The sequence below is a fragment of the Salmo salar genome, chromosome 19 (assembly GCF_965601325.2).
Source record: "Salmo salar chromosome 19, fSalSal1, whole genome shotgun sequence".
Classification (NCBI taxonomy): domain Eukaryota; kingdom Metazoa; phylum Chordata; class Actinopteri; order Salmoniformes; family Salmonidae; genus Salmo; species Salmo salar.
This window is the reverse complement of record NC_138309.1, coordinates 69072376-69360733: the sequence shown is the minus strand read 5'-3', so window position 1 is coordinate 69360733 and position 288358 is coordinate 69072376. Positions and strand designations below refer to the sequence as shown.

Below are 288358 nucleotides of genomic sequence, written 5' to 3'. Positions count from 1 at the left end.
ATCTGTCAGGTGCGTCGTAGAAAGTGGACCAAGGCGCAGTGGGTATCATGCTCATCTTCTTTTATTTATATAAGTGAACACTTAAACAAAATAAATCGATGTCAACCAACAGTTCCGTAAAGACACAAGGACTATACGAAAAACACATACCCACAAAACCCATGAAGAAAAAACCCCTACTTAAATATGAACTCTAATCAGAGGCAACGAGATTCAGCTGCCTCCAATTAGAGATCAACGCAAAATACACTACATAGAAATATAAGAACTAGAATAAACACATAGAACATAAACCAAAAACCCTGAAACACACAAAACAAACACCCCCTGCCACGCCCTGACCCAACTACAATAACAAATAACCCCTTTTACTGGTCAGGACGTGACAACATCAGCTGTAACATTAGGTTAGTTTTAGATTTGATCGATTATGCTGATTCAACTGACTCTGAGTCTATTATTTTATTTATTGACTTTTGCAAAGAGTTTGATACAATAGAGCACAATAGAGCACTGGACCACACGACTGGACAATAATCAAGATTAGACAAAACTAGAGCCTGCAGAACTTGTATTTGGAGTGCGGTGTCAAAAAAGCAGAGCATCTCTTTATTACGGACAGACCTCTCCCCATCTTTACAACCATTGAATCTAAATGTTTTGACCATGAAAGTTTACAATCTAAGGTAATGCCAAGTAATTTAGTCTGCTAAACTTGTTCAACAGCCACACCATTCATTACCAGATTCAGCTGAGGTCTAGAACATAGGGAATTATTTGTACCAAATACAATGCTCTTCATTATAGAGATGTTCTTGACCAGTTTATTACTGACCACCCATTCCAAAAAATACTGCAACTCTTTGTTAAGGGTTTCAGTGACTTCATTAGCTGGGGTTGCTGATGCATATATGGTTGAATTATCAGCATACATGGACACACATGCTTTGTTTAATGCCTGTGGCAGGTCATTGGCAAAAATAGAAAAGAGTAGAGGGCCTTGAGAGCTGCCCTGCTGTACAACACACATTACATGTTTGACATTAGAGAAGCTTCCATTAAAGAACATCCTTTTAGTTCTATTAGATAGATAGCTCTGAATCCACGATATGGCAGAGGTTGAAAAGCCATAACACATACGTTATGGTCAATAATATCAAAGGCGTCCCTGAAATCAAACAGTACAGCTCCCACAATCTTCTTATTAACAATTTCTTTCAACCAATCATCGGTCATTTGTGTCAGTGCAGTACATGTTGAGTTCCCTTCTCTATAAGCATGCTGAAAGTCTGTTGTTAATTTGTTTACAGAGAAATGGCATTGTATTTGGTCAAACACAATTTTTTCCAACAGTTTGCTAAGAACTGGCGTCAATGCCAGGAGGTTTGTCATTATTGATCGATAACAATCATTTTTCCACCTCTCCCACACTAACTTTACAAAATGAAAACTTACAAGGCTTTTCTTTCATTATTAGTTTTTTTCTGCATGAATACAATGTCTCATTTTTCATTGTTGGCATTTCCTGCCTAAGTTTGACCACTTTGTATTTTAATGAAGTAATCATTGAAATAATTAGCAACATCAAATGGTTTTGTGATGAATAAGCCATCTGATTCGATGAAAGATGGAGTTGAATTTGTATTTCAAGTGCTCCAACGTTTTTTTATCATTGATCTTGGCTTCATAATACAGTTTCTTTGTCTTTTTGTTGAGTTTAGTCACATAATTTTTCAATTTGCAGTAAATCAGCCAGTCAGATGTGCAGCTAGACTTATTAGCCACTCCTTTTGCCACATTTCTTTCAGCCATACACTTTTTCAATTCCTCATCAATCCATGGAGCCTTCACAGTTCTAACAGTCAGTTTCTTAACAGGTGCATGTTTATCAATAATTGGAAAAAGCATCTGGATGCTCATCATTAATCACATCAGACCAACAAATATTTTTAACATCATCCACATAAGAGTCACAGCAAAATATTTTCTATGATCTCTTATACACTATTTTAGGCCCACCTGTTGGAACTTAGTCTTTCCTTGATATAGACACTATATTGTGATTACTGCATCCAATGGGTATGGATACAGCTTTAGAACAAAGTTCTACATTACTAGTAAAAATGTGATCGATACATGTGTATGATCTTGTTCCAGTAGTGTTTGTAAACACCCTGATAGGTTGATGAAAACCTGAACCAGATTACAGGCACTGGTTGCAGTAAGAAGCTTCCTCTTGAGCGGACAGCTTGATGAAAACCAGTCAATATTCAGGTCCCCAAGAAAGTAGACCTCTCTGTTTACATCCCATACACTATCAAGCATTTCACACATATTATTTAGATACTGACTGTTCGCACTTGGTGGCCTACAGCAACACCCCAAAATAAATGGCTTTAGAAGTGCCAAGTGAACCTGCAATAACACTTGACACAAGATCTTCTCTAAGCATTACAAGTATATGACTCTGAATATATACAGCAACACCTCCCCCATAAGCATTTCTGTGTCTTCTATAGATGTTATATCCTTGTATTGCTACTACTGTATCATCAAATTAATTATCTAAGTGAGTCTCAGAAATTGATAATATTTGAATGTTATCTGATTTTAGCAAGTTATTGATTTCATGAACCTTATTTTTAAGGCTGTTAGCTAGGTACTAAGAACGTTCCAATGCACTTTCAAAACAACAAACTTTTCAAAACAACAAAACCAAGCTCTTCCTCGTTCCGTGTTCAACTTGAAGAGATAATGCCAGAGAAGCCGGTGTTTGGGGGATATATTGGTACGGGTGTTGTTAGGCCCGAGACAAAGTTGAGGGCCGGCAAGCCGTTCCAATATATCCTCCAAACATCAGCTTACCAACATATTCAAATAATGATTGACATATTTTCATTAAAAACTTTATCCTGATTAATTTATTCATACTATGTCATCCTTCCACAAGATATAGTCCCGACACAAATCTAGGGTTGCTACCCAAGCCGGCTGGTTGTTCGTTCTATCGATTTGGTTGCCAGAGACGCGACCCAGATGTTCAGTCTTTTTATTCTGTATCTACTGATGCGACCCAGTTGTTCATTTTAAATGTTCCATTGCCATATTGGTTGACAACGTTCTTATCCCTTGCTTGCTAACTAGCCAACTACGGCTAATTTACAGTCACGTCAAACAGTGCAGCCAGAATAACAACAGTAGCTGATTTTGCATTTGTTTATCTGTTTTCTAGTGACATTTATTTGGATACATCCATAACAATGAACTAATGAGGCGCGATTTGGCCAGGTATAGAAAATGTGCTCTCTCGTCAGGACACTGAAGTTCAGAGGAGATAGCCAACACAGCTAACACAATCACTTCAAACTGAAGCTGGAAAGACTGGAAACTAGCTACACTTCATAGTTGTGGTCAGTAGTTGTGTGGTCAGTAATTGTGTGGTAGTGGTCAGTAGTTGTATGGTTGTGGTCAGCAGTTATGGTCAGTAGTATTGTGGTTGAGGTCAGTAGTTGTGTGGTTCAGTAGTTGTTTGGTCAATAGTTATGGTCAGTAGTTTAGTGGTTGTGGTCAGTAGTTGTGGTCAGTAGTTGTGTGGTTGTGGTCAGTAGTTGTGGTCAGAAGTTGTGTGTTTACACCCCTGAGTCAATACATGTTAGAATCACCTTTGGCAGTGATTACAGCTGTGAGTGTTTCTGGGTAAGTCTCTAAGAGCTTTGCACACCAGTATTGTACAATATTTTCCCATTATTCTTTTCAAAATTCTTCAATCTCTGTCAAACTGGTTGTTGATCATTGCTAGACAACCATTTCCACGTCTTGCCATAGATTTTCAAGCGGATAAGTCAAAACTGTAACTCAGAAACTCAGGGTTAATTTTGTAGTTCAGTGAGTTGGTGTGTGGTTGTGGTCAGTCAGTAGTTTTGGTCAGGTGTTGTGGTCAATGGTGATCATTAATCACAGTCTGTGATTGTGTTGTTGTTTTCTGTAGTAGTGCTCAGTAGTTGTGTGGTATGGTCAGTAATTGAGGTCAGTAGTTGTGGTCAGTTGTTGTGCCATTGCGGTCAGTCAGTTATGTCCATAGTTGTGGTCAGTCGTTGTGGTTGTTTGCTTGGGGTCAGTAGGTGTGAGGTTGTGGTTAGTAGTTGTGGTCAGTAGTTGTGTGGCTGTGGTCAGGAGTTGTGTTCAGCAGTTATGGTCAGTAGTTGTGTGGTTGTGGTTAGTAGTTGTGGTCAGTAGTTGTGTGTTTTTAGTTGGCAGTTGTGTTGTTTTGGTCTGTAGTGGTGGTAAGTAGTTATGTGGTTGTGGTCAGTGGTAGTGTGGTTGTTGTCAGTCATTCTGGTCTGTAGTTGTGTGGTTGTAGTTGTTCGTTTTTGTCATTAGTTGTGGTCAGTATTTGATGTCAATAGTTGTGGTTAGTCGTTTTGTGGTTGTGGCCAGTAGATGTGATCAATAGTTGTGTTCAGGAGTTGTGTGAATTAATTGTGGTCATTAGATGTTCTGTAAATGTGTTGTTGTACTCAGTAGTAGTGGTCAGTAGTTGTGTGGTCAGTAGTTGCATGGATGTGGCCAATAGTTGTTTAGTTGTGGTCAGTAATTGAGGTCAGTAGTTATGTTGATGTGGTCAGTTGGTTAGGTCAGTAGTCTTGGTCTGTAGCTTTGGTCAGTAATTGACCTATTGTGGCCAGTGGTTTTGTGTTTGTCATCAGTTGTTGTGGTCTGTAGATGTGTTGATGTGTTTAGTAGTCATGTGGTCATTATTATGTCCTTGTGGTTAGTAGTTGTGTGGTTGTAGTCAGTAGTTGTTGTCAGTTGTTGTGTGGTTTTGGTCAGGAGTTGTGTGGTTCAGTAGATTTGTGGTCACTAGTTGTGTGGTTGTGGTCAGAAGTTGTGGTCAGTATTTGTGTTGTTTTGGTCAGTAGTTGTGGTAAGTAGTTATGTGGTTGTGGTCAGTAGTTGTGTGGTTGTGGTCAGTCATTGTGTTCTGTAGTTGTATGGTTGTAGTCATTTGTTTTTGTCATTAGTTGTGGTCAGTATATGTGGTCAGTAGTTGTGGTTAGTCGTTTTGTGGTTGTGCTCAGTAGTTACATTTACATTACATTTAAGTCATTTAGCAGACGCTCTTAACCAGAGCGACTTACAAATTGGTGCATTCACCTTATGATATCCAGTGGAACAACCACTTTACAATAGTGCATCTAAATCTTTTAAGGGGGGGGGGGGGGTTAGAAGGATTACTTTATCCTATCCTAGGTATTCCTTAAAGAGGTGGGGTTTCAGGTGTCTCCGGAAGGTGGTGATTGACTCCGCTGTCCTGGCGTTGTGAGGGAGCATGTTCCACCATTGGGGTGCCAGAGCAGCGAACAGTTTTGACTGGGCTGAGCGGGAACTGTGCTTCCTCAGAGGTAGGGGGGCCAGCAGGCCAGAGGTGGATGAACGCAGTGCCCTTGTTTGGGTGTAGGGCCTGATCAGAGCCTGAAGGTATGGAGGTGCCGTTCCCTTCACAGCTCCGTAGGCAATCACCATGGTCTTGTAGCGGATGCGAGCTTCAACTGGAAGCCAGTGGAGAGAGCGGAGGAGCGGGGTGACGTGAGAGAACTTGGGAAGGTTGAACACCAGACGGGCTGCGGCGTTCTGGATGAGTTGTAGGGGTTTAATGGCACAAGCAGGGAGCCCAGCCAACAGCGAGTTGCAGTAATCCAGACGGGAGATGACAAGTGCCTGGATTAGGACCTGCGCCGCTTCCTGTGTGAGGCAGGGTCGTACTCTGCGAATGTTGTAGAGCATGAACCTACAGGATCGGGTCACCGCCTTGATGTTAGTGGAGAACGACAGGGTGTTGTCCAGGATCACGCCAAGGTTCTTAGCACTCTGGGAGGAGGACACAAGGGAGTTGTCAACCGTGATGGCGAGATCATGGAACGGGCAGTCCTTCCCCGGAAGGAAGAGCAGCTCCGTCTTGCCGAGGTTCAGCTTGAGCCGGTGATCCGTCATCCACACTGATATGTCTGACAGACATGCAGAGATGCGATTCGCCGCCTGGTTATCAGAAGGGGGAAAGGAGAAGATTAATTGTGTGTCGTCTGCATAGCAATGATAGGAGAGACCATGTGAGGATATGACAGAGCCAAGTGACTTGGTGTATAGCGAGAATAGGAGAGGGCCTAGAACAGAGCCCTGGGGGACACCAGTGGTGAGAGCGCATGGTGCGGAGACAGATTCTCGCCACGCCACCTGGTAGGAGCGACCTGTCAGGTAGGACGCAATCCAAGCGTGGGCCGCGCCAGAGATGCCCAACTCGGAGAGGGTGGAGAGGAGGATCTGATGGTTCACAGTATCAAAGGCAGCAGAAAGGTCTAGAAGGATGAGAGCAGAGGAGAGAGAGTTAGCTTTAGCAGTGCGGAGAGCCTCCGTGACACAGAGAAGAGCAGTCTCAGTTGAATGCCCAGTCTTGAAACCTGACTGATTAGGATCAAGAAGGTCATTCTGAGAGAGATAGCAGGAGAGCTGGCCAAGGACGGCACGTTCAAGAGTTTTGGAGAGAAAAGAAAGAAGGGATACTGGTCTGTAGTTGTTGACATCGGAGGGATCGAGTGTAGGTTTTTTCAGAAGGGGTGCAACTCTCGCTCTCTTGAAGACGGAAGGGACGTAGCCAGCAGTCAAGGATGAGTTGATGAGCGAGGTGAGGAAGGGGAGAAGGTCTCCGGAAATGGTCTGGAGAAGAGAGGAGGGGATAGGGTCAAGTGGGCAGGTTGTTGGGCGGCCGGCCGTCACAAGACGCGAGACTTCATCTGGAGAGAGAGGGGAGAAAGAGGTCAAAGCACAGGGTAGGGCAGTGTGAGCAGGACCAGCGATGTCGTTTGACTTAGCAAACGAGGATCGGATATCGTCAACCTTCTTTTCAAAATGGTTGACGAAGTCATCCGCAGAGAGGGAGGAGGGGGAGGAGGATTCAAGAGGGAGGAGAAGGTAGCAAAGAGCTTCCTAGGGTTAGAGGCAGATGCTTGGAATTTAGAGTGGTAGAAAGTGGCTTTAGCAGCAGAGACAGAAGAGGAGAATGTAGAGAGGAGGGAGTGAAAGGATGCCAGGTCCGCAGGGAGGCGAGTTTTCCTCCATTTCCGCTCGGCTGCCCGGAGCCCTGTTCTGTGAGCTCGTAGTGAGTCGTCGAGCCACGGAGCAGGAGGGGAGGACCGAGCCGGCCTGGAGGATAGGGGACAGAGAAAATCAAAGGATGCAGAAAGGGAGGAGAGGAGGGTTGAGGAGGCAGAATCAGGAGATAGGTTGGAGAAGGTTTGAGCAGAGGGAAGAGATGATAGGATGGAAGAGGAGAGAGTAGCGGGAGAGAGAGAGCGAAGGTTGGGACGGCGCAATACCATCCGAGTAGGGGCAGAGTGAGAAGTGTTGGATGAGAGCGAGAGGGAAAAGGATACAAGGTAGTGGTCGGAGATTTGGAGGGGAGTTGCAATGAGATTAGTGGAAGAACAGCATCTAGTAAAAATGAGGTCAAGCGTATTGCCTGCCTTGTGAGTAGGGATGGAAGGTGAGAGGGTGAGGTCAAAAGAGGAGAGGAGTGGAAAGAAGGAGGCAGAGAGGAATGAGTCAAAGGTAAACGTGGGGAGGTTAAAGTCACCCAGAACTGTGAGAGGTGAGCCATCCTCAGGAAAGGAACTTATCAAGGCGTCAAGCTCATTGATGAACTCTCCAAGGGAACCTGGAGGGCGATAAATGATAAGGATGTTAAGCTTGAAAGGGCTGGTAACTGTGACAGCATGAAATTCAAATGAGGAGATAGACAGATGGGTCAGGGGAGAAAGAGAGAATGTCCACTTGTGAGAGATGAGGATTCCAGTGCCACCACCCCGTTGGCTCGATGCTCTAGGGGTATGCGAGAACACGTGGGCAGATGAAGAGAGAGCAGTAGGAGTAGCAGTGTTATCTGTGGTAATCCATGTTTCCGTCAGCGCCAGGAAGTCTAGGGACTGGAGGGTAGCATAGGCTGAGATGAACTCAGCCTTGTTGGCTGCAGACCGGCAGTTCCAGAGGCTGCCGGAGACCTGGAACGCCACGTGGGTCGTGCGCGCTGGGACCACCAGGTTAGAGTGGCAGCGGCCACGTGGTGTGAAGCGTTTGTATGGCCTGTGCAGAGAGGAGAGAACAGGGATAGACAGACACATAGTTGACAAGCTACAGAAGTGTTGTTTCTTGTATTATTGTCTCTTGTGTCTTTAGAGAACTGTTTCACTTTGATATCCTTTTTCTTCTGTCCTGATTTTCTCTTTCTTTTCTTCTGTTAACTAGATATTCTTTGTTGTTCTTCGTTAGCTAGCTAGCTTCTTCCAAAAGAGTCCCTAGCAACTGCTTAGCAACTGGTAAACAATTCAGCTAGCTAAGATAACTACAATTTTATGAAAAATAGTTATTTTTCAAAAGCCTATCTTCTTTGTTTGTTGCTTGTTTTTTCTCCTATTCAGTCTTGCAGTTTTCTTTTGCTTTTTTCCGATGTACTTCACTCTAAAAACCATGTAAATTTCAATATTTGTAGGAGCTCATTTTTCAGCTGCTGCTGCTCAAATTGGAGTTCCGGAATTCAGATTTAGTTGTGATCAATAGTTGTGTTCAGGAGTTGTGTGAATTAGTTGTGGTCATTAGATGTGGTCAGTAGTCATGTTCTGTAATTGTGTTGTTCTCAGTAGTATAGGTCAGTAGTTGTGTGGTCAGCAGTTGTGTGGTTGTGGTCATGAGTTGGGTTCAGCGGTTATGGTCTGCAATTGTGTTGTTGTGGTCAGTAGTTGTGATCAGTAGTTGAGTGGTATTGTTCAGTAGTTGTGATCAGTAGATGTTTGGTTTTGGTCAGTAATTGTGGTAAGGAGTTGTGGTCTTTAGTTGTGTTTTTTTGGTCAGTAGTGGTGGTAAGCAGTGTTCAGCAGTTATGGTCTGTCGTTGTGTTGTTGTGGTCAGTAGTTGTGGTCAGTAGTAATGGTCTGGAGTTGTGTTGTTGTGGTCTGTAGTTGAGTGGTTTTGTTCAGTAGATGTTTGGTTTTGGTCAGGAGTTATGGTCTTTAGTTGTGTTGTTTTGGTCCGTAGTGGTGGTAAGTAGTTATGTGGTTGTGGTCAGTAGTAGTGTGGTTGTAGTCAGTCATTGTGGTCTCTAGTTGTGTGGTTGTCGTCATTCATTTTTGTCATTAGTGGTGGTCAGTATTTGATGTCTGTCATTTTGTGGTTGTGGTCAGTAGATGTGATCAATAGTTGTGTTCAAGAGTTGTGTGAATTAGTTGTGGTCAATAGTCATGTTCTGTAATTGTGTTGTTCTCAGAACTAGTGGTCAGTAGTTGTGTGGTCAGTAGTTGCATGGATGTTGCCAGTAATTGAGGTCAGTAGTTGTGTTAAGTAGTTGTGGTTGGTAGTTAATGGTCTGTACTTGTGTTGTTTTGGCCAGTAGTTGTGGTCAGTAGTTGTGTGGTTGTGGTCAGGAGTTGTGTTCAGCATTTTTTTATTTAACCTTTATTTAACCAGGTAGGCTAGTTGAGAACAAGTTCTCATTTGCAACTGCGACCTGGCCAAGATAAAGCAAAGCAGTTTGACACATACAACAACACAGAGTTACACATGGAATAAACAAACATACAGTTAATAATACAGTACAAAAAGTCTATATACAGAATGTGCAAATGGGGTAGGATAAGGGAGGAAAGGCAATAAATAGGCCATGATGGCGAAGTTATTACAATATAGCAATTAAACACTGGAATGGTAGATGTGCAGAAGATGAATGTGCAAGTAGAGATACTTGGGTGCAAAGGAGCAAGATAATGAATAAATACAGTATGGGGATGAGGTAGTTGGATGGGCTATTTACAGATGGGCTATGTACAGATGCAGTGATCTGTGAGCTGCTCTGACAGCTGGTGCTTAAAGCTAGTGAGGGAGATATGGGTCTCCAGCCTCAGTGTTTTTTGCAGTTCCTTCCAGTCAATGTCAACAGAGAACTGGAAGGAAAGGCGACCAAAGGAAGAATTGGCTTTGGGGTGACCAGTGAGATATACCTGCTGGAGCTCATGCTATGGGTGTGTGCTGCTATGGTGACCAGTGGGCTGAGATAAGGCGGGGCTTTACCTAGCAGAGACGTGTAGATGACCTGGAGCCAGTGGGTTTGGCGACGAGTATGAAGCGAGGGGCAGCCAACGAGAGCGTACAGGTCGCAGTGGTGGGTGGTGTATGGGGCTTTGGTGGCAAAACAAATGGCACTGTGATAGACTGCATCCAATTTGTTGAGTAGAGTGTTGGAGGCTATTTTGTAAATGACATCGACAAAGTCGAGGATTGGTAGGATGGTCAGTTTTACGAGGGTATGTTTGGCAGCATGAGTGAAGGATGCTTTGTTGCGAAATAGGAGGCCGATTCTAGATTTAATTTTTGATTGGAGATGCTTAATATGAGTCTGGAAGGAGAGTTTACAGTCTAACCAGACACCTAGGTATTTGTAGTTGTCCACATATTCTAAGTCAGAACCGTCGAGAGTAGTGATGCTGGACGGGCGGGCAGGTGCGGGCAGCGATCGGTTGAAGAACATGCATTTAGTTTTACTTGCATTTAAGAGCAGTTGGAGGCCACGGAAGGAGAGTTGTATAGCATTGAAGCTCGTCTGGAGGTTGGTTAACACAGTGTCCAAAGAAGGACCAGAGGTATACAGAATGGTGTTGTCTGCGTAGAGGTGGATCAGAGAATCACCAGCAGCAAGAGCGACATCATTGATGTATACAGAGAAGAGAGTCGGCCCGAGAATTGAACCCTGTGGCACCCACATAGAGATTGCCAGAGGTCCGGACAACAGGCCCTCCGATTTGACACACTGAACTCTATCAGAGAAGTAGTTGGTGGACCAGGCGAGGCAATCATTTGAGAAACCAAGGCTGTTGAGTCTGCCGATAAGAATGTGGTGATTGACAGAGTTGAAAGCCTTGGCCAGGTCGTTGAATACGGCTGCACAGTAAGGTCTCTTATCGATGGCGGTTATGATATCGTTTAGTACCTTGAGCGTGTCTGAGATGCACCCATGACCAGCTCTGAAACCAGATTGCATAGCAGAGAAGGTATGGTGGGATTCGAAATGGTTGGTAATCTGTTTGTTAACTTGGCTTTCAAAGACCTTAGAAAGGCAGGGTAGGATAGATATAGGTCTGTAGCAGTTTGGGTCTAGAGTGTCTCCCCCTTTGAAGAGGGGGTTGACCGCGGCAGCTTTCTAGTCTTTGCGAATTCAGACGATACGAAAGAGAGGTTGAACAGGCTAGTAATAGGGGTTGCAACAATTCTGGCAGATAGCTTCAGAAAGAGAGGGTCCAGATTGTCTAGCCCAGCTGATTTGTAGGGGTCAAGATTTTGCAGTTCTTTCAGAAAATTAGCTCTCTGGATTTGGGTGAAGGAGAAATGGGGGAGGATTGGGCGAGTTGCTGTGGAGGGTGGAGGGCTGTTGATCGGGGTAGGGGTAGCCAGGTGGAAAGCATAGCCAGCCATAGAAAAATGCTTATTGAAATTCTCAATTATAGTGGATTTATTGTTGGTGACAGTGTTTCCTAGCCTCAGTGCAGTGGGCAGCTGGGAGGAGGTGCTCTGCTTCTCCATGGACTTTACAGTGTCCCAGAACTTCTGGAAGTGAGGCAGTTGTTTTGTGGCTGCAGCAGCATAACTAGACCATTTTTAAATTGTAAAGTTAGGCACAAGAAACTGAAACAATAGGGTAGCTTTTCGAGATGGTACATGGGGACTGGGAGGGAGCGCACTCAGGTCGAGTCTACACTTAACACTTACACGTGACTACTGCTATCAGAATATGAAGAACACATTGAAAAGAAAGGTCTAGATGACCAAAAGTCGCTTTGTAGTCTTATTGTGTTCTGATCTGGCTGACCACTTCAGGAGGTGGTCAGGGAAGCATTGTTTGTGGATTTCTCCTCAGTCTGGACACAATCAGGCTATGGAAAGCGTCATCAGCACTCCTCCCACAAGTCTCCAGACAGCTTGTGATTTGGGACAGAAAAGCCCCTTTTTCATTATACCATTGGAGGAAATACGTTCCTAGCGTGAGGAATGTGTTTGCTGGCCTCATAAATGCTAGCCAGCTAGCTAATATGAAAAAATAAGATTAGTTTGTTTGGCTAGAGTTAGGGGTGTACTCACTTTTGTTGCCAGCGGTTTAGACATTAATGGCTGTGTGTTGTGTTATTTTGAGGGGACAGCAAATTTACACTGTTATACAAGCTGTACACTCACTACTACTTTACATTGTAGTAAAGTGTCATTTCTTCAGTGTTGTCACATGAAAAGATATACTCAAATATTTACAAAAATGTGAGGGGTGTACTCACATTTGCGAGATACTGTACATACATTTTTAAAAAGGCACACGTAGCCTACATGTGATTTCGTTATGTGATAAACTTTTTTTATTTTGCTGTGTAAATTGACTGGATATATTCACTGCAGTATTAAACCTAGCATTGAGCTTCTGAATTATGGGCTAATATGTATACACTTATAATTTAGGCTATAGGATACATCTCCAGCCTGTCTGCTGTGTTCTGTTGTGCAATTACGCACCTGGTCTCTCCTCTGCCATGGTTATTCCGCTTAAATCTTGTGGAGTCCCAGGCAAAGCCAGACTACAAACGCTTGTTGGTCACTTATTTCAACTTATTTTCTTTAGCCTACTAACAGCCTTTTGGACGAGAGATGCACAGTTGGTTCTTGCTTGCTGAATGTACAATAGGCTACAGTATTAAGAAGGGGCTAGGAAAGGAGAAACCCATATTTTTCTATAGGCCAATCTTAACACTGGGCTACATCCTGACAAAATATATCATATGGTGGCCTGCTAATGTACCTTTCTGGACCTTCTAAACTGTTGAGAATAGACCCAATCTGACCCAAATGGTTGCATAATCAGGCCAAGGCTGAAGGCCTATGCAGTTATTTCGGCATGAAACAAAACAGGATGTTTGAGAGGTTATTCAAATTAGCCTACATCACTGCAGTTTACAGCCTATGGACAATAATGGTGTACTCACTTGATAACAATAATACATTCCTCATTGCACTGTAATTTTATTGTCAAAAAATGTAGACCTAGGCCTAATCAATAGGGGAGCTTTTTATACCTGGGGACCACAGAGTGCAGCCTGGAGGAACACACTCCAGATTTGCCATTTCATAATCTGTTAACTTTTTTTCTTGCGCTTTCACTGATAAATATTTAGCCTATAGCCCTAATAATTAGTTCATGATTTAGTTCAAATCTAGCTAATGTTTAGCTTCTTACTTTGGCTACACATCACTAGCCTCTCTCTTCCAGCTGTTCCCGTACACAACAGGCTGTAGCAGGGGTAGGCAACCCTGGTCCTTCATGTTTTTTATTTAACCTGGAAGACCAGGTGTGTTGAAATTAGACAATCATTGAACAGGGCTACCTACCCCTGGGATATAGGCTAGGCAAACGTCTCTGCAATAGGCCATTCTCGTCTTGTGAAATCGACGGAAAACCTATAGTAAAAGCTATAGGACATTTAAAAAATATATATACACACTAGGCCTAATAGCATATTAGTGGAAAGAAGCAGGCTTGGTCTTGCTAATTGCTGAATGTAAAACAGGAGTACAGCATAGAACATGCATGTCTGGGAATATTGAGGAGAGAAAGTATGATGATAACATTGTCGCACCGACACATTGCAAATAGTTGCACAGGATCGACAGAGAGATGAGCACAGTGAAAAAGAAGACCCAAAGAAATTGACAACCATTAGAAAAATGGAAATCACTTGAGCAACGAGGCAATGGCATGCTGTAATAGATATGCAGGCTAAACAGCGTTTGTTTTTGAATTGCTACATTTAAATACGAGTTACTATATATTTTTTCACAGTATAGTAACATTGATGTATTATTTGCAGTTGTCACTATGACAATGAACACACCCTGAAAGCAGTATATAATGGTGTTTTTTTCATACTTTTTACAAGTTTACTGACAAGTGACTAAATGATTCAAGCTGCATCAGAAACCAATAAAGTGTTGACTTAAACTTTTTGATCACTCAATTGTGATATTCATGAAATGTATTTGTTTTAACTAGCTTCAGTCTTACTGCTAAAACAAATTATGCAGAGAGTTGGTGTATCATTTAGGCTAATTTGTTGGCAAGTAAACATGTTTTAATAAAAAAGTCGATTAGTCTGTCAATATAGCAAATAAGAAGACATAGCTTGTATTCAAGACAAAGTTTATTTGCTCTGGAGACCGAGGTGAATTTACACAGCAATATGCAGGAACAGTTATGGCAATGTATGACATACAGTGAATTTGGAAAGTATTCAGGCCCCTTGACTTTTTTCACATTTTGTTACGTTACAGCCTTATTTTAAAATTGATTAAATCATTTTCCCCCTCATACATCTACACACAATACCCTATAATGACAAAGCAAAAACAGGTTTTTATACATACAAAAAATAAAATGGAAATATCACATTTACATAAGTCTTCAGACCCTTTACTCAGTACTGTGTTAAAGCACCTTTGGCAGTGATTACAGCCTTGAGTCTTCTTGGGTATGACGCTACAAGCTTGTCACACCTGTATTTTGGTAGTTTCTCCCTTTCTCTGCAGATCCTCTCAAGCTCTGTCAGGTTGGATGGGGAGCGTTGCTGCACTGCTATTTTCAGGTCCTTCCAGAGATGTTCGATCGGGTTCAAGTCCAGGCTCTGGCTGGGCCACTCAAGGACATTCAGAGACTTGTCCGGAAGCCACTCCTGCAATGTCTTGGCTGTGTGCTTGGGGTCGTTGTCCTGTTGGAAGGTGAAACTTTGCCCCAGTCTGAGGTCCTGAACGCTCTGGAGCAGGTTTTCATCAAGCATCTCTCTGTACGTTACTCCGTTCATCTTTCCCCCGATACTAACTATTCTCCCAGTCCCTGCCGCTGAAAAACATCCCCACAGCATACTGCTGCCATCGACGTGCTTCACCGTAGGGATGGTGCCAGGTTTCCTCCAGATGTGACGCCAAAGTATTCAATCTTGGTTTCATCAGACCAGAGAATCTTGTTTCTCGTGGTCTGGGAGTTTTCAGCCCGCTTGGAGTTTGCAAACAGGCACCTGTCATGTGGAGTGGCTTCTGTCTGGCCATTCTACCATAAAGGCCTGATTGGTGGAGTGCTGCAGAGATGGTTGTCCTTCTGGAAGATTCTCCCATCTCCACAGAGGAACTCCCCTGATAGCTCAGTTTGGCCAGGCGGCCAGCTCTAGGAAGTATGATGAAGGCCACTGTGTTCTTGGGGACCACCAATGCCGCAGACATTTTTTGGTACCCTTCCCCAGATCTGTGCCTCGACACAATCCTGTCTTGGAGCTCTACAGATGATTCCTTTGACCTCATGGCTTGGGTTTTGCTCTAACAAGCACTGTCAACTGTGGGACCTTATATAGACAGGTGTGTGCCTTTCCAAATCTTGTCCAATCAATTGAATTTACCACTGGTGGCCTCCAATCAACTTGTAGAAACATCTCAAGGATGATCAATGGAAATAGGATGTAGCTGATCTCAATTTCGAGTCTCATAGCAAAGGGTCTGAATACCAATGTTTTAGTTTTTTTTAGGGTTAGGGTTACATTTGCAAACATAAAAAAAAAACACTTTGTTATTATGGGGCATTGTGTGTACGTAGATTGATGAGTAAAAATATGTATTTAATCAATTTTATAATAAGGCTGTAACATTACAAAATGTGGGAAAAGTAAAGGGGTCTGAATACAATCCGAATGCACTGCAAATAACATTCTATTGGTTGCAAGAATTTTGTATAATTTTAATTTAAAATTCTACATTTTGAATCTGGCATCGTTTGGTGTTTCAGTTCATTAACCATGTTCCATGGAATCGGTACATTAAACAAATCTCTTCACAACTATTTTGCAATCGATATGGCACAGCTGTTCAAGTTTTGGTCCTTAAATAAAACTGCTATACTTTTTTATTTATCACAATTTTCTTTAACCTATTTGGTCTTTAACGCAGGGCCGACAGACAAGATCCTTACTTTCCCCCCTTCCAGATGCCTCTTCTATTTTTGCAGTAATTTTGGGTAGAGCCAACATTTCCCCATATTTTTGTTAGTTGCATGTGTGACATAACTCCACCAGTCCTATTTATGATATAATTTACAAAGATTGTACCTATTTTTAAACATCCCAGCACAGAAATCAAAACTGGATGGTGTTCAGATACAAATGGGAGTGGTTGAGGGTAGCTGAAGGATGGGATTAAAAACAAATAAAAGATAACTATTGTAAAATACACTGTGTCTGTAAAGGTATACAGTATGTATGAGCTGGAAGAGGAAGCCTAAGTGTTGTTTTCCATTAGCTTACTCCAATTAGGGGGTGGTAGGGTTAGGGGAAAATAATATAGGAAAATGTATATATGCACTACCGATCAAACGTTTTAGAACACCAACTCATTCAAGGGTTTTTCTTTATTTTTACTATTTTCTACATTAAACTATGAAATAACACACATGGAATAATGTAGTAACCAAAAATTGTTAAACAAATCAAAAAATATTTTAGATTTTAGATTCTTCAAAGTAGCCACTCTTTTCCTTGATGACAGCTTTGCACACGCTTGGCATCCTCTCAACCAGCTTCAGCTGGAATGCTTTTCAAACTGTATTGGAAGAGTTCTCACATATGCTGAGCACTTGTTGGCTGCTTTTACCTCACTTTGCAGTTCAACTCATCCCAAACCATCTCAATTGGGTTGAGGTCGGGGGATTGTGGAGGCCAGGTCATCTGATGCAGCACTCCATCAAATAGTCCTTACACAGCCTGGAGGTGTGTTTTGGGTTTTGGGAAAAACAAATGATAGTTCCACTAAGCACAAACCAGATGGGATGGCATATGGCTGCAGAATGCTGTGGTAGCCATGATGGTTAAGTGTGCCTTGAATTCTAAATAAATCACTGACAGTGATCGAATAGTCCCCGCGATATGCAACTTTTCTGGGAAATCAGGAACCAATACACGCAGTCAGTTAGGAAAGCAAAGGGTAACTTTTTCAAACAGAAATTAGCATCTTGTAGCTCTAACTCCAAAATGTTTTGGGACACTAAAGTCCATGGAGAATAAGAGCACCTCCTCCCAGCCGTCCACTGCACTGAGGCTAGGAAACACTGTCACCACCGATAAATCCATGATAATCGAGAATTTCAATAAGCATTTCTCTACGTCTGGCCATGCTTTCCTCCTGGCTATCCCAACCCCGGCCAACAGCTCCGCACCCCCTGCAGCTCCTTACCCAAGCCTCCCCAGCTTCTCCTTCACCCAAATCTAGATAGCAGATGTTCTGAAAGAGCTGCAAATCCTGGACCCGTACAAATCAGCTGGGCTAGACAATCTGGACCCTCTCTTTCTAAAATGATCCACTGCGATTGTTTCAACCCCTATTACCAATCTGTTCAACCTCTCTTTCGTATCATCCGAGATCCCTAAGCATTGGAAAGCTGCCGCGGTCATCCCCCTCTTCAAAGGGGGTGACACTCTAGACCCAAACTGTTACAGACCTATATCCATCCTGCCCTGCCAAGTTAATAAACAGATCACTGACCATTTCGAATCCCACCATATCTTCTCCGCTGTGCGATCCGGTTTCCGAGCTGGTCACGGGTGCACCTCAGCCACGCTCAAGGTACTAAACGATATCATAACCACCATCGATAAAAGACTGTACTGTGCAGCCGTCTTCATCGACCTGGCCAAGGCTTTTGACTCTGTCAATCACCGTATTCTTATCGGCAGACTCAACAGCCTTGGTTTCTCAAATGACTGCCTCGCCTGGTTCACCAACTACTTCTCAGATAGAGTTCAGTGTGTCAAATCGGAGGGCCAGTTGTCCGGACCTTTGGCAGTCTCTATGGGGGTACCACAGGGTTCAATTCTCGGGCCGACTTTTTCTCTGTATATATTAACGATGTCGCTCTTGCTGCGGGTGATTCTCTGATCCACCCCTACACAGACGACACCATTCTTTATACATCTGGCCATTCATTGGTCACTGTGTTAACAAACCTCCAAACGACCTTCAATACCAAACAACACTCCTTCCATGGCCTCCAACTGCTCTTAAACGCTAGTAAAACTAAATGCATGCTTTTCAACCGATTGCTGTCCGCACTCGCCCGCCCAACTAGCATCACTACTCTGGACGGTTCTGACTTAGAATATGTGGACAACTACAAATACCTAGGTGTCTGGCTAGACTGTAAACTCTCCTTCCAGACTCAGTTAAATCTAGAATTGGCTTCCTATTTCGCAACAAAGCCTCCTTCACTCACACCGCCAAACATACCCTCGTAAAACTGACCATCCTACCGATCCTCGACTTCGGCGATGTCATTTACAAAATAGCCTCCAATACCCTACTCAACAAACTGGATGCAGTCTATCACAGTGCCATCCATTTTGTCACCAAAGCCCCATATACTACCCACCACTGCGACCTGTACGCTCTCGTTGGCTGGCCTTCGCTTCATAGTCGTCGCCAAACCCACTGGCTCCAGGTCATCTACAAGACCCTGCTAGGTAAAGTCCCCCCTTGTCTCCGCTCACTGGTCACCATAGCAGCACCCACCTGTAGCACGCGCTCCAGCAGGTATATCTCTCTGGTCACCCCCAAAGCCAATTCTTCCTTTGGCTGTCTCTCCTTCCAGTTCTCTGCAGCCAATGACTGGAACGAACTACAAAAATCTCTGAAACTGGAAACACTTATCTCCCTCACTAGCGTTAAGCACCAGCTGTCAGAGCTGCCCACAGATCACTGCACCTGTACATAGCCCATCTATAATTTAGCCCAAACAACTACCTCTTCCCCTACTGTATTTATTTATTTTATTTATTTTGCTCCTTTGCACCCCATTATTTATTTCTACTTTGCACTTTCTTATACTACAAATCTACCATTCCAGTGTTTTACTTGCTATATTGTATTTACATTGCCACCATGGCCTTTTTTGCCTTTACCTCCCTTATCTCACCTTATTTGCTCACATTGTATATAGACTTATTTCTCTACTGTATTATTGGCTGTATGTTTGTTTTACTCCATGTGTAACTCTGTGTTGTTGTATGTTGTCGAACTGCTTTGCTTTATCTTGGCCAGGTCGCAATTATAAATGAGAACTTGTTCTCAACTTGCCTACCTGGTTAAATAAAGGTGAAAAAAAAAGATATATTAAACATCTCCAATCCAAAATTAAATCTAGAATTGGCTTCCTATTTCGCAGCAAAGCCTCCTTCACTCACACCGCCAAACATACCCTTGTAAAACTGACTATCTTACCGATCCACGACTTCAGCAATGTAATTTACAAAATAGCCTCCAACACTCTACTCAGCAAACTGGATGCAGTCTATCACAGTGCCATCCGTTTTGTCACCAAAGCCCCATATACCACCCACCACTGCGACCTGTATGCTCTCGTCGGCTGGCCCTCGCTACATATTCATCGCCAGACCCACTGGCTCCAGGTCATCTATAAGTCTTTGCTAGGTAAAGCTACGCCTTATCTCAGCTCACTGGTCATGATAACAACACCCACCCGTAGCACGCGCTCCAGGAGGTATATCTCACTGGTCATCCCCAAAGCCAACACCTCCTTTGGCCGCCTTTCCTTCCAGTTCTCTGCTGCCAATGACTGGAACGAATTGCAAAAATCGCTGAAGTTGGAGACTTATATCTCCCTCACTAACTTTAAACATCAGCTATCTGAGTAGGTAACCGATCACTGCAGCTGTACACAGCCCATCTGTAAATAGCCCATTTAATCTACCTACCTCATCCCCTTATTGTTTTTATTTACTTTTTTGCTCTTTTGCACACCAGTATTTCTACTTGCACATCATCATCTGCATATCTATCACTCCAGTGTTAATTTGCTAAATTCTAATTACTTTGCTACTATGACCTATTTATTACCTCCTCACGCCATTTGCACACACTGAAAATATACTTTTTTATATTGTGTTATTGACTGTACATTTGTTTATTCCATGTGTAACTCTGTGTTGTTGTTTGTGTCGCACTGCTTTGCTTTATCTTGGCAAGGTTGCAGTTGTAAATGAGAACTTCTTCTCAAATGGCCTATCTGGTTATATAAAGGTGAACTATTTTTTTTAAACAGTGTCACCAGCAAAGCACCCCCCACACCATCAAACCTCCTCCTCCATGCTTCATGGTGGGAACCACACATGTGGAGATCCTCCATTCACCTACTTGCGTCTCAAAGACACAGCGGTTGGAACCAAAAATCTCAAATTTGGACTCATCAGACCAAAGGACAGACTTCCACAGTCTAATGTCCATTGCTCGTGTTTCTTCCAAGCAAGTCTCTTCTTATTGGTGTTCTTTAGTTGTGGTTTCTTTGCAGCAATTTGACCATGAAGGCCTTATTAATGCAGTCTCCTCTGAATAGCTGATGTTTAGATGTGTCTGGTACTTGAACTCTGAAGCATTTATTTGGTAGGCTGGTAACTCTTATGAACTTATCCTCTGCAGCAGAGGTAACTCTGGGTCTTCCTTTCCTGTGTCTGTCCATATTAGAGTCAGTTTCATCATAGCGCTTGATGGTTTTTGCGACTGTACTTGAAGAAACTTTGAAAGTTCTTAAAATTGTACAGATTGACTGACCATAATTTCTTAAAGTAATGATGGACTGTTATTTCTCTTTGCTTATTTGAGCTGTTCTTGCCATAATATGGACTTGGTCTTTTACCAAATAGGGCTATCTTCTGTATATCTTCTCACAACACATTACTCTAATCATTGTAAATATGTGGTATACATTTTTATAAACATGCTCCCAGTGAATATATAAGAGCGGATGCGTCTTTGCATATGCCCAGGGTCTCTTCTCTGTATCATGGTACAGTACCATCCACTTAAATAAGATACGTTTACCCATAGTACACATATGGTACAAATACGATTATTATTGATAAATTGTTTAACATATTTTCACTATTACAGTGTCTTCAGAAAGTTTTCACACCACTTGACTTTTTCCACATTTTGTTGTGTTACAGCCTGAATTTAACCCTTTCATGTGTGAGTTCCAAATATCTCTAATGGTCGCCCCATCATTAGTTTTTTATGCATGTGATGTTAGAAAGTTCTCTCCATTCCAGAATGTGATTGTTACACAACAGTACATTTAATCCGCGCTGCCCTCAAACCAAGGCACGCAGCGTGTTTTTATTTATAGGCTGTTTAACTTGTCAATTTCAAATGATTTTCAAACAAGTTTTTTATTTTCTAAGAACAGTTTGAACTGAGGTGTGTTCCGCCTCATTCATTCACATAAAAGTAATCATTTTTACTTTTGCGGACCAATTCATGTTTTAGGCATGTCTGACCGGGACAAAATTCACCAAACACTTCCCAAATGTTTGTGCAGTCTGCAGACATTTGCTCATCTCCCGTCAGGCACACACGTGTTCACATTTTCCGTCTGTCGCCTGCATCGCAGTCATAGTTGTTTTCATTACCAATAATAACATTGGAAATGTGTGCGTTTCTATCAAGTTAAGTGCCTTATTACATTATAATAGTTTCTGCATGTCGTGTTATGTCGTTTCTACTGTAGCATAATATTTTTGTGTATATTCCATATATCCGCGGACACGCGAGGTAACGCTACTCATTTCATAACCTTTATGGTGTTATACTCAATGCTTAGGTAGCTAGCTACATTCTTCTATTAGCTCTGGAAAACAATGCTAATTGCATCAGAGAAGTATTAGCATGTGTTGTATTTTGAAGCTACCCTGGCCTTATGACTCCCAAGTGGCGCAGTTGTCTAAGGCACAGCATCTCAGTGCTAGAAGCGTCACTACAGACACCCAGATTCAAATCTAGACTGCGTTTCTATCAAAGTAAGTGCCTTATTACTTTATAATGGTTTCTGTATGTCATGTTATACAATTTCTACTGTAGCTCACTGTATGTATGGAGCATAATATATTTGTGTATATTCCTTATAGCCGGGAACACGCGAGGTAACGTTACTCATTTCATAACCTTTATGGTGTAATATTCAATCGAGCTTATGTAGCTAGCTACATTCTTCTATTAGCTCTGTAAAACAATTCTACTTGCGTCAGAGAAGTATTGGCTTGCTGTATTTTGAAGCTACCCTAGCATTATGACTCCCAAGTGACGCAGCTGTCTAAGGCACAGCAGAATCTCAGTGCTAGAGGCGTCACTACAGACACCCTGGTTCAAATTCAGGCTGCGTTTCTATCAAAGTAAGTGCCTTATTACGTTAATAGTTTCTGTATGTGATTTGCATGTGAACTGTATGTCCAATTACAAAAATCCCTTGTTCAGTAATCATCTCACCTGTTAGTTGGTGCTGAACTATGTGGCCTTTGAGGGCTGCGTTGAACAGATGGAAAAATATGTTCTTATACCACTTGGTCGTTTTCTGAGTTCATTCCACAAAGCTGCTTATCATGTCCGCCTTATCCACTGCCCCCATTTTGAGGTTATTGTCAAGCACGCAGTCTGGTTTGATTTTTTTCTCTCCCCTCAGATGGTCCTCCTTCCCTGTGGCCGACATGGTTGCTGTATGGACAGTGGAGTGGACATGGATGTCTTGTTTGTCATGCCACTTTACTGCCAGCTGTTGATATTTCTTATTTTGTATAACGGGTCATTTAGGATGGCAGTAGCATTGTTGATAAAATGCAGTCATCGCAGCAGAACTAGGAAGCAGTCTTGGGAAAAGAGGGTGGCAAAGAAGGGAGTAGCAAGCATAGTATCTGTGCTCCAGTATTCTCTTAGGGAGTTCTTTACTATCCCCATGAGAAGGACTGCCACCAGGAAGGTATACATTTCACTAATTGTGGTTGTCCCCCCCACTCCTGGCTCTCTGTTCTCCTGTAGCTCCAAGGCATAGCAATTGGTCTCTGCTACGTCTCCCACCAGCTCCTCTGTCAGAAAGAACTTGAAGCACTCTGCCTCAGATGGAAATGGCAAGGGGCGTTGCACTCCAGACTGGGATTCATCAAAGCAAACAGCAGGGCCAGGAGGGGTGAAATGGCTGGCAGCCTTCCAGCTACCACAGAACTCCTGTACTTCATCCACTGTCAGTCTGCCTCCATCACCACCAGCATCTTCAAAGGGAACTGGGACTTTGTCAGTGGACAAGGGATCCTCAGATTCAGGGTTCTCAGTGACTGGGGGGCAGCTCCTCACTGTCACTGTCAGAATCTGATTCCTGACTTTCAGACTCATTGTCAGAATGTTTTTAAATCTCCAGAATTTCCGCATTTGTGAGGTGTCTCCTTCTGAAAGACATTGCTAATGCTACATCTTAGCTCACTAGCTACATACATAAACAACAACACTGAATGGCTCAGAGTGAGAGGTAACGTGATTGACTGCCTACACGCGCCATTTGACTGCCTGCTGCTCCAGTTCCAACTGTTCTGCCTGCAGCTATGGAATTCTGACCTGTTCACCGGACGTGCTACCTGTCCCAGACCTGCTGTCCCAGACCTGCTGGAACCCTGACCTGTTCACCGGACGTGCTACCTGTCCCAGACCTGCTGTTTTCAACTCTCTAGAGACAGCAGGAGCAGTAGAGTTACTCTCAAAGATCGGCTATGAAAAAGCCAACTGACACTTACTCGTGTGTTACTGACTTGTTGCACCCTCGACAACTATTATGATTATTATTATTTGACCATGCTGGTCATTTATGAACATTTGAACATCTTGGCCATGTGCTGTTATAATCTCCACCCGGCACAGCCAGAAGAGGACTGGTCACCCCTCATAGCCTGGTTCCTCTCTAGGTTTCTTCCTAGGTTTTGGCCTTTCTAGGGAGTTTTTCCTAGCCACCGTGCTTCTACACCTGCATTGCTTGCTGTTTGGGGTTTTAGGCTGGGTTTCTGTACAGCACTTTGAGATATCAGCTGATGTTAGAAGGGCTATATAAATAAATTTGATTTGATTTGTATCAATAAATCACTATCAGAAAATGTTTTGTGTGGTAATTATTGATATATTTACTGTTTAATTCACGTTTTTCAAGTTCCGGTGATAAATCACGCATTCCGATTCTTGCATAGATTGTAATGGGCACATATTATGTGTGTAAAATACTTTTTTGAAGGTTGTACTGATTATGATGAGCTAAGCTAATTCCAGCTATGTGTGGAGCCATGTTTGTTGACATACAATGCATTCTGGGTTTCACGTAATCATCTGTCTGACCAAAGATGCTATAACAAAATGAGGTGAGTAAGGGTTCACTCATTTTTTGAGAACTTCAGGAAGTGGATGGTGGGATGTGAACGATGGTAGACGCCACACCCCTTCAACATGCATACTATAAGCAGACCAAACTCATCTTGTCTTTTCTTATTATCTTTGGTTTCTGTGAGGAAGAAAAGCATGGGGGCGCGCTGAAACTAATCATCGTCGGATTACTTTCGATTTCTAGAATGTGTTTTACTCAATTATTTTGATCAATGGTGAGCTCACCCGTGATGTGATTAATTACAATAATAATTGCTATTAGCTAATTCATATTGTAGTTTAAGTCAGCCGAGAGTTATAAAATATGACCGCTTGTGTTGCATCAATCTTTCCTCAGTTAGCGCTAGGACAAATGTAGCCTAGATTTTCCCGGTTTGGATGATTGTGTTATGCTAAAGATACTTCTGTGAATATCTGAACATTGCATCCCAAAAAAAACTGCTCACATTCTGGAGATAACTTTGTAAGGACTGTGTTTATGTAAATAGTTTCTGAAAAAAAGTGTGGCCTGTTCAAATGCTGATTGTTGCGTCATTCGAAACTGTCCGTTCTAAATAAGCGTTCTAAATAAGCGTTCTAATCACACAGGTGTGATCGTACGCTTCAGGGACCTGTTACGGTCATCGTAAAGATTGGACCAAGGTGCAGCGTGGTAGGCAAACATTTTCATTTATTTAAAATGTACACCGCAAAACAACAAAATACAAAATGAATGTAAAGTTCTGCAGGCTACACAGCGGCAATACAAAATCAAGATCCCACAAACAAAGGTGGGAAAAAAGGCTGCCTAAGTATGATTCCCAATCAGAGACAACGATAGACAGCTGCCTCTGATTGAGAACCATACCTGGCCAACAAAGAAATAGAAAACATAGATTTCCCACCCTAGTCACACCCTGACCTAACCAAATAGAGAAAAAAAGGGATCTTTAAGGTCAGGGCGTGACAGTACCCCCCCCCCAAAGGTGCGGACTCCGGCCACAAAACCTGACTCTATAGGGGAGGGTCCAGGTGGGCATCTAGCCTCGGTGGCGGCTCCGGTGCCGGACGTAGACCCCGCTCCGCTCGCGGATCCGCCATCTTTGGTGGCGACTCTGGTGCGGGGACCGTCTCAGGAGGTTCCGGACTGTGGACTGTCTCAGGAGGTTCCGGACTGTGGGTCGTCTCAGGAGGTTCCGGACTGTGGGCCGTCTCAGGAGGTTCCGGACTGTGGGCCGTCTCAGGAGGTTCCGGACTGTGGGCCGTCTCAGGAGATTCCGGACTGTGGGCCATCTCAGGAGATTCCGGACTGTGGGCCGTCTCAGGAGATTCCGGACTGTGGGCCGTCTCAGGAGATTCCGGACTGTGGGCCGTCGCCGGAAGCTCCGGACTGTGGTCCGTCGCCGGAAGCTCCGGACTGGGGACCGTCGCCGGAAGCTCTGGACTGGGAACCGTCGTCGGAAGCTCCGGACTGGGAGCTGTCACCGGAAGCTCCGGACTGGGAACTGTCGCCGGAAGCTCCGGACTGGGAACTGTCGCCGGAAGCTCTGGACTGGGAAGGCACACTGGAGGCCTATTGTGTGGAGCCGGGACAGGTGGCACCAGACTGGTGACACGCACCTCAGGGCGAGTGCGGGGAGCAGGCACAGGACGTACCTGATTGGGAACACGCACTTCAGGAACAGTGCGAGGAGCAGGCACAGGACGAACTGGGCTGTGGAGGAGCACTGGAGACCTGGTGCGTAGAACCGGTGCAGGATATACTGGACCATGGAGGCGCACTGGAGGTCAGGAGCATAAAGCTGGCACAACCCGTCCTGGCTGGATACTCACTTTAGCCCAGCAAGTGCGGGGCGCTGGCACAGGACGCTGTGAAGGCGCACTGGGCTGTGAAGGCGCACTGGCGACACAGTGCATAGAGCTGACGCAGGATATCCTGGACCGAGGAGGCGTACTGGAGACCAGGAGCGCTGATCCGGCACAACCCGTCCTGGCTGAATGCTCACTTTCGCACAGCAAGTGCGAGGAGCTGGCACAGAACGCACCGGGCTGTGGATGCGCACTGGAGACACATTGCGTATCTCCGCAAAACATGGTGCCTGACTGGTCCCACGCACCTCACGGCGACTGTCTTGCTCCAGACACCAATGCATCCACTCTACCCAATCACCCCCCTGAAATATCTCACAATACTCCTTGCTCAGTCTATCCCAATATTCCTCCTCGCTCTCAGACTTGCCCATCGGCTTCGCCGACCAACCTGTGTGCCCCCCCTCCCCCCATTTTTTTTGCCTCTGATTGAGAACCATACCCGGCCAACAAAGAAATAGAAAACATAGATTTCCCACCCTAGTCACACCCTGACCTAACCAAATAGAGAATAAAAGGGATCTCTAAGGTCAGGGCGTGACGTGACCACTGTAGAACGATCACACCCGCTTAGAAATGTTTACAAATTAATTAAAAATGGGGAAAAAAATGTCTTGAGTCAATATCAATTCAACCCTTTGTTACGGTAAGCTTAAATAAGTTCAGGAGTGAAAATGTGCTTAACAAGTCACATAATAGGTTGCATGGACTGTGCAATAATAGTGTTTAATTAACATGATTTTTGAATGACTACCTCCGTTCTATACCCCGCGCATACAATTATCTTTAAGGTCCCTCAGTCAAGCAGTGAATTTCAAACACAGATTCAACCACAAAGACCAGTGTGGTTGTCCAATGTCTCGCAAAGATGGGCACCTATTGGTAGATGGGTTAAAAAAAGCAGACATTGAATATCTCTTTGAGCATAGTGTTATTAATTACACTTTGGTGTATCAATACACCCAGTCACTACAGAGATATAGGTGTCCTTCCTAACTCAGTTGCTGGAGAGGAAGGAAACTGCTCAGGGATTTCATCATGAGGCCAAAGGTGACTTTAATAGCTGTGATAGGAAAAAACTGAGGATGGATGAACAACATTGTAGTTACTCCACAATACTAACCTAAATGACAGAGTGAAAAGAAAGAAGCATGTACAGAATAAAAATTGTGCAAAACATGCAAACTGTTTGAAATAAGACACTAAAGTAAAACTTCAACAACAAAAAAGAAATGTACTTTATGTCCTGAATACAAAGCGTTATGTTTGGAGCAAATCCAACGCAACACATCACTGAGTACCACTCTACATATTTTCAAGCATGATGGTGCCTGCATCATGTTAAGGGCATGCTGGTCATCGGGAAGGACTAGGGAGTTTTTAGGATAAAACGAAACGGAATAGAGCTAAGCAGAGGCAAAATCCTAGAGGAAAACCTGGTTCAGTTTGTTTTCCAACAGACACAGAGACAAATTCAACTTTCAGCAGGACAATAACCTAAAACAGAAGGCCAAATATACACTAGAGTTGCTTACCAAGACGACATTGAATGTTTCTGAGTGGCCTAGTTACAGTTTTGACTTAAATCAGCTTGAAAATCTATGGCAAGACTTGAAAATGGTTGTCTAGCAATGATCAACAACCAACTTGACAGAGAATGAAGAATTTTGAGAAGTAAGGTGCAAATATAGTACAATAAAGGTGTACAAAGCTCTTAGAGACTTGCCCAGAAGGACTCATAGCTGTCATCACTTACAAAGGTGATTCTAACATGCATTGACTTATGTAAATGGGATATATATGTATTTCATTTTCAACACATTAGCAAATATTTCAAAAAACGTGTTTTCACTTTGTGACTATGTCACTATGGGGTACTGTGTGTAGATAGAATATTTAATCAATTTTGAATTCAGACTGTAACACAACAAAATGTGGAATAAGTCAAGAGGTATGAATACTTTCTGAAGGCACTCTATGTAGTTGCTGGACTTAGGTAGATGTTACGACGCAAGATACCTTAGTCTGATTAGTAATGCTGACCTTGAAAGTTTTTGTGTGTTGTTTGTGTGTGCATTCTTTGACCACCATATCCCGTCTGTTCATATCTGTTGATTCCATCATCCCATTAACTTTGGTTGTTACGATGGTGCCGGCTGCCGACTTATCGGCTCATAACCAACCATGCTATTTTGTTTGTTTTTTCGCATTGTTCGTAACTTGTTTTGTACATAACGTTGCTGCTACCATCTCTTATGACAGAAAAGAGCTTCTGGACATCAGAACTGCGATTGCTCACCTAAAAATTGACGAAGAGTTTTTCTTCAATGAGTTGGACAGGAGGGATATATTACTACAGAAACCTGACCAGGCCCAGATCCCCGTGATTCGCTGGAGAAGAAAACTGAGATTTCGTGGAAGAAGATCAGGGTGCCTTGCGAGGATCAAGCAATGAGTGGCTAATCTGCTCTTGCCTTCTGTCCTGTAAGCTAATGTCCAATCGCTGGAAAATAATGGGATGAGCTGAAAGCACGTATATCCTACCAACGGGACATTAAAAACTGTAATATCTAATGTTTCACTGAGTCGTGGCAGAACAATGACATTAAGAACATACAGCTGGCGGGTTATACACTCTATCGGCAGGACAGAACGTCAGCCTCTGGTAAGACACGGGGCGGGGGCCTATGCAAATATGTGAACAACAGCTGGTGCACGATATCTAAGGAAGTCTCAAGGTTTTGCTCATCTGAGGTAGAGTATCTCATGATAAGCTGTAGACCACACTATCTACTTAGAGAGTTTTCATCTATATTTGTTGTAGCAGTCTACATACCACCACAGACCAATGCTGGCACTAAAACTACGCTCAATGAGCTGTATACGGCCATAAGCAAACAGGAAAACGCTCATCCAGAGGTGGCGCTCCTACTGGCCGGGGACGTTAATGCAGGGAAACTTAAATCAGTTTTACCTAATCTCTATCAGCATGTTAAAAATGCAACCATCAAGAAAAAAAATCTAGACCATCTTTACTCCACACACAGAGAAGTCTCTCTCGCCCTCAATTTGGCAATGCTGACCATAATTCTATCCTCTTGATTCCTGCTTAGAAGCAAATATTAAAGCAGGAAGCACCAGTGACTCGGTCTATAAAAAAGTGGTCAGATGAAACAGATGCTAAATGAAAGGACTGCTTTGCTAGCACACCCTGGAATATGTTCCGGGATTCTTCCGATGGCATTGAGGAGTACACCACATCAGTCACTGGCTTAATCAATAAGGGCATCGAGGATGTCGTCCCCACAATGACTGCATGTACATACCCCAACCAGAAGCCATGGATTACAGGCAACATTTGCACTGAGCTAAAGGGTAGAGCTGCCACTTTCAAGGAGCGGGACTCTAACCCAGAAGCTTATAAGAAATCCTGCTATGCCTTCCGACGAACCATCAAACAGGCAAAGCGTCAATACAGAATTAAGATCGAATCGTACTACACCGGCTCCGACACTTGTCGGATGTGGCAGGGCTTGTAAACTATTACAGACAACAAAGGAAAGCCGAGAGCTGCCCAGTTACACAAGCCTACCAGACGAGCTAAGTAACTTCTATGCTCGCTTCGAGGCAAGTAACACTGAAACATGCATGAGTGTATCAGCTGTTGCGGACGACTGTGTGATCACGCTCTTCGCAGCCGATGTGAATAAGACCTTCAAACAGGTCAACATTCACAAGGCCGCAGGACCAGACGGATTACCAGGACGTGTACTCCAAAGGTGCGCTGACCAACTGGCCAAGGTGCGCTGACCAAGTATCTTCACTGACATTTTCAACCTCTCCCTGTCTGAGTCTGTAATACCAACATGTTTCAAGCAGACCACCATAGTCCCTGTGCCCAAAAACACTAAGGTAACCTGCCTAAATGGCTACCGACCCGTAGCACTCACATCTGTAGCCATGAAATGTTTTGAAAGGCTGGTCATGGCTCACATCCACACCATTATCCCAGGAACCCTAGACCCACTCCAATTTACATACCGCACCAACTGATCCACAGATGATGCAATCTCTATTGCACTCCACACTGCCCTTTCACACCAGGACAAAAGGAACACCTATGTGAGAATGCTATTCATTGACTACAGCTCAGCGTTCAACACCATAGTGCCCTTAAAGCTTATCACTAAGCTAAGGACCCTGGGACTAAACAACTCCCTCTGCAACTGGATCCTGGACTTCCTGACAGGCCGCCCCCAGGTGGTAAGGGTAGGTAACAACACAACCGCCACGCTGATCCTCAACACGGGGAGCCCTCAGGGGTGTTTGCTCAGCCCCCTCCTGTACTCCTTGTTCACTCATGACTGCACGGCTAGGCACGACTCCAACAGCATCATTAAGTTTGCTGATGACACAACAGTGGTAGGCCTGATAAACAACAACGATGAGACAGCCTATAGGGAGGAGGTCAGAGACCTGACCATGTGGTGCAAGGACAACAACCTCTCCCTCAACGTGATCAAGACAAAGGAGATGATTGTGGACTACAGGAAAAGGAGGACCGAGCACACCCCCATTCTCATCGACGGGGCTGTAGTGGAGCAGGTTGAGAGCTTCAAGTTCCTTGGCGTCCACATCACCAACAAACTAACATGGTCCAAGCACACCAAGACAGTTTTGAAGAGGGCACGACAAAACCTATACCCCCTCACGAGATCGAAAAGATTTGGCATGTGTCCTCAGATCCTCAAAAGGTTTTACAGCTGAACCATTGAGAAACTGCACGGCCAGGCACGACTCCAACACCATCATTAAGTTTGCTGATGACGGGTTGCATCACTGCCTGGTATGGCAACTTCTCGGCCTCTGACCATAAGGCACTACAGAGGGTAGTGCGAACGGCCCAGTACATCACCAGGGCCAAGATTCCTGCCATCCAGGACCTCTATACCAGGCGGTGTCAGAGGAAGGTCCTAAAAATTGTCAAAGACTCTAGCCACCCTAGTCATAGACTGTTCTCTCTGCTACAGCATGGCAAGCAGTACCGGAGCGCCAAGTCTAGGTCAAGAGGCTTCTAAATAAGCTTCTAACCCCAAGCCATAAGACTCCTGAACATCTAATCAAATGGCTACCCAGACTATTTGCATTGCCCCCCCCCCCCCCCCCCCCCCCCAGAATGCTGCTGCTATTCTCTGTTATTATCTATGCATAGTCACTTTAATAACTCTACCTACATGTACATATTACCTCAAATACCTCGACACCGGTGCCCCCGCACATTGACACTGACTCTGTACCGGTACCCCCTGCATATAGCCCCGCTATTGTTATATACTGGTCTTTAATTATTTGTTATTCTTATCGCTTACTTTTTGGGGGGTATTTTTTTAAAACTTCATTGTTGGTTAAGGGCTTGTAAGTAAGCATTTTACTGTTGTATTCGGCACATTTGACAAATACAATCTGATTTGATTTGACTCATGTGACCACATTCGCTACATGTTCACATGTAAGTACAGACCTTTAACCTCTGACCTTTCGAGAGTGATTTTTTATATATTGTATTATTCTAATCATTGTAATTATGTGATATACATATTTAGAAGCATGCTTCCAGTGATTATATAAGAGCGGATGTGTCTTTGCATATTCCCAGGGTCTCTTCTCTGTATCATGGTACAGTACCAACCAATTAAAGATAACAAGATGGTGCCGACAGACAGGACAGCCGTGCTTCTAGTTCCTTGACAACTTTGCAGTATTTCGTTTTTTTATGGGTTATTTCTTACACTATTAGCCCAGAATTTTTTTGTGTTATTACTTACAGCCAGAAGAACTTCTGGATATCAGAGCAGTGGTAACTCACCAGCATTACCAGCATTACAACCAGGAATATGACTTTCCCGAATCGAATTTTTTGTTCGTAATCCCCAGGGCAATTGAACTGATTACAGAGGCTAATCCAAAACATCGCCGGCGGAGAAGAGATGTTAAGCTATGCATAATTATATATGCAAAGAAAAAACAAAGCTTGATAACATGACGATTCCCACTCTCTCTTCACCTGACTAAATGGCTTCAGGATACTTTACTGCTGGGTTCCACAAAAATGAAGGCTGTGAAAAACCTCCTCATGCTTTCACCCAGTCTTCCCCCTCCGGCCACAGATTCCAAAAAGTGTTCCCAATCCATGTCATTCTCACATCTCCTTCTTCATCCATAGCCACCCAATACCGATATACATGTGTGGTAGCCTTAATCACTTTGCCTCATCTTGAGGTAACTCAGCACTGTATATACGATTCAACATCAATGCCCTCAGAAGATGGTATCCCAAAAATGCTACTAAAGTCACCCTTGCTACTACTAATGCTGCCCATGACGCATACCTCAAAATCCCTCATTTGCGCCGTATTCCAATTCCATGCTGTTACTATAGCATCCTTCAGTTACTGTCCCTACAGCGACTGCCGTGAGAATAGCTATTGCATGAAATCTGTCTCCTGCTCTCCTATTATCTTTGTGGTTTACTGCTATGTCTATGACTGAACCTTTCAGCTACTCCCTACCTGGTTCCCAACTCATACCCGATCCCCTAGCCACCAACATCTCCAATGACCTCCTGTGTTCTGCTACAGTCTGTACATGTGGATAATACTCTCTTGTGCTCAGGTTAGATTGGTCCCAATCTTCTGGGAGTTATGTCAAGTGTTTGCTGGCTGTTAGAAATGGGGAAGAGATTAGTGACGTTGGAAGAGTATCCAACCGAACAAAACCCAATCACAGGTTTCTTGAAAGTTGACAATAGTGTCTGAAATGACAACACTATCTCTGCTACTCTCACCATGATGTGGGTACGTGTGACGTTCAATTCAACTTCATAGTAGTCTCTATTTTGTGCACGGTTAACTGTCGTCCCTCTCCTACGAGCTATCTCCTGTAACAATATACATAGAGGAGTGGTATCATCCCCAGAACCAATCCCTCCTCTGGAACAAAGATCACTCTCATGTTCCACGACACCTAAAAACATATTGACTTGAACAGGGAAGAGAGAGAATACATGTTTAATAATTTCAAACCAACCTTGATGCGACTAAGACTGGGGAAAGAACCATCCATTCGTTCTGTTCTATGCCCATGGGATGCTAGTCTCCATGCCCGTCTCCTTGGGTGTTAACACAAGACACAGACTATGAGCCTTGTATGTAATTAATTGTACAGTATCATCCAGCAATCCATATGTATTGATGCGCTTTAACATAAGGATTCTGATGACATTGTAAAACAAAACCCCTTCATGGTTGGCCTAAGCTATGGGTGGGTTCTCCAATAACCTCCCTCTCGGAGGACCCGAAAATATATGGTTTCTAGGAATAAAAACCCTCCCTAGACCCAATAAATTCAAGCAGTGCACCCACCTGTCATGTCTTAGGAGCCGTGCTCTCTCTCTTTCTCTCCTTACCGAATAATAATTAAAATATTTGATAAATATCCAACCCAAATTTAGAATGACAGTCCTTAGTGCTTTACGTTGAGTCTATCACTCGAATTCAAGCCCCTCAACCAAGCACACATCGTCACGGTTAGAATGTACATTTACAAACGGGACCATATATTACCGGTATCACCTTTTCTCATTAAAAATCCCCGTTTGTCCCTGTTTTACTGTCGCGATTGGCAAGGTAATGACAGATCAGTATCTCAATTCATTCTTAGTCTAAATTGCTATAAATTCGCAGTGGTCACACCTCCATAATCAACCTGATACCCCAAATAAGCAGTTTAGGGCAACCCTAAATTAAGTTACGGGCACAGTTGACCACCCCCTTTTTCCCGACACTCATCTTCTGACATCTCTTCATTTTCTTCTTCATAGCTTCACAGTTCACCTTCACAATGGCACATAGGTAACTCATGCCTATCACAGTTGATGGCCCTTGATAATGTCCCGATTTCAATATCCAAAGAAATGAATCAGTTTTCCAAAGTACACGAGTCTCTCACCTGAGCCGCCACCACCATTCTGTACAGTCCATTCTTCCCACCAGTACACCAGCAGCATGAGAGAAGTTCGAACGTTATCTCTCTCCATGCTCACTCCACATGCACGGTCTCAGGACTCATGTCGCTCTCCTGCCGCTCGTACCCAGGTTGATGGCTCGGACTCAGGTCACAGGTAGGAGTGATAAAAGACACGTTCGTATTGATCGCCTTTGCCGCTCTTCTTCAGCCGGTTAGGGAGGGCTTTGAGGTTCACACACTGTTCGTGGTTAAATGATCCCTTCCATTCATCAAGACACCATCTGTGGTCACCTTCACCATAACTCGAGAGAGGACAGAGCAAAACAATAGTTTAAGACACTTCTGAATCTGGAAAGAAAGACCATCTATTCACCATATGACAGATTATTACATTCCCAATTTTCTTAATACCAAAATCTCTAAGTCAAATGTCAAAGAGCATAACAACACACCGTTGAAACCATTTTCCAAATTGGTTTATATTCCCTTCTCATACTGGCGACCTCTCCGCAGAGTTACCGGGTCAGGGAGTTAGAGCGCTAACCCTTTGGGTCTGTATTGTTGGGATTTCTCCCTATCTGGTGAGATTTGTATTGAAACAAAGACAAGAATGAAAACAACAGCAATACACATATCACAATACATTTGGAGTAACTGTTACCATTAACATATATTTTCCTTTTATATGCAGACTGAACAAAACATCTTTGCATACTTACCAAAGGGCCAGGGCCAGGGCCCCGGGGAACTGGTAACTTCCCATTTGAACACATGACATACATCGTGATTCATAAACAAACAACAACACTGCATGTTAAAACAAAAATGAACAAATTAGAATGACAAATCAAAGTAGAAGTACATCTTGATAACTCCATAAGGAAATAATTGTATCCCATAAGGTAATGGTAAAATAGACTAGAGACAGGTGTCCCTCATTCATATTATAATTAAATCCCACCTAATATCTCTATAATTTCTAGTGAGGTTGATCAGGCCTCACCAGAAAGTCAGGACACAGGTCATTCAACACCATTAAGTATTTCCTTTCCCTGTCCTTCAGAAAACATTTAAAACAATTTCAAATATTTCCATCATTCTTTTTGATTGAAAAGACCCCACACACTAAATCAAACACGGTATTAACACCAATTACAAATATTCATAACTGGTGAGTTGTGTGTGCATGCTGGTATGTGTGTGGTAAACCGTAGGTGGAAAACACACACATGACCAGGCCTTACATATCTGGGAGCTCCTTTTACGGCCTAATCCGGATACCTTTCTACTTATAAAACTGCCGACTTCCACCAACTGCTCTCCCCAAGACTACAGAACATTCCAAAGAGTTAAGGAAACCCCCTCCTCTCCTGGAAAATAATGTGTACATTTCTTTAGCATTCACTATGCTACATCTTAATCAGCAACCTATAAGTTTTAATTACAAACCAAACATGATAATAGTAAGTCCACTGTCCTCCCTCTAATCATTCATCGTTTTAATCCACTCCATTGTTTATGTATGCTTTATTTTGCATGTAACGTTACTACCTTTAGACACGGCAAAATGTATCTCGCCACCAAGTCTAACGATTCACTTGTCTCTCTTTTCTCCATGATTTTCCATAACCACCGCACCACAATGCCCTTCATGTTCATGAACAAAAATTGTATAAGTTCATTTTAGGTTTGGTAACCCCAATGCTATCGCTTGACAGATTGATTCTTTAAACTCTACTAACAATTTCTTACACTATTAACTCCAATCTAATTCCTTGTGACTCCTCCTCCCATTCATCCATTCTATAAATCTATTTCAGAATAAGAAGACATAAAATTTAAGTCTATTTCATAATAAGACGACATAAAATGTAAATCTATTTAATCATAAAACAAAATAAAATGTTTCACGAGATTAAAAACCAACTAAGGATTTCTGAGTTTGTGAGGAGTATTTGGACTGGTAATTTACATTTATTACCCTTAAGACTCCATTGTCTTAGATTCTAGCATGGATTATCCAACCCCAAAAACGGCTCCATTTCCTCCTGTTCAACGACATAGGTAATAGCTGTTTCGCCTTAGATTGTGCCCGTTACCCGCTAAATGTGATACTTTTCCTGTCACAAATTTAGCCAATTTCTCATCATAAGGAATCCACAATATTTGATCCCAGGCATCGATTAAAAAGTTGTTTGAGATGTGGCCTCCTACATCTCCCTTCACATAGAAACTGTAATCTCTATGAACCATATCGATCGAACCGAGACCATACACTGCTGTGTAAAAGTTTCTTGCTCCGCTGCTTTCAAGAGTGTTTGTTGCTGGTGTTTGAACAAAGATGCAAATGCTTGCATCGCAGCATCCCCTCTGAATGCAGCAGGATCCATTACCACGTTACACTTATTCTTCCAATGATCGATAGCCCCACATCTAAAACATAGAGCTAACCCCCTATGCCTTAGCACAGGTTCGCTACCCTTTCCTCTCTGTTGCTTTGTCTTACCTTGGCCATTGAAACAATGGTTAGTGACTTTCACTGTGGCAGCATTAACCACTTGTACAGCTGCGGCGTAAATGGAATTAGATTCCACTCTCAACGCTACTTGTACAATTTCATCCCAGTGAGAATGCTGGTCCACTACCCCCGCAATAACCATTTTGATAACAGGCTTCAATCCTGCCATCAAAGCAGACATACAAATTCTATCAATGTACTCACGTACCCAGTCTTTTTTTTAGCTTACATATACTAATTTAGGGTTTATCGGATTGTCTTTTTTGTTGATAGAATGTTGATATCAAAACGCAGGTGTTTTGGCCTCCTGAGTGGCGCAGTGGTCTAAGGTGCTGCATCGCAGTGCTAGCTGTGCCACTAGAGATTCTGGGTTTGAGTCCAGGCTTTGTCGCAGCTGGCCGCGACCGGGAGGCCCATGGGGCAGCGCACAATTGGCCCAGTGTCATCCGGGTTAGGGAGGGTTTGGCCGGCAGGGATATCCTTGTCTCATCTCGCACAAGCGACTCCTGTGGCGGGCCGGGCGCAGTGCACGCTGACACAGTCGCCAGGTGTACGGTGTTTCCTCCGAAACATTGGTGCGGCTGGCTTCTGGGTTGGATGGGGATTGTGTCAAGAAGCAGTGTGGTTTGGTTGGGTTGGGTTTCGGAGGACGCATGGCTTTTGACCTTCGCCTCTCCCGAGTCCGTACGGGAGTTGCAGCGATGAGACAAGACTGTAACTACTACCAATTGGATACCACGAAATTGGGGAGAAAAAGGGGGTGAACATTTTTTTTAAACGCTGGTGTTTTGAGTTTTTGAATCTTCTTTTATGTCATTGTGCCAAGTCACAATTGCATCCCGGAATTCTCTATTAGATTGGAATTTTCCGTTAGCATGTCACGCCCTGACCTGAGAGAGCCGTTTTTCTCTGTTTGGTTAGGTCAGGGTGTGACATGGCGTGGGCATTCTATGTGTTGTATGTCTATGTTGTTTTTTTCTTTGATTGGCCGAGTATGGTTTCCAATCAGAGGCAGCTGTCATTCGTGGTCTCTGATTGGGAATCATACTTAGGCAGCCCTGTTTCCCACAGTAAGTTGTGGGATCTTGTCTTTGTGTTGCATGTGTTTGCACGCCTAGCTTTTCGTTCGTTGTATTGTTTATTGTTTTGGCTGGTTCACATTGAAAATTAATTATGATGAACCCAACTCACGCTGCGCCTTGGTCTACCTTTAACGACAAACGTCACATAGCAGGGAAATGCTGATCAATTTTATCCAGTTTGCTAAAATGTTCCCATATTCGAGAATGCTTATGCACCTCTTTTAGCTCCCCTATGGCTTTATTGAACTTTTCTTCCTCTAGCCCAGCTTTACAGGGAGAACTGGGTCCGCCGGTCCCTATTTCAATAGTTATTATTCTGACGCTTCTCCGGACATGTCCAGGGTCTTTAGATTTCTTCACTGCCGGCTCTAATACATGCCTTCTATTAACTATTTTCCATGGTAGCGCTACCCACTTCCCCGGAGAATAGTTATGGTATTTGTGCCTATTAATTGGTCACAGCATTTAAGACCTTGTATTAGAACCCATACTATTGTGTCTGCAAATGTATTACTGGAGAACACAGATTAGCTAATGTCTAATTCCAGTCTCACGCCTAAAATATCACTGTTGTTGACAACAGACATTACCAAAATTATTCACAGTTGTCTAATTATTTCCACATAATCTGTCACGGTTTCCCGCCCCAATAGGACATAAACCAACCTCTCTCCTTATTGCTACCGCTAATATACTTGAATCATGTTCAAACAACATTTGAAAATCTTTTTTATTTTCTAACCATGGATGAGGCTCTCCTCCAAAACTTACAGGCAACCTTTTATCCTAGTACACAAGCATGACACTATATCCATTCACACAAACGATCCTGCTTGGGACTTACCCTCTATCTACGAGACTTACCCTCCACAGGAACTATCCTGCTCGGGACTTACCCTCTCTCTACAAGACTTACCATCCACAGGAACTATCCTGCTCGGGACTTAACCTCTCTTTACGAGACTTACCCTCCGCACGAATGATCCTGCACGGGACTTACCCTCTCTCTAAAGCTACGACCAGTCATAATACAATGGAACTACTGAATAAGCTAAGGCTTTCTTGGTCTGTGTCCTATAATTGATTCAGCCTACGCCTTTCATCTTCCCAAGATGTCAAAATGAGTGATAACACTTGTAGGAAATACAGTGGCTTGTGAAAATATTCCCCCCCTTGGCATTTTTTCTATTTTGTTGCCTTACAACCTGGAATTAAAATAGATTTTTGGGGGGTTTGTATCATTTGATTTACACAACATGCTTAAAACTTGTAAAATATTTTGAATCTTCAATTGTGAAACAAACAAAGAATAAGACAAAAAAACTGAAAACTTGAGCGTCCAAAACTATTCACCCCCCAAAGTCAATACTTTGTAGACCCACCTTTTGCAGCAATTACAGCTGCAAGTCTCTTGGGGTATGTCTCTATAGGCTTGGCACATCTAGCAACTGGGATTTTTGCCCATTCTTCAAGGCAAAACTGCTCCAGCTCCTTCAAGTTGGATGGGTTCCGCTGGTGTACAGCAATCTTTAAGTCATACCACAGATTCTCAATTGGATTGAGGTCTGAGCTTTGACTATGCCATTCCAAGACATTTAAATGTTTCCCCTTAAACCACTTGAGTGTTGCTTTAGCAGTATGCTTAGGGTCATTGTCCTGCTGGAAGGTGAACCTCCTTCCCAGTCTCAAATCTCTGGAAGACTGAAACAGGTTTCCCTCAAGGATTTCCCTGTATTTAGCACCAGTCTTCCCAGTCCCTGCTGATGAAAAACATCCCCACTTCACTGTGGGGATGGTGTTCTCAGGGTGATGAGAGGTGTTGGGTTTGTGCTAGACATAGCATTTTTCTTGATGGCAAAAAGCAACATTTGTGTCTCATCCAACCAGAGTACCTTCTTCCATATGTTTGGGGAGTATCCCACATGCCTTTTGGCGAACACCACACGTGTTTGCTTATTTTTTTCTTTAAGCAATGGCTTTTTTCTGCCCACTCTTCCGTAAAGCCCAGCTCTGTGGAGTGTACGGCTTAAAGTGGTCCTATGGACAGATACTCCAATCTCCACTGTGGAGCTTTGCAGCTCCTTCAGGGTTATCTTTGGTCTCTTTGTTGCCTCTCTGATTAATGCCCTCCTTGCCTGGTCTGTGAGTTTTGGTGGGTGGCCCTCTCTTGGCAGGTTTCTTGTAGTGCCATATTCTTTCCATTTTTTAATAATGGATTTAATGGTGTTCCGTGGGATGTTCAAAGTTTCAGATTTTTTTTATAACCCAACCCTGATCTGTACTTCTTCACAACTTTGTCCCTGACCTGTTTGGAGAGCTCCTTGGTCTTCATGGTGCCTCTTGCTTGGTGGTGCCCCTTGCTTAGTGGTGTTGCAGACTGGGGCCTTTCAGAACAGGTGTATATATACTGCAATCATGTGACAGATCATGTGACACTTAAATAAAGTCCACCTGTGTGCAATCTAATTAATTATGTGACTTCTGAAGGTAAATGGTTGCACCAGATCTTATTTAGGGGTGAATACATATGTAACGGCTGTTGTCGGAATTGAGACCAAAGCGCAGCGTGGAAAGTGTTCATTATGTTTTATTTTCACCATAAACACTCAAACAAAAATAACAAAAAATGAAACGAAAGCGCACAGTTCTGTCAGGTAAAGATACGAAACAGAAAACAACTAACCACAAAACACAGGTGGGAAAAGGCTGCCTAAGTATGATTCCCAATCAGAGACAACGATAGACAGCTGCCTCTGATTAGGAACCATACTCGGCCAAAAACAAAGAAATAGACAACATAGAATGCCCACCCCGCATCACACCCTGACCTAACCAAATAGAGAAATAAAACAGCTCTCTAAGGTCAGGGCGTGACACTACCCTCCCAAAGGTGCGGACTCCCGGCCGCAAACCTGAACCTATAGGGGAGGGTCTGGGTGTGCATCTACCCTTGGTGGCAGCTCCAGTTCGGGGCGTAGACCCGCTCCGCCCACTGATCCCTCCGCTTTTGTGTAACCGGACCGTGGATCATCACCAGAGGAACCGGACCGTAGATCATCGCCGGAAGCTCCGGACTGCCGACCGTCGCCGGAGGCTCCGGACTGCCGACCGTCGCTGGAGGCTCCGGACTGCCGACCGTCGCTGGAGATTCCTGAATGGGGACCGTCGCTGTAGGCTCCGGACCGGGGACCGTCGCTGCAGGCTCCGCGCCATGGATCATCGCTACAGGCTCCGCGCCATGGATCATCACTGGAGGCTTCATGCCATGGATCATCACTGGAGGCTACGGGCAATGGATTATCACTGGAGGCTTCATGCCATGGATCATCACTACAGGCTCCGGGCCATGAATCATCACTGGAGGCTTCATGCCATGGATCATCACTGGAGGCTTCGGACCATGGATAATCACTAGAGGCTTCGTACGTGGAGCCGGAACAGGTCTCACCGGACTGGGGAGACGCACTGGAGACCGGGTGCGCGGAGCTAGCAGAGGATATACTGGGCAGTGGAGGCGCACTGGAGGTCTGGAGCTTAGGGCTGGTACAACCCGTCCTGGCTGGATGCTTACTTTAGCCCGGCAAGTGAGGGGCGCTGGCACAGGACGAACTGGGCTGTGAGGACGCACTGGCGACACTGTGCGTAGAGCTGGCACAGGATATACTGGGCTGTGGAGGTGCACTGGAGGTCTGGAGCGTAGAGCTGGCACAACCTGTCCTGGCTGGATGCTTACTTTAGCCCGGCAAGTGCGGGGCGCTGGCACAGGACGAACTGGGCTGTGAAGGCGCACTGACGACACAGTGCGTAGAGCTGGCGAAGGATATCCTGGACCGAGGAGACGCACCGGAGACCAGGAGCGCTGAGCCAGCACAATCCGTCCTGGCTGAATGCTCACTTTAGCTCGGCAAATGCAGGGCGCAGGCAACGAGCGCACCAGGCTGTGAATGCGCACCGGATATACGGTGCGCATCTCATGGTCCCTGACTGGTCACACGCTCCCCACGGTAAGCACGGGGAGTTGGCTCAGGTCTCAACCCTGACTCTGCCAATCTCCCCGTGTGACCCCAAAAAAAAAATTTTTTGGAGCTGCCTTTCGGGCTTCCGTTGTTGCCGTGCTAATTCCTCGTAACGTCGCCGTTCTGCTCTCGCTGCTTCTATCTCCTCCTTCGGACGGCGATACTCCCCGTCCTGCCTCCAGGGTCCTTTCCCGTCTAGGATTTTCTCCCAGGTCCATTCGTCCTGACCACGCTGCTTGGTCCTTTGGTGGTGGTTAGTTCTGTAACGGCTGTCGTCGGAATGAGACCCAAGCGCAGCGTGGAAAGTGTTCATGATGTTTTATTTTCACCAAAAACACAAACAAAAATGACAAAAAAATTAAACGAAAGCGCACAGTTCTGTCAGGTACTGATACGAAACAGAAAACAACTAACCACAAAACACAGGTGGGAAAAGGCTGCCTAAGTATGATTCCCAATCAGAGACAACGATGGACAGCTGCCTCTGATTAGGAACCATACTCAGCCAAAAACAAAGAAATAGACAACATAGAATGCCCACCCCACATCACACCCTGACCTAACCAAATAGAGAAATAAAACGGCTCTCTAAGGTCAGGGCGTGACAACACATGCACGCACCACTTTTCCTGTTTTTATTTTTTAGTAATTTTTGAACCATGTATTGTTTTCATTTCACTTCACCAATCTGGACTATTTTGTGTATGTCCATTACATGAAATCCAAATAAAAATCAATTTAAATTACAGGTTGTAATGCAACAAAATAGAAAAAATGGCAAGTGGGATGAATACTTTTGCAAGGCATTGTATTCCTACCTTGTTCCTGTTCACTGATTCGGACTCTCTAGTGCGACTGTAAATCGTGGTGAACCCTGCTTGTAGCGCCAACTGTTAGGTTCTAAATGAACCGTGTAAAACTCACAGACGATTAGTAAAGCTCAAACCAAGTTTATTCACCCGAAGACATGTTTCCCCTAGCACAAGTATATATACTCAAATTTCTGTGGAGTATCCTCCTTCTCTTTGAACATTACATCTTTATTGCTAGGCAGGTTAAGTGATGCGGGCAATAAACTGTTCCTTCTCCCTTAATGTGACCTAACCTCAGCCCCCATTCTTCACTAAACCACATCTCTCCACCCTTATCAGTGCCTGCACCTATGTGATTGCCCTTCCTTTACTCAATACATTCCAAGCTTAATTGCCTCCACCATATACATTCCTCCTACAGATAACCATTAACTTATGGTTTAGAAACCAGACTATGTCACTCAATAATTCCATAGAATACCTGATAATTAACAATGCTTCAAGTTTTGTAGTCAGAACCCATCAGTGTTCTCACAGGAGAAGGTTATGACAGACAGCTTCTGTCAGAGAAGGACCTGACTTTCTAGAAAGCCTGTGATATCGCCCATGGACTCGAGCTTGCCCACAGCGATACCATTGAGCTATCGGGAGATGCTGAACTTTAGAAAGGAGTTCACAAAGTCAGTGGCACAAGTGGAGGAAAACGCTCACAAATCACACTTTTCTCATTCAAGGCTACACAAAAAACAGCAGCCCACATCACAAATGACAAAATCAAGTTACTACAGATGTGAAGGATATAAATCACCACAGTACATGTTGATTCGTGTCACAACTGTGGAAAGTTGGACATTTACAGAGAGTATGTGTAATAATGGAGCTGTGAGTCGGGAAGCAGGTGCAGGTGAAACGTTTCATAAAACAAAACCAGTAACGAGACAATTCCATAAGGCTATACGCCGGTAAACAAGAACAATACCAACTGGTGAGAACATAAGGGAGTGACATATAAAGGGGAGGAAAGTATGAAGGTAATGAAGTCCATGTGTGAATCATAATGATTAACAGGTGCGCGTAATAATGAGTGCCAGGTGTGCGTAATGATGAATCCCAGGACCGGTGGTTAGTATTCTGGCGATGTCGTACGCCGGAGGGGAGGAGCAGGAGAAGATGTGACAGTATGTGAAGCTCCAAAATGCACAGCAAGAGCTCACAATGTGTCACACACAACACAAGAAGAGGAAGGTACAGTTGAAACAGTACTGGAACTGTTCACAATGTACACAGCTCAACAATGGAAAGATGGAATCTACCTCAACATGGAGTTAACTGGAAAACCAGTAAACATGCATTTGGACATCAGAGCTTCTGTATCTCTTGTTCCAGAGCGAATCTACAAAGAACAATAATGCCCTCTTCAGCAGCATCCATCCACCTTTCATCATACACTGTTGACACTATTCCTGTGTTAGGACAGATCCAGGTACCAGTCCGGCACAGGAGGTTGGTGGCACCTTAACTGGGGAAAATGGGCTAATGGTAATGGCTGGAGTGGAATTAGTGGAACGGTATCAAATACATTAAACATATGGATTCCATGTGTTTGATGCCATTTAATTGGCTTCGTTCCAGCCATTATTATGAGCCGTCCTCCCCTCAGCAGCCTCCACTGCAGTCCGGTATAAGGGGAAGGAGTGGACGCTACCACTTGTCATTGTCAAAGAAGAGAAGAAAATCAAACTGAACTGTGGAAACATCAGTCTGAGAAATTACAAACCAGTGAGTCAGGCTTCACTCACAAACATGCTGGAGAAACACAAATAACTTTTCAAAGATGGCTATGACGAGATACGAAACTTCACATCAAAAGTCAGAGTGCAAGAAGGAACCGAGCCTATCTTTCACAAACCACATGCTCTATCAGTAGAGAAATAACTGGAGGGTCTACAGAAGAATGAGATTGTCACGAAAGTGGAGGGTTCACAGTCAGTCGCTGCATACTACCAGAGGAATATACACTGCTGAATGCTTAAGATCTGTTTGCCACTCTAGTCGGTGGGAAGGTTTTCAGTAAGCTGGACCTGTCGTTTGCTTATCAGCAACTGAAGCTGGATCCGGAGTCAGAACAGTATCTGACCATCAATACACACAAGGGGCTATTCAGATTCAATCACTTGGCCTATGGGATCTCGACAGCTCCAGCGATATTCCAACATACAATGGATCAGATCTTGAACAGTACAGACAATGTTGTGTGCTTCATGGACGACATCCTTGTGTCAGCACCAACCATGGAAGAACACCTACACCATGCTGGTCGGTTAGCAGAACTAGCTAGACCAGTGGTCACGAATCTCAAAGCCATTCCTAGTTGATCACCAAAAATGTATTTAAAAAACCCAACGATAAAGCCCTGCGTTCCTATTTTTTGGGATTTGCAGTTAGTTGAAGGCTTTGAAATCTAATACTCATACTGGATTTTACATTCTGCATCCTTTTTTCCCTCCCAAGTTTACTATTTTACAAAACAATATGAATCTACGGCATTACTTATACATAGGACAAAAGCTTTCATGTAATATACTAAATAAATCTAATTATTTAAACATCAATGTGCAGCTAGTGTGGTTACAAAGAAAAACAAGTATTATTAGTAGGCCCATGACTTGGTTGGGACTCAACCCCTTGTCTATATCTCTCAGAGTTCCTGCTGAGCTATCATTCAGGTGCTCTACCTAGGATCAAGTTTTTTTCAAACACGTCATAATTTCCTCAAAGTTTGTAACAACAGATGTAGCCAGCTGAATATGCATAAAAGTGCAACGTCTGCCTATGCCCACACATAGTCTAAAGAACATTTTACATTTTTAATACCCTCAAACACCAAGTTAGGCGTATGCTACCTACTTTCAAAATAGCGCATCATCACTGTCAATCATGAATGATCATTCTTCAGGTTTTACTGACGAAACGTCCAAACTGCATCTCCATGCCAATCATTTGATTGACCTCAATCAGTTTCATGGGAATATGCATTTAGATCTTCTTGAATTACTGTTTTATGAGTGAATTAGAGTACATGGTGTTAACAAACTATTATACTTTATTGTATTTTGTTTTGCCTTGAGTTTTGGTGCATGAGAAAAACATTTGTATATTCAGCTTCAGCGAACCATCCAAAAATCTCATTAGAAATTAGACATTTTTGGTGTAATAGTAATGTTACATGCCTATTCATTAGAAATGTTGGGTGTAATAGTAATGTTATATGCCAACTAAGCAATGGTATTATATTCGGTTATGTTATGTAAAATGCTAATGATTCATTACGTGATCTTGCGAGACATTGATTCAGCTTTGATCTAACTTTAATAAAGAAGCACCATTGTGAGAAGTGATACTATTCTATTTGTAATTGGAAATAATAATATTTGTAATAATAATGAATATGATTTAGGCTTAGGAAACAGATCTTGATAAGGTGTCATTTTAAGCGATTGGAGCGCCGATCGTTTTTTATGGAATTTTCGTGGTAATTAAATACTATTTATTTCGAATGTATCTGAATACATTTTCCAGAATTCCTTTTACTAGCTCCGTTTATTCTCAAATTGAAAAAAGTGATGGAGCACCGCAAATCGGCAACGAAAGCTTGTCAGCATTAACATATTTCGACTATATAGATACTGCAATAGGTAGAAGGGAGTGTTTGGTAATGCTAGTCTCATTTAGTAGCACACCTGTCCCTTATTCAGTGGTGCCTATAGCCTAGCCCTAGGACATCAGATCCCGTAGGCACCCAATCAGTAGCCCTATACTAGAAACTGCCTACTGAACAATGGCACGAAAGTCTACCAATATCAGCTAATACCAGTAGAGGTCGATGTTTGAAAACAACTCGGAATCGAAAGAACCGAACCCATGTCGAAATCAGTGGGAACTCGCATTTTGCAGCATACGTTTCAAAAAAGCATGTGATCAAAAGAAGCATCGGACATCATTGATCACGTGGTAACCTTACTTTGAAACAAGCATCCGTACATTATATCGGATCAGTAGTTTTTTGAAAACTGCATCGGAGCTCAGGTATCTATCAAGCGTCGCTTCACTAGCTAGTGTTGACATTCACAGACCGGCTACTACAGCCTGGGATTGTCTTCTCAGAGACGAAACAGTGACAACCGAGAGTCTTGGTCGTGCGTTGAGAATGGAAAAACACAAAGGTATGGACATAATGTATCTAAACTTCCAAAGTGAACTGAGAAAACAACGTCTGACTCTGTTGTTTTTCTAAGCGCCTGGTCCTGTAGCCTTCTGGTACTTAATCAATATCTTGGATTGTGCAGTCCTTTTGCAGTGTAACGACAGTTCTGCAATTACTGCGTCCAAAATACCACAGTGGAGTGCAGTTACTGCACTTTTACTGCAGTTTCAAAACGGCAATCTTTTTTTGTAAGGGCAGTAACGCAATCAGATTAGAATGAGATTCCCTTGGTCCGACATTGTTAACCCACATGAAATAAATACTATAGTATTCACTGTAGTGTTTTTGCGGATTTTACTGTAGTATCCCCTGTAAAGTCTGCAAAAACACCACAGTGAACGCTAGTGTTTATTTTAGTATACTGTAGTATTTACAGTTAACTATAGTATAAATACTGTAGCAAACAAACTGTAGTAGTATATACTATAGTATTCATGTAGTGTTTTTTTTCAGATTGTAGTATACTGTAGTATTTACTGTAGTGTTTTTGCAGATTGTAGTAGTATACTGTAGTATTTACTGTAGTGTTTTTGCAGACTGTAGTAGCATACTGTAATGTTTTTGCAGACATCACTGTATTACTTATTGTAGTGTTTTTGTTTTATTATCTTTGACATAGAAGTGGAGACTTTCTCCATGACAAAATCTACTGGAGAAATGCTAAAAGAGCATATTGTCCATAACGGGTAGATAGGTCTAGGCTCTGAACCGATAATTCAGCACTTCTGCTATTTTCTATAACCTGTTGGGAAAACAAAATGGTCTATACATGTTATGTAGGTTTTGGATATGGGGGAGGGGAATAGGCAGCGTACAGTATATGCAAATTAAATACTGTAGTATTTACTATAGTAAAAAAAAATCAGTGGTTTTGCATACTAGTGTTTTTGCAGACATTTGCAGATAATATTGTAGTATTTACTAGTATTCTATAGTATACTACAAAATTATATAGCAAGTACTACATTTGATCGAGGGATACTACAGTGTGTAGTATAGTATTCTACATACTTCTATAGTAAGTACTGGAGTATTCTATAGTAAACTGTTTTGACAGTAAATATATACTCTGTCCTGGCCTACTTCTGTTCTCTCTGCTTCCTCTGGGAGGAACAATGTATATGTTTCATCCCTCCATTAATGGTTTCTCTCTCGTAAATAAACACAAGTTCATCCACAGCAGTCACTGGAGATGAATTCCAGTAGCAGCAATTGTTCTCCCAAGATTCCACAGATTCCTGCGGTTACTTTTCTCTCTGAGAATGTGTGCAGCGGTTAATGCTTTATTATTACTCACTGATAGACCCTGAGACGTGGGTGTTTATGGAATACATTACCACCTTGACTATTATGACTGCATGTATTGCATTACAGACACAGATCAATAAAACACACGTGGCTTATAAGCTATCTACATAGGATTCTTTTTACTTCAGGACCCCAACCAAAGTAGAATAGTGCTTCATATATGGCTGTCATCATTATCGTTAAATTTAGCCCAGTGGGAAATGTTGATTTGAAACTATTTTCATCAAATGGTTAATTTAGTGCCTCAGACCTAGGCTACAGGTGAAACAAAAGTGGTACTCATCTCAAGGTCCTAGATGCTGTGAAACCCCCTTGTGTATTATTCACATACCTCACTATGTGGGAGGCATTGGCTTCAGAACAATGTAGTTGTGAGAGTTTTGACGCAGTTCTCTTTCACTTCATTATTTATCTTCCTCTTGAGAAAACTGAACATCTATGCTATGTGATGTAGCCAATGTAAGTAAGCAGGATTTATATCCATGCACACAACCTACATGTCAAAGGCAACGTTTATACAGGCAGCCCAATTCTGATATTTTATTTCCACCAATCACATCCAATCTTTTCACGTCAGATCTTTTTCAGAGCTGATCTGATTGGTCAAAAAACCAATTAGTGAAAAAGGCTCACTCAACAAACAACTCATTCAACTAATCAAGGGCTTGGCAGTTAGTTGAATCTGGCATTTTAGTGCTCGGGTAGAACAAAAATGTGCACCTTCTGGTGGATCGAGAAAACCCTCTTTTAGGGCATCTATGTCACCAGCTACGTCATCTAAACCTCAACGTTATTGGCTGTGTTCAAGAGCATCAAAATCGTGATGTATCATGGGTAAATTGTGACTGACTGACTGACCTACAAATAATATTGAGTAGTTATTTGTAATAAAAGGTGATTTGGAGATCAGCCAGTCTCGACCCGCATGTAAAGTCGGCTGCAATGTCGAATGTGCCCATTTTCATCTGCAATTACCCCCAACATTTGAACACTGGATGGGCTTTGAACCTGTAACCTGCTTTTTTGGGTTTAAGACTCAGTGGGTTTGCCTGGTGTTGGGATGTAGAGGAGGCTGGCTATAAGATGCAGGCCACTGGAACTGGCCCCTGCTACATTGGAAGTGTGTCAGGGGTTGTATGGGAGAGTGGTGCGTGGGTAATTCAGGAAGCCGAACAGGACTATAAAAATGATGAAAAGAAGGCTCTCTTCCTGCTCAGCAGCGGTGGGGCGCTGAGTTTCTTTGGGGGTTGTGTGTGTGCTGTGTTTCCCTGTGTGTTTCACACATTGAAACATGCTTTTGGGTGATTCCTCGTGTGTGTGTGTGTGTGTGTGTGTGTGTGTGTGTGTGTGTGTGTGTGTGTGTGTGTGTGTGTTTGCATGTGGCAAGCGTTTGTACATTTACTCTGCCAAAACAGTACACAGTTGCAGTCGCTCACCCTTCTCGATAACTTCAAACAGTCTAACCAGGTCTTGTGTCGCCTAGGCTGGTGTGCGACCGGTGGAAACGTTGGTTTGACATAGGCTATCCAATCTCTGGGGTTAGTTAGGGACAGTCAATAAATGACACAATATAAATGGGACAATATCTTCATGTTGCACATATTTTAGTTGTCTCATTAAATGCTTTAAATATTTGGTATATGAATTGTTATAGTTGGTTTGAAGTTTTTTGCGCCATTGAGGCAATCTCCATTTTGGAGTAGTCAATTTTCTTTCTTTCTTTCTTTCTTTCTTTCTTTCTTTCTTTCTTTCTTTCTTTCTTTCTTTCTTTCTTTCTTTCTTTCTTTCTTTCTTTCTTTCTTTCTTTCTTTCTTTCTTTCTTTCTTTCTTTCTTTCTTTCTTTCTTTCTTTCTTTCTTTCTTTCTTTCTTTCGCTTTATTTAACCAGGAAATGCCCATTGAGACCCAGAGTCTATTTTTCAAGGGAAACCTGGCCAAGGCAGCAGCAACAATCAATACATTACATAATTAAAACATAACAATACAAAACAACATGATCCAGCCTAAAAAAAATAATTTACACTCCTCTGTAACAGAGTCTCCCATCAATATTTTATATGAATTCAGTGGCACTAACATATCTAGATGAAGCATGGATTGTAGCTCTGGTGCACGAGAAGAGAAGGCAGTCTTGCCTAATACTGTGAATGTCCTTGGGACTTTAAGTAGCAATCACCTAGCAGACTGGGTATGGTAACTGCTGGTTGTGAAGAAGACCAGACTACAAAGGTAAAGAGGGAGTTTACCCAAAAGGGCTTTGTAGATGAACACATACAAATGTATCTTTCTGTGCATAAGACAGAGGAGGCTGCATGCGTATTCAACACGTCACCATAATCAATTACAGAGAGAAAAGTGGCCTGCACAAGGTTCTTTCTAGCTATAAGCGGGAAGCAAGGCTTATTATGAAAATAAAACCCAATTTCAATTTAAGCTTTGTCACAAGATTATCCACATGAACTTTAAAGGACAACTTGTCATCCAACCAAATACATAGGTATTTGTAGGATGACACTTTTTCAATGGATAAGCCACCAGATGTGACAATGCTAACCATCTCTCGCAGAGTTCTAGTTGTGGTAAAGGTTATGAATTTATTTTTTGGTACATTCAGGACCAGTTTGAGAGGCTTGCAGTGACTGAAAAGCAGTCTGGAGCTCTTCAACAGCCTGAACCAGAGAAGGAGCACATGAATATATGACTGTATCATCTGCATATAGATGTACATTTGCTGGTTGCATCCCATTTCCCAAATCATTAATAAAAATTTAGAACAACACTGGAGCTAAAATGGAACCCTGGGGCACACCTATATTAATCTCAAAAAAGCTAGACTTAGGGTATATTGCCAGTATATACACATTTTGTTCTGTCAGAAAGATAATTCCTAAACCAATTTACTGCCCCTTCGCTGAGACCAATGTTTCTGAGTCTAGCTAGCAACAATTCATGGTCAACTGTATGAAAGGTCTTTGATAAATCCACAAACAGTGCAGCACAATGTTGCTTTTTATCAAGTACATTAATAATGTCATTTTCCACTGCCATAGCGGCAGTTGTGGTGCTGTTCCCCGATCTAAAGCCAGACTGAACCCAGCTCAGTATGTTCTTTTCAATTAATACGTTTTGAGTTCACTAGGGATTAATAGACTTTGGCCAGGATAGGGAGTTTGGCGATAGTTATTAGCATCTGAGGGATCTCCTCCCTTTAGCAGTGGGAGGACATAAGCTGATTTCTAAATGCTGGGTATGGAATTGGTCAAGAGACTCAAGTTGAAAATGTGAGCCACAGGTTCAGTAATAATACCAGCTGCTATCTTTAAAATTCTTAACCGACTTTCCTAGTTAAATAAAGGTTAAAAAATCAAATAAAAACTTATGAGCCTATGTTAAGTGTTAGAAATGTGTCCATATGCTTACCCTGTCCCAATGCTCAATTTACTCCATATTTTGTTAGAAATAATTAGGCTTGGGCCTGGGTATTTGGAAAAAGCCACTGGATGGTTTTTCAATACCGTCAAAACTATTTATTTGAAGTTTTTCAATAAATGTATATATTTGTAGCTACTTTAAGTTAATACCTGCAGTCAACTTGTACAATACATTTGGAGATAAAGCAGATTGCGTTCTTCATTTCACCTGTCACATTATTGTACATTATGAAGCTTACCGTAGTTCACCAGAACAGTTGAGCCCCATACAAATGTGTTTGTTTGTATTTGTTCTATATCTATCTGTTGTGCAGCACGAGGTGATGAAGTTATTATACTTGTATGAAATTCAGAAGCAAATGTTTGCCGTCAGATATCTTATAATGTCTTTCTGTCAGAAGTCAAAGAGCTCTGGATGAGTTATCTGAACAGTTGCCATTTTTTCCCTGTGCTTCCTACTAGTGTTTTTTTTCTCATCCGCTCTTCTCCCCTCTGCTCGGTGTACACATGCTGCTCTTCCTTAAGAAAAGCATGCATCAAAACTTTGATCATTTGCACAGTTTCTCTCATTCACTTTGGCTTGTAAATATCCATACTCACTGAACATGACATTCAGATGCTACTAGCTATGCTTGTATAACTTTAGGAGCTGGGTTTGCCTGTCTTTGCAATTAGTTTATTTTTGTTTTCGTTCGTTAGCATTTAGCTGTGTGATTTCACTATTATTCCGTGCTAATTTTGTTAGCATTCTGGTGCCTTTTAGCACCCCTTTGTGTGCTATGCCAGTAATACCGTAAATCCCAGGATGAGGGAAGGACGGTATGACAATATGAAAATCTGGATACTGCCCAAACCTAGAAAGAATACTATATGTCCAATGATGTACTGATGCGGAATGTGAAAAATGGCTCAACATACCCCTCTCTCCCCTACAGACAAAATCGGCATTGTAGGCAATCTAACCAATCACAGCCCTCCTTTTACTTGTGTCATTGCACATCGTGCAAATCACAAGCAGAGGTCGACCATTTGTAATCCATTTTAACATTCACTCTGTTGGTAATGCTTACAAATTGGATCATAACTCTAAAAGTAACGGAGATCCCACTCTGAAACTTTGATATGCCTGTAGAGTAGATTATTTTCAACAATATATGGAAAATCTACTAAATCTACATTTTTATATTTTCTATATTCAGGTTTATATTTTTCATTATTCATACATTTATTTCAGAAATGTTATTGAAATCAAAATACTACTCATTACATAACAGGTGGTAAAGCTTCATATGACACCAACATTTGCTTTGTAGCACGTACAGAAGAATCATTAAAGAGGACAAAATGTCAGAAATATTCCAACTTCAATTAATCATTTCTCAATTATGCTTTAAGATACAAATGCCAACTAAATGTCAACAAACCTTCCTCCAAATGACCCTTCTATGGATTCAATTGTGTGAAAAAAATACATAAAATCATGGTCTTTGTTATAGTTTCATGAAGAATCACCCCTTTCACTGATTGGAAGAATCCACACCTGCATTCTTTTTTAATAAAAAAATAATAATTAAAAATGTAACCTTTATTTAACCTAGGCAAGTCAGTTAAGAACAAATTCTTATTTACAATGACGGGCTTCCCCGGCCTACCCCGGCCAAACCCAGACGACACTGGGCCAATTGTTAGCTTTTATTTCTTCTTTCACTATGGTTTCTCCCAGTGGTGTCAGTTCAGCTAAACTTAGGGTATGGCAAAGTGGGGTGTGGTGGGGGTGTTTTTTGAAAGTTGAAGCTCATTTACTGCATTTCTACACAATTGAAAAACGAAAATGCTATTTGGAGAACAGCAAAGACAAACAAAAATGACCCCAGCCATTAATTATCTGTAGAATGGCATATACAATGTCAACCACTACTCAACCTCATTATAACCTCATTATAAATTTACTAATTTACTTGTGGAACGGTGCATACAGTGCAATGTGAAAGTATTCAGACCCATTGACTTCTTCCACATTTTGTTACATTACAGCCTTATTCTAAAATTGATTAAATAAATTAAATAAATCAGCAATCTACACACAATACCCCATAATGACAAAGCAACAACAGGTTTTAGACATTTTAGCCAATGTATTAAAAATAAAAAACATAAATACCTTATTTACATAAATATTCAGGATTGTGTCGAGGCACAAATCTCCAGCATTTCTCTAGCAAATTTCTCCAGCATTGAAGGTCCCCAAGAGCACAGTGGCCTCCATAATTCTTAAATGGAAGAAGTTTGGAACCACCAAGACTCTTCCTAGAGCTGGCCGCCCGGCCAAATTGAGCAATCGGGGGAGAAGGGCCTTGGTCAAGGAGTTCCTCTTTGGAGATGGGAGAACCTTCCAGAAGGACAACCACCTCTGCAGCACTCCACCAATCAGGCCTTTATGGTAGAGTGGCCAGACAGAAGCTACTCCTCAGTAAAAGGCACATGACAGCGCGTTTGGAGTTTGCCAAAAGACATCTAAAGACTCTGACCATGAGAAACAATATTCTCTGGTCTGATGAAAGCAAGATTGAACTCTTAGTCCTGAATGCCAAGCGTCATGTCTGGTGGAAACCTGGCACAATACCTACGGTGAAGCATGGTGGTGGCAGCATCATGCTGTGGGGATGTTTTTCAGTGGCAGGGGCTGGGAGATTAGTCAGGATCAAGGTAAAGATCAACAGAGCAAAGTACAGAGAGATCCTTGATGAAAACCTGCTCCGGAGCGCTCAGGACCTCAGACTGGGGCAAAGATTCCCCTTCCAACAGGACAATGACCCTAAGCACACAGCCAAGACAACGCAGGAGTTGCTTCGGGACAAATCTCTGAATGTCCTTGAGTGGTGCAGCCAGAGTCTGGACTTGATCCCGATCGGACATCTCTGGAGAGAAAATAGCTGTGCAGCAATGCTCCCCATCCAACCCGACAAAGCTTGAGAGGATCTGCAGATAAGAATGGGACAAACTCCCCAAATACAGGAATACCAAGCTTGTAGCGTCATACCCAAGAAGATTCAAGGCTGTAATTGCTCCCAAAGGTGCTTCAACAAAGTACTGTGTAAACGGTACTTATGTAAATGTGATGTTTCAGTTTCAAATTTTTAATACATTAGCAAACATTTCCACAAACCTGTTTTTGCTTTGCAATGATTGGGTATTGTGTGTAGATTGAGGGAAAAAAATGATTTAATCAATTTCAGAAAAAGGTTGTAACTTAACAAAATGTGGAAAAAGTAAAGCGGTCTGAATACCTTCCGAAGGCACTGTACAGTAGATGCATAATATACACTGTTAAGTCACAAAAAGGCCAACTTCAAATGACGACGTTCATAGGCGGCGCATGAGTTTCAGGTTTGGGGAAGCAATTTTTTTCCTTATAAAATAATACCTTTATAATGAAGGATCTAATATCTCATTTGCAGACTAATGTACAGTAGAATAGGCTTCTATTCTTAATGTGATGAGTAGATTGCATAGTCATATTTTAGGCAAAAAATATAACTCAATCACTGTTAGCAAAACAGACAGTTCTGAACAAACAATGCATGCCTGAGTGTGTAGTGATATAGAGTAGGCCTAATCAGAGACATTTCTTCTCCTTTTTTTGCACGGGAAAAATGTGGCCTTTTCTAAGTATTTGTGTTGCAAAAAATGAGATTTCGCCGTGGTACCGGTGCTTTCTTAAATTCCAAGCTACTTTACAACACCGACCTCTACTGGACACCGTACTTACAAATATAGTTAGGATTTTCTACAGACTTTCATCTGATATGAGGCTTCGCAGGCAGAGGTCATGAATCTCGTTTCAGGCATAATATTTAGAAAATGGTTTTATGTGTCACGGCTGTCGAAAGGATCGGACCAAAATGCAGCGTGTTTGTAGTTCCACATCTTTATTTATTCGTGAAACGTAATGCAATACACTAAATACGTGAACTAACAAAAACAACAAACCGTGACGCAGAGATATAATCACATCAAATATAATCACCCACAAAAACAGGTGGGACAAACATCAACTTAAATATGACCTCCAATTAGAGACAATGACGACCAGCTGCCTTTAATTGGAGATCATACCAAACAAAACCAACATAGAAATACAAAATTAGAAACTGAACATAGAAATACAAAACACAGTCATGCCCTGACCTACTCTACCATAGAAAATAACCACTTACTATGGTCAGGACGTGACATTATGTAAAACCACACTTTCTGCAATGTTGTTCAAATAATTTGTTTTATTTAGTATAGTATAAGCTTCTGTCTTAATTAAGTATCCTAACTAATATCATAGATTCAGTTTGAGTTTCTAACGTTTCAGTGTCTAACTTGAAGGCAAAAAAAGTGAAGCATGACGGTCTTTGTTAGGAAGAAATGATCTTCAGAGTTCGCAATGAGCCAGGCAGCTCAAACTGCTGCATATACCCTGACTCTGCTTGCACAGAACGCAATATGATACAATTTCCCTATTTAAAAGAAATTCATGTTAGCAGGCAATATTAACTAAATATGCAGGTTTAAAAATATATACTTGTGTATTGATTTTAAGAAAGGCATTGATGTTTATGGTTAGGTAGACATTGGTGCAATGACAGTGCTTTTTTCGCAAATGCGCTTGTTGAATCATCACCCGTTTGGCAAAGTGGCCTGTGATTCGATGATAAATTAACGGGCACCGCATTGATTATATGCAACGCAGGACAAGCTAGATAAACGAGTAATATCATCAACCATGTGTAGTTAACTGGTGATTATGTTGAGATTGATTGTTTTTTTATAAGATGAGTTTAATGCTAGCTAGCAATTTACCTTAGCTCCTTGCTGCACGCAGTCTCCTCGTGGAGTGCAATGTAATCGGCCATAATCGGTGTCCAAAAATGCAGATTACCGATTGTTATGAAAACTTGAAATCGGCCATTCCGATTAATCGGTTGACCTCTAATAAAGAATATGCTTGCACTCACTGGGGATAAGGCCGAAGCTCTCCGCTGGTGCCAATAAGATTTTTGATTACTAGAGACAGATCAGAGTATGTTTTTCCCACTATTCTATTTTTGACATATTGAGATAGGCCTAGGCCTATTTAATTGCTTTTCACTGACCGTGGGAACTCATCAATCAGCTATTTGCAGCGCGCACTGCACTAATTGTGTGCTTATTTATTTATATATAGGCACAAGTAATTATATAGCAAATTTAATTCAATTTACTTTAGGGGAAGCTTATTTTCCCCAAGCATATTGGACGCGCCGCCTATGCCGACTTCAATGCTAAAGTAACCGGTGCATAAAACAGCTGGTTGCAAGGCTTAAAAGGCTGAGTTCAAATGCCTGCATCAAATTCAAAGCAATCAGTGCACTGTCTGTTCTCTGAGAGAAAGACGCGCAGGCTGGCAGCTTCTCTCCGAGTGATGCTCCACATGGTCCTAAAGCCATCCATTACGCTAAACAGCCGTTGCATTTTAGTCGGGATTGGAATGATTTTAGTCTACTTTTTTGTACCCTACTATTACATTTTTGGTTTTGAACTAGGCCATACTCTGCACTATCCAACTGATGCCCCTGGTTTCTCCCTCTCACCAGGCTTCATAAGCTTGTAAAACTGTTATTTGTTTTGCTGTGTATGCTGTGCAGTGTGTAACTGTGATTTAGAGAGGTCTAAACCACAGTAAATGCACAGCATATACAGCAAGGTAATGGTCATACCATGTATAAAAAATAAAAATAAATAGTATACTATGGTAAAAATACTATAGTATTCACTAACATTTTGCTCACTTTACTGTAATATTCACTGTAGTGTTTTTTCAGATATGACTGTAGTATACTGTAGTATTTACAGTTTACTATGGTTTAAAAAAAACGACTAGTGTTTTTGCAGAGTGTAATATTTACTATATTAATTACTGTGGCGTTTTTGCAGACTAGTATACTGTAGTATTTATTGTTATAGTGTTTTTGTTTGATTATCTTTGACATAGAAGTGGGGGGTTTCTCCTTGTGGAAGCCTGCTGGACAAAAATAGCACATTTTCCATAAACTGTAGGTAGGTAGGTAGGTAGGTAGGTAGGTAGGTAGGTAGGTAGGTAGGTAGGTAGGTAGGTTGGTTGGTTGTGAGTGGATAGTTCAGAACTTCAGCTCATTTCTATAACCTGTAGGGAAAATAATACTTGGCATGCAGGTTTCTGAATTATGGGTAGCAAAAATGGGGATATGGGGTAGGGCAGTGGTTCTCAATGTTGGTCCTGGGGACCCAAAGGGTTGCACATTTTTATTTTTGCTCTAGCACTACACAGCTGATTCAAATTATCAACTCATCATGAGGCTTTGATGATTTGAATCAGGTGTGTAGTGCTAGAGCAAAAACAAAAATGTGCAGCCCTTTGGGTTCCTAGGACCAGGATTGAGAACCAGTGGGGTAGGGGAATGGGCAGGGTGTATGCAAATTAAGTACTGTAGTAGTATTACTATAGTTAAACTTTTGTGTTATTGCAGACATCACAATAGTGTTATGTACAGTGTTTCTTTTCCGGATAATACTGTAGTATTTACTATAGTATTCTACAGTATACTGCAACATTCTATAGTAAGTAATACACATGATAAAGGAATACTGCAGTATGTAGTATAGTATTCTACAGTATACAACAGAGTTCTGTAGCAGGTACTGTAGTATTCTATAGTAAACTGTAGTATTTTTTTCATGTGGGTAGGTCAGATGTGTAGGCCTACAAATGTTGTGTGTGTCATTTTTGCTCACTCACATTTGCATATGTGTGCCTGCATGTTGTAGTATATAAGCTGTGAGACTGTATCCTACTTCAACTCACAAACGTACAATCTACACATACATAACCATATCTATTTGACTTGCATGAACGACAGATACATTACTCATGTCATCGTGGCCCTTCACACTTGTGACTGTGGTCAGAGGCTGCCTTAAGGCCCTATGCCATGAGGACTTTGTTTTTGGAAGATAAGGCCGGGAAGAAGGGAGCGAGGGAGAGATAGAGGCATAGCAGGATGCTTGAAAGAGGTGGCATCGGGTACAGTCAGCTTAATTGAATCAACAGTGTGAGGGTGACATATTTTTCACCACTGTGTAGATCCGTTTGTTGGAAGAACTACATAAGTGGCATAGAACTGTGAATCGGTCATTGAGATGCAATGGCTCAACGTTCTGGGGCTCTGCTGTCCATTTCCTTTTTAACATTTGGGCAATTCCATGACAGGGTGCCCCAAATATATTTATGATGTTTTGTATCTTCCTGAAATGAAATCCATAAAATGGTAGTTTGGGGGAAGGATGTTTGGCATATCTTTTGAAATATGTATCCAAAATAATTATTGAGAACTACAACGAAGATTCTGTAGATGCTACAAAGCCAGTGTTGGTTTCATCTGAAACCTTACCATGTGCTCTAAAATATGAAGTGTTTAGAAAGGAGAATACACCTGATTTATTATGTAAATATCTCAAAAGTAACCTCTTTGATTTTGTTAACTTTTAGACATATTGTTTTAAACAGTAAACTCTACAAGTACATCAAATTGGGTCTCTGCTACTTTTGAAGTTATAATATGTTTTTATGAGCACCACCAACACAGTGAATGGGAAAATGGATTCAAACGGAACTCCCTCTGCTGGTGATTTGCTGAATGCACAATCCTAAAGGAGGGCTTTGATTAGTTAATAGCCTATAAAGTCAATTTATAAAATGGGTCATATCTTCAAAGTACCAGAGAGCCCAATTCCGGAAGATCTAAAACAAAATGGAATTGCCCCGTGATGTGTCTCACGTATGCATAGCACAGTTCAAATTTGATGTGACTAGTTGATTTTTATGTTCTAGAGCCCTGTGTGTTACTAATTTAGGCTTAACAAAGTTGATTTACTGTTTAGTGGATGACCCGCTTCACATTTCTACCCCCCTCTTTTTTTAAATATTTTTTTATTCATATGAATCTAATTATTTTTGACAAAATGAACGATTCACTTTGCCATTGTAGTAGTTGGGATTCAGTTCAATTGCGGTGAATTGAATCATGTGAATCAAAGTAATAATTTGGGAATCGCGAACAGCAATTTTTGGAATAAATATTAGCTGTAGTCTTCCTTTTGGATTATGTAGCTGGAAAACTTGTAGCTGAAGTTGATTTGGGCATTCAATTTATGGGACATTGCAACTCGAGATGCAAGTCAACCTGCAAAGTAAACACTTCTAAGGTAAGATAAATATGACTAAACTAGAAAAGGTACATTTCCTGAAGAAAATGTGTGTGCTTTCTTCAGCTGTCTAAAAATATTTGTATAGTAGTGGGAGATGTGTTAAACGCCCACACCAGTAGAAATTATATTTTTCTAGCCGATGGTCTGAGCTTACCCATGATGTTGCGCAACGATTTACATCAATATGTCATTGTTTTAGTCAAAGTATGATTTGTAGTGACAAATTCGAACTGCCCTTTGTGCAAATCTGTGTGAATGCGGTGTCTTTCCCTATGATATGATGTGCAAATTATTTTCAGCCTACATTTTGTTTCAGGGCAGGGTTTTATTTGAATGTTACTACCCACCAGCATGGCATTGTTTATTAATCAGAAACAGCTGCAAAGTTATTCCTCGTTGCGACTGAGATGAGCCAAACAGCCTTGTGTCCACTTGGTCGCCTGAGCCATGGAGCAAATTAAAATAGGAGGTGCCAGACATTTTTCGTAATCCATTGGATAATTTGTACATTTTCACTTATTTTTTTAGCTAGTCTGTATAAAAATATATCTGAACATTTTAATTGCGTGGTATGATAGCATTTTGCAAAGCCACTCCCCCAGTCACCCCAAGATGAATGGTTTTGACCACTAAAGTTTTGCTTCACTGCTTTGATTGGTGTAATGTTAACTAGAAACCAAAAGTGTCTATTCAGATAATGAAAAGGCACCCACGAAGGAAAATTCAAGGAACTTGTCATTTGCGGCATGCATTATCATGAGAAAGTCAATGTAGCCTATCATTTCACTTCCCCTGTGAGAACCATCAGCACGGGCTGACTTGTACCGCAGCTGAAGCTTGCCAGCAGCCTACCTACCAAAGGTTGCACCGTGTCCATTACAATAAAGAAAACATGGATATTAGCTATCTTTCAATAGTTATCCATATTACCGGAGCTTAATCTTATTCTTTCTAACTATTTCTATGGCGTATTTGCGGACACAATTTATGGAAGATGCCAAAACTTTGAAGATAACAATAGATGGCAAAGTCAAAGCCAGGCCATTGGTTTCCATCTGTGGTGAGGTTTTCCCTAAATCAATGCTTATGACAAATCTATCTCCAGAACCAGCCATAGAGCCAGCTGGCTAATCTTTTGAATACGGTATAGTAAAAAAAAAACAGCAACAGATAAGGTTAGCAAGATATTGTAGCTAATCTAGACCTCCACAAGTCTGGTTCATCCTTGGGAGCAATTTCCAAACGCTTGAAGGTACCACGTTCATCTGTACAAACAATAGTACCCAAGTAGAAACACCATGGGACCACGCAACCGTCATACCGCTCAGGAAGAAGACACGTTCTGTCTCCTAGAGATGAACGTACTTTGGTGCGAAATGTGAAAATCAATCCCAGAACAACAACAAAGGACTTTGTGAAGATGCTGGAGGAAACAGGTACAAAAGGATCTATATCCACAGTAAAACGAGTCCTATATCAACATAACCTGAAAGGCTGCTCAGCAAGGAAGAAGCCACTGCTCCAAAATCGCCATAGAAAAGCCAGACTACGGTTTGCAACTGCACATGGGGACAAAGATTGTACTTTTTGGAGAAATGTCCTCTGGTCTGATGAAACAAAAATAGAACTGTTTGGCCATAATGACCATCGTTATGTTTGGAGGAAAAAGGGGGAGGCTTGCAAGCTGAATAACACCATCCCAACCGTGAAGCATGGGGGTGGCAGCATCATGTTTTGGGGGTGCTTTGCTGCAGGAGGGACTGGTGCACTTCACAAAATAGATGGCATCATGAGGTAGGAAAATTATGTGGATATATTGAAGCAACATCTCAAGACATCAGTCAGGAAGTTAAAGCTTGGTCGCAAATGGGTCTTCCAAATGGACAATGACCCCAAGCATACGTCCAAAGTTGTGACAAATGGCTTAAGGACAACAAAGTCAAGGTATTGGAGTGGCCATCACAAAGCCCTGACCTCAATCCTGTAGAAAATTTGTGGGCAGAACTGAAAAAGCGTGTGCGAGCAAGGAGGCCTACAAACCTGACTCAGTTACACCAGCTGTCGGGAGGAATGGGCCAAAATTCACCCAATTTATTGTGGGAAGCTTGTGGAAGGCAACCTGAAACGTTTGACCCAAGTTAAACAATTTAAAGGCAATGCTACCAAATACTAATTGAGTGCATGTAAACTTCTGACCCACTGGGAATGTGATGAAAGAGTAAATGTCAGGATTTGTGAAAAACAGAGTTTAAATGTATTTGGCTAAGGTGTATGTTGTCGTGTCTTTGCCATGCCGGATTAAGTGATATGATATTTTATAAAATAATTTCTCTGTAATTAATATTACCTGATTAAACTAATCATGTAAATGTAATTAACTAGAAAGTCGGGGCACCACGGAAGAATGTTTATAGAGCTGTTGTCTGCCGAATAAACTCTTAAAAACCTGGTAATCTTTTAATCAAAAGCAATCAATTATTAATCGTCACATTATTCAGTCTCATCAGAGCGTCGTAAAATTCTTGGTTATCTTCACTAAAAAGTTGATTCAGCAATACCATTTTTTAAAATTATTTATTTACTAAATAATCACACAGAATTATATATTGACAGGATGGATCATACATTGATTACGAATTGTCATACAAGAAAACGTCCCTAGCTGACGGAACCGATATGACGGCTGGTTACACAAAGGGGGTTGAGTTTGAATGAAAGCGCGGGAAGATTGAGGAACAAAAGGATTGGGTCTCTTGGATCTTTTGAAGCTATGCTATCGTGTACGGCTTAAAGTGGTCCTATGGACAGATACTCTCCGCTGTGGAGCTTTGCAGCTCCTTCAGGATTATCTTTGGTCTCTTTGTTGCTTCTCTGATTAATGCCCTTCTTGCCTGGTCCATGAGTATTCGTGGGCAGCCCTCTCTTGGCAAGTTTGTTGTGGTGCCATATTCTTTCACATTTTTTAATGGTGCTCCGTGGGATGTTCAAAGTTTCGGATATTTTTTTATAACCCAAACCTGATCTGTACTTCTCCACAGCTTTGTCCCTGGCCTGTTTGGAGGGCTCCTTGGTCTTCATAGTGCCGCTTGTTTGCTTGGTGGTGCCGCTTGTTTGCTTGGTGGTGCCGCTTGCTTGCTTGGTGGTGCCGCTTGCTTGCTTGGTGGTGCCGCTTGCTTGGTGGTGTTGCAGACTCTGGGGCCTTTCAGAACAGGTGTATATTTACTGAGATCATGTGACAGTTAAATAAAGTCCACCTGTGTGCAATCTAACTAATTATGTGACTTCTGAAGGTAATTGGTTGCACCAGATCTTATTTAGGGGCTTCAAAGCTAAAGGGGTGAATTCATATGCACGCACCACTTTACCGTTTTATATTTTTTTTAATTTTTTGAAACAAGTAATTTTTTTTCATTTCACTTCACCAATTTTGCTATTTTGTGTATGTCCGTTACATGAAATCCAAATAAAAATCCATTTAAATTACAAGATGTAATGCAACAAAATAGGAATAATTTTGCAAGGCACTGTACATTTTGTATTGTAGATATGTAGTGGCGTAATAATGTTATATGATGTACTGTTTTATCTTTTGTTTTATGTGTAATGTAAGTGCCTTAATGTGTTTGTACCCCAGGAAGAGTATCTGCTGCCTTGGCATTAGCTATGGGAATCCCTAATAAATACAAAATTTAAGTGCATTCAGATGACATGTCTTTTTTCCACTGCCCCTGTTCCTGCCCATTTGATAATAGGCCATTCTAACTCGAAAGACAAGATTCAATTGAGAATAGTCTGATGGGTGAAAGTATGATCACTTGGTGAGAGAACAGCTGTGCAGCCTGGGGCAAGGAACAGAGCTCAAGCTTTTCTACTTTCTCAAATCATCAATAGCAAAATGCAGCCCATATATTTTTAGATTTTTAAGACATTTTAAGGTTTTTATGATTCACAACTAAAGTTGCCAAATAACTCTAAATCTAGCATATAGGAACTCACTTCATATGCAGACTCGCTCCGTAATGGGAAAAATATCCTTTCTATTTCAGTCAGCTAAGTTCAATTATGTTCTTCATACTATAAAATAAAAATAATGGCCAGGCACTTATAAGCATATCTTGTCAGCTAAATTAACAAGCCTACAGCCTATGGCATGGAGCATAGCCAGATAACTAACATACAGTAGGCCAACTCGTATTCTGTTCTTCTGAAATCCATTTTCTTCATATCATAATGTTTCTTTAGACCTGACTAAAATAAATAATGGATTTATTGTGATGGTGTATATTAAATTGATTTATTACACTTTTTTAAATGTAGATGTTCCAAAGGCACGTATCAGCGGCTTGTATGCGTGGAGGCCTGGAGATGCTAAATGTGTTTATGTTAAATAAAGGTTAATTACCTTCTGACCGGCAATCTTTTGCATGACAATAACCGGCTGACAACATTTCAGGACTGCCATAGCCCTAGGTCCTTAAATTGTGACTAGTTTCAGGAAACTAGGCGTATGTTGCGCATCACTAATTCACAGGAGAGCCATTTCAACGTAAACGTTTAATTATTTTATCAAAATGCGTTTTTTGGCAAAAATTGCATCTGGAACATGTGAACTTTCATGTGCCTTAATAACAAACTTGTTTTTTTTACTTTTTATTTTTTTATTTCACCTTTATTTAACCAGGTAGGCCAGTTGAGAGCAAGTTCTCATTTACATCTGCGACCTAGCCAAGATGAAGCAAAAGCAGTGCGACAAAAACAACAACGCAGAGTTACACATGGTATAAAGAAACGTACAGTCAATAACACAATAGAAAAATCTGTATACAGTGTGCAATTGAAGTAAGGAGGTAAAGCAATAAATAGGCCATAGTGGCGAAGTAATTACAATTTAGAAATTAACACTGGAATGATAATGTGCAGATGAGGATGTGCAAGTAGAAATACTGGTGTGCAAAAGAGCAGAAAAAGAAAAACAAATATGGGATGAGGTAGATAGTTGATTGGATGGGCTATTTACAGATGGGCTGTGGACAGCTGCAGCGATCGGTAAGCTGCTCTGACAGCTGATGCTTAAAGTTAGTGAGGGAGATATAAGTCTCCAACTTCAGGGATTTTTGCAATTCGTTCCAGTCATTGGCAGCAGAGAACTGGAAAGAAAGGCGGCCAAAGGGGGTGTTGACTTTGGGGATGACCAGTGAAATATTCCTGACGGAGCGCGTGCTATGGGTGGGTGTTGCTATGGTGACCAGTGAGCTGAGATAAGGCGTAGCTTTACCTAGCAAAGACTTATAGATGACCTGGAGCCAGTGGGTTTGGCGACTAATATGTAGAGAGGGCCAGCCAATGAGAGCGTACAGGTTGCAGTGGTGGGTGGTATATGGGGCTTTGGCGACAAAACGGATGGCACTGTGATAGACTGCATCCAATTTTCTGAGTAGAGTGTTGGAGGCTATTTTGTAAGTGACATCGATGAAGTACAGGATCGGTAGGATAGTCAGTTTTAAGTGGGTATGTTTGGCAGCATGAGTGAAGGAGGTATTGTTGCGAAATAGGAAGCCGAATCTAGATTTAATTTTGGATTGGAGATGCTTAATATGAGTCTGGAAGGAGAGTTTACAGTCTAGCCAGACACCTAGGTATTTATAGTTGTCCACATATTCTAAGTCAGAACCGCCCAGAGTAGTGATGCTAGTCGGGCGGTGAGTGCGGGCAGCGATCGGTAGAAGAGCATGCATTTCATATTACTAGCATTTAAGAGCAGTTGGAGGCCACGGAAGGAGTGTTGTATGGCATTGAAGCTTGTTTGGAGGTTTGTTAACACAGTGTCCAAAGAAGGGCCAGATGTATAAAGAATGGTGTCGTCTGCGTAGAGGTGGATCAAAGAGTCACCCGCAGCAAGAGCGACATCATTGATATATACAGAGAAAAGAGTCAGCCTGAGAATTGAACCCTGTGGCACACCCATAGAGACTGCTAGTGGTCCGGACAACAGGCCCTCCGATTTGACACACTGAGCTCTGTCTGAGAAGTAGTTAGTGAACCAGACGAGGTAGGCATTAGAGAAACCAAGGCTGTTGAGTGTGCCGATCAGAATACTGTGATTGACAGAGTTGAAAGCCTTGGCCAGGTCGATGAAGACGGCTGCACAGTACTGTCTTTTATCGACGGCGGTTATGATATTGTTTAGGACCTTGAGCATGGCTGAGGTGCACCCGTGACCAGCTCGGAAACCGGATTGCATAGCGGAGAAGGTACGGTGGGATTCGAAATGGTTGGTGATCTGCTTGTTCACTTGGCTTAAGAATACTTTAGAAAGGAAGGGCAAGATGGATATACAGTTGAAGTCAGAAGTTTACATACACCTTAGCCTAATACATTTAAACTCAGTTTTTCACAATTCCTGACATTTAATCCTTGTTAAAAATCCCTGTTTTGGACTAGTTAGGATCACTGCTTTATTTGAAGAATGTGAAATGTTAGAATAATAGTAGAGAGAATGATTTATTTCAGCTTTTATTTCTTTCATCACATTCCCAGTGTGTCAGAAGTTTACATACACTCAAATAGTATTTGGTAGCATTGCGTTTAAATTGTTTAACTTGGGTCAAACTTTTCGGGTAGACTTCCACAACCTTCCCCCTATAAGTTGGGTGAATTTTGGCCCATTCCTCCTGACAGAGCTGGTGTAACTGAGTCAGGTTTGTAGGCCTCCTTGCTCACACACGCTTTTTCAGTTCTGCCCACAAATTTTCTATAGGATTGAGCTCGGGGCTTTGTGATGGCCACTCCAATGCCTTGACTTTGTTGTCTTTAAGCCATTTTGCCACAACTTTGGAAGTATGCTTGGGGTCATTGTCCATTTGGAAGACACATTTGCGACCAAGCTTTAGCTTCCTGATTGATGTCTTGAGATGTTGCTTCAATATATCCACATCATTTTCTTTCCTCATGGTGCCATCTATTTTGTGAAGTGCACCAGTCTCTCCTGCAGCAAAGCACCCCCACAACATGATGCTGCCACCCCCGTGCTTCACGGTTGGGATGGTGTTCTTCGTCTTGCAAGCCTCCCCCTTTTTCCTCCAAACATGACAATGGCCATTATGGCCAAACAATTCTATTTTTGTATTATCAGACCAGAGGACATTTCTCCAAAAAGTACAATCTTCGTCCCCATGTGCAGTTGCAAACCGTAGTCTGGCTTTTTTATGGCGGTTTTGGAGCAGTGACTTCTTCCTTGCTGAGCGGCCTTTCAGGTTATGTTGATATAGGACTCGTTTTATTGTGGATATATATACTTTTGTGCCTTTTTCCTCCAGCATCTTCACAAGGTCCTTTGTTGTTGTTCTGGGATTGATTTGCACTTTCGCACCAAAGTACATTAATCTCTAGGAGACAGAATGTGTCTCCTTCCTGAGAGGTATGATGGCTGCGTGGTCCCATGGTGTTTATACTTGCGTACTATTGTTTGTACAGATGAACGTGGTACCTTATGGCGTTTGGAAATTGCTCCCAAGGATCAACCAGACTTGTGGAGGTCTACAATTTTTCTGAGGTCTTGGCTGATTTCTTTTGATTTTCCCATGCTGTCAAGCAAAGAGGCATTGAGTTTGAAGGTAGGCCTTGAAATACATCCACAGGTACACCTCCAATGGACTCAAATGATGTCAATTAGCCTATCAGAAGCTTCTAAAGTCATGACATCATTTTCTGGAATTTTCCATGCTGTTTTAAAGCACATTCAACTTATTGTATGTAAACTTATGACCCACTGGAATTCTGATACAGTGAATTATAATTGAAATAATCTGTCTGTAAACAATTGTTCGAAAAATTACTTGTGTCATGCACAAAGTAGATGTCCTAACCGACTTGCCAAAACTATAGTTTGTTAGGAAGAACTTTGTGGAGTGGTTGAAAAACGGGTTTTAATAATGACTCCAACCTAAGTGTATGTAAACTTCTGACTTCAACTGTAGATGGGGGGCAATCAATTCACAGATGGTGTCCAGGGCACAGCTTGGAGCTGAGGTGGGTCTATAACAAGCAGCAACATTGATGGACTTATTCCTGGAGAGATGGATTTTTAACAGTAGAAGCTCTAACTGTTTGGGCATAGACCTGGATTGTATGACAGAACTCTCCAGGCTATCTCTGTTGTAGATTGCAACTCCGCTCCCTTTACCAGTTCTATCTTGACGGAAAATGTTGTAATTGGGGATTTAAATTTCTGATTTTTTGTTGGCCTTAAACCAGGATTCAGACACAGCTAGGACATCAGGGTTGGCAGAGTGTGCTAAAGCAGTGAAAAAAGCAAACTTAGGGAGGAGGCTTCTGATCTTGACATGCATGAACCCAAGGCTTTTACGGTTACAGAAGTCAACAATTGAGAGCGCCCGGAGACATGCAGGGCCTGGATTAACCTCTACATCACTAGAGGAACAGAGGAGGAGTAGGATGAGGGTACGGCTACAGGCTATAAGAACTGGTCGTCTACTGCTTTGGGAACAGAGAATAAAAGGAGCAGATTTCTGGGTGTGGTAGGATAGATTCAGGGCATAATGTACAGAGAAGGGTATGGTGGGGTGCGAGTACAGTGGAGGTAAACCTAGGCATTGAGTGACAATGAGAGAGGTTGCATCTCTGGAGGCGCTAGTTAAGTTGGGTGTGGTCTCCACATGTGTGTGGGGTGGGACAAAGGAGCTATCTGAGGCATGTTGAGCAGGACTAGGGGCTCCTTAGTAAAATAAAACAATGAGAGCTACCCTAAACTACAGTATACAAGGCATATTGACATTAGAGAGAGCATAAAGCAATCACAGGTGTTGTTTGGGAGAGCTAAGACAACAACGGGTAAGACAACAACGGGAAAACAACTAAGACCACAACAATGGGTAAATAGCGATGAATGGGCAGAGAGGGTCCAATGAGCAGCAATAGATGAAGCAGGGAGCTGTTCGGTCATCGTTACTACGCTAGGCGAGCGGGAGTTCAGAAAGCTAGCGTGCCGGGGCTAGCAGATGGGTCTTCACCGACATCCACAACGCAGAGGCCGGTTGAGAGCACATCAGCCCGAATTACGTCAGCAGACCAGCAGACCAGTCATGATGGATCGGCGGGGCTCCGTGTCGACAATGGGTCCTGGCCAATTGGCAAGAGAGGTATTGTAGTTGGTGTACTTTGTTTGCTAGCCAGGAGATGGGCCTAGCTCGAGTATAGCTCGAGGCTAACTGGTGCTTGCTTCCAGACAAGGGAGTTAGCCACAATAGCCACTCGGTAGCAGCTAGCTAGCTGCGATGATGTGGTGTGATGGTGCAGAGCTTGTGGTAGGAATCCGGTAATGTAGTTGGAAAAAAGCGGTCCGATATGCTCAGGGCGGATATCACGCTGTACAGACTGGCAGGTATTATCCGGGCTATCCAGGCTGAAGCGGCTGGTGTCTGAGCTAAAGGTAAAGTGCTAGCAGTGACTAAATAGCTAGTAGCTAATTAGCTGGCTATCTTCTGATGGCTTGCTTCTGATGGAGGTTCCAGTTATAAGGTCTAAAAAATAGGAGATCCGTACCACATTGGGTGAGGCGGGTTGCAGGAAGGTATATTTAATCGGAAAATGGGAAAAAAGGGTTTGAAATATATTGAAATGTATACAGAATAAAATGGAAAAAAACAGAATATTTACACGGGACAAAAACAAACATGTCTTACTGCTACGCCATCTTGGATGTAGATGATTGTATGCCATCTATAAATACGAATACAGTTGTTAAATTATGAGCCTAGTTGGTTTCGCCACCGAAAAAGACAGTAACCTTCCCCGCTAGCCATGGTTTGCTGAGATAATGAGTGGCCTGGACATGCCGAGAGATGAGTTCGGATTGGTCTGCCATGTAGTACGCTTCTGTCTATAACATGAACTGGTCAGTATGTGTAGGTAATCCTTTATAACACTGCTTTTTAAAAAAATATATCACATTGTAGAACTGCATAAGTGTTGTTCTCCAATTTCTGGAGGACCGAGTTTTGAAATCAGTGGAATTAGAATATGATAGCTAAGGAGATGGACAAAATTCAGGGTTTGAATGCAAATATGCAGATGAAGTCAGAAAGAGAACACACAGAATGCTGTTGTATAAAACACCTGTTTCTGGATTACATCTTCAAACTAAGGGCAACCATGTCCTCCGTGACAAATAGGGAGAAGCGTCCATCCATGTAAGATAGTGTAGCTATCTACATTTTCAGATATTACGTTTCGAATTTTGTCAGAAAGTTGTTTTTATTTCAAGTTAAAGTGTACTTTTATCTAGCTAGCTAACGTTACGTGTATGATCTGTGTAGGAATATTATTCGTATCTCAGAGCCATTTGCATTGCTAGTTATAGCCTAATGTTAGCTAGCTAATTTCTTAAAATCAATCCCATATACTATGTTATTACAAAAAAGGTTTTAAATTCTCTGGTAATGCCAATACGGAATACTATCAAATGCTTCTCAAAGATGCCCTCTGGTGGTCAAACTAGCAATAACTTGCAGTAACAGAAAAAATGGCTGAGAGTTAAATGACGTGCCACAGAATGCTTCGGCAGCACGCAAGGTGTGCCGTAGTATGACACAACTTTTAAAGGAGGAACCACTGTACGTCTCTTTTCAACACACTAACCCAATAGGCTACATGTAAATCTACATTGCAAATATGAGATTTGAACTCTTGTCACAATCTGCAACAATTACATGGACTAGGCACTTGTAGTAGGCACATGGACTAGGCACTTTACACACTTTACACAGAGAGCAAGTCAAATACACATAATAGCCTAGTTGCTTTGATGATCAGAACGTGCTGTTGGTATGTTAAGGGCGCTTCCATGAACAATTGTTGGAGCACGTCCAACTAAATCTACGATTTTAATTGGCTGCAGAAGTTGTGCCAGGATGTAATCACTGCCACCTGGTGAGGTTAGCAAAGGGCTAATGTGTGTCATGTTATCTGATGGGACCTTCTACAATTTCGCTTTCTGTCACATGCAAGTAAATCAAAAATGTTTAATTGTCTGATATGCATTTTGTGTGTGAGAACCTGTTTAGCTTTAAATGCTTGCTTATGTTCACGTGTAGCAGAAAGTAATGAACCACAACTTGAAACAAGACAGTAATAGTAACAGTTGGTCAGAGCACTTTACGTTGTATGGGGAGGGGAACTTATCTTACCCCCTGCCAATGTGTAGCAGCACCCACTTTTTCTTCTTTAGGCTTTACTCAAAGATAAGTTCAGTTTCTAACACTGTCCAAAACTGACAATGTTTGTTCTCTGTGTGTCCTATTCTAGTGCTGGATCAACTCCTGGAGGAGCTGCAGCGCTTCCTCCTGATCCTGGATCGGGAAAACCTGAGTGGGAATGCCACTGTGCAGAAAGGCCTGCTGTCTGACCTGCTGCAGTCCTACAGATGCTCCAACGGTATGTGTAACCAGTGGAAATCTGACATGGCCCAGCAAACATGCCCACATTGGCGTGAGGTGGGCCCAAAGCGGGCAAATATATTGGCCCCATGTAGGTTTCCCACATTGGGCCGATGCGCCTTGCTCATCGGCTCCACATTGGCCCCAAGGTAGGTGAACCCAAGAAAAGCCATAACTTTGCCTAAAATAATTATACTCTTTAGATTGACTGCCCTTATTGGGCCCCAATATCAGCTCATGGTACTGAACATATCGGGCTCCCGAGTGGCGCAGCGGTCTAAGGTACTGCATCTCAGTGCTAGAGGCGTCTCTACAAACCCTGGTTCAATTCCAGGCTGTATCACAACCAGCTGTGATTGGGAGTCCCATAGGGCGGCGCACAATTGGCCCAGCGTCGTCTGGGTTAGGGTTTGGCTGGGGTAGGCAGGCATTTTAAATAAGAATGTGTTCTTAACTGACTTGCCTAGTTCAATAAAGGTTAAATAATGTATGTATTGTATGTATGTATTGCCCACCAGGCACGTGCACAGATAGGGTTATACCTGTGCCGAGCACATGCCCCTTTGCCCTCCCACTCACCAAGTGCCCCTTTGGGTGATGGTATAATTTTTGTTGTTGTGTACTGTTTTTGTCATTGTTCTAAACCCACTGCCCCTGAGATGTTGTGATGTCGTCAAGTTCGCCACCCCTTACCCTGTCCGTTGGTTAGCCCTGTACAGAGCTCACGTGCGCCCGAGTTGCCTTTTTCCCAGTCCGCCCTGTACAGAGATTGTGTGGGCCGGGTTTCCAAACATGCATGGCCTGAGATGTGGTCACTGGTCATGTGTGTAGCGAGCTACCCAGTTTAAATATCAACAGTAGGCTACTGCCACAGCAGCATAACATTTGATTAACACTTGATTTACATCATCATCAATATTCGGTCTGGTTTGCAGCAGCATTTCATTTATTTCCTTATAGAATCATAGCTGCGGAAAGCCTGCTGAATTTAAATACATTTGCCAAAGTTATAGAATTACTGCTGTCAGTTCAGAAAGAAATTGAATAATTCTACACCATGAGTAGAGGCGGCAGGGGCGGCAGGTAGCCTAGTGGTTAGAGCGTTGGACTAGTAACTGAAAGGTTGCAAGATCGAATCCCTGAGCTGACAAGGTACAAATCTGTCGTTCTGCCCCTGAACAAGGCAGTTAACCCACTGTTCCTAGGCCGTCATCGAAAATAAGAATTTGTTCTTAACTGACATGCCTAGTTAAATAAAGGTTAAAAAAATATATAATTTTGCCACAGAGGATCAATAGCTTCTTTTAAAACATTGCCTAGCTGTCGATTGTGTGTAACCCAATAACAAAGGACAGCCTACAGTGGGGAATGCACTGTTAATCTGTCAGTGAAGAGCATGCAGACAAAACAATATTTCTAATATAATCGCGTGCAAATGGCTCCTGCTGAAAAAAGAAGACAGTAATCTGTGTGCTATCAACATCCAATTGCAAAGTAGGCTAAAACAATAGAGAGATAGGCTTTTGGCACTACTTTGTAAAACAATGTTTGCTCACAATTTATTTTATTTATTTTTTATTTAACCTTTATTTAACTAGACAAGTCAGTTAAGACCAAATTCTTATTTACAATGACGGCCTACCAGAAGGCAAAAGGCCTCCTGTGGGGACAGGGGCTGGGATAAAAAAATGTATAATATAAAAAATATATAGGACAAAACACACATCACGACAAGAGAGACACCATAACACTACATAAAGAAAGACCTAAGACAACAGCATGGCAGCAACACATGAAAACACAGCATGGTAGCAACTAGGGATGCAACGGTACAGTGGGTCCACGGTTCGGTATGTATCACGGTTTGTGGGTCACGGTAACGGTACGTTTCGGTATCTTTATATTTAAGAAAAAAATAAAAACATCTCCCTTTAAACAATGAACTCTTTATTTTGCCTATAGACAAATAAAAGTTTAAATAAACATGGTACATACTTGTATAGGAAATATTAAATGTAAAAATAACTTGAATTGCAACATCAAGTTGGTACCTTATATGAGATATCTATTCCTTTATGTTGAGCTTCTTCTTTAAAAAGATAAACATGTCAACATACTCTGAAGCAAGACGAGAACGGCTTGCACTGACATTGTCCCCTGCAGTGGAGAAAACTCTCTCACTTGCAACAGAGGTTCCCGGGACACTGAGGCACTGTTGTGCAAGTTTTGCAACATGGGGGAACTTTGACTGGTTTGTTTTCCACCACACAAAAGGATCAGTATCCACATGAAGGCAATCTGCTACCTTGTATGAGGTGACCTCCTCAATCATTTTGGAAAAGGGCTTGGTCTGCTCCTCTGTTTTAAAAACTCCCCAAATAACTGACACGGCAGTCCTCTTTTGAGGAGGGGATAATGAGGATGGATTTTCTTCCTCTGTGGATGGCCCTGCTTGCACGGCTTGAAACTGCAAGAAAAATGGCAAACGTATTATTATTAAGTGTAAGTGACACTTATCTCATTAAAAAAGCATATCTCATCACATTTTAACGCACATGATAAAAAGAATATCATGAAAAATAATTCAAAAATTGGTAATACCTGATGTTCCTGCTCCACAATTTCTTTGATGAAATCCTTGTAGACTCTGTCACAGCAGGGTGGCAGGGATTTAAACCTTGGATCAAGGGCTGTAGCTCTGTGAAGGTAGTCTAGAAGATCCCTGTCTGTGTATCTTCTCTCCAAGTCCTGAATGATGGCTGCCATGGCCTCCCTGATGGTTGCACTGTCCTCAGGACCTGGTGCCATGGATTTGAGAATCATTGTCTTTAGAGGGAGAATCATTGATGAGGTGGGACTTGTATCACTGCTCATGAGAGTTGTCATTATTTTCAGGGGGTTGGGTAGCTGAATGAGTTCTTCTGCCAGCTTCAGTTCACTGTCAATCAGCATGGCTATGTCTTTAACGGACTTCTTCACAGCCTTGTCCAATACTGCAGAGTAGATGGCCGGTTGCTGATCCACATGACGTTCCAGCATGTCATGTATGGTATTCCAATGGGTTGTGACATCATGGATTAATTTGTGCTTTGGTATATCTAGCATCTCTTGCGTGACTGTCAACTTGGTGAGCAGTGGTGCTTTGTGAAAAAAAGTTACCAGTTTTTCTGACCTTCCCCAGGAGGCGGGACACTGCCTTGAGAGCGACTGCCCTCTTGGCTGTGAGGTTCAGGATGTGTGCAAAACATCCAATGTGGGGCCCAAACCCATCAGCTTCATGGATGGCATTCACAATGTTTTGTGCGTAATCTGTAATGGGTCAGATTGTGATATTTGGCCTCTAGCTTCCACTCAGTCACATCATTCATTAATTCTAGGGCTAAGTGTGTGCTTGTATGACTCTCATACAGGGGACGAGTTTGCAACACGTAGCTCTTCATCTCTCAATCCAGTACCAAGTTAACCGTCACAGTGAGGTAGCTTTGAGTTGCTCTGGAGGTCCAACTATCAGTGGAGAGAGTTAGATAGGGTGCCTGTCAATTAGTTTTCAATTTCTCTCTGTGATGTTTCATAGAGTTTGGGAATTACTTTGCTGCTGAAATGTGTGCGTGAGGAGACATTGTAACGCGGTTCAATTTTTTTCATCAGGTGACGAAATCCCGAGTCAGTAACCACCGACTTCTTTGGCTATGAATAATCCCACTGCTTTGGTTATTTCTGTATGATTTTCTGAATTTGTCGCAAATTGTTGCTAGAAGGCAATAGCGAGAGATTGTTATGTTTTCGCTAACGAGTGGACTCTCCTTGCTCCAGCTCCACCTGCAAGGGATGCGGCCGGGTGATGGCGCCGTAAATTACACATCATGTTAGAAGTGTTTCCACTCGAGTAGCCGACAGTGGCAAAGTAATGCTTGCAGACTGTACTTTGTTTGTTACGGTCTTCTTACCCTCGCCTCTTCAAATTTGCTTCTCTCTGTCTCGCTAGCACTCGCCATTGTCACGTTGGAGCTGAGAGAATATTTGTTTTTAGTTTCCCCTCTCTTTATGGGGCCCCTTTAGGAAGGTTTCCTACTGAGATGTCATTGCAAATCGTCCATTGGCTGTTTAATGGGGAGGGGGTTGCAGTCACTGCAGTTGCCACATGTTGAAACATTGCTGTGGAGTAAAGTTTGTCAGCCCTCAAGGAGCCCCCTAATGGCCTGGGGCCACAAGCAGTTGCCTGCCTTGCCTGTTCACTTGCTGAGCGTCTGGTTCTGTGGATCTGAATGTACAACGTGCGTATAGTATGCAATGGATGAGAGAGCTTCCTACTGCTTGAGCTATGTTGTTGATGTAAATTGAGAAGAGCGTGGGGCCTAAGATCGAGCCTTAGGGTACTCCCTTGGTGACAGGCAGTGGCTGAGATAGCAGATGTTCTGACTTTATACACTGCACTCTTTGAGAGAGGTAGTAAGCAGTCCAAAGACCCTTCAGATACACTAATACTCCTTAGCCGTCCCACAAGAATGGAATGGTATACCCTATCAAAAGCTTTGGCCAAGTCAATAAAAATAGCAGCACAACATTGCTTAGAATGACATCATTTAGGACCTTTAAGGTTGCAGTGACACATCCATAACTTTAGCGGAAACCAGATTGCATACCCGAGAGAATACTATAGACATCAAGAAAGTCAGTCAGTTGATTATTGACAAGATTTTCCAACACTTTTGATAAACAGGGCAAAATAGAAATTGGCCTATCACAGTAGGATCATCTTTATCTCCCTCTTTAGGTAAAGGATGCACCGTGGCTGCCTTCCAAGTAATGGGAACCTCCCCAGAGAGGAGAAACAGTTTTAACCTGTTGGGGATAGGGGGCAGTATTTGCACGGCCGGATAAAAAACGTACCCGATTTAATCTGGTTACTACTCCTGCCCAGTAACTAGAATATGCATATACTTGTTTGATTTGGATAGAAAACACCCTAAAGTTTCTAAAACTGTTTGAATGGTGTCTGTGAGTATAACAGAACTCATATGGCAGGCCAAAACCTGAGAAGATTCCAAACAGGAAGCGCCCTCTCTGACCATTTCTTGGCCTTCTTTGTCATCTCTATCCAAAACAAAGGATCTCTGCTGTAACGTGACAATTTCTAAGGCTCCCATAGGCTCTCAGAAGGCGCCAGAACGTTGAATGATGACTCTGCAGTTACTGGCTGAAAAACAGTAGCGCATTTGGTAAGTGGTCGATCTGAGAACAATGAGACGGGTTTGCGCGTGCACGTGAAGAGTCCATTTTCTTCTTTGAGTCTTTGAACGGTCGGAATATTATCGCTATTTTACGAGAAAAATCGCATAGAAAATTGATTTTAAACAGCGTTTGACACGCTTCGAAGTACGGTAATGGAATATTTTTAATTTTTTTGTCACGATATGCGCCGGCGCGTCACCCTTCGGATAGTGTCTTGAACGCACGAACAAAACGCCGTTATTTGGATATAACTATAGATTATTTGGAACCAAACCAACATTTGTTGTTGAAGTAGACGTCCTGGGAGTGCATTCTGACGAAGAACAGCAAAGGTAATCCAATTTTTCTTATAGTAAATCTGAGTTTGGTGAGTACCAAACTTGGTGGGTGTCAAAATAGCTAGCCTGTGATGGCCGGGCTATCTACTCAGAATATTGCAAAATGTGCTTTCACCGAAAAGCTATTTTAAAATCGGACACCGCGAATGCATAAAGGAGTTCTGTATCTATAATTCTTAAAATAATTATGTTTTTTGTGAACGTTTATCGTGAGTAATTTAGTAAATTCACCGGAAGTGTTCGGTGGGAATGCTAGTTCTGAACGTCACATGCTAATGTAAAAAGCTGTTTTTTGATATAAATATGAACTTGATTGAACAAAACATGCATGTATTGTATAACATAATGTCCTAGGAGTGTCATCTGATGAAGATCATCAAAGGTTAGTGCTGCATTTAGCTGTGGTTTTGGTTTTTGTGACATTATATGCTAGCTTGAAAAATGGGTGTCTGATTATTTCTGGCTGGGTACTCTGCTGACATAATCTAATGTTTTGCTTTTGTTGTAAAGCCTTTTTGAAATCGGACAGTGTGGTTAGATTAACGAGAGTCTTGTCTTTAAAATGGTGTAAAATAGTCATATGTTTGAGAAATTGAAGTAATAGCATTTATAAGGTATTTGAATAACACGCCACGGGATTCCACTGGCTGTTACGTAGGTGGGACGAAATCGTCCCACTGGCCCTAGAGAAGATAACAACTTGGGGCTAGCCATTGTAAGTTCAGAGTCACTCACCTCAACAGTACATGTGTGCTGGAGGCGAGCGAAAGCTCTGGGGAGAAAGGGGAGTGTGGCGGGGGTTCCAGTACCAGACAGGGGGAGACAGGCCAGGGCAGTCGGTGAACAGATCGCCAGGTGGAATCCAAGCAGCAGTGCAGCAGGCAACAGGAGTGGGTGTCACACCCACTTGGGAGAACCTTTTTTCAGGAGGCAGATTCCTTGTAGAAAATCCCAGCTAGCTAACTAATGTAGATAGCAAGTCTTTGTCCGTCTTTTCCACGTGGAAACTGTTGCATGATTCAATCTTAGCCCTGTATTGACGCTTTTTCTGTTTGATGGTTCGTCTCAGGGCATAGCAGGATTTCTTATAAGCTTCCGGGTTAGAGTCCCGCACCTTGAAAGCGGCAGCTCTACCCTTTTGCTGAGTGCGAATGTTGCCTGTAATCCATGGCTTCTGGTTGGGGTATGTACGTACAGTCACTGTGGGGATGACGTCCTCAATGCACTTATTGATAAAGCCAGTGACTGATGTGGTGTACTCCTCAATGCCATCGGAAGAATCCCGGAACTTGTTCCAGTCTGTGATAGCAAAACCGTCCTGTAGCTTAGCATCTGCTTCATCTGACCATCTGAATTGGAATGAAGGTTTTGATGTTGAGGTTAGTATCCTGTATAAGTTCTTCAAAAAATAGGCCTGTTGGAAGCTGAAACTATTATTTGGTAGCCTGCAGCAGACAGATTATAGTCTTATTTTCTTCAGCCGGAGCCGCGCATCATTGGGTGTGTCAGTGAAACTGGAAAGCTTTTTTAGGACTTTAATTTCCTCCTTATATTGTACAATATGTCTCCGCACACCTAGGCCTAGGCTATTGATGGATTCAAGATGAGGTCGTTTTTATTGATCTCAGATTCTCAGTTTGTCAGCGTTAAAGTAGCTCGTTATTTCGATCATTTGTGCGGTATTAAAAAAGTAAAGGTGTAAAGTGATGTAGAATTGCATGAAAAGCATTTTTTAAAAGACAAATATCTCTGTAAGCTCTAATGCTCTATGCCATTATGCAAATGCAATGATATGCATGCAATGCTTTATTACCTCAAAGCTCCCCAGGTCACTCCCTTCTCGCTCTCACTTTTTGTTTCGGCACCTCCCGATTAACAAATGAAGCACTGAACACTACTCTAGACTCTAGCTAACCACCATATACTAAAATATTCACACAAGCCACTAGCCATCCAGCCATATATCATGAGTTAGAAGATTCTGAATATTAGGCTATATTATGAAGTAAGAGCAAGAAAAATCACAATCATACATTTTTTTTATATTTAAAAAAATATATTTATATTTTCCGGATGTCAATCGTGTCTTTAGGAGGCACTTTAACTAGCTTGCCCACAATTTGTGAATGGCTAGCCCGTGTTGGGTTGATGTGGGCTTGGTTTTGGCTAGCCTGTGTTGGGCTGGTGAAGGCTGGCCCATGTTGGGCTGATGTGGGCTTGGTGTGGGCTAGCCTGTGTTGGGCTGGTGTAGGCTCACCTGTGTTGGAGTGGTGTGGGCTAGTCCATGCCCACTGAATACCCACATGGGGCCAATGGGGTCATGTTTGCTAGGGGGTCTCCTGGTAATCTCGAAACCCAGAACCAGATTGTCACGTGATATACTGGATTTGGTTCTGGGGGATTGTTGAGATTTTTGGCCTAGTGCAAGTTGCGAGGACCACACCGCCTCCCCTGAAATCCTCTCGGTAGTCTATAGGCCAAATTAACCCCTCCCCTTCCAAAATTCGAAAGATGCCCACCCCTGCAAAATCCTGATTTGTCTAAATCAGGCATTCCCAAACCAGGGGTATGCGCAATGCTGTCAGGGGTATGCCAAATAAAAATGTGATTCACATTAAAAAAATGTATGTATGTATGTATGTATGTATGTATGTATGTATGTATGTATGTATGTATGTATGTATGTATGTATGTATGTATGTATGTATGTATGTATGTATGTATGTATGTATGTATGTATGTATGTATATATATATTTGTATAAAGAAACTGTCCATACCAGCTCTACTGGTAGTACTGCTACTACCAGCAGTACTACAAATGCACCTGTCGACGACACAAGTTGTTCTGCTTCCATGAGCACATCCAATGCTAGCATCAGTAATTCTACATTTGTTGTTAGCCCAGGTAGCATGAACACTCACAGTTGTGAATCTGATGCAGCCGAAGAGCTACTGCCCCCTTACCCGGGAAAGCACCGAACAACAGACAGGGACGATGGACCATCGAAGAGGCGCAAATATGATGAGAACTACATTGATTTGGGGTTCACTTATATTGGGAGTAGTGCCTTTCCTCAGCCACAGTGTGTTATATGTGCAAAAGTACTATCTCACAACTCGATGAAACCTTCACTCTTGCGCAGACATTGAGGAAAAAAAACATGCCAATTTTAAAAATAAGCCACGGGAGTTTTTGAGCGAGAATTAAGACGACTTTCGAGTAGTAAGACGTATAAAAGCAACAGATTAATAAGAAGGGGCTAGGGGCGTCTTATATAGTGAGCTACCGAGTGGCTAGGACAGTTAAGCCATGCTGCTGCTCCAGTTTCAACTGTTCTGCATGCGGCTATGGAACCCTGACCTGTTCACCGGACGTGCTACCTGTCCCAGACCTGCTGTTTTCAACTCTCTAGAGACAGCAGGAGCGGTAGAGATACTCTGAATGATCGGCTATGAAAAGCCAACTGACATTTACTCCTGAGGTTCTGACCTGTTGCACCCTCGACAACCACTGTGATTGTTATTATTTGACCCTGCTGGTCATCTATGAACATTTGAACATCTTGGCCATGTTCTGTTATAATCTCCACCCGGCACAGCCAGAAGAGGACTGGCCACCCCTCATAGCCTGGTTCCTCTCTAGGTTTCTTCCTAGGTTCTGGCCTTTCTAGGGAGTTTTTTTCTAGCCACCATGCATCTACACCTGCATTGCTTGCTGTTTGGGGTTTTAGGCTGGGTTTCTGTACAGCACTTTGAGATATCAGCTGATGTAAGAAGGGCTTTATAAATTAATTTGATTTGATTAAGCCCCATACTATTGTGGAGGACTTAATTCTTCCTGCTGCCGCGGATATGGCTGGAAAAATGCTGGGGGAAAAGGCCAAAACAACTATACAGACAATGACTTCATCAAACAACACTGTTTCACAATGCATCAGTGACATGGCAGGAGATGTTTTTAAACAATCACTGCTTCGTATACAAGCCAGTGAATTCTTTGCATTACAGCTGGATGAGTCAACAGACGTGTCGGGCCTGGCACAGTTCCTGGTGTACAGTGCCTTGTGAAAGTATTCACCCCCCTTGTCATTTTTCTTATTTTGTTGCCTTACAACCTAGAATTAAAATAGATTTTGGGGGGGGGGGTGTATAATTTGATTTAAACAACATTCCTACCACTTTGAAGATGCAAAATCTTTTTTATTTGTGAAACAAACAAGAAATAAGACAAAAAAACGGAACTTGAGCGTGCATAACTATTCACCCCCCAAAGTCAATACTTTGTAGACCCACCTTTTGCAGCAATTACAGCTGCAAGTCTCTTGGGGTATGTCTCTATAAGCTTGGCACATCTAGTCAATGGGATTGTTGCCCATTGTTCAAGGCAAAACTGTTTCAGCTCCTTCAAGTTGGATTGGTTCTGCTAGTGTACAGCAATCTTTAAGTCATACCACAGATTCTCAACTGGATTGAGGTCTGGGCTTTGACTAGGCCATTCCAAGACATTTAAATGTTTCCCCTTAAACCACTTGAGTGTTGCTTTAGCAGTATGCTTATGGTCATTGTCCTGCTGTAAGGTGAACCTCTGTCCCAGTCTCAAATCTCTGGAAGACTGAAACAGGTTTTCCTCAAGAGTACCTTCCTTAAGTTTGTGGTGTCTCCCACATGCCTTTTGGGGAACACCAACACTTATTTTTTTTCTTTAAGCAATTACTTTTTTCTGGCCACTCTTCCGTAAAGCCCAGCTCTGTGGAGTGTACGGCTTAAAGTGGTTCCATGGACAGATATTCCAATCTCCGCTGTGGAGCTGTGATGCTCCTTTTGGGTTATCTTTGGTTTCTTTGTTACCTCTCTGATTAATGCCCTCCTTGCCTGGTCTGTGAGTTTTGGTGGGCGGCCCTATCTTAGCAGGTTTGTTATGGTGCCATATTCTTTCAATTTTTTTATAATGGATTTAATTGTGCTCCGTGGGATGTTCAAAGTTTCTGATATTTTTCTATAACCCAAACCTGATCTGTACTTCTCCACAACTTTGTCCTTGACCTGTTTGGAGAGCCCTTTGGGCTTCATGGTGCCGCTTGCTTGGTGGTGCCCGTTCTTGCTTAGTGGTGTTGCAGACTCTGGGGCCTTTCAGAACAGGTGTATACAGTTGAAGTTGGAAGTTTACATACACTTAGGTAGGAGTAATTAAAACTCGTTTTTCAACCACTTTCCAACAATTGTTTATGGACAGATTATTTTTCTTATAATTCACTGTATAACAATTCCAGTGGGTCAGAAGATTACATACACTAAGTTGACTGTGCCTTTAAACAGCTTGTAAAATTCTAGAAAATTATGTCATGGCTTTAGAAGCTTCTGATAGGCCAATTGACATCATTTGAGTCAATTGGAGGTGTACCTGTAGATGCATTTCAAGGCCTACCTTGAAACTCAGTGCCTCTTTGCTTGACATCATGGGAAAATCAAAATAAATCAGCCAAGACCTCAGAAAAAAAATTCTAGGCCTCCACAAGTCTGGTTCATCCTTGGGAGCAATTTCCAAACGCCTGAAGGTACCACGTTCATGTGTAAAAACAATAGTACGCAAGTAGAAACACTATGGGACCACGCAACCGTCATACCGCTCAGGAAGGAGACACGTTCTGTCTCCTAGAGATAAACGTACTTTGGGGCAAAAAGTGAAAATCAATCCCAGAACAACAGCAAAGGAATTTGTGAAGATGCTGGAGGAAACTGGTACAAAAGTATCTACACTGTGTGCACAAGTGAGTATTCTGAACTTATCATTGTTTCTATTCACATTTTCGAACTCCAAACCATATAAACTTGAATGCTTATTGGATTTAATTATTTTCAGGGGATATGTATTTGTGTAATGAGGGAGGGTGTGGCGAAAGTGAATAACACCTTATATCAAGGTGTGCATAATTATTAGGCAGCCTCATTACCTCAGGTAAAATGGGCCAAAAAAGAAATTTAACTGACACTGAAAAACCAAAAATGTAAAATGCCTTTTAGACGGATGCGACACTCTTTAACCTCTTACATCTAGATGTTCCGCTAGCGGAACACCTGCTCCAATATCCAATGATGGGCGTGGCGCGAAATACAAATTCCTCTAAAATCCGAAAACATCAATTTTTCAAACATATGACTATTTTACAGCATTTTAAAGACAAGACTCTCGTTAATCTAACCACACTGTCCGATTTCAAAAAGGCTTTACAACGAAAGCAAAACATTAGCTTATGTCAGCAGAGTACCCAGCCAGAAATAATCAGACACCCATTTTTCAAGCTAGCATATAATGTCACATAAACCCAAACCACAGCTAAATGCAGCACTAACCTTTGATGATCTTCATCAGATGACAACCCTAGGACATTATGTTATACAATGCATGCATGTTTTGTTCAATCAAGTTCATATTTATATCAAAAACCAGCTTTTTTACATTAGCATGTGACGTTCAGAACTAGCATACCCCCCGCAAACATCCGGTGAATTTACTAAATTACTCACGATAAACGTTCACAAAAAACATAACAATTATTTTAAGAATTATAGATACAGAACTCCTCTATGCACTCTAGGTGTCCGATTTTAAAATAGCTTTTCGGTGAAAGCACATTTTGCAATATTCTCAGTAGATAGCCCAGCCATCACGGCTAGCCATTTAGACACCGACCAAGTTTAGCCCTGATCAAACTCCGATTTACTATTACAAAAGTTTCATTATCTTTGTTGTCTTCGTCAGAATGCACTCCCAGGACTGCTACTTCAATAACAAATGTTGGTTTGGTCCAAAATAATCCATCGTTATATCCAAATTGCGGCGTTTTGTGCGTGCGTTCCAAGACACTATCCGAAATGGTAAATCAGGGTCGCGAGCATGGCGCAATTCGTGAAAAAAGATTTCTAAATATTCCATTACCGTACTTCGAAGCATGTCAACCGCTGTTTAAAATCAATTTTTATGCCATTTTTCTCGTAAAAAAGCGATAATATTCCGACCGGGAATCTCCGTTTAGCTAAACAGAGGAAAGAAAACAAAGCTTTCGGTCGACGCGGGCACGAGCCTGAGTCTCACAGTACTGTAACCAGCCACTACCCAAACGCGCTACTTTGTTTCAGCCAGAGCCTGCAAAGCCACTATTCAGCATTTTGCCGCCTTCTGAGAGTCCATGTGAGCCGTAGAAAGTGTCACGTAAGAGCAGAGATCCCCTGTAATAAATAGAGATAATCAACAAGGCCAAGAAATGGTCAGACAGGGTACTTCCTGTACAGAATCTTCTCAGGTTTTGGCCTGCCAAATGAGTTCTGTTATACTCACAGACACCATTCAAACAGTTTTAGAAACTTTGGAGTGTTTTCTATCCAAAGCTAATAATTATATGCATATTCTAGTTTCTGGGCAGGAGTACTAATCAGATTAAATCGGGTACGTTTTTTATCCGTCCGTGAAAATACTGCCCCCTAGCCATAACAGGTTATATAGCTAAACTATTGAGGTGTGACCACCGGACATTCAAACGTTTTGTTGCGAATAGTCAACCGGGTGCGCAAAAAACGCATGGGAAAGAAAAGGCGCAAATTAACTGCAAAAGACTTGAGAAGAATTAAACGTCAAACTACCAGGAACCCATTATCCTCCAGTGCCACCGTATTCCAGAACTGAAAGGTGTCAAGTGCTCAGAGACATGGCCAAGGTGAAGAAGACTGAAACAAGACCACCACTGAATAAGATTCACAAGTTGAAGCGTCAAGATTGGGCAAAGAAATACCTGAAGACAGATTTTTCAATGGTTTTATGGACAGATGAAATGAAAGTGACTCTTGATGGACCAAATGGATGGGCCCGTGGCTGGATCGGTAATGGACACAGGGCACCACTTTGAGTCAGGTGCCAGCAAGGTGAAGGAGGGGTACTGGTATGGGCAGCTATCATTGAGGATGAGGTAGTTGGACCTTTTCGGGTTGAAGATGGACTGAAACTCAACTCCCAAACCTACTGCCAGTTTCTGGAAGATTCTTTCGTCAAACAGAGGTACAGGAAGAAGTCCTCAGCATTCTAGAAGGCCATAATCTTTATGCAGGACAATGCTCCATCACATGCATCCAAGTACTCCACTGCTTGGCTAGCCAGCAAGGGCCTCAAAGATGCCTGAATAATGACCTGGCCCCCTTCCTCACCTGACTTAAATCCTATTGAAAACTTGTGGGCCCTTCTCAAACGTGAGATTTACAGTGATGGAAGACAATACACCTTTTTGAACAGCATTTGGGAGGCTGTGGTTGCTGCTTCAGCGAAAATTGATCGTGAACAGATAAAAAAACTGACAGACTCCATGGATGGAAGGCTCATGGCAGTTATTGAAAATAAGGGTGGCTTTATTGGTCACTGAATATTTTTGAAAGGCCAAAAATGTTATATAATTGTCATTTTCTGTTACTTATCTGTTACACTTACTCTAAAAATTGAGAATAAACAAGTGAGTTGAGAGAAATTATTTTTGTAATTTAGTTGCCTAATAATTCTGTACACGAATAGTTGCCTAATAATTGTGCACACTTATATATTTTCCTGAGAAAGACAAAACTCACTTTTCCTTTGTTAACCATTCAGGTTTGAGGTTCAATAACATTTTGGATTGACTGAGAGCATTGTGTTTGTTCAACAATAAAATTAATCCAGAGGAATACAATTTGCCTAATAATTGTGCACGCAGTGTATATCCACAGTAAAACAAGTCCTATGTCGACATAACCTGAAAGGCCGCTCAGCAAGGAAGAAGCCACCGCTCCAAAACTGCCATAAAAAAGCCAGACTACGGTTTGCAACTGCACATGGGGACAAGATCATACTTTTTGGAGAAATGTCCTCTGGTCTTATGAAACAAAAATAGAACTGTTTGGCCATAATGACCATTGTTATGTTTGGAGGAAAAAGGGGGATGCTTGTAACCCGAAAAACACCATCCCAACCGTGAAGTATGGGGGTGGCAGCATCATGTTGTGGGGGTCCTTTGCTGCAGGGGGTACTGGTGCACTTCCCAAAATAGATGGGATCGTGAGGTAGGAAAATTATGTGGATATATTGAAGCAACATCTCAAGACATCAGTCTGGAAGTTAAAGCTTGGTCGCAAATGTGTCTTCCAAATGGACAATGATCCCAAGCATACTTCCAAAGTTGTTGGCAAAATGGCCAACAAAGTCCAATTTGTGGGCAGAACTGAAAAAGCGTGTGTGAGCAAGGAGGCCTACAAACCTGACTCAGTTACACCAGCTCCGTCAGGAGGAATGGGCCAAAATTCACCCAACTTATTTTGAGAAGCTTGTGGAATGCTACCCGAAACATTTGACCCAAGTTAATGAATTTAAAGGCAATGCTATCAAATACTAATTGAGTGTATGTAAACGTCTGACCCACTGGGAATGTGATAAAAGAAATAAAAGCTGAAATAAATCATTCTCTCTACTATTATTCTGACATTTCACATTCTTAAAATAAAGTAGTGATCCTAACTAACCTAAGACAGGGCATTTTTACTAGGATTAAATGTCAGGAATTGTGAAAAACTGGGTTTAAATGTATTTGGCTAAGGTGTATGTAAACTTCCGACTTCAACTGTATATACTGAGATCATGTGACAGATCATGTGACACTTAGATTGCACACAGATGGACTTTATTTAACTAATTATGTGACTTATGAAGGTAATTGGTTGCACCTGATCTTATTTAGTGGCTTCATAGCAAAGGGGGTGAATACATACTATGCACGCACCACTTTTCCGTTTTAAATGTTTTAAACATTTTTTGGAAACAAGCTATTTTTTTTCATTTCACTTCACCAATTTGCAATATTTTGTGTATGTGTATGCCAAGGGGGATGAATACTTTTGCAAGGCACTGTATGTCTGTTACGTTTATGGGGTGTCAATTAAGCAAGACATCCTCTTCTGTAAACCACTGGAACCAGGACAACAGGAGAGGATATTTTTAAAGTTCTGGACAGCTTTGTGTCATCAAATGGACTATGGTGTTCAAGATGTTTTGGTATCTGTACTGATGGCACAAAAGCCATGACAGGGAGACATATTGGAGTTATAACGTGCGTGGAAGCCGTTGCTCCCGACACCACTTGGGTACACTACAGCATCCACCGAGAGGCTCTTGCTGCCAAGGGAATGCCTGACAGCTTGAAAGGCGTTTTGGACATTGCAGTGAAAATGTAACGTAATGTAACGCATTTACAACATACAGAAGTGCGCTGGTTATCAAGGGGCAAAGTATTTTTAAATTGAGAGATGAGCTTAAAGTTTTCTTTACTGACCGTAATTTTCACTTGTCTGACCACTTGTATGATGCCGAGTTTCTCACACGACTGGCCTATCTGGGTGATGTTTTTTTTCGCCTGAATGATCTGAATCTAGGATTATAGGGACTCTCCACAACTATCTTCAATATGCGGGACAAAATTGAGGCCATGATTAAGAAGTTGGAGCTCTTCTCTGTCTGCATTAACAAGAACAACACACAGGTCTTTGAGTGCACTGACCCTGGTGCTAGTGGGGTTATGCAGCTGGAGTTTGAATGATTGAAGGGGTACGGGTCTATAAAAAGTTTGGGAACCACTGGTCTAAATAATCAGTGACACATAAACCAGCACACCGGAATATTTGTTCTTTGTATCCCAATTAATCCCGAAAGACAAAGCTTTAGTTATGGATGGGGGTGAAACTAGTCTAACGCTTGCCAATCCTAAATCTTAACCATTAGAACAAGAGGACATCATCTACGTCCATGGACGACATTTGGTGACCACCCTTCACGAGAGCGTGATTCCAAATCACCTCTGCTACAAAGTGACAAGAAGTACTATTACAAAGAAGGAAGTTAGCGGTAGTTTCACGAGTCAATGCTAACTAGCGTTAGCGCAGTGACTGGAAGTCTATGGGTATCTGCTAGCATAAAACTACCTCGAACTTCCTTCATACTGGACACCGAGACATAAATATGGTATCCACGTGTTCATCTGACTCTGGGGAAGTAGATAAAGGGCCTCATTGCCAAAATCCCGAAGTATCCCTTTAACCTCTATGGGCTAGGTGGGACGCAGGCGTCCCACCCGTGGTGCACTCCATCAACAGCAGGTGCATTTCAAGAGCGGCAAATTTGAATCCAAATAAATGTCAAAATTCAAATTTTTCAAACATACAACTATTTTACACCCTTTCAAAGATAAACATCTCCTTAATCTAACCACGTTTTACGATTTCAAAAAGGTTTTACGGTGAAAGCATAAATTTAGAGTATGTTAGGACAGTACATTTACAAGAGTTGTGTGTAATGTTTTGTCAATTCAAAGACAGGGTCACCAAAACCATAAAACCAGCTAAAATGATGCACTAACCTTTTACAATCTCCATCAGATGACACTCCTAGGACATTATGTTAGACAATGCATGCATTTTTAGTTCTATCAAGTTCATATTTATATCCAAAAACAGCGTTTTACTATGGCATTGATGTTGAGGAAATCGTTTCCCTCCAATAACCGGCAGTCAAGTCAGCATCACAAATTAAATAATTAAAATTAGAAAACATTGGTAAAATATTATATTGTCATTTAAAGAATTATAGATTTACATCTCTTGAACGCAATCAACTTGCCAGATTTAAAAATAACCTTACTGGGAAATCACACTTTGCAATAATCTGAGCACTGCGCCCAGAAAAATACGCGTTGCGATACAGACTAGACGGCATGTTGGGGAGATCTAAAATCGAAAATACTATGTAAATAATCCATTACCTTTGATTCTCTTCATCAGATGTCACTTCCAGGTATCACAGGTCCATAACGAATGTAGTTTTGTTCAAAAAAGCTCATCATTTATGTCCAAAAATCTCCGTCTTGTTAGCACATGATCTAAGCCAGCCGGACTTCTCGTCATGAACGAGGGGAAAAAATATATTTACGTTCGTTCAAACATGTCAAACGTTGTATAGCATAAATCATTAGGGCCTTTTTTAACCAGAACATGAATAATATTCAAGGTGGACGAATGCATACTCTTTTATAACGTATTGGAACGAGGGTACCCAACATGAACTCGCGCGCCAGGTGTCTAATGGGCCATCATCGTTCCATGGCTCTTGTTCGGTCAGATCTCCCTCCAGAAGACTCAAAACACTTTGTAAAGGCTGGTGACATCTAGTGGAAGCAATAGGAAGTGCCAAAATATTCCTCAGCCCCTGTGTTTTTCAATGGGATAGGTTTAAAGGTAATACAACACATCAGGTATCCACTTCCTGTCAGAAAATGTCTCAGAGTTTTGCCTGCCAAATGAGTTCTGTTATACTCACAGACACCATTCAAACAGTTTTAGAAACTTTAGAGTGTTTTCTATCCATATATAATAAGTATATGCATATTCTAGTTACTGGGTAGGATTAGTAACCAGATTAAATCGGGTACATTTTTTTTATCCAGCCGTGCAAATACTGCCCCCTAGCCCTAACAGGTTAATCTGAGTCCAGAAAGCAACCGCTCAAGAATCAATGGGTAATTATCAAGAATTGAAATGACTATAAAACATCTTCCCAAATATTGACTAGCTTTAAGTTAAGTTAGGTTCTCTTTCAGTCGACTCGGTTCAACATTTCACTATGGGACACGCCCCCTCGTGTCCTATTCTCTGAAACCTTATTCAATCATGCCTATTAGGCTAATCAGAGTTTTACGTGTGTGAGCCCCGCGCATGTTGATTGGCTTCTTTCCTATTTACAGGAATTCTGCTAACTTCTGCTTGACTTTATCGAGTGAAGTTACCTCAGTTAGCTTGTTAGCTGATGACAAACAGCGCTGCTAACTACAATTCCCATAGCTTAGTCTGCACGCAGTTAGTGCTATTAGCTCTCTAGCTCCACTGCTTTAGTATAAGGCTGCACAGACCGGTTTCGTTTTTTCCTTTACCTTATATTACGGGGGGGGGGGCCTAAGCTGACATATGGAATTGTTTTAAGATGGTCATACTACGGATCATTTAGCTATTTCAATTTCAGGACCCATTTAGGCATCAAAATCAATTTTGGTCTTGGTACTACTAAAGCTCAAAGAAATGCATTGAATAAAACATTAACGAATGGCAAAAAGTACAGTCAAAAGATAAATAATGAAAAACAAGGTTTTGAAGTTTCTGTCCTAAATCTATAAAAAAAAACTCAAATACAGTACCAGTCAAAAGTCTGATGCAGCAATCCATCACTCTCCTTGGTCAAATAGCCCTTACACAGCCTGAAGCTGTGTTTTGGACATTGTCCTGTTGAAAAACAAATGATAGTCCCACTAAGTGCAAACCAGATGGGATGGCGTATCGCTGTGGTAGCCATGCTGATTAAGTGTGCCTTGAATTCTTAATAGATCACTGACAGTGTCACCAGCAAAGCACCCCTACACCATCAATTCAAATGTATTTATATAGCCCTTCGTACATCAGCTGATATCTCAAAGTGCTGTACAGAAACCCAGCCTAAAACCCCAAACAGCAAGCAATGCATGTGAAAGAAGCACGGTGGCTAGGAAAAACTCCCTAGGAAAAACTCCCTAGAAAGGCCAAAAACCTAGGAAGAAACCTAGAGAGGAACCAGGCTATGAGGGGTGGCCAGTCCTCTTCTGGCTGTGCCGGCAGGATATTATAACAGAACATGGTCAAGATGTTAAAATGTTCATAAATGACCAGCATGGTCAAATAATAATAATCGTAGTAGTTGTCAAGGGTGCAACAAGCACGTCCGGTGAACAGGTCAGGGTTCCATAGCCGCAGGCAGAACAGTTGAAACTGGAGCAGCAGCACGGCCAGGTGGACTGGGGACAGCAAGGAGTCATCATGCCAGGTAGTCCTGAGGCATGGTCCTAGGGCTCAGGTCCTCCGAGAGAAAGAAAGAGAGAAAGAGAGAATTAGAGAGAGCATATTTAAATTCACACAGGACACCGGATAAGACAAGAGAAATACTCCAGATGTAACAGACTGACCCTAGCCCCCCGACACACAAACTACTGCAGCATAAATACTGGAGGCTGAGACAGGAGGGATCAGAAGACACTGTGGCCCCATCCGATGATACCCCCGACAGGGCCAAACAGGCAGGATATAACCCCACCCACTTTGCCAAAGCACAGCCCCCACACCACTAGAGGGATGTCTCCAACCACCAACTTACCGTCCTAAGACAAGGCCGAGTATAGCCCACAAAGATCTCCGCCACGGCACAACCCAGGGGGGGGGGGCGCCAACCCAGACAGGAAGACCACGTCAGTGACTCAACCCACTCAAGTGACGCACCCCTCCCATGGACGGCATGGAAGAACACCAGTAAGCCAGTGACTCAGCCCCTGTAATAGGGTTAGAGGCAGAGAATCCCAGTGGAGAAAGGGGAACCAGCAAGGCAGAGACAGCAAGGGCGGTTCGTTGCTCCAGCCTTTCCGTTTACCTTCACACTCCTGGGCCAGACTATACTTAATCATAGGACCTACTGAAGAGATAAGTCTTCTGTAAAGACTTAAAGGTTGAGACTGAGTCTGCGTCTCTCACATGGGTAGGCAGACCATTCCATAAAAATTGAGCTCTATAGGAGAAAGCCCTACCTCCAGCCGTTTGCTTAGAAATTCTAGGGACAATTAGGAGGCCTGCGTCTTGTGACCGTAGCGTACGTGTAGGTATGTACGGCAGGACCAAATCGGAAAGATAGGTAGGAGCAAGCCCATGTAATGCTTTGTAGGTTAGCAGTAAAACCTTGAAATCAGCCCTTGCCTTAACAGGAAGCCAGTGTAGGGAGGCTAGCACTGGAGTAATATGATCACATTTTTTGGTTCTAGTCAGGATTCTAGCAGCCGTATTTAGCACTAACTGAAGTTTGTTTAGTGCTTTATCCGGGTAGCCGGAAAGTAGAGCATTGCAGTAGTCCAGCCTAGAAGTAACAAAAGCATGGATTAATTTTTCTGCATCATTTTTGGACAGAGTTTCTGATTTTTGCAATGTTACGTAGATGGAAAAAAGCTGTCCTTGAAACAGTCTTGATATGTTCTTCAAAAGAGAGATCAGGGTCCAGAGTAACGCCGAGGTCCTTCACAGTTTTTTTTGAGACGACTGTACAACCATCCAGATTAATTGTCAGATTCAACAGAAGATCTCTTTGTTTCTTGGGACCTAGAACAAGCACCTCTGTTTTGTCCGAGTTTAAAAGTAGAAAGTTTGCAGCCATCCACTTCTTTATGTCTGAAACACAGGCTTCTAGCAATTTTGGGGCTTCACCATGTTTCATTGAAATGTACAGCTGTGTGTCGTCCGCATAGCAGTGAAATGTAACATTATGTTTTCGAATGACATCCCCAAGAGGTAAAATATATAGTGAAAACAATAGTGGTCCTAAAACGGAACCTTGAGGAACACCGACATTTACAATTGGTTTGTCAGAGGACAAACCATTAACAGAGACAAACTGATATCTTTCCGACAGATAAGATCTAAACCAGGCCAGAACTTGTCCATGTAGACCAATTTGGGTTTCCAATCTCTCCAAATGAATGTGGTGATCGATGGTATCAAAGCAGCACTAAGATCTAGGAGCACGAGGACAGATGCAGGGCCTCGGTCTGACGTCATTAAAAGGTCATTTACCACCTTCAAGCACATTTACCACCGCCAAGCACAGGAAGCAGCTCTTTCAGTAGTTTAGTTGGAATAGGGTCCAGAATGCAGCTTGAGGGTTTAGAGGCCATGATTATTTTCATCATTGTGTCAAGAGATATAGTACTAAAACACTTTAGTATCTCCCTTGATCCTAGGTCCTGGCAGAGTCGTGCAGACTCAGGACAATGGAGCTTTGGAGCAATACGCAGATTTAAAGAGGAGTCCGTAATTTGCTTTCTAATGATCATGATCTTTTCCTCAAAGAAGTTCATAAATGTATTACTGCTGAAGTGAAGGCCATCCTCCATTTGCGAATGCTGCTTTTTAGTTAGCTTTGCGACAGTATCAAAAATAAATTTCGGATTGTTCTTATTTTCCTCAAGTTGGAAAAATAGGATGATCGAGCAGCAGTGAGGGCTCTTCGATACTGCACGTTACTGTCTTTCCAAGCTAGTCGGAAGACTTCCAGTTTGGTGTGGCGCCATTTCCATTCCAATTTTCTGGAAGCTTGCTTCAGAGCTCGTGTATTTTCTGTATACCAGGGAGCTAGTTTCTTATGACAGATGTTTTTAGTTTTTAGGGGTGCAACTACATCTAGGGTATTGCGCAAGGTTAAATTGAGTTCCTCGGTTAGGTTGTTAACTGATTTTTGTCCTCTGACGTCCTTGGGTAGGCAGAGGGAGTCTGGAAGGGCATCAAGGAATCTTTGGGTTGTCTGAGAATTTATAGCACGACTTTTAATGCTCCTTGGTTGGGGTCTGAGCAGATTATTTGTTGCAAACGCAATAAAATGGTGGTCCGATAATCCAGGATTATGAGGAAAAACATTAAGATCCACAACATTTATTCCATGGGACAAAACTAGGTCCAGAGTATGACTGTGGCAGTGAGTAGGTCCAGAGACATGTTGGACAAAACCCACTGAGTCAATGATGGCTCCGAAAGCCTTTTGGAGTGGGTCTGTGGACTTTTCCATGTGAATGTTAAAGTCACCAAAAATTTGAATATTATCTGCTATGACTACAAGATCCGATTAGGAATTCAGGGAACTCAGTGAGGAACACTGCATATGGCCCAGGAGGCCTGTAAACAGTAGCTATAAAAAGTGATTGAGTAGGCTGCATAGATTTCATGACTAGAAGCTTAAAAGACGAAAACGTCATTTTTATTTGTTTTTGTAAATTGAAATTTGCTATCATAAATGTTAGCAACACCTCCGCCTTTGCCGGATGCACGGGGGGTATGGTCACTAGTGTAACCAGGGGGTGAGGCCTCATTTAACACAGTAAATTCATCAGGCTTAAGCCATGTTTCAGTCAGGCCAATCACATCAAGATTATGATCAGTGATTAGTTCATTGACTATAACTGCCTTGGAAGTGAGGGATCTAACATTAAGTAACCCAATTTTGAGATGTGAGGTATCACAATCTCTTTCAATAATGGCAGGAATGGAGGAGGTCTTTATACTAGTGAGATTGCTAAAGCGAACACCGCCATCTTTAATTTTGCCCAACCTAGATCGAGGCACAGACACGGTCTCAATGGGGAAAGCTGAGCTGACTACACTGACTGTGCTAGTGGCAGACTCCACTAAACTAGCAGGCTGGCTAACAGCCTGCTGCCTGGCCTGCACCCTATTTCATTGTGGAGCTAGAGGAGTTAGAGCCCTGTCTATGTTCGTAGATAAGATGAGAGCACCCCTCCAGCTAGGATGGAGTCCGTCACTCCTCAACAGGCCAGGCTTGGTCCTGTTTGTGGGTGAGTCCCAGAAAGAGGGCCAATTATCTACAAATTCTATCTTTTGGGAGGGGCAGAACACAGTTTTCAACCAGCGATTGAGTTGTGAGACTCTGCTGTAGAGCTCATCACTCCCCCTAACTGGGAGGGGGCCAGAGTCAATTACTCGATGCCGACACATCTTTCTAGCTGATTTACACGCTGAAGCTATGTTGCGCTTGGTGACCTTTGACTGTTTCATCCTAACATCGTTGGTGCCGACGTGGATAACAATATCTCTATACTCTCTACACTCGCCAGTTTTAGCTTTAGCCAGCACCGTCTTTAGATTAGCCTTAACGTCGGTAGCCCTGCCCCCTGGTAAACAGTGTATGATCGCTGGATGATTAGTTTTAAGTCTAATACTCAAATTTCAAATCAAATTTATTTTTATATAGCCCTTCGTACATCAGCTGATATTCTCAAAGTGCTGTACAGAAACCCAGCCTAAAACCCCAAACAGCAAGCAAAGCATGTGAAAGAAGCACGGTGGCTAGGAAAAACTCCCTAGGAAAAACTCCCTAGAAAGGCCAAAAACCTAGGAAGAAACCTAGAGAGGAACCAGGCTATGAGGGGTGGCCAGTCCTCTTCTGGCTGTGCAGGGTGGATATTATAACAGAACATGGTCAAAATGTTAAAATGTTAAAATGTTCATAAATGACCAGCATGGTCAAATAATAATAATCATAGTAGTTGTCGAGGGTGCAACAAGCACGTCCGGTGAACAGGTCAGGGTTCCATAGCCGCAGGCAGAACAGTTGAAACTGGAGCAGCAGCACGGCCAGGTGGACTGGGGACAGCAAGGAGTCATCATACCAGGTAGTCCTGAGGCATGGTCCTAGGGCTCAGGTCCTCCGAGAGAAAGACAGAAAGAGAGAAAGAGAGAATTAGAGAGAGCATATTTAAATACACACAGGACACCGGATAAGACAAGAGAAATACTCCAGATGTAACAGACTGACCCTAGCCCCCCGACACATAAACTACTGCAGCATAAATACTGGAGGCTGAGACAGGAGGGATCAGAAGACACTGTGGCCCCATCCGATGATACCCCCGGACAGGGCCAAACAGGCAGGATATAACCCCACCCACTTTGCCAAAGCACAGCCCCCACACCACTAGAGGGATGTCTCCAACCACCAACTTACCGTCCTAAGACAAGGCCGAGTATAGCCCACAACGATCTCCGCCATGGCACAACCCAAGGGGGGGGCGCCAACCCAGACAGGAAGACCACGTCAGTGACTCAACCCACTCAAGTGACGCACCCCTCCCATGGACGGCATGGAAGAACACCAGTAGGCCAGTGACTCAGCCTCTGTAAAAGGGTTAGAGGCAGAGAATCCCAGTGGAAAGAGGGGAACCGGCAAGGCAGAGACAGCAAGGGCGGTTCGTTGCTCCAGCCTTTCCGTTCACCTTCACACTCCTGGGCCAGACTATACTTAATCATAGGACCTACTGAAGAGATAAGTCTTCAGTAAAGACTTAAAGGTTGAGACTGAGTCTGCGTCTCTCACATTGGTAGGCAGACCATTCCATAAAAATGGAGCTCTATAGGAGAAAGCCCTACCTCCAGCCGTTTGCTTAGAAATTCTAGGGACAATTAGGAGGCCTGCGTCTTGTGACCGTAGCGTACGTGTAGGTATGTACGGCAGGACCAAATCGGAAAGATAGGTAGGAGCAAGCCCATGTAATGCTTTGTAGGTTAGCAGTAAAACCTTGAAATCAGCCCTTGCCTTAACAGGAAGCCAGTGTAGGGAGGCTAACACTGGAGTAATATGATCACATTTTTTGGTTCTAGTCAGGATTCTAGCAGCCGTATTTAGCACTAACTGCGGGTAATGGAGTCGCCAATGACTAGGGTTTTCAATTTGTCAGAGCGAATGGTGGGAGCCTTCGGCGTCTCAGACCCCACAACGGGAGGAGTAGAGACCAGAGAAGTTTCGGCCTCCGACTCCGACTCGCTTAATGGGGAGAACCGGTTGAAAGTTTCTGTCGGCTGAATAAGCGACACCGGTTGAGCATTCCTACAGCGTTTCCCTCCAGAAGCCATGAGAAAGTTGTCCGGCTGCGGGGACCGTGCGAGGGGGTTTATACTAACGTTACTATCTGTACTTACTGGTTTCACAGACGCTGTTTTATCCTTTCCTACACTGAAATTACCCTTGCCTAATGATTGCGTCTGAAGCTGGGCTTGCAGCACAGTTATCCTTGCCTTAAGGCGACCGTTCTCCTGTATATTATAAGTACAACGACTGCAATTGGAAGGCACCATGTTAATGTTACTTAGCTTCGGCTGTCCAGATAAAACCTCCGGGGTGAAAAAGTTGAATGAAAAAAGTTGAGTGAGGGGAAAAAATAAAAATATACGGTAATGAAAAAGTAAAAACCGTGAGGTAGTCAGGTTGCAAAGTAAGATCGGCAACGAAACGCACAGCAGCACGTAAACAAGTCTGCAAGTTGTGACCGTGCTTCACGGTGAGAACCACACATGCGGAGATCATCTGCGTCTCAAAGACACAAATTTGGACTCATCAAACCAAAGGACAGATTTCCACCGGGATAATGTCCATTGCTCGTGTTTCTTGGCCCAAGTAAGTCTCTTCTTCTTATTGGTGACCTTTAGTAGTGCTTTCTTTGCAGCAATTCGACCATGTAGGCCTGATTCAATTGATGTTGAAATGTCTGTTACTTGAACTCTGAAGCATTTATTTGGGCTGCAATTTCTGAGGCTGGTAACTCTAATGAACTTATCTTCTGCAGCAGAGGTAACTTTGGGTCTTCCTTTCCTGTGGCGGTTCTCATGAGAGCCAGTTTCATCATAGTGCTTGATGGTTTTTGCGACTGCACTTGAAGAAACTTTCAAAGTTCTTGAATGTTATTTTTCCAAATAGGGCTATCTTCTGTATACCACCCCTACCTTCTCACAACACAACTGATTGACTCAGTTGAAAGACATTACAAAAATGTACTTTTAACAAGGCACACCTGTTAATTGAGATGCATTCCAGGTGACTACCTCATGAAGCTGGTTGAGAGAATTACAAGAGTGTGCAAAGCTGTCATCAAAGCAAAGGGTGGCTACTTAGAAGAATCTCAAATATAAAATACATTTTTATTTGTTTAACACTTTTTTGGTTACTACATGATTCCATGTGTTATTTCATAGTTTTTATATCTTCACTATTATACTACAATGTAGAAAATAGTACAAATAAAGAGAAATTCTGGAATGAGTAGGTGTGTCAACTTTTGACTGATACTGTATATATGTTGTTTTTGCACATTTACTGTAACCCCTTTTTTGGGGGTAGGCACAGAACTACCTTCATACTTCCATATTTGTTTTATTATCTGGTTACTTTCATACGAGTCCCGTGACACTTGTGGGGGGTCATAGAGCATAGAACACCATCGTGTTCGTGATAATATCCCCTTTCCACAGAAGTTCTTATTAGTTTTTAGCCCAAACGGTTCGGAAGCTATCAAACAGAAGTTACCACATTGACGATACCGACTTCAAACAAGTCTCTTGACACTTGTGGGGATTGTAAAGCAAAACAGAGAACACCATCGTGAGAGTCTCCCCTTTCCATAGTTTGCAGGTCAAAACGTTTGGTAGCTACAGAGATTTTCGGGATTTATCATGGTCAATGCAGCACATGCAACAATGTTGATAACAATGATGCTGTTTTCACTTTGCTTCTTAATATAAATCCAGTAGGGTTCTATAATTACACTATTAGTTTGTGTTTCTTACATCTGCAAACAGCTAGTATGTCTATTCTTAGCAAGTGGAGCCTCTAACGCTAATCGCTAGTTAGCTGGCTGGCTAGCTAGCTAGCTAATAAATGTACTGAGTCAGCGCAAACATAATTAGCTATACAGCCTGATATTACCAGTATTGGTGTAGACCTAAATCAGCATGTTGTTTGTGCAACAGAATCTCTAAATCAAAGAGGAATATGCGAAGCATGAATATGTTAGCTACATGAAGTAGCTAAGAGAACATTCAATTGAAGATTATAGGGTCCCCTAGGAAACACTTATCAACACTTTGGTTCCTACCCTGTCACAAGATCTCCTCCCTGGCATTTTAATTCGTTGTCATGTCAAACAACACTGTATTCAAAGTGCCCACTATTATATTCTAACTATAGAATTAGGTGAATAATTCTATTTCCATGATTCCAACAGTTCACCCAAATGTTTTGCTCTAAATTGCAAGTGAAATTGCAATTGCAACATTTGGTTAAAAATAAGGCCTAAGGGTCTTCCTAGTGGCACAGTGGTCTAAGGCACTGCATCGATGTGCTAGCGTTGCCACTAGAGATCATGGTTTGAGTCCAGGCTCTGTCGCAGCTAGCCGTGAACGGGAGACCCATGGGGTGGCGCACAATTGGCCTAGCGCCATCCGGGTTAGGGGAGGGTTTGGCTGGCCGAGATGTCCTATTGTGCACTAGCGACTCCTGTGGCGGGCCTGGTGCATGCACTCTGACAGGTCTGTAACTGTAACACTGTAACTACCAATTGGATACCACGAAATTGGTGAGAAAAAGGGGTAAAATAATCAACAAAAAATATATGTTGAAGGCCTAGATTGTTGGCCCATATCATTCAGCCCTGCATTGTAGTGTCAAAATTAGAATAAAACAATCAGAATGGAGAAGACTCATTGAAATCACTTAGGATTTGTTGGGATCACGCACTACTCATGAAGCACATTTTAACTTGTATTATTCAAAAACATTAAATACTGTCAAATACCATCATAGTGTCAAAACAAATGTATACCGTGATATGATATTTTGGAAATATCGCCTAGCCCTATTTTAGCATCCCACTAATAGCATGTTTCTACTAGTTTTTACTACTTCTACTCATGGTCTCTAGCTGTCTGTCGGTCCCCACCGTAGTTAGCTAGCTGAACTGGTGAGTGTTTTAACTAGCCAGTTGCTTAACAGCGCAGCATGCGGTTCTGGCTAGCAAACTCTGGGCTAACCCCCACTCAGTTTGCTTGGCTAAACTCGAGCTGTGCTGTTTCTTCAAGTGTGTTACACCAACATGAAGCGCAATCCTTTACATTCCCCTTTAAAAGATACACCTAGCTAAGCTTTTTACCTCGAGTTGCTTGGTTAACACACAGAGTCAGCACTTGGTATTAACACGCGCTTAGCTAGCCATCTATCGTCACTCAGCCAGCTAATTAGCTAGCATCCTTGTTAGCTCTACTTTCACTACCTTGAAAGTATTTAGTCCACTTCCCTGATAAATAAAGCTTTCTGTTTCTGCTTACCTGTCTTCCAGCTATTGTTACCCCGATAGTCTAGGATTACTCCCATGTCTCATCCGACTTCCCTGCCAAATAGCAGCATGTGTGTAGCTAGCTAGCCTCCTCCCTGGTAATTACATCTGTTTTCGTCCGTTCGGTTGAAACGATGTCCTCGAGTGTACTGACCAAGAAGGAGAGAAAGCAGCGCAAGCCTAGCAGGCCGGCAATTGCGGCCACGACATGTCACAGTCTGACTCCCATAGATCTGTGCTACTTGCCTTGGCATAGACCACACTTTGGCGGCTCTCGTTGACTCTGCTAGCTGTGTGCATTGCTCTAAGATGGGCACCGGTGTCATCAAATGTAGATCAAGGTACATGGAAAGTATTGCCCAGGCCTCATTCTTACTTGAGGTAGATTTTGTTTACAACAAAGTCCCAGAGGAGGGAGAAGCTGTCCAAGCTTTCAATCTGCCCCTCTACTTGAGCTCCTGGCAAAATTAGGTGGTCCATCTTCCCAGGGGACGAACCTTGCAGACAAATCCAGAAGTGAGGACGACGGCATGTCTCTTGCTGCATCAGGCAACGCCCCACTCTGACCAGGAGGTGGATTACACCCCTGAGGAAGAGTTGCTCCGGTCAGCTTGTGCTGCCCAGCCAAACCGAGGAAATCGGGCAGGATCTAATGGGCATGTTCGACATTGCAGCCAACTTTAAAGGCAAGTCAAGACCTACAAATCACATTACATCCTAAATAGCTACTCAATATTGTTTGTAGATCAGTCAGTCACAATTTACCCATGGTACATCTCTGTTTTGATGCTCTCGAACACGGCCAATGACTGATCTCCCCTTCTTCGAGGCACTCTGATGCACTGCCACCAAACTCGAGGTCGGATATCCTACGCCTCCCCCGCCTACAAAGAAGAGTAGGATGGTTGGAATCACCCCTCAGGGTAATTCCACATCCTTCCCACAATGTATACCAGCCTTTCCAGACTGTGTGTCATCCTGAGTGGAGCCACATAAGTCACCTTCTCCGGTGACTGCCTACCCCCACTTGGATATTTATGGCATGGAGTCATTGAGATGATTCAGCTCTCCTGTCGTGGAGCCTTCCCTGGTTGAACACCTCGACCTAAGGCTCGGGGAGCTGGCTGAGCCCCTCTGACCTTGACGACCAGAGTCTCCTCGGGAGTCCTGTGTCAGGTCACTCCAGAGCCCCCCATCTCAAGACCCATAAGTCCCTGTGGGGCGGGTCAACACCACTGTTCCCCCAGTTCAGCTCTCTAATAAAGAGTTCCCATCACATCCAGGCCAATGGGCCGAGGTTGATAGTTCAGAATGTTTCCATTCAAAACAAGTAACCTCTTGAGGGCTACCTTGTCCAACCAGCAGGTCAGAACATTTCTTCATTCTTTCCACAGGACAGGTTGCCCACATGCACAGTCCTCCCAGGGAACAGGTGAGTTCTCTTGCTTCTCATATGGAGCAGTGGCGCACGTGTACAGTCTCCCCCTAGTTCCTACGTAGGCCAGGGGTACAGACTACATGGGAATAGTACAGTCCACTGCACAGGTGGAAGCATCCTGAGCCCTCAGAGACAAGATACAGTCTCTGTTGGCCAAGGGAGCCGCACGTGTTGTGCCAAGTGAAGAACCTCACCAGGGCTTCTTCTGCGGCTATTTCTTGGTCCTCACAATCGTATCAAGTACATTTTCTTCCCTCAACAAAGTATTTTTCAGCAAACGTCAGTGTTAATTGGAAAAGACAAGCGCCGTAAGAGTTATTTAAGATCCTCTTCAAAGAGGTAAGTTTCAGAAATTTTTGGAAGATGGGCAGGGACTCCGCTCTCCTGACTTTAGGGGGAAGCTTGTTCCAACATTGGGGTGCCAGGACAGAAAAGAGCTTTGACTGAGCTGAGCGGGGGTAGGGGTGGGAGGGCCATCGTAACGGTGGGAGGGCCAAGATACCTGAAGTGGCGAAACGGAGTTCTTGGGATGGAATGTAGGGTTTGAGCATAGCCTAAGGATTTACGGAACCTCAACAAGCATCTGAAGGACAGTAGACCACAAAGATTGCCTGTTCCTTGCAATGAGAGATCACAACATCCCTCACGCTAACCCACTAGAGGTCAGACGTGCTTCTGTACGCCTTCCTTCCCTTGGGCCTGATTCCCCCCCACTCTGGACAGTGAAAGCAACCGATCTAGCCCTCATCCTGATAGCCCTGCCACTGTTAAGGTCTACTTGGCAGCAATCTCAGCCTGCCATGTAGGATTAGGTGAGACGACGATCGGGGCTCACACCTTTCATTTGTTGTTTTACTTAGGGAACGCACTGTTTTATAAGATGGATAGTTGCTTGCCTTTGCCAGTGCCAAGCGCGTTAGCGACCTTCATGTGCTCTCTGTTCAACCTTCATGCACTCAGTTTGCCCCGACTATTCCAAGGTTATGATACGTCCTAATGCCGCGTTCATTCCTTAAGTATTTTCTATGACTCATAATAGCCTAGTCGAGCCACTGATATCTCCGTCTCAGAAATTTGTGTGCAGGCTAGTTGGGCTTTCACTCACACCTTTTTGAGGTTTTATTGTCTGGACGTCACTGTGCCATCCCTGGTGCACACAGTCATTGGTGCTGGAGCTGAGTAGGATGGCTCAGGTTCACTAGCAAGTACACCAACACAGGCTTCTCAGGAAAAGGGCTAATGGCAATCGGGGCGTTTTGCAAGTGTCCCATAGTGAGATGTCAAATCGAGACGACTGTTAGAGAACTATGAGTTACGTTATGTAATCCAGGTTCTGTGAAGGAGATTAGGGAGACATTTTACCAGATTGCCTCTCTTGCACTAGTCGTATAAGAGGTAGTTTGTTGAATGAGGAAACAAGAGCATTGTGGGTGCTATAGATACACGCGGGGCTCACACCCACAAAGCGTCTGTTAAGCATGATTTGAATAAGGTTTCAGTAAATAGGACACGAAGGGGCATGTCCCATAGAGAGATGTTTCTCTCATGTCTTTCAGAGAACCAGGGTTTCATACTGTAACCCATAGTTTTTTCTCCTCAGTAGTTTCTATCTCTCTCACAGAGTGGTGTGTTTCCATGTTCTGGTCTTGAGCTTCTCCTTACTTCCTCCCCTGGCTCCAAACTATCATTTTTCCAAGGCTGCATTTATCCTCCTGGGACTTTCACTTCCTTTGAGTAGCTGCTTATAAATAGCATTAATTTCCATCTTCCAAATCTGTTTTCACTGTACCAGGAAAATATAGTTTAATTCTGCTGCTGTTATATTTCTCTCCTGATATTTATATAAAAGTAATGACCGTCACTAGAGTATTACTGGGGTTACACCAAAATCATAGTCCTAGGTTTTTCTCTGTGATTCTCTCTCTTGGTACAGCCTCAGTCAGATCATTGTCAATATATATATTTGAGAATGGGATCATTCTGGAAAAATAGACAGTGGTTTTTGAACCGGTTAGCCATATAACTATAATTATTAACCCCTGTGCGGCCTCGGGACGGACATCCAGCGAAAAATCATATTCCCATTAGCATAACAAAATGTACACATTTTTTTTTTTCAATTTTTTTTCTCAAATTATATCGTTTTATAGATACACCTCTCCTGAATCGAACCACGTCGTCCGATTTTCAAAAAGGCTTTAAAGCAAAAGCAAAACATTAGATTATGTTAGAGGAGTATATCGTAAAAGTAGCCACATAGCCATTTTCCGACCAACCACATGCATCACAAATAACCAAAAAACAGCTAATTGCAGCACTAACCTTTGACAATCTTCATCAGATGACACACCTAGGACATCATGTTACACAATACATGCATTCTTTTGTTCGATAAAGTTCATATTTATATATAAAAACAGCATTTTACATCGGTGCGTAACGTTGACTAACTATTTTCCCTCAAATGCATCCGATGAAACAGCTACAATTTGCTAAATTACTATTCGAAAACATTTTTAAAATGTAATATTGTCATTCTAAGATTTATAGATGAATATCTCTTGAAAGCACCTGTAATGCCAGATTTAAAATTAACTTTACTGGGTAATCATACTTTGCGATGAAAGGGGATGCGATACTCTGAAAAATAGGCTAACGTTACAGGTCATCACCATCTTGGAACAATCGCATATCACATCTAGTCTTGTATACTATTGTCAATAATCCCTTACCTTTGGTTGTCTTCATCAGAAAGCACTTCCAGGAATCCCAGGTCCACAACAAATGTATTTTCATTTGAAAAAATTACTCCTTTATGTTCCAAGAGCTTGTTCTTCTTAGCGCGTCTGAAGGCTGATCCAAATGCTCCGTCGGCCGCGGGACAGCCATTTCGAGAAAATGCATTTTTTTCCCATTTAGGTTCGTTCAAACATGTCAAACGTTGTATAACATAAATCTTCAGGGCGTTTTTCAACAAGAGAGCCAATAAGATTCGAGGGGGACGATTGCATTGTGTTTCAAAACGTTTCGAAAGGGGAGGGTAACCAGGGGCGCCGGCGTCATAATGGTGATGGCCCTCTCCGTGTGACCACGTTCCACAGCGTCTCATTCATTCAGTTTTAACAGTAGGAGACTCAAACCACTTTGTAAAGACTGGGGACATCTAGTGGAAGCAATAGGAAGTGCTCAATGAACCATAGCTCACGGTGTGATTAATAGGCAACGTGATGAAGTTGAGTTCGCAATTCAGAATTCCACTTCCTGTTTCGATCTGTCTCGTGGTTTTGACTGCCATATGAGTTCTGTTATACTCACAGACACCATTCAAACAGTTTTAGAAACTTTAGGGTGTTTTCTATCCACAAGTATTAATTATATGCATATCCTAGCTTCTGAGTTTGAGTAGTAGGCCGTTTAAAATGGGCACCATTTTTTTTCAAAATGCGCTGTCCTAGGCGACCGTCAAGAGGTTAATGGCTAACTCGTTATCCCCTTTTTATATGATATCTTCTGGATAATGACCCAAACTTGTGCATTTGTATTATCTTTTATGTGTTTTTTGTTATTTTGGCCAGATCATCATTGCAAATGAGAATTGTTTCCAACTCACTAACTGGGTTGAGTACGAATTACATTTGAGATATTTTAATTAATAACCAATATCCTGATATCAAAATCATCAAGCATAACAGTTCTAATAATTAATAATAATGGCGCCAGAGGAGTGGCTGCCGTTTACGGTCCCCTAACCAATTGTGATATTGTGTGTGTTTTTTTGCGTTATTTGTAACTTATTTTTTCAATATGTTTCTGCCCCCTTCGATTATGACCGAAAAGAGCTTCTAGATATCAGGGCAGCGACACTGTACTGGAAGAAGATTTTTTTCTTTCACGAGTCGAACCTGAAAGATTTACTTCAGACGCCCGACAAGGCCCTCATCCCCGTCATTCGCAAAAGAAAGAGATGGAGATATCGGGACGTAGGTCTGGGTGCCTTGAACGCAACCAATGGCGAGTAGTTATCTGCCTTTACCATCGGTCATATTAGCCAACTTACAATCATTGGATAATGAAATGGATGAACTACGAGCACGTATATCCTACCAACAGGACATTAAAAACTGTAATATCTTGTGTTTCACAGCGTCGTGGCTGAACGCCGACCTGAATAACATACAGCTGCCTCCGGGAAGACAAGGGGTGGTGGTCTGTGTATATTTGGAAACAACAGCTGGTGCACAAAATCTTAAGAAGTCTCAAGTTTTTTCTCGCCTGAGGTAGAGAATCTCATGATAAGCTGTAGACCACACTATTTACCAAGAGAGTTTTCATCTATATTCTTCGTAGCTGTCTATTTACCACCACAAACCGATGCTGGCACTAGGACCGCCCTCAATGAGCTGTATACGGCCATAAGCAAACAGGAAAACGCTCATCCAGAGGCGGCGCTCCTAGTGGTCGAGGACTTTAATGCAAGGAACCTTAAATCCGTTTTTCCTCATTTCTACCAGCATGTTAAATGTTCAACCAGAGGGAAAAAACTCTAGACCACCTTTACTCCACACACATAGACGAGTACAAAACTCTCCCTCGCCTCCATTTGGCAAATCTGACCATAATTCGATCCTCCTGATTCTTGCTTACAATTAACAACTAAAGCAGGGAGCACCAGTGACTCGGTCAATAAAAAAGTGGTCAGATGAAGCAAATGCTAAACTACAGGACTGTTTTTCTAGCACAGACTGGAATATGTTCCGGGATTCTTCCGATAGCATTGAGGAGTACACCATATCAGTCACTGGCTTCATCAATAAGTCCATCGATGGTGTTGTCCCCACAGTGACTGTACGTACATACCCCAACCAGAAGCCATGGATTACAGGCAATATCCGCACTGAGCAAAAGGGTATAGCTGTCGATTTTAAGGAGCAAGACTCTAACCCAGAAGCTTATAAGAAATCCCGCTATGCCCTCTGACAAACCATCAAACAGGCAGAGTCAACACAGGACTAAGATTGAATCGTACTACACCGGCTCTGATGCTCGTTGGATATGGCAGGGCTTGCAAACTACACTGCTCCAAAAAATAAAGGGAACACTTAAACAACACATCCTAGATCTGAATGAAAGAAATAATCTTATTAAATACTTTTTTCTTTACATAGTTGAATGTTCTGACAACAAAATCACACAAAAATTGTCAATGGAAATCCAATTTATCAACCCATGGAGGTCTGGATTTGGAGTCACACTCAAAATTAAAGTGGAAAACCACACTACAGGCTGATCCAACTTTGATGTAATGTCCTTAAAACAAGTCAAAATGAGGCTCAGTAGTGTGTGTGTGTGGCCTCCACGTGCCTGTATGACCTCCCTACAACGCCTGGGCATGCTCCTGATGAGGTGGCGGATGGTCTCCTGAGGGATCTCCTCCCAGACCTGGACTAAAGCATCCGCCAACTGCTGGACAGTCTGTGGTGCAACGTGGCGTTGGTGGATGGAGCGAGAGATGATGTCCCAGATGTGCTCAATTGGATTCAGGTCTGGGGAACGGGCGGGCCAGTCCATAGCATCAATGCCTTCCTCTTGCAGGAAATGCTGACACACTCCAGCCACATGAGGTCTAGCATTGTCTTGCATTAGGAGGAACCCAGGGCCAACCGCACCAGCATATGGTCTCACAAGGGGTCTGAGGATCTCATCTCGGTACCTAATGGCAGTCAGGCTACCTCTGGCAAGCACTTGGAGGGCTGTGCGGCCCCCCAAAGAAATGCCACCCCACACCATGACTGACCCACCGCCAAACCAGTCATGCTGGAGGATGTTGCAGGCAGCAGAACGTTCTCCACGGCGTCTCCAGACTCTGTCACATGTGCTCAGTGTGAACCTGCTTTCATCTGTGAAGAGCACAGGGCGCCAGTGGCGAATTTGCCAATCTTGGTGTTCTCTGGCAAATGCCAAACGTCCTGCACGGTGTTGGGCTGTAAGCACAACCCCCACCTGTGGATGTCGGGCCCTCATACCACCCTCATGGAGTCTGTTTCTGACCGTTTGAGCAGACACATGCACATTTGTGGCCTGCTGGAGGTCATTTTGCAGGGCTCTGGCAGTGCTCCCCCTGCTCCTCCTTGCACAAAGGCGGAGGTAGCGGTCCTGCTGCTGGGTTGTTGCCCTCCTACGGCCTCCTCCACATCTCCTGATGTACTGGCCTGTCTCCTGGTAGCGCCTCCATGCTCTGGACACTACGTTGACAGACACAGCAAACCTTCTTGCCACAGCTCGCATTGATGTGCCATCCTGGATGAGCTGCACTACCTGAGCCACTTGTGTGGGTTGTAGACTCCGTCTCATGCTACCACTAGAGTGAAAGCACCGCCAGCATTCAAAAGTGACCAAAACATCATCCAGGAAGCATAGGAACTGAGAAGTGGTCTGTGGTCTCCACCTGCAGAACCACTCCTTTATTGGGGGTGTCTTGCTTATTGCCTATAATTTCCACCTGTTGTCTATTCCATTTGCACAACAGCATGTGAAATTTATTGTCAATCAGTGTTGCTTCCTAAGTCAACAGTTTGATTTCACAGAAGTGTGATTGACTTGGAGTTACATTGTGTTGTTTAAGTGTTCCCTTTAATTTTTTGAGCAGTATATTACAGACTACAAAGGGAAGCACAGCCGTGAGCTGCCCAGTGACATGAGCCTACCAGACGAGCTAAATTACTTCTATGCTCGCTTCGAGGCAAGTGATTCTGAAACATGCATGAGAGTATCAGCTGTTCTGGACAACTGTGTGATCACCGACTCGCCATAGCTTATGTGAGTAAGACCTTTAAACAGGTCAACATTCACAAGGCCACATGGCCAGACGGATTACCAGGATGTGTACACTGAGCATGCGCTGAACAACTGGCAAGTGTCTTCACTGACATTTTCAACCTGTCCCTGACTGAGTCTGTAATACCAACATGTTTCAAGCAGACCACCATAGTCCCTGTGCCCAAGAACACGAAGGTAACCTGTTTAAATAACTACCGACCCGTAGCACTCACGTCTGTAACCATGAAGTGCTTTGAAATGCTTGTCATGGCTCACATCAAACACCATTATCCCAGAAACCTTAGCCCCAATCCATTTTGCATACTGCCCTAACAGATCCAATCTCTATTCCATTCCACACTGCCCTTTCCAACTGGACAAAAGGAACACATATGTGATAATGCTATTCATTAACTACAGCTGAGCGTTCAGCACTATAGTGCCCTCAAAGCTCATCAATAAGCTAAGGACCCTGGGACTAAACACTTCCCTCTGCAACTGGATCCTAGACTAAATGATGGGCCGCCCCAGGTGGTGAGGGTAGGTAACAACACATCCGCCACCCTGATCCTCAACATGTGGGGCCCCTCAGGGGTGCGGGCTCAGTCCCCTCCTGTATTCCCTGGTCACTCATGACTGCATGGCCAGGCACGACTCCAACACCATCCTTAAGTTTGCCGATGACACAACAGTGGTAGGCCTGATCACCGACAAAGATGAGACAGCCTATAGGGAGGAGGTCAGAGACCTGACCGTGTGGTGCCAGGACAACAACCTCTCCCTCAACTTGATCAAGAAAAAGGAGATGATTGTGGACTACAGGAGAACAGAGCACGACCCCATTCTCATCGACAGGGCTGCGTTGGAGCAGGTTTAGAGCTTGAAGTTCCTTGGTGTCCACATCACCACATCCAAACACACCAAGACAGTTGTGAAGAGGGCAGGAAAAGCCTATTCTCCCTCAGGAGACTGAAAAGATTTGGCATGGGTCCTCAGATCCTCAAAAATGTCTACAGCTGCACCATCGAGAGCATCCTGACGTGTTCCATCACTGCCTGATGTGGCAACTGCTCGGCCTCCGACCGCAAGGCACTACAGAGGGTAGTGCGTACGGCCCAGTACATTACTGGAGCCAATCTTCCTGCCATCCAGGACCTCTATACCAGGCGGTGTCAGAGGAAGTTCCTAAAAATGGTCAGATTCCAGCCACCCTAGTCATAGACTGTTCTCTCTGCTACCGCACGGCAAGTGGTACCGGAGCACCAAGTCTAGGTCCAAAAGGCTTCTTAACAGCTTCTACCCCCTAGCCATAAGACTCCTGAACAGCTAATCAAATGGCTACTCAGACTATTTGCATTGCCTCCCTCCCTTTTTTATACTGCTGCTACTCTCTGTTTATTATCTATGCATAGTCACTTTAACTCTACCTAAATGTACATATTACCTCGACTAACCGGTACCCTCGCACATTGACTCTGTACCTTTACCCCCTGTATTTAGCCTTGCTATTGTTATTTTACTGCTGCTCTTTAACTATTTGTGTCACGACTTCCACCGAAGGTGGCTCCTCTCCCTGTTCGGGCGGTGCTCGGCGATCGTCGTCACCGGCCTACTAGCTGCCACCGATCCCATTTTCCTTTCAGTTTGTGTCTGTCTGGTTTTTCACACCTATGTTCAGTTTAGTTGATTTCGGTGGGTTTATATACACCCCGCTGCAGGCTAGGCTTTGTGCGGGATTATTTGGTGTATTTTCATGTAAGGGGTTTGTGCCTGCACCACGGGGTTTCGTTTATATTTTCAGTAAATGTTTACCGTGTGCTTGCGTGACTTTGTTTGTGGAGTCGAGGTTTCTCCTCCGTGTGCGGAATTTATTCCCTGTGGGTGGCGACTATGTTTGTGCGTGTTTTCCCATTTGTTTGTATTGTGCCTGATTAAACGTTATGTGCCACTGGAACTTCTCTGCTCTCCTGCTCCTGCTCCTGATTCCTACACCCCCCCCTCCTACTAGGAGGCATTGTTACAGAATCCCGCACCACCACAATGGAGTCAGCAGGAGCTGACGTGCTCTCCACATCCATGGAGGAGAGCGTACAACATCACACCACCGTTCTCCACTGTCTCGGGACCGCCATGGATCAGGTGATGGCAAAGATGGAGAGATGGGAGAGGGATGTCCTGCCTGCCCCTGCACCCGCCACGTTCCAACCTACACCACCACCTTCGCCGGCGTCATCTGGGCCCAGCAGTATTCGGCTCGCGCTCCCGAGGGAGTACGATGGGATGGCTGCCGGGTGCAAGTGTTTCCTGCTCCAGCTGGAGCTGTACCTGGCAACCGTTCACCCGGCTCCTTCGGGAGGTGAGAGCGTGAACGCCCTCGTCTCCTGCCTGTCAGGCAAAGCTGTGGAGTGGGCCAATGCGGTCTGGGAGGGACCAGACTCGGCGAGGGACAATTACCCAGAGTTCACCCGCCGGGTGAGCGTCTGTTCCATCTACGGCAGGAGATGAGGAGCGCCCAAGACTTTGCGCTGGAGTTCAGGACCTTGGCCGCCGGCTCAAGGTGGAACGACAGGGCCCTGATTGACCACTATAGGTGCAGCCTACGTGAGGACGTCCGCAGGGAGCTAGCTTGCAGAGACGCTACCCTCACCCTGGACCAGCTAGTGGACATGTCCATAAGGTTGGGTAACTTGCTGGCTACACGCGGTCGTCCGGATCGGGTCCTGTTGGTTCCACCCCCAGCACCTCCGCTCCAACCCCCGTGGAGTTAGGAGGTGCTGCAGTGAGGGCGATCGGAGGAGGAGCCTCCTCCTGCACCGGATGTGGTCGGAGAGGGCACACTGCCGACCGGTGCTGGAGGGGCTCGTCTTGGAGTCGAGACAGCAGGCCGAGCACTGATCGGACACCCCAGGTGTGTCAGCACCAGGCTCACCCAGAGCCCCCTGTTGGTCACATGTATGTGTTCTTTTTTTTCCCTGAGTTCTTTCCCCATTCTCAGCATTAGTCGCTAGTCGATTCAGGCGCAGCAGGGAATTTTATGGACCGTGGTTTTGCGCATAGGTTAGGGATTCCCCAGGTTCAGATGGACAAACCCTTTCAGGTGCACTCCCTAGATAGTCGACCATTAGGGTCAGGCTCCACTGGACATGGTTACGCAGTGGGATCATGAGGAGAGAATTAGTTTTTTCCTCATTGATTCTCCTGCGTTTCCGGTGGTGCTGGGGATTCCCTGGTTGGCCTTTCACAACCCCACTATTTTGTGGCAACAGAGGGCTCTAAAGGGGTGGTCAGAGGAGTGCTCAGGTAGGTGTGTGGGAGTTTCCATCGGTGCAACGACGGTGTCGAGTCCAGACCAAGTCTCCACCATGCCCATTCCCCCCGAATATGCCGATTTGGCTATCACCTTCTGAAAAAAGAGGGCGACCCAATTACCACCCCATCGACGAGGGGATTGTGCGATAAACCTCCAGGTAAACGCAGCACCTCCCAAGAGTCACGTGTATTCCCTGTCACAGGAGGAGACGGTGGCTATGGAAACGTATGTCTCTGAATCTCTGAGGCAGGGGTACATTCGGCCCTACATGTCACCCGCCTCCTCGAGTTTCTTTTTTGTGAAGAAGAAGGGGGGTGTTTTGCATCTGTGCATTGACTATAGAGGTCTAAATTCGATTACGGTGGGGTACAGTTACCCGCTACCTCTCATCGCTACGGCGACGGAGTCATTTCACGGAGCACGCTTCTTCACAAAATTGGATCTCAGGAGCGTGTATAACTTGGTGCGTATCCGGGCGGGAGATGAGTGGAAGACAGCATTTAGTACCACATCCGGCCATTATGAGTACCTCGTCATGCCGTATGGGTTGAAAAATGCTCCAGCCATCTTCCAATCCTTTGTAGACAAGATTCTCAGGGACGTGCGCGGGCAGGGTCTGGTGGCTTATATCGATGACATTCTGATATATTCCACTACACGCGCCGCGCATGTGTCTCTGGTGCGCAGAGTACTTGAGTGACTGTTGGAGCATGACTTATACATCAAGACAGAGAAATGCGTGTTCTTCAAACAGTCCGTCTCCTTCCTGGGGTATCGCATTTCCACATCAGCAGTGGAAGTGGAGTGACCGCATTTCGGCCGTGCGTAATTGGCCGACTCCCACCACGGTAAAGGAAGTGCAGCGGTTTTTAGGGTTTGCCAATTACTACCGGAGGTTTATCCAGGGTTTTGGGCAGGTGGCTGCTCCCATTACCTCACTGCTGAATAGGGGACCAGTGCGTCTGCGGTGGTCAGCTGTGGCGGATAGAGCTTTTGGTCGCTTGAAGTCTCAGTTTACCGAGGCTCCCGTATTGGCTCATCCGGATCCCTCTTTGGCATTCATGGTGGAGGTGGACGCGTCCGAGGCTGGGGTAGGAGCCGTGCTCTCACAGCGCTCGGGCACGCCACTGAAGCTCCGCCCCTGCGCTTTCTTTTCGAGGAAGCTCAGCCAGGCGGAGCGAAACTAGGACGTGGGGGACCGGGAGTTGCTAGCTGTCGTAAAAGCTCTGAAAGTGTGGAGACATTGGCTCGAGGGGGCTCAACACCCTTTCCTCATCTGGACTGACCACCGTAACCTGGAGTACATCCGGGCGGCGAGGAGACTGAACCCTCGCCAGGCAAGGTGGGCCATGTTTTTCACCAGATTTAGATTTACGATCTCGTATAGACCAGGTTCCCAGAACACTAAGGCAGACGCACTGTCCCGTCTGTATGATAGAGGAACGGTCCATCGATCCCACCCCCATACTTCCGGCCTCTTATCTGGTGGCGCGGTGGTGTGGGTGGTGGATGCGGACATCGAGCGGGCATCTCGATCGGAGCCTACTCCGCCTCTGTGTCCTGCGGGATGGAGGTATGTCCCGCTTGGTGTCCGCGATAGATTGATTTGGTTGGCGCATACGTTACCCTCCTCTGGTCATCCAGGTATCGATAGGATGGTGCGAAGCCTTAGGGGGAAGTACTGGTGGCCCACTTTAGCCAAGGACGTGAGGGTTTACGTCTCCTCCTGTTCGGTGTGCGCTCAGTGCAAGGCTCCTGGACACCTGCCCAGAGGGAAGTTACAACCCCTCCCCGTTCCACAGCGGCCTTGGTCAAACCTATCGGTAGACTTCCTGACCGATCTCCCTCCATCCCAAGGGATCACCACGATCCTGGTCGTTTTGGATCGGTTTTCTAAGCCCTGTCGTCTCCTCCCTTTGCCCGGTCTTCCTATGGCCCTACAGACTGCGGAGGCCCTATTTACACACGTCATAGTTTCTGATCGGGGTCCCTAGTTCACATCCCGGGTGTGGAAGGCGTCCATGGAGCGTCTGGGGGTCTCGGTCAGCCTGACCTCTGGTTTTCACCCCGAGAGTAATGGGCAGGTGGAGAGAGTAAACCAGGATTTGGGTAGGTTTCTGCGGTCGTATTCCCAGGACCGGCCAGGGGAGTGGGCGAGGTATGTTCCATGGGCAGAGATGGCCCAGAACTCGCTCCGCCACTCCTCAACGAATATTTCGCCCTTTCAGTGCGTGTTGGGGTATCAGCAGGTCCTGGTACCATGGCATCAGAGCCAGACCGAGGCTCCTGTGGTGGAGGATTGGGTACAGCGCTCGAGGGAGACCTGGGAGGCCGTCCAGGGGCACCTAAAACGGGCCGAAGGCCGGCAGAAAACGAGCGCTGACCGCCACCGCAGTGAGGCCCCAATGTTCACGCCAGGGGATCGGGTCTGGCTCTCGACCCGAAACTTCCCCCTCTGCCTGCCCTGCCGGAAGCTGGGTCCGCGGTTTGTGAGGCCATTTAAAGTCCTGAGGAGAATAAACGAGGTGCGTTATAGGTTACAGCTCCCCTGTTATTACCGTATTAACCCCTCGTTTCATGTGTCTCTCCTCAGGCCGGTGGTAGCTGGTCCGCTTCAAGAAGCTGAGGTACGGAGGTCCCTCCGCCCCCCTGGACATCGAGGGGGCCCCGGCGTACACAGTACGATCCATACTGGATTCCAGGCGTCGGGTGGGGGTCCTGCAGTACCTCGTGGATTGGGAGGGGTACGGTCCGGTGGGGAGAGATGCTGGGTGCCGGTGGAGGATGTCTTGGACCCATCTCTGCTGAGTGAGTTTCACCGCCTCCATCCGGATCACCCTGCACCTCATCCTCCAGGTCGGCCTCGAGGTTGGCGTGGGAGCCGCGCGTCGGGGGGGGGTACTGTCACGACTTCCACCGAAGGTGGCTCCTCTCCCTGTTCGGGTGGTGCTCGGCAGTCGTCGTCGCCGGCCTACTAGCTGCCACCGATCCCATTTTCCTTTTCGTTTGTGTCTGTCTGGTTTTTCACACCTGTGTTCAGTTTAATTGATTTCGGTGGGTTTATATACACCCCGCTGCAGGCTAGGCTTTGTGCAGGATTAATTTGTTGTGTATTTTCATGTAAGGGGTGTGTGCCTGCACCACGGGGTTTCGTTTATATTTTCGGTAAATGTTTACCGTGTGCTTGCGTGACTTTGTTTGTGGAGTCGAGGTTTCTCCTCCATGTGCAGAGTTTATTCCCTGTGGGTGGCGACTACGTTTATGCGTGTTTTCCCATTTGTTTGTATTGTGCCTTCGGGTCCGCCTGATTAAACATTGTGTGCCACTGGAACTTCTCTGCTCTCCTGCTCCTGATTCCTACACACCCCCCTCCTACTAGGAGGCATTGTTACAATTTGTTACTTATCTATTTTTTTACTTAACACTTATGTTTCTTAACTGCATTGTTGGTTAAGGACAGGTAAGTAAGCATTTCACTGTAAGGCCTACACCTGTTGTATTCGGCGCATGTACAATTTGATTTTCTAGATCATTCACAAAACATGCTACACTCTTAGAATTAAGGTTGACTCGAGGATCCCTGGAGATCCTCAAGGAACCCTGGACTGTCTCAAGGAACCATTGCTAGTCAATGACTTAATATTTGCACCTTTGGTTAGTTGAGGGTTCTTGGAGGAACCTTTAATGGTTCAAAGTACCAAAGGGTTCCTGGAGGAACCTTTTTGCTGGCACGTGCAGATCATTTTGGATTCATTTCGCCGTTGGATTTGCCTGTCAGACTCAGCAATGGAGTCAAGGACTGATGTAGCTTGTCTAACTGTAACTACATTGAATTTCTAAATGGAATTTCCTGGCTTATTATTAGCAGTTGAAGTGTATTTATAGTAAAGTGTATATATCAGAAGACAGAAGGTGTGGCTAATTGGGGGCATGGCTTTCAAGAAGTTATTTTAGGCCATCCGTGAGAGTAATTGTCATTCCTGTTCATGTGTTCAGTTGTATAGTCATTAAAGGTTACAATCATTGATATATCTATGATTTACCTATTTCCACCTCTATTTATTTGCCTACTGACTTCCCTAGAAATTCAACAGAAAAATATCTATTCACTACTCCTATAAACAAATGCTTTGCGAACCACGCTCCTCCCCTCCACAAAGCCGACCAATCAAAGACTAAAGCAATGGATAGAAGAGAGCTATCCAACCATGACCAAGCTACATACTACTTTAAGGTTAAAGGCTGACATAATGTGAATCTAAAGAGCAAAGTAGTATTCCATTACAATAGTCACCATTTTGTTACAATATATTATTGATAGTTATTATGATATTAAAATACTAATGTAATGCATTTACTATAATAATCATGTCAATGACAGTAATAATATATTACAATTATGGTTCAAATTTGAACCTCTCCCCTCACAAAAGAAGTTCCTGTTTGAACCTTTGCAAATGTGTTCCTTGAGGAACCTTTTCTAGAGGGGTTCCTCGAGGAACCTTTTTGATTCGAAAAGCTTTACCCACAGTGACATCATTTTGGGATTCAAAATGATGTCACTGTGGGTGAACCTTTTCGAATTTATCAAAAGGTTCTTCGAGGCTCCTTTTCTTCTCAGAGTGTACACTGCAGTAGCCAAAACTGACTATCCCCGTCTCAAAAAACCCTTATCGTATACTTTGTATGTGACTCTTTCTCCTCAGAGCCCCCACAGACACTCATGTTGTACAAAGCATTTGACAACTGATGTACAATGCATTTGACACATTGATTGTGATTAGGGCTGTGGCAGTCACAAACTTTTGTCAGCTGGTGATTGTCAAGCAAATAACTGTTGGTCTCAAGGTAATTTGACCGTTAATTAACATAAACACATTTAGCAACTCCAGGCTTCCACACATAGCCTACAAGCTATTTTAAAAAGTTAAATAAATATATGTAATATAGCCTACATCTTCACAATAAATCCATTATTTATTTTAGACGGGTCTAAAGAAGCATGATATGAAGAAAATGTAGTCTATTTCAGAAGAAAATAATAGTATACTCCTGAGTTGTCCTGATTAGAGGTCGACCAATTATCATTTTTCACCGCCGATACCGATTATTGGAGGACCAAAATACCCGCTACCGATTAATCGGGCGATTTATGAATTTTTTTTAATGATTTTTTTTTTTTTTTTACATGTATTTATTTGTAATAATGACAATTACAACAATACTCAATGAACACTTATTTTAACTTAATATAAAACATCAATAAAGTCAATTTAGCCCAAAAAAATAATGAAACATGTTCAATTTGGTTTAAATAATGCAAAACAAAGTGTTGGAGAACAAAGTAAAAGTGCAATATGTGCCATGTAAGAACGTTTAAGCTAACGTTTAAGTGCCTTGCTCAGAACATGGGAACATATGAAAGCTGGTGGTTCCTTTTAACATGAGTCTTCAATATTCCCAGGTAAGAAGTTTTAGGTTGTAGTTATTATAGGAATTATAGGACTATTTCTCTCTATACGATTTGTATTTCATATACCTTTGACTATTGGATGTTCTTATAGGCACTTTAGTATTGCCAGTGTAACAGTATAGCTTCCGTCCCTCTCCTCGCTCCTGCCTGGGCTCGAACCAGGAACACATCGACAACAGCCACCCTCGAAGCAGCGTTACCCATGCAGAGCAAGGGGAACAACTACTCCAAGTCTCAGAGCGAGTGACGTTTGAAACGCTATTAGCGTGCAGCCCGCTAACTAGCTAGCCATTTCACATCGGTTACATCAGCCTAATCTTGGGAGTTGATAGGTTTGAAGTCATGAACAGTGCAATGCTTGAAGCATTGCGAAGAGCTGCTGGCTTGAAGGGGTGGGTATAATTTGTGGAACGTTCCAACAGGAATCTATTCCAAAAAACGTAAAGTAAAAGGTTGCCAACCAACAACGCATACAGAGTAGCAACGCATACAAACCTAGCTAACTAGCTGCCGAATAGGCATCAACTCACCACGTAGCTTATTCTTAATGTTTGTCCATAGGCAACGAGAGTGAGGACAGACATTTTTCGGAATAAACGTGATGAGTGGTCTCGTGTGGCTCAGTTGGTAGAGCATGGTGTTTGCAACGCCAGGGTTGTGGGTTCGATTCCCACGGGGGACCAGTATGGGGGGAAAAAATGTATGAAATGTATGCATTCGCTACTGTAAGTCGCTCTGGATAAGAGCGTCTGCTAAATGACTAGAATGTAAATGTAAAATGAGTGAAAATGCAATGAAACAGACCACTCCCTACCTGGTATCTTATTCTGCCGCTATACAACTTTGTATGTTTTTTGGAAAACTTGTAATTTACAAAGTTTATGGGATAGATTCCTGTTGGAACGTTCCAGAAATTATACCCACCTGGCTTGAAGTCATAAACAGCTTGAAGCACAGCAAAGAGCTGCTGGCAAAACGCACGAAAGTGCTGTTTGAATGAATGTTTGAATGAATGCTTAAAATGAATGTTTGAATGCTACTGCCTACCACCGCTCAGTCAGACTGCTCTATCAAATATCAAATCATAGACTTAATTATAACATAATAACACACAGAAATACGAGCCTTAGGTCATTAATATGGTCGAATCCGGAAACTATCATCTCGGGAAAAAAAATAAAATTATTTCAGTGAAATGAACCGTTCCGTATTTTATCTAACGGGTGGCATCCCTAAGTCTAAATATGCCTGTTACATTGCACAACCTTCAATGTTATGTCATAATTACGTAAAATTCTGGCAAATTAGTTCGCAACGAGCCAGGCAGCCCAAACTGTTGCATATACCCTGACTGCGTGCAATGAACGCAAGAGAAGTGACACAATTTCATGTTAGCAGGCAATATTAACTAAATATGCAGGTTTAAAAATATATACTTTTGTATTGATTTTAAAGAAAGGCATTGATGTTTATGGTTAGGTACATTGGTGCAACGACAGTGCTTTTTTCGCAAATGCGCTTGTTAAATCAACACCCGTTTGTCGAAGTAGGGTGTGATTCAATGAGAAATTAACAGGCACCGCATTGATTATATGCAACGCAGGACACATTAGATAAACTAGTAATATCATCAACCATGTGTAGTTAACTAGTGATTATGTTAAAATTGATAGTTTTTTATAAGATAAGTTTAATGCTAGTTAGCAACTTACCTTGGCTTCTTGCTGCCCTCGCATAACAGGTAGTCAGCCTGCCATGCAGGCTCCTCGTGGAGTGCAATGTAAGGCAGGTGGTTAGTGCGTTGGACTAGTAACCGGAAGGTTGCAAAAACGAATCCCCGAATCCCCCCTGAACAAGGCAGTTAACCCCCGTTCCTAGGCCGTCATTGAAAATAAGAATGTATTCTTAATCTGACTTGCCTAGTTAAATAAAGGTGTAAAAAAAAGAATTATTATTATTTATTTATTTTAATCGGCAAATCGGTGGCCAAAAATACAGATTACCGATTGTTATGAAAACTTGAAATCGGCCCTAATTAATAGGCCATTCCGAATAATCGGTCGACCTCTAGTCCTGATGTGGCAATGTCAAATGGCTGTGGGCTACACTAGCTGTGGGCTACACTAGTTCATTTAGCTGACAAGATTTGCTTATAATTCCATGGCATTATTTTATATTATTTTTTTATTTTATAGTATGAAGAATACAATTGAACAGATAATATAAATATTTTCTCCAAACAATTTGAGGGAGCGCACACATGCAGCTATTCTATGTTGAGTGGTTAACAAAGAAATAGGTACTTTTATATGCTTAATTTAGAGTTATTAATGTAACTTTAGTTGTTCTACAAACATTTGGCTATATGTTTTGATGTTTAATACATTGTAAGGCTGCATGGTGAGACTAATGATGATTTGAAGAAAGTCGCTTGAAAGGCATGAGCTCTGCTTTGTTTGTTTTTTTGGCGCATGCTTTACACACTCCAAAAGTCTCATTCACAATTTGACAAGCATTTGATAATGCCTCGAATTTTATGGCGGCATCCCCTTTGTGGCTGTAATACACGCAAAAAAAATCCCTGCCATTTGCGGCCCGAAGTGCTGTGTTGTGCCCTTCTCCCTGAGTGTGCTGCGCAATCTGAAGCGTCTCTCACTCACACGGCTCTCCATCACGTGATCAGGTCTTTCTCACAGACTACAAGTTAAGACAGACACATCGGAGACACAACTGCGCGTGTCCTTATTCAATTCCAAGGTGCATATTGAAGATATTGGAAGATCTGTCCACATTTACTTTTCGTCAGCCAAGAAGATGTTTAGGCCTAACGAACAGCAAAAGCACTAGCCTATGTCAATCTACTATACCCCATAGTACAAACGTTGACCTGTTCTATTCTGTGCGAGAAATACATTTTCCAAACATAGTCTGGGACAGTTGTGGGATGTGATAGATCCCAAGTGAATACAACCACTAGCATCAAAAGAACAGATCAGAAAGTTTAGCTTAAAATTTTGATAAACTATTAGGCTATTTCTTTACATTATAAGCACAGCAATGCAAACATGGTAGTAGTCTATAAGCACAAATATTCCATTAGAGGAAAACACCATTATCAAAAGTGACCACAAATGCATGTAATGCTTTTATTATAAAGGTGTATTTTATAGTGATCTTCCCCAAACTAGAAATTCACGCGCTGCTTATGTATGCCAGTTAGGCTCTACATCGTAAAGTAGATTAATGGGCTTAATTTTAAGAAGTTATTTGGTCACTTTAGTTGTGATACAAACCTTATTAAAACATATAGGCCTATGGGCTAGGCTACATGAGGTGTGCGACTATGATTCCAACAAAAAGGCATTGTTTCTTATGCTGGGCATCATTCACAACTGTTAATATGTCATTCACAAGTGATAGGATAATATTGTCACCCATCAGACTATTATTGATTTAAATCTTGTCTTTCCATTTACTAAATAATATATGTGTAAAATTTGTTTTGATTTAGAATTGACCATTATCATGCACCTGTATCGAAACAGGGGCAGCGGGAAAAAATACATGTCATCTATGCATTTAAATAGCGAATGGAGGACGCTTTTCCCCACAGTTTATTTTCATGCCAGCCAGGTAGGCTGTTCTCCTGTTGTAAATATAATAATGTGCTTAATATTAGGAAAGTTGAGAAATAAATATAGTAGGCCTAGCCTATAGAAAGTTGATGGGATCCTCCTCTTTTTAATAGATGCCATCACTCTGTTTTCTCCCGCAATTGCATAGTCTATAGAAATGTTGCGCATCATGAGCTCATTGGGCTCTCGTATGGTGTTTGATTAGATTTTTGAATACATTTGCATTGATGTCAGAGTGATTAGAGGGACAGTATAGTGCTGAGTACCAGGGAGTTAGAAAGTTTGGTAGGCTACTAATGACCAGCAGCAGCATCAGAGCTCAGAAGTCTAATTATCGTGGTACTAAACGGTCATGTTGAATTTGACTGCCTTCATGACTCGTGACCTCCGATGTGGTGGGTAATACAGTCATTGCAACAGCCCTATTTGTGATACTATTGATAATATTTTTCTGATACAGAAATACTTCCACAACTGTTGTACTGTGTCTCCACAACACTTTTGTAGTTATTATTTTGTGCAGAAAAACTATCCGTTGTACTTCAATTGTACAACGTGAGTGTGTACAGGGCCATCGTGTACAGGGCCATGATGTGTAACCCTTGATCCAAACAGATATAGTAGGATCAGAAAGTGTAAGTCAGGCCTATGATCTTTACAACCTTCAAAAAGAGGAGAGCGTTCTGACTCATGTCTGATAAATGCACCATGAGCGTGCATGGGAATAATAACCTTTTTTTATCTCTGTTTATCCATAGGTTTTGATCTCACTAGAATGTATATTTGTTAAGGGTGAATTTTGGAATGTTGCTATATAGTAGAAATGTTGATAGACTATCAGTGTATTAATCTCAATAGTAATTTATTAATCTCAGTAATTGATTAAAACTTTGTTATGAACATTGGATCTTATTTTATTTTGAGTTTCACCTCTGATTTCCCTGGGCTGCCACAATGTACAGTATCATAGCATGATTCTGTTCATTCAAAACTTAATTCTGAAGTGGGTTGTATCAGCAGCATTCATAATGAAGTATATTTCTCATGTTGATTGATGTTACTGTTCTCTCTCAACTGCTATGTTTCAGGTGGTGGTGGTGATGAGGAGTACATCTACATGAACAAAGTCATTGTGACTGGGCAGGGTCAGGACAAAGCTGACAGAGGTGAGAGTTCAAAGGTTGTTTCCTACAAGGTGGAACCTGCTTGATGGTGTAGCACTCTGACTTGTTTGGTTCATACATTGTAAATTAGTATTATTGAGGCTTTACATACTTTCATAATCCAATATTTGAGGTGCGTTTAATTTAGCTTGAATTTTGCACTTTTGGTATTTGACCTACGTATTTGAACCCAGGTCTGGCTTTAACTCAAGTCACAGTCCTTCACAAATAAGAGTCACATAGAATCAAATTGCTTAATGTCAATCAATAAACCAAGTTTCGCTGTGAAAACCCAGAATTATGCACTTTAAACACAGTCACAGTCACAGTTGTTTTGTTGAGACTGTGCTCTTAAACCACTGGAAAATTGTGTTGCTGCTCATATCAGGTTCACCATCCAACCACAGGTTGTATGTGCTTGATAGGCTACATCACACTTTCCACAGGTGAGACTAAACAAAGTTTCCAACAGTAGCTGTCAGTGGTGTTTAGGAGTGTGAAAACAGCCTTTCCACACCATTCCCCCTCCCCCACACACACACTCATTTCCTGTGTATTTCTCATTAGTTCTCTCTTTGTCCCCCCTCTCCAACCCACCACCTGAGGCCAGTCATTTTGTTTGGACTGTGATAAAAAATGAGCAGACCGAACACTAGACTTAACACACATTAACCCCACTGAAGGCCAGTAAAAGCCACAGGCTTTCTTTTACGGCCACCCCAAGTACAAGGGTGTTCTCAGATCAAAAAGATGCAGTCCTCTTGTCATGCATCTAGACCATTTTCTTTATTTGAATGGAGGGGTTGGGCAGGGTGTTTATTATAACATAGACTAAAGACTGCATATGTATGGAAACATTGAGATCCTTTTTTTAATATTATGATTCTCTTAGGCCCTATTCTTCTTTGCTTTGGGGAATGACTATCTTCCTTTTGATGGCCATTGTTGATTTTCATCTAATGTCCTTCTTTTGTGTCAAAATGACCAGACAACACACCAGATGCCCTGGCCAATGGGAGAGCAGGAAAACATGTCCCCGCACCACAGAAGAGTCTTCCAGACTTGCCACCACCTAGAACAGTGAGTGATGTTCATTTATCTTACTACATCTTTCCAAATTACACCGAACATCCATGCTGGGACATCCATGAGTATTGAGAAATCGTTCTTTGCATATTGAACCATACAGACTTTATTGGGGTGTGCCGCAAGACTCCGTTTTGGCGCCTCTATCTTTTGATGATACATTTCAGTTATAGTATTATTATTTTTTTTTACATAGAATATAATAAAACTTTTAAAAGTGATAATATCCACACCATGTGTTTTACCTTGTGTAGGACTACGATTAACATCAAATACTAACGTAACTCACTTGCTAGCATAACTGTTAAGCATCTTTGGCCTCGTCCATTTCTAGCCTGGTTTTTCTCACATTAATTTGGTCGTGGTAGCACAGCCATGTTTTTTCCCGTAACTATAAATCCCAGGCCTGCGGTACCATTATTAATCAAGGCTTTAATATGTGTTGTAATCACCCACAGAAACAGGTATTTTATCCTTCTAAGAGTGATAAAATGTGAAAATTTGTGTGGAAATGAGTGTGTGAGATTTGAGAGGAGTGATGTGTTTAATGTTGACTGGGGAGGCTAGGGGTCTACTGAATTAGCGCTGTGTGAGATTGGAAGGGTCACAGACAGACAGGAGGATGGGATTATAGCGTTCCGTTCTTTGAACTCCACACGTATGCACACACACACAGAGAGACACACCCAGCACTGTTTTCTTATTAGCAACATCTGCTGTTGCTGTGGTTTGAGAGCTGTTTTTGTGGCTGGATAGGACCTCAGTGATGTTTTTCCCCTTGTTCTCCATGAAAGAACAGATTTCCTCACACAGCTCAAACAATCTCTTCAGCACTTTGCCCCAACTTGGCCAACGCACCTCTGTGTGGTAGGGCACATCTTGATGTTCTGAATTAACCTCGTCAAGAAATGACTGAAACAGTCAACTTTAGCCCTGATGAAGTTTACTGTTTTTGTTACAGTTCCGTCCTTAGTACTTTACCACAAAGTGCCTCCTGATGTATAATACAGTAATATGTTGTCAGCTCGTCGGGGTAATTCTCCTCCTGCATCTTCTCTCGCATCCTTCCAACCAATCCGCTCCTCCCACCGCACATATAAGGTTCCACATCTGTTGTCAGTCCAGTAAGTTTATCCCAGTCCAGTAAGTTTATCCCATTCGCTTTTTCAGCGAGCTGCTCTTGTAGATCGGTGGCTAGCTCATCCACGCAATCTGCCACTGTATTTCTCCTAAGGCTGACATTTGCAGATGCTTGCGTTTTATCCGGGCACACTACTTTGCTAACTTTATCCATGCACTGCTTCAGAAAATCACCTTTAGTGTATGGTCAGCCTGATTTAGCCATTTCATTCTAGGTAGAATCTGGCCTTTACTGCTACATCACTCTGTGATTTTGGCTTTAAAAACATAGTCTGCTGTTGTACAAGGCCCTTATTTAACTCTGCCACTTTCTGTAGCCTATGATGTCTATTCAAGTCACAGTGTTTTGTCCCATAATTGCACCTTATGTTAAATTCTTTCATTACGGCCACAGTCTTTTGGCAAACGATGGTCCACAAACAAGTACTCGATCTCCCAACTGTCGTGAAATTCCCTGCCTTCGCAGTCAACTTACCTTCTTTTTGCAATTTTCTGGCTGGCTGGCTAGCTAGTTATTTTTGATGAAAACAGTTGGGCTGCTGCTGAACTGTTAGTGAAAATATGATACAACCCACTGGCTGTCTCGTGGGTGTGTACGCTCTTAGAACGGATTATTTGCAGAGGGATAGGGTTTTACCAAGAACCGTTTTCATCTGAAGAAACCTTTTTGGAAGAAAGGGTTATTTGAAGATTCTTTGGAAGGCAAGAGGGGTTCTACATAGAACCCTTCTGAATAAGAGTGTTTAATTGCTGTGTTTTATTGTTTAATTGCTATATTGTAATTATTTCGCCACTATGGCCTATTTATTGCCTTACCTCCCTTATCCTACCTCATTTGCACACACTGTATATAGACTTTTTCTATTTTATTATAGACTGTATGTTTGTTTATTCCATGTGTAACTCTGTGTTGTTGTTTGTGTTGCACTGCTTTGCTTTATCTTGGCCAGGTCACAGTTGTAAATGAGAACTTGTTCTCAACTAGCCTACCTGGTTAAATAATGGTAAAATAAAAAAGAATATGCTTTTTTTATTGTAATTATTTCAATTTATTTTAGAGTTTACCTCAGTGTTTTAACTTTAACATGAGGATTTTGAGGAATCTGATAAGTCTAAAAAGATAGGTGTGTGGGAATATTTGTGCATGTATCTGGTTTTCCCTTAAGTCCATTTAACATATACAGTACTGAAATAGAAATCATGACAAAGATATTAACTGTCTTTCAAATGTTGTGATTTTATTCAGAAGAGAGAATGCGTGAACCAGCAGTGTACCATACAGGGCTGCGTGAACCAGCAGTGTACCATACAGGGCTGCGTGAACCAGCAGTGTATGGTACACTGCAAATTGGCCAGTTTTACCTAGGGTTTACCTTGACAAAACAAAGGAGCTAATCGTGGACTTCCGGAAACAGCAAAGGGAGCACACCCCTATCCACATTGACGGGACTGCAGTGGAGCAGGTGGAAAGCTTCAAGTTCCTCGCCGTACACATCACTGACGATCTGAAATGGTCCACCCACACAGACAGTGTGGTGAAGAAGGTGCAACAGCGCCTCTTCAACCTTAGGAGGCTGAAGAAATTTGGCTTGGCACCGAAAACCCTCACACACTTTTACAGATGCACAATTGAGAGCATCCTGTTGGGCGGTATCACCGCCTGGTACGGTAACTGCACCGCCCGCAACCGCAGGGCTCTCCAGAGGGTAGTGCAGTCTGCCCGAAGCATCACTGGGGGAAAACTACCTGACCTACAAAACACATACAACACCCGGTATCACAGGAAGGCCAAAAAGTTAATCAAGGACAACAACCACCCGAGCCACTGCCTGTTCACCCCGCTGTCATCCGGAAGGCGAGGTCAGTACAGGTGCATCAAAGCTGGGACCGAGAGACTGAAAAACAGCTTCCTAAAAAGTGTTAAACAAATCTAAACATTTGAGATTCTTCAAAGTAGCCACCCTTTCCTTGATGACAGCTTTGCACACTCATGGCATTCTCTCAACCAGCTTCACCTGGAATGCTTTTCCAACAATCTTTAAAACCTCTTAAGGATCGGCCCCTTTTTTTAAATTTTCACCTAAAATGTCATACCCAAATCTAATTGCCTGTAGCTCAGGTCTTGAAGCAAGGATATGAATATTCTTGGTACCATTTGAAAGAAAACACTTTGCAGTTTGTGGAAATGTGAAAGGAATGTAGCAGAATATCGCACATTAGATCTGGTAAAAGATAATACAAAGAAATAACTTTTTTTTAATTATTTTTTTGTACCATCTTTGAAATGCAAGAGAAAGGCCATAATGTATTATTCCAGCTCAGGTGCAATTTAGATTTTGGCCACTAGATGGCAGCAGTGTATGTGCAAAGCTTCAGACGGATCCAATGAACCATTGCATTTATGTTCAAAATTTTGTATCAAGACTGGCCAAATGTGCCTAATTTGTTTACAAATAACTTTTCATGTTCACAACTGTGCACTCTCCTCAAACAATATGACATTATTTCATTGTAATAGCTACTGTAAATTGGACAGTGCAGTTAGATTAACAAGAAATGTAGCTTTCTGACAATATCAGATATGTCTATATCCTGGGAAATCTTCTTGTTACTTACAACCTCATTCTAATCGCATTAGAATACTTTAGCTCAACCGTCCCGCAGGGGACCCACCAATCCTGAAGAAGTTTTAAGGAGTTCCCACATATGCTGAGCACTTCTTGGCTGCTTTTCCTCCACTCTGCGGTCCAAGTCATCCCAAACCATCTCAATTGGGTTGAAGTCGGGTGATTGTGGAGGCCAGGTCATCTGATGCAGCACTCCATCACTCGCAAACCAAATGGGATGGAGTATCACTGCAGAATGCTGTGGAGGCTATGCTGGTTAAGTGTGCCTTGAATTCTAAATAAATCACTGACAGTGTCACCAGCAAAGCACCCCTACACCATCACACCACCTCCTCCATGCTTCACTGTGGGAACAACACGTGCAGAGATCATCCGCTCACCTACTCTGCGTCTCACAAAGACAAATCTCAAATTTGGACTAATCAGACCAAAGGACAGATTTGCACCTGGTAATGTCCATTGCTCATGTTTCTTGGCCCAAGCAAGTCTCTTCTTCTTATTGCTGTCCTTAAGTAGTGGTTTCTTTGTAGCAATTTGACCATGAAGGCCTTATTCACACAGTCTCCTCTGAACAGTTGATGTTGAGATGTGTCTGTTACTTGAACTCTGTGAACCATTTATTTTGCCTTCAGTTTCTGAGGCTGGTAACTCTAATGAACTTATCATCTGCAGCAGATGTATCTCTGGTTCTTCCTTTCCTGTGGCGGTCCTCATGAGAGCCAGTTTCATCGTAGCACTTGACGTTTTTTGTGACTGCACTTGAAGAAACGTTCAAAGTTCTTCAAATGTTCCGCATTGACTGACCTTCATGTCTTAAAGTAATGATGGACTGTGGTTTCTCTTTGCTTATTTGAGCTGTTCTTGCCATAATATGGACTTGGTCTTTTACTAAATAGGGCTAGCTTCTGTATACCACCCCTACATTGTCACAACACAACTGATTTGTCTCAAACACATTAAGAATGAATGAAATTCCACAAATTAACTTTTAACAAGGCACACCTGTTAATTGAAATGCATTCCAGGTGACTACCTCATGAAGCTGGTTGAGAGAATGCCAAGATTGTGCAAGGCTGTCATCAAGGCAAAGGGTGGCTACTTTGAAGAACCTCAAATATAAAATATATTTTGATTTGTTTAACACTTTTTTGGTTAATACATGATTCCATATGTGCTATTTCATAGTTTTGATGTCTTCACTGTTATTCTACAATGTAGAAAATAATAGCAAGAAAGAAAAACCCTCGAATGAGTAGGTGTGTCCAAACTTTTAACTGGTCCTGTAAAAAATTGTATACTTAAAATTCAAAATCAAATAGCTAAATGATCCTTGGTATGACTTTCTTAAAACAACTCCATATAGCTTAGTAGAACCCCCCCGTTTAGACAGGGCTTATGTGTTAAAAGGTAGGTTATTTTTCATAAGAATTTCCACACCTCTACTTCTGTAAATTATGAGAAAATAACTTGTCCAAACCCCCCTTGTTGCAATTTCAGATGCTCCTTATCCAAATGAATTTCTTGCAACAGACCAATATCAATATAGATGTTTTTAAGAGTACTTCTTTCCTCAAGTGCCTTTATTTTAGTGTCCATTGATGTAGCCGAGGTTTCCATAGTAACAATTCTTCCTTCCGCCTTATCAACATACTTGACAACCTGTAGTTCGGCTGAATGGCCTAATATTGCTTCCAAGACAGTTGCTATCTTTGACATCAATCACCTTAATAATGTTGTCAGTCATCTTTTGGATCACTTGATCCATTGTGCCTGGATCAACAATTCTGTTATCCTCGCTAGCTAGCTCATCCTGCACATCTACAGTCGTGGCCAAAAGTTTTGAGAATGACACAAATATTAATTTCCACAGAGTTTGCTTCTTCAGTGTCTTTAGATATTTCTGTCAGATGTTACTATGGAATACTGAAGTATAATTACAAGCATTTCATAAGTGTCAAAGGCTTTTATTGACAATTACATGAATTTTATGCAAAGAATCAATATTTGTAGTGTTGACCCTTCTTTTTCAAGACCTCTGCAATCCACCCTGGCATGCTGTCAATTAACATCCTGACTGATGGCAGCCCATTCTTGCATAATCAATGCTTGGAGTTTGTCAGAATTTGTGGGTTTTTGTTTGTCCACCCGCCTCTTGAGGATTGACCACAAGTTCTCAATGGGATTAAGGTCTGGGGAGTTTCCTGGCCATGGACCCAAAATATCGATGTTTTGTTCCCCGAGCCACTTAGTTATCACTTTTGCCTTATGGCAAGGTGCTCCATCATGCTGGAAAAGGCATTGTTCGTCACCAAACTGTTCCTGGATGGTTGGGAGAAGTTGCTCTCGGAGGATGTGTTGGTACCATTCTTTATTCATGGCTGTGTTCTTAGGCAAAATTGTGAGTGAGCCCACTCCCTTGGCTGAGAAGCAACCTCACACATGAATGGTCTCAGGATGCTTTACTGTTGGCATGACACAGGACTGATGGTAGTGCTCACCTTGTCTTCTCCGGATAAGCTTTTTTCCGGATGCCCCAAACAATCAGAAAGGGGATTCATCAGAGAAAATGACTTTACCCCAGTCCTCAGCAGTCCAATCCCTGTACCTTTTGCAGAATATCAGTCTGTCCCTGATGTTTTTCCTGGAGAGAAGTGGTTTCTTTCTGCCCTTCTTGACACCAGGCCATCCTGCAAAAGTCTTTGCCTCTCTGTGCGTGCAGATGCACTCACACCTGCCTGCTGCCATTCCTGAGCAAGCTCTGTACTGGTGGTGCCCCGATCCCGCAGCTGAATCAACTTTAGGAGACGGTCCTGGAGCTTGCTGGACTTTCTTGGGCGCCCTGAAGCCTTCTTCACAACAATTGAACCGCTCTCCTTGAAGTTCTTGATGATCCAATAAATGGTTGATTTAGGGGCAATCATATTGGCAGCAATATCCTTGCCTGTGAAGCCCTTTTTGTGCAAAGCAATGGTGACGGCACGTGTTTCCTTGCAGGTAACCATGGTAGACAGAGGAAGAACAATGATTCCAAGCACCACTTTCCTTTTGAAGCTTCCAGTCTGTTAGTCAAACTCAATCAGCATGACAGAGTGATCTCCAGTCTTGTCCTCGTCAACACTCACACCTGTGTTATTAACCAGAGAATCACTGACATGATGTCAGCTGGTCCTTTTGTGGCAGGGCTGAAATACAGTGGAAAAGATTTTGGGGGATTCAGTTAATTTGCATGGCAAAGAGGAACTTTGCAATTCATCTGATCACTCTTCATAACATTCTGGAGTATATGCAAATTGCCATCATACAAACTGAGGCAGCAGACTTTGTGAAAATTAATATTTGTGTCATTCTCAGAACTTTTGGCCATGACTGTACAGGGGTGGTGGTTTTGGTCAAGTTCTTAGTAGTTCTACCAGGCATGTTGACGGAAACCTTTGAGAAATAATCATCAAGACCCGTAGAGTAACTTATGTCACAAATTGTACTACTTTTTCAAGCTCAGAAATGAATATATAGAGATAAATTAACAAATGCCACAGGAGCTCACTGAAACACGGTGTTCACTCTACGGCACCATTTTGTCCCTCCAAGAGAAGACCGGTTTAATGTTAAAAAAGGTTATCTTACTTAGAAAATAGTCCTGATCATATAGGCCTAGACGATATTCAAAACAACTAACAACACACTGAATTCATACATTTTAGGTAATTCTAATTGTAAAGTCATGTCTTTCTACTCAATACCAAAACTCATTTTACCAGTCGTTAAAGTATTCAATAACGTCTGTAGCCATGAAGTGCTTTGAAAGGCTGGTCATGGCTCACTTCAACACCATTATCCCAGAAACCCTAGACCCACTCCAATTTGCATACCGCCCCAACAGATTCACAGATGATGCAATCTCTATTGCACTCCACACTGCTCTTTCACACCTGGACCAAAAGGAACACCTATGTGAGAATGCTATTCATAGACTACAGCTCAGCCTTCAACACCATAGTGTCCTCAAAGCTCATCACTGAGCTAAGGACCCTGGGACTAAACACCTTTCTCTGCAACTGGATCCTGGACTTCCTGACGGGCTGACCATGTGGTGCAAGGACAACAACCTATCCCTCAACTTGATCAAGATAAAGAAGATGATTGTGGACTACAGGAAAAGGAGGACCGAGCACACCACTGTTCTCATCGACAGGGTTGTAGTGGAGCAGGTTGAGAGCTTCAAGTTCCTTGGTGTCCACATCACCACATCCAAACTAACATGGTCCAAGCACATCAAGACAGTTGTGAAGAGGGCACGACAAAACCTATTCCCCCTCAGAAGACAGGAAAGATTTGGCGTGGGTCCTCAGATCTTCAAAAGGTTCTACAGCTGCACCATCGAGAGCATCCTGACGGGTTGCATCACTGCCTGGTATGGCAACTGCTCGGCCTTCGACCGCAAGGCACTACAGAGGGTAGTGCGTACGGTCCAGTACATCACCGAGGTCAAGCTTCCTGCCATCCAGGACCTCTATACCAGGCGGTGTCAGAGGAAGGCCCTAAAAATTGTCAAAGACTCCAGCCACCTTAGTCATAGACTGTTCTCTCTGCTACCGCACGGCAAGTGGAACCGGAGCACCAAGTCTAGGTCCAAAAGACTTCTTAACAGCTTCTACCCCCAAGCCATAAGATTCCTGAACAGCTAATCAAATTGCTACTTAGACTATTTGCATTGCCTCCTTCCTTCTTTTATACTGCTGCTACTCTCTGTTTATTATCTATGCATAGTCACTTTAACTCTACCTACATGTACATATTACCTCAATTACCTCGACTAACCGGTACCCTCGCACATTGAGTCTGTACCGATACCCCCTGTATATAGCCTCACTATTGTTATTTTACTGCTGCTCTTTAACCTCTTACATCTAGACGTTCCACTAGCGGAACACCTGCTCCAATATCCAATGATAGGCGTGGCGCGAATTACAAATTCCTCAAAAATACAAAAACTTCAATTTTTCAAACATATGACTATTTCACAGCATTTTAAAGACAAGACTCTCCTTTATCTAACCACACTGTCCGATTTCAAAAAGGCTTTACAGCGAAAGCAAAACATTAGATTATGTCAGCAGAGTACCAAGCCAGAAATAATCAGACACCCATTTTTCAAGCTAGCATATAATGTCACAAAAACCCAGAAGACAGCTAAATGCAGCACTAACCTTTGATGATCTTCATCAGATGACACACCTAGGACATTATGTTATACAATACATGCATGTTTTGTTCAATCAAGTTCATATTTATATCAAAAAACAGCTTTTTACATTAGCATGTGACGTTCAGAACTAGCATACCCCCCGCAAACTTCCGGAGGAATTTGCTAACAATTTACTAAATTACTCATGATAAACGTTCACAAAAAGCATAACAAATATTTTAAGAATTATAGATACAGAACTCCTCTATGCACTCGATATGTCCGATTTTAAAATAGCTTTTTGGTGAAAGCACATTTTGCAATATTCTAAATACATAGCCCAGCCATCACGGGCTAGCTATTTAGACACCCGGCAAGTTTAGCACTCACCAATATCAGATTTACTATTATAAAAGTTTGATTACCTTTTGTTGTCTTCGTCAGAATGCACTCCCAGGACTGCCACTTCAATAACAAATGTTGGGTTGGTCCAAAATAATCCATCGTTATATCCGAATAGCGACGTTTTGTTCGTGCGTCCCAGACACTATCCGAATGGTAAAGAAGGGTCGCGCGCATGGCTCAATTCGTGACAAAAAAATTCTAAATATTCCATTACCGTACTTCGAAGCATGTCAACCGCTGTTTAAAATCAATTTTTATGCCATTTTTCTCGTAGAAAAGCGATAATATTCCGACCGGGAATCTCCTTTTCGGCAAACAGAGGGAAAAAATCACAAAGACGGGGGCGGCCAGGTCACGCGCCTAAGCCCACAGTCCCTTGATCGGCCACTTGAGAAAGGCGATAATGTGTTTCAGCCTGGGGCTGGGATGACGACATTCTGTTTTTTCCTGGGCTCTGAGCACCTATGGACGACGTAGGAAGTGTCACGTTAGAGCAGAGATCCTTTGTAAAAGATAGAGATGGCAAAGAAGTTCCAGAAATGGTCAGACAGGCCACTTCCTGTAAAGGAATCTCTCAGGTTTTGACCTGCCATTTGAGTTCTGTTATACTCACAGACACCATTCAAACAGTTTTAGAAACTTTAGGGTGTTTTCGATCCATATATAATAAGTATATGCATATTCTAGTTACTGGGTAGGATTAGTAACCAGATTAAATCGGGTACGTTTTTTATCCAGCCGTGAAAATACTGCCCCCTAGCCATAAGAGGTTAAGTAAAAAATAGATAAGTAACAAATAATTAACACTTATGTAGTCATAGACTGTTATCTCTGCTACAGCACGGAAAGTTGTACCGGAGCGCGAAGTCTAGGTCCAAGAGACTTCTAAACAGCTTCTACCCCCAAGCCATAAAACTCCTGAACATCGAATCAATTGGCTACCTCCCCCCCTCTTTTACACTGCTGCTACTCTCTGTTATTTTCTATGCATAGTCACGTTAATAACTCTACCTACATGTACATATTACCTCAATTACCTCGACTAACCGGTGCCCCCACACATTGAATCTGTACTGTACCCTCTGTATATAGCCTCGATATTGTTATTTTACTGCTGCTCTTTAATTAGTTGTTACTTTTGTTTCTTAATTTTTGTAGGTATTTTTCTTAAAACTGCATTGTTGGTTAAGGGCTTGTAAGTAAGCATTTAAGGTCTACACCTGTTGTTTTTGGCGAATTTGACAAATTTAAATTTGATATGATTTGTATTTCAGATGGAATCTTGGCATTAATCATTTTGCTGTGTACTTCCACCACCAGTACAAACTGCTTTCACTTTAAATTATGATGACAATAACATGTGATCAAATACATGTTTTGGATTATATTATAATGACTCTTATTACGCTAACAACTCTAAATCATTTTCATCATGTTTGAAAATGATTGAGCAATTCAATTTGGTTCCCAACTCTGACTAAGCAAGTATAAAAGGGATCCAGGCATTAATAATTTTGCTGTGCATTTCGGATGGAATCCAGGCATTAGACCATACCAGAGGATAACAAAGTAGAGCTCGTTCTGGGCCCAAAAATTCGGTGACCATACCTGCCCGGAACACCTGGGGCTGGCTACTTTTTCTATTTGTTTGACTACTCCATGTACTTACGGAAAACACTGAATGATGGTAACACCAATGAGACATTTGGGGCTATTGAGGATGTTCTTGAATGGAAGCCACAGATTCCCAAATCTAAGGCAATTAACCCTTTGAAAATAATTTAATTGAGTGATATGATTGATTCTTTAGCTCACAATGCTATTTCCCTTCATTTAAATCGAGTAACACCAAGTGACACTTTGGATTTAGACAAAATTATCAATGGAATCCTAAAATGTTTAATAACATATTAAAATGGGGGGGATTAGCTAATAACTTTTTTTTAAATGTAGATACGTTTGACTCTGAAGGGAATGCTCAAGGTCCTTGTATATCTTTGAAATGAGTGACTTTCAAGGCGGTAACACCAATGACCTAAAACTAAGGGACATGCATTATACTAGTGATAAAAATATGCATTTTATTAGTCGCCTTTGTTTTTATTGATCTATACAATATATTACATAATTTTGTTTACTTTCTAGCATTCAAAATAATAAATAGATACAGTGCATTTGGAAAGTATTCATTTTATTACGTTATTACAGCCTTATTCTAAAATTGATTAACTAGTTTTTTCCCCCTCGTCAATCTGCATACAATACCCCTTAATGACAAAGCAAAAACAGGTTTTTAGAAATGTTGACAAATAAAAAATAAACTAATCATATTCACATAAGTATTCAGACCCTTTACTCAGTACTTTGTTGAAGGACGTTTGGCAGTGATTACAGCCTTGAGTCTTTTCTGGTAATGACGCTACATGCTCTGGCACATCTGTATTTGGGAGTTTCTCCCATTCTTCTCTGCAGATAATCGCAAGCTCTGTTAGGTTGGATGGGGAGTGTTGCTGCACAGCCATTTTCAGGTCTCTCCAGAGATGTTCAATCGGGTTCAAGTCCGGGCTTTGGCTGGGCCACTCAAGGACATTCAGAGACTTTTCCCAAATCCATTCCTGCGTTGTCTTGGCTGTGTGCGTAGGGCCATTGTCCTGTTGGAAGGTGAACATTTGCCCCAGGCTGAGGTCCTGAGCGCTCTGGATCAGGTTTTCATCAAGGATCTCTGTGTACTTTGCTCCGTTCATCTTTCCCTCGATCCTGACTAGTCTCCCAGTCTCTGCCTCTGAAAAACATCCCCACAGCATGATGCTGCCACCACCATGCTTCACCGTGGGGATTGTGCCAGGTTTTTTCCAGACGGGATGCTTGGCATTCAGGCCAAAGAGTTCAATCTTGGTTTCATCAGACCAGAGAATATTGTTTCTCATAGTCTGAGAGTCCTTTAGGTGCCCTTTGGATAACTCCAAGCGGGCTGTCATGTGCCTTTTATTGAGGAGAGGCTTCCGTCTGGCCACTCTACCATAATGGCCCGATTGGTGGAGTGCTGCAGAGATGGTTTTCCTTTTGGAAGGTTCTCCCATCTCCACAGAGGAACTCTGGCGCTCTTTCAGAGTGACCATTGGGTTCTTGGTCACCTCCCTGACCAAGGCCCTTCTCCCCCAATTGCTCAGTTTGGCCAGGAGGCCAGCTCTAGGAAGAGTCTTGGTGGTTCCAAACTTTTTCCATTTAAGAATGAACTGCGTTCTTGGGGACCTTCCTTTGCCCAGATCTTTGCCTTGACACAATCCTGTCTCGGCGCTCTACGGACAATTCCTTCAACCTCATGGCTTGGTTTTTTCTCTGACATGCACTGTCAACTGTGCGACCTTATATAGACAGGTGTGTGCCTTTCCAAATCATGTCCAATCAATTGAATTTACCACAGGTGGACTCCAAGTTGTAGAAGCATCTCAAATATGATCAATGGAAACAGGATGCACCTGAGCTCAATTTGGAGTCTCATCGCAAATAGTCTGAATACTTATAACAATAAGGTATTTCTGTTTTTGCTTTTTCATTATGGGTTATTGTAAATTGTTTTATTTAGTCAATTTTAGAATAAGGCTATAACATAGCAATATGTGGAAAAAGTCAAGGGGTCTGAATACTTTCCGAACACACTGTATCTCTAAATCTCCAAAACATGTCACTACAACTTTAAACATCACTACTGGGACAAGCCAATTTGCTTTCCTTAAATACTTTTAATAATGCATAAACAAAGTTTTGCAGTATAAAGGATTTGCATTATGTTTTGTCATTGATAAACAGTTCAATATAAACAAAAACGTATGATGTGTGACTATTTGTATTTTTAAAGTGTTTTTCATGGTTGCAAAGGCAAGGGATGCAAATGCCACCACAATTCAAGAACGGCCCAATTTACATTATGAATAATGAGACAGAAAATTCAGTTTTACTACTACTGCTAATATACAGTAATTCTAGGCTACCACCACCAGTAAAAACTGCTTTCACTTTAAATTATGATGACAATAACAATATGGTCAAATATATTTTTATATTCTATTATGACTTTTATTATGCTAACAACTAATTCATTTTCATGGTGTTTGAAAATGATTGAGCAATTCAATTTGGTTCCCCATACTAAGTATAAAAGTTGGGACCAAAGTGTTCATAGTTGTGTCACATAAAACCATACAGGAAATCTAAGTGAAGGAAAGAGCAGGGAGATAGACCGGGACATTATCAGAGCCCTGGACCCAGGTTTTACAACACAGCAGCCCTGCTGATTTTTTTATCACTATCTTCTCCCTCTTTCCCAGCCCCGAGTGAGTGTTTTCGCTGTGCTGAATTCTTGGCATAGGAACGAGGGACTTTCCATGTTCTGGGTGTTCATTTGGGTTTTTTCCCACTCTTTCTCAAAACACTCCCCCCTATTCTTTCCCCCGCGACTGTTATTTTTTCCCTGACTCCTGAACCGCTACCCTGGCCTGCCGTTTCCGTGGTGATGAGGCAGGGGTTATTGTGTGTGTGTGTGTGTGTGTGTGTGTGTGTGTGTGTGTGTGTGTGTGTGTGTGTGTGTGTGTGTGTGTGTGTGTGTGTGTGTGTGTGTGTGTGTGTGTGTGTGTGTGTGTGTGTGTGTGTGTGTGTGTTTATAGTTGCATCCCAAATGGTAACCTATTCCCTATGCGGTTCATTACTTTGACCAGGGCCCATAGGGTTCTGGTAAAAGTAGTGAGTGCACTATGTAGGGAATAGTTTGCTATTTGGGACGCATCCTATGCGTGTGGGGTAGGGTGGGAGGGGGGATTCTGGTCGCCGTGGGAAGTGAGACTGTTTGGATTTAGGAGGGTGAAGTCCTAGCAGAGCTGGTTAGGCTGTTATGTTATGGAGAGCGTTGGTGACTGCAACTGTGCTGCTGGGAACAATTTAATTATGCTTTTTTTCCAACGTTTACTGACACCAGCCATATTCAACGGGTGTTGAGCGTCCGTAAATTTGTTATTCTGCGCTCTGGCACACTCAGACGAGTGCGCTGAAATCAGAGTAGATAGCCTGAGCGAATTTACCAACTACGTCTATCGTCAGTTGTCACAGTGACATCATGAACATTCTATTTAAATGGTTACTTGCATAGTGGAGTCTTTTGTTTAGACATGTAGCGAGCTAAACAATAGACCATAATCCCAACTCATAACATTACAACCCTGCATGAATCTACAGGTAGCTAACCAACCAGGTTCAATGTTAGCTAGCTAACATTAGGCTATAACTAGCAATGCAAATGGCTCTAAGACAGGAATCATATTACATTACATTTACATTTTAGTCATTTAGCAGACGCTCTTATCCAGAGCGACTTACAGTAGTAAATGCATACATTTCATAAAAAAAATTGTAAATTATTTCCCCCCCCGTACTGGCCAACAACCCTGGCGTTGCAAACACCATGCTCTACCAACTGAGCCACACGGGACACTAGACAGCTAGCCTACCATTAGACACTAATGCACAGCCAATCCATCCAACAAGTATACGTTAAGGACAGTAGGCCTATAACGTGACTCTCAGATGAGGTTAAAATTCAGTTAGAAGCATTCGATTTTGCAATGGCATAGGCCTACATTATTTTGGATTTGTGTGCCCTTGAGAACTTTTCACGCTGAAACATAATGAAATGTTACGCAGTAGAGGTTGACCGATTCTGATTTTTCAGCGCCTATACCGATTATTGGAGGACCAAAAAAAGCCGATACCGATCAATCGGACGATTTAAATTTTTAAGGGGGAAAAGATGATATAGATATAGATATATATACATACATACATACATACATACACACACACACACACACACACACACACACACACACACACACACACACACACACACACACAATTACAACAATACTGAATGAACACATTTTAACTTAATATAATACATCAATAAAATCAATTTAGTATCAAATAAATAATGAAACATGTTGAATTTGGTTTAAATAATGAAAAAACAGTGTTGGAGAAGAAAGTAAAAGTGCAATATGTGCCATGTAAAAAAGCTGATGTTTAAGTTCCTTGCTCAGAACATGAGAACATATGAAAGCTGGTGGTTCCTTTTAACTATGAGTCTTCAATATTACCAGGTAAGAAGTTTTAGGTTGTAGTTATTATAGGACTATTTCTCTCTATACCACTTGTATTTCATATACCTTTGACTATTGGATGTTCTAATAGGTACTTTAGTATTGCCAGCCTAATCTCGGGAGTTGATAGGCTTGAAGTCATAAACAGCGCAATGCTTGAAGCACAGCGAAGAGCTGCTGGCAAATGCACGAAAGTGCTGTTTGAATGAATGCTTATGAGCCTGCTGCTGCCTACCACCGCTCAGTCAGACTGCTCTATATTACTACACAGATCATACAAGTAACGTTAGCTAGCTAGCGAGCCAGCCAGATAACATTAGCTAGTTAGCTAACATTAAAATTTAACTTGAAATGAAAACAACTTTCTGACAAAATTAGAAATCTGAAAATGTAGCTAGCTAGATTATCTTACCCATATACATGGATGGACATTCTCCCTCTGTGTCACGGATGCCTTGTTTGCCTTTGTTTCAAGATGTAATCCGGAGACAGGTATTTTATACCAGCCTTCTGTGTGCTCTCTTTTCGACTATTTGGTAAAAAAAACAAGTCCATATTATGGCAAGAACAGCTCAAATAAGCAAAGAGGAATGACAGTCCGTTACTTTAAGAAATGAAGGTCAGTCAATCTGGAAAATTTCACGAACTTTGAACGTTTCTTCAAGTGCAGTCGCAAAAACCATCAAGCATATGATGGATGATGAAAATGGCTCTCATGAGGACCGCCACAGGAAAGGAAGGCCCAGAGTTATCTCTGCTGCAGAAGATAAGTAAATACATTTACTGCACCTCAGATTGCAGCCCAAAGAAATGCTTCAGAGTTCAAATAACAGACATCTCAATTCACTGCGTGAATCAAGCCTTCATGGTTGAATTGCTGCAAAGAAACCACTACTAAAGGACCAATAATAAGAAGAGACTTGCTTGGGCCAAGAAACACGAGCAATGGACATTAGACCAATGGAAATCTGTCCTTTTGTCTGGTGTGTCCAAATTAGAGATTTTTGGTTCCAACCGCCCTGTCTTTGTGAGACGCAGAGTAGATCTCCGCATGTGTGGTTCCCACCGTGAAGCATGGAGGAGGAGGTGTGATGGTGTGGGGGTGCTTTGCTGGTGATACTGTCAGTGATGTATTTAGAATTCAAGGCCCACTTAACCAGCATGGCTACCACAGCATTCTGCAGTGATACGCCATCCCATCTGGTTTGGCGCTTAGTGGGACTATCATTCATTTTTCAACAGGACAATAATGCAAAACACACCTCCGGGCTGTGTAAGGACTATTTGACCAAGAAGGCGAGTGATGGAGTACTGCATCAGATGACCTGGCCTCCACAATCACCCAACCTCAACCCAGTTGAGATGGTTTGGAATGACTTGGACCGCAGAGTGAAGGGAAAAGCAGCCAACAAGTGCTCAGCATATGTGGGAACTCTTTCAAGACTGTTGGAAAAGTATTCCCCATGAAGCTGGTTGAGAGAATGCCAAGAGTGTGCAAAGCTGGCATCAAGGCAAAGGGTGGCTACATTGAAGAATCTCAAATATAAAATATATTTTGATTTGTTTAGCACTTTTTTAGTTACTACATGATTCCATATGTGTTATGTCATATTCACTGTCCTTTGCATTTTTCCTATTTTTTTGCATTATAACCTGTAATTAAAATGGATTCTACATTTTTTTTGTCATTTGATTTACACAACATGCCTACCACTTTGAAGATGCAACATTTTTTTTTAATGTGAAACAAACAAGAAATAATTTTAAAAAAAATGAAAACTTGAGCGTGCATAACTATTCACCCCCCAAAGTCAATACTGTGTAAAAGCCACCTTTTGCAGCAATTACAGCTGCAAGTCTCTTGGGGTATGTCTCTATAAGCTTGGCACATCTAGCCACTGGGATTTTTACCCATTCTTCAAGGCAAAACTACTCCAGCTCCGTCAAATTGGATGGGTTCCGCTGATGTACAGTATTCTTTAAGTCATACCACAGATACTCAATTTTATTGAGGTCTGGGCTTTGACTAGGCCATTCCAAGACATTTAAATGTTGTCCTTTAAACCACTCGAGTGTTGCTTTAGCAGTATGCTTATTGTCATTGTCTTGCTGGAAGGTGAACCTCTGTCCTAGTCTCAAATCTCTGGAAGACTGAAACGGGTTTCCCACAAGAATTTCCCTGTATTTAGCGCCATCCATCATTCCTTCAATTCTGACTAGTTTCCCAGTCCCTGCCGATGAATAACATCCCCACAGCATGATGCTGCCACCACCATGCTTCACTGTGGGGATGGTATTCTCAGGCTGATGAGAGGTGTTGGGTTTGCACCAGAGATAGCATTTTCCTTGATGGCCAAAAAGCTCAATTTTAGTCTCATCTAACCAGAGTACTTTCTTCCATATGTTTGGGGAGTCTCCCACATGCCTTTTAGCGAACACCAAACGTGTTTGCTTATTTTTTTCTTTAAGCAATGGCTTTTTCTGCCCACTCTTCCGTAAAGCACAGCTCTGTGGAGTGTATGGCTTAAAGTGGTCCTATGGACAGATACTCCAATCTCCGCTGCTTCAGGATTATCTTTGGTCTCTTTGTTGCCTCTCTGATTAATGCCCTCCTTGCCTGGTCCGTGAGTTTTGGTGGGTGGCCCTCTCTTGGCAGGTTTTTTTTTGTGCCATATTCTTTCCAATTTTTAGTAATGGATTTAATGGTGGTCCGTGGGATGTTCAAAGTTTCGGATATTTTTTTCATAGTCCAACCCTGATCTGCACTTCTCCACAACTGTCCCTGACCTGTTTGGAGTAGAGGTCGACTGATTATGATTTTTCAACGCCGATACCGATTATTGGAGGACCAAAAAAAGCCGCTACCGATTAATCGGACAATTTTTAAACAAATGTTTTATTTGTAATAATGACAATTACAACAATACTGAATGAACACTTATTTTAACTTAATATTATTCATCAATAAAATCAATTTAGCCTCAAATAAATAATGAAACATGTTCAATTTGGTTTAAATAATGCAAAAACAAAGTTTTGGAGTAGAAAGTAAAAGTGCAATAAGTGCCATGTAAGAAAGCTAACGTTTAAGTTCCTTGCTCAGAACATGAGAACATATGAAAGCTGGTGCTTCCTTTTAACATGAGTCTTCAATATTCCCAGGTAAGATGTTGTAGTTATTATAGGAATTATAGGACTATTTCTCTCTATACGATTTGTATTTCATATACCTTTGACTATTGGATGTTCTTATAGGCACTTTAGTATTGCCAGTGTAACAGTATAGCTTCCGTCCCTGTCCTCGCTCCTACCTGGGCTCGAACCAGGAACACATCGACAACAGCCACCCTCGAAGCAGCGTTACCCATGCAGAGCAAGGGAAACAACCACTCCAAGTCTCAGAGCGAGTGACGTTTAAAACGCTATTAGCGCGCAGCCCGCTAACTAGCTAGCCATTTCACATCGGTTACACCAGCCTAATCTTGGGAGTTGACAGGCTTGAAGTCATAAACAGTGCAATGCATTGCGAAGGGCTGTTTGAATGAATGCTTTCGAGCCTGCAAATGCCTACCATCGCTCAGTCAGACTGCTCTATCAAATCATAGATTTAATTATAACATAATAACACACAGGTCATTAATATGGTCGAATCCGGAAACTATCATCTCGAAAAGGAAACGTTATTCCTGTTACATTGCACAACCTTCAATGTTATGTCATAATTCCGTAAAATTCTGGCAAATTAGTTCGCAACGAGCCAGGCGGCCCAAACTGTTGCATATGCCCTGACTGCGTGCAATGAACGCAAAATGACACAATTTCACCTGGTTAATATTGCCTGCTAACCTGGATTTCTTTTAGCTAAATATGCAGGTTTAAAAATATATACTTCTGTGTATTGATTTTAACCTCTATGAGCTAGGTGGGACGCAAGCGTCCCACCCGTGGTGCACTCCATCAACAGCAGGTGCATTTCAAGAGCGGCAAATTTGAATCCAAATAAATGTCAAAATTCAAATTTTTCAAACATACAACTATTTTACACCCTTTGAAAGATAAACATCTCCTTAATCTAACCACGTTTTACGATTTCAAAAAGGTTTTACGGCGAAAGCATAAATTTAGAGTATGTTAGGACAGTACATTTACAAGAGTTGTGTGTAATGTTTTGTCAATTCAAAGACAGGGTCACCAAAACCATAAAACCAGCTAAAATGATGCACTAACCTTTTACAATCTCCATCAGATGACACTCCTAGGACATTATGTTAGACAATGCATGCATTTTTAGTTCTATCAAGTTCATATTTATATCCAAAAACAGCGTTTTACTATGGCATTGATGTTGAGGAAATCGTTTCCCTCCAATAACCGGCAGTCAAGTCAGCACCACAAATTAAATAATTAAAATTAGAAAACATTGGTAAAATATTATATTGTCATTTAAAGAATTATAGATTTACATGTCTTGAACGCAATCAACTTGCCAGATTTAAAAATAACCTTACTGGGAAATCACACTTTGCAATAATCTGAGCACTGCGCCCAGAAAAATACGCGTTGCGATACAGACTAGCCGTCATGTTGGGGAGATCTAAAATCGAAAATACTATGTAAATAATCCATTACCTTTGATTCTCTTCATCAGATGTCACTTCCAGGTATCACAGGTCCATAACGAATGTAGTTTTGTTAAAAAAAGCTCATCATTTATGTCCAAAAATCTCCGTCTTGTTAGCACATGATCTAAGCCCGCCGGACTTCACTTCATGAACGAGGGGAAAAAATATATTTACGTTCGTTCAAACATGTCAAACGTTGTATAGCATAAATCATTAGGGCCTTTTTTAACCAGAACATGAATAATATTCAAGGTGGACGAATGCATTCTCTTTTATAACGTATTGGAACGAGGGTACCCAACATGAACTCGCGCGTCAGGTGTCTAATGGGCCATCATCGTTTCATGGCTCTTGTTCGGTCAGATCTCCCTCCAGAAGACTCAAAACACTTTGTAAAGGCTGGTGACATCTAGTGGAAGCAATAGAAAGTGCCAAAATATTCCTCAGCCCCTGTGTTTTTCAATGGCATAGGTTTAAAGGTAATACAACACATCAGGTATCCACTTCCTGTCAGAAAATGTCTCAGGGTTTTGCCTGCCAAATGAGTTCTGATATACTCACAGACACCATTCAAACAGTTTTAGAAACTTTAGGGTGTTTTCTATCCATATATAATAAGTATATGCATATTCTAGTTACTGGGTAGGATTAGTAACCAGATTAAATCGGGTACATTTTTTTATCCAGCCGTGCAAATACTGCCCCCTAGCCCTAACAGGTTAAGAATATATACTTGTGTATTGATTTTAAGAAAGGCATTGATGTTTATGGTTGGAGCAACGTGTACCTAAGAGATTATATGCAATGCAGGACAGGCTAGATAAACTAGTAATATCATCAACCATGTGTAGTTAACTAGTGATTATGATTGATTGATTGTTTTTTATAAGATAAGTTTAATGCTAGCTAGCAACTTACCTTGGCTTCTTACTGCATTCGCGTAACAGGCAGGCTCCTCGTGGAGTGCAATGTAAAGCAGGTGGTTAGAGTGTTGGACTAGTTAACCGTAAGGTTGCAAGATTGAATCCCTGAGCTGACAAGGTAAAAATCTGTCGTTCTGCCCCTGAACAAGGCAGTTAACCCACCGTTCCTAGGCCGTCATTGAAAATAAGAATGTGTTCTTAACTGACTTGCCTAGTTAAATAACGGTCAAAAAAGAAAAGAAAAAAGAAATCGGCCAAATCGGCGCCCAAAAATACCGATTTCCGATTGTTATGAAAACTTGAAATCGGCTCTAATTAATCGGCCATTCCGATTAATCGGTCGACCTCTAGTTGTAATGCAACAAAATAGGAACAACGCCAAGACGGTGAATATTTTTGCAAGGTACTATGCATGACATTTAATCAGAGTAAAAATTCCCTGTCTTAGGTCAGTTAGGATCACCATTTTATTTTTTGAATGTGAAATGTCAGAATAATAGTAGAGAGAATGATTTATTTCAGCTTTTATTTCTTTCATCACATTCCCAGTGGGTCAGACGTTTACATACACTCAATTAGTATTTGGTAGTGTTGCCTTTAAATTGTTTTAACTTCAGTCAAACGTATCGGGTTACCTTCCACAAGCTTCCCACAATAAGTTAGGTGAATTTTGGCCCATTCCTTTGGAAGACCCATTTTCCTTTGGAAGACCCATTTGCGACCAAGCTTTAACTTCCTGACTGATATCTTGAGATGTTGCTTCAATATATAAACATAATTTTCTTCCCACATGATGCTATCTATTTTGTGAATGCACCGGTCCCTCCTGCAGCAAAGTACCCCCACAACATGATGCTGCCACCCCCATGCATCGATTGGGATGGTGTTCTTTAGGCTTGCAAGCCTCCCCCTTTTTCCTCCAAACATAACGATGGTCATTATGGCCAACAGTTCTATTTTTGTTTCATCAGACCCGATAACATTTCTCCAAAAAGTACGATCTTTGTCCCCATGTGCAGTTGCAAACCGTAGTCTGGCTTTTTTTATGGCGGTTTTGGAGAAGTGGCTTCTTCCTTGCTGAGCGGCATTTCAGGTTATGTTAATATAGGACTCGTTTTACTGTGGATATAGATACTTCTGTACCTGTTTTCTCCAGCATCTTCACAAGGTCATTTGCTGTTGTTCTGGGATTGATTTGCACTTTTCGCACCAAAGTACGTTCATCTCTAAGAGACAGAACGCGTCTCCTTCCTGAGCGGTATGATGGCTGCGTGGTCCCATGGTGTTTATACTTGCGTACTATTGTTTGTACAGATGAACGTGGTACCTTCATTCATTTGGAAATTGCTCCCAATGATGATCCAGACTTGTGGAGGTCTACAATATTTTTTCTGAGGACTTGGCTGATTTCTTTTGATTTTCCCATGATGTCAAGCAAAGTGGCACTGAGTTTGAAGGTAGGCCTTGAAATACATCCACAGGTACACCTCCAATTGACTCAAATGATGTCAATTAGCCTATCAGAAGCTTCTAAAGCCATGACATAATTTTCTGGAATTTTCCAAGCTGTTTAAAGGTGAAGTCAACTTAGTGTATGTAAACTTCTGACCCACTGGAATTGTGATACAGTGAAATAGTCTGCCTGTGAACAATTGTTGGAAAAATGACTTGTGTCATGCACAAAGTAGGTGTCCTAACCGACTTGCCAAAACTATAGTTTGTTGACAAGAAATTTGTTGAGTGGTTGAAAAACGAGTTTTCCTGACTCCAACCTGACTTCAACTGTAGCTTTTGCGCAGCACGTTCAATTTATAGAATCAGTTATTGTTTTCTTGCGCAAACCGCAAGCAACAGCTGTCATACTCAGACATTTCTCTCAAAACATAGAGATGTTGATTCGCACATGTCATGACTTCCGCCGAAGTCGGCTCCTTTCCTTGTTCGGGCAGCATTCAGCGGTCGATGTCACCGGCTTTCTAGCCATCGCCACTCCATTTTTCATGTATCCATTTGTTTTGTCTTGTTCCCTGCACACCTGGTTTTCATTTGCCAGTCAATCTACATGTATTTATTCCTCTGTTCCCCCTCATGTCTTTGTGTAAGATTGTTTGTGTGATACGTGTTTTTGTACGCACTAGGCTTACGTGCATTTTCTCTTGTGTTATTTCACGAAGCCTGTTTGTATACATTTGATGGTTGTGACTGTTTTTGCGCATTTTACACTTTGCCTTGTTGGTTGGAGATTTTTGGACGCAGCTGCATCCGTCTGTATATTCTCTCCTGCCGAAATAAAGTGTGCGCCTGTTTACAATTCTCTGCTCTCCTGCACCTGACTTCAGCACAAGTACGCACACGCCTGACAGAATCTTACACCAACCATGGACTCAGCAGGAGCAAGTACCCCGGTCAGAGGAGTCTAGGAGCGCGTCCAGGAACATGCGGCAATGCTCTATCATCTCGGCGCCATGATGGATCGCGTTGTCCAGACCATGGACAACTGGGAGAGACAGGAAGTCTCTCCAGCACCTCGACCAGCGCAACCGGGGTTACCTCTACCCGTCCCGTCCGGATCCAGCTCCAGTGGGATGGTTCTCTCCCTTCCCAGGGAGTATGATGGGACGGCCGCACAGTGCCAGGGGTTCCTCTTACAACTGGACCTATACCTGGCCGCCGTTCACCCAGCTCCCTCAGGAAGGGAGAGAGTGTCCACCCTCATCTCATGCCTCTCGGGGAGAGCTCTGGAGTGGGCAAACGCCGTGTGGGGTGAGGAAGATGCGGCCTTGGACCACTTCAAGGAGTTCACCCGCCGTTTCCGGGCCGTCTTTGACCCTCCGTCCGAAGGTAGAGCGGCGGGGGAACGACTCTTCCATTTGAGGCAGGGGACGAGGAGCAAACAGGAGTGTGCGCTGGAGTTCCGGACCTTGGCCGCCGGAGCAGGATGGAACGACAGGGCCCTCATCTACCACTATCGATGCAGCCTGCGTGAGGACGTCCGACGGGAGTTGGCCTGCAGGGATGCCACCATCACCTTTGACCAACTGGTGGATCTGTCCATCCGGTTGGATAACCTGCTGGTCACCCGTGGACGTCCTGAGGGGGCTATGTCAGTTATATCTCCCAGAACTCCCGCTCCGGTCCCATGGAGTTGGGAGGGGCTGCGCGTAGGGAGCCTGGAGGAGGGGCCTTCACGTGCAACATCTGTGGCCGCAGAGGGCACACTGCCGGTCGGTACCGGGTTGGTCCCTCTGGGAGTCGAGGCAGCAGGCAGGGCACTCTGGCATCACCCGAGGTGAGTCTGCACCACTCTCATCCAGAGTCCTCTGTTGTCCACCTGTTTGTACCTGTTTGTTTCTCTGAGTTTTCCCTGCATTCCCAGCATAAGGCGCTCGTCGATTCAGGCACAGCTGGAAATTTTATCGACAGAGCCTTAGCTCTTAGTTTAGGGATCCCCATTATTCCTGTGGTTAGACCTTTCCTGGTTCACGCTCTGGATAGTCGACCATTAGGGTCCGGGCTAATCAGGGAAGCCACCATCCCCCTGGCCATGGAGACGCAGGGGGGTCACGAGGAGAGAATCTCTTTCTCATTGACTCTCCTATGTTTCCCGTGGTACTAGGCCTTCCCTGGTTGGCTCGTCATAACCCCACCATTTCCTGCCAACGGAGGGCTCTCACGGGGTGGTCGCGAGAGTGCTCGGGGAGGTGTGCAGGGGTTTCCGTTGGTGCTACCATGGTGGAAAGTCCAGACCAGGTCTCCACCATGCGCATTCCCCCAGAATATGCCGATTTGGCTCTCGCCTTCTGTAAAAAGAAGGCGACTCAATTACCACCCCATCGACGGGGGGATTGTGCGATAAATCTCCTGGTAGACGCTGCACTTCCCAGGAGTCACGTGTATCCCCTGTCTCAAGCGGAGACGGTGGCTATGGAGACATATGTCTCCGAATCCCTGCGTCAGGGGTCCTCCACTTCACCCGCCTCCTCAAGTTTCTTTTTTGTGAAGAAGGATGGAGGTCTGTGCCCGTGTATTGACTATAGGCGGTCTCAATCAAATCACGGTGAGGTACAGTTACCCACTACCTCTTATCGCCACGGCGATTGAGTCAATGCACGGGGTGCGCTTCTTCACTAAACTGGATCTCAGGAGTGCGTACAACCTGGTGCGTATCCGGGAGGGAGACGAGTGGAAGACGGCGTTTAGTACCACCTCAGGGCATTATGAGTACCTTGTCATGCCGTACGGGTTGATGAATGCTCCATCAGTCTTCCAAGCCTTCGTAGATGTGATTTTAAGGGACCTGCATGGGCAGGGTGTAGTGGTGTATATCGATGACATTCTGATATACTCCGCTACACACGCCGAGCATGTGTCCTTGGTGCGCAAGGTACTTGGACGACTGTTGGAGCATGACCTGTACGTCAAGGCTGAGAAATGCCTGTTCTTTCACCAGGCCGTCTCCTTCCTAGGGTATCGCATTTCCACATCAGGGGTGGAGATGCAGAGAGACCGCATTGCAGCCATGCGTAATTGGCCGACTCCCACCACGGTAAAGGAGGTGCAGCAATTTTTAGGGTTTGCTAATTACTACCGGAGATTTATCCAGGGTTTTGGCCAGGTGGCTGCTCCCATTACCTCACTGCTGAAGGGGGGGTCCTGTATGTCTGCAGTGGTCGGTTGAGGCGGACAGGGCTTTTGGGCACCTAAGAGCTCTGTTTACCTCGGCTCCCGTGCTGGCCCATCCGGATCCCTCTTTGGCATTCATAGTGGAGGTGGACGCGTCCGAGGCTGGGATCGGAGCCGTGCTCTCTCAGCGCTCAGGCACGCCACCGAAGCTCCGCCCCTGTGCTTTCTTCTCGAAGAAGCTCAGTCCGGCGGAGCGGAACTATGATGTGGGGGACCGGGAGCTGTTGGCTGTGGTTAAGGCTTTGAAGGCGTGGAGACATTGGCTTGAGGGGGCTAAACACCCTTTTCTCATCTGGACTGACCACTGCAACCTGGATTACATCCGGTCAGCTAGGAGACTGAATCCTCGTCAGGCAAGGTGGGCCATGTTCTTTACCCGTTTTGTGTTTACCCTGTCCTACAGACCAGGTTCCCAGAATGTGAAGGCAGACGTACTGTCCCGGCTGTATGACACAGAGGAGCGGCCCATGGATCAGACTCCCATTCTCCCGGCCTCCTGCCTGGTAGCGCCTGTCGTGTGGGAGCTGGACGCGGATATTGAGCAGGCGTTGCGTACAGAGCCCGCTCCACTCCAGTGTCCCGTCGGGCGTCAGTACGTTCCGTCTGCTGTCCATGACCAGTTGATCTATTGGGCCCACACATCACCCTCCTCTGGTCATCTGCGGATCGGTCAGACGGTGCGCTGTCTGACTGGGAAGTACTGGTGGCTCACCTTGGCTCGGGACGAGAGGGTTTATGTTTCCTCCTGCTCGGTGTGCGCCCAGTGTAAGGCTCCTAGACACCTGCCCAGAGGTAAGCTACATCCCTTACCCGTTCCACAACAGCCTTGGTCACACCTGTCGGTGGATTTTCTAATTGATCTTCCTCCCTCACAGGGAAACACCATGATCCTGGTCGTTGTGGATCGTTTCTCTAAGTCCTGTTGTCTCCTCCCTCTGCCCGGTCTCCCTACAGCCCTACAAACTGCGGAGGCCCTGTTTACACACGTCTTCCGGCACTACGGGGTGCCTAGGATATAGTGTCTGATCAAGGTCCCCAGTTCACTTCGGGAGTCTGGAGGGCGTTCATGGAACGTCTGGGGGTCTCGATTAACCTCACCTCGGGTTTTCCACCCCGAGAGTAATGGGCAGGTGGAAAGGGTGAACCAAGATGTGGGCAGGTTTCTGCGGTCCTATTGCCAGGACGGGCCGGGGGAGTGGGCGGCGTTCGTGCCCTGGGCAGAGATGGCGCAGAACTCGCTCCGCCACTCCGCCACTCCTCCATTAACCTCTCCCCCTTTTAGTGTGTATTGGGGTACCAGCCGGTTCTGGCACCGTGGCATCAGAGTCAGACCGAGGCTCCTGCGGTGGACGATTGGTTCAGGCGCGCGGTGGAGACCTGGGAAGCCGCCCATGGTCACCTCCAGCAGGCCCCGGTGTTCGCACCGGGGGACAGGGTCTGTCTCTCGACCCGAAACCTGCCCCTCCGCCTGCCCTGCCGGAAGCTGGGCCCGCAGTTTGTGGGGCCATTTAAAGTCTTGAGGAGAGTGAACGAGGTATGTTACAAGTTACAGCTTCCCCCCGATTACCATATTAACCCCTCGTTCCATGTGTCTCTCCTCAGGCCGGTGATGGCTGGTCCGCTCCAGGAGTCTGAGGTGCGGGAGGTTCCTCTGCCCCCTCTGGACATCGAGGGGGCCCCGGCGTACTCCGTCCGTTCCATCCTGGATTCGAGGCGTTGGGCGAGGGGCCTTCAGTACCTACCGCTGCGCTCCTGTCCTGTTTTTAGGATATGTTGTTTGTTACCATGACAGCTCATTTTTTATTTGATTGAGCACCATTTAGGTTAGACTATTTGATCAGAGAAACCTGCATGACGTAAAAAGTGTCCATTTAATCCTGCCTAATGAGCGGGCAGGTCGTGCCTATAGCATATTGTAATCACATTAATAAGTTGGTTATAACAAACTCTGAACTCCGTAACACGTGACAGCAAAATGGATGTAGAGGACGTGACAAATAAACTAAAAACAGGAATATTTATAGGTTGCTCAGGAGGTAAAAGGAAAGACAGATGTGTGGAATAAATGTGACTAAAAAAAGGTAAGGAGCAAGGGCTGTGTGCATATTATGTGTGCCAAACAGGTGCTGTATAGATTGCAATATAATTTTTCTGACCGTTTGGAACACTAAATAAGTATAAGCATACCAGAGAGTCTGTTGTAAAAAAAAATTGTCAAGCCTTTATTACAGCCAAGACTAAAAACAGTCACAATCATTTTATTTTTTTAGGTAATTATTCAAGGCTCGCTTTATTTTAAAACTAAAATGCTTGATTTAATTTCAAATCATGAATGACTCGTATGCTGTGTGATGACATGAACAAATGAATGACTGATTGATACAGTAGCCTATAGAAGTATTGAAATATAAGCCTGAGTAAGTTACGGTATTAAGACTAAACAGGATGTGCTTCTAGGCCTACAGCTCGATGGTGGTTATAGAAGGCTGCTATACTAAGCCCAGTAATGATAAGAACATTACTTATTATAATAACAATAAGTAGGACATCAAGAAAAAATAACATTAGTATTACAAATATAATTTTCAGACAATTTGGAACAGTGTAAACACTACATAAATTATAAATAATACCAGGGAGGCTGTTCTAACAAAAAAAGTTGTAAAGCCTTTATTACAGCAAAGCAAAGATTAAAAACAGCAAAGAAAAATGTTTTGTTTACGTGAGGCTTGGTGCTCACAGAATCAGTAGGCTATTAAACATACACTCAAACAGGCAACAGAAGCAGGATCTGTCCTATTTCTGTAGATATATTGATGATTTATTAAGCCAGGCACATTTAACAGTTAGGCTATTGATTATAGACCTAATTAAGTTCCGGTTTCCTCTCTCCTCACTTTTCTTAGACAATGAGGCAAGGGCTGTTTTCTCATCTCCTCATTTTGCTGGTGCCTTCGCGGCATTGTTCTCAACACCAATATGCTGGTTAACTTTGCTATTATGCACATAGCAACATGGTCTTGGAAAAGAAGCCAATTCAACAGCTCACTGATATGTTTCACAACTGTGAACAGCGACTGCTAGCTTTCCAATGAGGGAGAAAGCGCATTTGTTATAAAATAATATTATTTTTATTAGTGTTGCACCATTGTTCTTATGTAATATAACCATATACAATTTCAGTAACACATGTCTTAGTCTGATGGACTGTGCCATCCCCAAGGCCTCTACAATGAATCAGTCCACTCAGACAGGCGCCAATCAGACAGGTGTTCTGTACACCATGATATATACTGTGTATATATATATATATACACTGCTCAAAAAATTAAAGGGAACACTTAAACAACACATCCTAGATCTGAATGAAAGAAATAATCTTATTAAATACTTTTTTCTTTACATAGTTGAATGTGCTGACAACAAAATCACACAAAAATAATCAATGGAAATCCAATTTATCAACCCAAGGAGGTCTGGATTTGGAGTCACACTCAAAATTAAAGTGGAAAACCACACTACAGGCTGATCCAACTTTGATGTAATGTCCTTAAAACAAGTCAAAATGAGGCTCAGTAGTGTGTGTGGCCTCCACGTGCCTGTATGACCTCCCTACAACGCCTGGGCATGCTCCTGATGAGGTGGCGGATGGTCTCCTGAGGGATCTCCTCCCAGACCTGGACTAAAGCATCCGCCAACTCCTGGACAGTCTGTGGTGCAACGTGGCGTTGGTGGATGGAGTGAGACATGATTTCCCAGATGTGCTCAGTTGGATTCAGGTCTGGGGAACGGGCGGGCCAGTCCATAGCATCAATGCCTTCCTCTTGCAGGAACTGCTGACACACTCCAGCCACATGAGGTCTAGCATTGTCTTGCATTAGGAGGAACCCAGTGCCAACTGCACCACCATATGGTCTCACAAGGGGTCTGAGGATCTCATCTCGGTACCTAATGGCAGTCAGGCTACCTCTGGCGAGCACATGGAGGACTGTGCAGCCCCCCAAAGAAATGCCACCCCACACCATGACTGACCCACCGCCAAACCGGTCATGCTGGAGGATGTTGCAGGCAGCAGAACGTTCTCCACGGCGTCTCTAGACTCTGTCACGTCTGTCACGTGCTCAGTGTGAACCTGCTTTCATCTGTGAAGAGCACAGGGAGCCAGTGGCGAATTTGCCAATCTTGGTGTTCTCTGACAAATGCCAAACGTCCTGCACGGTGTTGGGCTGTAAGCACAACCCCCACCTGTGGACGTCGGGCCCTCATACCACCCTCATGGAGTCTGTTGCTGACCGTTTGAGCAGACACATGCACATTTGTGGCCTGCTGGAGGTCATTTTGCAGGGCTCTGGCAGTGCTCCTCCTGCTCCTCCTTGCACAAAGGCGGAGGTAGCGGTCCTGCTGCTGGGTTGTTGCCCTCCTACGGCCTCCTCCACGTCTCCTGATGTACTGGCCTGTCTCCTGGTAGCACCTCCATGCTCTGGACACTACGCTGACAGACACAGTAAACCTTCTTGCCACAGCTCGCATTGATGTGCCATCCTGGATGAGCCTCACTACCTGAGCCATTTGTGTGGGTTGTAGACTCCGTCTCATGCTACCACTAGAGTGAAAGCACCGCCAGCATTAAAAAGTGACCAAAACATCAGCCAGGAAGCATAGGAACTGAGAAGTGGTCTGTGGTCACCACCTGCTGAACCACTCCTTTATTGGGGGTGTCTTGCTTATTGCCTATAATTTCCACCTGTTGTCTATTCCATTTGCACAACAGTATGTGAAATTTATTGTCAATCAGTGTTGCTTCCTAAGTGGACAGTTTGATTTCACAGAAGTGTGATTGACTTGGAGTTACATTGTGTTGTTTAAGTGTTCCCTTTATTTTTTTGAGCAGTATATATATATATATATATACACACTTTTTTTGCTACTGCTCGACTAAAGAAATCTCGGTCGACCAACAGCCTATCGAGTAACAATCGACCAGTTGACTAAATGGGGTCAGCTCTAAATCAGATCAAAGTATGATGACCAAAGTATGAAAAATTACTGTTGTTTTTACATTCATAAAGTTTGATCATAAAGTTTACTGGTCCTCTCCCACATGTCAAACACTTGGATTCAGGAGGCAGGATTATTAATGGGATAGGGTGACATCACCGTAACAGACATTTTAGTACACCAATGGTAAAATGATATTCCCTTACCTAATTTAAATTAGTCCTGCCTTCTAACCAACATCGCAGAAAGTGTGTTTGCAGAGGGGCGTGGTTTATATAGCAAGAAAGCTACTCTACTGGTGTTATGCTCGTTGTTGGAATGAGACCAAGGTGCATCGTGGTAGGCGAACATTTTACTTTATTTTAAAATGAACACTGTCAAAATGACAAAATACAAAAACGAATGTAAAGTTCTGCAGGCTACACAGCAGCAATACAAAATCAAGATCCAACAAACAAAGGTGGGAAAAAAGGCTGCCTAAGTAGGATCCCCAATCAGAGACAACGATAGACAGCTGCCTCTGATTGAGAACCATACCCGGCCAACAAAGAAATAGAAAACATAGATTTCCCACCCTAGTCACACCCTGACCTAACCAAATAGAGAATAAAAGGGCGTAATAGTAACCCCCCCCCCCCAACGGTGCGGACTCTGGCCGCAAAACCTGACTATAAAAGGTAGGGTCCGGGTGGGAATTCTCTCCCTGAAGTGCGTGTCCTCAGTCAGATTCGTCCTGTGCCTTTTCTCCGCACTCGCCCTGAGGTGCGTGTTACCAGTCTGGCGCCACCTGTGCCGGCCCCACGCATCAGGCCTCCAGTGCGCCTTCCCGTTCAAGAGCTTCCGGCGACAGTTCCCAGTCCAGAGCTTCCGGCGACAGTTCCCAGTCCAGAGCTTCCGGCGACAGTAAACAGTCCGGAACCTCCGGCGACGGTTTCCAATCCGGAACCTCCAACGACGGTCCACAGTCCGGAACCTCCAACGACGGTCCACAGTCCGGAACCTCCAACGACGGTCCACAGTCCGGAACCTCCAACGACGGTCCACAGTCCGGAACCTCCAACGACGGTCCACAGTCCGGAACCTCCAACGACGTTTCACAGTCCGGAACCTCCAACGACGTTTCACAGTCCGGAACCTCCAACGACGTTTCACAGTCCGGAACCTCCAACGACGGTCCACAGTCCGGAACCTCCAACGACGGTCCACAGTTCGCAGCCTCCAACGTTGGCGGATCCGCAGGATGAGAGGGTTCTTCGCCCTGCACCAGAGCCGCCTCCAATGTTGGCGGATCCGCAGGATGAGAGGGTTCTTCACCCTGCACCAGAGCCGCCTCCAATGTTGGCGGATCTGCAGGATGAGAAGGTTCTTCGTCCTGCACCAGAGCCGCCACCAACACTAGACACCCTCCCTTTTGGTTTCAGGTTTTGCGGCCGGAGTCCGCACCTTTGGGGGGGGGGGGGGGTACTGTCACGTCCTGACCATAGAGTGCTCTTATTTTCTATGGTAGAGTAGGTCAGGGAGTGACTGGGGGGTTTTATCTAGTTTATTTTTTCTATGTTTCCTTTTTCTATATTTTTTTTTTGTATGATTCCCAATTAGAGGCAGCTGGTCATCGTTGTCTCTAATTGGGGATCATATTTAAGTAGTTGTTTTTCCCACCTGTGTTTGTGGGAGATTATTTTGAGTTAGTGCATGTTGCACCTCTGTTGTCACGGTTTGTGTTTTGTTTATAGTTTATTGTTAGTTTGGCTAAGTTTCACAATATAATAAAGATGTGGAACGATACTCACGCTGCGCCTTGGTCTGTTTCTACACACAATCGTGACACTTGGTCTTCAGCCAGCATAGAACGAAAGTGGCGGGAAGGGTTGTTAAAAACTGTCATGTCAAGACATCTGTCTGTGCTGCTGCGACTTAATTTATGCAATTTTAATGTTTGAGTTGCTTTGTGTATCACCAAATTAGTTTGAGATTATTTTACTGCAACACTGCTCACTACATTCAAGTTTCCAGAAATAGGCATTTCAAAGAGCTGTCAGTTAAGGAGAACGCATGAATATAAGCACTCCACCCACTCAAACTGTCTTTTCAAACCTCCTGGTCGTTAGCCATGAGAGAAAAATACATGTTTCTCAAATTTGGGGCATTTCTATCCCCCCAAAATAGTATGTGTGATATTTTAGTCACTCAAAAGGTTATTTTAATCGGAATGACTGTTTGTGACCTTTCAAACAATGTGGTTTGACAGAAGATGGGAATGTCTTCTTGAGAAGTAGTAGAAATGCTTAATTCTTAATTTATATTCGTCCTCATGAAGTCAGAAGTCTTGCCAGGCAGTAAATGTTTCAAGCAGTAGACGTTGTGGAGAAACTCAGCAGACCGCTTGCCTAAGGGGATGTTGTAACAGTGTGAATAGTAGATGACTGCACCAGAGGGGATAGAGGTGAAATGCTTGATTGATTTGGGAAAGCTAGGTAGCCCAGCCTGTGCTGTGTGTTGTGTTACCTCCCTAAGGCAAATTAATGTGGAATTCCCATCCTAGTCCAGGCAGAGGCTAAGGTCAGAGGAGGATTGGAATTCCCCCCTTTTACTCAGAAAGGAGAGCCCAGTCGAGAGACTGGTGATTGGTCAAAGCACCTATCAGGGTAACCCCCAGATTTTAAAGATGTTTCATGGAGGTGTGTGTGTAATTCAATTGTGAAAGATAGAGTAGGGTTTTCGAAAAACAGGGTTCCCCCCCCCCACACCCCACAGCTGACTCAAATAACCAACTCATCATCAATCTTTGATGATTTGAATCAGCTGTCTAGTGCTGGCACAAAAAACTAAACGCGCTCCCAATGACCGTGTTTGGGAAACCCTGAGATAGAGTACAAGAGAAAATAGAAGAAACCTCTCTCTCTCTCTCTCTCTCTCTCTCTCTCTCTCTCTCTCTCTCTCCTCCTAACCTTCTGACTCTCTGCCTCCTCCTTTCCTTCTCTCGCAGGTTATTGTAGGGAGAGAGCCCTTCCCCCAGCCCTCGGCCCCGGCCTGCTTGGAATTTCAGGAGGGATATTACGAGGAGGCCCAGCCCTATGACTCAGCCATGAACGGTGAGTTCCTGCCCTGTCCCTGATTTTACTGGGAAACTGAAATTAGTTTTTACCAAACTAGAGGCGACAAAACTGTAGATCACCTTTACTCCACATACAGGGCCTTCCATCACCCTCCCTTTGGCAAATCAGAGCATAACTCTATCTTCCTGCTTACAAGCAAAAACTCAAGCAGGAAGTTCCAGTGACGTGCTCAATACGGAAGTTGTCCGGACTGTTTCGCTAGCACAGATTGGAATATATTCCGGGATTCATCCGATAACATTGAGGACTTTACCACATAAATCACGACTTCATTAATAAGTGCATTGACGCCGTCGTCCCCACAGTGACCGGTACATACCCCAACCAGAACCCATGGATTACAGGCAACATCCGCACTGAGCTAAAGGCTAGATCTGCCGCTATTCAAGGAGTGGAACACTAATCTGGACCCTTATGAGAAATCCTGCTACGACCTCCGACGAGCCATCAAACAGGCAAAGCGTTAATACAGGACTAAGATCGAATCCTACTACGCCGGCTCTGACGCTAGAGGAATGTGGCAGGCTTTGCAAACGTTCACGGATTACAAAGGGAAAACCAGCAGTGAGCTACCCAGCGACACAAGCTTACCAGACGAGCTTTGAGACAAGCGACACTGAACCATGTATGAGAGCACCAGCTGTTTCAGATGACTGTTTGATCTCACTCTCTGTAGCCGACGTAAGTAAAGATAACATGCAAATATTCGCCTCCGGACAAGACGCATACTCAAAGCATGCGCTGACCTGACAAGAGTCTTTACTTTTCTTCCCTTACCCAGTCTATAATACAAACTTGTTTTAAGCAGACCACCATAGTCCCGTGCCCAAGAAGGCCATGGTAACCTGCCTGTCGCCCCACATCTATAGCCATGAAGTGCCTTGAAAGGCTGGTCATGGCTCACATCAACATCCCAGACACATTGTAATTTGCATACCACCCCAACAGATCCACAGATGATGCAATCTTCATTGGGGGGGGGGGGGGGTCATTTAGCAGACACTCTTATCCAGAGCAACTTACAGTAGTGAGTGCATACATTTTTCATATTTTTTCCCCCCCATACTGGTCCCCCATGGGAATCGAATCCACAACCCTGGCATTGCAAGCACCATACTCTCCCAACTGAGCCACACAGGACCTAAACACCTTCTACCCCCAGCCCGCCACAGGAGTTGCTAGAGTGCGATGGGAAAAGAACATCCCTGCCAGCCAAACCCTCCCCTAACGAGGACGATGCTGGGCCAATTGTGCGCCGCCCCATGGGTCTCCCGGTTGCGGCCGGCAGAGCCTGGACTTAAACCAGAATCTCTAGTGGCACAGCTAGCACTGCGATGCAGTGCCTTAGACCACTGCGCCACTCAGAAGGCAATGACTTGTGATTCTAACATGATTCTAACGTATTGATTCAGGGGTGTGAATAATTCTGTAAAATAGATGTTTATGTATTTAATTTTCAATACATTTGCAAAAATTTCTAAAAACCTGATTCACTTTGTCATTATGGGGTATTATGTGTAGATGGGAAAAATAAATACATATTTAATCTATTTTAAATTCAGGCTGTAACACAACAAAATGTGGAAAAAGTCAAGGGGTGTGAATACTTTCTGAAGGCTCTGAATATCATAACCATTGCAGAATAAATTCCTCACCTTTTCTGGCCATGATGAGTTCATATTCCTGAAGTAGCCATACACCAAATTACCATGCACATCTCTCATTTAATTGGGCCTTTTAGGCTAGATAGGCTGTGATAATTTCAAGCAATTTCATGCTTTCGACAGGGAGTGCGGTTTATAATATTACAGTAGAATTTGACAGGTGAACAGACTTGATCTTTTGCATTGAAGTGTGTAGGCTACCACTGTTTTGTAGGCCTACTGTAGTTTAAATGTTTTCCAGAGTAGACAGTGTTTCAGAATTTGCGGGTGGTGCAGACTATTTAGGTTCAGGAAAAAGTGAATGAAAAATATTTTTGCATTCAAACAATCTGTTTACAGGTCCACAACAATTTGCAATTGTCTTTCAGAAACAGTCGGATAGGGCAAAAAAATAAAACATTCTGCCAACACCTCCAAAGATAAAAAATGAAAACATTCTGCCAACATCTCCAAAGATAAAAACCGAAAACATTCTGCCAACATCTCCAAAGACCTGCCTTACCTCCCTTACCTCCCTGCTCTTCTACATAGATGTTTTCCTATTGTGTTATTGACTGTACATTTGTTTATGTGTAACTCTGTGTTGATGTTTTTGTCGCCCCTCTTTGCTTTATCTTGGCCAGGTCGCAGTTGTAAATGAGAACTTGTTCCTCAACTGGCCTACCTGGTTAAATAAAGGTGAAATAAAAAAATAAATGTAGATGGGAGAAGTATTGTATGTCAGTTGAGGTGAAATGCTGCAATTGTGGTGGCGAGCATGTGCCCAAATTCATTAAGAGCACTGTTAAGGAGACCGAGGTGGCAAGAGTAAGGGCTGTCCAGCGTGTCTCCTATCCAGAGGTGTTGAGAAGAGTAAAAGAAGGTGGACTTTTTATCATGTATTGCATTGGTTCTAAACTGCACAAAGCAAACAAAGAGGAAATCAGAGAAAATAGGCATTGTTGTGTGTGTGGCTGAATGTTTTTTTTTACAGCAGAAGCATTACAAGGAATCCTGTTGATGAGTGTTCCATCCTCATAGGCCCTTGCACCTGTGTAGGGATGTGATTTGGACTGTGACTGATGTTTTTATATTTTTATTTTGTTTTTTGTATTGTATATGTTTTTTTCTTTCCCGTTTCCCGCAAGGGATTATTTTTCTCGTTCACTACCTATACAGTAGGTGGCAGCATGCACCTTTTACATTTGTTTGTGGACTGCCATAATACCAGAGAAGAAAATAAGTTCGTTTCGGTAGTCTCATTCATTCATTATAACCCTGACAGTCATTCTGAATGCAGATTGTGGAAATCCATTCAGCCTCGATTCCTATAGGAATTAAACATCACTTTGCAAGCCAGCATGTGACTTGATGCTGGTTTTGCTTTACCTTATGCTGGTCACCAGTGTCAAAAACACAGCAATGGCTGGTCACCAGCGAAAACACAACGAAGCCTGGACACCAGTGAAATCACATGAAAGCTGGTCACCAGCGAAAACACAACAAAGGCTGGTCTGCCAGCTAGACCATGCTAGACCATGCTGGTCAGATCAGCTTGACCAGCTAGACCATACTGGTGTACCAACATAACCAGCTAGACCATGCTGGTCGGCCAGCTTCACTGAAAGGAGTTTTTGTGTGTTGACAGTAGGACAGAGACAGCACAGTTGCGGGTCATTTAAGTGGACAGTTAGCATGTTTAATTCAAACAAAAGCCTGCACCCACACCAGCAGTCAGCGGAAGATTACTTTATGCTTTGAATGATGTGTTTGTTTTTTTACAGTGTTACCGTAACTATACTGTGGAGATTACTTTTTAGTCTCTCTTGACAAACAGATTATTTATCTCAACTAGATGCGCTGGTTAAATGAAGGTTACATTTTAAAAAGTTACAAAAGTGTAACCCAGCTTTGAAAGTTAACCCTGTCATTTAGGTCAAGTCTCCTTTGTTCTTTAGAAGGCTGTGTGTTTGGTTTGACCACAACTTCAAATGACACTACTTTAACAGTAGCCACTTCTCACGTCACAGGAAATGCACTGGTGGTCCCATATAAAATCATCTGCTCACCCACATGTCAGAATTAGCAAGCCATGTTTCCAACATGAGAATTTATACTATTGGTAAATGCTACGCTTCGGAAACACTGTTCGACATGAGTGCATATACACATGCTGGTTTGTGTGCGGTTATTCTCACTCATCTTTTCATAGAGGTAGGTTAAAAGGTTATGTATTGACTATATGTATTAATGTGGCCATGAAAAAAAAATGTCTCACCGAGCTTAGCTTCTGTTAGCTAGCATATTAATTCTGATAGTGTATGCATCCAAGCTTTTCAGGTCTATAAAATATATAATAAAAGAAAATAAATGCATGTCATTCCAATTTTTAAGTACTTAAATATGAGTTGCTCTTGTCTTTTCATAGTTTCCTTTATACTGTATAGCATTGGGATAGTGCAACCCTGTCTTATTTTCCTCACTCTTGTCCTCTTCTCCCCTCCTCTTTCTCTCCTTTATCCCTCTCCCTGTAGATGTGGGTTGTTTTGGTCTCCTCTCGGGAGCATCAACACAAATAAAGAGCTCAGACAATGTGGTCTATGCTGTGATCACATGGGGTACCTGCCTATCTCCAATCTGTGTGTGTGTGTGTGTGTGTGTGTGTGTGTGTGTGTGTGTGTGTGTGTGTGTGTGTGTGTGTGTGTGTGTGTGTGTGTGTGTGTGTGTGTGTGTGTGTGTGTGTGTGTGTGTGTGTGGGCTTGGGGGGCGAGGGGTCAACTGTGCATGTTTTCATACCTTTCTGTGATGTGTGTGTAGTCCTCACCTCCTTGTGCGAACTAATTGCCTACTTAACAGGATAACGAAAAGTCTTCACACACACATTTTCAATTGGAATTTCATTCATTCATCCTCCTCATCGTCTTCCACTTCATCCTTGTCCTAACCTCACCTCTGACCCCCTTCCCTGTGTCTCCCAGATGACGGCGAGGCAGTGAGCAGCTCCTATGAGTCCTACGATGAGGAGGAAGTGACCAAGGGGAAGTCGTCATTGTCGGCGCAGCACCAGTGGCCGTCCACCGAGGCGTCCATCGAGCTGATGAAGGACGTGCACATCTGCGCCTTCCTCTGGAGGAAGAAGTGGCTGGGCCAGTGGGCCAAGCAGCTGTGTGTCATTCGAGAACATCGCTTCCTGGTGGGTTGTAGGACTAAGACGGTTTAGATTGTCCCTACCACACACACACACACACACACACACACACACACTAATACATGGAAATACGGTGAGAGGAGAAAATGAGGGAGAACGAGGGTGACAGAGCTATAGCCACTAACTGCACAGCCATGCTCATAAACCACCCACATTACACTCTTGTCAAGTGAGGTGCCTTATCGTGTGTGTGGGGGACTACGTTCACATACTACTTGTAGGCGCTATAGTGAAAATAGCTCCACTTTTACATATACACAAATAGATAACCAATTTTGAAATGGAAAGTGCTCTCCTCTCTTAGTAAGAATATGGTGCCTGACAGACTATCTACAGTGACATGAGGAAGCTATTTGTTTATGTAGTGTCATTTTAGGTGCAGGGTTCAGAAACTTCATTTCTGAGAAAATGTGATTTCCTGTGTAGGAAATGACAGGACATGCTGGTTATTTAACATCCGTTTATCTGTCGTTAAGGATCATGAGGATCATTAACGATAATGACAATTTGGTGTCCTAATGGACCATAGGCATGGGCTGTTGTCCAAATTGGCCTAGCTTCCTTGAAAGTATAGGTGTTGGATAAGAGCATCTGCTAAATTACTCAAATGTAAACGTTAATATGGTCATTTAGTCCGTTTTTTTTCCTAAGTGACTAAATTCTAACAATTGACAATTCAATTGTATGTATACCCAGTATATTATGTGGACCATTTGTCAGGTGCAGAAGGTAAGAATAAGGGAGATAAACAAACAAGACAAGCATACTGAACGTGACCAAAACCAATACTGCCTGATGACTGAGGCTACTGAGGGCTAATTAAAGGGAGAGTAATCAAGGTGATGATGATGTCCAAATGTGCGTAATGATGGGGAGCAGGTGTGCGTAATGATGGTTGCCAGAACCGTGGTTAGTAGACCGGCGATGTCGAGCGCTGGAGCTGGGCTAAGAGTAGTCATGACAGTACCCCCCTGAAGGCGAGGAGCGGGCTGGTCCAGACGGTGGAGATGGAAATTCCGGATTTTGGGGTCCAGGATGTTGTCCGCCGGGACCCAACAGCGCTCCTCAGGGCCGTACCCCTCCCAGTCCACTAGGTACTGGAGCCAACCCCCATGACATCAGGAGTCTAGGAGGGACCAGACGGCATAGGCAGGGGTCCCATCGATGTCCAGGGGAGGCGGAGGGGTGTTGGGGGGGGCACCAGCCAGGGGAAAAGGAACCACCGGCTGAGGAGGGAAACATGAAAAGAGGGTGAGATCTGGTAGTTAACCTCCCTGGGCAAGGTGGGACGCTAGTCAACAGCCAGTGGAATCGCATGGCGCGAAATACAAATACCTCATAAATGCTATAACTTCAATTTCTCAAACATATGACTATTTTACACCATTTTATAGATACACCTCTCCTGAATCGAACCACGTTGTCCGATTTCAAAAAGGCTTTACAGCGAAAGCAAAACATTAGATTATGTTAGGAGAGTACATCAACAAAAACAACCACACAGCCATTTTCCTAGCAACTAGCATGCATCACAAATACCCAAAACACAGCTAAATGCAGCACTAACCTTTGACGATCTTCATCAGATGACACTCCTAGGACATCATGTTACACAATACATGCATTTATTGTTCTATCAAGTTCATATTTATATCCAAAAACAGCATTTTACAATGGCGTTGATGTTGAGAAAATCATTTTCCCTCCAATACCGCCAGTCAATCAGCACAAATAATAAATAATTACTATTCGAAACCATTGGTAAAATATTATATTGTCATTCAAAGAATTATAGATTAACATCTCGTGAACGCAACCGCATTGCCAGATTTAAAAATAACTTTACTGGGAAATCACACTTTGCAATAAACGAGGTCCTGTTCTCAGAAAAATAGGCTTGGCTATACAGACTAGGCGCCATGTTGGAGAGATCTAAAATCAAAAATACTATGTAAATATTCCCTTACCTTTGATTATCTTCATCAGAAGGCACTTCCAGAAATCCCAGGTCCATAACAAATGTATTTTTGTTCGAAAAAGCTCATAATTTATGTCCAAAAAGCTCCGTGTTGTTAGCGCGTCCTATAGGCTACTCAAAAACATGAACGTCGCCCGCCGGACTTGTCTTCACCAAAGAGGGAAAAAAATATATTTACGTTCGTTCAAACATTTCAAACTTTGTATAGCATAAATTATTAGGGTCTTTTTCAATCAGAACTTCAATAATATTCAAGGCGGACGATTGCATTCTCTTTTAACCTGTTGGGGGTAGGGGGCAGTATTGACACGGCCGGATAAAAAACGTACCCGATTTAATCTGGTTACTACTCCTGCCCAGTAACTAGAATATGCATATAATTATTGGCTTTGGATAGAAAACACCCTAAAGTTTCTAAAACTGTTTGAATGGTGTCTGTGAGTATAACAGAACTCATATGGCAGGCAAAAACCTGAGAAGATTCCTTACAGGAAGTGCCCTCTCTGACAAGATCTTGTTCTTCTTGTCTCTGTTTATTGAAGACTGAGGATCTTTGCTGTAACGTGACACTTCCTACGGCTCCCATAGGCTCTCAGAGCCCGGGAAAAAGCTGAATGATATCGAGGCAGCCCCAGGCTGAAACACATTATCGCTTTTGGCAAGTGGCCGATCAGAAGACAATGGGCTTAGGCGCGTGCACGAGTCGACCCCGTGCTTTATTTTCTTTCGTCTTTTTACCTAAACGCAGATTCCCGGTCGGAATATTATGGCATAAAAATTGATTTTAAACAGCGGTTGGCATGCTTCGAAGTACGGTAATGGAATATTTCGAATTTTTTTGTCACGAAATGCGTCGTGCGCGTGAACAAAACGCCGCTATTTGGATAAAACAATGGATTATTTGGGACCAAACCAACATTTGTCATTGAAGTAGAAGTCCTGGGAGTGCATTCTGACGAAGAACACCTAAGGTAATAAAATTTTTCTTATAGTAAATCTGACTTTGGTGAGTGCTAAACTTGCTGGGTGTCTAAATAGCTAGCCCTGTGATGCCGGGCTATCTACTCAGAATATTGCAAAATGTGCTTTCACCGAAAAGCTATTTTAAAATCGGACATATCGAGTGCATAGAGGAGTTCTGTATCTATAATTCTTAAAATAATTGTTATACTTTTTGTGAACGTTTATCGTGAGTAATTTAGTACATTTTTAGTAAATTCCTCCGGAAGTTTGCGGGGGGTATGCTAGTTCTGAACGTCACATGCTAATGTAAAAAGCTGGTTTTTGATATAAATATGAACTTGATTGAACAAAACATTCATGTATTGTATAACATAATGTCCTAGGTGTGTCATCTGATGAAGATCATCAAAGGTTAGTGCTGCATTTAGCTGTCTTCTGGGTTTTTGTGACATTATATGCTAGCTTGAAAAATGGGTGTCTGATTATTTCTGGCTGGGTACTCTGCTGACATAATCTAATGTTTTGGTTTCGTTGTAAAGCCTTTTTGAAATCGGACAGTGTGGTTAGATTAACGAGAGTCTTGTCTTTAAAATGGTGTAAAATAGTCATATGTTTGAGAAATTGAAGTAATAGCATTTCTAAGGTATTTGAATAACGCGCCACAGGATTCCACTGGCTGTTACGTAGGTGGGACCATTTCGTCCCGCCGACCCTAGAGAGGTTAAAACGTATTGGAACGAGAGTACCCAAACATGCACTCGCGCACCAGAGTAGTATTGGCCATCCGCTTATGACCAACGTTCCAAGTCTCTTGTTCGGTCAGTTTTCACAGTAGAAGACTCAAACCACTTTGTAAAGACTGGTGACATCTACTGGATGGCGTAGGAAGTGCTCAATTATTAATAAGTCCCTGTGTGTTTCAATGGCATAGGCTTAAAAGTAATTCAACACATCAGGTATCCACTTCCTGTCAAAATTTGTTTCAGGGTTTTGACTGCCATATGAGTTCTGTTATACTTACAGACATCATTCAAACAGTTTTAGAAAATTCAGAGTGTTTTCTATCCAAATCTGTTAATAATATGCATATCCTAGCCTACATATTTTTTTCAAAATTCTCAATACTGCCCCCTAGCCCCAACAGGTTAATGGGGTGTTGTAATCGATATGCTACCTCGTTGACCCTCCGGAGGACCTTGAAGGGCCCCACAAACCGGGGGCTCAGCTTCTGGCAGGGCAAACGGGAGGTTCCTGGTGGAGAGCCAGACGCGATCTCGAGGTCTCCAGATCTCCTGCTTGATCCTCTCACAAGATGCAATAGATGGTATAAAATATAGTATGTATATATGGGATGAGGATTGTATGTAAAGATTATTAAAATGTCATTATTAAAGTGACTAGTGATCTATTTATTGAAGTGGCTAATGATTTCAAGTCTGTATGTAGGCAGCAGCCTCTCTGTGTTAGTGACGGCTGTTTAACAGTCTGATTGCCTTGAGAAGCTATTTTTCAGTCTCTCGGTCCCAGCTTTGATGCACCTGTGCTGACCTCGCCTTCTGGATGGTAGCGGGATGAACAGGCAGTGGCTCAGGTGGTTGTTGTCCTTGATGATCTTTTTGGCTTTCCTGTGACAATGGGTGCTGTAGGTGTCCTGGAGGGCTGGTAGTTTGTCCCCGGTGATGCGTTGTGCAGACCGCACCACCCTCTGGAGAGCCCTGCGGTTGTGGACGGTGCAGTTGCCGTACCAGGCCGCGATACAGCCCGACAGGATTCTCTCAATTGTGCATCTGTAAAAGTTTGTAAGGGTTTTCGGTGCCAAGCCAAACTTCTTCAGCCTCCTGAGGTTGAAGAGTCGCTGTTGCGCTTTCTTCACCACACTATTTATGTGGGTGGACCATTTCAGTGGGTCCGTGATGTGTATGCCGAGGAACTTAAAATGTTCCACCTTCTGCGCTGCTGTCCCATCGATGTGGATAGGGGGGTGCTCCCTCTGCTTTTTCCTGAGGTCCACGATCATCTCGTTAGTTTTTTTGACGTTGAGTGAGAGGTTGTTTTCCTGACACCCTCACCAGTCTCGTTGTTGTTTGTGTTAAAGCCTACTACTGTTGTGTCGTCTGCAAACTTGATAATTGAGTTGGAGGCGTGCATGGCATGAACAGGGAGCAGTCATGGGTGAACAGGGAGTACAGGAGGGGGCTGAGCGAGCACCCTTGTGGGGCTCCAGTGTTGAAGATCAGCAAAGTGGGGATGTTGTTTCCTACCTTTACCACCTGGGGGTGGCCCTTCAGGAAATCCAGGACCCATTGCACAGGGTGGGGTTCAGACCCAGGGCCTCAGGCATTAAAAGGAGCTTGGAGGGTACTATGGTGTTGAATGCTGAGCTGTAGTCAATGAACAGCATTCTTACATGGGTATTCCTCTTGTCCAGATGGGATAGGGCAGTGTGATGGCGATTGCATCGTCTGTGAACCTGTTGGGGTGGTATGCAAATTGAAGTGGATCTAGTGTGGCAGGTAAGGTGGAGGTGATATGATCCTTGACTAGTCTCTCTCAAAGTACTTCATGATGACAGAGGTGAGTGCTGCAGGGCGATTAGTCATTTAGTTCAGTTACCTTTGCCTTCTTGGGTACAGGCACAATGGTGGCCATCTTGAAGTATCTGGGGACAGCAGACTGGGATAGAGAGAGATTGAATATGTCCATAACAACACAAGCCAGCTGTTCTGCAAATGCTCTGAGGATGCGGCTAGGGATGCCGTCTGGGCTAGCAGCCTTGCGAGGGTTAACACGTGTAATGTTCTTACTCACATCGGCCACGGAGAAGGAGAGGGAGAGCCGCAGTCCTTGGTAGAGGGCCACGTCGGTGGCACTGTATTATCCTCAAAGCAGGCAAAGGTGTTTAGTTTGTCTGTAATCAAGATGTCGGTGTCCGTGACATGGCAGTTTTTTTTGTAGTCCATGATTGCCTGTAGACCCTGCCACATACATCTCGTGTCTGAGTTGTTGAATTGCGTCTCCACTTTGTCCCTAAACCAACATTTCGCTTGTTTGCCTTGCGGAGGGAATAACTACACTGTTTGTATTTGGCCATATTCCCAGTCATCTTTCCATGGTTAAATGCAGTGGATCGCGCTTTCAGTTTTGCGCGAATGCCGCCATCTATCCACAGTTTCTGGTTAGGGTAGGTTTTAATAGTCACAGTGGGTACAACATCTCCAAATCACTTACTTATAAACTCACTCACCGAATCAGCATATAAATCAATATTATTCTCTGACGCTACCCAGAACATATCCCAGTACGCGTGACCAAAACAATTTTTAAGCGTGGATTCCGATTGGTCAGACCAGCGTTGAATAGTTCTTGTCACCGATACATCCTGTTTGAGTTTCTGCCTATAGGACGGGAGGAGCAAAATGGAGTCAGGTCCGTATGTACTCCAAGTTCCAGTGGTTGGTGAGGATGAGAAATCTGTCCTTGATGCCCTCCAGCCAGTGTCTCCACTCCTCTAATGCCAACTTCATCGCCAGGAGCTCCCGTTAGCGACGTCATAGTTCCTCTCTGCAGGAGACAGTTTCTTTGCGTAGTATGCACATGGATACAATTTCTGTGGGCTACCTTGGCGCTGGGACACGACGACCCCCACACCCACTTCTGAGGCGTCCACCACTAAGGGCAGCATAGGATCTGGGTGTTTCAGCAATGGGGCGGAGGTGAAATGGCCCTTCAGTAGGCAGAAGGCCTCATCGGCTGCAGGACTCTACACCAACTTACGTGGATCACCCTTGAGGAGAGGCAGTGGAGCTGAAGTTCTTAATGAAGCGGCGGTAGAAGTTGGCAAACCCCAAAAACCGTTGTAGCCCCTTTTACGGTGGTTGGGACTGGCTCAACCTTCCTTTCATCCATCATCACTCCCTGTGGCCTGATCCGGTATCCCAAGGACACTTTCACATACAGGCGGTTCTCCAAGAGGCGCCCAAGGACTACTCGGACGTGGGCGATGTGATCCTCTATGGTGGCCGAGTAGACCAGGATGTTGTCAATATACACAACCACCTGGCGCACGAGCATGGCCTGGAACACCTCGTTTACGAATGCCTGAAACACAGACGGAGCATTGGCTAATCCGTAAGGTATCACCTAGTACTCGTAGTGCCCAGACATCACGCTGAAGACCATTTTCCATTCATCCCGGATCAATTTGTAGGCACTCCACATGTCCAGTTTTGTAAAAAAAGAAAAGAAACGGGCCCCGCGAAGCTGTTCGATAGTGGCCGGCACCAATGGGAGAAGGTAGCGGTACTTGGTAGTGATGGAATTGAGGCCTCTAATTGATGCACGGACGTAGACCTCCATCCCTTTTGGTCACGAAGAAGAAGCCTGCCGACGAAAGGGAGGTGGATGGGCGGATGAAACCCTGTTGAGAGCCTCCTGGATGTACTCCTCCATGGCATCGGTTTCAGCCACCGACAGAGGGTAGATGCAGCTGTGCGGAGGCGCAGAGCCTGCAAGCAGGTCAATGGCACAGTCCCAGGGGTGATGAGGAGGGAGATGGGTGGCGTGGGTCTTGGGAGAAAACCTCCCAGAGATCCTGGTAACCCTCCAGGATGTCGGGCTGGAGGGCAACCACAGGGCTCTCAATTGAAGTGGAACCACAGTGTAAGGAAAAGCAGGTCTTCCGGCATCCAGGTTCCCAGGCGGTGATTTTCATCCTCTACCAGGAGATGGTAGGGTTATGACGTTGGTGCCACAGGAGGCTCCAACGTCATGACTTTGTGTACGGGTGGGGTGATGATGAGGAAGGAAGGCTTTTCTTGGTGCATGGGTGCTGGTGAGTGGTGCTGTGATATGCGTGATTGTACCAGATCCCACTGGTCGATTATCCAGGGCTTGGACCTGAAGAGGAGAGCAGAGTGGGTACGAGGTGATGTTCAGAGGGGAGGCAAGGGTCTGGTCAATGAAATTCCCTGCGGCACCGGAGTCCACTACGGCTGTAGAGACAACACGAGGGACAGCCAGCCAGTGAAATGGAAACCAGGGACCGTTTGGCAGAAAGCAATGATGATGGAATACTCACACCTCCTCCAGGAGACAGATGATCACGGGGCCGCTGCTCTGCCCCCTTGGACCCCGAGTTGGGACGCCGCTGAAGCTTGTGCCCCTCCTGGTCGCAATAGGATCAGAGGCCCAGCTGTTTCAGGTTACACTGCTCTGCTGCTGGGAGGTGTATGGCCCCTACCTATATGGGTTCAGGAGGAGGGGGGCACTGGCTCTCCCGAAGAAGGTTGACCAGGCACGCCAACTCTGTCTGGACCTCCTCGCGCAGTCCTCTTCGGAATAGGATGCGGAGCGCCGGCTCATTCCATTCGCTAGAGGCTGCTACGGTCCGGCAGGTGAAGTTGTACTCTGCAGCGGTCTGGGCACCCTGCCGGAGTTGGAGTAGTCACTCACCTCCCTCTCTGCCCTCCGGTGGGTGGTCAAAGACCGCCCTGAACAGAGCCATGAACCTCTCGTAGGAACCCAGCTCTTCCTCTCCCAGATGGCCGTAGCCCACTCCATCACCCGCCCGGTCAGCAGGGAAATGACCGTGGCAACGTTGGACCTCTCGGTGGTGGGGGCTCCCATCTGATGGGAGAAATAGAGGGAGCACTGGAGTAGGAAGCCACGACATTTGGATGGAGTCCCGTCATATTTGTCCGGGAGGGACAGTCGGGCATCGTTGACCTGGGCGGAGTGCTGGGTAGGCTGGGGGGGCTGGCTCGCTGGGATGACTCGTGGTAGGAGGCCCTCCTCTAGTTGGAGGTGAATCCTCTCGGGTGGTGTCGAGCCGCTGGAGGACCCGGAGGACCTCATCCATAGCCACACCCAGTTGTGCCAGCTGATTGTGGTGTTGGCGGAGTAGGTGTCCCTATTTACCGACGGTCTGGGAGATGTCTTTCTCTTCTGCTTCTTCCATATAGAGAGGCAGTATTCTGTAACGAATACACTGGGAGTCAGGAAGCAGGTGCAGAAGATGAGTTTAATGATAAGAATAAGGCAGATAAGCAAAACAGGAGACTGACTGAACGTGACCACAACCAATACTGCCTGAGGACTGAGGCTACTGAGGGCTAAATAAAGGGAGAGTAATCAAGGTGATGTTGAGGTCCAGGTGTGGGTAATGATGGGGAGCAGGTGTGCGTGATGATGGTTGCCAGAACCGGTGGTTAGTAGACCGGTCACGTCGAGTGCTGGAGTGGGGAGCAGGAGTAGCTATGGCACAATCAAACCCACAACCATAATGCACAAACCAGGCTCCAACCCAATGTTTCTCAGTCCATTCCTTGGGGACACCCTGAGTGAGCACATTTGTGTTATAGCCCCACACTAACACACCTGATTCTACTTATCAACTAATAGCAAGCACTTGAGTCATGTATAGTGCCTTCAGAAAGTATTCATTCCACTTGACTTATTCCACCTTGTGTTATGTTACAGCAATTACAGCTGTGAGTCTTTCTGGGTACGTCTCTAAGAGCTTTCCACACCTGGATTGTGCAACATTAGCCCATTATTATTTTCAAAATTCTTCAAGCTCTGTCAAATTGGTTGTTGATCATTGTTAGTCAACCATTTCAGATCTTGCTATAGATTTTCAAGTAGATTTAAGTCAAAACTGTAACTCAGCCACTCAGAAACATTCACTGCGTTCTTGGTAAGCAACTACAATGTAGATTTGGCCTTGTTGTTTTAGGTTATTGTCCTGCTGAAAGGTAAATGAGTATCGCAGTGTCTGGTGGAAAGCAGACTGAACCAGGTTTTCCTATAGGGTTTTGCCGTGCTTCAGTTTCTTTTGTATCCTGAAAAACTCCCCAGTCCTTAATGATTACAAGCATACCCATAACATGATGCAGTCACCACTATGATTGAAAATATGGAGAGTGGTACTCAGTAATGTGTTGTATTGGATTTTCCACAAACGTAACGCTTTGTATTCAGGACAAAAATGTATTGCTTTGCCAGATTGTTTGCTGTATTACTTTAATGCCTTGTTGCAAACAGGATGCATGTTTTGAAATATCTTTATTCTGTACAGGCTTCATTCTTTTCACTCTGTCAATTAAGTTAGTGTTGTGGAGTAACTACAATGTTGTTGATCCATCCTCAGTTTAACATTATATGGTATTGTGTGTAGGCCAGTGACAAAACATATGAATTTAATCAATTTTAAAATCAGGCTATAACACAAAGAAATGTGGAAAAAGTCAAAGGGTGTGAATACTTTCTAAAATATGCACCTCCCTGGAATGAGTTGAGAGACATTGCTCTAACCAACTAAGCCATATTTCCATCACCAACCACTGTACCCTCTTGGTGTTCCAATAGTGCTACAAGAGCTCCAAGGAGCAGATGCCGCTGTTGGACGTGAGCCTGCTGGGCTGCAGCGTGGTCTACAAGGAGAAGCAGCCCAAGAGGAAGGAGCACAAGCTGAAGATCATCCCCATGGGAGGAGAGGCCATCGTTCTGGGCCTGCAGAGCAAGGAGCAGACAGAGCAGTGGCTCAAGGTATAGGGACTGGAGATGTAGAGACTATTGGTGTGGGTTGGAGTCAGACTGCATTGTTGTCACCGCAGTGTTGGAGTCAATTCCATTTTAATTCAGTCAATTCAGGTAGTAAACAGAATTTCCAATTTACATTTTCACAATTTGCTTTTCAATGAGGAAAATTAGAATTTCTGTTTATTTCCTGAATTAAAATAGAATAAATCCCCAACCCTGATAGTTACAATAATGTCAATGATGATAATGGATTGGATTTATATATAGCTTTTTCAGATGCTTAGAAAAGGAAGGGGGCACATACCTATTGGTCTTGTTTCCTTGTCTCCCCCATCAGGTGATCCAGGAAATCAGCCCTAAACCAGCAGAGGGCTCTGAGATGCAGCACTTTGTGTCCGACTCCTCACGACTCATATGCACTAAGGTAGAACACCATCAATAGAACACAATTAATTTATTTACTGGTAGTTATGGCTATTGGGTGAGATTGGTTATAGTCTCTCATGGACAGACACACATAACATAACTGGTATCGTAGAGTATGTCAACAGACTGTGGGATGCGATGAATAACAAGGAACTTTGTTACGATGCTCAGATTTTTCATCACCGATCATTTGGTGTTCGCATCTTTAACATTTAACAAAGGAAAAGACATACAGTGCCTTCAGAAAGTGTTTATACCCCTTGACATATTCCACATTTTGTTGTTACAGCCTTAAAAATGGGTTAAATTGTATTTTTTCTTTTCTCACTTATATACATACACACAATACCCCATAATTAGAAAGTGAAAACATGCTTTTAGAAATGTTTGCAAATGTATTGAAAATGAAATACAGAAATATCTCATTCATTATTCACATACCTGAGTCTATACGCATAAGAATCACCTTTGGCAGTGATTACAGTTGTGATTCTTTCTGGGTAAATCTCTAAGAGCTTTGCACGCCTGGATAGTACAATATTGGCACTTTATTATTTTTAAAACACTTCAAGTTCTGTCAAGTTGGTTGTTGATCATTGCTAAGAAGCCATTTTCATGTCATGCCATAGATTTTCAAGTCGATTTAAGTCAGAACTGTACTAGGCCACTCAGGAACATTCATTGTCATCTTGGTAAGCAACTGCAGTGTATATTTGGCCTTGTGTTTTCGGTTATTGACCTGCTGAAAGGTGAATTTGTCTCTGTCTGTTGGAAAGCAGACTGAACCAGGTTTTCCTCTAGGATTTTGCCTGTGCTTAACTACATTCCGTTTCTTTGTTATCCTGAAAACCTCCCCAGTCCATGCTGATGACAAGCATACCCATAACATGATGCAGCCAACACCATGCTTGAAAACATGAAGACTGGTACTCAGTGATGTTATGTTGGATTTGCCCCAAATATAACGCTTTCTATTCAGGACATAAAGTTCATTTCTTTGCCACGTTTTTTGCAGTTTTACTTTAGTGCCTTATTGCAAACAGGTTGCATGTTTTAAAATGTTTTTATTCTGTACAGGCTTCCTACTTTTCACTCCTACTTTTCACTCATTTAGGTTAGTGTTGTACAGTAACTACAATGTTGTTGATCCATCCTCAGTTTTCTCCTATCACAAACTTTAAACGTTGCAACTGTTTAAAAGTCACCATTCGCCTCATGTGAAATCCCTGAGAGGTTTCCTTCCTCTCCGGCAACTGAATTAGAAAGGACGCCTGTATCTTTGTAGTGACTGGGTGTATTGATACACCATCCAAAGTGTAATTAATAACTTCACCATGCGCAAAGAGATATTATAAACTGGGTGGTTCAAGCCCTGAATGCTGATTGGCTGACAGCCATGGTATATCAGACCGTATACCACGGGTATGACAAAACATTTATTTTTGCTGCTCTAAACAACATTTAAGAGAAGTAAGCTTTTTGTGCATATTGAAAATGTCTGGGATCTTTTATTTCAGCTCTTGAAACATGGGACCAACACTTTACATGTTGCATTTATATTTTTGTTCAGTGTAGAAATTAGGCACCTTGGGGGTTTGTGGTTTTTACCCATCTACCAATAGGTGCCCTTCTTGGAAAAATATCCATGGTCTTTGTGGTTGATTCTGTGTTTGAAATTAACTGCTTGACTGTGGGACCTTACAGATAATTGTATGTGTGGAGTACAGAGATGAGGTAGTTATTAAAAAATAATGTTAAACACTTATATTGCACAAAGAGTGAGTAAATGCAATGTATTACGTGAATTATTAAGCACATTTTTACTACTGAATGTATTTAGTCTTGCCATAACAAGAGGTTGAATACTTATTGACTCATGACATTTCAGCTTTTCATTTTTAATGAATTTGTAACAACAACAAAAAATGGTGAAAACAATTCCACTTTCACGTTATGGAGTATTGTGTGTAGGCGAGTGGAAAACAAAATCTAAATTTAATCAATTTTAAATTCAGGTTGTAACAACAAAATGTGGAAAAAGTCAAGGGGTGTGAATACTTGCAAGTAAATTGCAAATAGAGGGGGCTGGAGCTTCCACCCTGCTTCCGCTCCACGTTCTAATATATTTTCTAACACGTCTACCCCCAGAACTTAACAAGCAACTGATTCAATTACGTAATATTTTAGTTCTGAGATTAGATTGGTTATAACTTGGTTATATGTTAAAGTTCCAAAGCTGCTGTCAAACAAGGTTTTATCTGACTAGTGTAAGTTCAAGTAACTATTTCATAATGGGGTTTCAATAGGGAACACGGGACATGCTATCTGATCCCTTGTTGCTGGGAGCTTGTAGAAAGGGCCTGATTGAATCAGATGACGTTAGTGCTGGGCTCGAACAAAAATGCCCACACCTTGGGGGTCCGGCAGGAATGGATTGAAAAACACAATCAATTGTCAATCATGCTTCACAAGAGTTGTGTACAATTGTTTATGTTTGAGTAGAGTCCATGTGTGTACGGTAAGTGTGTGTGTGATTAAGTTGTGTGTGTGTATAGTAAATGTGTGTGTGTGGTGGTCTCTATACGCAGGGGGAGCTCAGTGAGAGGTACTCAGTTGCTTCTGAAAGTGGCAGCAGCACAGACAGCCACGCTGAGACCCTTGAAACTAAAGATGGTGAGTAACGTCTCAGCTCTGATCCTCACCAATTATAGGGAAGTTGCCACTAGAGGCTTGGGGTTAGGATTGGGGGAGAAGAAGCTGATCCATCCTAGATCTGTAACAAGGGAACGCTTCCCCCCCAGAGTGATCCTAACTGGAGGAGTTCTCTGATAATCATGTTAAGTTTTTGGGGGATTACTCAAACATGGGTTAATTTAACCATAGTTGGGTTTTTATTCACTTTCATGCTGGGTTGACCCAGCAGCTGGGTCTTTTTTAATGCAATCCATAGGTTATTTTTAGGAGGTGTGGCCTATTAGGGGAATTGTTTCATATAGTTATTTTTGGCCACCCGTGACAATACATGTCATTCTTGTTCATCATGTTAAGTTTGTGCAATGCAAATATACATTTTCATAGAATAGTTCCATTTTTTTTTATTAATAACATTGAAATTTACATTATTGTAACAAAGTGGTAACTATCCCAACATTGGGCTATGCATAGGCTCTTGAAGAACCCATTAAAGCTACAAAAGTATCAGTGTTCAACCTTAACATGTGATAACAATACAACAGAACAGATGAACCAGAATGACATTTATAATCATGGGTGGCCAAAAACAACTATCTGAAAGCCACGCCCCTACTAAGCCACGCCTCCAGTCTTCTGATCTGAGCTGCTGGATCATATCTCAAGAACCCAGTATCAGTAACCCAGCCTCAACAACCCAACCTTGCTCTTTTAAAGAAAATAACCCAACTAATTGACCCAATGCCTGCAACCCAGTAACCCACAGTAAAGATAATGTTACTAACTGTCAATTATAAAGTAAAGTAGCTTGGTTTCCATCCAATTGTTGAGAGATTGTAATGTGAATATTCTAAAATCCACATAAAAACAAATTTCCCCACGTTTAGTTTTTTTGCCCTAGCACTACACAGCTGATTCAAATAATGAAAGCTTGATGATGAGTTGTTTATTTGAATCAGCTGTGTAATGCTAGGGCAAAAATCTAAATATGCACCCAGGGGGTGCCCCAGGACAGAGTTTGGGAAACCGTGCTCGCAGATACAGTGCAGGTATAGCCTAATACATGATGAGATTATTATGAATCAAAGAGCAAGATTTTTATTTGTCAAACGGTAGCCAAGCATTGATCATCATGTCACCAGAATAAGACCCTCAATATTTATTGGAAAGGAGCTTGAAGCTCATCACCCTGCACTTTCACCACCCTGTGAAGTTCATCATCATTTATTTAACCTAGTAAACTGCATGCTTTCCCGAGTCTCAGTGAAAAGACCACACAACATATCATGGTGTGACTCCAAGTTGATGATGGTTATTATATCAATATTTGCATGATGGTTATTGGTTATTTCTCGCATAATTAATTTTCCATACACAAAAAGAGCCCACCTTGTCTAGCGTATTTTGTTTTGTCGACATTCGGAAAGTTTTCTGCCAAATTTGCTGTTTCCATCAGGCCTGTTGCAACATTTTTTATCCGACATGTACTTTACTCGCATAAAAAGGTTCGATGTAAACCTGATTAAAGTAGCTAAGTACTTTCTTGAGCCAATCGATTTTGGGAGATTGACGATTATGAATATATAAATATACTCTTAACACAATTTACAGTGTAGCATGCATATTTTGTCTAGTACACTCTGAACGGTAGGTGACATTTTTTGTAAGAGTAACTCTTCAGTTATGTTTCACTCGAGGTGTTATCGTAAGTTTTACTTTTGAGTTACCGGAAAACTTCAATTAAACACAGTCTCAAATAGCTGGCTGTAACTTTTAATAGCCGGTCAACCGCACACATTTCAGCAAATAAACACCTGTTTCAAATAATCTTAGGGTCTAAATGAATTGCTTATGAGGTTACCATGAATTACCATATTTTTTTAAATGAGGTTTAATGTTTGATTTGCTACATTAAATAATTCAGTAATTGAAACAAATTATGGCAATCATCCATTTTTATCACCAATACGAAACTGATAGCCATTGGCTGCTAACAGCTAACTGTCAAGCACAAAAACAGTCAACAACTTCGGGAGTACAGAACCGCCAGAAATTGTCTGATCGCCCTCTAGTGGCCAAAGTATGAAAATGCCGAAATGCACTGTTTTAGAGGACAATAATTATTCTGTCAAGGAAAAGTTTATTTTTTATTGTTTTAGAGGCAATAATAACACGTTAGGGCAGGAAATGAAGAAATGTATTAACATTTTGGAAGTGAACGTTGGAATTAAACAATTACCTATGCGAATGAAATAAGACGCCTGGCTCAAATAGAAGCCTGTCTCTCAGCGCCTGTTGTGTTCAGTGATTTAAGCAAATAAATGCCCGGGCTATTAATTTAAGTTTTACGTTATGTTTCCATGATTAGACTGAGGACAACACAGTAACTGTCACTACTAAGGGTTTAAAGTACGGGAATTTTAGAATGGTAAATTTCTAATTGGTTGTTATTGGTTTCAGTCACCTTCTTAGTAAGTGATTTGAGAGAATATAGCAGTCTTGTGGATGAACTTGCGTCACTCCCATTGACATCAATCCAACCACATAATGTAATGCTCTGCTTAACTTTGTTCTTGATTGTTTACAGAAGTCTCTTGGTTTAGAACCTTTTTCTGCCTTCATCCTTTACAGTGAAGAAGAAATACAGTGCAGGCCTGAAGTTCAGTAACTTAATGAACATTGGCAAGAAGAAGACCTCTTCCTTAGACAGTCCGGAGAAATGTGTCGACACCTCAGGTGAGTGGAGATGGCCTATAGAGCTAGGCAAATCAGCCATTACCCTGTTAACATACAGTACAGCCAAAGTCACTGGAAATGATTCAAACAAACCGCAATGCAGTGCGATGTCTGCACATTGCGGTTTGAATCCAGACCGATCTCTTTTTCACTTTCTTTTTCTTGTCTCCTTATTCACCTGCTCTTTGTCTTTGGCATCCCGTCTTCTCTATCTGGCCTTAACTTTCCTTTCCCCTCCTTCTTTCCTTTCAATTTGTTGAACTTTATTGGCATGAAATGACATTTTACCAGCGGTGGCTGAAGATATCGGCGGATGGGCTCAATGTAATGGCTGCAATGAAAGCAATGGAACAGTATCAAACACATGGAAACCACATGGAAACCATGTGTTTTATGTGTTTGATACATTTCCATCTATTCTATTCCAGTGATTACGATGACCCCATTCTCCTATACCTCTACCCGCCAGCCTCCTCTAAATCTTACATTGTCAAAGCAAACAGAGGCCTGTTTGCAACCAAGAGGCAGAACTTTACGCGCAGCTGTGTATAAGCACTGGATTTCTTAAAACACTACTAACAGGAGATTATATGCACCTGCATGTTAAAACAAAATTGTTTGTGACTGAAAACCCAGACTAAACCAGCAGATCAGGTGATCTCATGTTGTTACCGTGTCAAGCGAGTCTGATACCAGACAGCTGTGTCTAGGTTCTCTACTCCTGCCCCACAAAAAGTATTGACCTATCGGTAACATTGAAAATCGCAAGGCTGGTAATTCATAATAAATACTTATTGCATTTTCATACAAACATTTAATCTTGAATTTCAACTTAATTAGAATATAATTTGTGTCATTTGAAATACCTTTATCAGACTATGATTTCATGAAAACAGAGATATTAACTGAATCATGATTGGCTGTTTATGGTTTCAAATTTTAGATGTGGACAGTTCAGAGATTTATTTTTCGACCCTTGATAAGAAATTACCATACAAGTTGTTATTAATGTATTACATGAATTGGAAATGAAAAATGAAGTACACCAATATGAGTTTTCCATTCATAAAAATGTGCAAGATAAATTGCCATCGTAGATTTGCCGTGGTTGTAATGTAGACGCTGGGAGTTGGGATGCAAGTCCAGGTGGTGAGTTTAATAATAAACTAAACATGGAACAATACAAGAAACAAGAGTAGCATAAGGACATGAAACAACATCAATACTGCCTGGGAGGAATCAGACTTGTGGAGGTCTACCATTTTTTTTCGGAGGTCTTGGCTGATTTCTTTTGATTTTCCCATGATGTCAAGCAAAGAGGCACTGAGTTTGAAGGTAGGCCTTGAAACACATCCACAGGTACACCTTCAGTTGACTCAAATGATGTCAATTAGCCTATCAGAAGCTTCTAAAGCAATGACATCATTTTCTGGAATTTTCCAAGCTGTTTAAAAGCAAAGTCAACTTAGTGTATGTAAACTTCTGACCCACTGGAATTGTGATTAAGTGAAATAATCTGTCTGTAAACAATTGTTGGAAAAATGACTTGTGTCATGCACAAAGTAGATGTCCTAACCGACTTGCCAAAAAAATAAAAAATGCATTAAATTAAATGTATGAAATGTATGCATTCACTACTGTAAGTCGCTCTGGATAAGAGTGTCGGCTAAATGACTAAAATGTAAAATGTAAATTTATAATTTGTTAACAAGAAATTTGTGGAGTGGTTGAAAAACGAGTTTTCCTGACTCCAACCTAAGTGTATGTAAACTTGCGACTTCAACTGTAGATAACTCACTCTTAATCTTCTCAAAGAGTAGGGTTTGTTTGTACCAATGATAATATCCACTAGAGCTTGAAAATATTTTGAAAAATGTTGGCAGCAACCAGGACTTAAAGTAAACACACATCCGCTTTACAGAGTGGTAATACATTGGCCAATAGTGGTTGCAATTGAGATCAGCTTTGCTTTGTGATCTTAGCGCGTATTGATGGTTTAACGAGAGATCATCCTGCGGGGATATTGTGACCAATGCTGGTTGCAATAGACCCTTAAGAACTTATTAAATGTATTATGACGGAAACTATAATATATAATGAATGATCACAATTAGTTCAACAGCCGTGGCCAAAAGTTTTGAGAATGAAACAAGTATTCATTTCCACAGTTTGCTGCTTCAGTGTCTTTAAATATTTTTGTCAGATGTTACTCTGGAATACTGAAGTATAATTACAAGCATTTCATAAGTGTCAAAGGATTTTATTGACAATTACATGAAGTTGATGAAAATAGTCAATATTTGCAGTGTTGACCCTTCTTTTTCAAGACCTCTGCAATCCTCCCTGGCATGCTGTCAATTAACTTCTGGGCCACATCCTGACTGATGGCAGCCCATTCTTGCATAATCAATGCTTGGAGTTTGTCAGAATGTGTGGGTTTTTGTTTGTCCACCCGCCTCTTGAGGATTGACCACAAGTTCTCAATGGGATTAAGGTCTGGGGAGTTTCCTGGCAATGGATCCAAAATATCGATGTTTTGTTCCCCGAGCCACTTAGTTATCACTTTTGCCTTATGGCAAGGTGCTCCATCATGCTGGAAAAGGCATTGTTCGTCACCAAACTGTTCCTGGATGGTTGGGAGAAGTTGCTCTAGGAGGATGTGTTGGTACCATTCTTTATTCATGGCTGTGTTCTTAGGCAAAATTGTGAGTGAGCCCACTCCCCTGGCTGAGAAGCAACCCCACACATGAATGGTCTCAGGATGCTTTACTGTTGGCATGACACAGGACTGATGGTAGCGCTCACCTTCTCCGGACAAGCTTTTTTCCACCCTCAGCAATCCAATCCCTGTACCTTTTGAAGAATATCAGTCTGTCCCTGATGTTTTTCTTGGAAAGAAGTGGCTTCTTTGCTGCCCTTGAAACCAGGCCATCCTCCAAAAGTCTTTGCCTCCCTGTGCGTGCAGATGCACTCACACCTGCCTGCTGCCATTCCTGAGCAAGCTCTGTACTGGTGGTGCCCCGATCCCGCAGCTGAATCAACTTTAGGAGACGGTCCTGGAGCTTGCTGGACTTTCTTGGGCGCCCTGAAGCCTTCTTCACAACAATTGAACCGCTCTCCTTGAAGTTCTTCATGATCTGATAAAGGTTGATTTTTTTTTTGCACCACTAGGTGCAATCTTACTGGCAGCAATATCCTTGCCTGTGAAGCCCTTTTTGTGCAAAGCAATGATGATGGCACGTGTTTCCTTTCAGGTAACCATGGTTGACAGGGAAAGAACAATGATTCCAAGCACCACCCTCCTTTTGAAGCTTCCAGTCTGTTATTCGAACTCAATCAGCATGATCTCCAGCCTTGTCCTCGTCAACACTCACACCTGTGTTAACGAGAGAATCCCTGACATGATGTCAGCTGGTCATTTTGTGGCAGGGCTGAAATGCAGTGGAAATGTTTTTTGGGGGATTCAGTTAATTTGCATGGCAAAGAGGGACTTTGCAATTAATTGCAATTCATCTGATCACTCTTCATAACATTCTGGAGTATATGCAAATTGCCATCATATAAACTGAGGCAGGAGACTTTGTGAAAATGTATATTTGTGTCATTCTCAAAACTTTTGGCCATAACTGTACAGTACAGTAATTACAGGGATAACAAGTTCTGTCTTTCACCCTTTCTTTCTCACAATCTCCCCCTCTCTCTCTGTCCCTCACCACACAATAATTCAATTTATTTCAATTCAGTCGACTTCATTGATATGGCAACAAGTTAAACTTACATTGACAAAGTAAACGTATAGCAATATGATCTCTCTCTCAGGTTACCTCAACGTGCTGGTAAACAGTCATTGGAGGAGCCACTGGTGTCTGATAAAAAATGGGCAGCTGTGGTTTTACCAGGACAAGGGCAAGACTAAAGTGTCCCAGCAGCCTGTGCCTCTGGAGGGATGCATGGTCCTGCCAGACCCCAGCCCTGAGCACCTCTACTCCTTCCGGATCCAGATGGATGGGGCACAGCTAGCCACGCTAGAGGTAGGGAGGGGGAGGGGGGGGGGGGGGGGGGGGGTAGGCAGGCATGGGGGAAGGTAGGCGCTATAGATCCGAACTTGGGAAATTGTTGTATCAGTTATCACCATAAAAAAGACCCGTATCAATGAAAACACATGATCAAAAACACATACTAACTCACATAAGTCATTGCATGTTAAATAGAAAATTACAACAAAAACACACATCTTTAGCCTTGACACTGGATTATTGCATGTTGTACCATTCCATATAAGCATTAATTCTACGGAAATCAGTAATCAAGAAAGCTCTCGTAAAAGCCCTTTACTAAGTCCCTAGTACAGCAGAAGCTGACCTCATATAAGAACCTGGCCCCTGTCCCTCTCCGAAATACTTACTGAGAACAGTTCCCATTCTGGAAACGCACGCACGCCACGCACACACCAACCCCACCCACCAGACACATGGCACCTAGTGCAAAAAACACATACTAGCATTCCTAACACTGAGACTGTGCTGATGGTACAGTGCTCCTCCCAAGAACACTAAACACTTCAATTGTACTGTCTGACACACTACAAAGTCTGGGCCAATTGTACTGTCTGATACACACTACAAAGTCTGGCCCAGAGGAGTAAAGGGGAGGTGTGTGTGGGTTGGTTCTTCTATCCTTGTTCGGACTTAAAATCCCCCAAAATCCCCACAAGGATAGTAAAACAAGGAAAATTCTCCCTCGTGGGGACATCACCCATGTCCCCATGAGGACACAGGCTATTTTAAGTTTAAGGGTTTGGTTTAGGGAAAATAGGATTTTGAATGGAAATACATTCTAGGTCCCCACAAGGATAGAAGAACATGACCCGTGTGTGCGTGCGTGTGCGCGTGTGTGTGTGTGTTTTTGTTTAACTATCCTTTTGGGTACCAGAATTTCTCACAAGGATAGTATTTTAGGCTTGGAGGTTAGGTTTAGGGTTACAATTAGGGTTAGGTTTAGAATTGGGGTTAAGGTTAGGTATAGTTTTAGGGTTAGGGGTTACAGTTAAGGTTAGGTTAGGTTAGGGTTAAGAAAAAAAGATTTTGGATGGGAATCAATTATTTGGTCCCCACGAAGATAGCAATACAAAACTGTGTGTGTAGGGGAGGTAGTGGATGTACTGGGATTTGTGAGCAAGAGGAACTCCCCTTTTTTTATTTAAGCTTCAGCACCACCTTGCTTTGGGGCTCCCGAGTGGCGCAGCGGTCTAAGGCACTGCATCTCAGCGCTAGAGGCGTCACTACAGACCCTGGTTCAATTCCAGGCTGTATCACAACCGGCCGTGATTGGGAATCCCATAGGGCAGTGCACAATTGGCCCAGCGTTGTTAAGGTTTGGCCGGGTTAGGCCCGTCATTGTAAATAAGAATTTGTTCTTAACTGACTTGCCTAGTTAAATAAAGGTTAAATAAAACAATTGTGCTGTTATGGTCAATGAAATTCCTTTTTTAGTTTTATTTCATGGACTTTAAAATGAAATAAATGTGCTGCAGAAAACTGATAATCAACTACCGGTAATTTCCTGTGAAGGGATATTTTTCTTTTTAGGGTGATGAAGCTGATGATGCCACTCTTCAGACTAAAGCCTTCACATGACTGCCACCTGTTGGTTCATCTACGTAATAGGCAACTTAATTTTTATGTTATAATCAAGGCTGTGTTTTCAAAATGCTCTCCGCTCCTCTTTCCCCTCTTTCCCCTCCTCTCCCTCTCCTCTTCTGTCCTTACCGCTCCCATTCCTCCCCTCTTCCCTTGTTCTCTCCTCTATGGTGCTTTCCACTCCCAGGCCAAGTCGTCAGCTGATATGGGTCACTGGCTGGGTCTTCTGCTATCTCAGACTGGGACTAAGACAGACCCTGAAGAACTCACCTATGACTATGTCAACTCTGAGAGGATCTCCAGCATAGTCAATGCAGCCAAGACCTCCTTGTAGTTAGTTAATTCATCACAGTTGTGTGTGTGTGTGTGTGTGTGTGTGTGTGTGTGTGTGTGTGTGTGTGTGTGTGTGTGTGTGTGTGGTTAGCTGTACAGAACTGTGTGTGAGAGAGAGAGCTTATACAGTAATATGTGTGTGTATTCTTCAGTCTGATGCAGGGGAGGTACTCAGAGCCTAGCACCTACAAAGACAGCCTTTCCTCGCCCCCCCACGGTTCAGATGACATTTATGACGATGTGGCTTCTATAGAGGGCGAACTAGAGGTGAGCTCACCGCATCAATACAACAACAAATTCAAGAGTACACACAGTTTGTACCACTGATGCACAACCCATTTGACACAACAGCACAATGTCTGCACAGAAAAGGTCACACAACGTTTGTTGTGACACACAGCACAATGTTTGTGTAAACATTTGTGTGCAGACAAACTCACCATTGTATGACAGAAATATCTGTGTCCAATGTGTTGTACATCAGTTGTGTAACCTGAGTGTGTATGGGGTGTGTATAACTGAGTGTGTATAGCTTCTTGCTCTTTCAGGTTGTACTCTAGTTTGGAGTGCAGAGAGCTAAGGGAAACATAATGTATCTCTGAGTGTGTTGATACGTGCTACATTTGCTCACAGCAAATTGGCCAGTGTTAACTAGTGTTGATTTTTCAGTATGACATTTCTAGTGTTGATTCAAATCAAATTGTATTAGTTACCTGCTCCGAATACAACAGGTGAACCTTACAGTGAAATGCTTAACAATGGGCCCCTAACCAACAATGCAGTTAAAAAAAAAAAAAAAGGATCAAGAATAAGATAAGAATAATTAAAGAGCAGCAGTAAAATAACAATAGCGAGACTATATACAGGGGGGTACCGGTACAGAGTCAATGTGCGGGGGCAACGGTTAGTTGAGGTAATATGTACATGTAGGTAGAGTTATTAAAGTGACGATGCATAGATGATAACAACAGAGAGTAGCAGCGGTGTAAAAGAAGGAGCGGCGGGGGGGCAATGCAAATAGTCTGGGTAGCCATTTTATTAGGTGTTCAGGAGTCTTATGGCTTGGGGGTAGAAGCTGTTTAGAAGCCTCTTGGACCTAGACTTGGCGCTCCGGTACCGCTTGCCGTGCGGTAGCAGAGAGAACAGTCTATGACTAGGGTGGCTGGAGTCTTTGACAATTTTTAGGGCCTTCCTCTGACACCGCCTGGTATAGAGGTTCTGGATGGCAGGAAGCTTAGTCCCAGTGATGTACTGGGCCGTTCGCACTACCCTATGTAGTACCTTGCGGTCGGAGGCCGAGCAGTTGCCATACCAAAACTACGGCCATCATTATCATATTTCCCCTCATGCTCTTTTGCTGGTTGATTTTTGAATATTTTATTTCAATATTTATGTTTTTACATGATTGATGAATTAATAGGCTATTGTTTGCGAACTGCATCAGCCACCCAAACGATTCGTTCTCAAGTTTGAGTGTTGAGCAGAGACAGACTGAGTATGTTTTGGTTCTACAAAGCAGTGTCCATCGATAACATTCAATAATAAATTGATTGCGTTCATTCTTGGACCATACGGTCATTTATCAGTTCTAAACGAGTATTTTTCTTCTTTGTGCTGCACATGATGGACGGTGGCGGAGCATGTCTCCGGAGTAGCGCGTATTAATCCTGCTGTAGAATTCATTGCGGCAAGCAGGTCAAACGAACGATTAAAATGAACGGGTTACTAAGAAAAATGTATCATGACTCTCGAGTCAGTAAAAGGAGTTGTTCAAAAATAACGAATTGTTCACAATCTGCACATCACTAATATCTTAGTCTTCCCAACCTGGAAGTCATTCTGAATGCAGGTTGCGGGTGAAATTAAATTCAAAATGTTGGATATCCCCACTCTGCTGGATTCCAATAGGAATTACACATCACTTTGTAAGTCATTATAATGTGAGTTTCAGGCCTAAAAACCATGAGTTTCAGGCTACTGTATTAGGGTAAAACTCAGCCCTCAGAATCAAATCAAATCAAAGTTTATTTGTCACGACCTTACAGTGAAATGCTTACTTACAGGCTCTAACCAATAGTGCAAAAAAAGGTATTAGGTGAACAATAGGTAAGTAAAGAAATAAAACAACAGTAAAAAGAGACGCTATATACAGTAGCGAGGCTATAAAAGTAGTGAGGCCACATACAGACACCGGTTAGTCAGGCTGATTGAGGTAGTATGTACATGTAGATATGGTTAAAGTGACTATGCATATATGATGAACAGAGAGTAGCGTAAAAGAGGGGTTGGCGGGTGGTGGGTGGCGGGACACAATGCAGATAGCCGGTCAGCCAATTTGCGGGAGCACTGGTTGGTCAGCCCAATTGAGGTAGTATGTACATTAATGTATAGTTAAAGTGACTATGCATATATGATAAACAGAGAGTAGCAGCAGTGTAAAAATAGGGGTTGGGGGGCACACAATGCAAATAGTCCAGGTAGCCATTTGATTACCTGTTCAGGAGTCTTATGACTTGGGGGTAAATACTGTTGAGAAGCCTTTTTGTCCTAGACTTGGCACTCCGGTACCGCTTGCCATGCGGTAGTAGAGAGAACAGTCTATGACTGGGGTGACTGGGGTCTTTGACAATTTTTAGGGCCTTCCTGTCACGTCCTGACCCTAGTAAGATGTAATTTTCTATAGTAGGGCAGGGCGTGACAGGGGGGTGTTTTTGGGCTGATCTATGTTTTCTAGTTCTATGTTTAAATTCTAGTTTTCTATTTCTATGTTGGATTGCTTGGGGTTGATCTCTAATTGGAGGCAGCTGATCCTCATTTGCCTCTGATTAGAGATCATATTTAAGTAGGGGTTTTTCGCGTTGTGGTTTGTGGGTTATTGTCTTTTGAGTAGTGTGTTGTACTCTCTGCGTCACGGTTTGTTTTCATATTTTCAAGTTATTAGTGTATTTGCATTCAGTTTCACTTTTAATAAATATGTGGAACTACGAAAACGCTGCATCTTGGTCCGCTCCTTTGAACAGCCGTGACACTTCCTCTGACACCGCCTGGTGTAGAGGTTCTGGATGGCAGGCAGCTTAGCCCCAGTGATGTACTGGGCTGTAGTGCCTTGCAGTCAGAGGCAGAGCAATTGCCGTACCAGGCAGTGATGCAACCAGTCAGGATGCTCTTGATGTTGCAGCTATAGAACCTTTTGAGGATCTCAGGACCCATGCCAAATCTTTTTAGTTTCCTGAGGGGGAATAGGCTTTGCTGTGCCCTCTTCACAAAATCAGGCCTTATTATATATTTGTTGAATTGTGTTAAATAATTTAATTTGAATGATAAAATATTCACTTAGGATTTCAGTTGGTGAAAGGCACTGTACTGAAAACAGATGAATGCAACAGTCATGGGTGGTAACTCTACAATTCACTCGCAAGGCACTCTGGGAAATAAAGCTTACACTAAGTGTTTTAATTTCACACTGAAAAATGTGGACCAGTATAGACACTGGGTCAGTGTTAAATTTAAAGGAAAATTTCACTTCTGCTCTTTCTCTGTGTTCGTTAATATGTTTTTAACATATGTCTCAAAAAAATTGCTTATTTACAAATACAAGCATTTCTACATCTCACCAGTAGAAACAGGCCATCTATACTGAACAAAACTATAAACGCAACATGCAACAATTTCAAAGATTTTACTGAGTTACAGTTCATGTAAGGAAATCAGTCAATTGAAATAAATTCAGCAGGCTCTAATCTATGGATTTCACATGACTGGGGAGGAGCGAAGCCATGTGTGGGCTTTGGAGGGCATAGGCCCACCCACTGGAGAGCCAGGCCCAGCCAATCAGAATGAGTTTTTCCCCACAAAAGGGCTTTATTACAGACAGAAATACTCCTCGGTTTCATCAGCTGTCCGGGTGGCTGGTCTCAGACGATCCAGCAGGTGAAGAAGCCGGATGTGGAGGTCCTGGGCTGGTGTGGTCTGCATTTGTGAGACTGGTTGGACTCATTGCCAAATTCTCTAAAATGACGTTGGAGGCGGCTTATGGTAGAGAAATTAACATTAAATGATCTGTCAACAGCTCTGGTGGACATTCCTGCAGTCATCATGCCAATTGCATGCTCCCTCAACTTGAGACAGCTGTGGTATTGTGTTGAGTGGACTTTTATTTTCCACAGCACAAGGTGCACCTGTGTAATGATCTTGCTGTTTGATCAGCTTCTTGATATGCCACACCTGTCAGGTGGATTATCTTGGCAAAGGAGAAATGCTCACTAACAGGAACGTAAACAAATTTGTGCACAACATTTGAGAGAATTAAGTTTTTTGTGCGTATGGAACATATCTGGGATCTTTTATTTCAGCTCATGAAACCAACACTTTACATGGTGCGTTATATATATATATATATATATATATATATATATATATATATATATATATATATAATTAATAAAATAACAAAATCCTGGTTGTAAGCGAACCACAATATCCAGAGTTCATAGCAATATCAGGACATAGTATCGCCTCTGTCTAGGTGGATCCAGTTGAGAATGGGCGTCAACAGGTAGCAAACGTTATTCACTGTCCCAGCCACTCGTTCATAGAACATCAGATAACATTTTTTTTGTGTGTGTGTCGACAATAAGCAGGTAACCGATCAAATTTGACTCCAGTAGCCTGTGCTTGCTTGTAGTTTGCACATTCAGGTACTGAGCACCACAACATGACTAGACTTTACAGGAGATATTCCTCGGAGCCGAGGACAGTGGGCTGGCGGCAATAAAGAACCCTGCCCATGATGTGAATACTCGTGTGGAGAAATATCCAAATCTCCGTGTTTGTAGCCACCACTTTCAGTCAGAGGATTTCGAAATGGACATGAAGTTTCAACTGATGGGGTTGCCAGGTCGTCGAATGTTGAAAAGTGAAGCTATTCCGTCGATTTTTCTCTTCACTTCAAAGAGGAATGCATCCGATCACCCAACATCAGCGCAGAAAAGAAGTCGAGCAGAGGTAATGTAGCTAACTAGCTAGGAAACTATTTGTTTATCTAAAAAAACAAATAAAAAAATCTAGCTAGCAAGATGTTATAATACGCTGGCTGGCCATTCCAACGCGAATCAATGTAATTTGTAACTTTGCAATTTAACGTTAGCTATGTTAAGATACGTTAACTACAGCCTACCGGACCGTATCTAACCGTTAACTAGCTAACTTCCGCAGAGGCCAATGTGACTGGCCTATGTGTTCTATTTACAGAGTCCAATCCCATCAACATCTGCAGCACATCAACATCAAGCTCAGCACCAGGAACTAGTAGTGTAAGTCGCCTTTGCTCAATCTTTCCATTATGACCAAATAAATGACTAGAGCTAGGCATTAACATGGTCTGTCTTATCATAGTTGGTGTGTTTTATACGTAGGCTACAACTTGTACTGTAGTTTTCTCTGTATTATGGAGGCTTAGTTGATTGTTTATGCAAAGCTTGAAGTCTAACTTGAAAGAAAAATAGAGGTATTAGTATGGAGGAGATGGTGTGGGGTGACTGACTGGTGTCTTTTGGGGGTGGGTATTGTGTATGAAGGTTAGTATGCATGATCTATTGACATGAGGGGGATAGGAGGATATAGTACATTGTTTGAGTGTGTATTGATGGGTACAAAGTAGTTAAATGTTGGCTAATCACTGACTAGTGTGTGTGTCCTACATATTAATCTTGCTGCTGCTTATAAAGACCTTGACACCAGCTTTAGTAGTACAGATCCTGTAGACCCATTGGATGAAAGCTTTCAGTCAGGAACAAACTCAACATCCTCTGACTCAGAAGAAGAAGAAAACACTGCATGGGACTGGCAAGAGCCAAAGTGTGTACTCTTTGAGTCCAAGGTCATGGAGCTCATGAAGTTCTGCCAGACATGTGGATAGCCAATCATCTCTACAGCCATTTCATCTGTTGGGGCTATGATGAAGGTGAATTGGGACTGTAATGGCAGACACACAGGGACATGGACCTCCTGTGGAAATGGCAGAGGTTCATCTTCTCACAGCTGCATCTGTGATGTTGTCAGGAGGCACTTACACCAAGCTGCAGGACTGGGCTCAGACCATGAACCTGAAGCTGTTTGGCAGCACCACCTACTATCCGATTCAGAATACCTACCTGTTTCCAGTCATAAATGCAGAGTATGGGGAAGGAAGGAACACTAATTTGGCAAGACTGTTCCTGGATGGTGTTGGAGCACAGCTGTCTGGTGATGCACGCAGCGACAGTCTGGGCTACAGCACTATATTTGCATTGCTATTTAACATGCAGTGCCTTATGTGTGTTAGTATGTGTTATTTATCACGTGTTTTCATTGATACAGGTCTTGTCTTTGTAATTTTTATGGTGATAAGTCATACAACAATTTCCCAAGTCGGGATCAATAAAGTACTATTCTCTACTCTCTTGCTATAGCGCCAAATACACCACCTATTCCCTGATTACCGATGACATCAGTGAGATTGTGCAGAGTGAACTAATACAGGTACAGTACAATGAATACAGTTTACAGTATGATGGTCAATGGCATGTTGTGTTATCACACCTAGTGACTGGCTGTAATTCTGTGTTACTTTTGTCCGTTATAGGACACGGAGGCACCCAGTTCTGTTGCGATTTGAGGTAGTAATTGGCTTCAAGCGAGCTCTGACAAAGCTGTTGGACAACATGGGTCTCACAGTGGATGTGGTCACAGCCGACCGTTCCCCATCTATACGCAAGATGAGGGATCTCTTCTCTGACATCCAACAAGAGCTTGATGTGTCGCATACAGTTAAAGATTAGCACTGCAGAACCCAACCTTGAACAAAATGGGTCCCGTTATGTTTGCCGAAAATCAAACACTGCTTTCCACAGTAAGAACCTCATACCAAGAGCCAAGCATGGTGGTGATAGTGTGGTGGTTTGGGGATGCTTTGCTGCCTCAGGACGACTTGCCTTAATAGAAGGAACAATGAATTTTGCTCTGTATCAGAGAATTTTACAGGAGAATGTCAGGCCATCAGTCTGTGAGCTGAAGCTGAATCGCAGCTGGGTCATGCAGCAAGACAATGACCCAAAACACACAATCAAGTCTCCATGAAAATGGTTAAAAAGCAAGCAACAAATTTGGAGTTTTGGAATCGCCTAGTCAAAGTCCAGACCCAATCCCAATTGAGATGTTGGGGCAGGACTTGAAACGAGCAGTTCACACTTGAAAACCCATAAATGTTGCTGAGTTAAAGCAGTTCTGCATGCAAGAGTGGGCCAAAATTCATCCTCAGTGACGTGAGAGACTGATCAACAACTACAGGAAGTATTTGGTTGCAGTCGTTGCAGCTAAAGGTGGCACAACCAGTTATTGAGTGTAAGGGGGCACTTACTTTTTCACACATGGGAATTGGGTGTTCCATAACTTTGTTAATTAAATAAGAATAATACATTTTTGTTATTTGTAAACTCAGGTTCCCTTTATCTAATATTAGGTTTTGGTTGAAGATCTAATAACGTTCAGTATATCAGAAAGAAAATCAGAAAGAGCTGATCAGTTTGTTGTATAAAAACGTTTGAATGGCTAGTCACATTTTTTTTTTTTTTTTCAAACAGGTCTCCAAAATAAACATCTGCTGAAGGCCAAGAAGCAAGGAAATGAGACCTTGTGTCCCTCGATACGTTCCCTCACAAATCACATGTTTTGGTGTTCAGCCAGGTGTAATGGAGACCCTGAAGTAAATGAAATGGAGAGAACCGCACACTCTGTAAGTTGTGTTTCTTGTTCACTGTAATGTGCTGTCATTCTCACCCCAAATCTGATCGATATGCATTGGTCCAGGAGACACCTAGCACTTGTACTGGTGCATGTCCTGTACTGATCATATCTAAAAGCAAATATATGTTTGTCTTTGAAGGAGCTGAAGCGTATGTGGGCCTCCGTTCTCAAGGGCATCTGTGAGGTACACAGCTGGACACAGGGAAGAAGTCCACTGTCAACACCCTGACCTCAGTTGTGTTTGGCCTCTGCAATTGTGTTGGACAAGCATTTGAAAACTGTAGTCATCAATAACAGCATAACGTTTTAAAATTTTCAATCAGAAAAGCCAAAATACTTTGTCTACTCTTTTTTTTTTTTTTTTTTATATAAACACACAGACCATCTGGAGGCATTCCACAGTGCTCTCCTAAAGTACTCCCCAAAGCGGGAGCATTTTGGGCTCCTGTGAATGAAAACATGGACACAAAGAGTGGAAAGCATAATGAGAATGTGGGATGCAAACAAGCCAAGACAGCCAAAGGTATTTATGAAAGCAAAATCCCCTCTTGAGAATACAAAATCACCAATAAACAAGCCAGGTGCTCCTCAAACTTTTCACACACTTGCAGTCAGTTCTTTGGCATAGGGGAGAGGAGGTGTTAGTATACTCTTCTAGCCTATTCACTCTATTGTTGGCAGTGCTTGTCTACTAAACAGCACAACTGAAGGTGCTCATACACAACAATACATGCCTAGACTGTCTACAAGTCAAGCCCCCCTCAAACGTTTCACACCTTTGCTAACAGCCCATCTCAATGCTCATTATTGCCTCTGAGTATAACAAAACGTGTCTCGCGAAAGTATTCACCCCTTGGGGTTACAAACTAGAATTAAAACAGATTTTTGGGAGGTTTGTATCATTTGATTTACACAACATGCCTACCACTTTGAAGATGCAAAATATTTTTTATTGTGGAACAAACAAGAAATAAGACAAAAAAACAGAACTTGAGCGTGCATACCTATCCCCCCCCAAGTCAATACTTTGTTGAGCCACCTTTTGCAGCAATTACAGCTGCAAGTCTCTTGGGGTATGTCTCTATAAGCTTGGCACATCTAGCCACTGGGATTTCTTTCCCATTCTTCAAGGCAAAACTGCTCCAGCTCCTTCAAGTTGGATGGGTTCCGCTGGTGTACAGCAATCTTTAAATCATACCACAGATTCTCAATTGGATTGAGATCTGGGCTTTGACTAGGCCATTCCAACATTTTAAATGTTTTCCCTTAAACCACTCAAGTGTTGCTTTAGCAGTATGCTTAGGGTCATTGTCCTGCTGGAAGGTGGACCTCCGTCCCAGTCTCAAATCTCTGGAAGACTGAAACAGGTTTCCCTCAATTTCCTTGTATTTAGCGCCATCCATCATTCCTTCAATTCTGACCAGTTTCCCAGTCTCTGCCGAGCGAAAAACATTCCCACAGCATGATGCTGCCACCACCATGCTTCACTGTGGAGATGGTATTCTCTGGGTGATGGGAGGTGTTGTGTTTGCGCCAGACATAGTGTTTTCCTTGATGGCCAAAAACCTACATTTAAGTCTCATCTGACCAGAGTATCTTCTTCCATATGTTTGGCGAGTCACCCCCATGCCTTTTTTGGCAAACGCCAAACGTGTTTGCTTATTTTTTTTTTTAAGCAATGGCTTTTTTCTGTCCACTCTTCCATAAAGCCCAGCTCTGTGGAGTGTACTGCTTAAAGTGGTCCTATGGACAGATACTCCAATCTCCTCAGTGGAGCTTTGCAGCTCCTTCAGGGTTATCTTTGGTCTCTTTGTTGCCTCTCTGATTAATGCCCTCCTTGCCTGGTCTGTGAATTTTGGTGGGAGGCCCCCTCTTGGCAGGTTTGTTGTGGTGCCATATTCTTTCCATTTTTTAATAATGGATTTAATGGTGCTCCATGGGATATTCAAAGTTTAGGATATTTTTTTATAACCCAACCCTGATCTGTACTTCTCCACAACTTTGTCTCTGACCTGTTTGGAGAGCTCCTTGGTCTTCATGGTGCCCCTTGCTTGGTGGTGCCCCTTGCTTAGTGGTTTTGCAGGTTCTGGGGCCTTTCAGAACAAGTGTATAGATACTGAGATCATGTGACACTTAGATTGCACACAGGTGGACTTTATTTAACTAATTATGTGACTTCTGAAGGTAATTGGTTGCACCAGATCTTATTTAGGGGCTTCATAGCAAAGGGGGTGAATACATATGCATGCACCACTTTTCCGTTTTTAAATTTTTGAAACCAGTCTTTTTTTTTTTTTTTCACTTCACCAATTTGGACTATTTTGTCTATGTCCGCAACATGAAATCCAAACAAAAATCTATTTAAATTACAGGTTGTAATGCAACAAAATAGGAAAAACATGAATACTTTTGCAAGTCACTGTACCAGTGTAATGTACCCATTTTTGTTTACAGATGAACATGGTTTATTTTATGGTTACACATCCTCATGATCTGTCTTCATGTCTTTCCAGGAGACTTGCAGTACAAACGAATCTATTGCAAGAGGGCGAAGCAGTGGGTGGTGAAGAAAATGTACTAACCCACAACTTCAGGGAGAGACTTGTCCACCTGGCTGTGTAGCGAAGAAAGGACAAGACAGTGGTATACAAGCAGCCAATGTCACAGCTCCCCAACATCCCTGCCTACATCGCCACAGCACCAATGGCTACTAAACCAGCTGCCATTGACCAACACAAGATGAGGTTCACCAACTGAAGAACATTCAGGACACTGCCTGGGTCATTCAGCCAACACAACATCCATATTAAATTAGGCTGATAGTAGTATAATATAGAATGCCTAGTATGCTTACAACTCAAATGAAATTGTATTTGTCCCCTGTAAACAGGTATAGACTAATTGTGAAATGCTTACTTACGAGTCTTTTCTCCAATAATGCAGAGTTAAGATAATGATATAACAAATAAAAATGGTGACACGAAAAATAAGTAAACAGTGAATAATGAATAGCACAACGAGTAAAAGTGACATGGCTATATACATGGAGTACCAGTACCGAGTCGATGTGCAGGGGTACGAGATAATTGAGGTAGCTATGTACATATAGGTTGGGGTAAAGTAACTAGGCAACAGAATAGACAGTAGCAGCAGCGTATGTGGTAAGCTGCAACATCGAGAGAATCCTGACTAGTTGCATCACTGCCTGGTACAGCAATTGCTCGGCCTCCGACCGCAAGGCACTTCAGAGTGCAGTGCGTAGGGCCCAGTACATCACTGGGGCAAAGCTGCCTGCCATCCAGGACCTCTACACCAGGCAGTGTCAGAGGAAGGCCCTGAAAATTGTCAAAGACCCCAGTCATAGACTGTTCTCTCTACCGCTTGCCATGCGGTAGTACCGGAGTACCAAGTCTAGGACAAAAAGGCTTCTCAACAGTTTTTACCCCCAAGCCATAAGACTCCTGAACAGGTAACCAAATGGTTACCCGGACTATTTGTATTGTGTGCCCCCCCCCCCCCCCCCCCCCCTCTACTCTCTGTTTAGCTTATATGCATAGTCACTTTAACTATACATTCATGTACACACAACCTCAATTGGCCCGACCAACCAGTGCTCCCGCACATTGGCTAACCGGGCTATCTGCATTGTGTCCCACCACCCGCCAACCCCTCTTTTTACACTACTGCTACTCTCTGTTCATCATATATGCATAGTCACTTTAACCATACCCACATGTACATACTACCTCAATAAGCCTGACTAACCGGTGTCTGTATATAGCCTTGCTACTCTTATTTTCAAATGTCTTTTTACTGTTGTTTTATTTCTTTACTTACCTACACACACATACCTTTTTTTCGCATTATTGGTTAGAGCCTGTAAGTAAGTATTTCACTGTAAGGTCTACACCTGTTATATTCGTCGCACGTGACAAATAAACTTTGATTTGGTGAATGTGTGTGTGGCATCAAATCAAATTTGATTGGTCACATATGCGTGATTAGCAGATGTTATTGCGGGTGTAGTGAAATGTTTGTGCTTATACCGCCAACAGTGCAGTAACATCTAACAAAGTACACAACATATACACGCAAATTTAAGTAGGAATGAATTAAGACTATATACATATGGACAAACGATGTCAGAGCTGAACGGACTAAGATACATTAGAATAGTATAGAAAAACGGTATATACATATGAGATGAGTAATGCAAGATATGTAAGCATTATTAAGTGAACGAGATACCGTAGAATAGTATACAAAACCGTACAGTCGTGGCCAAAAGTTTTGAGAATGACACAAATATTAATTTCCATAAAGTTTGCTGCTTCAGTGTCTTTAGATATTTTTGTCAGATGTTACTATGGAATACTGACGTATAATTACAAGCATTTCATAAGTGTCAAAGGCTTGTCAAAAGTTGATGCAAAGAGTCAATATTTGCAGTGTTGACCCTTCTTTTTCAAGACCTCTGCAATCTGCCTTGGCATGCTGTCAATTAACTTCTGGGCCACATCCTGACTGATGGCAGCCCATTCTTGCATAATCAATGCTTGGAGTTTGTCAGAATGTGTGGGTTTTTGTTTGTCCACCCGCCTCTTGAGGATTGACCACAAGTTCTCAATGGGATTAAGGTCTGGGGAGTTTCCTGGCCATGGACCCAAAATATCGATGTTTTGTTCCCCAAGCCACTTAGTTATCACTTTTGCCTTATGGCAAGGTGCTCCATCATGCTGGAAAAGGCATTGTTCGTCACCAAACTGTTCCTGGATGGTTGGGAGAAGTTGCTCTCGGAGGATGTGTTGGTACCATTCTTTATTCATGGCTGTGTTCTTAGGCAAAATTGTGAGTGAGCCCACTCCCTTGGCTGAGAAGCAACCCCACACATGAATGGTCTCAGGGTGCTTTACTGTTGGCATGACGCAGGACTGATGGTAGCGCTCACCTTGTCTTCTCCGGATAAGCTTTTTTTACGGATGCCCCAAACAATCGGAAAGGGGATTCGTCAGAGAAAATGACTTTACCCCAGTCCTCAGCAGTCCAATCCCTGTACCTTTTCCAGAATATCAGTCTGTCCCTGATGTTTTTCCTGGAGAGAAGTGGCTTCTCTGCTGCCCTTCTTGACACAAGACCATCCTCCAAAAGTCTTTGCCTCACTGTATGTGCAGATGCACTCACACCTGCCTGCTGCCATTCCTGAGCAAGCTCTGTACTGGTGGTGCCCCGATCCCGCAGCTGAATCAACTTTAGGAGACGGTCCTGGCGCTTGCTGGACTTTCTTGGGCGCCCTGAAGCCTTCTTCACAACAATTGAACCGCTCTCCTTGAAGTTATTGATGATCTGATAAATGGTTGATTTGGGTGCAATCTTACTGGCAGCAATATCCTTGCCTGTGAAGCCCTTTTTGTGCAAAGCAATGATGATGGCACGTGTTTCCTTGCAGGTAACCATGGTTGACAGAGGAAGAACAATGATTCCAAGCACCACCCTCCTTTTGAAGTTTCCAGTCTGTTATTCGAACTCAGTCAGCATGACAGAGTGATCTCCAGCCTTTTCCTCGTCAACACTCACACTTGTGTTAATGAGAGAATCACTGACATGTCAGCTGGTCCTTTTGTGGCAGGGCTGAAATGCAGTGGAAATGTTTTTGGGGGAGTCAGTTCATTTGCATGGCAAAGAGGGACTTTGCAATTAATTGCAATTTATCTAATCACTCTTCATAACATTCTGGAGTATATGCAAATTGCCATCATACAAACTGAGGCAGCAGACTTTGTGAAAATGTATATTTTGTGTCATTCTCAGAACTTTTGGCCACGACTGTATATACATGAGATGAGTAATGCCAGATATGTAAACATTAAGTGACTAGTGTTCCATTCCTTAAAGTGGCCAGTGATTCCTAGTCTTTGCCTATAGGCAGCAACCTCTAATGTGCAAGTGATGGCTGTTTGGCCTTCCCTGTAGCTCAGTTGGTAGAGCATGGTGTTTGCAACGCCAGGGTTGTGGGTTCAATTCCCACGGGGGCCCAGTACAAAAAAAGAAAGAAATGTATGCATTCACTACTGTAAGTCGCTCTGGATAAGAGCTAAAATGTAATGTCCTCTAATGTCCTGTTTAAGAGTCTGATGAGCTTGAGATAGAAGCTGATTTTCAGTCTCTCGGTCCTAGCTTTGATGCACCTGTACTGACCTCGCCTTCTGGATTATAGTGGGGTGAACAGGCAGTGGCTTAGGTGATTGATGTCTTTGATGATCTTTATGGCCTTCCTGTGACATCGGGTGCTGTAGGTGTCGGGGGGGTAGTTTGCCTTCGGTAATGCGTTGGGCTGACCGCACCACCCTCTGGAGAGCCTTGCGGGCGGTGCAGTTGCCATACCAGGCGATGATACAGCCCAACAGGATGCTTTCAATTGTGCATCTGTAAAGATGTGTGAGGGTTTTAAGCCACATTTCTTTAGCCTCCTGGGGTTGAAGAGGCTCTGCTGCGCCTTCTTCACCCCACTGTCAGTGTGTGTGGTCCATTTCAGTTTGTCAGTGATGTGTATGCCAAGAAACTTGAAGCTTTCCACCTTTTCCACTGTGGTCCCGTCAATGTAGATAGGGGGGTGCACCCTCTGCTGTTTCCTGAAGTCCATGATCATCTCCTTTGTTTTGTTGATGTTGATTGACAGGTTGTTTTCCAGGCACCACACTCCCAGAGCCCTCACTTCCTCCCTGTAGGTTGTCTCGTCATCGTTGGTATTTAAGCCTACTACTGTTGTGTCGTCTGCAAACTTGATTATTGAGTTGGAGGCATGCTTGGCCACGCAGTCATGGGTGAACAAGGAGTACAGGAGGGGGCTGGGCACGCACCCTTGTAGGGCCACAGTATTGAGGATCAGCGGAGTGGAGGTGGTTTCATACCTTCACCACCTGGGGGGGTGTGCGTCAGGAAGGCCAGGACTCAGTTGCACAGGGCAGGGTTCAGACACAGGGCCTCAAGCTTAATGATGAGCTTGGAGGGTACTATGGTATTTAATGCTGAGCTATAGTCAATAAACAGCATTCTTACATAGGTGTTCCTCTTGTCCAGATGGGATAGGGCAGAGCGATGGCGATTGCATCGTCTGTGGATCTATTCGGGCTGTAAGCAAATTGAAGTGGGTCTAGGATGGCAGGTAGGGTAGCGTGATATGATCCTTGACTAGTCTCTCAAAGCACTTCATGATGACAGAGGTGAGTGCTACAGGGCGATAGTCATTAAGTTCAGTTACCTTTGCCTTCTTGGGTACAGGCACAATGGTGCCCTCTTGAAGCATGTGGGGACAGCAGAGAGAGATAGGGAAAGATTGAATATGCCTGTAAACACACCAGCCAGCTGGTCTGAGCATGCTCTTAGAAAGGGCCAAGGGATGCCGTCTGAACCGGCAGCCTAGCTAGGGTTATAACGTTTAAATGTTTTACTCACATCTACGACGGAGAAGGAGAGCCCAAAGTCCTTGGTCGTGGGCCGCGTCGGTGGCACTGTGTTATCCTGAAAGCGTGCAAAGAATGTATTTAGCCTGTCCAGAAGCAAGACCTCGTTGTCTGCGATGTGGCTGGTTTTCCGTCTGTAGTCCTTGCCACATACGTCTCGTGTCTGAGCTGTTGAATTGCGACTCCACTTTATCTCTATACTGATATTTAAAGTGGTTGTTCCACTGGATATCATAAGGTGAATGCACCATTTTGTAAGTCGCTCTGGATAAGAGCGTCTGCTAAATGACTTAAATGTAAATGTAATGTTATACACAGAAGATCTCCACTAATATGAATCACATGGTTTATCCGTTTCTCTGTGACAACCGATAACTTAAGAAGAATGTTGACTACAAACACAAAGTTGGCAATGTCTTTGCAATTGATACAAACAAGTGACTTATAAAAATATGCTTCAAATGATAACTGAGATGACTGCATTAAAATATAAACAGTAGGCTGTAGGCCTATTTTAATCATAAATACATTTCATGTTCAAATGAGTAATATTTTGCTACTTGTGGGCTACTGTCTGTAATTTGTCTCAATTAATTTCATGATGTGTAGCCTAACATGTGCGCAATGATGTGCCAAATCGGTGATTCAGTGCATTTTTACTGGGTAAGCAATAGAATAAGCCGCTTCAATATTTGCAGCCGTAGGTGGTAGGTAACTAAGAGCTGAGCTGATTTTGCATGGCTTCTCAAACAGCTACAACTGTGTATGCATTCACACATCAAGTCCTTTCTTGAGTTGAGCTCGGGGATGGAACAACAGTTGAACATCTGAGCTTGTGGTTGTTTGTGGGGGTGGGGTGTGTGTGGTGTGTGTGTGTGTGTGTGTACGTACGTACGTACATATGTACAGTTGAAGTCGGAAGTTTACATACACTTAGGTTGGAGTCATTAAAATTTGTTTTTCAACCACTCCACAAATGTCTTGTTAACGAACTAAAGTTTTGGCAAGTCGGTTAGGACATCTACTTTGTGCATGACACAAGTCATTTTCCCAACAATTGTTTCCAGACAGATTATTTCACTTATAATTAGGTTAATTGACATCATTTGAATCAATTGGAGGTGTACCTGTGGATGTATTTCAAGGCCTAGCTTCAAACTCAGTGCCTCATTGCTTGACATCATGGGAAAATCAAAAGAAATCAGCCAAGACCTCAGCGATTTCCAAATGCCTGAAGGTACCACATTCATCTGTACAAACAATAGTGCGCAAGTATAAACACCATGGGACCACGCAGCCGTCATACCGCTCAGGAAGGAGCCGTGTTCTGTCTCCTAGAGATGAACATACTTTGGTGCCGAAAGGTCCAAATCAATCCGAGAACAACAGCAAAGGACCTTGTGAAGATCCTGGAGGAAACAGGTACAAAGTATCTATAGCCACATTACAACGAGTCCTATATCGACATAACCTGAAATTCCGCTGAGCAAGGAAGAAGCCACTGCTCCAAAACCGGCATAAAAAAGCCAGACTATGGTTTGCAACAGCATATGGGGACAAAGATTGTACTTTTTGGAGAAATGTCCTCTGGTCTGATGAAACAAAAATAGAACTGTTTGGCCATGATGACCATCGTAATGTTTGGAGGAAAAAGGGGGAGGCTTGCAAGAGCACCATCCCAACCGTGAAGGACGGGGGTGGCAGCATCATGTTGTGGGGGTGCTTTGCTGCAGGATGAACTGGTGCACTTCAGAAAATAGATGGCATCATGAGGAATTGTGAAAAACTGTTCCTGCATACTGCTATGAAAACTCACCTCATTCTCGAGAGCAAATAAACGTTTTATTGGATACACGCCATGTCTACTTATTTGCTATATTGACAGACTAATTTACAGTTTTATTGAAACATGGTTACTTGCCAACAAATGAAAGTTGAAATGATGCACCAACTCCCTACATCATTTGTTTTAGCAGTAATATTGTAGCTAGTTACTTCCAAATACATTTCATGAATATCACAATAAATTGATGCAGTATTTGAAGTTCTCATGAGTGTTTTCTGATGCAGCTTGAATCATTTAGTCACTTGTCATAGACTTGTAAAAAAAAATTATATAAAACATTTGATCAAACTCCATTATATACATACTCGCTAGCTCAACTTGCCTAGCTTGACTTGTAGTGGTCCTAGCAAGCCCTGTTATGGCCGAATCAAAAAAACTATACAAAACACTGCCTCATGTTAAAAGAGAGCTTTTTACAGAAAACCAAAAATGTCTCAAGCACCCTTCTCATCAATCAGTCAATCTTCATGAATCATCAGAATCAGCCATTGTAATTATTTAATAATCTTGGATAAACAGTGCACGGTAACATAGCTCCCGTGAACCTGTAGAAACTAGTACTGCCTCGGTTTAGCCCGCCTTTGAGGGTCGGAACACAATTGTAGAAGGATGAAGGGCTCCCGTCAGGCTGTAGTCTACAAAGCCATGTATGTGTCAAATGTGTCAACCTAGATATCCTGCAATGTTGTGGCAGACAGGAACATCGTTGAGACAAGTCCAATGGCTCTATTGAACAAGGTTAACCATATCTACTCGCTGCTAGAATGATTGTGCAATTGGTGAAACACAAAGGTCACAATAATTGCTACAAAACATGACTCCATTCATTTTTGGATCAGACAGTAGGCTCAATCAATCGCTGACGTCACTGGTTGAATTCTCTCGGCGCGAGAATTTTAAAAAATGCAACTATGGTGCATAATTATGTCTGAAACACCTCTCATCACTCATAATTATGTAGGGAGACTGAAAAAGCAGTATCTCAGTGCTGTGTGTACCTCTGTTTCTGCCATGACAGGATGCAGAGGAGAGCGGTCTTCTGGGTGATCAGGAGAGCAGTGGTCAATGTCGGCAAGACAGCACTGGACCGTGTGGTCAAGATGGCGATGTGGTGGACAGTGCAGGGCAAGACGCAGCAGACAGGGTTTACTTGGACCTCATTCCTGTACGATCGTTCCTGCACACGTCCTGTGGCAGAGGGTCCCCAAACAAAGAACCCCCCCGCTCTTCACCCGCTGCCACTGAGGAGCAGCAGGCCCTCCCTAGCCAGGTATGGAACCAAATCATTCAGGATCTAAACCCAAGGCTAATACTGTATCCATTGCAATCATGTAAGAATGTCTAACTTATATCTTAAGTAAATTCAGTGAGCATCAATTCATTATATGAATTGAATTAAGCTTAACCCTGATTTTAATGCATTGATTTGAACAATACCATTGTTTAGTATCTTGTGCTATGAATAATATTGCTTTGGATGTTGTTAGAATAAAACGAGAAATGTTTGTACGTGTAGATAAAATAATTAATTAAATGTAATGCATATCTACGTTCCTAGGTTGATTCTAGCATCTTATCCGAATCAGAGCTTCCACCATCCCACAATGGAGTGGAACCCACTGCTAACACCAACAGACCTGAGCAGGAGCGCCCCCTGTCTCCCAGCCCTCTACAGCCCTATACCCAGGCTCAAAAGACCTCTCTCCTCAGCCAAGACATCCAGAAAAGGGCCAGTCCAGGCATGCAGCACCCCCAGGCCCCCAGTACAACCACCCTTAACACACAGCCCCCCAAAACCCCTCAGAGTCCTGCAGCTACCACTCTTGCATTCATCCTACCCCCTCACAGTCCCCAACCTCTCAGAGGCCGGAGTGCCAGCAGTGGAGACCAAAGGACCAAAGTCTTATCCACAGGTGAGAAATTAACCAAAGACACAGAGGATATTGGAGAGCAATGTAATTGAAGAGTCACTAATCAAGTACAAACTTTTTACACAGAGTGAATGGAAACCGGCACACTATAAATAGATCTATTTGTTTATCCTGTTCTCCAAGATGGCGTAGCAGTTGGACGTGTGTTTGTCTTGTCCTGTGTGAATAGTCTGTAAATAGTCTCTTTCTTCATTTTTTTCGGATATATTTTAATCTCACTTTCCATCTACAAACTAAATATACTTTCCTGCAACCCGCCTCACCCAATGTGGTACGGATTTGCTATTTTTATACTTTATAACTGGAACCTCCATCAGAAGCTAGCCAGCTAACTAGCTACTAGCTATTAGTCATTGTTAGCCACTGCTAGCGGTCTTCACCTTTAGCTCGGACACCAGCCAGCTTTAGCTCGGTCAATACCTGCCAGTCTGTACAGAGCAATACAAACCCAGAGCATATCGGACTACTTTTCTCTACCATATCACTGGATTCCTGCCGCAAGCTCTGGACCATTACACCGTATCATTGCAGCTAGCTAGCTGCAACCGAGTGGCTATTGTTGGCTAACGCCTCTGTCCAGACGCAAGCACCAGTTAGCCTTGAGCTAGCCTCGAGCTAGGCCCATCTCCCGGCTAGCCGAGGAAGTATACGAGCTAATTCTTGGCTTACAATACCTGTTTTGCCAATTGGCCTGGACCCTTTATTGTCGACACGGAGCCCCGCTGATCTAGCTGATGCCTGCTGGACTATTCACTAACACGGTACCTCAATTTGTTTATATGTCGGCCCCAGCCTCGAACTCAGGTCCTGTGTGTACCTAACTGACCCTCTCTGCCCATTCATCGCCATTTACCCGTTGTTGTCTTAGCTCTCCCGATCAACACCTGTGATTGCTTTATGCCTCTCTCAAATGTCAATATTCCTTGTCTACTGCTGTTAGTTCTTATTGTTTAATTTCACTGTAGAGCCCCCAGTCCCGCTCAACATGCCTTAGATAGCTCTTTTGTCCCACCCCCCAGACATGCGAGGACCTCACCGGGCTTAACTGGTGCCTCCAGAGATGCAACCTCTCTCATCGTCACTCAATGCCTAGGTTTACCTCCACTATACTCATATCTTACCATACCCTTGTCTGTACATTATGCCCTGAATCTATTCTACCTCGCCCAGAAATCTGCTCTGTGCCCAACACACTTGACCACCAGTTCTTATACCCTTAAGTCGTACCCTTATCCTACTCCTACTCTGTTCCTCTGGTGATGTAGAGGTTAAACCAGGCCCTGTAGCCCCCAGTACTACACCTATTCCCAGGCGCTCTCATTTGTTGACTTCTGTAACCGTAAAAGCCTTGGTTTCATTCATGTTAACATCAGAAGCTTCCTCCCTAAGTTTGTTTTATTCACAGCTTTATCACACTCCTCAAACCCGGATGTCCTAGCAATGTCTGAAACCTGGCTTAGGAAAGCCACCAAAAATTCTGAAATTTCCATCCCCAACTACAACATTTTCAGTGAAGATAGAACTGCCAAAGGGGGCGGAGTTGAAATCTACTGCAGAGAGCCTGCAGAGTTTGGTCATACTATCCAGGTCTGTGCCCAAACAGTTGACCTCATCCCATCAGGAGAGGATGCCTGGTTATTCTTTAAAAGTGCTTTCCTCACCATCTTAAATAAGAATGCCCCATTCAAAAATGTAGAACTAAACAGATATAGCCCTTGATTCACAACAGACTTGACTGCCCTCAACCAGCACAAAAACATCCTGTGGCATACTGCATTAGCATCGAATAGCCCCCGCGATATGCTACTTTTCAGGGAAGTCAGGAACCAATATACACAGTCAGTTAGTAAACCAAAGGCTAGCTTTTTCAAACAGAAATGTGCATCCTGTAACACTAATTCCAAAAAGTTTTGGGACACTGTAAAGTCCATGGAGAATAAGAGCACCTCCTCCCAGCTGCCCACTGCACTGAGGCTAGGAAACATTGTCACCACCGATAAATCTACGATAATCGACAATTTCAATTAGCATTTTTCTACGACTGGCCATGCTTTCGACCTGGCAACCCCTACCCCGGCCAACAGCTCTGCACCTCCCGCAGCAACTCCTCCCCCCCCCCCCCCCCCCCCCCCCACTTCTCCTTCACCCAAATCCAGATAGCTGATGTTCTGAAAGAGCTGCAAAATGTGGACCACTATAAATCAGCTGGGCTAGACAATCTGGACCCTCTCTTTCTAAAATGATCCGCAGAAATTGTTGCAACCCCTATTACTAGCCTGTTCAACCTCTCTTTCATGTCGTCTAAGATCCCTAAAGATTGGAAAGCTGCCGTGGTCATCCCCCTCTTCAAAGGGGGAGATACTCTAGACCCAAACTGTTACAGACCTATATCCATCCTGCCCTGCCTTTCTAAAGTCTTCAAAAGCCAAGTTAACAAACAGATCACCGACCATTTCGAATCCCACCGTACCTTCACTACGCAATCTGGTTTCCAAGCTGGTCATGGGTGCACCTCAGCCACGCTGAAGGTCCTAAACGATATCATAACCGCCATCGATAAAAGACAATACTGTGCAGCCGTCTTCATCGATCTGGCCAAGGCTTTTGACTCTGTCAATCACCGCATTCTTATCGGCAGACTCAATAGCCTTTGTTTCTCAAATGACTGCCTCACCTGGTTCACCAACTACTTCTCAGATAGAGTTCAGTGTGTCAAATCGGCCTGTTGTCCGGACCTCTGGCAGTCTCTATCGGGGTGCCACAGGGTTCAATTCTCAGGCCAACTCTTTTCTCTGTATATTTCAATGATGTCTCTCTTGCTGCTGGTGATTCTCTGATCCACCAATACACAGACGACACCATTCTGTATACATCTGAACCTTCTTTGGACACTGTGTTAACAAACCTCCAAACGAGTTTCAATGCCATACAACACTCCTTCCGTGGCCTCCAACTGCTCTTAAATGCTAGTAAAAGTAAATGCATGCTCTTCAACCGATTGCTACCCGCACCCGCCCGCACAACTAGCATCACTACTCTGGACGGTTCTGACTTAGAATATGTGGACAACTACAAATACCTAGGTGTGTGGTTAGACTGTAAACTCTCCTTCCAGACTCACATTAAGCATCTCCAATCCAAAATTAAATCTAGAATCGGCTTCCTTTTTCGCAACAAAGCCTCCTTCACTCATGTTGCCAAACATAACCTCATAAAACTGACTATCCTACCGATTCTTGACTTCGGCGATGTAATTTACAAAGTAGCCTCCAACAGTCTACTCAGCAAATTGGATGTAGTCTATCACAGTGCCATCGTCACCAAAGCCCCATATACTACCCACCACTGTGACCTGTATGCTCTCGTTGGCTGCCCCTCGCTAGATATTCATCGCCAAACCCACTGGCTCCAGGTCATCTATAATTCTTTGCTAGGTAAAGCCCCGCCTTATCTCAGCTCACTGGTCTCCATAGCAACACCCACCCATAGCACGTGCTCCAGCAGGTATGTTTGCCCGCCTTTCCTTCTAGTTCTCTGCTGCCAATGACTGGAACAAATTGCAAAAAATCACTGAAGCTGTCATATCTCCCTCACTAACTTTAAGCATCAGCTGTCAAAGAAGCTTACCGATCACTGCACCTGTAAACAGCCCATCTGTAATTAGCCCACGTAGCTACCTCATCCCCATATTGTTATTTATTTAAAACACTTTTGCTCTTTTTCACCCAAGTATCTCTACGTGCACATCATCATCTACACATCTATCATTCCAGTGTTAATGCTAAAGTGTAATTATTTCGCCACTATGACCTATTTATTGCCTTACCTCCCTAATCTTACTACATTTGCAGACACTGTACAGTCGTGGCCAAAAGTTTTGAGAATGACACAAATATTAATTTTCACAAAGTTTGCTGCTTCAGCGTCTTTAGATATTTTTGTCAGATGTTACTCTGGAATACTGAAGTATAATTACAAGCATTTCATATGTGTCAAAGGCGTTTATTGAGAATTACATGAAGTTGATGCAAAGAGTCAATATTTGCAGTGTTGACCCGTCTTTTTCAAGACCTCTGCAATCCGCCCTGGCATGCTGTCAATTATCTTCTGGGCCACATCCTGACTGATGGCAGCCCATTCTTGCATAATCAATGCTTGGAGTTTGTCAGAATGTGTGGGTTTTTGTTTGTCCACCCGCCTCTTGAGGATTGACCACAAGTTCTCAATGGGATTAAGGTCTGGGGAGTATCCTGGCCATGGACCCAAAATATCGATGTTTTGTTCCCCAAGCCACTTAGTTATCACTTTTGCCTTATGGCAAGGTGCTCCATCATGCTGGAAAAGGCATTGTTCGTCACCAAACTGTTCCTGGATGGTTGGGAAAAGTTGCTCTCAGAGGATGTGTTGGTACCATTCTTTATTCATGGCTGTGTCCTTAGGCAAAATTGTGAGTGAGCCCACTCCCCAGGCTAAGAAGCAACCCCACACATGAATGGTCTGAGGATGCTTTACTGTTGGCATGACACAGGACTGATGGTAGCGCTCATTCCCCAACCAATCGGAATGGGGATTCATCAGAGAAAATGACTTTACCCCAGTCCTCAGCAGTCCAATCCCTGTACCTTTTGCAGAATATCAGTCTGTCCCTGATGTTTTTCCTGGAGAGAAGTGGCTTCTATGCTGCCCTTCTTGACACAATGCCATCCTCCAAAAGTCTTTGCCTCACTGTGCGTGCAGATGCAATCACACCTGCCTGCTGCCATTCCTGAGCAAGCTCTGTACTGGTGGTGCCCCGATCGCGCAGATTCAGTTTATTTGCCTGGCAAAGAGGGACTTTGCAATTAATTGCAATTCATCTGATCACTCTTCATAACATTCTGGAGTTTATGCAAATTGCCATCATACAAACTGAGGCAGCAGACTTTGTGAAAATTAATATTTGTGTCATTCTCAAAACTTGGCCACGACTGTCCATAGATTTTTCAATTGTGTTTTTGACTGTGCGTTTGTTTATCCCATGTGTAACTAACTCTGTGTTGTTGTTTGTGTCGCACTGCTTTGCTTTATCTTGGCCTGGTCGCAGTTGTAAATGAGAACTTGTTCTCAACTGGCCTACCTGATGAAATAAAAAATAAATAAAAAATCCTAAGGTGGATCCCATTCCGATCAAAGTGAATTCATGTTTATTTTGTTAGTATAGGCTAGGATAGTCTATACACACAGTTAAAAAAGTTAACAATGTGCAAACTGACAGGCAATAAACTTGAGACAGACGTGTTTTTTATTATACACTATTAATCCCATGTAGAATGTTTTACCTGAACTATGCACATATGGATCTATCTTAGTTTTTTTTACAGCTTTTTTGCTACATATACATACATTTTACGTATATATTTTACATGCACATTTTGCATACACATTTTACATACACTGCATGCACAATTATTAGGCAAGTGAGTATTCTGATCTTATCATTATTTCTATGGACATTTTCCAACTCCAAACCATATAAACTTGAATGCTTATTGGATTTAATAATTTTCGGTGGTTGGCGGTGTGCATAATTGGCGGTGTGCATTATGTGCATAATGATTAGGCAGCTTCATTACCTCAGGTAAAATGGGCCAAAAAATAGATTTAACTGACACTGAAAAATCAAAAATGGTAAAATGCCCTTCACACGGATGCAACACTCTTGAAATAGCTAAACTATTGAAGCGTGACCACCGGCCAATCAAACGTTTTGTTGCGAATAGTCAACTGGAGCGCAAAAAACCCATGGAGAAGAAAAGGTGCAAATTAACTGCAAAAGACTTGAGAGGAATTAAACGTCAAGCTACCAGGAACCCATTATCCTCCAGTGCCACCACAGAACTGCAACCTACCTGGAGTGTTCAGAAGTACAAGGTGTTAAGTGCTGAAGCGTAAAGATTGGGCAAAGAAATACCTGAAGACAGATTTTTCAAAGGTTTTATGGACAGATGAAATGAGAGTGACTCTTGATGGACCAGATGATTGGGCCCGTGGCTGGATCAGTAATGGACACAGGGCACTTTGAGTCAGGCGCCAGCAAGGTGGAGGATGGGTACTGTTATGGGCTGCTGTCTTTAAGGATGGACCTTTTCGGGTTGAAGATGGACTGAAACTTAACTCTCAAATCTACTGCCAGTTTCTGGAAGATACTTTCAGTAGTATCTTACAAGCAGTGGTACAGGAAGAAGTCCTCAGCATTCAAGAAGGCCATGATCTTTATGCAGGATAATGCTCCATCACATTCATCCAAGTACTCCACTGCTAGCCAGCAAGGGCCTCAAAGATGCCCAAATAATGACCTGGCCCCCTTCCTCACCTGACTTAAATCCTATTGAGAGCTTGTGGGCCCTTCTCAAACGTGAGATTCACAGTGAGGGAAGACAATTCACCTCTTTGAACAGCATTTGGGAGGCTGTGGTTGCTGCTTCAGTGAAAGTTGATCGTGAACAGATCAAGAAACTGACAGACTCCATAGATCGAAGGCTCATGGCAGTTATTGAAAAGAAGGGTGGCTATATTGGTCACTGAATAAACAAGTGAGTTGGGAGAACTTATTTTTGTAATTTAGTTGTCTAATAATTGTGCACACTAATAGTTGCCTAATAATTGTGCACACTTATATATTTCCCTGAGAAAGACATAACATTTCCTTTGTTAAACATTCAGGTTTGAGGTTCAACAGCATTTGGATTGACTGAGAGCATTGTTTGTTCAACAATAAAATGAATCCTGAGGAATACAATTTGCCTATTAATTATGCACATGTAAAATGTTTTATTTTCTTCCTCTTGGTTCCTAGCCATCCCTGGGGCCATCGAGGTGAAGCTGGGGAAGAACAGAACGGAGGCGGACATGCGGCTCTACACGGAAGAGCGTGACCGGCTGGAGAGAGAGAAGGAAGAGATAAGGAGCAGCCTAGTCAACCTGAAGAAGGAGAGGAGGGAGACCAAGGAGGAACTCAGCACCTGCCAAGGTACACCATCAACCCCTTGTGTTGGAGCACAACACATGGTTAGCCTTTACACAAGGGCTCTTTCTCAATTCATCTTTCCTCCATTGCTTGCATCCTTTCTCCTCACCTCCTACTGTGCACACATTGGTTTTAATCAACGTTGTTTCAACCTAATTTGTTAACATATTGTGACGTGGAATCAACGTGGAAGTACATTGGATTTGAAAAAAGTCATCGACCAGTACTGTTTTCATCTAATTTCAACCAGCATTGTAAACATTGAAATTAGGGTAAAACTTCAACATAAATACATTGACTTAACCTGATTAACAGGTTGTTTCATCAATCTAATTTCAACATAATCATCAAAACTATGTATCCGTGGAATTTGCATTAAATTCAATGGTATGTTTGAATCAATGTCATGCCATCAACCTAAATATAGAAGGGTATACTGAAATAAAATGTGACGCCCTAGTCCAACAAATGAACAGTGACTCTTACTGGTATATGAGGAGTAATGCACTTCAGTGAGAACAAGTCTACCATCCAGATGCCTACTTCTATGTATCCTGCTTAGCATTGGAAACAATCTGAGTTCGATTCAGCTGAGCCATCGTATTTAGACATTGAGCAGCTTCCATACTCATTTGCGTAGACTACCTAATAACATGGAATAGTTGAAAGTAAGTAACTTTTGTTACACAAGCTGTGTGTGAAAGAAAATTTGGAGTGAGGTTGGGTTTATGTAGGCTACATTGGCATCTGATTTGCCCAAAGGACACCATTTCAACTTGAAGCTAGGCATACTGTCAATCGTTCATGGTTGATTGGATCATTAGAAGTTTAGAAGCAGTTACCATTAGCCCTATAAATAGCTACATTCATAATACACAGAACATAAATATAAACGCAACATGTAAAGTGTTGATACCATGTTTCATGAACTGAAATAAAAGATCCCAGAAATGTTCCATACACACAAAAAGCGTTTCTCTCAAATGTTGTGCACAAATTTGTTTACGCCCCTAGGTGAGCATTTCTCCTTTGCCAAGATAATCCATCCATCTGACAGGTGTGGCATATCAAGAAGCTGATTAAACAGCATGATCATTACACAGATGGTGCCACAGATGCCACAGATGTCTACATTTTTGAGGGAACATGCAATAGGCATGCTGACTGCAGGAATGTCCACCAGAGCTGTTGCCAGATAATTGAATGTTCACTTCCAACATAATTTTTGAGAATTTGGCAGTATGTCCAACCGGCCTCACAACAGCAGACCACGTGTAACTACGCCAGCACAGGACATCCACATCCGGCTTCTTCATCTGCGGGATCATCTGAGACATGCCACCTGGACAGCTGATGAAACTGAAGAGTATTTCTGTCCGTAATAAATAATTTTTGTGGGGAAAAACTCATTCTGATTGGCTAAGCCTGGCTTCCCAGATTTTTTACACACTAACCGCTTCAGCACTCGGCGGTCCCGTTCTCTGAGCTTGTGTGGCCTACCATTTTGTGGCTGAGATGTTGTTGCTCCTAGACGTTTCCACTTCACAATAACAGCACTTACAGTTGACCGGGGCAGCTATAGCAGGGCTGAAATTTGACGAATTGACTTTACTCAGTACTTTGATGCACCTTTGACTGTGATTACAGCCTCGAGTCTTTTTTACCTTTATTTAACTTGGCAAGTCAGTTAAGAACAAATTCTTATTTTCAACGACGGCCTAGGAACAGTGGGTTAACTGCCTTGTTCAGGGGCAGAACGACAGATTTTTACCTTGTCAGCTCGGGGATTCGATCTTGCAACCTTTCGGTATATATCACACTCTCACAAACTGAAATATAATGTGTGTACAATAAATTGCTTAGAAAGAGGTCTCAATTATCTCTAATTTGTATCCCCTGTAGCTTTAGAATCGTAGCAAAATTGGTTCCTGTTTCAGTCATGTCTTTGGTCATGTTGGCATTGGTTAACCAAAAACACCCTATTGATTAGTTGACATATAGTATCTCCTCACTAGCCAGGCGATGGCTGCATGTTGCAGTTGGTGAGAAGCAAGTACAGCAACTTGAAGGCGACTTCATCCAAAAACTGCATGACCTTTGATCACATTGTAAAGTTAATGCAGTCAACATGTAGGCACAAATGTAACACATTTTGAAAGGCAGTCACCAACTATGGACTTGACAAAATGGATCCGCTCGAAAGCGCCCAATAAAACATCACCCATTCGAGTGTTTGATCTTGTAACACGGCTGCAACGTCGAACATGGGATTTGCCGGATGATAAAGTCGGGTGTGGTTTTGTTGCATCCAATGGCAATGTCCGCAATAGTTATAACACCGGGAGCCGCTTGTGGATTTGACAGCTCTAACACAATTCCACCTCCGACACTCAAAACAACCGCTATGCAGAATGTTGGCTAAAGAGGATCTGATTGAATCAAGCCTTTACTTAGTGTCTATGCTGTTTTTTAAGACATTCAAGTATAAAAGACAACTTCATGTGTAATCTTTGTTTTTGTGTGTTTTATCCCCTACTAAAAAGGAGCACATTTGGCAAATTCTTAATTATTCTAGCCTTTAGTAAGAAACAGTTAACATGGTTTAACATGATGCTTGTTTCATGACTTTCCCTCTACATATGCCATATGTAGCTGTAAAGTAAACAAGCATGTCACATAAAAACATTCTCAATCACTGAGATCATGATTGGCATCCATATGTCATGTGGCTCAGTTGGTAGAGCATGGTGTTTGCAATGCCAGCATGGTGTGTGCAACGCCAGGGTTGTGGGTTTGATTCCCACGGGGGGCCAGTACAAAAAATAAAAAATACATTTTGTTTTGCATGAAATTAAATTAAATGTATGCATCCACTACTGTAAGTCGCTCTGGATAAGAGCGTCTGCTAAATGACTAAAATGTAAAAATGTAAAAATGTAATTGTAATTATGTCAGGTTTGACGTTCTGATTGATACATGTCCATGTTACTCAGATCCGGCGCAGCAGGCCTCCCTGGATGCATGTCTGAAGCAGAAGGAGGAGGCGTGCCGGGAGGCGGAGCATTGTCGGGTGGAGGTGGAGCTACGATTGATGGATGTGAAGGAGAGTCTGAGGAAAGCAGAGGCGGGGCCTTTCGTTCTGGGCACCACATTGGACAGCAGCCTCCTGGACACACCCATGGTGTGTAGGTTAACACTGCCTATAACAAATTTGCCCCTGGATGCTGATCTTGGGTAAATTTCACATTTCCCCCACTTATGGTTAAGGACAGGCACCACAGGCTAATCGTTTATTTTTTTTATTTACTCTAATCAGACAAACTTTACCAGTTGAAAATATACATAAAAACAATATATTTTTGTATTATTTATATAAAATAAAAATATGCAAATGAGCCAACACCTTAAATATGCCTTATTTGCATATTACGATAATCCGTTTTTCAACACATTGCTTCAAGGCAGAATATTTTTGTTTTACTGTGATAAGACACTCAATGGTCAGACTTTTACAGAACAGCTTATCAAAATGTTGTAATTTCATGGAATCACATTTATGCATATTTTGCATATAATTACATTATTGCAAGTTACAGTTGCAAAACATCCCAAAATTTGAAAATTGACAGATGGAAGCAAAATCACAATTTTTGCCTGTGGTGCCTGGCTTTAAGATTAGGATTGGAGGAAGGGAAGCTGATCCTAGAGCTGTATCTAAGGGAAACTTTACCCTGGATCCTGCATATACCAAAGAGTGTATCACAAAGCAGAGCCCTAGACTACGTACCTGGTTTGAGGGGTTAGCGCGGTAACTTTGGTCAACTCTAACTTCAACTCGGGATAACCTGTACCACGAAAGTGGCTCACCTTTTAGCCAGGTAAATTTCTAATTTCTAATCCTTCAGAACTATCTGTAACCTGCTCCGGGGCAGGCTAATTCAGGGATAAATCAATTTATCCTGAATGAAGTGCCTGAGGTGAGGACCAGTGAAATCAGATTCCCTCCCTCTCGCATATATTGTGTCATCATCCCCTTCATTTGAGGTAGATGACTGATTTAAATATTTATTAATCAAATGTGTTAAAAAATAGTAATGTTAAAATACCTATCACAAACATTTAGTAATGACAGAATGCATTTGAAACTTCACGCAGAGTAAACATTTTCTATGTCTAAAAACAATTATTTTATCGATATGAGTGGGAAAAAAGGTGCTTGTGCATTGAAAAGCACACCAAAGCAACCAAAGACGGAATTAAAAACGTATTCGGGATCAGTGTCCCATTCACGGGACGGTTAAGCTAACACAGGCTAATGTGATTAGCATGAGGTTGTAAGTAACAAGAGAATTTCCCAGGACGTAGGCATATCTGATATTGGCAGAAAGCTTAAATTATTGTTAATCTAACTGCACTGTCCAATTTACAGAAGCTATTACGGTGAAAGAATACCATGCTATTGTTTGAGGAGAGTGCACAGTTTTGAACATGAAAAGTTATTAATAAACAAATTAGGCACATTTGGGCAGTCTTGATAACAACATTTTGAACAGAAATGCAATGGTTCATTGGATCAGTCTGAAACTTTGCACATACACTGCTGCCATCTAGTGGCCAAAATCTAAATTCCACCTGGGCTGGAATAATACATTATGGCCTTTCTCTTGCATTTCAAAGATGATGGTACAAAATAAATACAAAATAACGTTTTTTTTCCCTTTGTATTATCTTTTACCATATCGATTGTGTTATATTCTTCTACATTCCTTTCACATTTCCACAAACTTCAGTGTTTCCTTTCAAATGGTACCAAGAATATGCATATCCTTGCTACAGGCAATTAGATTTCTGTATGTCATTTTAGGCGAAAATGTTAAAAAGGAAAGGTTAACAATAAGTAATCAAATAATGATGGCACTTCTAAAAGCCAATTTCACACCGTAGCCTGCTGAATTTGCAAGATAACATTTCTTTCATTTTGATTTCGGCACAAACGAAAATGTGGCACTGACTCGCCCATGTACTGATGTTTCAGCATTGTCTCAATGAAGAGTTTGGCGTTCAACTAGCCACATGCACGTGCATGCACAAGCCTACTGGAGTTAGCGGCTGGCGGACGAGCAATATCCAACGTCGTAACACGAATGAAGCTTGAGCTGGAATGTGAAGCTAACTGAAGCTAGGATTCTTCAGAAAACCCTGAGTAGATCTAGCTTGCATCGTAGTATGCCCCTCAACATCACTAAGTTAACTAGCTAACTTTGATAAACATTCAGAATAAGCATTCAGTTCTTGACTTTCTTGTTACAGGCGAAAGCAGCATCCATGGGCCCCCCACAGACTCCCTCTCCCCCCACAAACTATGGGGACTCCTCTCCTGTCAACTCTGCCACCGCGCTTAAGAATAGACCCCTGTCAATCATGGCATCCAGCAAAGGCAACGTCCTGCAGAAGGCTAAGGTCAGAGGTTATTGTCCCCCCCTCCCCCCACACACAGGCATTTGAATACTTTATTTGGATCTATAATGGAGAACCCATATTTTCAAAGGTCATTTTTGTATGCATTTTTTGAGTTGGATGGATGTCCTTTGGTTGGTGGACCATTGTTGATACACACAGAAAACTGTTGAGCGTGAAACACCCAGTAGTGTTGCAGTTCTTGACATAAACCTGTGCGCCTGGCACCTAATACCATAGGCACTTCAATATTTTGTCTTGCCCATTCACCCTCTGAATGGCACACACACAATCCATGTCTCAATTGTCTCAAAGCTTAAAAATACTTATTTGACCTGTCCTTCTCCCCTTCATCTACACTGATTGAAGTGGATTTAACAAGTGACATCAATAAGGGACCATAGCTTTGACCTGGAATCACCTGGTCAATCAGTCATGGAAAAAACAGGTGTTCTTAATGTTTGAATGCTCAGTGTATGTTGTTGATATGATCACACACAAACATACTTTTTACTAATTTACTCATACACATACAGTACAGTGGCAAGAAAAAGTATGTGAACCCTTTGGAATTACCTGGATGTCTGCATAAATTGGTCATCAAATTTTATCTGAACTTCATTTAAGTCACAACAATAGACAAACATAGTGTTCTTAAACTAATAACACAGAAGTTATTGTATTTTTCCATATTGAGTACATAATTTAAACATTCAGTGTAGGTTGAAAAAAGTATGTGAACCCCTAGGTTAATGACTTCTCCAAATGCTAATTGGAGTAAGGAGTCAGCTAACCTGGAGTCCAATCAATGAGACGAGATTGGAGATGTTGGTTAGAGCTGCCTTGCCCTGAAAAAAACCCTCACAAAATTTGAGTTTGCTATTCACGAGAAACATTGCCTGGTATCAACCATGCCTCGAACAAAAGAGATCTCAGAAGATCTAAGAGTAAGAATTGTTGACTTGCATAAAGCTAGACAGGGTTACAAAAGTATCTCTAAAAGCCGTGATGTTCATCAGTCCAAGGTAAGACAATGTGTCTATAAATGGAGAAAGTTCAGCACTGTTGCTACTCTCCCTAGGAGTGGCCGTCCTGCAAAGATGACTGCAAGAGCACAGCGCAGAATGCTCAATGAGGTTAAGAATAATCCTAGAGTGTCAGCTAAAGACTTACAGAATTCTCTGGAACATGCTAACATCTCTGTTGACGAGTCTACGATACGTAACACATTAAACAAGAATGATGTTCATGGGAGAACACCACGGAGAAGCCACTGCTGTCCAAAAAAAACATTGCTGCACATTTGCAGTTTGCAAAAGTGCACCTGGATGTTCCACAGCGCTACTGGCAAAATATTCTGTGGACAGATGAAACTACAGTTGAGTTGTTTGGAAAGAACAACTACAGTTGAGTTGTTTGTAAAATATAGTGGAGGGAGCATCATGGTTTGGTGCTGCTTTGCTGCCTCAGGGCCTGGACAGCTTGCTATCATCGACGGAAAAATGAATTCTCAAGTTCATCAAGACATTTTGCCGGCAGAATGTTTGGCTATCGGTCCGCCAATTGAATCTCAACAGAAGTTGAGTGATGCAACAGAACAACGACCCAAAACACAGAAGTAAATCAACAACAGAATGGCTTCAACAGAAGAAAATACGCCTTCTGGAGTGGCCCAGTCAGAGTCCTGACCTCAACACGATTGAGATGCTGTGGCAGGACCTCGAGAGCGGTTCACACCAGACATCCCAAGAATATTGCTGAACTGAAACAGTTTTGTAAAGAGGACTGGTCCAAAATCCCTCCTGATCGTTGTGCAGGTCTGATCCACAACTACAGAACACATTTGGTTGAGGTTACTGCTGCCAAAGGAGGGTCAACCAGTTATTAAATCCAAGGGTTCACATACTTTTTCCACCCTGCACTGTGAACGTTTACACGGTGTGTTCAATAAAGACTTGAAAACGTATAATTGTTTGTGTGTTATTAGTTTAAGAAGACTGTGTTTGTCTGTTGTTGTGACCTAGATGAAGATCAGATCCAATTTTATGACCAATTTATGCAGAAATCCAGGTATTTCATAAGGGTTCACATACTTTTTCTTGCCACTGTACATTTACTCTGACTTAGTACTATTCTTACACTGGCCAGAGGAAAGGAGACAAAATGCAAGACTATTGCAGTACTGCCTCTGAGATTGACATCCTTTAAAGCAGTGGTTCTCAAACCTCTCCTCAGGGACCCCCAGCCATTCCATGTATTTGATTTATTCCTGAGCTAGCACATCTGATTCAACTTATCAAGCTCTTGACTAATTGAGTGAATCAGGTGAGCTAGTTCGGAGCTACAATAGAAGTGTGAAATGTCTGGAGGTCCCTGAGGAGACGTTTGAGAACCAGTAATTTAAATCAGTGGTCACCAATCAGTCAATCTACAAACATTTCTGTAGAAATCCAACGATTAAAGCCTTGAGCTTCTATTTTTTGTATTTATTTTTTTCGTCTTGGGCTGTTGGCGGTAGGTGTACTTGAATCAACTGGCCTACACGCCGGCCGGGTAGGCAAAGTGTTCCAATTTTGAACCATTTGATTTGGACATGGAGAGCTAAATCAAAGCACCTACTACTGACCAATCGGATAGCTCAAATTACTGTGCCTGCAGCTTCCATAACCCCACCCACAGCAAAGTTGATACTAGCCTATGTGAGATTTCATAACTTTTAAAACCATGACCAGAGAGAGACAGTCAAAGAAAACAGCAAAGAGTGAGTTTTATTCAGCACTGTCAACACTGTTTTTTTTCCAACACCTTTACAAATGTGCTTCTCCCTACAACCAGCACTACAGCTGCAATGAATGAGTAGCCAAGTATATTGATAGGCCTGCATTTTTATTATTAGTGGCTCGTCGTGTCTATTTTAATATCGAGGAATGTTTAACTTCAAAGGAACAACAACATTAATTTGTGCATGAGATAGAAATAATGTGGTTCTTCTCGAGTTTTGCCATCAGGTGGAAGACATTGTCCCTTCTCTCTGGTCAGTCTCACCGGTGGGAGAGAGCAGGGACTTTGAGAGGCGAACCCTCTGCTGCTCTCTCCCTCCCTCTGCTGAGACTGACCATCAGATGCATGCAGGTACCATTAGTCTGGTAAAATAAAAAATTACATTATTTAAATGTATGCCCACCAGTGCCTCGCACGTAATAAAACAACTGATCTATTTTGTTATCATGTAACTCAAGTTTTGAAATATAATATGGTCTGAGAAGAACAATATTGTCAGGGCAAGCATAGTCAATATGCTGTGATAATGTATTAGGCCTACTGCACAAACCTCATTCCTGCAGAACTGTTTTTATTAGGTTAATGCTACATAGGTTTACATTTTTTAAGTCATGTTTTTAAAAAATATATCTGAGCGGTAGATCTCGGCTTGCATTTTGACATCGAAAGTGATCTTGACTCAAAGGTTGGTGACCACCACTTTAAAGGCACAATTATTTTTGTTTTGAGCCTGTTTTCAGGGATAAGGCTGAAGAAATGTAACGTCTCAAATGAATTCATTGGAGCTATATGAAGAGCCATGAGAACAAATTAATAGCTTCAAACAATGTAAAATACAGAAACTATCATGGTTGGTATTAACGCTGTTCTCTCTGCACACACAGGAATGGGAGAAGAAATCCACCACATAGGGGTGAGCAAGACTTTCCCTTTGATCTCTGATGACATTTGAGGTCATCATTATGACCCATGGCCAGGTCAGGTGCTATGCTTTGGCAAAGAGTGGCTGCACTGGGGGGCTAGGGAGGAAAAGGACGCCACCCCCACCACCTCCCTGCCCCTCCACCTTCCTCTGTCCAACCAGAGAATAGGACAGAAACGAATGGCTCCACAGAAAGCCAATTAGAGACCAGGCACACCTGTCTACTGGAAAACCAATGCCACTGGACAATTCTAGATTTGAAAACGATTTAAGTCCTTTTTTTCATAGTCACATTTTCATATTGTCACATTTTTTTAAATGTTTAAAGAGGTTTTTTTTAAATAATATACAGTATTCTTTTTGGAAATATGGAGCCACTTTCCTCTTACACCAGCATGCCACAGGGGACGACCCCACTACTAGGTCTACCATTTGGTACAGGCTGATAGCCAAGATGTAAATACATATTACACTGTTCTGTTTACTTGTATGCTAGCTAAAACTTGCACTTTTATTCAAATAAAAAAACTTAGTACTGACATAAATACTTGCTTGCTGATAAATGTTATGTGCATTTCATAATGGAATTTAATTTCAAGTTGCCGGCACAGTCAAATGGGTCTTCATGAAACACTTTCCAGAAAGAAGATGCATTCAATCAATCAAATGTATTTATAAAGAACTTTTTTACATCAGCAGTCACAAAGTGCTATACAGAAACCCACCCTAAAACCCCAAATAGCAAGCAATGCAGATGTAGAAGCATGGTGGCTAGGAAAGCACCCTAGAAAGGCAGGAAACAAGTAAGAATCCTAGAGAGGAACCAGGCTCTGATGGGTGGCCAGTCCTTTTCTGTTTGTGCCTGGTGGAGATTATTAAGAGTACATGGCCATTTAAGGCCAGAATGTTCTTCAAGATGTTTATAGATGACCAGCAGGGTCAATAATAATCACAGTGCTTGTAGAGGGTGCGACAGGTCAGTTGGCTTTTCATAGCCGAGCATTGAGGTCAAGACAGCAGGTGCGGTAGAGAGAGAGAGTTGAAAACAGCAGGTAGCACGTCAAGGTAGCACGTCCTGTGAACAGGTCAGGGTTCCCTAGCGCATGGCGGAACCGTTGAAATTGTAGCAGCAGGGTGACCAGGTGGACTGGGGACGGCCAGGATTCATCAGGCCAGGAGGTCCTGAGGCATGATCCTAGGGCTCAGGTCCTCTGGGAGGTGAGGGAGAGAGAGAATTAGAGTGAGCATACTTAAATTCACACGGGACACCAGATATAACAGACTGAACCTAATCCCCCGGCACATAGACTATTGCAGCAGACTATTGCAGCAAAGATACTGGAAACTGAGACGGGTGGGTCGGGGGACACTGTGGCCCCTTCCGACGATATCCCCGGACAGGGCCAACCAGGCAGGATATAACACCACCCACTTTGCCAAAGGACAGCCCCCACACTACTAGAGGGGTATAGCCCATGAAAATCTTCTCCACCGCACGAACCTGAGGGGGCACAAAACCGGACAGGAAGATCACGTCTGTGATTCAACCCACTCAAGTGACGCACCCCTCCTAGGGACGGCATGGAAGAACACTAGTAAGCCAGTGAGCCAGCCCCCGTAATAGGGTCAGAGGCAGAGAATCTCTGGAGAGAGACAGCAAGGGCAGTTCGTTGCTCCAGTGCATTGCCGTTCACCTTCGCGCCCCTGGGCCAGACTACACTCAATCATAGGACCTACTGAAGAGATGAGTCTTCAGTAAAGACTTAAAGGTTGAGACCGAGTCTGCGTCTCTCACACGGAAAGGCAGATCATTCCATAAAAATGGAGCTCTATAGGAGAAAGCCCTGCCTCCAGCTGTTTGCTTAGGGACAATAAGGAGGCGTGTGTCTTGTAACCGTAGCATACGTGTAGCAACAGCAGCCATACATACGAAGCATCGGGGAGTGCTGGCGTTCCGGTTGGAATGGTGGCAGCAGCTCTGGGTCGCCACCGATGGAACCGGGGATGCCTACCCAGCTCGTCGGGCTTTCACGCCCTAGCTGGATCGAGAGGTTTCCTTGCCCCGGTTGGCTCGGATGACGCCCATCCCACGTCGGACCTCAGCCGGATCATCAGTTCTTGTTCGCCCAGCCGGTCCAGGAGTGTTTTGTTTGTTTTGTTCGTGACGTCGGGGTGGATTCCGCCACCGATGGAACCGGGGGTGCCTCAGCCAGCCCGTTGGGCTTTCACGCCCTGGCTGGCTCGAGAGGTTTTGTTGCCTCAGTTGGCTCGGCAGGTTCCCATCCCACGTCACACTCCACTGGATCACCGGGCTCCCCTTCTGCTGCAGGATCGACAGGCGTCTTGCCTCAGCCAGATCGTCAAGCTCTCATGCCTTGGCCGGCTCGCCAGGCTCTCATGCTCCTGCCGGTTCGTCGGGTTTTCACGCCCCTTCTGGCTTGCCCAGCGCCCATGTCTCGGCCGATTCGCCCCGGCGTCCCAAGAGGGAGGGATACTGTCACGTCTGCTCCCACTCTTCCCTTCCCCTGGCGCTTGAGGGTGCCAGATTACTCTGCATCACACACTCCTGCCATCCATCACTCACACCTGCCCTCCCTCGTCACTCGCATCAGCATTATTGGACTCACCTGGACTCATTCATCACCTGTTTATTTCCTCCCCTATATTTGTCAGTTCCCTGCTGCTGCATTGATTGTCTTTTGTCTTAGTTTCTGTTTGCTGACGCTGTGCCTGTCTCGTTATATATCCGTCATTTATTAAATGTTTACTCCCCTTACCTGCTTCGTCCCTCCAGCGTCATTCCACGTGACAAATGGAGTACCGTGATTAATGAACAGTCCAGCAGGCATCAGCTATGTAGCCAAGTGATCATAGGGTCCATTGAACAGCAATAGATGAAACAGTGAAGCCGCAGGGTAGTTGTTACTACGCTAGCAAGCGGGAGATACAAGCATTTAAACTTAGCAGGCCGGGGCTAGTAGAAGCGTCTGCTCCGATGTCCGGCAAATGCCGGTTGAGGGCACAGCGGATAGAGTTACGTCGGCAGACCAGACGTGGTGGTGCGACGGTCCTGTCTGGTCCAGCGACGGTGGGTTTGTGCCCATAGGCAACCTGGTTGTCGGTGATGTCGGGTTAGGACCTGCCTTACAACAGGCCTACAAGCCCTCAGTCCAACCTCTCTCAGCCTACTGCCGGTAGTCTGAGCACTGATGGAGGGATTGTGCGTTCCTGGTGTAACTCGGGCAGTTGTTGCCATCCTGTACCTGTCCTGCAGGTGTGATGTTCGGATGTACTGATCCTGTGCAGGTGTTACACATGGTCTGCCACCGCGAGGACGATCAGCTGTCCGTCCTGTCTCCCTGTAGCTCTGTCTTTGGCGTCTCACAGTACGGACAGTGCAATTTATTGCCCTGGCCACATCTGCAGTCCTCATGCCTCCTTGCAGCATGCCTAAGGCATGTTCACACAGATGAGCAGGGACCCTGGGCATCTTTCTTTTGGTGTTTTTCAGTCAGTAGAAAGGCCTCTTTAGTGTCCTACGTTTTCATAACTGTGACCTTAATTGCCTATCGTCTGTAAGCTGTTAGTGTCTTATTAACGACTGTTCCACAGGTGCATGTTCATTAATTATTTATTGTTCATTGAACAAGCATGGGAAACAGTGTTTAAACCTTTTACAATGAAGATCTGTGAAGTTATTTTGATTTTTACGAATTATCTTTAAAAAGACAGGGTCCTGAAAAAGGGACGTTTCTTTTTTGCTGAGTTTATGTGATATCAACAGTGAGGTATATTGTCTGCATGATTTAAATATTGACTGGCTCTCATCAAGCTGCCTACTCAAGAAAAATATTAAAACTGTAGTGCTTGCAACCTGGTTCAGGTTGTCAGTCAACCGACCAGGGTATTTACAAACAGCACAGGAATGAAATCATCAACATGTATTGATCACGGCTTTACTAATGCTGCAGAAATATGCTTTAAAGTAGTATCTAAATCCATAGGATGTCGTGATCACATTATAATAGCCATATCTAGGAAAACCAAAATTCCAAAGGCTGGGCCTAATATAGTGTATAAGAGGTCATCCAATACGTGATGATGATGTAAAGAATATTTACTGGTCTGTGGTGTGTAATGAGGAGCAACCAGACGCTGCACTTGACACATTTATGAAATTTCTTATTCTAGTTACTAATAAGCACGCACCCATTAAGAAAATGATCTGTAAAAACTGTTAAATCCCCTTTGATTGATGAGGAATTGAAAAATGTTATGGTTGAGAGGGATGAGGCAAAAGGTATGGCAAATAAGCCTGTCAGCCCAACTGATTGGCAAAAATATATAGTATAAAGCTTTGGAGCACCTTAAATTACATTTTGGGGTAAAAAGCCAACTCGGCTCCATCATTAATTGAATCAGATGGCTCATTTATCATAAAACCCACTGATATTGCCAACTACTTTAATTACTTTTTCCTTGGCAAGATAAACAAACTTAGGGGTGAAATGCCAACAACAAACGCTGACACTACACATTGAAGTATATCTGACCAAATTATGAAAGACAAGAATTGTACTTTTGAATTCAGTAAAGTCAGTTTGGAAGAGGTGAAAAAATGATTGTTGTCTATCAACAATGACAAGCCACCGGGGTCTGACAATCTGGATGGAAAATTACTGAGGATAATAGCGGACGATATTGCCACATCTTCAATTTAAGCCTACTATAAAATGTGTGCCCTCAGGCCTGGAGGAAAGCTAAAGCCATTCCGCTACCTAAGAATAGTAAAGCCCCCTTTACTGGCATAAATAGCTGACCAATCAGCCCGTTACAAACCCTTAGTAAACTTCTGGAAAAAATGGTGATTGACCAGATACAATGCTATTTCACAGTAAACAAATTGAAAAAAGACTTTCAGCATGCATATAGGGAAGGACACTCAACAAGCACGGCACTTACACAAATGACTGATGACTAGCTGAGAGAAATTGCTGAAAAAATGATTGTGGGGGCTGTCTTGTTAGACTTCAGTGCAGCTTTTGACATTATCGATCATAGTCTGCTGCTAGAAAAATGTATGTGTTATGGCTTTATACCCCCTGCTATAATGTGGATAAAGAGTTAGTTGTCTAACAGAACACAGTAGAAGCACGAATTCCCCAGGGTAGATGTTTAGGCCCCTTGCTTTTTAAAATCTTTACTAATGACATGCCACTGGCTTTGAGTAATGCCAGTGTGTCGATGTATGCGGATGACTCAACACTATACACGTCAGCTACTACAGAGACTGAAATGACTGCAACACTTAACAAAGAGCTGCAGTTAGTTTCGGAATGGGTAGGAAGGAATAAGTTAGTCCTAAATATTTCCAAAACTAAAAGCATTGTATTTGGGACAAATCATTCACTAAACCCTAAACCTCAACTACATCTCGTAAAGAATAATGTGGATATGGAGCAAGTTGAGGTGACTAAACTGCTTGGAGTAACCCTGGATTGTAAACTGTCATGGTCAAAACATATTGATTCAACAGGAGAAGTCTGTCTATAATAAAGTGCTGCTCTGCCTTCTTAACAACACTATCAGCAAGGCAGGTCCTACAGGCCCTGGTTTTGTCGCACCTGGACTACTGTTCAGTTGTGTGGCCAGGTGCCACAAAGAGGGACTTGGGAAAATTGCAGTTGGCTCAAAACAGGGTAGCACGGCTGGCCCTTAAAAGTACATGGAGAGCTAACATTAATGACATGCATGTCAATCTCTCATGGCTCAAAGTGGAAGAGAGATTGACTTCCTTATTACTTTTTTTTGTAAGAGTTGTTGATAAGCTGAAGGTACCGAGCTGTCTGTTTTAAATTACTAGCACACAGCGCGGACACCCATGCATACCCCACAAGACATGCCACCAGAGGTCTCTTCGCAAAGTACTACATAGAGCCATGACTACATGGAACTCTATTCCCCATCAGGTAACTAATGCAAGCAGTAGAATCAGATTCAAAAAGCAGGTAAAAATACACCTTATGCAACAGCGGGGACTGTGAAGTAACACAAACATAGGCACAGACACACACATGATAACATACGCACTATACATACACACGTACATATGGATTTTGTGTTGTAGATATGTGGTACTGGAGTATGGGCCTGAGGGCACACACTTAGTTTGTTGTGAATTCTGTAATTAATGTACTGTAATGTTTTTAAAATTGTATAACTGTCTTAATTTTGCCAGAGCCCTGGAAGAGTAGCTGCTGCCTTGGGATCCATAATAAATACAAATACAAAACACAATCTGGGAACCATTCCTATCCTACATTGCCCCCAGGCAACCCCCCAAAAAGTAGCCAAGGCAGGAAAACAAACTGTCAGTCGCCACCTAGCTCTGTCCCCATATCCTAGTGTTTTAACACTGTCCCTTCAAATAAAAATAATGAAAGGGCACCTGGCTCTAACGGCACCAGAGGGTGCTCCGGCACCACTGGTGAGTGAGCGCAAACCTAACTGTGGGCTACTCACCAAAAGAGCAGGGAACTGGTGTACATGCGTCAGATAAAGGTGACCTCCGCATGTCTCTTGGCTCGCCATCCCTGGAGCTCTGATTTTCTGGGTGTATTACCAGTAGGTCACAGAAGAAAGTACTCAACTGACCCTGATTAGGAGACGCACCGGGACAGCAAACTGGTTAAAAAAAAAAGTTAATAAAGCAACTGTAGAATCATATTAAAAAATATGAAACAGAACTAGTCCTTGTTCCACGTGAGAATTTAAGTCATCCATTGGGTTTAAATCATTGAGGAAGAGACAAGTAAAAGGTGATGTTAAATCATCTCAATTGCAATCCACAAGTTATACCACTAATAACCCATAAGTAAGGGATAGAACACTGTAGTTTTAGTAGCCTTTGGCAAATGTATGGTCACTACTATAGAAACTCATTCAGATCAAATGCCATTCAAAACATTGTAAACAGGTACATGAGCCTTGTAGTAATTTATGATCATGGTCCTACTTACACTGGAATCTAACACCTTTTTCACACTACTGATTTGAGCCAAACCAAGCCTGAACTAGCCTGGCTCTTAAGGGTGGGTGTAACAATTCATTAAATGTTTAAGCTACGAGTGCATCGGTCTGCGGGACCCTAAACTGATCCAAATGTAGCATGCATTGGCCAGAAAAATCGACTAAAACGTTATGTAGCGCGGGTTCAATAAAGGTTTTTGATAATAATACTATCTTCCAGTGGTGTAAGGTACTTACTATGTGTTTGGGTAAAATGAACATTTTTGTTTAATTCTATAAACTACTGACAGCATTTCTCTCAAATTCCATATCAAAATTGTCATTTAGAGCATTTATTTGCAGACAACTGGTCAAACCTGGCCATGACAGGGTCTTGATCTGGTGGTCCTCCATCCACACCTTGATTTACCTGGCTGTGTGGCATGGAGCATTGTCCTGCTGGAAAAAAAACAATCCTCCGAGTTGGTGAACATTGTCAGAGCAGAAGGAAGCAAGTTTTCTTCCAGGACAAACTTGATTTTGGCTTGATTCATGCGCTTTGCTGAAGCACCCCCAGATCATCACCGATCCTCCACCAAATTGGGTGCGAGACACTGTGGCTTGTTGGTTATCTCCAGGTCTCGCACCCACTGTGCAATTTGGTGGGTGCGAGGAAGAAAACATGCTTCCTTCTGCTCTGACAATGTTCCGCAACTCTGAGGATTGGTTTTTCCAGGAGGACAATGCTCCATGCCACACAGCCAGGTCAATCAAGGTGTGGATGGAGGACCATCAGATCAAGACCCTATATATATATATATATATATATATATATACACACACACAGTACCAGTGAAGAGTTTGGACACACCGTCTCATTTAAGGGTTTTTCTTTATTTTTACTATTTTCTACATTGGAGATACCCCATTCAAAGGTACTTAGATTTTCTTTCTTGCCCATTCACCCTCTGAATGGCACATATACACAATCCATGTCTCAATTGTCTCAAGGTTTAAAAATCCTTCTTTAACCTGTCTCCTCTCCTTCATCTACACTGATTAAAGTGGATTTAACAAGTGACATCAATAAGGGATCATAGCTTTCACCTGGATTCACCTGGTCAGTTTATCATTGAAATAGCAGGTGTTCTAAATGTTTTGTATACTAAGTGTAGGTGGACGCACATGACATTTCGGCATCTTTGAAAAAAATATATTTTTGCCTGTTCACATGCATATCTGCCTTCTCATTGGCAAGAATGGTCCCACCTGAACTGCCTCCTTCTGCCTGCCTTCAATTTTTGAGGACATGTATTTCCATTTGTAAAGCGGTGACTCATCTACGTTATCAATATAATAGATCATCTTTGTTTTATACCTTCTATCTGTCCAACATGAATTACGGTCCCACATGAAACACCGACCAACACTTTGGTTCCAACCCAGTTATATTAGTCTGGGGTTTGAATTACAAGGTTACTCACACAAATTGCCTTGCCTTTCATGTATGCCATCAGCTGTATTACTTTGCTCGTGCGTCATGTAAACGAATTGTAAAACATACAATACTGAAGTTTTGTTACTGTTTGTAGTGTAATATGCATTGTTATTGTACAGAGGTGGTTGCACATTATTAGAGTAATTAATGGAGTTAGCCAATTACCATATGAGTAACAATTCGCTATATGGTTTGGCATCATGCCAGATACATGGTACCTTGGCACTTGTTTTGTATTTATGCAACTTCAACTTGAAATGTATAATGTACAGCTACAGTATATCGATGTGAATTGAATACTAAAGTATATTATTTTCTGTATTTTGCAGTTTCACAACATAAACGTTTTCAATATATTTATTCAAGAAAAGTCACGCCTTGGGAGTTTTACTGAAGACTTAGTTGTTAGCTATCTGTCTAGTTTTGCATGGGAACACAATTCAAGGGCAGAATACCGACCCACACACACAAACACGCACACAGTGTAAAACTCACCAGTATTTGAGTTGGCAGAGGACAGTGGAGCATATAGGAGGGGTACGCTGAAGAGTCAAATTTCTGCGGGGTGGAAGGGGACGGGGGTAACATGCAAGAGTAAGAGTTGGCAGACTGGGATGACACTTTCTACTCACAGACACAGTGAATCAAAGACATAGTGAATCACACACACCACACACACATACAGTGAATCACAGATACAGTGAATGAGAAGACAATAACATGAGCAACAAAGGAAGGATGAGGCACAATAGAAAAGTGAATAGAAAAGGAGAATAGAAATTAGATTTTAGATTTGTGTATGCAAAATGTACATTTTGGGGTACATAGAGCCAGAATGGACACTATTGGGATGTGGTCTATTATCACATGACACCCTAGATGATAACTACAAAAATTGCACACAGAACAAGGAGACCCTTTGAGGATTTTTTTTTTTTTTCTATATAGAGTCATCATACTCTATAATCAGTCCAAGCCACCATTCATTTCAATGAGGAACTGCATTGATTTTGCATTTACAGTACATAACTTAATAAATAACTTGTGTAATAAGACCAATAATGCCTTAAAATGTGTGTTACAATGAGGACAACCCAACATGATGGCCCAAGTATGTCAGTTATATGTATTTAGTAAAATATTACCAGAATAGTGGTAGAAATATCCCCAAAAATGTCCGAATTCAAATATATTATGTTGTATAAGCATTCACTGATGTCTATTAATTAAAATTATATGCAATATGATTCTATAAAGTGTGTTTACATCAAGAAATGTGACATGAAACCTGCCCTGTACATTGCACCCAGTATCAAATCCCATAGGAATGTATTACATCCAGCAAAGAGGTACAGGTAACCCATTTTCGCAAAATGCCTTCATAATGAATGCACCAAACTTAACATAAAACTTGGAAAATGCTGATTTAACCATAGGGTACACAGTTTCCAATACGGCCGCCACCCAGCTCCATTGGTTATAATTGGATTGGTCTGCCATTGCTACAACTCTTTCAATAATAGGTGGAATATGCCTAATGATAATTAAAACATTTTCATAGTAATGCAGATAACACAACACATTTTGGAAAATATATAATCTTAGTACTATATTAGCAACATTTTGCACTTTTTTTATATACACAAAAAACACTTCATACAACAGTTTTTTGGTCAGTATTTGCATCCCTAATTTCTATATTTTATTTTCAAACACTATTTATTTTCAAATGTATCTATAATATTCCTAAATGAATCTATCTTGTTAAATACGAAATCTATGTCTTGAAACCTGTCATATACACTGCATTCCAATAACATTATAACAAACCACTTGATGATGAGGGAATCTATCAGGTATGAAGGTAAGACCCAGATGCAGACCACGTTGGATAAACAATAGTTTAATATTCCAACAGGGGCAGGCAAAAGACATGGTAGAGGGTAAATTGGGGAGAGGAATGGGCGGCCTTGGAAAAATTATCCACCACGGTCAGGATGGCGGTATTGCCATCAGACGGGGGAGACCCGACAAAGTAAAGGGAGATGTGAGACCAGGGGCGATGAGGGATGGGCAGAGGTTGGAGGAGGCCAGCCGGAGCTTGTCGAGGGGTCTTGTTCCGTGCACAGACTATGCAGGTGGCGACAAAGGCGGCGACATCTGAAACCATGGTAGGCAACCAAAAGCGCTGATGCACGAAGGCCAGGATCCGCCGGGAGCCTGGCTGGCAGGCAGGCATGCCTGAAGGAATGGGCCCACTCCAGGACCGCAGAGTGGACAGAGTCAGGCACAAACATCCGGTTATCTGGGTCCCCCCCGAGGGTTCGGCTGGGACCACTGCGCCTCCCAGACCTGTTTCCCGATACCCCAGCTGAGTGCCGTCGCCAGGCACAAGGTGGGAAGGATGGTCTCGGGCTCTGGAGTGGTAGCCGTGGTGTTATAGCGGCAAGACGGGGCATCTCCCCGGCCGGTAGGAGAGGGAAAAGTTGAACCGGGTAAACAGCAGGGCCCATCTCGCATGCCTGGAGTTGAGGCGCTTGGCGGTGCAGAGATACTCCAGGTTTTTGTGGTCAGTCCACACAATGAACTGATGTTAACCTGTTATGGCTAGGGGGCAGTATTTTCACAGCCGGATAAAAAACGTACCCGATTTAATCTGATTATTACTCCTGCCCAGAAACTAGAACACGCATATAATTATTAGCTTTGGATAGAAAACACTCCAAAGTTTCTAAAACTGTTTGAATGGTGTCTGTGAGTATAACAGAACTCATTTGGCAGGCCAAAACCTGAGAAGATTCCATGCAGGAAGTGCCCTGTCTGACAATTTCTTGCCCTTCTTGATTATCTCTATCCATTACAGAGGATCTCTGCTGTTACGTGACACTTCCTACGGCTCCCATGGGCTCTCAGAAGGCGGCAAAAAGCTGAATCGTGGCTTTGCAGGCTCTGGCTGAAAAAAAGTAGCGCGTTTGGATAGTGGCTGCTCACAGTACTGTGAGACTCAGGCGCGTGCCCGCGTCGACCCCATGCTTTGTTTTCTTTCGTCTGTTTACCTAAACGCAGATTCCCGGTCGGAATATTATCGCTTTTTTACGAGAAAAATGGCATAAAAATTGATTTTAAACAGCGGTTGACATGCTTCGAAGTAAGGTAATGGAATATTTAGAAATCTTTTGTCACGAATTGCGCCATGCTCGTGACCCTTATTTACACTTCGGATAGTGTCTTGAACGCATGAACAAAACGCCGCTATTTGGATATAACGATGGATTATTTTGAACCAAACCAACATTTGTTATTGAAGTAGCAGTCCTGGGAGTGCATTCTGACGAAGAACACCAAAGGTAATCAAACTTTTGTAATAGTAAATCGGAGTTTGGTCAGGGCTAAACTTGGTCGGTGTCTAAATGGCTAGCCGTGATGGCTGGGCTATCTACTGAGAATATTGCAAAATGTGCTTTCACCGAAAAGCTATTTTAAAATCGGACATATCGAGTGCATAGAGGAGTTCTGTATCTATAATTCTTAAAATAATTGTTATGTTTTTTGTGAACGTTTATCGTGAGTAATTTAGTAAATTCACTGGATGTTTGCGGGGGGTATGCTAGTTCTGAACGTCACATACTAATGTAAAAAAGCTGGTTTTTGATATAAATATGAACTTGATTGAACAAAGCATGCATGCATTGTATAACATAATGTCCTAGGGTTGTCATCTGATGAAGATCATCAAAGGTTAGTGCTGCATTTAGCTGTGGTTTTGTGTTTTGTGACATTATATGCTAGCTTGAAAAATGGGTGTCTGATTATTTCTGGCTGGGTACTCTGCTGACATAATCTAATGTTTTGCTTTCGCTGTAAAGCCTTTTTGAAATCGGACAGTGTGGTTACATTAACGAGAGTCTTGTCTTTAAAATGCTGTAAAATAGTCATATGTTTGAAAAATGGACGTTTTCGGATTTTAGAGGAATTTGTATTTCGCGCCACGCCCATCATTGGATATTGGAGCAGGTGTTCCGCTAGCGGAACGTCTAGATGTAAGAGGTTAAACCCCTTCGAGCCAGTATCTCCATTCCTCCAATGCCATCTTCACTGCGAGAAGCTCCCGATTCCCCACATCATAATTCCTCTCTGTGGCGGTGAGGCGGTGGGAGAAGAGGGCGCAGGGATGCAGCTTAAAACCTCTTACATCTAGACGTTCCGCTAGCACAGACACCATTCAAACAGTTTTAGAAACTTTGGAGTGTTTTCTATCCAAAGCTAATAATTATATGCATATTCTAGTTTCTGGGCAGGAGTAATAATCAGATTAAATCGGGTACGTTTTTTATCCGGCTGTGAAAATACTGCCCCCTAGCCATAACAGGTTAAGGTCCAGGGCAGAACGTTGGGACAGAATAGCCCCCACTCTGACATCTGAAGCCTTGGCTTCCTTCACGAACTGACGGGAAGGGTCCAGATGAAGCGGGATTGGAGCCATGGTGAAGCGGTATCATTGAGTCCCCGGTAGTCAATGCACGGGTGCAGGGTCTTGTCCTTCTTCTCCACGAAGAAGAACCCTGCGCCAGTGGGAGAGGAAGAGGGACGGATCAATCCAGTAGCTAGGGAGTCCCCAATGTTGTCCTCCATAGGTCCCAACCGTGAGTACAGACACCCTGGGGCAGCGTGGTGCTAGGGAGAAGGTCAATCCCGCAGTCATAGGGGCGGTGCGGCAGAAGGGTAGCGGCCCGGGACTTGCTGAACACCTTCCGGAGATCCTGGTACTCCGCTGGAATGGCGGAGAGATCTGGAACCACCTCCGATGACCCAGGAAGACGTCCCGGGGCAGGTTGCGCCGACTTCAGACAGTGGGCGTGGCAGAACAGACTCCAGCCCATGATGGCACCTGTAGACCAGTTGATGAGTGTTTTGCGTCTCTGGAGCCAGGAGAATCCCAAAACAACCTATAGAGCGCCCGTCCAACGCTCTAGCATCCACGGGAATGGAGGGGGGCTGAGTGGGGATGTTCAGCTTGGAAGCCAGTGTGGCGTCCAAAAAGCTCTCATCGGCCCCAGAGTCAATGAGGACCTGAAGAGATTTGGACTGGTTTCCCGACAGAAGAATGACATGAAAAGGGGTGCTAGTAAAGGAAGCAGAACATTTCCCCATATGGCCCCCCAGAGAACTCGCTCCTAACGGTGAGCCTGGTATTTTACCGGGCACGAGGACACAAAATGACCAAAAGTCCCGCAATACAGACAGCTCCTTGTGCTGATTTGGTGTTGCCATTCTGCTGGCGACAGCCCAGCCCTGCCTAGTTGCATGGGCTCGGGAAACAGTGCCTCGTCGGCCCTCCTTGGTGACTCTTGAGGAAGGTCGGGTAATCTCGGGTGCTCTCGGCCACGGGACTGTCGGGGACTTCCGGGATGACTCGGAGGCAAGGTGGAATCTCCGGACGTGCGAGTGAAATCGAATTTCCTCTCCATCCGTCGTTCCCACAATCGCCCATCAATGCAGATGGTCAAAGCGATGAGGGAGTCAAAATCTGTGGGTAACTCCCGAGCCGCAAGCTCGTCCTTAACCTCCTCCGAGACACTGTGCAGGAACATGTCAAACAGTGTTTCCGGGTTCCACGCAGTCTCCGCTGCCAACTTGTGGAAATCCACCGCATAGACAACCACAGTGCAGGCGTCCTACCGGAGCTGGATTAGCTTCTGGAAAGCTTCTCTCCCGGAGAACGGGGCATCAGAGACCTTCATCACCTCTCCAACGAACCCCTCGAGGCTTGCGCATATGGTCGGCTGCTGTTCCCATATGGCAGTAGCCCAGGTGAGAGCCCTTCCAGACATCAGCATGATGAGGTAGGCTATTTTGGAGCAATACGAGTGGAAGGAGGAGGGCTGAAGCTCAAAAATGAGGGCACAATGAGCTAAAAACGTCTGACAGGTGCTCGACTATCCATTAAAGCTTTTCCGGAGGAGGTAAGCGGGACTCCTGGGAAGGTGGAGTGGACGTTGGGGCGGCGCTGCTAACCGCCGAGTTGCTGAGGGGCTGTGGGGTTACCACCATGGCAGGCTGGCCCCCAGACGACCCGCAGAATTGCTCCAGTAGCATGTCCAATGCCAGGTCATGGCATTCAATCAACGTTTGGACCCCTTCCATCAGCCCACAAAGCAATTCCTTGTGCCTTCCAATGGAGGCTCCTTGGGAGGAGATGGCATTGCGCAGCTGGTCTGTGTCTGCTGGGTCAGTCATGGCCAGTTCGTGCTATCAGGTATGAAGGTAAGACCCAGATGCAGACCACATTGAATAAACAATAGTTTAATATTCCAACAGGGGCAGGGAAAAGATAGGTCAAGGCAGGCAGGGGTCAGTAAACCAGAGGTGGGGCAAAGGTACCCTGGCGGCAGGCAGGCTCAGGGTAAGGCAGAGGTCGGCAATCCAGAGGGGGGTAAAGGTACAGGTCGGCAGGCAGGCTCAAGGTCAGGGGCAGGCAGAGTGGTCAAGCAGGCGGGCTCGGAGTCAGGACAGGCAAGGGTCAAAACCAGGAGGGCGAGAAAAGAGAGACTGGAAAAAGCAGGAGCTGAGACACAAAACGCTGGTTGACTTGAACAAACAAGACAAACTGGCAACAGACAAACAGAGAACACAGGTATAAATACACAGGGGATAATGGGGAAGATGGGCGACATCTGGAGGGGGTGGAGACACTCACAAAGACAGGTGAAACAGATCAGGGTGTGACAGAATCAATTGAAATAGCTGGTGAAGTATTAAAGCATTAGGTTTACAGCCTTTATAGATGGTGTCTAGTTACACTATTTATAAAAATAAAAATATATTGTAATATTGGGCCTACTGAAATATGTATTGGTTAGTGGCTGCTGAGGGTTGTCAATGTCGAGTGCATCAGCAAATGGTCCAATTGCTAAAAGGCTGGATTTTTTCTAATCACCAATTGCATAATTCCTATAAAATTTGTCAACTAGCCAATTAACTTCTCTCCAGTCTAGCTCTGATGTCTTGCCATCCGAGATTGCCATCTGTCCAATACCGCAGTGCACAGCTGAAGCACGAGCAGGTAACGGTAAACATAAAGGGACAGGTGGAGAGAACCGGGAAACCAATGACCAATGCAGACAAGGGAAAAATTCTGCTAGCTATGGAACTGCGTTCGAAAACTGAACAATTAAATGTAATTGCAAAAACGTATGACGATGAACAAGCACAAGCTCTTCAACAAAATCGTTTTCTACAGGAACAAAATCATATGCTACAGGAACAACTCGATTTAGCCAAAACTAAATACGATGATGTCCACGCCAAACTAGATAAATCTGAAGAGTTATCTACAAACAGGAGCGCTCAACTTGACAACATGCATGCTGTTTTGTTGAATGTTACTCAAAATAACACGGTTCTCCTCAAAGCGCTGCAGACCAAAGACGATCAGTTAATGAACACAGTAACAAAGTTGGATGATAAATCAGCAGAACTTATTGAAGTCACTGACCAAATGAATGATGAGAGAATTCAGGTGATGAGGATCGAAATATTGATTTCTAAGCAAGCAGAGGAAATCTCATCACTGAATCTCTCGCTCCGTACTCAAGACCTCTATCTGCAAACCATGACAGATAAGTTTGAGACCGAAAGGAGCAGGTGTGACACTCACGTGTCCAAAATCAGTACTTCAAGCGCTCAAGTGGACTCTGCAATGCAGCAGAATTCCACCCTTAGGTACCATCTGGAGGAAATCCAGAATGGTCACGCTCTACACCGCGACTACCCATCCAAGCAACCGGAGCCCTGTACTCACAGGAGTGAAGACAATAGGTTTCAGACCTTGCCTCCCTCATGTGTCCCTCAGTCTTCTCCTCTTGGCCCTTCGGCACTGAGTAATATGGCGCCTCTTGGTCAACAACAACAAGGCTTGGCTTCTTCTCTTGGCCTTTCGGCCCCAATTTCTCCACAGGATGAAGCCAACCCTCTCCGCCCGCTTGGCGCGGAATACCTTGACAAACTCGTCAAGAATTTCCCCACCTTTGACCCCGTTCCAGGTCAGCCAAACGATACTGAGACGTTCCTAGCTGACATAGAGGACGCGTTGGATGGCTACCCGAACGCTACGGGTTCTGACAGGGTTTACCTGTTGAAGCGAACGTCGAATAGACACGTGACGAGGTTCATTCGCCTACAACAGCAACACGTGCTAAATGACAACGCTAAACTTGCCACAGCTTTGATATTAGAATTCAGTGGTTCTGCGACTCGCAAACACGATAGCTCACTGGCTAACACCGTCAAACAAGCTCGGAACGAACACCCACAAGCTTACTATCATAGGCTTCGTTCAGCTTACTTTGGCCTACTCACAGAAACAGGAATGGAAGAGCTGTTACCATTCAAACAAATGTTTCTGTCGAACATGTATCCCACCTTCATTACCTACTTGGGCCCTGCCGCCCACGTTGGCTTGCCTATCTTACAACTCAGAGAGCTTGCAAGCACAGCTTTTGAGGCATCAAAAGTTCACAATGCTAAGATCCCTGACCACTCGGTTTTGAAGTTTAACCAGGAGCACTCACTCCAGTTAGAGGGTGCATTATCAGGTATTGGAGCGTCGAGAGATGACGCACAACAACAGTTTCTACCACGAAATCATGGTTCCAATAACCTCCGCGGTCGAAATAACTGTAAAGTACGTAGCCATCAACATGACTACCGCTACAATCGACCCGTTCGCTACGTTCCTGCACCCAACCCACAAAAAGTGTCAGAGCACAAGGGTAACAAAGGGTTGAAGGACGATCAAAACGTAGACCAATGTTCTCCAGAAGTCCCACTACGGGAAGAACTTAACCTCTTGGGGCTAGGTGGGACGCTAGCGTGCCACCCGTGGTGCACTCCATCAACAGCAGGTGCATTTCAAGAGCGGCAAATTTGAATCCAAATAAATGTCAAAATTCAAATTTTTCAAAAATACAACTATGTTACACCATTTGAAAGATAAACATCTCCTTAATCTAACCACGTTTTACGATTTCAAAAAGGTTTTACGGCGAAAGCATAAATTTAGAGTATGTTAGGACAGTACATTTACAAGAGTTGTGTGTAATGTTTTGTCAAGTCAAAGACAGGGTCACCAAAACCATAAAACCAGCTAAAATGATACACTAACCTTTTACAATCTCCATCAGATGACACTCCTAGGACATTGTGTTAGACAATGCATGCATTTTTAGTTCTATCAAGTTCATATTTATATACAAAAACAGCGTTTTACTATGGCATTGATGTTGAGGAAATCGTTTCCCTCCAATAACCGGCAGTCAAGTCAGCGTCACAAATTAAATAATTAAAATTAGAAAACATTGGTAAAATATTATATTGTCATTTAAAGAATTATAGATTTACATCTTTTGAACGCAATCAACTTGCCAGATTTAAAAATAACCTTACTGGGAAATCACACTTTGCAATAATCTGAGCACTGTGCCCAGAAAAATACGCGTTGCGATACAGACTAGACGTCATGTTGGGGAGATCTAAAATCGAAAATACTATGTAAATAATCCATTACCTTTGATTCTCTTCATCAGATGTCACTTCCAGGTATCACAGGTCCATAACGAATGTAGTTTTGTTCAAAAAAGCTCATCATTTATGTCCAAAAATCTCCGTCTCGTTAGCACATGATGTAAGCCAGCCGGACTTCTCGTCATGAACGAGGGGAAAAAATATATTTCCCAGGGGCTGAGGAATATTTTGGCACTTCCTATTGCTTCCACTAGATGTCACCAGCCTTTACAAAGTGTTTTGAGTCTTCTGGAGGGAGATCTGACCGAACAAGAGCCATGGAACGATGATGGCCCATTAGACACCTGGCGCACGAGTTCATGTTGGGTACCCTCGTTCCAATACGTTATAAAAGAGTATGTATTCGTCCACCTTGAATATTATTCATGTTCTGGTTAAAAAAGGCCCTAATGATTTATGCTATACAACGTTTGACATGTTTGAACGAACGTAAATATATTTTTTTCCCCTCGTTCATGACGAGAAGTCCGGCTGGCTTAGATCATGTGCTAACAAGACGGAGATTTTTGACATAAATGATGAGCTTTTTTGAACAAAACTACATTCGTTATGGACCTGTGATACCTGGAAGTGACATCTGATGAAGAGAATCAAAGGTAATGGATTATTTACATAGTATTTTCGATTTTAGATCTCCCCAACATGACGTTTAGTCTGTATCGCAACGTGTATTTTTCTGGGCGCAGTGCTCAGATTATTGCAAAGTGTGATTTCCCAGTAAGGTTATTTTTAAATCTGGCAAGTTGATTGCGTTCAAGAGATGTAAATCTATAATTCTTTAAATGACAATATAATATTTTACCAATGTTTTCTAATTTTAATTATTTAATTTGTGACGCTGACTTGACTGCCGGTTATTGGAGGGAAACGATTTCCTCAACATCAATGCCATAGTAAAACGCTGTTTTTGGATATAAATATGAACTTGATAGAACTAAAAATGCATGCATTGTCTAACATAATGTCCTAGGAGTGTCATCTGATGGAGATTGTAAAAGGTTAGTGCATCATTTTAGCTGGTTTTATGGTTTTGGTGACCCTGTCTTTGAATTGACAAAACATTACACACAACTCTTGTAAATGTACTGTCCTAACATACTCTAAATTTATGCTTTCGCCGTAAAACCTTTTTGAAATCGTAAAACGTGGTTAGATTAAGGAGATGTTTATCTTTCAAAGGGTGTAAAATAGTTGTATGTTTGAAAAATTTGAATTTTGACATTTATTTGGATTCAAATTTGCCGCTCTTGAAATGCACCTGCTGTTGATGGAGTGCACCACGGGTGGCACGCTAGCGTCCCACCTAGCCCATAGAGGTTAAAGTTCAAATTTCTCCCGCTCTCATTCAAGACCCTATCCAGGGCCCGCTTGATCAAGAAACAAGCCCCCGGGCTCTGTCTATAGACTCTGATACAAAAGTTGCGAAGAAAAAGGTAAAACGCTTCGTTAAAGCCAAGCCCACTCAAAATCGGAAAAGTCAATCTGCGTCCACCTTGAACAGAAATGGCACATCACGTCGTTGCGAACGACCACTCCACTTTGTAGGGAATATGTCCACTAACCACGAATCTAAACGGCCATACCTGGAAACAGTCCTGGAGGACTGCTTAACTTGTCATGCGCTAATGAATTCGGGTGCGACAATATCACTCATCTCTCAAACATTGTTTGATGATCTCAAAAGGGCTTTGAAGCCAACTAAACGTTGGTTAAAAGTGGAACGATGCGACACTAAACTTCGAGGGGTCACTCAGACTACCTCGGCTCTCACATTGAGAGTCATGCTGAAACTACACTTCCAGGACGTATCGCTCGTTCACCCTGTGTATGTTACCAGCCTCGAAACTGTAACCCTGCTACTTGGAGCAGACTTGATGGATCGGTTACTCCCATTGATGGATTGGAAAACCAACCAGGTATGGTCACAGGCCACAGTGCCTTCTCCACTGACCACACTGTCTCCCCCTAACGCTAGCTGCAACGCAGTCCTTCACGAGGGGTATCTGTCGAAAGCACCCCTTGGGAAAAAGACGTTTAGAAACCTCTTGGTACAGAATCCGATCCACGGAGATATTACGATATCTCGACACATTCCATCAGCCAATCTGATTGACCATTCTTTTCATGATTTCGAGCCAGCTGTCTCTGTGAATAAGCAACTTCCCTCCTCCTTGCAGTCGTGCAATACGATAGTTGAGATGAACTTCTTTTGCCCTTTGGACACTTCCGCAAGCACTGCGGCCGTCTCAGCAAGAAAAACATCGATGCGCAGAGTATACTCTGCTTCCGATGATACACCTTCTGCTTTGTTGGGGACTGTCACCCCTTACAATGACACTAATGGCGTCAGTCCAGCAACTGACCCGATGACTCCCACTGGTGAAACACTTTGCGATATCACAGACCGATATCCTCGTCTCAGTTCGCAGGTACTGAAGAGGTTGCCACACGCGGACACGGTGGTGACTGACATGCCTCGACAGCCACTGAGCGTTTTGAAGCACAAACACCAGGAGATTTGGTTGGAAGGTTACAGCCATTCTCATAACAACGCGGCCGCTGAAAACTCGTACGTAGGGTCCGATCTTCTTGTTTGCGTATCGGACACCAACACCACCCGCTGGTGGGGGGGTCCCGAGGCACATAGCGGGTGAATAGTAGCCCACGCCCATGATGAGCCTCATCGAGGCCGGTGGGGGGGTCAAGACTACGGACAACACCATACGAGGCCGCCAGAGCATAAATCAAATCTAGTTGTAAACTCTCCTATGAGAACAGTGAGGAGCAGACAGGCCCCGAGATGGGGCTTATCTTAGAAGACATCTAAGATAGTACTGAGGTGTACCACACTGGTCGTAAAGGAAGTCCAGTGGACTTGTCCACCTCCAAAACAAATGGCATCAATAATCATTCTTTGCCATGCGTAGGTTCAACTACAATACAACTAGTAAAATGCTCCAATCATGTGTTCCGGTAGATAATATTTCAGAATAAATCGGTAGGATAATTGGTCCCCTTGAGTACCAGTACCAATACTAGCAACAGTCAGTCCAGCTACAATCAGTAAGAATGTTAGAGACTTAACCAATCAAATTACCATTGACAACGGCGACATAGGAGTCACTCAGAGTGCAACGCGTGGAGGGGAATCTCCAGTGCACTCTTCCAATGGTTAACCTCTATGGGACCGGCGGGACGAATTCGTCCCACCTACGTAACAGCCAGTTGAATCCTGTGGCGCGATTTTCAAAACCTTTGAAATGCTATTACTTCAATTTCTCAAACATATGACTATTTTACAGCTATTTAAAGACAAGACTCTCGTTAATCTAACCACACTGTCCGATTTCAAAAAGGCTTTACAACGAAAGCAAAACATTAAATTATGTCAGCAGAGTACACAGCCAGAAATAATCAGACACCCATTTTTCAAGCTAGCATATAATGTCACAAAAACCCAGAAGACAGCTAAATGCAGCACTAACCTTTGATGATCTTCATCAGATGACACACCTAGGACATTATGTTATACAAAACATGCATTTTTTGTTCAATCAAGTTCATATTTATATCAAAAACCAGCTTTTTACATTAGCATACCCCCCGCAAACTTCCGGGGAATTTACTAACAATTTACTAAATTACTCACGATAAACGTTCACTAAAAGCATAACAATTATTTTAAGAATTATACATACATTACTCCTCTATGCACTCGATATGTCCGATTTTAAAATAGCTTTTCGGATGAAGCACATTTTGCAATATTCTGAGTAGATAGCCCGGCATCACAGGGCTAGCTATTTAGACACCCGGCAAGTTTAGCTTTCACCAAAATCCCATTTACTATAACAAAAATGGTCTTACCTTTCCTGTTCTTCGTCAGAATGCACTCCCAGGACTGCTACTTCAATAACAAATGTTGGTTTGGTCCAAAATAATCCATCGTTATATATCCGAATAGCGGCGTTTTGTTCGTGCGTTCAAGACACTATCTGAAAGGGTAAATAAGGGTCGCGCGCATGGCGCAATTCGTGACAAAAAAAATCTAAATATTCCATTACCGTACTTCGAAGCATGTCAACCGCTGTTTAAAATCCATTTTTATGCCATTTTTCTCGTAAAAAAGCGATAATATTCCGACCGGGAATGTCCATTTAGCTAAACAGAGGAAAGTAAACAAAGCTTTCGGTCGACGCGGGCACGAGCCTGAGTCTCACAGTACTGTAACCAGCCACTACCCAAACGCGCTACTTTGTTTCAGCCAGAGCCTGCAAAGCCACGATTCACTTTTTGCCGCCTTCTGAGACCCTATGGCAGCCGTAGGAAGTGTCACGGGACAGCTAAGATCCTCACTCTTCAATAAACAGAGACAAGAAGAACGACACCTTGTCAGACAGGCCACTTCCTGCATGAAACCTTCTCAGGTTTTTGCCTGCCATATGAGTTCTGTTATACTCACAGACACCATTCAAACAGTTTTAGAAACTTTAGGGTGTTTTCTATCCAAAGCCAATAATTATATGCATATTCTAGTTACTGGGCAGGAGTAGTAACCAGATTAAATCGGGTACGTTTTTTATCCAGCCGTGTCAATACTGCCCCCTATCCCCAACAGGTTAACACACATGTCACTAATAAATAGGATCCTCCATTCAGGAGGAAAATTATTAGAAGTCATGAACCATGATCACACCACGTATGACTAGTCCAATACTTAAAGAGTACTTCCGTCGTGAGGTTAGCTCCTCCGTGGATAACATAGCTATGAAATAGACTTCATACCTATCGCCACTACAATAGTGGAAGACAGTGACTTGTAGAAAAACTACTACAGACTCCCTTGACACCAATTCTGACTGACCCCAAGGCATTGACCTGAAAATTACCTGACTACATCAGACTCATTCTGAACAAGTTGTAATCTGCCCGGATACTTGGTTTTCTTCCCTTGACATGCGCGCTTGTGTAAGCATAAGCGCACATGCACAACGGAACATCCAATTAGGATTTATGCTAGGACCACTTAAGGGCCCAAGCAATATACCAGCCTTAGTAAAGTTGAACATTTACTTCTAGGCCTTTGACTCTACAGCACTCACCAGTTTTCTTCCCAGAAGTCCATAGGTCATCCCTGTAGACTGCCCAAAACTAGTGCATTACAGCTGTAGACTTATCATATAGTTAAACTTAGGATAGCGCCTAAGCAACACACCAAGTAGGAAAAACCCTAGATATGGCATTAGAGACAATGCCATGATAATCATTTTGCCAGAACATTGGACGTATATAGAATACAGTCCAATTAGATGATTTTTTTGTGTGAGAACTATATTTTGTGTATTTTTTTGTTTTGTTTATGCTTTCATTCCTTTTCGGTTCAGTTCCTTTGACACTTAGGAAGTGATAGAGCCATAAACAAAGTCCCCATACAACCATCACTTAGTGCCACAACGCCGCTCATTGGGGAATGAATGTAATTATATATATTTCATGAGTGTGTGTGCGTTGTTAAAGCCAAGCCCACTCAAAATCGGAAAAGTCAATCTGCGTCCACCTTGAACAGAAATGGCACATCACGTCGTTGCGAACGACCACTCCACTTTGTAGGGAATATGTCCACTAACCACGAATCTAAACGGCCATACCTGGAAACAGTCCTGGAGGACTGCTTAACTTGTCATGCGCTAATGAATTCGGGTGCGACAATATCACTCATCTCTCAAACATTGTTTGATGATCTCAAAAGGGCTTTGAAGCCAACTAAACGTTGGTTAAAAGTGGAACGATGCGACACTAAACTTCGAGGGGTCACTCAGACTACCTCGGCTCTCACATTGAGAGTCATGCTGAAACTACACTTCCAGGACGTATCGCTCGTTCACCCTGTGTATGTTACCAGCCTCGAAACTGTAACCCTGCTACTTGGAGCAGACTTGATGGATCGGTTACTCCCATTGATGGATTGGAAAACCAACCAGGTATGGTCACAGGCCACAGTGCCTTCTCCACTGACCACACTGTCTCCCCCTAACGCTAGCTGCAACGCAGTCCTTCACGAGGGGTATCTGTCGAAAGCACCCCTTGGGAAAAAGACGTTTAGAAACCTCTTGGTACAGAATCCGATCCACGGAGATATTACGATATCTCGACACATTCCATCAGCCAATCTGATTGACCATTCTTTTCATGATTTCGAGCCAGCTGTCTCTGTGAATAAGCAACTTCCCTCCTCCTTGCAGTCGTGCAATACGATAGTTGAGATGAACTTCTCTTGCCCTTTGGACACTTCCGCAAGCACTGCGGCCGTCTCAGCAAGAAAAACATCGATGCGCAGAGTATACTCTGCTTCCGATGATACACCTTCTGCTTTGTTGGGGACTGTCACCCCTTACAATGACACTAATGGCGTCAGTCCAGCAACTGACCCGATGACTCCCACTGGTGAAACACTTTGCGATATCACAGACCGATATCCTCGTCTCAGTTCGCAGGTACTGAAGAGGTTGCCACACGCGGACACGGTGGTGACTGACATGCCTCGACAGCCACTGAGCGTTTTGAAGCACAAACACCAGGAGATTTGGTTGGAAGGTTACAGCCATTCTCATAACAACGCGGCCGCTGAAAACTCGTACGTAGGGTCCGATCTTCTTGTTTGCGTATCGGACACCAACACCACCCGCTGGTGGGGGGGTCCCGAGGCACATAGCGGGTGAATAGTAGCCCACGCCCATGATGAGCCTCATCGAGGCCGGTGGGGGGGTCAAGACTACGGACAACACCATACGAGGCCGCCAGAGCATAAATCAAATCTAGTTGTAAACTCTCCTATGAGAACAGTGAGGAGCAGACAGGCCCCGAGATGGGGCTTATCTTAGAAGACATCTAAGATAGTACTGAGGTGTACCACACTGGTCGTAAAGGAAGTCCAGTGGACTTGTCCACCTCCAAAACAAATGGCATCAATAATCATTCTTTGCCATGCGTAGGTTCAACTACAATACAACTAGTAAAATGCTCCAATCATGTGTTCCGGTAGATAATATTTCAGAATAAATCGGTAGGATAATTGGTCCCCTTGAGTACCAGTACCAATACTAGCAACAGTCAGTCCAGCTACAATCAGTAAGAATGTTAGAGACTTAACCAATCAAATTACCATTGACAACGGCGACATAGGAGTCACTCAGAGTGCAACGCGTGGAGGGGAATCTCCAGTGCACTCTTCCAATGGTTAACCTCTATGGGACCGGCGGGACGAATTCGTCCCACCTACGTAACAGCCAGTTGAATCCTGTGGCGCGATTTTCAAAACCTTTGAAATGCTATTACTTCAATTTCTCAAACATATGACTATTTTACAGCTATTTAAAGACAAGACTCTCGTTAATCTAACCACACTGTCCGATTTCAAAAAGGCTTTACAACGAAAGCAAAACATTAAATTATGTCAGCAGAGTACACAGCCAGAAATAATCAGACACCCATTTTTCAAGCTAGCATATAATGTCACAAAAACCCAGAAGACAGCTAAATGCAGCACTAACCTTTGATGATCTTCATCAGATGACACACCTAGGACATTATGTTATACAAAACATGCATTTTTTGTTCAATCAAGTTCATATTTATATCAAAAACCAGCTTTTTACATTAGCATACCCCCCGCAAACCTCCGGGGAATTTACTAACAATTTACTAAATTACTCACGATAAACGTTCACTAAAAGCATAACAATTATTTTAAGAATTATACATACATTACTCCTCTATGCACTCGATATGTCCGATTTTAAAATAGCTTTTCGGATGAAGCACATTTTGCAATATTCTGAGTAGATAGCCCGGCATCACAGGGCTAGCTATTTAGACACCCGGCAAGTTTAGCTTTCACCAAAATCCCATTTACTATAACAAAAATGGTCTTACCTTTCCTGTTCTTCGTCAGAATGCACTCCCAGGACTGCTACTTCAATAACAAATGTTGGTTTGGTCCAAAATAATCCATCGTTATATATCCGAATAGCGGCGTTTTGTTCGTGCGTTCAAGACACTATCTGAAAGGGTAAATAAGGGTCGCGCGCATGGCGCAATTCGTGACAAAAAAAATCTAAATATTCCATTACCGTACTTCGAAGCATGTCAACCGCTGTTTAAAATCCATTTTTATGCCATTTTTCTCGTAAAAAAGCGATAATATTCCGACCGGGAATGTCCATTTAGCTAAACAGAGGAAAGTAAACAAAGCTTTCGGTCGACGCGGGCACGAGCCTGAGTCTCACAGTACTGTAACCAGCCACTACCCAAACGCGCTACTTTGTTTCAGCCAGAGCCTGCAAAGCCACGATTCACTTTTTGCCGCCTTCTGAGACCCTATGGCAGCCGTAGGAAGTGTCACGGGACAGCTAAGATCCTCACTCTTCAATAAACAGAGACAAGAAGAACGACACCTTGTCAGACAGGCCACTTCCTGCATGAAACCTTCTCAGGTTTTTGCCTGCCATATGAGTTCTGTTATACTCACAGACACCATTCAAACAGTTTTAGAAACTTTAGGGTGTTTTCTATCCAAAGCCAATAATTATATGCATATTCTAGTTACTGGGCAGGAGTAGTAACCAGATTAAATCGGGTACGTTTTTTATCCAGCCGTGTCAATACTGCCCCCTATCCCCAACAGGTTAACACACATGTCACTAATAAATAGGATCCTCCATTCAGGAGGAAAATTATTAGAAGTCATGAACCATGATCACACCACGTATGACTAGTCCAATACTTAAAGAGTACTTCCGTCGTGAGGTTAGCTCCTCCGTGGATAACATAGCTATGAAATAGACTTCATACCTATCGCCACTACAATAGTGGAAGACAGTGACTTGTAGAAAAACTACTACAGACTCCCTTGACACCAATTCTGACTGACCCCAAGGCATTGACCTGAAAATTACCTGACTACATCAGACTCATTCTGAACAAGTTGTAATCTGCCCGGATACTTGGTTTTCTTCCCTTGACATGCGCGCTTGTGTAAGCATAAGCGCACATGCACAACGGAACATCCAATTAGGATTTATGCTAGGACCACTTAAGGGCCCAAGCAATATACCAGCCTTAGTAAAGTTGAACATTTACTTCTAGGCCTTTGACTCTACAGCACTCACCAGTTTTCTTCCCAGAAGTCCATAGGTCATCCCTGTAGACTGCCCAAAACTAGTGCATTACAGCTGTAGACTTATCATATAGTTAAACTTAGGATAGCGCCTAAGCAACACACCAAGTAGGAAAAACCCTAGATATGGCATTAGAGACAATGCCATGATAATCATTTTGCCAGAACATTGGACGTATATAGAATACAGTCCAATTAGATGATTTTTTTGTGTGAGAACTATATTTTGTGTATTTTTTTGTTTTGTTTATGCTTTCATTCCTTTTCGGTTCAGTTCCTTTGACACTTAGGAAGTGATAGAGCCATAAACAAAGTCCCCATACAACCATCACTTAGTGCCACAACGCCGCTCATTGGGGAATGAATGTAATTATATATATTTCATGAGTGTGTGTGCGTTGTTAAAGCCAAGCCCACTCAAAATCGGAAAAGTCAATCTGCGTCCACCTTGAACAGAAATGGCACATCACGTCGTTGCGAACGACCACTCCACTTTGTAGGGAATATGTCCACTAACCACGAATCTAAACGGCCATACCTGGAAACAGTCCTGGAGGACTGCTTAACTTGTCATGCGCTAATGAATTCGGGTGCGACAATATCACTCATCTCTCAAACATTGTTTGATGATCTCAAAAGGGCTTTGAAGCCAACTAAACGTTGGTTAAAAGTGGAACGATGCGACACTAAACTTCGAGGGGTCACTCAGACTACCTCGGCTCTCACATTGAGAGTCATGCTGAAACTACACTTCCAGGACGTATCGCTCGTTCACCCTGTGTATGTTACCAGCCTCGAAACTGTAACCCTGCTACTTGGAGCAGACTTGATGGATCGGTTACTCCCATTGATGGATTGGAAAACCAACCAGGTATGGTCACAGGCCACAGTGCCTTCTCCACTGACCACACTGTCTCCCCCTAACGCTAGCTGCAACGCAGTCCTTCACGAGGGGTATCTGTCGAAAGCACCCCTTGGGAAAAAGACGTTTAGAAACCTCTTAGTACAGAATCCGATCCACGGAGATATTACGATATCTCGACACATTCCATCAGCCAATCTGATTGACCATTCTTTTCATGATTTCGAGCCAGCTGTCTCTGTGAATAAGCAACTTCCCTCCTCCTTGCAGTCGTGCAATACGATAGTTGAGATGAACTTCTCTTGCCCTTTGGACACTTCCGCAAGCACTGCGGCCGTCTCAGCAAGAAAAACATCGATGCGCAGAGTATACTCTGCTTCCGATGATACACCTTCTGCTTTGTTGGGGACTGTCACCCCTTACAATGACACTAATGGCGTCAGTCCAGCAACTGACCCGATGACTCCCACTGGTGAAACACTTTGCGATATCACAGACCGATATCCTCGTCTCAGTTCGCAGGTACTGAAGAGGTTGCCACACGCGGACACGGTGGTGACTGACATGCCTCGACAGCCACTGAGCGTTTTGAAGCACAAACACCAGGAGATTTGGTTGGAAGGTTACAGCCATTCTCATAACAACGCGGCCGCTGAAAACTCGTACGTAGGGTCCGATCTTCTTGTTTGCGTATCGGACACCAACACCACCCGCTGGTGGGGGGGTCCCGAGGCACATAGCGGGTGAATAGTAGCCCACGCCCATGATGAGCCTCATCGAGGCCGGTGGGGGGGTCAAGACTACGGACAACACCATACGAGGCCGCCAGAGCATAAATCAAATCTAGTTGTAAACTCTCCTATGAGAACAGTGAGGAGCAGACAGGCCCCGAGATGGGGCTTATCTTAGAAGACATCTAAGATAGTACTGAGGTGTACCACACTGGTCGTAAAGGAAGTCCAGTGGACTTGTCCACCTCCAAAACAAATGGCATCAATAATCATTCTTTGCCATGCGTAGGTTCAACTACAATACAACTAGTAAAATGCTCCAATCATGTGTTCCAGTAGATAATATTTCAGAATAAATCGGTAGGATAATTGGTCCCCTTGAGTACCAGTACCAATACTAGCAACAGTCAGTCCAGCTACAATCAGTAAGAATGTTAGAGACTTAACCAATCAAATTACCATTGACAACGGCGACATAGGAGTCACTCAGAGTGCAACGCGTGGAGGGGAATCTCCAGTGCACTCTTCCAATGGTTAACCTCTATGGGACCGGCGGGACGAATTCGTCCCACCTACGTAACAGCCAGTTGAATCCTGTGGCGCGATTTTCAAAACCTTTGAAATGCTATTACTTCAATTTCTCAAACATATGACTATTTTACAGCTATTTAAAGACAAGACTCTCGTTAATCTAACCACACTGTCCGATTTCAAAAAGGCTTTACAACGAAAGCAAAACATTAAATTATGTCAGCAGAGTACACAGCCAGAAATAATCAGACACCCATTTTTCAAGCTAGCATATAATGTCACAAAAACCCAGAAGACAGCTAAATGCAGCACTAACCTTTGATGATCTTCATCAGATGACACACCTAGGACATTATGTTATACAAAACATGCATTTTTTGTTCAATCAAGTTCATATTTATATCAAAAACCAGCTTTTTACATTAGCATACCCCCCGCAAACTTCCGGGGAATTTACTAACAATTTACTAAATTACTCACGATAAACGTTCACTAAAAGCATAACAATTATTTTAAGAATTATACATACATTACTCCTCTATGCACTCGATATGTCCGATTTTAAAATAGCTTTTCGGATGAAGCACATTTTGCAATATTCTGAGTAGATAGCCCGGCATCACAGGGCTAGCTATTTAGACACCCGGCAAGTTTAGCTTTCACCAAAATCCCATTTACTATAACAAAAATGGTCTTACCTTTCCTGTTCTTCGTCAGAATGCACTCCCAGGACTGCTATTTCAATAACAAATGTTGGTTTGGTCCAAAATAATCCATCGTTATATATCCGAATAGCGGCGTTTTGTTCGTGCGTTCAAGACACTATCTGAAAGGGTAAATAAGGGTCGCGCGCATGGCGCAATTCGTGACAAAAAAAATCTAAATATTCCATTACCGTACTTCGAAGCATGTCAACCGCTGTTTAAAATCCATTTTTATGCCATTTTTCTCGTAAAAAAGCGATAATATTCCGACCGGGAATGTCCATTTAGCTAAACAGAGGAAAGTAAACAAAGCTTTCGGTCGACGCGGGCACGAGCCTGAGTCTCACAGTACTGTAACCAGCCACTACCCAAACGCGCTACTTTGTTTCAGCCAGAGCCTGCAAAGCCACGATTCACTTTTTGCCGCCTTCTGAGACCCTATGGCAGCCGTAGGAAGTGTCACGGGACAGCTAAGATCCTCACTCTTCAATAAACAGAGACAAGAAGAACGACACCTTGTCAGACAGGCCACTTCCTGCATGAAACCTTCTCAGGTTTTTGCCGGCCATATGAGTTCTGTTATACTCACAGACACCATTCAAACAGTTTTAGAAACTTTAGGGTGTTTTCTATCCAAAGCCAATAATTATATGCATATTCTAGTTACTGGGCAGGAGTAGTAACCAGATTAAATCGGGTACGTTTTTTATCCAGCCGTGTCAATACTGCCCCCTATCCCCAACAGGTTAACACACATGTCACTAATAAATAGGATCCTCCATTCAGGAGGAAAATTATTAGAAGTCATGAACCATGATCACACCACGTATGACTAGTCCAATACTTAAAGAGTACTTCCGTCGTGAGGTTAGCTCCTCCGTGGATAACATAGCTATGAAATAGACTTCATACCTATCGCCACTACAATAGTGGAAGACAGTGACTTGTAGAAAAACTACTACAGACTCCCTTGACACCAATTCTGACTGACCCCAAGGCATTGACCTGAAAATTACCTGACTACATCAGACTCATTCTGAACAAGTTGTAATCTGCCCGGATACTTGGTTTTCTTCCCTTGACATGCGCGCTTGTGTAAGCATAAGCGCACATGCACAACGGAACATCCAATTAGGATTTATGCTAGGACCACTTAAGGGCCCAAGCAATATACCAGCCTTAGTAAAGTTGAACATTTACTTCTAGGCCTTTGACTCTACAGCACTCACCAGTTTTCTTCCCAGAAGTCCATAGGTCATCCCTGTAGACTGCCCAAAACTAGTGCATTACAGCTGTAGACTTATCATATAGTTAAACTTAGGATAGCGCCTAAGCAACACACCAAGTAGGAAAAACCCTAGATATGGCATTAGAGACAATGCCATGATAATCATTTTGCCAGAACATTGGACGTATATAGAATACAGTCCAATTAGATGATTTTTTTGTGTGAGAACTATATTTTGTGTATTTTTTTGTTTTGTTTATGCTTTCATTCCTTTTCGGTTCAGTTCCTTTGACACTTAGGAAGTGATAGAGCCATAAACAAAGTCCCCATACAACCATCACTTAGTGCCACAACGCCGCTCATTGGGGAATGAATGTAATTATATATATTTCATGAGTGTGTGTGCGTTGTTAAAGCCAAGCCCACTCAAAATCGGAAAAGTCAATCTGCGTCCACCTTGAACAGAAATGGCACATCACGTCGTTGCGAACGACCACTCCACTTTGTAGGGAATATGTCCACTAACCACGAATCTAAACGGCCATACCTGGAAACAGTCCTGGAGGACTGCTTAACTTGTCATGCGCTAATGAATTCGGGTGCGACAATATCACTCATCTCTCAAACATTGTTTGATGATCTCAAAAGGGCTTTGAAGCCAACTAAACGTTGGTTAAAAGTGGAACGATGCGACACTAAACTTCGAGGGGTCACTCAGACTACCTCGGCTCTCACATTGAGAGTCATGCTGAAACTACACTTCCAGGACGTATCGCTCGTTCACCCTGTGTATGTTACCAGCCTCGAAACTGTAACCCTGCTACTTGGAGCAGACTTGATGGATCGGTTACTCCCATTGATGGATTGGAAAACCAACCAGGTATGGTCACAGGCCACAGTGCCTTCTCCACTGACCACACTGTCTCCCCCTAACGCTAGCTGCAACGCAGTCCTTCACGAGGGGTATCTGTCGAAAGCACCCCTTGGGAAAAAGACGTTTAGAAACCTCTTAGTACAGAATCCGATCCACGGAGATATTACGATATCTCGACACATTCCATCAGCCAATCTGATTGACCATTCTTTTCATGATTTCGAGCCAGCTGTCTCTGTGAATAAGCAACTTCCCTCCTCCTTGCAGTCGTGCAATACGATAGTTGAGATGAACTTCTCTTGCCCTTTGGACACTTCCGCAAGCACTGCGGCCGTCTCAGCAAGAAAAACATCGATGCGCAGAGTATACTCTGCTTCCGATGATACACCTTCTGCTTTGTTGGGGACTGTCACCCCTTACAATGACACTAATGGCGTCAGTCCAGCAACTGACCCGATGACTCCCACTGGTGAAACACTTTGCGATATCACAGACCGATATCCTCGTCTCAGTTCGCAGGTACTGAAGAGGTTGCCACACGCGGACACGGTGGTGACTGACATGCCTCGACAGCCACTGAGCGTTTTGAAGCACAAACACCAGGAGATTTGGTTGGAAGGTTACAGCCATTCTCATAACAACGCGGCCGCTGAAAACTCGTACGTAGGGTCCGATCTTCTTGTTTGCGTATCGGACACCAACACCACCCGCTGGTGGGGGGGTCCCGAGGCACATAGCGGGTGAATAGTAGCCCACGCCCATGATGAGCCTCATCGAGGCCGGTGGGGGGGTCAAGACTACGGACAACACCATACGAGGCCGCCAGAGCATAAATCAAATCTAGTTGTAAACTCTCCTATGAGAACAGTGAGGAGCAGACAGGCCCCGAGATGGGGCTTATCTTAGAAGACATCTAAGATAGTACTGAGGTGTACCACACTGGTCGTAAAGGAAGTCCAGTGGACTTGTCCACCTCCAAAACAAATGGCATCAATAATCATTCTTTGCCATGCGTAGGTTCAACTACAATACAACTAGTAAAATGCTCCAATCATGTGTTCCAGTAGATAATATTTCAGAATAAATCGGTAGGATAATTGGTCCCCTTGAGTACCAGTACCAATACTAGCAACAGTCAGTCCAGCTACAATCAGTAAGAATGTTAGAGACTTAACCAATCAAATTACCATTGACAACGGCGACATAGGAGTCACTCAGAGTGCAACGCGTGGAGGGGAATCTCCAGTGCACTCTTCCAATGGTTAACCTCTATGGGACCGGCGGGACGAATTCGTCCCACCTACGTAACAGCCAGTTGAATCCTGTGGCGCGATTTTCAAAACCTTTGAAATGCTATTACTTCAATTTCTCAAACATATGACTATTTTACAGCTATTTAAAGACAAGACTCTCGTTAATCTAACCACACTGTCCGATTTCAAAAAGGCTTTACAACGAAAGCAAAACATTAAATTATGTCAGCAGAGTACACAGCCAGAAATAATCAGACACCCATTTTTCAAGCTAGCATATAATGTCACAAAAACCCAGAAGACAGCTAAATGCAGCACTAACCTTTGATGATCTTCATCAGATGACACACCTAGGACATTATGTTATACAAAACATGCATTTTTTGTTCAATCAAGTTCATATTTATATCAAAAACCAGCTTTTTACATTAGCATACCCCCCGCAAACTTCCGGGGAATTTACTAACAATTTACTAAATTACTCACGATAAACGTTCACTAAAAGCATAACAATTATTTTAAGAATTATACATACATTACTCCTCTATGCACTCGATATGTCCGATTTTAAAATAGCTTTTCGGATGAAGCACATTTTGCAATATTCTGAGTAGATAGCCCGGCATCACAGGGCTAGCTATTTAGACACCCGGCAAGTTTAGCTTTCACCAAAATCCCATTTACTATAACAAAAATGGTCTTACCTTTCCTGTTCTTCGTCAGAATGCACTCCCAGGACTGCTATTTCAATAACAAATGTTGGTTTGGTCCAAAATAATCCATCGTTATATATCCGAATAGCGGCGTTTTGTTCGTGCGTTCAAGACACTATCTGAAAGGGTAAATAAGGGTCGCGCGCATGGCGCAATTCGTGACAAAAAAAATCTAAATATTCCATTACCGTACTTCGAAGCATGTCAACCGCTGTTTAAAATCCATTTTTATGCCATTTTTCTCGTAAAAAAGCGATAATATTCCGACCGGGAATGTCCATTTAGCTAAACAGAGGAAAGTAAACAAAGCTTTCGGTCGACGCGGGCACGAGCCTGAGTCTCACAGTACTGTAACCAGCCACTACCCAAACGCGCTACTTTGTTTCAGCCAGAGCCTGCAAAGCCACGATTCACTTTTTGCCGCCTTCTGAGACCCTATGGCAGCCGTAGGAAGTGTCACGGGACAGCTAAGATCCTCACTCTTCAATAAACAGAGACAAGAAGAACGACACCTTGTCAGACAGGCCACTTCCTGCATGAAACCTTCTCAGGTTTTTGCCTGCCATATGAGTTCTGTTATACTCACAGACACCATTCAAACAGTTTTAGAAACTTTAGGGTGTTTTCTATCCAAAGCCAATAATTATATGCATATTCTAGTTACTGGGCAGGAGTAGTAACCAGATTAAATCGGGTACGTTTTTTATCCAGCCGTGTCAATACTGCCCCCTATCCCCAACAGGTTAACCTCTTGGGGCTAGGTGGGACGCTAGCGTGCCACCCGTGGTGCACTCCATCAACAGCAGGTGCATTTCAAGAGCGGCAAATTTGAATCCAAATAAATGTCAAAATTCAAATTTTTCAAAAATACAACTATTTTACACCATTTGAAAGATAAACATCTCCTTAATCTAACCACGTTTTACGATTTCAAAAAGGTTTTACGGCGAAAGCATAAATTTAGAGTATGTTAGGACAGTACATTTACAAGAGTTGTGTGTAATGTTTTGTCAAGTCAAAGACAGGGTCACCAAAACCATAAAACCAGCTAAAATGATGCACTAACCTTTTACAATCTCCATCAGATGACACTCCTAGGACATTATGTTAGACAATGCATGCATTTTTAGTTCTATCAAGTTCATATTTATATCCAAAAACAGCGTTTTACTATGGCATTGATGTTGAGGAAATCGTTTCCCTCCAATAACCGGCAGTCAAGTCAGCGTCACAAATTAAATAATTAAAATTAGAAAACATTGGTAAAATATTATATTGTCATTTAAAGAATTATAGATTTACATCTCTTGAACGCAATCAACTTGCCAGATTTAAAAATAACCTTACTGGGAAATCACACTTTGCAATAATCTGAGCACTGCGCCCAGAAAAATACGCGTTGCGATACAGACTAGCCGTCATGTTGGGGAGATCTAAAATCGAAAATACTATGTAAATAATCCATTACCTTTGATTCTCTTCATCAGATGTCACTTCCAGGTATCACAGGTCCATAACGAATGTAGTTTTGTTAAAAAAAGCTCATCATTTATGTCCAAAAATCTCCGTCTTGTTAGCACATGATCTAAGCCTGCCGGACTTCACTTCATGAACGAGGGGAAAAAATATATTTACGTTCGTTCAAACATGTCAAACGTTGTATAGCATAAATCATTAGGGCCTTTTTTAACCAGAACATGAATAATATTCAAGGTGGACGAATGCATTCTCTTTTATAACGTATTGGAACGAGGGTACCCAACATGAACTCGCGCGCCAGGTGTCTAATGGGCCATCATCGTTCCATGGCTCTTGTTCGGTCAGATCTCCCTCCAGAAGACTCAAAACACTTTGTAAAGGCTGGTGACATCTAGTGGAAGCAATAGGAAGTGCCAAAATATTCCTCAGCCCCTGTGTTTTTCAATGGCATAGGTTTAAAGGTAATACAACACATCAGGTATCCACTTCCTGTCAGAAAATGTCTCAGGGTTTTGCCTGCCAAATGAGTTCTGTTATACTCACAGACACCATTCAAACAGTTTTAGAAACTTTAGAGTGTTTTCTATCCATATATAATAAGTATATGCATATTCTAGTTACTGGGTAGGATTAGTAACCAGATTAAATCGGGCACATTTTTTTATCCAGCCGTGCAAATACTGCCCCCTAGCCCCAACAGGTTAACATCTGCCTAAGTTACTGCCCAGATCTTCCAGTCTGGACGACGGGTCCGGAATGGCGACCCCAAATCCGGACACCCACGGCCTATCCTTGTGGCGGCATGCCCGCTGTCAGAGAGCCTACCAAGGTAAACCACCAGAGGGGGGGACCGCAACGGCGATCACCAACCAGGACATCCCCTGGCCCTTCCTGGGGTACTTTGCAGCTTCCAGGGAACCTACCAAGGTACACCACTAGAGGAGACCGCAACGGCGATCACCAACCGGACATCAACTGCCCATCCTTGTGGTGGACTGCTCCGCTTCCAGAGAGCCTATAACAGTTCAACCACCAGAGGGGACTGCAACAATGATCTACCAACGGGACATCAAGTGGTCATGATTTTATGTTGATTTGTAACTTGCAGGATAAACAAGATCCAAACCACCAGGGGGGGTATGTCATGACGTTGGCCTCTTTGAGTACAGGGAGGACAGTTGACCCCCTCCCCCCCTTTGCACCATTCCCCAACCTACCTTCCCCCACCCAGGCCCTGTGTGAAAGGGTTGTAAAAACTCTAAGAGGAGAATCTCTTGCCACATGGCCCATAGAGAGACACAGGAAATTCTTCCAACTCACAGAATTGGGGAGCCAAGCGACATTTGTGTTCTGGAGAAGGTATGGAAGATTGGTGACGAATCCAGCTACGAACTGGTCCGCTTGGTACAATTTTGTGATACTCAGAAGAGACAATATAGCCATATTACCATAAAACTGTTTATATAATAGCCGCAGCTTGAGACTTGCATCCACATGGTTGTATAGAATGTATTAATAAGGATAAAGCTATTTGTAATACATTGAGATGCTATGTACTGATGTTAATGTGATAGAATTGGATTTCTGTACCAAGCTTAACTCAGTCAGCGGTACGCCCCCCAGGGACACAGACAGGACCAGGCGTCATTTGACAAGCCTGTTCTATGGTCACTATAAAACACACCCTGATTTACATTTCTAACAGACCACGCCTCCACTCCATTGCGAGAAGTGGGCCAATAGGTTTGACCATCCAAGTACTCTACTGAAAGTGAACTATACCACGTGGTTAACTTTTAGACTATTGATACCGACAGAATAAGAACAAGTCTTTGATATTAATTATTAGTCTGCAGCTAAGTAAATTATATCATTGAACGCGAAGACCAACGAAACATCCATTCTATGACGACATTAATGAATGTCGCTTTGAAAGATCCATTCTAACCGAGAGAGAGAGAGAGAATGCGGACAAAACTCTCCAACCGAACGACGCTCCAACAAGGACCCCGACGACACACTGAGCGTAAATATATATTGATTGCAATTGTTCCTGAATGAGTGAGCATTCAATTGTCAATTGTTAATATTAATGAACTCTGTGTACCTTCTCAGCTGCCCTTTATGACCCATTGTTCAACAAGACACCAGCCATGCCTGTTTAGACCACTAGGGCACATTACTCTACCAATTCTTTGTGATGATAATTACTGTTTGTATACTTTCTGTGAATTAATTAGTTTAGTAAATAAATGATTTTAAGACAATTGATGTATGGATGATTTTAGTAAAGACTGGGTTCGTGCAGATACAACAATTTACGACGTTTGGAATGAGACTGGACGCGAGGTAAAATACACCATTTAAACCAGAAGATAATCGGCCTATACTATAATAGAATATAATATATAATGTTATAATATAGGAAAGTTATATTAGGAAAATTATAGCTTTGTAATCTGAATATTCTCCTTGGTGCCCCGATCTCCTAGTTGATTACAATTAAACGATTAATCAGTTTAATCGCGTGATAATAATTACAGGGAGTTAATTGATAAACATGTCTTCAGTTTAATGGTACCCCAAAGACACGACAGTTGTTTAAGTGTTCCCTTTATTTTTTTGAGCAGTGTATATATATAAACAAAATCCCTTTAGTCTTCTCAGTATGGAGGGATGGAATGTATGATGGGCCAACGGAGAATCTACCTCTAAAAAGTAACATGCAATAAATGGACTTAGGGACAATATGTTTCGTCAGCCAAAATGATAGCAATGATGATAGACGGAATATGAAAATGAATGTCTTTTTAGTTGTTAGTAAAAGTTAAATGACGAAGTTATAACGAAAACATTGTAAGTTGAAGAGTTTTCACAAGATATACCTGATGTTTGCATATTGTACGTTGTGTGGAAAATGTTTTTGTAAAGATGAAATGTGAAGATATTTGTCTAAATTGGATCTGAGTCAAATCCAGACCTTGCCTCGTAATGCCCAGAGAACTTTCCCTTAAGGCGGAAACGGCCATTTCTGACTCGAGGGTATAAAACATGTTTTATTTATTTATATTATTTCACCTTTATTTAACCAGGTAGGCTAGTTGAGAACAAGTTCTCATTTACATTTGCAATCTGGCCAAGATAAAGTAAAGCAGTGCGACAGAAACAGCAACACAGAGTTACACATGGAATAAACAAACATACAGTCAATAACACAATAGAGAAAAAGTCTATATACAGTGTGTGCTAATGAGGTAAGGCAATAAATAGGCCATAGTGGCAAAATAATTACAATTTAGCAATTAAACACTGGCGTGATATATGAGCAGAAGATGAATGTGCAAGTAGAGATACTGGGGTGCAAAGGAGCAACAAAAAAAACAACAGCATGGGGATGAGTTAGGGATGGGGTATTTACAGATGGACTATGTACAGGTGCAATGATCTGTGAGCTGCTCTGACAGCTGGTGCTTAAAGTTAGTGAGGGAGATATGGGTCTCCAGCTTCAGTGATTTTTGCAATTGGTTCTCGTCATTGGCAGCAGAGAACCAGAAGGAAAGGTGGCCAAAAGAGGAATTGGCTTTGGGGGTGACCAGTGAAATATACCTGCTGGAGCACGTGCTACGGGTGGGTGCTGCTATGGTGACCAGTTAGCTGAGATAAGGTGGGGCTTTACCTAGCAAAGACTTATAGATGACCTGGAGCCAGTGGGTTTAGCGACGAATATGATGCGAGGGCCAGCCAATGAGAGCATACAGATCGCAGTGGTGGGTAGTATATGGGGCTTTGGTGACAAAAAGGATGGCACTGTGATGGACTGCATCCAGTTTGCTGAGTAGGGTGTTGGAGGCTATTTTGTAAATGACATCGCCGAAGTCAAGGATCGGTAGGATAGTCAGTTTTACAAGGGTATATTTGGCAGCATGAGTGAAGGATGCTTTGTTGCAAAATAGGAAGCCGATTCTAGATTTAATTTTGGATTGGAGATGCTTAATGTGAGTCTGGAAGGAGAGTTTACAGTCTAACCATACACCTAGGTATTTGTAGTCCACATATTATAAGTCAGAACCATCCAGAGTAGTGATGCTGGACGGGCGGGCAGGTGCGGGCAGTGATCGGCTGGAGAGCATGCATTTAGTTTTACTTGCATTTAAGAGCAGTTTGAGGATTCGGAAGGAGAGTTGTATGGCATTCAAGCTTGTCTGGAGGTTAGTTACCACAGTGTCCAATGAAGGGCCAGATGTATACAGAATGATGTCGTCTGCGTAAAGGTGCATCAGGGAATCACCAGCAGCAAGAGCGACATCATTGATGTATACAGAGAAAAGAGTCGGCCCGAGAATTGAACCCTGTGGCACCCCCATGGAGACTGCCAGAGGTCCGGACAACAGGCCCTCAGATTTGACACACTGAACTCTTTCTGAGAAGTAGTTGGTGAACCACATGACGCAGTCATTTGAGACAAAGGCTTGGGAAAGTTGCTGTGGGGGGTAAAATGTATGAAATGAATTGAAATGTATGCATTCACTACTGTAAGTCGCTCTGGATAAGAGCGTCTGCTAAATGACTAAAATGTAAATGTAAAATGGGTGCAGGGCTGTTGACCAGGGTGGGGTGGCCAGGTGGAAAGCATGGCCAGCTGTAGAAAAATGCTTATTGAAATTCTAAATGATTATTGATGGTGACAGCGTTTCCTAGCCTCAGTGCACTGGGCAGCTGGGATGAGGTGCTCTTATTCTCCATGGACTTTACAGCTTCCCAGAACTTTTTGGAGTTTGTGCTGCAGGATGCAAATTTCTGTTTGTAAAAGCTAGCCTTTGCTTTCCTAACTGCCTGTATATATTGGTTCCTAACTTCCCTGAAAAGTTGCATATCTTGGGGGCTATTTGATGCTAATGCTGTACGTCACAAGATTTTTGTGCTGGTCAAGGGCAGTCAGGTCTGGAGTGAACCAATGGCTATATCTTTTCCTGGTTCTAAAGTTTTCGAATGGGGCATGCTTATTTAAAATTGTGAGGAAAGCACTTTCAAAGAATAACCAGGCATCTTCTACTGACAGAATGAGGTCAATATCCTTCCAGAATACCTGGGCCAGGTTGATCAGAAAGGCCTGCTCGCTGAAGTGTTTTAAGGAGCGTTTGACAGTGATGAGGGGTGGTCGTTTGACCGCAGACCCATTCCGGACGCAAGCAATGAGGCAGTGATCGCTGAGATCCTGGTTGAAGACAGCAGAGGTGTATTTGGAGAGCAGGTTGGTTAGGATTATATCTATGAAGATGCCTGTGTTTACGGATTTGGGGTTGTACCTGGTAGGTTCATTGATAATTTGTGTGAGATTGAGGGCGTCAAGCTTAGATTGTAGGATGGCCGGGGTGTTAAGCATGTCTCAGTTTAGGTCACCTAACAGCACGAGCTCTGAAGATAGATGGGGGGCAATCAATTCACGTATGGTGTCCAGGGCACAGCTGGGGGCAGAAGGTGGTCTATAGCAAGTGGCAATGGTGAGAGACCTGTTTCTGGAAACGTGGATTTTTAAAAGTAGAAGCTCAAATTGTTTGGGCACAGACCTGGATAGTAAGACAGAACTCTGAGTTAAGAAGTAACATACCGGACTAGGTGACCCTTCGCTGCAGCAAAGGTCTGAGTAGTCAGCAACCCAAAAACGCAACAAGAGGTTGAAGAAGACAAAGGAACCTTTTAACAACCTATGCTACGGATGAGTGGCTGTGTCTAAGAGGGTGAATTCAAGCAGGACCACCAGGTTATTCTCTCCAAGGAATCATGTGTCTACACTACTTTCATTCCCACGCTGGAGCCCTGAGCTACATGGTTGGCTGTCCTCAGAAGACCCCTTTTCAGAACAAGGGTGAGGAAACAGACCACTAAGAGAAAGGACACTGACATCGTGAGGACAAACAGAGTTACACCCGGTAACCGAAGACGTGCCTTCATCAGAGAAGCCGGAACCCGGTCCACGAAGAGACACCCCATCGGAGACCTTCAACACGTAATTACATAATTATATTCTGACCCATAAGAGCGGCAGTTCGGGGCAAGGTTAGGGTTAAAATAAGCATTGTTGACAAATGCACCCAAGTGTGCTTTTCTCTCGTACACTCAATCTCTCTCTCTTTCTCTTTTTAATCCCCATTTTGTTTAACACGTGTCATATTGTGTTGGCCCGCCAGGGACCTGTTTCATTGAACTAAGTTCTAATCAATTGTCACGCCCTGACCTGAGAGAGACGTTTTTCTCTGTTTAGTTAGGTCAGGGTGTGATATGGGGTGGGCATTCTATGTATTGTATTTCTTTGTTTGTTTTGGCCGAGTATGGTTCATACTTAGGCAGCCTTTTCCCACCTGTGTTTGTGGGTAGTTGTTTTCTGTTTAGTTTTCTGTTACCTGACAGAACTGTTGGCCGTTTGTTTGTTATTTTTGCTTTAGTGTTCTGAGTTAAAATAAATATTCATTATGAGCACTCGACACGCTGCACCTTGGTCTACTCCTTACGACGGCCGTTACAGAACTACACACCAAAAACGGACCAAGCAGCATGCCCAGGAGGAGCAGGGATCCTGGGCTAGGGAGAAGAGAGAGTGGAGGATGTCCTGGACCTGGGAGGAGGTAATGGCAGGGGACAAGACCCTGCAAAGGTGGAGACGGCGAGAGCAGAACGGCGATGCTATGAGGAACTAGCACGGCAACAACGGAAGCCCGAGAGGCAGCTCCAAAAATAAATTGGGGGGGGGCAGACGGGGAGATTAGTGAAGTCAGGTTTGAGACCTGAGCCAACTCCCCGTGCTTACCGTGAGGAGCATGTGAACAGTCAGTCGCCATGTTATGTGGTGATTCACAGCCCGGTGCGCTATGTGCCTGCGCCCCGCAGTTGCCGTGCAATAGTTGGCATCCAGCCAGGAAGGATTGTGCCAGCTCAGCACTCCTGGTCTCCAGTGCGCCTTCTCGGTCCAGGATATCCTGCGCCGGCGCTACGTACTGTGTCGCCAGTGCGCCTGCACAGCCCAGTTCATCCTGTGCCCATGCCCCGCACTTGCCAGGCTAAAGCAAGTATCCAGCCAGGACGGGATGTACCAGCCATAAGCTCCAGACCTCCAGTGCGCCTCCATGGCCCAGTATATCCTGCGCCGGTTCTACGCACTCTGTCGCCAGTGCGCCTGCACAGCCCAGTTTGTCCTGTGCTAGCGACCAGCCCTTGCCGGACTAAAGGAAGTATCCAGCCAGGACGGGTTGTGCCAGTCATAAGCTACAAACCTCCAGTGCGCCTCCAAGTCCCAGTATACCCTGTGCCTGCTCTGCGCACCCAGCCTCCAGTGACGTTCCCTAGTCCGGTGAGACCTGTTCCGGCTCCACGTAACAAGCCTCCAGTGATGATCTATGGTCCGAAGCCTCCAGTGATGATCCATGGCACGGAGCCTGTAGTGATGATCCATGGCACGAAGCCTCCAGTGATGATCCATGGCCCGGAGCCTGTAGGGATGATCCATGGCACGAAGCCTCCAGTGATAATCCATGGCCCGGAGCCTCCAGTGATAATCCATGGCATGAAGCCTCCAGTGATGATCCATGGCCCGGAGCCTCCAGTGATGATCCATGGCACGAAGCCTCCAGTGATGATCCATGGCCCGGAGCCTCCAGTGATGATCCATGCCAAGAAGCCTCCTGAGACCGTCTACAGTCCGGAACCTCCTGAGACGGTCCACGGTCCAGAACCTCCTGAGACGGTCCACAGTCCGGAACCACCTGAGACGTTCCCCAGTCCGGAAACTCCAGCGATGTTCCCCAGTCCAGAGTCTTCAGTGATGGTCTGCAGTCCGGAGTCTTTGGCGGCAGTCTGCAGCCCGGAGTCTTTGGCGGCGGTCTGCAGCCCGGAGTCTTTGGAGGCGGTCTGCAGCCCGGAGTCTTCAGCGGCGGTCTGCAGCCCGGAGTCTTCAGCGGTGGTCTGCAGCCCGGAGTCTTCGGCGGCGGTCTGCAGCCCGGAGTCTCTGGCGGCGGTCTGCAGTCTGGAGTCTCCGGCGGCAGTCTGCAGTGCAGCGCCTCCGGCGCTGATCCACAGTCTGATTCCTCCGACGACGATCCACGGTCCGGCAATACAAAAGCGGAGGGATCAGCGGGCGGAGTGGGAGCCGCCACCAAGTGTAGATGCCCACCCGGACCCTTCCCTATAGGTTCAGGTTTGCGGCCAGGAGTCCGCACCTTTGGAGGGGGGTACTGTCACGCCCTGACCTGAGAGAGCCGTTTTTCTCTGTTTAGTTAGGTCAGGGTGTGATATGGGGTGGGCATTCTATGTATTGTATTTCTTTGTTTTGGCCGAGTATGGTTCCTAATCAGAGGCAGCTGTCTATCATTGTCTCTGATTAGGAATCATACTTAGGCAGCCTTTTCCCACCTGTGTTTCTGGGTAGTTGTTTTCTGTTACCAGACAGAACTGTTGGCCGTTTGTTTGTTATTTTTGCTTTAGTGTTCTGAGTTAAAATAAATATTCATTATGAGCACTCAACACGCTGCACCTTGGTCTACTCCTTACGATGGCCGTTACATCAATAGCCTAGACTGTGTGTTTGTGTATCTTATATTATAATTGTATCTTGTTAGTAAATAAATAATCAACTCAATTGGTGTGGTACAGACTTATTTGGTGAGACTCGGGTTTGTGCAGATTCCCGGATTATGAGACGTTCAGAATGAGACTGTAGAGGAAATAGATTAATTAGTGACTGTTGTAAAATCGATATTCTGATATTCTTTGAGTTAATTTGGGAAATTGAAACTCAATAAAGCTAAAACTTTCCCATGGTGCCTCTGGTTAATGAGTTAATAATTACCTGATTCATTTAATCATGTAATTATAAACCGTTTATCATTCAATGAGCAGCAGTCATCACATTAATAAATACAACGTTACAACACATATATATACATATATATATTTTAATTGCTCAGAAAACTTGGCCCGCGGGCCCCAGTTGGGGAACCCTGTCCTAGAGTGACTGAAATTTTTCAGATCCAGTATATAGCCCATCTTACAGACCCTGGAACGAGGCATGTCAGAATATTCTGATTTATGCACAGATCCAAGTACCAAATCCATGAACTGAGGCCTCTGACCGAGGCAGGAAAAGCACTGCCACCATAGTGACTGACTCTGTGACGCTCTGTCTCCAGCAAGGCACTATGTGATTGGCCGAAGCTCAATCAAGAAACTGATTGGCTGAAGCTCAAGCATGGTGAATTGTGATTGGCTGAAACCTGTCTGACCTTTCTCCAGCGCCTCAATCTGCTCTTGAGTGAAGCTGGTCCTGTTCCTCTGTAGCTTCCTCTTCAGCTGCAGCCTCAGCTGTGACTCCTCGCCCTCGTCCCTCTCGACCGGCCCTCCTCCTACTCCTCCTCTTCCTCCTCCACCACCACCTTTGTCCCCCAGGCCTCCGTCTGTGTCCAAAAGACAGCCCTCGGCCACTGAAGGAGAGAGGCGATGGACAAACATTAAAATGTCAGACGAATTACATTGACACATTGTTATTCTGGGTCGGGGTCAATTCAATTTAATTTCAGTCAATACAGGAAGTGAACTGAAATTCCAATTCCAATTTTTCTCATTACTTTAAAATGAAGAAATGTGTAATTCAGTTTTCTTCCTACTTTGACTGATTTATTTAATTGACCTGCTGGTAATATTTACAAACAATAAACAGACAGTTTTCAGACTGTGAGAGAGAGTCGGTTAAGAATTCTAAGGCAATGACCATGAAAACGAGACAGCATTTCATAGGGTTGTGCAATAGGTTGATATGTTAATTGGTACATTGTCCTATGAATCATTCCTTAGATGAATGCGTTGAATTTCAACTCACCTTTGCTGTGTTTTGCTTGTACTGTGGTCAGGTCATGGTACCAGTTGTTAGGCTCAGTCCAGTTCAAGCCGCTTTGCAGGTTCATTATGGTTAACTTCTCATACATAATACGTTCTCCCCTCTGCCAGAAATAGGAACACCAAACATCTTAACCCGAGCTCTTCCCTCTTCCAGCCCTCTCTCGCTTCTCGCCTCACCTCTCTCTCCTTCCCTTAGAGACTGGAAAAGCTGGCTTGGGAAGAGAAGAGAAAGAAGGGGGGTAGATGTTACATGAGTTCTGACATGGCCAGCATTGTGGCGAATTAGCCTCATGATGACAGACAGAAATGGAGTTAGTTACAGGCGCGCTGTCATAACACGTGTGTTGTACATTCATATGCTAGTATACCACAGGGTACATTAGAACCAACTCTGAGAGGAATTACATTTATTATGCTTCTTGCTCCATCATAATAACTTCTCAGTACACACACACATCATTTACATTTTAGTCATTTAGCAGACACTCTTATCCAGAGCAACTTACAGTAGTGAATGCATACATTTCAATTAATTTCATAATTTTTTTATTTTTCCCGTACTGGCCCCCCCCATGGGAATCGAACCCACAACCCTGGCGTTGCAAACACCATTGCAAACACCATGCTCTACCAACTGAGCCACAGGGAGGCCCACACACACACACACTCAGTGTCTTTTCTTGAGAAGCCACCACTAAACCCACTTCTAAACCCACTCATATCAGTGGTGAAAATAATTGATGCAAACACACTGGCATATATCTTTATCTGTACACAAACATTTCCATTTTATATGCATATAGTATAACTATTCTTGTGTCCTCTTCTGTAAATCCTAACACTGCATCAATTCATGTAATAGACACGTGCAAAGGTGCAGTATGCAGGGAACAATAAGAGCCTGTTTTCTCCAACTCTGACAAGCCAAGCCAAAGTCAGAGGTCACGCACTGCTTTGGTTGCCGAAAGATTCCCGAAAGTGCTTCAACCAAAACTCATTAACTCTACCCTCTGTCGCTGTATTATTCTTTATTTTTACTTTCAATGTCTGTTCATCCGATGTGTCACTAAGTTGTTTCTCTCCTCAACCCTTCCCTTAAATCTTTGTTATAGCCACAAATCCTACCGACATTTGATTTGATTGGTTTTTCATGGCACAAAATGATTCAAAGATGTAAACTCACCAAAGGATGTGGTGAAAGATGTGTACTTCTGAGACGGAAAAAAACATTAATTACTCCTCTTTGCACTATTTTATTCCCTCGTTCACCCCTCTCCCTTGTTCTCTGGCTTTGATGACAATACTATGTGTGCAAAGGAGAGAGTAAAATAGAGGGAGATGGAGTTAGACAGGTTAAGAGAGAGAGGGAGAGAGAGAGAGAGAGAGAGAGGGAGGGCTGAAGAGAGATGCGTCTGCAGGGACTTGTCCTCGAAAAGATGGAGAGAGGGGGTTTAAAGAGAGAAAGTGTGAGAGAGTGAAAGAGAGAAAGAGAGAGAGAGAGAGAGAGTGAGAGAGAGGGGTGACAAAGTAAGTCAACGTCAGTGTCAAGTTTGAACTTAATGCCAGGGAGAGGAGAAGGGGAAATGAGAGAGAAGGGTAAAAAGCAGAGATAATGGAGAGATAGTGGATGATAAATAGAAGGAATTCATCTTTATGAATAGAACACATGTAAATAGTCAGAGAGATATGGGTATTAGTTTAATAGACCTTATATAAATGAATGTGTATATGGTCAACTCCACTTTTTCACAAAACTAGTCATTCACACAGATGTATACTTTGTCATAACCACTATCACTGCATGCTGATGGTATATGTTACTTTAATCTGTCAATTGATCTTTCTTTTTCTGTTTGATGAGTTTCACTGTTTTCTCTAAGGGTATTTGAGGTAGTATGAAACTTAAAGTCATATAATATGTTTAACACGTAAACACCATTACTCATATTTTTTGCATCAGTGCAACCAATTGCAGAGGTGCAGATAATCTGCTTAATAATATCTACATTCAGATTTTGTATTGTCATTTTTTTCAGTTTAGTAGTGCATGTGAACATTTAATTTCTAAAATAAACGTAATGGCTATGCAATTATTTGTGTTGGAGTATTGCGTTCACTGACAATTGTGAAATTGTTCTATCAATATTTTGTCATTCACCATTGTATACTCTAACCAGTGATGGAGCACTGTGTATAATGTCTGTTTCCCAAAACCATGTCAAAGTAAGATCATACATAAAACAAGTAGCATCACACATAAGAAACATTAATGTGTTGGAAATTCCAAATTGTTTGCATAGTCAACTTACACATAGCACTAACACTAAGGCTGTTATGGTGACTGTATTACCACCACACTGGTATTCACATGTCATGACAGCAGTTAAAATCCACGTGACCATCAGTGGCGGTTCTAGACCATTTCAACTGGGGGGGCCAAGCTGGGGCCAGTTGTACTGTTAGAGGTGCCAGTTACATTAGACGTTATTGTTGTCATATCATTTTCTTCACTGCATTGCAGGCATTAGCAGGCAAAAGACCATGTTCATAATCATCATTGTTGCCACTGTCTATTAACGGATGTAAAAAAAGAACGTTAGCAAAAATTTGTTATGTAAAAATTATTTCATACTCCACATTTAGGGGAGTATGTTGTCACAGGGGCACTGCCCCCCCCCCTCCCCCCCCAGAACCGCTAGTGGTGACCGTTTGGTCACGATAATTAGGCTTCTCCAAGCTCTGATGTTGCTGATCGTCATTAGTAGCCTACCAAACTTGCTAACTTCCTGGTACTCAGCACTCTATTGTCCCTCTAATCACTCTGACATCAATGCAAATGTAATCGAAAATCGAACCAAACACTTCATGAGAGCTCATGAGCTCATGTTGCATAATATTTATATAGGCTATGCAAAAGAGGAGGATCCCATCAGCTTTCTATAGGCTAGGCCTACTATATTTATTTCTCAACTTTCCTAATATTAAGCACAATTTCTTCTCTTTAAAACAAGAGTATAGCTTACCTGGCTGGCTCAAGCCTTTAATGCAACTTTTTCAAATCATCATTAAAGTCGCATCATGCAGCCTTAGAATGTATTAAAAATCAAAACATATAGCCCAAAATTTGTATCACAACTAAAGTTACATAAATAACTCTAAATTTAGCATATAGAAGTACCTGCTTCTTTGTTAACCGCTCAACACAGAAGAGCCGCATGTGCACACTCCCTCAAATCGTTTTGAGAAAATATCCTTAATATTTTATTCAGCTATATTCAATTGTATTCTTCATACTATAAACTAATGCAACGTAATTCTTCTCTGCTAAATTAACTAGTGTAGCCCACAGCCAGATCAGGGCCTAACATAAAGACAACTCAGAGTATGTTATTCTGTTCTTCTGAAATAGACTACATTTTCTTCATATCATGTTTCGTTAGACCTGTCTAAGATAAAGAATGGATTTATTGTGATGGAGTAGCCTATATTACATGGATTTATTCGATTTTTAAAAATGTAGATGTTCCAAAGGTCCCATCAGTGGCTTGTAGGCTATGCGTGGAATGTGTTTATGTTAATTAACGGTCAATTACTGTGAGACCGGCCGTTAGTTGCTTGACAATCACAGGCTGACAAAATTTCATTATCGCCACAGCCCTAACTGATACATACACTTACCTCACCAGACATGCCACCAGGGATCTTTTCACAGGAAGCATACGGTATAAAAAAAAATGGTCACCAAAGCCCCATATACTACCCACCACTGCGACCTGTATGCTCTCGTTGGCTGACCCTCACTTCATATTTGTCGCCAAACCCACTGGTTCCAGGTCATCTATACGTCTTTGCTAGGTAAAGCCCCGCCTTATCTCAGCTCACTGGTCACCATAGCAGCACCCACCCATAGCATGCGCTCCAGCAGGTATATTTCACTGGTCACCCCCAAAGCCAATTCCTCCTTTGATCACCTTTCCTTCCAGTTCTCAAACACCACGACTTAATTTGTGACAGTACATAGACTTTTTCTTGTCTTTTTTTCTCTGTTGTGTTATTGACTGTATGTTTGTTTATTCCATGTGTAACTCTGTGTTGTTGATGTGTCGCACTGCTTTGCTTTATCTTGGCCAGGTCGCAGTTGTAAATGAGAACTTGTTCTCAACTAGCCTACCTGGTTAAATAAAGGTGAAATAAATCAAATTAAAAAATAAATATACAGAACCATGAGTCCATTGAACTACCTTCCATCTTCTATAGCGTAAGTGACCAGCAAACCTGGTTTCAAAAACCAAATAAAGCAACACCTCACCTCAGCTGTTTCTAAAACTTGATTGGAGTCCACCTGTGGTAAATTCAATTGATTGGACATGATTTGGAAAGGCACACACCTGTCTATATATGTTGACAATGCATGTCAACATATATAGACAGTTGACAATGCATGTTAGAGCAAAAACAAAGCCATGAGGTCGAAGGAATTGTACGTCGAGCTCTGAGACAGGATTGTGTCGAGGCACAGATCTGGGGAAGGGTACCAAAACATTTCTGCAGCATTGAAGGTCCCCAAGAACATGGTGGCCTCCATCATTCTTAAATGGAAGAAGTTTGGAACCACCAAGACTCTTTCTAGAGCTGGCCGCCAAGCTGAGCAATCGGGGGAGAAAGGCGTTGGTCAGGGAGGTGATCAAGAACCCGATGGTCACTCTGACAGAGCTCCAGAGTTCCTCTGTGGAGATAGAAAAACTTCCAAAAGGACAACCATCTCTGCAGCACTCCACCAATCAGGCCGTTATAGTAGAGTGGCCAGACGGAAGCCACTCCTCAGTAAAAGACACATGACAGTCCGCTTGGAGTCTGCCAATTGGCACCTAAAGGACTCTGACTATTAAAAAGAAGAATCTCCTGTCTGAGGAAACCAAGATTGAACTCTTTAGCTTGAATGCCAAGCGTCACATCTGGTGGAAACAAGCCACCATCCATACGGTGAACCATTTTGGGGATGTTTTTCAGCGGCAGGGACTGGGAGACAAGTCAGGATCGAGGGAAAGATGAACGGAGCAAAGTACAGAAAGATCCTTGATGAAAACCTGCTCCAGAGCTCTCAGGACCTCAGACTGGGGTGAAGGTTTACCTTCCACGAGGACAAATGACCTTAAGTACACAGCCAAGACAATGCAGGAGTGGCTTCGGGACAAGTTTCTGAATGTCCTTGAGTGGCCCAGCCAGACTTGAACGTGATCGAACGTCTCTGGAGAGACATGAAAATAGCTGTGCAACAACGCTCCCCTTCTAACTTGACAGAGATTGAGAGGATCTGCAAAGAAGAATTGGAGAAACTCCCCAAATACAGGAGTGCCAAGCTTCTAGCGTCATACCCAAGAAGACTCAAGGCTGTAATTGATGCCAAAGGTGCTTTAACAAAGTACTGAGTAAAGGGTCTGAGACTTACTGATTTCCGTATTTTTTATTTTTTGGCAAAGATTTCTGAAAACCAGTTTTTGCTTATTCATTCTGGGGTATTGTGTGTAGATTGATGAGGGGAAAAAATATTTAATACATTTTTGAATAAGGCTGTAATGTAACAAAATATGGAAAAAGTTTCGGGTTCTGAAAACGTTCCGAATGCACTGTAGATGTATGGATACACAGTATAGAGTGGGGGGGGGGGGGGGGGGGGGGGGGAGTATTTGATCCCCTGCTGATTTTGTATGTTTGCCCACTGACAAAGAAATTATCAGTCAATAATTTTAATGTTAGGTTTATTTGAACAGTGAGAGACAGAATAACAACAAAAATATTGAGAAAAACGCATGTCAAAAATGTTATAAATTCATTTGCATTTTAATGAGGGAAATAAGTATTTGACCCCCTCTCAATCAGAAAGATTTCTGGCTCCCAGGTGTCTTTTATACAGGTAACGAGCTGAGATTAGGAGCACACTCTTAAAGGGAGTGGTCCTAACCGCAGCTTGTTACCTGTATAAAAGACACCTGTCCACAGAAGCAATCAATCAATCAGATTCCAAACTCTCCACCATGGCCAAGACCAAAGAGCTCTCCAAGGATGTAAGGGACAAGATTGTAGACCTACACAAGGCTGGAATGGGCTACAAGACCATCGCCAAGCAGCTTGGTGAGAAGGTGACAACATTTGGTGCGATTATTTGCAAATGGAAGAAACACAAAAGAACTGTCAATATCCCTCGGCCTGGGGCTCCATGCAAGATCTCACCTCGTGGAGTTGCAATGATCATGAGAACGGTGAGGAATCAGACCAGAACTACACGGGAGGATCTTGTCAATGATCTCAAGGCAACTGGGACCATAGTCACCAAGAAAACAATTGGTAACACACTATGCCGTGAAGGACTGAAATCCTGCAGCTCCCACAAGGTCCCCCTGCTCAAGAATACATATACATGCCCGTCTGAAGTTTGCCAATGAACATCTGAATGATTCAGAGGACAACTGGTGAAAGTGTTGTGCTCAGATGAGACCAAAATGGAGCTCTTTGGCATCAACTCAGCTCGCCGTGTTTGGAGGAGGAGGAATGCTGCCTATGACCCCAAGAACACCATCTCCACCGTCAAACGTGGAGGTGGAAACATTATGCTTTGGGGATGTGTTTCTGCTAAGGGGACAGGACAACTTGACGGGGCCATGTACTGTCAAATCTTGGGTGAGAACCTCCTTCCCTCAGCCAGGGCATTGAAAATGGGGCGTGGATGGGTATTCCAGCATGACATTGACCCAAAACACACGGCCAAGGCAACAAAGGAGTGGCTCAAGAAGAAGCACATGAAGGTCCTGGAGTGGCCTAGCCAGTCTCCAGACCTTAATCCCATAGAAAATCTGGGGAGGGAGCTGAAGGTTCGAGTTGCCAAACGTCAGCCTCGAAACCTTAATGACTTGGAGAAGATCTGCAAAGATTAGTGGGACAAAATCCCTCCTGAGATGTGTGCAAACCTGGTGGACAACTACAAGAAACGTCTGACCTCTGTGATTGCCAACAAGGGTTTTGCCACCAAGTACTAAGTCATGTTTTGCAGAGGGGTCAAATACTTATTTCCCTCATTAAAATGCAAATCAATTTATAACATTTTTGACATGCGTTTTTCTCGATTTTTTGTTGTTGTTATTCTGTCTCTCACTGTTCATATAAACCTACCATTAAAATTATAGACTGATCATTTCTTTGTAAGTTGGTAAACATACAAAATCAGCAGGGGATCAAATACTTTTTTCCCCCACTGTATATATGCTCCTCTACACTCCCAGGACCAAGCTTGACAGCCCCCAGCCTGGACAACCTGAAGGCACTACAGACTCTGGGCTCCTTTAAAACAGGCCTAAAAACATTTATCTTTACGAAGGCTTTCTGTTGATAACTGTGCTCATTGGTGTCTTTGTCTGTTGTAGCATCACCTGTGTTATTTGTGTCAGATGCACTTTGATATTATTCTGTATAATGAAAAGCACTTTATTATTATTATTATTATTATATAGAAACCACTTCAATGGATACCAAATCTGATGCAAAGTGTAAGTAATGACACAGGTATGATGTGTGAGCGATAGAATGAGAGGAGAGAAGAAGCAGCGGATAAATATATTTTCACTGTGGAAGAGAGAGCGAGAGAGAGAGAGAGAGAGAGAATGAGGAGGTGTGTGAGTTTGGAGGGGTTGAGGGGGCTTGGGGATGGGGAGGGTGCCAGCTTATTTTAACTCCGGTTGACAAGACTTTGTGCTCCCTCTCTCTCTCATACTCACCTATTTTTTCTTTACCTCCCTCTTCCTTGCTCCTGTTCCCTCTCTCTCCATGTTTGTTACTTTTCTTCAAGACTGGCCTAAGAGAATGAAAATGTGACAAAGGACAGAGACCAAGTGGAAAAGGAGTGATGAGGAAGATGGTGAAGGGAGGAAAAGTAAAAAAAAGAGTGAAGGTGTAACGACTCCCACTGAAGGTGGCGCCCCCTCCTGCTCGGGTAGCGCTCGGCGGTCTTCGTCACCGGCCTACTAACTGCCACTGATTCCTTTTGTTTTCCCCCCCTTTCCATTATTGTTTGCACCTGTCCTTAGTTGGGTTGATTAGCGGGGCTATATTAGCTAGTTGGCCCGCCTGCTCTTCGTGCGGGATTGTTTCTCTGTGTGTTGCTTGTTTACGCGCTGGATGTATTTGGCGCTTGTGCGTTGTTTTGCGATCTCTGTGTTTTGTCCCCTGTGTTTGGGGCACTTTGATTTTTGTGTGCGCTCAGTTCGCTATTTGGGGTGGCTGGTGTTTTACTGTGTCGAGCATTAAAGCTATCACCCTTATCGCTGTTTCCTGTGTCTGATTCCTCCTCAACTACGCACAAGCCTTACAGAAGGAAAAAAGAAACAGGAAGAAAACATTGTTTAAATGTTATAAGTTGAAATTCCATTAGCTTACATGTATTGCAGTGTTTCAAAATTTTAGCTGAGGTCAGCCTTGATCTAATCTTTTATTTGATGTTGTCGTTGATGTATATCATTGTGTTTTAACCTGTGTGATGCGTAAAATGTGTGTGTGTGTGCGCGCACGCATGTATTAGGGTTAAATATTTTCCAGGTATTTTACAAATGTTCCATCTCGATAATAAATCACTTTTGTCCCGGGTAGCCCGGTATTTCCTGCCAAAACCAGAGGTGCCATTCAAAAACATTATAAAGCACATAAATACCATATGTCTGGATTTGATTAGAGATTTGATCAGCATGAAAATTCAAACCTGATGCTACCTAAGCCTGATGAGCCATATATTAAATACATTTTATGAGCCCTACATTAAAGACATTTAATGAGCCCAAGCCCAAATGATTGTGGCGTTATCCAATACATATATGATATAGGCTACTGCACATTACACATGACAGAAAAGCATAAATGCCCATAGATGTAGCTAGCTATATGCTCTCTTTGGTAAATAAATTAAATTAGCTCAAGTAGGCTAGTCTTTTTGAGTGTGAACTGTATTACTGTACTGTATGGTATAATGTCGTATTATATGGACTGGAATTACAAAAATCGTTCAAACCATGATAAACTAGAAGAGAACATGCGATTCTGGTGCAGCATGTAGTCTGTAAAGTTACAAGTATAGGCTAGCGAATTTGATAAAAATGTTTGAAATATAATAGTGCCTATTTGTATAATTAGTAGGCTGACGCATATATAACTTTCATAAAATGTCCGCTAATGTTATGAGCCTACCTCCTCTTTCTCTCTCTATTGTTGATTAATTCCTACCTTGCTTTCAACAGCTATATGAAATAAGTTTCATTGCCCTTATCTTATGACATCCTCCCGGATACCCTAGACCCACTCCAATTCACATACCGCCCCAACAGATCCACAGATGACGCAATCTCAATCCCACTCCACACTGCCCTTTTCCACCTGTACAAAAGGAACACCTATGTGAGAACGCTGTTCATTGACTACAGCTCAGCATTCAACACCATAGTGCCCATGAAGCTAATCACTAAGCTAAGGACCCTGGGACTAAACACCTCCCTCTGCAACTGGATCCTGGACTTCCTGACCGACCCATCCCCTGGTGGTAAGGGTAGACAACAACACGTCTGCCACGCTGATCCTCAACACTGGGGCCTGTGTACTTAGTTCCCTCCTGTACTCCCTGTTCACCCACGACTGCATGGCCAAACACGACTCCAACACCATCATTACGTTTGCTGACAACACAACAGTGGTAGGCCTGATCACCGACAAAGATGAGACAGCCTATAGGGAGGAGGTCAGAGAACTGGCAGTGTGGTGCCAGGACAACAACCTCTCCATCAATGTGAGCAAGACAATGGAGCTGATCGTGGACTACAGGAAAAGGCGGGCCGAACAGGCTCCCATTAACATCGACGGGGCTGTAGTGGAGCGGGTCGAGAGTTTCAAGTTCCTTGGTGTCCACATCACCAACGAACTATCATGGTCCAAACACACCAAGACAGTCGTTAAGAGGGCATGACCAAACCTTTTCCACCTCATGGGGACTGAAAAGATTTGGCATGGGTTCCCAGATCCTCAAAAAGTTCTACAGCTGCACCATCGAGAGCATCCTGACCGGTTGCACCACCGCCTGGTATGGCAACTGCTCGGCATCTGACCGTAAGGCGCTACAGAGGGTAGTGTGTACTGCCCAGTACATCACTGGGGCCAAGCTTCCTGACATCCAAGACCTTGAACTGCACTGTGAAGGGCTTGTAAGTAAGCATTTCACGGTAAGGTCTACACTTGCTGTATTCAGCAAATGTGACAAATAAAGTCTGATTTGATTTGACATCCTTGAATAATATAGCACTAAAATTAGATGCAGAAGGCTTTCACTTCTCTTCACGAAGACTGAATGGTTATGGGTCTGAATAAATAACTGCTATAGCATAGCACCACTGCGCGTGTGCTCTTCTTTCAAACCAATTGTGAGTTATATTGGCTGCTGTATTTAACATTCAGCAAAATAGAGCTTCCGTCCCTGTTCAAATAGTCTATTGGTATTCTATTCTAGCTATTCCTGCATGGGAATCCAAGAGCTAAGGAGTATTTTTTAAGGTGAGGCCAGTGGAGCAGAGGTGCTTGCGTATTGCGCAAGAGATAGAGGATATAATTTAGAAGCTTATTATGCATAACCCATCACTAATTAACTAAATATAAGGCTAATACTGCATTTAATGCATTACCTGAAAGAGGTAGCCTAAGAAATCTATATATAGGGCTATATATCAATCTAGAACAGGATTGTCTATTTTGGATGCAATTTGAATGGAGTTGATAGGCTGTTTTAAAACAGCAGCTGCAATTTAAAAAATTATAATCTTTACAATTAAAAACAAGGTGAACCCGAAAGCCAGATGGAGATGGGTAAATTAGACACACATTCAGTCTTTATATTACTGTAGCATAGGCTATGCTGCAGCAAATGTATGCCTACCTGTCACAAGAAACTGAGATGGGCTGTCTGTCGCCACCCCGATCGTTGATTCGTTGATTCATCATGCAGAGGCCATAGAAAAGCCAGATTTAGAAACCACATATAATTTAACAGCTCCATTATACGCCATACTGTTCATATACATAATGTACACTGCTCAAAAAAATAAAGGGAACACTTAAACAACACAATGTAACTCCAAGTCAATCACACTTCTGTGAAATCAAACTGTCCACTTAGGAAGCAACACTGATTGACAATACATTTCACATGCTGTTGTGCAAATGGAATAGACAACAGGTGGAAATTATAGGCAATTAGCAAGACACCCCCAATAAAGGAGTGGTTCTGCAGGTGGAGACCACAGACCACTTCTCAGTTCCTATGCTTCCTGGCTGATGTTTTGGTCACTTTTGAATGCTGGCAGTGCTTTCACTCTAGTGGTAGCATGAGACGGAGTCTACAACCCACACAAGTGGCTCAGGTAGTGCAGCTCATCCAGGATGGCAGATCAATGCGAGCTGTGGCAAGAAGGTTTGCTGTGTCTGTCAGCGTAGTGTCCAGAGCATGGAGGCGCTACCAGGAGACAGGCCAGTACATCAGGAGACGTGGAGAAGGCCGTAGGAGGGCAACAACCCAGCAGCAGGACCGCTATCTCCGCCTTTGTGCAAGGAAGAACAGGAGGAGCACTGCCAGAGCCCTGCAAAATGACCTCCAGCAGGCCACAAATGTGCATGTGTCTGCTCAAACGGTCAGAAACAGACTCCATGAGGGTGGTATGAGGGCCCGACAGCCCAACACCGTGCAGGATGTTTGGCATTTGCCAGAGAACACCAAGATTGGCAAATTCGCCACTGGCGCCCTGTGCTCTTCACAGATGAAAGCAGGTTCACACTGAGCACATGTGACAGATGTGACAGAGACGCCGTGGAGAACGTTCTGCTGCCTGCAACATCCTCCAGCATGACCGGTTTGGCGGTGGGTCAGTCATGGTGTGGGGTGGCATTTCTTTGGGGGGCCGCACAGCCCTCCATGTGCTCGCCAGAGGTAGCCTGACTGCCATTAGGTACCGAGATGAGATCCTCAGAACACTTGTGAGACCATATGCTGGTGCGGTTGGCCCTGGGTTCCTCCTAATGCAAGACAATGCTAGACCTCATGTGGCTGGAGTGTGCAGGCAGCAGAACGTTCTCCACGTTCCACGTTCAGAACGTTCTCCAACGTTTTCTCCTTTATCTAACCACACTGTCCGATTTCAAAAAGGCTTTACAGCGAAAGCAAAACATTAGATTATGTCAGCAGAGTACCCAGCCAGAAATAATCAGACACCCATTTTTCAAGCTAGCATATAATGTCACAAAAAACAAAACCACAGCTAAATGCAGCACTAACCTTTGATGATATTCATCAGATGACACACCTAGGACATTATGTTATACAATACATGCATGTTTTGTTCAATCAAGTTCATATTTATATCAAAAACCAGCTTTTTACATTAGCATGTGACGTTCAGGACTAGCATACCCCCCGCAAATCTCCGGTGAATTTACTAAATTACTCACGATAAACGTTCACAAAAAACATAACAATTATTTTAAGAATTATAGATACAGAACTCCTTTGTGCAATCGAGGTGTCCGATTTTAAAATAGCTTTTCGGTGAAAGCACATTTTATAATATTCTGAGTAGATAGCCCAGCCATCACGGCTAGCTATTTAGACACCCACCAAGTTTAGCCCTGACCAAACTCCGATTTACTATTACAAAAGTTTGATTATCTTTGGTGTTCTTCGTCAGAATGCACTCCCAGGACTGCTACTTCAATAACAAATGTTGGTTTGGTTCAAAATAATCCATTGTTATATCCAAATAACGGCGTTTTGTTCGTGCGTTCAAGACACTATCCGAAGTGTAAATAAGGGTCACGAGCATGGCGCATTTCGTGACAAAAGATTTCTAAATATTCCATTACCTTACTGCGAAGCATGTCAACCGCTGTTTAAAATCAATTTTTATGCAATTTTTCTCGTAAAAAAGCGATAATATTCCGACTGGGAATCTGCGTTTAGGTAAACAGACGAAAGAAAATAAAACATGGGGTCGACTCGGGCACAAGCCTGAGTCTCACAGTACTGTAACCAGCCACTATCCAAACGCGCAACTTTTTTTCAGCCAGAGCCTGCAAAGCCACGATTCAGCTTTTTGCCGCCTTCTGAGAGCCCATGGGAGCCGTAGGAAGTGTCACGTAACAGCAGAGATCCCCTGTAATGGATAGAGATAATCAAGAAGGGCAAGAAATTGTCAGACAGGGCACTTCCTGCATGGAATCTTCTCAGGTTTTTGCCTGCCAAATGAGTTCTGTTATACTCACAGACACCATTCAAACAGTTTTAGAAACTTTGGAGTGTTTTCTATCCAAAGCTAATAATTATATGCATATTCTAGTTTCTGGGCAGGAGTAATAATCAGATTAAATCGGGTACGTTTTTTATCCGGCCGTGAAAATACTGCCCCCTAGCCATAACAGGTTAAAAGCAAAAAGAAGAGAATAAATCCATCACAAGAACAAACACAAGCCGACAGCAACCCCGGAGTGTTCTGTTATAGATGTGGAGAAGATGGCCATTTCAAGAGAAACTGTGAAGGTGAAGAGAACTTGAGGAAAGTCAACACACGCCTAATCAAACAAAAGCGGTCTATGGGAAACTACAGAGGGACCCAGTAAAGGAGCGGCCTGACGTCCCGGTGAAGATACGTTCCACCAAGTGCCAGAAGTATGAAGACATGAAAGACATGCTACCTACAGGTTTAGTTGGTCCAAGTTCTGTCGTTCCTGTACAGATTGAAGGTATCTATACTAAAGCTTTACTAGATAGTGGTTCTCAGATTACTCTATTTTACAGATCCTTTTATGACAAGTACTTGACGCATTTGCATTGATTCCTATAGGAAACTTAGAGATATGGGGCCTTAGCTCTGATCAGTATCCATATGATGGCTATTTGTCACTCAAGCTTGAGTTCTCAGGATCGGTTGTGGGTGTAGCAGAGACCATGGAAGCACTTGTGTTGGTATGTCCAGATCCGGCCATGAAAGGTGAGGTTTCTATTCTGGTCGGCACCAATACATCTGTAGTGAAGAGACTTATGACTGCTTGCAAAGAAAAGGAAGGTGAAGGTTTCCTTAGCACACTACAAGTTCATCCTGCTATCAAAGAGGCATATGAGAGGCTGATAGAAAGCTCAACTGATGATGAAGAGAAGAGAGGAACGGTCTGGTTCGCACAGACAAAACCTGTCACCCTGCCACCTGGTGGGCAGATGAGAGTTACTGGAATTCCAAAGTTTCCTGGGGTACCTTCTACTCAAGCCATTCTGGTAGAGAGGCCTGAAGAACCCCAGTTCCCCGACGAACTTCTAGTGAGGCCTGAAATCCAGACGGTTGCAGTTGTGTCATCTAGAAGAATCACTCTTACTGTCAGGAATGTCTCGACAAAGGAGATCACCCTGAAACGAGGTACGCCTATTGCTCATCTGTTTCCTGTAGATGTTGCTCCGGGTGTCCCATTGAAAAGTAAGCAGGATTCATCTGAGAGACTGACGTCTTCTTCATTCAACTTTGGAGATTCTTCAGTGCCTGAAGGATGGAAGAAGAGGTTATGTGAAAAGATGATGGAACGGAAAGAAGTGTTCTCAACACATGAGTTTGATGTGGGTTGTTCAAAGAGTACTCACCACACCATCAGAGTTACTGAAGACAAACCATTTAGGGAGAGATCTCGCCGCTTGGCCCCAGCTGATGTTGAAGATGTGAGGAAGCATCTTAATAACTTGAAAACTCGAGAAGCCCCTATGCGTCTCCTATTGTAGTGGTGAGGGAAAAAAAGACGCTCTGACATGTTTGAGTGGGAGCAAATGGTTCAGTGTGTTAGATCTCAGAAGTGGATAATATCAGATTCCGATGGGCGATACAGATAAAGAGAAGACTGCATTTATCTCTCCAGTTGGATTTTACCAATTTGAGAGGATGCCACAGGGTGTGTCCGGAGCACCTGCAACATTTCAACGTGTCATGGAAAAGACAGTTGGAGACATGAACCTACTCGAAGTCCTTGTTTACCTCGATGACTTAATCATGTTTGGAAGGACGCTGGGAGAACACAAGCAGTGGTTACTCAAGGTGTTAGACCGCTTGAAAAGTGAAGGTCTAAAACTGTCCCTTGACAAGTGTCAGTTTTGCCACACATTTGTCAACTATGTTGGACATATCATATCCCAGAATGGAGTGGCTACAGACCCCTCAAAGATTGGAGCTGTCACCACGTGGCCAAGGCCTGAAACTGTGACTGCTCTGTGTTCTTTCCTAGGATTCTGTGGATATTACAGAATATTTGTGAAAGTCTATTCTAAAGTCAGTTACCCCCTGAATCAGCTCTTATGCGGATATCTTCCCTCTGCCAAGAAAGGAAGAAAGTCCAAGGAAGAGAGAGCCTACCTTAACCCCTCAGAACCATTTGGATCAAGGTGGGATGCGAAGTGTGAATTAGCATTCGAGACACTGAAGGAAAGCCTCACAAGAGCTCCTGTGTTGGGTTTTGCTGATCCTCAGTTGCCATACGTTCTCCATGTAGATGCTAGCCGCGAAGGGTTAGGTGGAGTACTGTACCAAGATCAAGGTGAGGGTCTGCGTCCCGTGGCATTTGTGAGTCGAAGCCTGACCGCTTCTGAACGCATACCTACTAAGACATAAAGGGAAATACATGTTTTATTTTATAAAAGAGTTGTTATAATTTAGTTAAAACTTAGTAAAGACTGAAGCTACCGTCTCGTCGTGGAGGTATTTGCCAGCCTTGAGGTTAGCCTAGCATCGTGTGACACCGGGAGATAATTGCTTGGGAAGCTTAACGAGTTCGTGTTCCCATGGGATATCGGTTACGGCTAAGGAGTACTGTCTGCATGGGTAGCTGTGCTTGCCTTGGACTTTGTGAGGAAACCTGCATGGAACTGCCATACTTCGCTGAGGGAATATCTGCCAAGTAGTGAGTAACCACAACGTGAGGTGCTTCTGGATATTTTTGGGTGTCGTCATTTTTTTTTTAGCTCCAACGTGCACCAACGGTTTATTTAAGCAAATTTGAAATAATTTGGACACAGGTTGTGCACGACTCATTGGGGTTTATTATTATTTTATTTCTTTTGATGTTGTGTCTGAAAATGTATTTGTGTTTGAAAATGTTTTAATACACATATGGAACGTTATGTATGTTGCCTTGGTGGAGTCATTGATTGTTTCAATTTAATTTAATGCATGGGATGGTTTATCCTGATTCAATAACAGAAACCTATAATCATTTAATCTGAAGTTAATACCCTATTGTCATAACCCTAGATAGTTTACAATAGGAATTATTATTGGAGATGTCCTTCTCACCTAACATCCCATGCTGTTGAGGCACTCTACATAAGTTAATATTGTGAGAGTCATATTCGAGCCTGGTGAGAGGGTTACAGTTGTATGGCATTGAAGCTTGTTTGGAGGTTAGTTAACATGCATATATTATAACTGAGAGAGCTGAAAGAGAGGGGACTCAGGCACAAGAGGACACATCAGGGTCAATGTGAATAAAAGTATTTTGTTGGCCAAGTTTTTATTGTACTATAATAATTGAAAATTGTCCCTCCATTTTCTCTCTCTTGTATCCTCGGGCGACACTTTGATGCGTTCGCCCTCCATTCCTCCTTTTCCTTCTCCCTGTCATCTTCTATTGCTATGTGAAACTAGACACACCGCCTGGGGCTGAGAGAGAGAGAGAGAGAGAGAGAAAATCAGACACACGGAAATAGTACAGTAAACTTTCATATTTATATTTTATTGTGCACGTACTGAAACAGAGGCAAATACTCTCTCTCTCACACTCACACACACACACACACTCTCTCTCACACACACACACACACACACACACACACACACACACACACACACACACACACACACACATACACACACACACACACACACACACACACACACACACACACACACACACACACACACACAAACACACGCAATAGTGATTTTTTTATGAATACCTCATCTCTTTACCCCACAAATACAATTATCTCTAAGATCCGTCAGTCGAGAAGTGAATTTCAAACAAATTCAACCAGAAAGACCAGGGAGGTTTTCCAATGCCTCGCAAAAAAGGCACCTATTGGTAGATTGGTAAAAAAAAAAGACATTGAATATCCCTTGGAGCATGGTGAAATTATTATTTACACTTGGGATGGTGTTTCAATACACCCAGTCACTGAAAAGATACAGGCGTCCTTCCTAACTCGATTGCCGGAGAGGAAAGAAACTGCTCAGGGATTTCACCAATGGTGACTTAAGACAGTTACAGAGTTTAATGGCTGTGATAAGGGAGAACTGAGGATGGATCAACAATATTGTAGTTACTCCACAATACTAACCTAATTGACAACGTGAAAATATTGCAAAAATACATCCTGTTTGGGGCAAATCCAATTCAATACATTACTGAGATTTTCAAGCAAAATCCTAGAGAAAAACCTGGTTCAGTCTGATTTCCACCAGATGTTGGGAGATGAATTCACCTTTCACAGGACAACAACATAAAACACAAGGCCAAATCTACACTGGAGTTACTTACCAAGAAGACATTGAAAGTGGCCGAATTACAGTTTTGACTTTAATCAACCAGAAAATCTATGTCAAGGCCTGAAAATGGTTGTGTAGCAATGATCAACAACCAATTTCAAAGAGCTTGAAGAATTTTGAAAAGAATAACGGGCAAATGTTGCACAATCCAGGTCTAGAAAGCTTTTAGAGACTGACCAAGAAAGACTCACAGCTGTATTTGCTGTGACTCAGGCATATTAATACTTACAGTACGTACATGTGCTATTTCTGTACTTAATTTTCAATAAATGTGCTAAAGTCTAAAAACATGTTTTCACTTTGTCATTATGGGGTATTGTGTGTCGATGGGTGAGAAGATATATATACAGGACCAGTCAAAAGATTGGCCACACCTACTAATTCAAGGGTTTTTCTTTATTTTTACTGTAGAATAATAGTGAACACATCAAAACTATGAAATAACACATATGAAATCATGTAGTAACCAAAAAAGTGTTAAACAAATCAAAATATATTTTGTATTTGAGATTCATCAAAGTAGCCATCTGTAACGACGATGCAGGGAGACAGGAAGCAAGTGCAGATAGCGTACGGACATGGAACAACATCAATACTGCCGGGAGTAGATGTGACACCACCCTTTACCTTGATGACAGCGTTGCACACTCTTGGCATTCTCTCAACCAACTTCATGAGGTCACTAGGAATGGAATTAATTTCAATGTACACGTGTACCCTGTTAAATGTTCATTTGTGGATATTTTTCCTTCTTAAGCGTTTGAGCCAATCAATTGTGTTGTGACAAGATAGGGGTGGTACAGAAGATAGCCCTATTTGGTAAAAAACCAAGTCCATATTATGGCAAGAACAGCACAAATAAGCAAAGAGAAACGACAGTCCATCAGGTCAGTCTATCCGGGAAAATGTCTAGAACTTTTAAAGTTTCTTCAAGTGCAGTCACAAAAACCATCAATCGCTTTGATGAAACTGGCTCTCATGAAGACCACCACAGGAAAGGAAGACACAGACTCACCTCTGCTGCAGAGGATGAGATCATTAGAGTTAACTGCACCTCAGATTGCGGCCCAAATACATGCTTCACAGAATTCAAGTAACAGACACATCTCAACATCAACTGTTCAGAGGAGACTGCATGACTCCGGCCTTCATGGTCAAATTGCTGCAAAGAAACCACTACAAAAAGGACACTAATATGAAAAAGAGACTTGCTTGGGCCAAGAAACATGAACAATGGACATTACACCGGTGGAAATCTGTCCTTTGGTCTGATGTGTCCAAATTTGAGATATTTGGTTCCAACTAGCGTGTCTTTGTGAGACGCAGAGTAGGTGAACGGATGATCTCTGCATGTGTGGTTCACACCGTGAAGCATGGAAGAGGAGGTGTGATGGTGTGGGGGTGCTTTGCTGGTGACACTGTCTGTGATTTATTTAAAATTCAAGGCTCACTTAACCAGCATGGCTACCACAGCATTCTGCAGCGATACACCATCCCATCTGTTTTCAGCTTAGTGGGACTATCGTTTGTTTTTCAACAAGACAATGACCCAACACACCTCCAGGCTGTGTAAGGGCTATTTGACCAAGAAGGAAAGTGACGGAGTGCTGCATCAGATGACCTGGCCTCCACATTTTGATTTACTTATTTATTTTACATAACTAGGCAAGTCAGTTAAGTGGGTTAACTGCCTTGTTCAGGGGCAGAACGACAGATTTTTACATTGTTGGCTCAGAGATTAAATCTTACAACCTTTCGGTTACTAGTCCAACTTTCTAACCACTAGGCTACCTGCTGTCACGCAATCACCCGAGCTCAACCTAATTGAGATGGTTTGGGATGAGTTGGACTGCAGAGTGAAGGAAAAGCGGCCAACATGTGCTCAGCATATGTGGGGACTCCTTCAAGACTGTTGGAAAAGCATTCTAGGTGAAGCTGGTTTAGAGAATGCCAAGAGTATGCAAAGCAGTCATCAAGGCAAATGGTGGCTGCTTTAAAAAATCTAAAATACACTTTTTTTGGTTACAACATGATTCCATGTGTTATTTTATAGTGATGATGTCTTCAATATTATTCTACAATGTATAAAATAGTCAAAATAAAGAAAAACCCTTAAAACCTCACTAGGGTATCCGGATGAAAAGTGTGCCCAAAGTAAACTGCCTGCTACTCAGGCCCAGAAGCTAGGATATGCATATATTATGCATATATATGCATATATTATATTAGAAGATTTGGATAGAAAACACTCCAAAGTTTCTAAAACTGTTAAAATAATGTCTGTGAGTATAACGGAACTGAAATGGCAGGCAAAAACCTGAGGAAAATCCATCCAGGAAGTTTTGTTTTTCTAATAAAAGCCTATCCACAATTTAAAGAGATAGGACACAGATTCCGTTCCCTATGGCTTCCATTAGTTGTGAACAGTCTTTCGACATTGTTTCAGGCTTTTATTCTGAAAAATGAGGGAGAATGACAACATTGAGTGAGTGGACCCTGGGATGTCCTCAGAACTGGTTACTGCGCATGACCGAGAGCATGCCTTTCTTTTTTCCTTTTATATTGACGAACCTTTTGTCCGGTTGAAAAATTATAGATTATTTAGGCTAAAAACAACCTGAGGATTGATTATAAACATCGTTTGACATGTTTCTACGAACTTTACAGATACTATTTGGAATTTTGTGCCTCTTGTGATCGCATTTACCGAACAAAACAATTTTTTTTGTGTAACATGGAGTCTTGTGAGTGCAGCCATACAAAGATCATCAAAGGTAAGTGATTAATTGCATTGCTATTTCTCACTTTTGTGACTAATCTACTTGGCTGGTAACTGTACGTAATGTTTTGTGTGCTGAGCGCTGTCCTCAGATAATCGCATGGTTTACTTTTGCCGTAAAGTCTTTTTGAAATCTGACATGGCAGCTGGATTAACAAGTTAAGCTTTATTTTGATGTATAACACATTTTCAAGAATGTTAAATATTTGAATTGAGTATTTTTGAATTTTGCGCTCTGCAATTTCACTGAATGTTGGCCAGGTGGGACAGTAGCGTCCCACACCCCCTAGAGAGGTTAAATGAGTAGGTGTGTCCAAACCTTTGACCGGTACTGTATACAGTTGAAGTCGGAAGTTTACATACACCTATGTTGGAGTCATTAAAACTTGTTTTTCAACCACTCCACACATTTCTTGTTAACAAACTACAGTTTTGGCAAGTCAGTTAGGACATCTACTTTGTGCATGACACAAGTAATTTTTCCAACAATTATTTACAGACAGATTATTTCACTTATAATCACTGTATCACAATTCCAGTGGGCCAGAAGTTTACATACACTAAGTTAACTGTGCCTTTAAAAAGCTTGGAAAATTACAGAAAATGATGTCATAGCTCTAGAAGCTTCTGATAGTCTAATTGACATCATTTGAGTCAATTGGAGGTGTACTTGTGGATGTATTTCAAGCCCTACCTTCAAACTCAGTGTCTCTTTGCTTGACATCATGGGAAATCAAAAGAAATCAGCCAGTACCTCAGAAAAACAATTGTAGACCACAAGTCTGGTTCATCCTTGGGAGCAATTTCCAAATGCCTGAAGGTACCACGTTCATCTGTACAAACAACAGTACACAAGTATATACACCATGGGACCACGCAGCCATCGTACCACTCAGGAAGGAGCCATGTTCTGTCTCCTAGAAATGAGCATACTTTGGTGCGAAAAGTGCAAATCAAAGCGTTTTCTGTAGTTGCGGATCAGATCTGCACAATGGTCAGGAGGAATTCTGGACCCATTCCTCTTTACAAAACTGTTTCAGTTCAGCAATATTCTTGGGATGTCTGGTGTGAACTTCTCTCTTAAGGTCATGCCACAGCATCTCAATCAGGTTAGGTCAGTACTCAAGGCATATTTTCAAGCCATTCTATTGTTGATTTCCTTCTGTGTTTTGGGTCATTGTCCTATTGCATCACCCTGTAACAGCTGTCGTCGGATTTAGACAAAAATGCAGCGGGGAAATGTGCACTCATCTTCTTTTTATTATGGGCAAGAAGGAGAACCAAAATAAACACGTACACAAAGAACCCACAACGACTATTCACATGCTGGTAAGCCACAAGGCTATACACAGAACAATCTCCCTCAAAGCACTCAACAAACACATTACCTATATATAGGACTCTCAATCAGAGGCAACTAGAAAACACCTGCCTCCAATTGAGATTCCAACCACAATTAACAAAACATAGAAATACACTAACATAGAACAGTGCCCAAAAACCCCCGGAATACATAAATCAAATACCCTAATAAACAAACCACCACCTCGAACCACATAAAACAAATACCCTCTGCCACATCCTGACCAAACCACAATAACAAATAACCCCTATACTGGTCAGGACATGACACACCCAACTTCTGTTGAGCTTCAATTGGCAGACAGATTTTTACTTTTTTAACCTTTATTTAACTAGGAAAGTCAGTTAAGAACTAATTCTAATTTTCAATGATGGCCTAGGAACAGTGGGCCTTGTTCAGAACAACAGATTTGTACCTTGTCAGCTCGGGGATTTGATCTTGCAACCTTTCGGTTACTAGTCCAACACTCTAACAACTAGGCTACACTGCCACCCCAGATAGTCAAACATTCTCCTGCAAAATGTCTTGATAAACTTGGGAATTCATTTTACGTCGTTGATAGAAAGCTTTCCAGGCCCTGAGGCAGCAAAGCAGCTCCTAACCATGATGCTTCCTTCTCCATACTTTACAGTTGGGATGAGGTTTTGATGTTGGTGTCCTGTGCATTTTTTTCTACACACATAATGTTGTGTGTTCCTTCCAAACAACTCAACTGTAGTTTCATCTGCTAACATCTGAGATGTTAGCATGTTCCAGAGATTTCTTTAAGTCTTTAGCTGACAAGATTCTTCTTAACCTCATTGAGAATTCTGTGCTGTGGTTTTGCAATCATCTTTGTAGGATGGCCACTCCTAGGGAGAGTAGCAACAGGGCTGAACTTTCTCCGTTTATAGACTATTTGGACTGATTCGACGGATGAACATTGTTTTTTTTTTTTTTGGGGGGGGGGGGGGGGATCAGCCTTCAATCCGGTGGAGGACAAGATGTGCCCATGAAAGCAGACCTCTGGCACTTTAAACTGAAGCTTTTTTAGGCTTAGCCTTAGCTTGACCTGTCTGCATCTGACCATCAGGGCCAGCAGCTTGGCGTCATGGTCACATTCTGCCTCCTCATCACTGTCCCCACAGCCCACTACGAGGATGTCATCTGCTATGGGTTCCACGCCACTGAGTCCCATCAACAGCTCGTGCTGTTTCCGCTGTTACACCTCTGGAGCCACGGAGACACCAAACGGGAGCTTCAACCACCTCTTCCTGCCCCAGGGTGTCCAAAAGGTGGTCATGTAGCTGCTGGGCTCGTCAAGCTTGCACTGTAGGAAGGCATCTCTGGCGTCCATGAGCGTGAAGACTCTGCCCTCCAGGAGCTTGTAAAGAACACCCTCCAACGTGGGCATAATGTAATGTGAACATCGCAGAGCCCGGTTGAGGTGTTTAGAATCAATGCATATCCGTAGCTTGTCTGTTTTCTTTATGATAACCATATTACTTATCTAGTCTGTAGGCTTGGTGACGGATATGATGTGGCCATCTGCTTCATATTTGTCAAGCTGAGCCTTCATAGCTGCTTTCATGGCCACTGGTACATTGCGGGGTGCACACTGGACTGGATTGCTGCGTCCAACTCAAAGTGGACTTCGCTGGGAACTGACTCGACCGGTGCGTTGACATCATGATACTTGCTTAGGAGTGTCTCCTTGCTCAGGGGCCCAGCCTGGACTTTGTCTATGATGTTAAGATCAGCTGGGATGGCGCTCGCATGAAGAACCTGACAGTAATGGCTGTTGACTAGCCTCAACTATTTCAAACTCAAGGGTGTGTTTCTGGCCAAGTAAAACACTCTGTCACAAACAGGCCTAAAGAGGTCATGAACTGGCCTGAATACAGTTTCAGCTTGGTGCTACTCTGTGTGAGTTTGTCTCTGGGCGCGAGACTCCTTTTGTCTTTAAGGCTCATAACATAACATGTGGCCCCTGAATCTAGCTGGCATTGCTGTGGTTTATTATTAAGTAGCAGAGTGACAAACCACTTTTTTCCTTTTGCTCTCACTGCCCCTATGCACTCGCTAGCATATACCTTCCTCTGTGCTGTTGTTCCCTTCATCTGTGTTTGTTTCAATGGAGTGCAGGAGGGGGAATATTCGCTGCCATGTCTAACCAGTGCTAACAACAGTGAAGCTAACTAGCAAAATCACTC

The 288358-nt window shown here is 43.2% G+C and overlaps 2 protein-coding genes and 1 long non-coding RNA gene across 4 annotated transcripts; 2 read left to right on the top strand and 1 right to left on the bottom strand.

Annotated features, from left to right (window-relative positions):
- Nucleotides 1–46609: 46609 nt before the first annotated feature.
- Nucleotides 46610–225156, top strand: afap1l2 (actin filament associated protein 1 like 2). 2 transcript variants are annotated; one of them, XM_045702610.2, is made up of 19 exons: nt 46610–46884; nt 71260–71388; nt 121510–121587; nt 122573–122664; nt 156389–156494; nt 161140–161354; nt 171676–171855; nt 172187–172273; nt 174864–174948; nt 177598–177702; nt 181522–181733; nt 183529–183671; nt 183827–183941; nt 201781–202032; nt 202321–202675; nt 209529–209702; nt 212693–212880; nt 215010–215159; nt 218822–225156. In XM_045702610.2, the coding sequence occupies exons 1-19, from the start codon at nt 46869–46871 to the stop codon at nt 218846–218848; spliced, it is 2709 nt and encodes a 902-aa protein (XP_045558566.1). In that variant the 5' UTR covers nt 46610–46868; the 3' UTR covers nt 218849–225156. The 2 variants fall into 2 exon arrangements, with proteins under 2 accessions (XP_045558566.1, XP_014014774.2); XM_014159299.3 differs by having other exon boundaries at nt 46611–46884; nt 183529–183674.
- On the top strand, nt 188793–194977 carry LOC106579412 (uncharacterized). Its single transcript, XR_001322644.3, has 6 exons — nt 188793–188986; nt 190124–190193; nt 190297–191054; nt 191294–191445; nt 191596–191979; nt 193970–194977. It is a non-coding gene; the product is annotated as an uncharacterized LOC106579412 (long non-coding RNA).
- Nucleotides 225157–263683: 38527 nt separating the features above from the next.
- Nucleotides 263684–264587, bottom strand: LOC106579410 (paired box protein Pax-6-like). Its single transcript, XM_014159298.3, has 2 exons — nt 264363–264587; nt 263684–263967 (listed from the first exon to the last, which is right to left on the bottom strand). The coding sequence occupies exons 1-2, from the start codon at nt 264466–264468 to the stop codon at nt 263684–263686; spliced, it is 390 nt and encodes a 129-aa protein (XP_014014773.2). The 5' UTR covers nt 264469–264587.
- Between the last annotated feature and the right edge of the window lie 23771 nt (nt 264588–288358).

Coding starts and splice junctions, on each gene's coding strand:
- afap1l2 (XM_014159299.3), top strand. Junction 122,665..156,388: donor ACTTGCCACCACCTAGAACA/GTGAGTGATGTT, acceptor CTTCTCTCGCAG/GTTATTGTAGGGAGAGAGCC. Junction 174,949..177,597: donor GACCCTTGAAACTAAAGATG/GTGAGTAACGTC, acceptor CATCCTTTACAG/TGAAGAAGAAATACAGTGCA.
- LOC106579410 (XM_014159298.3), bottom strand. CDS start 264,468: ATGTATGAGAAGTTAACCATAATGAACCTGCAAAGCGGCTTGAACTGG. Junction 263,968..264,362: donor ACAAGCAAAACACAGCAAAG/GTGAGTTGAAAT, acceptor TCTCTCCTTCAG/TGGCCGAGGGCTGTCTTTTG.